This window comes from Mytilus galloprovincialis, chromosome 14 (genome assembly GCF_965363235.1).
Source record: "Mytilus galloprovincialis chromosome 14, xbMytGall1.hap1.1, whole genome shotgun sequence".
Lineage (NCBI taxonomy): Eukaryota > Metazoa > Mollusca > Bivalvia > Mytilida > Mytilidae > Mytilus > Mytilus galloprovincialis.
In genome coordinates, this window is record NC_134851.1 from 69,271,911 (window position 1) to 69,560,268 (window position 288,358).

Here is a 288,358-nt window from a genome sequence, read left to right on the forward strand (position 1 = left end):
TTTAACCTCAGACTGAAACTGAATGCTGACGACGCCGACGCTTCCGCGACAAATTGTCGAAAGTTCGACTTTGAATTATATAAGTGAAAAGCAATTCTTACCTGTTGAAGGAATAAATAGAAAGATAATAAAACAATTCTGGAATATCATTAAAGTCTTCAAGCAACTTGGTAACTCCATTTTGTAAAAAGTCGATTTTAAAAATTCTATAACAAATCAAAAATAAGTCATTTAGAGTCGGAAAACAAACATTTTCCAAATTAAATTTATCCTGCTTTTATGATATATACTAGTACATGTAGCAATCACTTCTAATATTTACACGTTTCTCTGTAAATATATTACGGAAGTCGGGTTATGTATCGATAAACTGACCACTGGCATATAAAGTGACCCAAACAAGAACAGTTAGCATATGTAACTGATTAAATTAATCATTCATATTCATATAATTATATAATAAAATTTGTATTAAAGATTATATAATTATATTTTTGAAATATTTTTCATATTATTTGAGGGACTATTTCTATGAGTAAGGTACATTCCGTGTAGTTTTATACCCCTGGGCCGTAAATTACAAGGTTAATCGTGTTATAATATAAATGCATAAAAATGAATGGTTCTGAGAAAGAAAGTACCAAAATTGCTTTTACTCTTTCCTTATTCGTTTTATTATTATCTGTACATTGTTGAGTCTTTTCGTGGACTGAGTTTTTGATTATGTGATTATTTGGTCGTTTCAAAGTGATTATTTGATAACCAGATATAATATTTCACGAGCAATTATTTCATGAGATTATATGATAATCTTACTGGACTCTATTTTTGATTATTGGATAATTTAGGACGTCTGTATTGTTGATTTTTTTATTATCTTGTTTAAGGTGGTACCCAACACTTTAACTTAAATTAATTTGACTCGTTTAATTTTCTTAAAATTTTGACAAAGTATTTACTTTGACCCTTTTACAAAAATATAAAAATTTCAAAAAATTTGAACCAATCGTTTTATCAGAAAAATTACACTGGTTATATCATGTATATAGCAGTTTGACAATCACTTATTTTGATCATTGAGAAGCTTAATATTCCCTCAACAACATAACGTAATTAAAACGTTTAGATGATTTTACAGAGTTATCTCCCTGTAAAAAAAGGAATGATTATGTGATTTTATTGGCAAAAAAATTGTGATTATGTGATTACTTGGAATTCCCCATAAGGGGCCTCGTTGTTTGTCGAGAAAAACGACGATGATGTGGTATTGATTGATTGATTTCGCATATTGTGTTGTTGAGTATTTGTCTCGTACATTGACCTATACCTTGCGACTGATATTCAAATATTAGAAAGAATATCTTCCGAGGCTCAACATTCATGGAATATTTGCCACTGCACGTTAACCAACAATAAAATCCTAATATTCAAAAATTATACACAAATCAGGGGAAAAAATAAGTCAATGCAATAAAAATTTAAATCACTTATGAGGGCGTGGAAGGCGGTTAACAGTATAGAGAATAAATGGCAAAAATGTTAAAGAATACAGAAAAATTAGGTACTAAAATGTTAAGAATAGAGAAAAGTTGGTAAAAGTGTTAAGAATAAAGAAAAATGGGATAAAAAATTAAAGGATATGACAATGAAGCCCCCCTCTCTCGACCCTGAATCGTTTCATCCATATGATCACTTGTTGGTATGATTTGAGCATGGACCCTGCTTTGTACTAGCCCGACAAGAGGGCAGAATTTGTTAAGGTGGTAATAGTCCTCATAAAGACCATTCGTCTCAACTCGGCCGATTCCGTACCCTAATCATAGAAGGAGAGTAGCGGATTCTACCGAGGATTGCCGAATGCATGAAGACATGTCGATCCACTCAGACACAAAATTATGATTCCAGAATGACAAGCCATTCTTTGATCCTATCATAAATATCGCATGCTTAATGGAAAAGCAGCAGATACCAATTTTTAAGTCTTAATGCAGCAATCCCTTCAGACGAGCATGCTATCACGTGACCACCGATCCGGCCAATTTGATTATTAGATGTGTGGTATATTATGTACGTCAGCTAGACAGATTCCAAACAACCGTGACTACAAATCCGATTGTTATCAAAGGTACCAGGATTGTAATTTAATACGTCAGACGCACGTTTCGTCTACATAAGACTCATCAGTGACGCTCAGATCAAAATAGTTAAAAAGCCTAACAAGTACAAAGTTAAAAAGTTTTGTGGACCCAAAAATTCCAAAATGTTGTGCCAAATACGGCTAATGTAATCTATTCCTGTGATAAGAAAATCCTTTGTTTTTCGACAAATTCAAAGTTTTGTAACAGGAAATTTATAAAAATGACCATGAAATTGATCAAGACAGTCGTACATCTGTAGAATGTCAACGGACAGCCTTCAAGAATATGCTTCGACTTTGAAATACATGCCATTCTTTTTATTAAAAGTTAAATCTAAGTATGTTTTTAAAAGTTGAAAATGAAAGTTAAAATTTTACTAATCATGAATCATGGTAAACATTAAAAATTTCACGGTATGCAATGCGCATCAGCTTTTTCAGGAAGTGCAAGTTGTTCAATTTATTCATAAGTATAGAATTGGGTCAGAATAGAAAATCATATATTTGATGTAAAATAGTCATTATAAGTTAGATTTCAAAATATTTTTTTTGGACATATGAACATGTAGTACAAGGCTTGAGGCAATGATTATGTTGAGTCATTTCAGGTCATCTGAAGGTAAAATGTTTCATTACAAATTAAACATCAATCAATTTCCATTCGTCACAACTCGGTAGATTCCGTAGCTTCATAAAGAAGACGAAGAGTAGCGGATTCATCCGAAAATTGCCGATTGCAATCATTTCATTGAATAATTTAAATATGTTACCAACAATATAGACTTGAGACGGACATGTCCCAAGTCAAGAGCCTAGCTGTTATTCGGCAGTGGTTGTCGTTTGTTGCTGTATATCATATTTGTTTTTCATATTCGCTTATTATTTTGTACATATCAAATTGTTTTACATTTGTCCGACATTTCGCGACCTCTTTGCTTATATATGGAAGTTATAGTAACGTTACGCACGCTGTTCCTACAACCCATATGATTTAAAAGAGAATTTTCCAAAAATCTTCGGCAAAACAAATACAAAAATGTAAACAAACACTTACCACTATAAAAACAAATTAAGTATTTGTTTTCTATTATGTTTTTATACTCTTGATCATATGCTTAGTAATATCTAGTAAAATTGTCAGAAGTCCTTTTGCGCCAATTACTGTTTTTTCGGGGGTATAAATTCATTCAAACTGAGGGGGTGCCGCTTGGGTTATGTTACCCCACCCTTTTCATATAATTTAGGTTTTAAAAATGTATACCTTTTCATATATATTGCGTAAGTAATTGTTTGGGTTTCATGTGGTGTGTATTGTAAGGAATATGACAGTTCTTGTCCATTCGTTTTTGATGTGTTTTGTTATTTGATTTTGCCATGTGATTATGGACTTTCCGATTAGATTTTCCTCTAAGTTCAGTACTTTTGTGATTTTATTTTTTGTAAAAGTGGAATACCAAAGCGTCAAAAGAGAAAAATTAGTCAGTGATAAAAACATGAAAAACACAGCCGGGAACACCAAGAAAGGTGCGAAGTTATATATATCTGATAGTTCTTTCACATATTTTCAAGCTTGAAAAGGTCAACCTATTCCGGCCGTCCTATCACCTTGTATATAGGAAGTTAACCCCCCCCCCCCCCCCCCCCCCCCGAGGTCAAGACACACTTTTTATGCCATTGCAGATCGTTTAACATGATCATATTTCAATATTATATTTTAAAAAGATTTCTCTATTAATTTTTTATTAATTTCACAGTTAAGAGATCTTAAGACAGTTAAAGAAAAAACAGAATTCCCTATCTTAGATATTCAATACGAGATTCAATACATATTTCAAATTTTCTTTCATTTCTTGGTGTTTTTGCATATCGTCCATGTTGATGTTCTATTTACAAAAAGACAATGATCGCGTTTAACCTCTTCAAAACACACGACGATTACATAATACACATATCGTCACACTATTAGTGCATTGTCATGAATTTACATTTATTTTTATCAATGCATGTGTACTGCAGATAAAATACAAATACATCACGTAAAGTAAAAATTTGCACCACACACCATTGGCATTGTAAAATTAATCTTAACATTGCTTAATGATGATAGTTTTATGCTTTTGAATAAAAAAAAATTAAATATGTAAATAAAAACATTTTTTTAAATAAAATGCCGTCTGTTATGCGTCATATCACTGTCACTGACACTGTAGTCTTTTTCAACTACACAAACTCCCGAGTGACGTAGTCTACTTTCTGTGTTTGATTTTTGGAAAATTGTGTTTTTTAGAGCGGGCTCCTTAAATGAAGATGGAGAAATGCCAGGTATCGTATCTCATGTTTATTGTACGGAATAAGTCCACATTTAAAAGAACAATAAGCCAGTTGTTTATCTAAAAAAATAATCTGGCCTTTATTTTTACCCCCCAAAAAATAACCTAGAGTGGGGCGCTCATTTTCGTCGGAAACACAATTTTGCTGTTATACTCGAAAGGATAGTCATGGTGGGGGGGAGGGGGGGGCAAACCGAGAGACAGAATAGACACACTTGTTTAATCCTATACCCCCACCACCACCATCACTTAATGTATGAAACTGTGTGGCAATTTCAGGCGCTTAGCTACGTTTACGTCAAAACGCCCGGGCGTACACTTGAATTTTGGTTAAAAAAAAATAATCTCAATAAAGTAAAAAAAATTCTGGTTTCAAAGCTTGTAAATCTTTTTTCAAAAACTTGTAATTGCGAAAAAAAAGTGATGGAATTTACTTTCTATCAAATGGAACTGAATTATTTATTTGTTAATTTTCTGTCAGTCAAATATAAAAAAAGAAGATGTGGTATGATTGCCAATGAGACAACTACCCAAAGTCTAAATCTACTTGAAATTCTTTTTACTTTCCTTTTGTTTAGATAATAGCTGAGATTCTAATATGAGCTTTGATTTTAGTCGAGTCTGTGACATTTTTGTCGCGAAAGCAAGAAATAAACATCCTAGTTTTCGTCGGGGATGTCAAACATTAAAGGGAAACTTCGCAAAAAAATCAAAAATTGATATTATGTCCATTCTGTATAAAAATGCTCAAATTTATAGATATTAAAGTTTTATTCCGCTAAATAAGAGATCACCATCGATTTTAAATTTTGAGTATCAGTTCTCTGCTCTCCGCCATCTTGTCACCTTCTCCGATGAAAAATCCCGATATGTCTATAAACCACAAAGGAACAAAACTACAGTAAACGATGTAGTCGTAATTGCGTGTCGATATCTTGTCAATCGTACGGTTGTTTTATCTGACTGACTTACTTGATACGGAAAATGGTCTTATATTTTTAAATAACCATATAGTCTGTTATTTTTAAACTGTTAATATTGTAATTAGTTAAAAAGTCAAAGTTCAAATCATAAATAAGTGTTCCGTGGAAATTGTTTTCGAAAATCTAATTCGTTCATAATTCTTTCAAGTAATAAACTTTATTTAAATAAATTCGGATCTTCCCTCATCGGATCACCAGCATGGCTAAAGGTATTACTCCCAAAGGTATTGGAAGGGGTGTAAGGTGACACGTGCAGGTATTCAATCGATTTCCTGTCCGGCGGGCTTGCAAGTTCATGCATCGTTTCACTTCTGTAGGTATTGATCAGTGTACACGACCGTTACTTATAACTTTCCATTTTGAACTATCAGGTGCATGTATAATACACATTTTTGTCTTGCGTGTCCGAAAGTGATATAATATACTAGTCATTACTGAACTCATACGCTTGTTTATAAATAACATTTCTGGTGTAAATAATATTATTTATAAAAAAAAAATAATACAAAAAAAAAATTGAAGAAATACAAATCTATTTACATATTTTTCCAAGGGTTAATTTGGGAAAATGTAATATATACTCGTTGTCAATAGTTTAGGACAGATTGGAACATACCAGAGTTATTGATTTAAAAAAATGTGCGCACTTGTGGACGATTCGTGTATACATACGCCTGGGTAGAAAGTTACGGAACTATAGTCAGTAGCGCAATTTAAAATATGTATACATGTATACATTGAACATAAGAAAGAAACATACATTTTGTGTAAATTGTGGTAAAAGTTTTGTAAATAGACTAGTCCACGTATGCCAACAGTATGTAATCAACGAATTCGATAGACTATTGTATACCAAAAGAAGAAGAAGAAAAAAAGAAACAATTTGATTTAAATACAGGTCAATTTATAACTTGCTTTGGTTCATCGAAGTTAAGAACATAGTAAACTCACAGATTTATATATCAATTAGATTGTTCTCGAATAAAGGACGAAATTCGTCATCATCACAATTGTTCCAACATTCATGTAAAATATATGCAACTGGACGTACACTAATAATCCCCAAGGGATGTGAATATTTTCTAGGAAAACTATTGAGTATCAATTTCGGGATTTATTTTCTTTCTTGATATTCAATGACAGCAAGTTAAAGAATAAACTGCTTGTCGGATATTTGTCCGCTTTAGGGGTATTCTTGCAAGTTGAACAGACTTATAATAACATTCAAAAATAGGGAAAGATAACATTAAATTCGTTGTCTTTAATTTTAAACATCGTTGGTCAAATAGTTATTTAAGTATATATATACGTTAGGAGACGACGATTATTATAGTAGTCTCAGATTTTAATAAGGACGTTCCCGATTATGAATAAATTTGGTCGACGTTTTTCACACTTGAAAAGAATATCTATTCGTAATTTTTCGATTCCATTCCAATACAAAAGTATTTTTTCTTTATTCGTACATATTATATTCCGCTTCGGTAGAGTTATCTTCAGATAGTTTCATATATTAATTAATACATGGCTTTCAAAAGTCTAAATGTAAGTGTTCTCGTACATTTTTTCGCCTAATTAAGACAAATAAAAATGATTTAGTAAAGCTATTTCTAATTTCTAAGTCCCCCTTTTTTATGAGACATAAATCGAGGACAAGACTTGTAAATCATTTCATTCTGACATATGAATTAAGTTTCCCGTCTTTAACCGAAAATTGTGTATTTCTTAGTAAATTAACTTATTTGAATTCAAATAAATAATAGCACCAAATATAATTAAATAATTCCACGACGACCAATTTTTATTTGTCACCAACTTGAATATGTATTTTTAATGTGTGTATTAAATGCTCCCACTGATCCGAATAGACAGTCACACCTGGCAAGGTGTGCCCTAGAGGCGTGGTTAAATACCGAAGTGCAAATAACAATTTACCTTTCAACAAGCCATCTACGAGTATTGCCACAGAACCGTGAATACACACATCGTATAAACCTAGTCATAGCAGAGATAGTAAAAGGTCAATAATAGTACACCAACATATTGTCTTGACAGATTATTGTACTTTAATTTGTTCACCTTATCAGTCCGAAAATGCATTTATTAAAAATAAATTTATAACTTTTTGTGTTGTCTACAAAAATAATTCGAATATATACGTTTAACATAGATAATTTATCTCACGAATGAGTACAATTGAACGTCTGTGCGTTTTATCTTCTTATTATCGGATGGTTATTAGATAAAGCATAAGTCATCGGCGCGCTTACGATTACGTTAAAATATGATTAAAAACCAAGACTTTTAATGATTGTATTTTAAATCCCGGCATGCAAAAATCAGGAGAAAACGTCACGACCTACAGGAAGTAGTGGATATTTTTTCATTAATTATTGAATTTCTCCTTTATTACTGCACACAGAGACATATATACACAGAGATTGGCAACTGTAACAGTGGTCAGCGAAATCTAATCCAAACATCGCATCACGCGAGACTTTAACGAGACCGCCATTTTTATTCTATTACGACAAGTACACCACCTCGCTTCGATTTTTATTTTACATCAAGCATTTCAAAACAGCATAATGTAAGTACATATTTCAATTTCGTATATGAATTACCTTGTTTTATTCAGTTTGTAGTAGTTATTAGTTAAAATATTGCGACGATTAACGTTTAATTGCAGTATATAATAAAGGAAGCTTGGCCGACATGCACGTTATGAAATTTTTTAACCCCCGTCTGTTTACACTTTATAAACTTTTCCGTCTTCAGAGAAATATTGTACCCAGCACATGCATTACTTTCCTATGACAAACTGGATTGGTATATATAGGTTGTTTTATTCATATTTTCAACCACTTTGATGCAATTTACAATTAAAAATCAGTATTATAGCGGCCATGTTTTTTTTTTGCTTCAATATCAAGACAGGCCCCTGTCTGTTTACACTTTATAAACTTTTCCGTCTTCAGAGAATTATTGTACCCAGCACATGCATTACTTTCCTATGACATACTGGATTGGTATATAGAGGTTGTTTTTTTCATATTTTCAACCACTTTGATGCAATTTACAATTAAAAATCAGTATTATAGCGGCCATGTTTTTTTTTTGCTTCAACATCAAGACAGGCCCCTGTCTGTTTACACTTTATAAACTTTTCCGTCTTCAGAGAATTATTGTACCCAGCACATGCATTACTTTCCTATGACATACTGGATTGGTATATAGAGGTTGTTTTTTTCATATTTTCAACCACTTTGATGCAATTTACAATTAAAAATCAGTATTATAGCGGCCATGTTTTTTTTTTTGCTTCAATATCAAGACAGACCCCTGTCTGTTTACACTTTATAAACTTTTTCGTCTTCAGAGAATTATTGTACCCAGCACATGCATTACTTTCCTATGACATACTGGATTGGTATATAGAGGTTGTTTTTTTCATATTTTCAACCACTTTGATGCAATTTACAGTTAAAAATCAGTATTAAAGCTGTAGGCCATGGTGTTTTGCTTCAATATCAAGACAGACCCCTGTCCATGGCTACAGGTTATAAACTTGTCCATCTTTAGAGAAAAATTGTAACCATCACATGATTTAATTTCACAAGACATACTAATACTGGATTTGGGTATAAAAATTGTTTTTTTCATTATTTCCACCACTTTGATGACATTTACAATTATATATATATATTTACATTCAGTATCTGACAGCTTTTTTTTTTAACAGGATCCTGCACGTTATAAAAGAACAAAGATGTTGATCAAATTTACCTAACAGTGCAGCATACAAGAGATAAAATATCATACATGTGCTGAATGTAGGACAGTCGACTCCCAAGTCTTTCTGATTGAAATTAAGAATCCCTGGCAAACAGGAACAACTATTAGTGATGACTTTATCCGAATGTGACGGCACTGTCATGTAGTGGACTGATTACTACTACCAATGTGATACTTAACAATGGTTTTGTAAGAGAGAAAATTACATGTGCTTATCCTGACTGTAAAAACACCATACTATTGTAGTTCATATGCCAAACTTGATGTACATGTGTATGCGATTTTTGTGCAATTGATGGCGAGACCATTGAACTAAAAACAAATACAAGACTCTGCATTCAATCTATTGAATTTGAAGCAGAAGTGATACAGTGGCAGTTGTGCAGATGGATAAAAAAGCAAATAAATATCTTGTGTTCAACTTCATTTGTCTTCTTTATGTTTACAAAGTTTACATGTACATAGTTTTTACATACATGTACATGTATAACAATATGATGATGTAGTATGATTGCTAATGAGACAATGATTTTCATGTATGACTATCATTGGAAGGCCACTCTATAATATCTTTGTACATCATGAGAATGGAAAATGCTACCCTTGTAGCATAAAGGTAGCATAATGTAAAAAAAGAGAAACTGTTCATTTATCTTACAACACCCCTGTGATATATCTTGACAGTACTAAATAGCAAAATATTTCGTTTCACAAATTCCTTCCTCTCCATGGAAAGTAACTTATTTAATTGTTTACATGAAATGACAAAATGTGTAGAAAAAGAAGCAAGAAATGTCCACTCTACTACTGTACACTAGTCGCTCACATTGGTCGCCATCTATGTTTGTTTCAGTCCTTTAACAAATTGTCAATGGTGCTTATTTATATTTATCTGTTTCAGTTTTCTTCTTTATAATATAACATGTTCTCATTCTGTGATCACTATTTCACCTCTCCTGTTTTGAAAAAAATGTTTATGCTAATATTTTCTTTCTGCAATAAATTGAAAAGGCACAGATGCTATGACTAAACAGAAATGTGAGGTATATGTCAATGAGACAACAACCCAACGACAACAATATTCTTTGCACATCTATGAATGTTTAAGAATTCGTGTGAAGGTCAAAAGCACATAACATGTACTTATATATCCATAACCTGGTACATGTATGTACCTATTTCTGCATTCCGTCCTAAACATAAGTTGTGTGAAGAGACCAAGCAGTGTATATGCTTATAAAAAAGCTGATATTAAAATGAATAACTGTATAACAAATTCCGGGAATGAGACTATTTTATTTAAAACAGATGACATATGTTTTAAATAAAATATATTGGTGGAAAAGGTTTAAACAGAAGCAGGAGATGTCAAGGGGTAATACAAAAAGTACAAGGTCGTGTAACACAGAGGAAAAAAATAACAAATGAAAAGAAAATAACTGTACCGAAAATTACCTTGAACAACATAAACTCACAAAAGATCGTGCACAATTTTAAATCTTTCTAATTTCAAACTCAAGTTTCACTACCCGATAGGAAAGAGTAAAGATAAGAATGTTGTAGTACTCCGGTGATCTATGAAACAAAACATTAAAATTCTACAGTTCAGCAGGGCATTTTTATGTACTTATGATACAAATTGTTTTTAATCAGAGTCTGTGATATCAAGTCTTAAAAAAACTACAAATAATGACAGATTCATATTCAATATTTCATGGCAGCAAAAATAGTGATTTCGACAACACTATAATGTACGTGCCTTTAGGAAAATCAAATTTATGCAAAGGTTCCATAAATAAAATCAGTTTCTCACGATACAAAATTCTACTGGCTACATATTTTTTATATATGAAAAAGTTGCTTCATTTCTTTTTTTGACATGTTAAAAGACTTTTTGTTTTCCTGATTGAATACTTAAGTATTGGCCAGTGCTTCTGTTAAAATAAAGTTCTGGTCATGGTTAAAATAATATGTCAGAATTTGTTAAGTTTTAAAAACAATTACCAAGTAATAATCCATATAGAACTTCACCTCTGGCAAAATTCAGGTGATCGCAGGGCAATAAATTGCGTAATCGCACACCTGTGAATCAACAGTCACAACTCTAAGGGACTAATTACCGAAAAATCGGACACACATAATTTCACTGTGTAATTAAGGAGCAAACTATTGCAAAGATATGCGGTAAAGAAAAGTTTCTTGTAATAACAATTGATCATTACCAGATTTGAATTTTTAAATTATATGAAATGCAGAAAAAAATATTTTTCTCAATAAATACATAAAAATGAATATAACGATTTCAAGTATTTAAAAAAAAAAAGAAATTATAAGATGATCTGAAATAATTTTCCCTTTGCTTTTCTTTATTATCTATCGAGGTTTTTCATCCCTGACTTGATTACATGTTCTAATATTTATCGACGAGAATCTCATCCCGGGCCGCGATCTTTCACGGGATTTCACGGAGTTGCCAATCTCTGTGTATATATGTCTCTGCTGCACATATAGCGATAAAACTTTGTGAATATATATATTATGTCATAATGAACATATCTAAACCATAAGTAAAAAATCGTGAATTTTCCCTTTAAGGTTTAGAATGGTTCATTTTTTTAATATTAATTATTTAGTCAACCCTTTGTGAAATTGTACGAAAGTTGAACAGAAGCTTTTTTATTCTCAAAAGAGTATCCAGAGCATAGGGATAAATTTATATGTTTAATTTCCCCATATTTTAATGATAAAAGAAATTTCTTTTTGCAGTTAACAAGAAGATACCGTCTGTGGTTAAAGTTTGTTACACTTCTATTATTTTGTCAAACCTTTATCGATTTTTATGAAACTTTGGCTAAAGCTTTTTTGTGATTAATTCAAATTCAGATTTTTATTGAGAAAATATATGTCCAATTTTAATTTTGTTCCCACTAATTTGTCATGTAAATTATTTGATACTCTTATAAGACCTATTTGACATACAACTCTGAAATTTGGTTTATAGATAATTTTCAGTCAGCTTTTAGGGCATCAAATAGAGCTGCAGTAAAAAATACATTTTGTGTCAATCTTGCATTAGCAGAAAAATATTCCTTTGAGAAGGTTCATTCTAAATTTTGTAAAGCAGTATTAGGACTGAAAAGGACAGCCACTAACATAGGTGCTAGATCAGAATTAGGTAGATTTACTTTGGACTCCTATATAAAAACTCAAACACTCATGTATTTTTAAAGAATAAACTGTAATGATGATATTAATCCCCTGGTTAAAGAATCTCTACAAACAAACATAAATTTACATTCAGAAGGAATTTATTCTTGGTACTCATATGCAGATAATTTTTTTAAAGAAATGAAAATAAACCCAGAAAATTACTCTAATAATAATGTACCTTTTAAACAATCAAAAAACATGTTAAAATGTAATATAAAAAAGTGTGTTTCAGAGGAATATGAAAAAAATACTTTAAATAAACTTTCAAAAATGGATTCCTCATCCAAACTTTGTCTTTATGGGAAATTGAAAAATAATTGTCAGTCTGAGGAATATTCAAATTGCAATAATTTTATACATAGGCAGTTACTCTCAAAATTTAGACTTAGCGATCATTCCCTAGGCATTGAATTAGGAAGGTACAGAAACATTCCAAGAGCACAAAGATTATGTAAAAAATGTGAAGTCCTAGATGATGAATTTCATTTCTTTTTGTATTGTGACATTAACATATCTTTGCGTTCTAATCTTTTTGCTTATCTAAATGACTATGTACCATTATTTCAACATCTTGATGCATTCAATAAACTTAAACACCTCAGTCTTAACCCCATCCCTGAACTTGTTTGTCATATTGGAGTCTTCATTAAACAGTCTTTAGAACTGAGGGAGTCAGACCTGTGTCAGGCAAGGTTATGATGGTGGTTTTTACATACATTTATAATTGAACTCCAATGTTCTATTATTCTATATATTGTATTGTATTACATTGTATTTCATTGTATTACATTGCATTTCATTGTATAATTGCATTGTATTACATTGTATTTCATTGTATTGCATTGTATTGTATAAAATTGTTGTTTTATTGTATTGCTTGACCCTTATGCATGGGTGTAATTTTGCAATAAAGATATATATATATATATATATATATATATTTTTTCTATTGACATACGGACTTTTATCTTTCACCAATTAACAGACGGTCTGTGATTATTTTTAACTGTCCTCTCTAAAATACACAATTTCATACGAGATAACATAACACACATATCATCACGCTATGAGTGATCATGAATGTACATTTTGTCAATCTGTACCGCAGATAAAATACAAATACAGGTAAAGACAACAGAGCAAACCCCCATACGTCACGTAAAAAGTAAAACTGAGTGTTAATGGTCATTTTCATATAAATTTTTAATGTAATCGTCACACACCCTTGCAAAATTAATCTTAATAATGATAGTTGCAAGCTTTTGAATATATGTGAATAAAAACAAATTTTAACTAGTATCTCAATTGTTTGTAAAACAATTGAAAGGTCTTTCCTGTAAAAGTGATGTTTTCGTATTGTACTTTGTACGACCTTTCGTTTGATATACGACAAGCACACCTTCTGAAACTTTTCGCTTTTTACACTTAATGACCTCATCCGTCTACATTTTTGAGATTGGAATTATGATATATGGAACAGAGTTAATGAGCTTTCGTTTGATATGCGACAACACCATGTTCTTGAAAGTTTGATTTTTGCACTAAATGACCCTATCCAACAAATTTTTGGAGGTCGGGAATTTGATATTTCAAATGTACACATCATGACCTTTCATTTGATATACAACAACCCTACCTTAAAAGAACATTTATTTTTTGCACTCAATGACCCCATCCAACCCATTTTTGGGAGACGTCAATTTGAAATTTGAAATGTACGCTTTATGTTCTTTCATTTGATATGCGACAACCTTACCATCTGAGAAATTTGAATGTTTGCACTAAATGACCCCACCCGTCCCCCTGGGATGAAAAGGGGGTTTAAAATTTGCATTTTTAAGTAGAGTTCATTAAGACCTTCAATTTGATATATCAGATGACCCCATTTGACAAAGTGCAAATAATGATGCAATATCAATTATATAAATAGAAGTTATGAAACTTACAAAGTCAATGCAAAACATAAAAATTTCAAATTGATTTTTTGGTGTTTTTTTACATGGAATGTTTTTGGTATTTGGTCAAACATATAACTATGTTAACTTCTTCAATTTAATAAACATTTTAAGTGGTAAGCTCTTGTTGATTCAGAAATACATGCCTCCGCTCACAAAATTTCAAACTGCATTATCTCTAAAACGACAATAGATATTTCAAATCTGTTAAATGATAAATGATCTACAGTTGAAGGACAACATTATAGAAAAAGAATTGGGACAATTTCAAAGTTCACCAAGGTCACAATTAATCATCAAATATATGATGCAATACAAAACTTGAGAACCGGAAGTCGTAGAGACATGGGCTATCACCATTCAACTCAGGACCACTTGACCTTTCAAATATTACAAGGTCAAGGTCATAGTAAAATGTGAAGGTCAAGGTGAAATTTCATTCAATTGACCTCAAATTGAAGGTCTTGAACTACTGATCATCTTTGCAGTTAATAGAAGGTTGATATCTGTTACCTTTTAAAAGATATACACACAATACTATACTTTTAAGAATCATCCCGTCGTAACTTTTGAACAGACAGTCGGACTCTTTTGAGGTCAGTGTATAAAATGTAGAGCTCGTCGAGAGGAACATTTTATACGCTGTAAGTATGCAGCAAACTCTTATCGTTTTCTTAATATGAAAGCTTGAAATTGCAGCGTATTTTTTTTTGCACTCGGTCACCTTTGACCTTGGATTCAAATTAAAGGTCACATGAACTTAAGATTATTGGTGTAGGTCCCAAGTCTTTACGACTTCCGGTTCTCGATATACAATTTTTCAAAAATTGTTTATATTTTTTCAAAGGAAATAACTCCTTATAAGGGTTAACAACAAAATGATTGTATATGTTAATTAACATTGCCATCTGGTCCTGTACATGTTGCCGTTTTCAAATCGATTCTATCTTGAATACTTTTTGAGAAAAATGTAAAAGAAAGAAATTGCTTGAAGGGGACATAACTCTCATAGGGAATGATGAAATCCTTAGCAGCCTCATATGGTAACACATCATGATGAGATCTAACTATTGTCCAAATAAGGTCATGATATCTTCAAAAACAACGAGGGGGGGGCCATGTCGAAAAAAACCAATAAAAGGGAGATAACTTCTAAAGGGGATGATGAAATCCTACACAGCCTCATCTGGTAATACTTCATGATAAGGTCTACCAATGGTCCATATTTGGTCTTGATAACTCCAATAGAAACAAGGGGAGGCCATGTTAAACAAATGCTGGATGAAAAAAAAAAAAAAAAACAGGAGAAAAACAATAAGGTCTTTCCTCGCGGAGAGGAAAGACCTTAAAAATGCCGACTGTGAATCACGGCACTTCCACTACGCATGCTCCGTAGTCTACTTTATGACGTGAACGTGTTTGATTTTTAGGAAATAGTGTGTTTTTTAGAGCTGGCTTCTTGAATCAAGATGGAGAATTGCCAGGTATCGTATCTTATATGTTTATTGTACGGAATATTAAGTCAAAAAAAACAAACAAAAAAACGCCAATTGTTTATCCAAATATGCTTCCGTGTCCTGTGTGAACAACTGACATCTTCTTGGTCCATTTACACTGTCCATATTCAGAACGCTTGCTTTCCCAGTGGCGTATCAAGAACTTTTCCTAAGGGGGCCCACTGACTGACCTAAGGGGGGCCCCACTCCAGTCATGCTTCAATGATTCCCTATATAATCAACCAAATTTTTCCCACGAAAGGGCCCCCCCCCCCCCTGGATCCGCCTATGTTTCCAATTCAATCGACGGTAACGCTTGCTTTCCAATTTTTGTTGCCTAAGAAGCAGGAGAGAGACGAGGATGGATGATACTTCAAACGCGTTGTTTGTGTTGTTTTCTCTTGTATCTCATTGTTGCTCATGGGACACTATAACTATTTTGATCTCGAGATTTTGATTGATAAAAAAGTTATGAATGTCCATTAATCATGTTAATGGTCAGTATGAAAGGGTTTAATCAGGTCGTAAACGGTACCACAAATGCAACTGTAAACGATTGAACACAAGAATGCTTTTCTTTTGTATGGAGCTTTTTAAAACCTTTAAAGATCTTTAAATTAAGCCAATTTATTGGCCCTTCTTTTATTATAACCATCTTAACATTCATTTGATCTGCTCATAAATGAGGGGGAGGACAGGGGGGTACCCTTCTCCCTTCTCCCACCCCTCTTCTCCTTTCTCCTACCCCCGTTCTCCTTTCTCCCATTAGAATAAAACATCTCCTTTTGAGATAATTTTTCTTGAAATATTAGAAATTTTTTTAAAAGGAGAGATATTTTATTTTTTCTCCTTTCTCCAACTTTTTCTCCTTTCTCCCAGCCTTCCTCTCCTTTCTCCTACCCCCTTTCTCCTTTCTCCCACCCCCTTTCTCCTTTCTCCTACCCCCTTTCTCCCTGTCTCCCTTACCCCTGTCCTCCCCCTCATAAATATCCCTTGAAAAAAAAATCACAGGAAACGCTGTCTTTTAGATTGTTTATTTTGCGATTTTCAGGAAACGGCTTCTTTCAGATGAAAAGATTTGCGAAACATCAAATCACAAACATGCAGACTATAAAATATTTTTTGTTTTTAACGTTTATGAAGAGAGGGTCTGGTGGGGTTTACAAAATAGAAAATAATAGGGAAAAATGCATAATAAATGGCATTAACACATGACATGGGTAAAATCTCTTTGTTCTTACTGTGAACTATAATCTGGATAATGCACAGCAAAGGTGTGCATTAACTACCTCAGATATACTGCACAGTTCAAATCTATTTTTACCTTTAGGGGCGTTTCTTGGATTTTGAAAGGGGCGTTATTCTATCAAATTAAAAAAAATATCACCGAGTGTAGCGAGACTAAAGACAATATTGACAATTTTAAGCTAAAACACGATACTTTGTCAAATCCAAGGGTTAACGACCTGTTCGCCCCCACCCCCGAATCCGCCATCTGCATTGAAATTACGACAAAGTTGAACTTCGTACAAACATCGTAGTTTCAAAATAGGAAAAAGAAAGGTTTCTCATTCCTTTATTTTTTTTTATCTAAGCTGGGACATAAACTATTTTTATTATATTTTGTGTACAACGTAAATCTAAATCAGTGTTTTAAAGTTAAAAAGATAGTTTAAACAATTTTTGGTAATTTCTGCCAAAAAAGAATTGTATTTAAGAATATCCGACTAAAAGAAATCTGATTTGGATTAGTTTCAGACTCAATAGAATTTATAACGACTTTTTGAATAAAAGGTTTTGAAAGAGAAACGTATTTTCTGTTTAAATAACATTTTAAATTTAGGTAATATAACATCTTCCTCTGTTCTTTTTTTCTCTAAGCATATCATTGAGGGAAAGAAATTCAAAAGAAAGAAATTAATCTAATTTAAACTCAATAACCCTTGCAGTTATGTTTTTTTTTTTATTCATACACCGATTTGAAAGTACACAATTTGCCAAAGTCTTAATCGTCACCAATTAAACAAGATGCTCTCAAGAGCCTGAATCGCTCACCTTAATTTTTTTGGTTAAATCTCTCATCAATGATTATTTTGGCTTTTCAATTTATTTAAATGTTCTTTGAATCGTCCTATTTTCTTCAAAAGCAAAAAAAAAAAAATTTTCTCCTATGTTCTATTTTAGCCATAGGAGCTATGTTTCTGACATACAAGGAAATGAAATATAAAATTTATACTAGATACTCTGAAACTCATTTAGCCTAAGTTTGGCTGAAATTGATACAGCAGTTTCAAAGGAGAAGATTTTTTAAAGTAAGTCAACATGATGAACAAATTGTGAAAAAAGTCTTTAAAGGGCAATAACTCCTTAAGGGGTCAATTGACAATTTTGGTCAAATTGACTTATTTGTTGATCTTACTTTGCTTAACATTTTTGCTATTAACAGTTTATCTGTATCTATAATAATATTCAAGATAATAACCAAAAACTGCAAAATTTCTTTAAAATCATCAATTCAGGGGCATTATACCTGAAAAACCAGTTACCCAATTCGGCTGAAAATTTCAGGACAGGTAGACCGTGACCTAATAAATACTTTAACTTCTTGTCTTATTTGCTCTAAATGCTGGAGTTTTTGAGATATAAGCCAAAAACTGCATTTTACCCTGTGTTCTATTTTTAGCCATGACGGCCATGTTTTTTGACGAAATAAAAAATAAAGCACAAACTTTATTTTATACACCCTACTGATCATTCAGTTGAAGTTTGGTTGAATTTGGTTTAGTAGTTTTAGAGGAGAAGATTTTTTAAAGTTAGCAAATATGATGAACAAATTGTGAAAAATTGTCATTAAAGGACAATAACCCCTTAAGGGGTCAATTGACAATTTTGGTCATATTAACTAAGCCAAAAAACTGCATTTGACCCCTATGTTCTATTTTAAGTAACGGTGGCCATGTTTTTTGACGGATCAAAAATTGAAGCACACATTTGTGCATGATAATCTAAGGAACAATCATGCTAAGTTTCATCCAAATCCATTCAGTAGTTTCAGAGGAGAAGATTTTTTAAAGTTAGCAAATATGATGAACAAATTGTGAAAAATTGTCATTAAAGGACAATAACCCCTTAAGGGGTCAATTGACAATTTTGGTCATATTAACTTATTTGTAGATCTTACTTTGCTGATCATTTTTGCTGTTTACAGTTTATCTTTATCTATAATAATATTCAAGATAATGACCAAAAACTGCAAAATTTCCTTAAAATTACCAATTAAGTGGCAGCAACCCAACAATGGTTTGTTTGATTCATCTGAAAATTTCAGGGCTGATAGATCTTGACCTAATGAACATTTTTACCCCATGTCAGATTTGCTCTAAATGCTTTCGTTTTTGAGATATAAGCCAAAAACTGCATTTGACCCTAATGTTCTATTTTAAGTAACGGCGGCCATGTTTTTTGACGGATCAAAAATCGAAGCACACACTTTGTGCAGGATAATCTAAGGAACAATCATGCTAAGTTTCATTCAAATCCATTTAGTAGTTTCAGAGGAGAAGATGTTTGAAAAATTGTTAACGACGACAGGTGAGCTAATAAAAGTTACGAATAAATTTAACGGAAACGATAAAAAAAAAATATACCATTAAATCGCAATTTTAGAATGAGTCTAAATATAAAAAAAAATAATTTCAAACTTACCAAAGTCGTATTCCCCCTTTCTTTAGGGACGACATCAAAAATTCAATGAAGGATAAAAAACTTAATTCAAATAGTTTTTTCACTGACCCCCCTACCCCCCTATTAACTTAATTTGGGAAAAATTGATTGACCCATATGGATATATGTAAAAATCAATGTCGGATAACCAAATCTTGCTGCAGTTCAACCCCCCGCCCCCAAACTATTTGAATTAAGTTTTTTTATCTTACATTGATCTTTTGATGTTGTCCCTTACTATGACAAGAAACTTTCCTAGGATCCGTGGATTATGGAATGACGTCAACATTTCTATAACGTTCACGTAAATTGATTGCGTCGTTCGGGTTATTGGGTCATCTCGTGCTGGGCAGATTAAATGACATATACCGACTTGCTTGGTCAATAACTATAACAAAAATACAGAAAAATAGGGTGCTAAAATATAAAGAATAGTTGTAATAGGCAAAATAAATAAATAATAGAAAAATGCTCTTAGTTTAAAGAAATGGAGGACCCCTCCCAGACCCTCCTACGACATAGTGGAGGTAACAAGTCGGATTGATATCTTACTTTTTCGGCAACTTGTCAAATTCTTCTTTAATTCATCAAGAAGAATCTATTTTTAAGAATTTTTGAATTAACGATATGTCAATTTATCAAAATGATCAGACGTACTACATTTAATGACTAAATATATATATGTTGGACTCGGAGATGGGGACGCTGAAGTGCAATGGTCAAGCTGAAGATCATAGTCTACGCTGAAGTGCGATGGTCCGTACGCTGATGTGCGTTGATCTAATTTATGCATGATTGCTATTCTAAAATATATACAGAAGTGCAATTATCATGAGAAGTAGAAATGTACGTGTGAACGAGGTATTATAGCTGTCAATAACTACAGTTGCATACTAAATGAGAGGTTGTCCTCTTTGATTTTCTATGTGGACATAATTCTGCATTAGCATTTTATCTTAACGTTGTTTCTCTCATAAGTTCCTCGTTTACCGTAACATTTTAGTGAAGAGAGTCTATCTGCGGACCCGTATGTATTTAGAGAATGTCACTCTTCATCGTACGGAAAACAAAAACTTTTGTAGATATCGAAAAAACAATCACTGCAGAAGATTAACTTTCCACTATTTACCATTCCTCTCCGTTTCCCGTAGTATTACTAGTAAAACGATTTATAAGCCTGCTTTACATTAACTTCTACCAAGTACATCGACACCAAAAGCATTGCAAATGTAGTTAGTGTAGACACTCGCACTTCAGCGTTACCACCATGCATATCGCATCGCACTTCGGCGTAGCTATCAACAAGGTAGCGTCACAATGCCATTATTGCACTTCACCGTGATCAGAAACACACTTCAGCGTCAAACCATCCCAGGCCACAATTAAAAATATTTTGGTTTGCCCAAACCCTACCCAAAGGTTGAGATAGTGGGTAGGTAGGTAGGCATTTTCTTTTTTTTTCTTTTTTTAAAGAAATTGAAGTATCAGATGTTCATTAGTCTTCATGCCTATCTGATTAAAAAAAAACTTCTTCAAATCAGGACAATAAAAGAATTTGAGTAGGCAGCTTTTTTCTGGGTAGGTAGGGTTTGGGCAAACAAACCTATTCTTTTTTATGGCCCCACCTCGGCGTAATCGCGGTTCAGAGTCATATGTTTATCGTCCTTCCCTACGCCTATATCACCCTGCTCAGTAGCTCCGTAATTCTCTTATCACGGCTTTGAGACGAGAGCAGGCATTATCAGCGACGTCACAATGTGAGAGGGGTCCAGAAAAATATCATTATGGAGCTTCGTCAATATTGACAATATACAGAAAAACTTACAGAGGTCCACAATTAGGGAGCAACCATTTAACTTAAAAAAAGGGGGGTATGTTTTTTTTCTGAGTCTACATAAGACTAATCAGTGACGCTCAGATCAAAATAGTTAGAAAGCCAAACAAGTACAAAGTTGAAGAGAATTGATGACCAAAAATTCCAAAAAGTTGTGTCAAATACTATGTTCTTCCGCCTTATAAAATCAATTTTTATTTCCTTATTATTTTTTTTTATTTCATCTATGTACATCCTTAAGTTACTTGTTATATAAAAAAGATTGTTTAAGTCGAAAACAAAATGAAATATAATAAACACTTATTTTTGTATTATTTTCACCAGACAGAAGGCGATGATGCTAATATAGATATTAATGCGGCTGGAGATGTCGGAAATAGTGCAAAAGCCATAATTGAATCCAGAGTTGTGGAAGAACCAAGGCAAAATATTCAGTCTAAAAACCAACAAGAAAGTACATGTAGCTTATTGGTAAGCATAACTGTGTCCGTGCTATAGCGAGCATTAACCAGAAATTGGTTATTCGTTTATTTATTCTGTTGATGTTTATTCCCTTTGAAGGTAACAGCATCTGCCATTTTTTGGAAGTTATATACACGGACAATTATTAGTTCCCCCAAAAATGCATTATTGAAAAAAGACGAAGAGATATGTCACATGTACAAATTCTTTCGATTTAACCTCTGTTCTGGGCAACAGTCACCTGAAATTTTTTTTTAACCTCATCAATCATATATACATACGTTTGAAAACATGCCTTATCTCTAATTTTTGGCACGTTTCGAAAATTATCAATGCTAACCAAATAAATCATTATAACATCAGCGTTTTTTTTTTTTATTAATTCCTTTATTACATGCAGGAGACTGTCAAACTACAGCAAATCCGGATAAATCGTCAATATCAAACTTTGCATCGGTAATCCAACAATGTTTGAACGGTTTACAATATTAGCAGAAACGCTTGTGCCGACCGACCGATTCCCCCGTCCGCCTGCCAATTTTACCAGAAATGATCACCGTATTATTGTTAAGAAAAAACGTACAAATCTTAATTCTAGTTTTACGGTGATTTTTATTATCATAAACGGTGCATGACTAGTTCCCCTAAATGTGTTCCACTCAGTGACCTAGTGGATTTTGGCTTAAGGAATTTAGCAATAATTTCCCAATATGGGGTATGTGCATTACAATGGAATTTCAATGTTAAAACTTGCTGTTGTAGACTTATTTGAGAAAAGAACAATGGAATATTGTACAGATTTACATTGAATGATTGGTCCATTGTTTGTTTTTTTTTTTTTTTTGCGTACACGCTTAGTGGCAAATATTCCATGTACTAGTATTTCAGGACAAAAATTAAGAGCATATGATACAGTTACAGGGAAGGTAATGACGATGCTAACGTAAAATGTCAATCTTTTTGAAATATAAAACTCTGATTTCGTTATACTCAATATGAGCTTATGGTGTATAACGAAATCAGAGTTCAATATTTTAAATAGATTGTACTGTGAAGTTGATGTAGCCAGGCGGAAGCTTGGGATTGGGATCCAATGGTTCCACATTGTGTGGAATCGTTATGAGCTTTGATGCTTGAGCAATATGACGGGTGCCGCATACGGAACAGGATATGCTTACCTTCCGACATATATACCTGTTATCACTCTTGGTTTTATGAGAGTTCCGACTGTTCAAGCTTTAGTTTTTTCTTCAGTTCTGTGGTTCTTTTATGTGTCCTCAGTCTTGATGTTATACAAGTGTAATAAGTGCGCCTGTCTTGTTCGGGTTTCGGTTCGCTGGGTCTGCAGCTTCTTGTATGGTTGCCCCCCCCCCCCCCCTTTTTGGACTCCTCTCGTCCCATACAAGTTAAGTATGCTTGTTTTTGTTCTAAATACGCATGAAATATTTGCAGTTGTATGTTACACATCAAATACTTTCAATTAAAAAAGTATATTGCAAGAGTGGAAAACTGTCAAGATGAAGGGAAGATATACAAAACCCTGTTTATTTGTTATTTTGTTATTACCCAGTATATATGTTTCAAGATTGTTGTCACGTGTGCACTGATCACATTCCTCTTCTTGTACAATGCCAAATATTCAGTTGAAAAAGCTTATTGTTTCGATAAATTCGTTGGAATTTTTCTTTGAATCTAAATACTAGTTTAACATGTAATTTTTTTTGGAAATAGTTTTACTTTTTTTATAAGATCTGAATGATGGAAAGTCAGTTTCTCCATTTGCATTTTTTGAATATATAAATTTTATATGAAACAAACATAATAGATTCGATACTCATGAAAACTCGAGGGGAGTCTATTCTTTAATATTGATTAATGATGACTACATATGCATCTTACATTCTGTGGCCGATATTACATGCATGAAGGAAGAATATATAGCTTTCACTGTAAGGAGAATACGTCTAGAATATGGTCTTGCACACGGTCCATGTCAGCCACAATATAATTACCAAATTAAACTAGATTTTGACAAATGACAAATACAAAAAAATATCCAAATGTCTAAATATTCTGATTGTTTAAATGCAGTTTATTTATTTTACAGGGCAGTACAATAGAAAAAGAAAATGTGATACCTGGGGTTAAATCCCTTAATTTGGCTGGTAAGATTCATTTTTTACTCTGTAATCCTTTAAATATATTTACATATATATCATGTATATATATATTCTGTAATTCTTTGTTCTGTCACATTTTTATTTAGGGGCCAGCTGAGGCCAATCCTGCATTGAAGACCTATTAGTGTTTTTCGGCTGTTGTCTGCTTTGTTGTCTCTTTGACTTTTCCCCATTTCCATTCTCAATTTTATCACAAAATAGTTGTTAAGATTTTGTTATTTATACGTGTGACACATTGATGCATATAGTTCACGTGTCATACGCTGCTTTCGTCGATAACAAGTGAATGGAATATATTTATAAGGGTTGAGAACTAAACTATATGACAATAAGTTGTCATTTCCTTATAGACTCCATTTTCTGCGATATTCGAGGGTTGGGGTTCTCTTTCATAGTTTCCCTATTAGGGAAACAAAATGTTAGTGTTAAAAAAAAACAATTAAATCAATGGTGTTTGATGATAAAGTTGAAATATTATCAATGATAACTTTGGGTTTTACGAATGTCAAAATAATTTGAAAGACCGGCAGTGTCAAACATATCTAATTCTACAATATTAACCATTCGTCTTTTGTGATCCAACGTTTCAGAACAGTATAAATGTTGTCATGCTGGATACATCTTTTAGACCTCACAACAAGTTTCCAAATCTCACAACACTTCCAAATCTCGAGCTCACAACACAAGCTTCCAAATCTCACAACACAAGCTTTCAGATCTAACAACACAAGTTCCAATGGGCGTAGTTATACAATTCCTTGACGTAGCTGCTATGGCCTATCTATATATATTTAAACTTGTTTATATTAACAGTGGCGGATCCAGAAATTTTCATAAGTGGGGCCCACTAACTGCCTAACTGCCTAAGAGGGGACCCGCTCCGGTCATGCTCCAGTGATTCACTATATAATCAACCAAATTTTTCCCACAAAAAAAGGGGGGGCTGGGGCCCCTAGGCCCCCCTCTTAATCCGCCTCTGATAATATATACATGTATATGAAGAGTCATTCATCAATCCGATGCCATTTTGGATTATCTAGGCAGCATGAATTGTTCGGGCCATCTATATCTATTTAGTTGCTAGGCTATATTAGATAAACGATCAGTAGTCCTCACTTCGTAGCGGCGACAATATTGAAAGCACACCTGTGTAGTTATTTTCTCATTAATGCATCATCGAATGCGATTTATCCTTATATCGGTTAATACGTCTTGTAATAAACAACAGGACTGGAGAATGACGGAACGGATGTTTCATGCGATCGTCATGCAAATGAGAGGTTTAGCTAGCTTTAAAACCAGGTTTAATTCACCATTTTCTAAATAAGAAAATGCATGTTCCTAGTCAGGAATATGACAGTTGTTATCCATTCGTTTGAAGTGTTTGAGCTTTTGATTTTGCCATATAAAATAAAAATGGCTGCGTTCATAGTTTGTGTTGTAAATGCAAGTGCTAAAGTACACGGCTATCAAACAAACATGTTACTCTTTTCAGATAATCCAAAGTTGATGAAATTTGGTTTAGAGCCACATGAAGTTGAAAATTTGCTGATTTCAAAAGTGAGATGCTTTTTGGACGAACCAAATATTGAAGTTATACAAGACATAAAAAAACAAACAGTTTTACGACAAAATGTTACAGGCGAAGGCAAACTTGATAAAAGAAGATCCTCTACAAAATTATTGCTTGCGAAAGGCATAATTCCTAACGAATCAGATTGTCCAAGCAAAGTAAAGACTGATACATCAAATAAACAAGGGGTTACACGGTTTGACAATGATTTGAAAAAGGCTTACCATAAAGACCAAGAGTTATTTTTACAGTCAGTAGAGGCCTTGCAGCTGTTAGACCTACCAACAAACATCAAGGTGCAAGGAGGATATTTGAAGGAAAACGGAAGCAAGATAACACCAGAAAAATTTTGTGAGATTGTCGATGGTGTAACTAAGAAGTTTTTGAAAAAGTATTCGAGTGATTTGGTACCGGTCGAAAATATCGATTCGGACGACATGAAAAATGCCTATGAATCGTGTGAAAAAGTATGCACCAAGAGACATCTTATGGACATGGCTATTCAAAATGATTTGTTAGATAAAAATAGCTATGATAGGTGGAGAGACCACATATTAGTGTATTCTAGTTTTGCTGCCTTCTTGTATGTGTATTTAGAAAAGACATGGGACCGTGTCAAGAAATAGAACGATAGTCAGTTACCGGGCGAATATGTTAGAAAACAAGATAGACATGAAATAATGTACTTTAAAAAATCTTTGCTAAATTTTGACTTGTTCTATTTGTTCATCTTTCATGAATTTTCATAAAAATTACTGAATAAAAAGGAGTAGGTCCAGTATTTAGCCCCAAAATATAGCACTTTTACAAAATTGTTAAAATGTAAACTTTTAGTCATTTATTGGATAGTAGAAAGGTTCTGTTACATAAATATGGGCTCTTTTTGACAATACAATGCACATATATTGAGAACTAGCACCATTAATTCATGCTAAATTACTGAAATCTTCACAATTCCAGCATTTTAGTTAAATTTTAGACGGTTTCCGTGTAAAACGAAAGTGGCCGCATTCGTGTTCATCCAAAATATTGAAATGTAAGTTGTATTTGATGATAATACATAACATATATAAAGGTTGTGGATGAACACGGATGCGGCCACTTTCGTTTTTGACAAAAACCATCTGAAAAGTGACATTTTTTTCGCATATTTGGTAGATTTCTCATATTTGAGCCTGAATCGGATCGTTTTTAATGACTAAATAAGTTAAAATCTTTCACATAAATTAATTGCATCATATGAAATAGACACTTAAGTGTTTAAAAAGTGGTCAAAACCTGTCGTCAGATGAAACTGAAATTTGAGGCCAAAATCGGTCCTTACCGGACCTACTCCTTTATGTTTTATTATCATTTTGTTGTTGTTGGCAAAAAAAGTTGAAATTTCTATGCCTCCGTGTCAGGCAGCGAGTCAGTTCCTTGTAACTGAATCGTCGTAACCACTATGGTATGATATATATATATATATATATATATATATACAACTCGTCTAAACATCAACCCAACAATGTTAGATCTGTAAATTTGCTTTCGCAAATTTTTGGTTCTTCCCTCGCCGGGATTCGAACCCATGCTACTGTGATATCGTGACACCAAATCGCCTGCACTGCAGCCGTCCCGCTAGACCACACGACCACCTGGGCTCTCAAAAAAAGAGCTTTCGGTGGGCATGTGTTACCTTTCCACGTCAGTTTTAATCTAGCGGCGTACTACAGTACATGATATATAAGGCATGAAGATGTTATTGTTACAGATCAGCTAAATTATCTATAGTAAAGGATCCTACAAATTAATGTAATATACAGTCACAGAAAATAATTATATTCATAAGTACGTATATATGTACGTCTGAATCAGTGACGACTCTACAACAGATTTATCCGTAGGACCACCAGCAGTGATGGTGATACATGGCTGTGTACATTCTGTATATACAACTCGTCTAAACATCAACCAAACAATGTTAGATCTGTAAATGCAAATTTTCTGGCTTCCCTCACCGGGATTCGAACTCATGCTACTGAGATATCGTGACACCAAATCGCCTGCACTGTTTCAGACGTGATAGACCACTCAACCACCTTGGCTTCACATTATAAAGCTTTCGGTGACGAGGAAAGGTAACACCCGTCCACCGAAAGCTTTATTGTTTGTGAAGACAAGGTGGTTGAGTGGTTGAGTAGTCTAGCGCGTCGGATACAGTGCAGGCGATTTGGTATCACGATATCTCATTAGCACGGGTTCAAATCCCGGTGAAGAACGAACAAAAAAAATGCTAAAGCAAAGGAGATGGGGCAATAAGGCCCTTATTTGGCCCAAAAATTACTGCAAATTTAAAAGTTATCATACATATATTCTTAAATAACTGAAAACTTGACTAAGGTATAAGGTACGAAAAACAAAACAAATTTGACATCAAACAAGTTACCATGGCAACAAATCATGACTTTATTTGCATATTATGTTAAATTTCATGATATATTCCTTGTTGCTGAAATATATTTGTTTAGGGGCCAGCTGAAGGACGCCTCCGGGTGCGGGAATTTCTCGCTACATTGAAGACCTGTTGGTGACCATCTGCTGTTGTTTTTTATTTGGTCGGGTTGTTGTCTCTTTTACACATTCCCCATTTCCATTCTCAATTTTAATTTTTCATCAAATTTTAAATGAACTATGAATAATGGACGTACTTCAGCGCGGTATCCAAAGTATATTTTAGATTAAAAAAGTATGTGCGCACCCAAGAAACAACTTTATATTTGGTGAAATTATACCAATAGTTTAATAATAAATCTTCTATTAAATTATTTTGTTGTTTCTGGGCTGTGCAGGATGTTTCCACAACGGAAATAAAGACAGAAAACTGCATAAATTCTGTATTTTTTCATCTTTTTTGTGAAAACAGTACATATTATGACGTAATTGTGACGTCAAATGATAAAAAATCTTTATGTTTTTCATTTATATTTCTTGACCCGATGCATGATCATGCATTTTTAAACATTATGTGCCAATTTGAAATGGTTATCAAACATTTTATTTTCTTGAGCCAAAAAAACGGTGTTAATTTATCCATTCCACATTCAATATTATTCCTGCAAATAAGACACAGTTTATAAATAAATATGTTATATAACTTATCATGTTTTAGGGGGCTATCATTTGATTTTTATAGGGGGGGGGGGGGGAGGGGCTAGGATGAAAAATTTTGTCCTGCATTTTTTTTTTAGCTGTAATGTCTGTCCTGCCTTTTTATTTTTCACTCTAATCGGTCCTGCCTTTTTTTTTTTTTTTTTTTAGTTTAACCTGACTTTTTTTACCTGAATTGTCGTCCTGACTTTTTTTTTTTGCAAGTGTCACATCCTGCCTTTTTTTTTTACTCAAAACTCCTGTCCTGCCTATTTTTTTCAAATTTCCCCCCCCCCCCCCCCCCCATAAAAATCAAATTGGTAACTCCCTTAGCGACAAATATACACTAATTATTTTATTTTCTCTACACTTTTCAAAAGCAAAATATTAACGTTACAAGTTATCAACTGAGAAATTTCTAAATACAAAGGGCCATAAAAGTGCATCTAATCACCGTATTGTATAGGATCTGTAGCATAAATACTTCTGTGCATTTATAAGCTTTGAAATCAGTGTTTATTTATCGAATTTGATCCATTATTTACATAGATTTTGAATACTAAAGAAAACGCAAATCTGAAACGGACATAGTGGGACTCGGTCGGTGGTGGACACATATGTCTGCTTGGGACTCAGAGGGTTAATGCCTACTCTAACATCAACATTGTTGGGTTGATGTTTAGATAGACGAGTTGTATATACAGAATTTCGTTTAAGAAGGATGTTTTGGGTATATCATTGTTCAAAGTGAAAAAAGATGTCATGTCATTGGCTGAATTCACATTGTTTCGAACGTTGTGTTTAGTTTATTAAATGTTCAATCATGATCTTTTTTATGTTACTCTTTCTGAACAGTGTATTCTCCACGATGACAACATCTGTGTTTATGTTTATGGGTACTAGTGTCTATTTTTATAGAGCTCTGACGTAGTATAGATCGTCGCTGCGTTTTATCACCGGACAATATCGACTTGGCTGAAAAAGAAAATAATTGATTCATGTATTCAAAAAGTTCATAAAGGGCACACGATATTAACAACTATAGGTCACCGTACGGCCTTCAACAATGAGCAAAACCCATGTCGCATAGTCAGCTATAAAAGGCCCCGATAAGACACTGTAAAACAATTCAAACGAGAAAACTGTTGATAAGTTTGACCCAACTTTTCAAGTTAATAATTTATTTATTATCTTCCTGTTAGCTGATAATGAATTACAGGCTCCTGACTTAGGACAGGTACATACATACATAATGTGGCGGGGGTAAACATGTAAACGGGATACCAACCCTCCCCCTAACCTGGGACAGTGGTATAACAGTACAACACAAGAACGAAAAAAATACTTGTTTTATGACGCAAAATACGCAAATACAACCCGATAAATCGTGCATCTGGTTGTCTGTATATCGATATTTTACATATTAACTTATCGGTCGTCCAACTGACTATCCCTCTGCTTAGCTCTTACTATAATATCATATCACGGAATTGTGACGTCCAATACGTTGGCCAGCCTAAATAAGTTTGACCAGGACATATCAAGTCTTCTTTTGGTTTGCTGGTGAAATAATTGAAAGTTAACACTTTTTGCTATCATGCAAAATACGCAGATACAATCCGCTAATTATAAAAAAGAAGATGTGGTATGATTGCCAATGAGACAACTGTCCACAAGATCCCAAAATGACAAAAATTAACAACTATAGGTCACCGTACGGCCTTCATTAATGAGCCAATCCCATACCGCATAGTAAGCTATAAAAGTCCCCGAAATGACAATGTAAAACAATTTAAACGAGAAAACTAACGGCCTTATTTATATAAAAAAAATGAACGAAAAAACAAATATGTAACACATTAACATTAACTGAATTACAGGCTCCTGACTTAGGACAGGCACATACATACATAATGTGGCGGGGGTAAACATGTAAACGGGATACCAACCCTCCCCCTAACCTGTGACAGTGATATAACAGTACAACACAAGAACGAACTATAAAAATCAGTTGAAAAAGGAATCGGTTATATGTTTTGTCTACATATTTATACTGTAAAATATCAACTGCTCGACATAATATAAATTATGCCTTTTAAAAAACTTTGGGCTCGTTCGCTGGCTGTGTTCACCAACAAAAGCTTCATATTGTGACTTGCAGCTGATTTTTACAATATAAGAATGAATACCAAATTTCTCTCTAAACGTTACACATGAAGGTAAATTTTGTATAACATTTAAATTTACTATGTAAAAGTTAGCGCGTAAACACATTTATGCAATAATTGATATAGATTATATAGACATGGTTCTGTCTATTGTTGTTACTTATGTTGATCCCAAGATGTGTTTTGTTATTTGTTTGTTGGATTGCTGCCACAATTTTCAATGAACTTCTTTTATATATCACTGAAAGCTACATCTTTACTCCGTGAACAAATCATACTGTAACCCCTACTCCGACCTCAGTGGCGGAATGATATTTTTTTTATCATAAGGGGCCCTATGACTGCCCCTTCAGAGAGGCCCGCTTCAGCGATTTCCTGTACATACACTGTATATTTTTTTTAAACATAATTATCTATAGCGGATTGGGAAGCAAGTTATTGTAACTTATATTAATCTCTTTTCACTTTGCGGGTGCAATTGCTGCCTTGTAGCGGCATTAGTCTGCTCATTTTCGAAATCTACAAGTAAGGAACGCCATGACTGTCTTCTGATGTTGATTGTTTAATATGTTCGGTGCTTTATGCATTATGTTCAGTAGTATGTATATAATGTTCAGTAGTTATTACATTATGTTCAGTAGTTTTGACATTATGTTCGGTGCTTTGGTTATTATGTTCAGTAGTTTCATTATTATATGCAGTGGTATTTAAATTATGTTCGGTACTTCTGACGTTATATTCAGTACATTTTTCATTATGTTCAGTACTTTCGACACTTATGTTCAGTAGATTCAATATTATTTGCAGTACATTATGTAATACCTTCAGTAGTCCCGCTTTCTTTATATTCAGTAGATTATTCATTATGTTCAGTAAAAGCATTGGTATTATATTCGGTTCGTTCAACTTTATGTTCAGTGGTTTTATCATTATGATGATTTAGTAAAAGTCGGGAAGTCAATAACGGAAATTGTCGGAAAAAAAACGAACGCGGGTCCACAGGCGGATCAAGGGGGTTCTGGTCCCTCCTTTTGTGCAAAAAAAAATGGTTGATTAGAGAGCCGTTGTGTAGTGGTTAGTGCATCGGACTACTAACACAAAGGTTTCTGGTTCGATTTCCGTTCCGGGATGAAAATTTCTGGGAATGAATTTTCGGCTCTCCCTTGACACCATTAGCGAGTATGGTCTTGCGGAAACGATGATAGTCCGTCGGAAGGGGACGATACATGGCTGAGTGGCCCGTGTTAAGAGAGAGCCAAATATCTTGTACGTAAAAGACACCCTTGATCCGCCTGTGGACCCCGTTGTCCAGACCCTTTTATAGTTAATTCCACGCACTTACCAATATCCGTAAACAACCTTTGAACATTATCTCCTGTTTTGGCTGATACTTCCATGAAATAAATCTTCTCTTCATCACAAAAACTTTCAACTTCCTGGAAATAAAGCACAAGGTCATGTTTCTCTCTGACGCCATTACACTAATTCCATCAGATGCTTGATGTGTACTGATTGATAACTTAGTTTTTGGATATATAGTTTTGTATTAGTTGTTATTGGCTTTTAACTAGCTGTCAGTAACTGCTAGTACTCTCAGATCTGTACTTAGTGTCTTTTTGTTGTGGAGATGTATAAGTATCCGTCCACGTCCATGAACTCTGTGTTTTTGTTAGATGTATTTCTATTTGTATCCATATGATGAGTTATACTTTTTTTTATAGATTGTTCTAATGTTGTACTGTGACACCCTTGTCACAGATTAAAGGGGGGGGGGGGGGTGGGGGCACCATCCCGCCACATTCTGTATATGCCTGTCCTAAGTCAGGAGCCTGTAATTCAGTGGTTGTCGTTTGTTGCTGTGTAACATATTTGCATTTCTTTCATTATTTTGTTCATGAATTAGGCCGTTTGTTTTCATTTCTCGTTTGAATTGTTTCACATACATTTGTCAGTCAGGGCCTTTTATAGCTGACTATGCGGTATGGGCTTTGCTCATTGTTTAAGGCAGTACGGTGACCTAGTTGTTAATTTCTGTGTTATGTGGTTCTTTGTGAAGAGTTGTCTCAATGGCAATCATACCTAATCTTCACTTTACAGCTATCTTCTTCTAAAAAATAATTTTGCAATATAATCATTTTTCTATCTGCTGTTTTCATTCTATCTTTAAAAATATAGTTGAACCTGTGACTCCTTCTAAACCAATCAAGTTAGTTAATACACATAATAATAATATCATGGAGTATAAATATTGAATATTTAGTGTCTCGTTTATCCTATTAAAATCTTAGGAAAATTATGTTAACTTAATGCTATAACAAATCAGCATGTGTCCGTTTTACTTTATATTTTACGTTTTCTTAACATGCGCATTCGGATCCACCATTACATTGTCAATCCGCAGTGCTGAAATTATCATATTATTTTCTAACCTTTTCTGAAACTTCCCGACTTGCTTCGAGGTCTAGTTTATTGCCAATAATTGCTATTTTTAGTCCCTGTGGTCCGTTGTCTCGTAAGAAACCAAGCCAGAAATGCACACCTTTAAATGACGCCTATAAATAAAAGCATGGATTAATTACAGCTCATTTCCTAATACATGTACAGCAAGACTTTGGTAAGCTAGCTTGCTTTGTTTGTATATTGTACAACAGTAATTTAGATAACGTCCAATTGAATTTAACTAATATTTACAGGTTTAAGTTTGCCTATATTTATTTTTTTGAAGATGTCAATCTTGAGTACAAAGCTTGGGTAAACGTTTATACAAACAAGGCAAACCAGTCTACCAATGTTTTACTCTACACGCTGTAGGAAATTAGCTGTAAGTCTTTACAACTTTCTATTGTTAATTACAGTTACACTGCGTCAAATAATACTATTGAAATTTCGTTATGTTATCATTAATCGTTTCTACGATATGTCACGTGAACGAGTTCATTTATTGGCATTATGTTTTCTGGTCTGTGTGTCCGTTCGTCCGTCCGTCTGTCCCGCTTCAGGTAAAAGTTTTTGGTCGAGGTAGTTTTTGATGAAGTTGAAGTCCAATCAACTTAAAACTTAGTAAACATGCATGTGTCCTATGATATGATCTTTCTGATCTTAATGCCAAATTAGAGATTTTACCCCATTTTCACAGTCCACTGAACATAGAAAATGATATTGCGGATGGGGCATCCGTGTACTATGGACACATTCTTGTTGTCCATAATTCAACGTTTTTAAATAAAAGGAACAACACAGTTAACCGTAGAGTTCATGAGGGTCCTTCACTGCCTATTCGCTAGCGGAGGGGTCATTTAGTTTAACCCTTTGAATGTCCGTCTGTCCGTACGTCCGTACGTACATGTACGTCAACAAAATGTTTTCTGTTCTCCAGTTATAGTTTGCCTCAATCAAGTGTTATGAAACTTATACACAATCCATTGTTTTGTTTTATTTCTTATATGTTAGTACCACTATAATCTCTTTCATCTTTATCTTTTCCTATTTTATATTTTCTTGTGTGTTTTTTTATCCGTTATTCTTGTATGTTTTGATGACATGACTAATTGCATTGATAATGAATGCTCTCATATGTCAATTCAGTATTGCCAGAATTTTATGAAACTTATATCAGAGGTTTATATCAGCAATATGACAAAGACACTTTTAAGATTGGGAACTCATTGGGGGGGGGGGGGGGGGGGGGGGTGGTTCTGATCCCGGATCCCGTTTACTGGTTTGTCAGATTCTCGTATCCCGCTTACACTATGTACGTGAGCAAGTCTCATTTTTTGTAATTTCCCGTGTCTCGCTTGACTTCATTTCCTGTTTTCACGGCACAATAATTTGACTTTCACGTGTCACGCTTACAAAAAATCAGCAATCCCGCGTCACGCTTAGACCCCAATGAGACCCGCTTAGAATAATTAAGTGATGATCAAACATAATGTGTAAAATAGTTGTAAATATCAATTATAATGTAAATTACAAATGCATTTGCTTTGAAGTTTGGTTTCTCTACTACGATATTTTAGCTTTTTTTTTAGTTATTGCCCTTGTACCTTGGCTAGATAAAATATATGCTACGCGGGGGACGTTGGAACTCTGTTCTTTTACATATTAATTAGTTTTTATTGACAAATTTGTGTAGGCAACCGTACGGATTTCAACATGAAAAAACCCCATACCGTAAAGTCGACTATAAAAGGACACCGACAAGAAAAATGTAAAACAATTAAACGAGAAAAAACTAACGGCCTAATTTATAATAATTCAATTCTGAAATATAAAAAACTAAAACTCGGTAAACCTCGCCGTACTTCTGAAGTTTTAAAATCTAGACTTTCTGTTGTCAGGTCATTAAAGATTGCATATTTTGGCGTTAATATTGATTCACTTATAGGGTCTTTGCATCGGAACTAAACACATTCATTTAAAAACCAGATGTTGGCATGACACGGGTTATGTTCTTCTCATATATGTTATGATGGTATGATACTACACCCCTTACGGGAAGGATTGTACCTGATATTCATATGATGAAGACATAATCTTTCAATCAGTTCAATTGAAGTCTGGAGCTGGCATGTCAGTTAACTGCAAGTAGTCTGTTGTTATTTATGTATCAGTGATTTTCCTGGTGTTTAGGGGAAGGGTCCTGGGGCCCATGCAATTGGGAAAAAAATTATGGTTTGGGAAAAATATGATTGGTCTTTACGACGGCGGGCACACGGCGTAAGGCGTGTGCGCCTCGCTAGGGGGTTTGGGGGCATGCTCCCCCAAGAAAATTTTGAAAATTAGGTGCAAAATCCTGCATTCTGAGAAGGATTAACTGCATGAATTGCCTACAAAATAAGCTATCTTTTTAAGGAAAAGGATTAAAAATAAAAGTTGAATGTGTCTGAGGACACATTTGCATGCACGCAAGCTTTGTAACTTTACTCTTGAAAGGTAAAATTCAACCTTTCCGTTCTGATTCTATTTATAATTATGAGAATCTATAGAAATTCTAAAAAGACACATTTGAAATCTGAAGCATTTATTTTTTAGTTTTATTTAAAATTCCAAGTTTTCCTTCATGTTTATTTTTAAACATGTCAACTAGTTGTTCCAGTTCTGTATCTGAGAGTCGGTCTTTTCCTTCTTTCACTTGTTTCATCAGAAGGAAGTAGAAACGACTTTTTGAATCCAAAAGCTTCCAGCTTCCGGCATTTACTACCGTCCGCCGCCTTTAGCTTCTTTGTGTAATATTTGGAAAAAATTTTATGAGACATGATCTACGTTCATTTTGTTTACATTATGTCTCATTTTTTTGCTTTGTCATTGAATTATTCATTCGGATGTTTCAAGCGCAAACGTGACCAGAATATCATAGATTGCAATGCAATCCAAAAAAGATTGCAAACCAATCATCGTCTTAAGTGAACGATAATGATAACTCCCGAAATACCCCGAACGCTCAGAGATTTGTCAACAAAATAATACACGATACGGAGATACGACAATAACAAAATCTCGCGACGATGTCCATATACGATTGGGAATTTTAGAGCTGAAAATTGGGAAAAAAAGAGCATATTTCTCTTTGGGAATGGGGCCGAAATTCGGCCCCAAAATGAGGGTTGGAAAATCACTGTGTATTATTGTCATTTTGTTTATTTTCTTTGGTTACACCTTCTGACATCAGACTCGGACTTCTCTTGAACTGAATTTTAATGTGCGTATTGTTATGCGTTTTCTTTTCTACATTGGCTAGAGGTATAGGGGGAGGGTTGAGATCTCATAAACATGTTTAACCGCATTGTTGCGTCTGTTCCAAGTCAGGAGCCTCTGGCCTTTGTTAGTCTTGTATTATTTTTAATTTTAGTTTCTTGTGTACAATTTGGAGTTTAGTATGGCGTTCATTATCACTGAACTATTATATATATATTGTTTAGGGGCCAGCTGAAGGACGCCTCCAGGTGCGGGAATTTTTCGCTGCATTGAAGACCTGTTGGTGACCTTCTGCTGTTGTCTGTTCTTCTATGGTCGGGTTGTTGTCTTTTTGACACATTCCCCATTTCCATTCTCAATTTTATTTCCTTTGAATTCGTAGCGCCGGATTCACCTAAGGATTGATGAAAGCTTACCTTTGATGTGATATCATACACAATAATGGCAGCCTCGGATCCACGGAGGTACATTGGTATAAGACTTCGGTATCGTTCCTGACCGGCGGTGTCCCAAATCTGGAACGCTATCTTCTCTCCATTGAAATCGAGGGAATTTGCGAAGAAACTAGCTGAAAATGCATCGATTGTTTGTTTATTGATTATCGTTAATGTGATATATTAACAGGGTTGAGTTCAATATCGTAGCAGCTACGTAGCTGCTATCAATATCTATGTAACAACTAGTCTATAGCTACACGTTCAATAGTCAAAATCTACGTAGCACTACGTAGCTGCTACGATATTGAACTCAACCCTGTTCATTCGGCAACAACCGATATCATGAAGAAAATATAAAAAAGAAGATGTGGTATGATTGCCAATGAGACAACTCTCCACAAGAGACCAAAATGACACAAAATTAACAACTATAGGTCGCCGTACATCCTTCAACAATGAGCAAAGCCCATAACGCATAGTCAGCTATAAAAGGCCCCGAATTAACAATTTAACGATTTTTTTTCACAAAGAAGACTACACTTGTCATTTCATCATATACCTTCAACACACCCATTGCATTAAAGATTGCCAACCGCAAGGGTATAATAGACTTTTATCCTTAAGAATGTAAAATCAAACCCCTTTTATTTGGTTATGTTCATTTATAGTCGGTTAAAACATGTCCTATGTTAATTTGTTTGAATAAAAATGATTAATCAGATTTAAGATAAAGATGCAATATATTTGATGTACGCTTTCAAAATCATTTCTAAGAAAGAAAGGCGAGCATTTGTTTGTTTATGACCTTACCTGCAATAGTGCTCTGGTACTTTTCTTTGAACTGATCCCGCGTGAATCGTAGGGCAACGGAAGTCTTGCCAACGTTGAAATCTCCTATAATAACTGTTTTTGCTCTGTGGACGGAACTCTGTGCTAGTTGATTGCTGAATCGGTCAACCATATCAAAACTGATTTCTGTACTGAAAGAGTTTAATACGTCGATACATGAATAGGAAAATGGACGAATAAATAAATAAATAAATAAATAGATAGATAGATAAATAAATAAATGAAGGGGAAAATTTTTTATACATCTTTTAACTTCTCATTTATATGGAACTTCAGTGGCGGATCCAGGGGGGTTCCGGGGGGGGGTCTAACCCCCCTTTTTTTGGCCGATCAATGCATTTGAATGGGAGCATATAGTTGGACCCCCCCTTTTACTCTGGGTTGGGACCCCCCCTTTTTTAAAATGGCTGGATCCGCGCCTGAACTTAATTAAAGCTTGATTTTGTACACATCTACTTCTAGTTCTACGAAACACAGTTATTAATATACACTATAGTAGCACTGAAATAAACTCATCATAGATACCAGGACTAAATTTTGTGTATACGCCAGACGCGCGTTTCGTCTACAAAAGACTCATCAGTGACGCTCGAATCCAAAAAGGTTAAAAAGGCCAAATAAAGTACGAAGTTGAAGAGCATTGAGGACCAAAATTCCTAAAAGTTTTGCCAAATCCAGCTAAGGTAATCTATGCATGAGGTAGAAAAGCCTTAGTATTTCAAAAATTCAAAATTTTGTAAACAGTTAATTTATAAATATATACAATATCAATGATAATTCATGTCAGCACACAAAGTGCTATTGTTTGTTGTTTTCTTTTTCTTTGTACTATGTTGGTGTTATCCATCACCAGTGTAAATCGTCGATACAAGAGGTAGCGTTGTTAACACCTAGCAACACATTAACTAAAGCTGATAAGGATATTTTGAACTTGTTATTATAGGTGTTAATTCTGCTCCGTATTGAAGGCGTACTTGCACGGAGATGAAGAACCGCAATACAGTGCATAGATTTGAGTCATGAATAAATACACATGTTGTCATCTTCCATAGTTTAATGGATAAAAATCTTGGCTTTTTATTTTAAATCCGCACCTGATTAATAAAGTCAGGTTTAGATTTTTTCTAACATTTTTTAGTTTGTTTAAAAATTAGTTGCACAAGTTAAAATATTGTATAAAATATCCGAATTAAGTCCATATTTACAGACAAATAGGATATGCAAAATCTGAAGTCTTCTCGAAAAATATATGTTGTTGTTCCTGCAGATAAAGCTTCAAACAATATTATCTATTCAATGCTAATCCTATTACTACAAACCGTGTCTTATAAAAGAATTAATGAGTATTTAATGATCATTAAAGCAGAAGAAATAACTTGTTTTTGTTAGAAACATAAAATCTATCAAAATCTTCGATTTTTCCACATTATCCCCATACCACATGAAAAATTGAAATATCGCCTGAAAGAAATATTCCACAATGCTTTCCTCCAAACAAACTGGTTCTATACGGTAAACATTTATTGTTTTGGGGTATATAAGTCTGCATATTGAGTTAAAATGAGACTGAGAAAAAAAAAATGCCACACAAAAGAACGCGTGATCAGTATGATGGAGTTTCCCATTGACAACACTTGTTTAATTTGGAGGTAGAACGTTCTACAAGTTATTGGTTTTCAAATGGGAACCAACTATGCCACTCTCCTGGCCTACCTTTTCTTATTTTCATGATTCGTTCTTTTTTCGGGCTCTTGTAAAAACACAAAGATCGAAGAAGTTAGTTCATATGATTAAAAAATACTTGTAAATTATTAAATGATGTGGGTTTTTGTTTAAACATTCAAAACTTTTTTATTGGGTCCAATTAAAATATACTCCAGAACAAGATTAAAAAATCAAAGATACAGCTTCCTCCGTCATAATTCTAGACATTCACATCGAACTTGACAACAGCGGTCATGTCAGTACCATAATCTGTGGCAAACGAGACGATTTCGTTTTTTAACAAGAATGTGTCCCCAGTACACGGTTGTCCCATCTGCACTATCATTTTCCATGTTTAGTGGAACGTGATAGCGGTGTAAAAACTCTAATTTGGCATTAAAATTAGAAAGATCATATGATAGGGAACATGCGTACTAAGTTTCAAGTTGATTGGACTTCAACTGCATCAAAAACTACCTCAACCAAAAAAGACGAACGAACGGACGAAAGGGCGCGTACAGACCAGAAAAATGCCCATAAATGGGGCATAAAAAAATTCGCACATCGGCAGCAATATTAACAAGCTTCACTCGAGTATGGAGTATACGTTTCTCAACTCACACGATAGTCAAGAGCTCGGATTTTGAACAATATCACGTCAGGTTTTTTTTTTACTATGAAGCAGTTTCATTATTGGTGAATTTTTATGTTTTACATATGGGAGAAATCGACCCAAAGTGATCCGAAATATTTATCACCGCAAGTGTTCACAAGAATATACACTTAATTCCAAGTTTGGGAAAAAACAATAAATGAACAATACCTATACCACATTCTGTATCGTTCGATTTTGTGTAAATCAGAATTCATAGGCGGATCCAGTGGGGGGGGGGGAGCTGAGTGAACCACCCGTTTTTTGGGAAAATTTGGTTGATTATATAGGGAATCACTAAAGCAAGGCTGGAGCGAGCCACGCTAATATCAGTCACATGAAAAGATCTGGATCCGCCACTGGAATTAACAAGTGAGGTCGTACTACAAATTCTGTCATACATTTTAAAAAGACATACTGAAAATAAAGTTACAAAGATTTTTATAACAGACGTAAATTTATAATTCCTGTTACCTTACCTTTACCTTTTCTGTAACTCCCTCTTATATCAGGAGAACCACCAATACTCCAGATCGGCGTAAAATCCCTTATAAATTCTATGAATGAATGAGATAACCTTAATGGTGATAACGAATTAGATAATCTTAATGGTGATAATGAATCAGATAACCTTAATGGTGATAATGAATCAGATAACGTTTATGGTGATAATGAATTAGATAATCTTAATGGTGATAATGATTAAGATAACCTTAATGGTGATAATGATTAAGATAACCTTAATGGTGATAATGAATCAGATAACGTTTATGGTGATAATGAATTAGATAATCTTAATGGTGATAATGATTAAGATAACCTTAATGGTGATAATGAATCAGATAACCTTTATGGTGATAATGAATTCTCCTTAATGGTGATAATGAATAAGATAACCTAAATGGTGATAATGAATTAGATAACCTAAATGGTGATAATGAATCAGATAACCTTTATGGTGATAATGAATTAGATAATCTTAATGGTGATAATGAATTAGATAACCTTAATGGTGATAATGAATTAGATAACCTTAATGGTGATAATGAATTTGATAACCTTAATGGTGATAATGATTTAGATAACCTTAATGGTGATAATGATTAAGCTAACCTTCCTTAATGGTGATAATGAATCAGATAACCTTTATGGTGATAATGAATTAGATAATTTTAATGGTGATAATGAATTAGATAACCTTAATGGTGATAATGAATTAGATAACCTTAATGGTGATAATGAATCAGATAACCTTAATGGTGATAATGAATCAGATAATCTTAATGGTGATAATGATTAAGATAACCTTAATGGTGATAATGAATTAGCCTTAATGGTGATAAGGCATTAGATAACCTAAATGGTGATAATGAATTAGATAACCTTAATGGTGATAATGAATTAGATAACCTTAATGGTGATAATGAATCAGATAATCTTAATGGTGATAATGATTAAGATAACCTTAATGGTGATAATGAATTAGCCTTAATGGTGATAATGCATTAGATAACCTAAATGGTGATAATGAATTAGATAACCTAAGTCCTTAATGGTGATAATGAATCAGATAGCCTTTATGGTGATAATAAATTATATAACCTTAATGATGATAAATGAATTAGATAACCTCAACGGTGATCTGGCGAAATAATAAAACACAAATGTATAATTTTGATCGTGGAAAAAAAATCAACGTTAAATAAATTAAATCTTCTATCTTATCTACATTTCTACTAGCTGCGGAATCGTAACTCTTACGGTCCTTTTTATTTATTTTTTATTTTGCGGATCATACATCTATGGTCCGCAAATAGTGAAAAAATTACTAAGAACTACAGTTCCGCAGCTAATTTCTACTTACCTGACTTGCGCAGTATTTTCATAAACAATTGTTAGTACTGGTTTCCATTTTAGATATGAAATAATAATATTTTAAAATTGTGTATTAAAGAAACTTCCCACAACAGAACATATTTTATTAAGTTTCCCGAATATATACATATTAACCACGATATCCCTATAATCCGGAACATGGACCCGGAAGTAATCCATGTAAATATTGTCAAGGACGCACCTTCACTTTAATTATTTTCGATTACACTTAAAATTTAATTTGAAATTATTGATTTGTAGTTAAAGTTTATTTTTTTTAAAGCATGTCTCATTGACCATGAAACTACATCTCCTTTTTTATATAACTGATGAAAGAGGAGAGAAAAGAGGGACGAAAGATACCAGGGGGAGAATCAAGCTCATATATAGAAAATAAACTGACAACGCCATGGCTTAAAATTAAAAAGACAAACAGACAAATAAAAGTACAGAAGACACAACATAGAAAATTAAAAACTAAGCAACACGAACCCCACCAAAAACTTGTGGTGATCTCAGGTGCTCCGGAAGGGTAAGCAGATCCTGCTCCACATGTTGCACCCGTCCTTTTGCTCATGTTATTATTCTCTTTTCTGCCGTTAACTCGAATAATACAGCGCCCTCTTTTAAAGTAAGTGTCCTCAATTAAGTGACCGTAAGGAATACAAATTATAACAACTGAATTATTCGGGTTAATAATCAGTTTTCTGATAACTCGAATAATACAGCGCATTTGTACGGTAAGTGATCGTTGTGCGAGGAATATATTGCGACTGGATTATTATATACATTATTATACAGCGCACTCTTTCATGTAGTGATCGTAGCAAGCGGAATATATAACGACTGTCATGGATTATTCATAATATGTAGAGCCCATAGATAGTTAGACAGACGTGTGCTCTCTCCTGTCTCGCTACTTTACGCTCGATTTATTTCAATTTGGTTAGAGTAATATTTTGAGAGCATTTTCTGAAATGAAAATTAAAAACAAGGTATTGCTTACTCACTTACTCACATTCAAATATGTCGTTCATGCTGTAACAAACAAAAAACTTACAGGGCGAGAAATATTCTTTTTTATAAAAATACACATAACATTCTTGTTCCAGATTTATATAAACTAGAGTATTATCATCTCCAATCCGTTATTAGAAATATCCGGGTTTCGGTGAAAGCTAGAACGAGTGTTTTTGTCAAAATACACTGTGTGTATTGTACCACAAGGATAGATACTTAAAAATCAAATAACTTTCTCATCCTTTAACATTTCCGTCAACTATGACGAATGACCGTGAATGATGTCCATTTGTCAGTAACTATGTGGCACTCGGATGTGCTTTTGGGACGCTCAGTGAAGTACGATCATGATGTCAACGCACCATGAAGTGCGATGATCTTCACTGAAGTGTGATGTTTTATTAGCTGAAGTCGGCGATGTTTACCAATGACGCGTCAGTGGCAGATCCAGGGTGAAGGTTCCTGGGGTTGGAACCCTCCCTTTATTTTGGAGTATCAAGGCATTTGAATGGGGAAATATAGTTGAAACCCCCCTTTGTCCTGGGTTGGGACCCCCCTTTTTTTAAATAGCTGGATCTGCCCCTGCGCGTTATGGCTAGTGTAAATCTACTGTACAGCTGTCCAATTATTACGAGAAGTAGATATTTTGGAGAAAAGAGGGCGGTGGGGGTATAATATTCTGCTCAACATATGTGGTGTTCAAAGCTTATAATATTACCTGCCTTTTAGTGTGAAGAAAGGGAAACTCAAAATCCTTTTAAAATCAATTAAGGAGGATCACAAAAACACTCGTTTCTCGGAACTCAAATTTTAGAAACTTAAGGATTTGTCAGTTAAAGTTCCAAAGATCTTTTAGAGTACACACAATCTAACTCTCTTTCGTCTTGCAATAGTATTAAAACTTTTTGTTTTTTCTACACTTTACACAGGTATTCCACATTCCAAACTAAAAGACAAATTGAAAGAGTTGGTATTGCTTTGTTTCATAAAAAAAGAATGTCCAACGTAGATACAAGTATCTTGTCTTAGGGAGGGATAAATCCTACTCTGTAAAGGATCGTCCTGATTCAAACAAAAAAAATCTCTGAAACTGACATTATTAAGATGCTTCATACAGGAACGTCTTAGGAAGAAAGATAAGGAGTTAGCAATATCCTTTAACTCTACTTTCCGCTATATAGATGACGTTCTTTCACTAAATAATTCAAAATTTGGTGACTATGTTGAACGCATCTATCCCATCAAACTAGAGACAAAGGATACAACAAATACAGTTAAGTCGGCCTCATATCTTGACTTACATGTAGAAATTGACAATGAGGGTCGGTTGAAAAAACTTAATTTACGACAAAAGTTCCAATTGTGAACTTTCCATTTCTAAGTAGCAACATTCCAGCAGCACCTGCATACGGGGTATATATCTCCCAATTGATATGATATTCCCATGATTGCATCTCCTATCATGAATTTCTTGATAGAGGGTTGCTGCTCACAAAGAGGCTATTAAACCAAGAGTTCCAAATGGTGAAGTTGAAATCATCCCTTCGTAAAATTTTACGGACGGCATCACGAGTTGGTTGACCGTTATGGAATAACCGTTTCACAAATGATATTGGATATGTTCCTTACGTCGTAACTACAATCCCCTTCCCTTTTATAAATGTGACCTACCGAATTAAACTATTTACCGGATTTGTTACTTATAATTTTCATAAGCAACACAACGGGTGACACATGTGGAGCAGAATCTGCTTACCCTTCCGGAGCACCTGAGATCACCCCAAGTTTTTGGTGGGGCTCGTGTTGCTTATTCTTTAGTTTTCTATGTTGTGTCATGTGTTCAATTGTTTGTCTTTTTGTCTTTTTCATTTTTAGCCATGGCGGCGTTATCAGTTTATTTTCGATTTATGAGTTTGACTATCCCTCTGGTATCTTTCGTCCCTCTTTTATATGATATTCTCCATAAGAAATAATTAGTATTTGTCACTTGTAAAACAAGACTGAAAAATCAAATTTAACATATATTGAAAGAGAAAAAAATATATTATACGAAAAAAAGGCGGAGCCCTACCGTGAGGGGGGGCAAGGGGTTTAACTGTTATGCTGTTATGGGGCAATTTAATTCTTTGTTATCTGTTATTCTGAAAATATATTTGCTGTTAGCTGTTATTGTCTTATTCTTTGTTAGCTGTTATTGGGCTTTTAATTTTTTTGTTATCTGTTATTGTGATAATGTATTTGCTGTTAACTGTTATTGAAAATGTGAATGTTAGCATTTTTTTACAGCAAATTTTCGGTAGAAATTGAAGATCATTGGACATTGGGATCTACCGCTATACTAATACGTTGGTCCCGTATTCGGAGAAGGATTCCATTAACATAAACCCATCACAGAAGTGAGGTCCAGGACAATTCCAGTATATCTTATGATTATCCTTTGTACTAAATTCCATTTTTATTTTGGAACATGCATTTAGAACTATCTTATTTTTTTGTATGAGGATAATGTTCCTTGTTTCCCGTACCAACATATTAAATCAGAACAATTCTTAATATGACAAAAAGGAAAACATATGGCCAGGAATATCTGACAAGAATCTAAAGTAAGGACTAAGTCCTTACAACCATTTAAATTACAAGCATGTGTGAGTTTCTATAACTGTATAAAATTAAATGCTGAAAAAAGTATTCTATAACATATAAACAGCTACGCCATGAGCGCATGGTACGCCTGTCACCCTTTTTGAAATATTCGATAACTTCTTTATGTCATATCAGATATTTATAATAAAGGGCTGCGCTGTAGCGCATGATACGCCCGTTGCTCTTTTAACTTGTCTATTATGCTTTAAATGAATTTATATGATCAACTAGAAATATATATACAAATCAAAAGGGATGTTACATTAATATATTCACCAAAGTTTCATAAAATCCCCCTTTTTTAAGTATAAAAATTCATTACTTAAGAAAACGTAAAATCTAAAATTTATAAAAATGGAAAGGGAGCTTATGTCAATAGATATAAACAATTTATCAAAGTTGCATAAAATTTTGTGAAAGTGTTAGTTTATGTCCCAAAATTGGAAAATCCCCCCTTTTTTAAGCATAAAAATTCATAACACGGAAATGTAAAATCTGAAATTTATAAAAATTGAAAGGGAGCTTACATCAATAGATATAAACAATTCACCAAAGTTTCATGGACATTGGTGAAAGCCTTTTTGAGTTATTGTCGGAAGTGTTGAAAATCCCCCCTTTTTTTATGAATAAAGCCCCATAAATCCAAAACTTAAAATCTGAAATTTATAAAAATTGAAAGGGAGCTTACATCAATAGATATAAATAATTCACCAAAGTTTCAAGGACTTTGGTGAAAGCATTTTTGAGTTATTGTCCGAAGTGTTGAAAATCCCCCCCTTTTTATGAATAAAGCCCCATAAATCCAAAACTTAAAATCTGAAATTAAAAAAAAACGAAATGGAGCTTACATCAATAGATATAAACAATTCACTTAAGTTTCATGGAAATTGGTGAGAGTGTTTTTGAGTTATTGTCTGAAGTGTGGACGACGGACGGACAACGGTATACCATAATACGTCCCGTCTAAAAGACGGGCGTATAAAAATTGAAAGGGAGCTTCAGTCAATTCATATAAACAATACACCAAAGTTTCATGAGAACTGCTGAAACCTTTCTTGTGTTAATGTCCGAAAACGGCCCCCTTTTCAATTAATAAAACCCCGTAAAATCTTTAATTTATTAAAATTGAAAGGGAGCTAATGTCAGTAGATATAAACAATTCACCAAAATTCCTTGCAAATTTGTGAAAGGATTTTTGAGATATTATCAGAAAATTGAAAAAAAACACCCACCATTTTTATTGAATAAAACCCCATTACTCATGCAGAAACTTAAAATCTGAAATTTATCAAAAAACGAAGGGGAGCTCACGTCAAGAGATATAAACAAATTCCCTAATTTTGGTTTAAGAGTGTTCAGTGGAGTTAATGTTCTGACATGTTGACGAGAGACGGACAACAGTATTCCATAATACGTCCTGTAAACGAGCTTATAAAAATATATTGAGTAGTAAACACATTCTAGATACATAATTTTAAAAACATGTTCATAGAAAATGGAATTCATTACAAAGGATTATACCCGTAATAAGAAATACTGGACTTGTCAAGGACCCGACTTATTTGATTCACTGTTATCTGTTTTTGTCGATTTTAATTCCTTGTTATCTGTTATAAGCCAAATCAATTTGCTGTTTTGCTGTTATTGGGACCCCCCTTGCCCCCCCTCTACCGTGATGTAGCTAGATACCCGATGATATAACAACAACAACAACAACAAAAAACAACAACAACACAAAAAATATTTTATTGCTAATCACAGTGCAGATAAAGAGCAGAACAATCAATATTAATTTCATACTAATGAATACGTACAAGTGGTTCAATATGATTAAGACATAATGCCAGTTATAAAGTATATTTATTGATACAAGCAGAAGAATTAATACAACGTACAGGTACTGTAGTTATAGTCTTTGTTAATAATTTAACTAGGTATAGAAGGGGGTGTCGTGGGTCACTGGGCATTCAGTACTACAACTATTTATCATTTAAGGAAACTTTCCTATGAGAGGATAACTTTTTACAATAATTCTCCAAGTTTCTGGTGTATGAAAATATTCAGTAAATATATGAAATATATATAGAAGACAAGCCAAATAAATTGTGATTTAATATCTAAATCTTTCTAAAGTAAAATTACAAAACCATTGTTTTATTTCATTTAAAAGTTTAAGACACATATTTGAAAGATTGTGGCACTGAAGAAGAAAAAAGAAATTCATCCTCAATCTCAGTACCACACACTTTGCAGATACGTTCTGGTACTGTCAGATTTTTGTACCTTCCACTCTCAATCTCCAAATCGTGAGCACTGATCATACAGGGAATTTCGTTAAGAAATTTCTATATTTAAAATTTCCTTGCAAAAGATAGTTTTCTAAGCAAAATCTGCTGCCTTGTAAAAAGTATAAAAGTTCTAAGCTTGTTACTATAATGTTTAATGCCTCTGAAATCGTTATATTAAGCTCAGTTTCCTAAATCAAATCATATTTTGATTGCATCTTTTTGCATAAATAGTTTATTTAACTTTTCCTTTAAATTAAGTGCTTAATCATCATTGATGATCATTGATGCTCAGCTTACTCCAAGTATAAATTTACATTATGGATGATTCTGACCAACTTGATATAACCAGTGACAAATAAATGCTTAAACAAACAAAAAGGTTTATGTACCGATTACATTTGTTTTATTTAAACAGACACATATATGACATGTCTGGTTTTAAATATATTTTTAAAGGGTTGTGTCGAAAAAAAAATCGCGGGAAATAAGCACGCATCAATTAAATTCCAAAGGAAGTGACGTAACGCGCACTAGCAACGACAAACAATATGGCGGAAAAGGTGAAAATCGCCTTGAAAAAAGTAAAAGTGTGACTATGTTTACTTTATAAAAATCAAACAGAAGCTTCAATTTGTCACACCTATCGGCTGAATACATCCATACAGTGATTACCGCAATAATAAGGTGTCACTACACGTTTTCTAATTATCTTTATATTCTCCAGGGATTTTAAATCGATCAGTAAATTGTATATTTTGTACAGATGGTTGACGTCCTATTACAAAAGTAAACAAGATGGCAAGCTCCGGTGGTGCACTCAATTTATCCTTATTGAGTCGAGGAATTGGCGAAATAAGTAAAAACGGTCACGAGAAAATAGATGTTGTATTTGAACCACAGGTAAGGACACAAAGGTGTAAATTACTAATAAGTAATTATGTAAACAATTGTACTCAGAGGTATAACATATAATAAATTACTAATTATATTATTAACACATATATACATACAGATGGTAATTACAGAAAGGTGCAAGCATATTGTTGATTTCAACATATTTATTTAAAGCGGATTGGGAAACAAGTACATGTAATTGCAACTTATATTAATCCCTTTCGACTTTATTGGTGCTAGTGCTGCCTTGTAGCAGTATCCGCCTACTCTTTTTTGAAATCTATAAGGAACTTTCTTTTATGTGCAAGAGATATGGCTCTCTCTTAATACGAGTCAGAAATTTATCATCCCCTTTGGACGGACTCTATCATCATTTCTCAAAACCATACTAGCAAATGTTGATACATGATGATGGTATCGATAAATAATTTATATTAACTGTCATGTCCGAAACATGTCAACTCGTACTTTCGGCAACTCGTACATTGTGTCGTACTTAACCAACTTGTACCCTATTTTTACCAACTCGTACTTCTACTAAGTTGTACCCAATATTTTTTAACATTATAATATAAGTTACATTGTATCTACTTTCATATCCTTAGATATGGATGTTTTAACACCCTGAAGAATCCAAGTACACCCCGAGTCGCATATTTTATTATTTTGTAGATCCATACCTCTTTTTTTCCATGTTAGTAGAAAATATTTTTAACATTATAATGCTTCATATTTTATTATTTTCTAGCTTTCCCAAAGCTTATTTTTTACAACGTTTAAGCCATGCATTTTCTTTTTGGTGAGGATGGTGATTGTTTAAGTATAACTCAACGGCCTTTGATGTTCATAATGCCGCACTTATACCGAATTTTTGTTTTCATTTACTTCTCTATGTTTATTCTAATTTAAACAAATCCATTCTATTTTTGTAGACCCTGTATGCTATCCACTAATGACCCATGCTTAGTATATTGTGTACTCATAATTATTTTAATGTGCATATCAAATAAATTGCCGTCAAAACAATTTCAAACAATCAATTCTAAGGAATACTAATGATTATAATGCAGAGCTCCAGATAAGAATTCACAAATTGGGGTTTTTACCCACCATTTTCTTATATAATTGGGTGATAAAGTTTTTTAATTGCATTATCAATTCCAATTCACCCCTCAGGTTAATATCAAATTGGGTTTTCCACCACCAAGCTCCTTAATGTATTGGGTTTTTTCATCAACACAATATTGAACATTTATGCAATATCAACCCCAGATGTTTTTCCCATCTTAAATTAACATGTTTCTTTCTTTGTCATGTTTGTTAAGCTGTTTTATTTGGTTTAGGGTTATGGTTATTTGCAAGCTGTTTTATTTGGTTTATGCAATGAGGAGCAATTGTAGGTTTAATTTGTGTCGCGTTTCAAACCTTCTGCCAGTTTTGTATTTTCACACAAAAACGGATATGTGTATTCGTCTTATACTCGAGGTCTTTATACCTTTATATTATAAATTCTAACACCAGTGCCTGAGTGTGTATTCATTAATTAACCGTAAAGTGAAGAACACAAATAGAATATAAACTCTAATTATACTTGAATGATTTTGTTATATTCAATTTACATAAATCTGGGTTTAGTTGTCTTTAATTGGGACTTTTGAAAGTTCTTTTTTTATTTAAACCCCAAGGGTGACTGGGGTATAGAAATATGGTCACTTGGTCTTCTCCCGACTGGCAGTAAAACGCTTGCCGAAGTGGGGCGTCTGATGTATCAAGTTCGCAGTCACGTCCGGTCAGAAGGGGGACGTTAAATCTGATGCCTCTTGTAAAGATAGTGCCACGCTCTTTGTACGTTAAGAACCCTTGCAACAGCTCTTTTGAAGGGTCCGTATACGTAGGTGGCCTGTAGCAAGGCAAAATTTCTGTCCCTATCCAAGATACCTTCATTTTCCAGTGGCAGTCCAAATTTCCCCGACCATCATCCCAGATGACCTCTATCGTGTCAACCTCCCTATTGTATTTATTGTGAACTTGTTCTCATCCTGAATATGCATGAAATATTTGCCACTGAACGTTAAGCAACCAACAATCAATCAATCTTTTTTTATTTATATGTTGCATTGCTATATAATAATATACGAAAGAAAGTTAAAATAACTTTGCATATAAACAGATAAACATGATAAATAATATCAAATAAAGCATGGGTACGAGTTGGTAAAAATAGGGTACGAGTTGGTTGAGTACGAGTTGCCGAAAGTACAAGTTGTCGTGTACCCGTCATGTCTGCCCTGGTCTTGCCCTCATGACATTGCTCCAAGATCATTTGATTTTTGACTGCTTGAAGAAATCTTTATCCATCTTTAAAAAAAAGACAACTTAGACCGTCAAATATGAGTTTGGACAACCACACACTTTAATTAAATTCCTGAAGTAAAATCATATTTTGTTTATTAAAGTTAGAATGCCATATTTGAAATGTTGTCTTCATAATTATCATTAAAAGCAGTACAACATACATCATCATGACCATATATCAGTATATCATTTATATATAAAATTGAGTTTTCAGTTAATGTCGATCAGTTTTTAGGTCCATATTAACTTTTAGGGATCATTGTACTTACTGACAAGTTACAACTGACACACGGCTGATGATGACAATGTTATTGAATGTAGGCTTTCTATAAACATGATAAAGTAAATTCTAACGCATAAATGCTGGTTAATTTTTTTTGGGTTGAAGGCATAATGAAAATGAATATTATAATATTGACATTTTATTATAGACATGATAGAATAACCAATATTTTCCCATGTATCTGTGTGTCATTTTGACTTGAGTAAAAGGAGTTTAAATGAATCATTATATTTGATAATGAATGCACAGTTTTGAAGAGATCGAACATGTTGAAGTGTATCATGCATGGAAATTAAATTTTCTACGTACATGTACGTCATGCATGAGTAACATGACATAGTACATGTACATTTAGCATGTTTAGTAAATACATTGTTCACAAACATGATGATATACATCATACAATGTATGTTTGGGAACACAGCACTTATTGTTTTGTCAGTAATTTAGAATTTAATTTTTAGATTTTATATATATATATGAAAAATTTACAGTAAATAGTAGGTACAACATGTATCTTTATTTAAACATGTTAAAGGTCGACTACCTTATTTTGTTAAATCTATACTTTTAATTTAAAAGTATAGATTTAACAATACTGTTATTGTTTTGTAGTAAAAATTGCAAAAATTACTAGCCTATGTAATTAAATTTTGTGACTGAACAGCGCAATATCTGTAGCTAGGTTAAATATATTTTTGAAAAGAACCATGAATAAGAACTTTGATATATATATATAATACAAATACATGTGCATGCCCATACATTTGAAAACAGTTTTATTTCTGTAAAATCATAGCAACTCAATGACTGCTTGAAATTAATTGATAATTGGCAGCTGCAGCCATTTTCTACATGTTCTACAACATCTGTAGGATAAGGGATAGCTAAAGGAAACAATAGGTTTCATAAATTTGTCTTATGAATGACTATACATGTACACCTGCCAATGTTTTTGCTTTTATGTTATATGTACATGTATATATATCTTAGAATTTTACATGTACCAGTAGATAGAAAGTTCTACTTCAATTGTTTACCAAGATTTAACTTTTTTTTGAATTTCGGGCTAGGATAGGATAGGAATATAAATAAATAAAGGATCAGCAAAAGAGATTTTATGTTATGAAATAATGAATTATATACATGTATTCTATTCTTTAATGTTAGACTGTGTCTATTGCTGAAGATAACTATAACCATACAAGTGAAGTAAGAGACATATATATATGTATATAACCCTAGGGCCTTTATTTTGGAACAAATTTCACATATTTTATTGTACTATTATATATATACATGTTCTAAGTTTTGATAAAGAATTGGCAAATTAATATGAATAATTATAATCAGGCCTCGACAATAACGCTTGTCCGTTTGTCCGGTACCAGAGGGAAAAAAGGTCGGACAAGTAAAAGCTGTATCAAGCTTGTCTGTTGGGACAAGTGCAATCATTCTGCAGAAAAATATATTTAATCCAATTTTGATGAACAAAGTACATTGTGTAATTATAAACAAAAAACAAGAAAACAAATATTAACTGATTAATTTGACATGTTTTTGTATTCTTTTTATTCAAGAAAAAAATCTTTTTCTTCAACATGTTTACTTGCAATCGATAATTTTTAACTGGTTCTTTGTCAAGTACTTTTTAACAGGTAAAAGGTATACTACATGTATTCTCAGAAACCAGTCTTATTAATCCGACAGTAAGTTCTCACCTGGAAAGATTCAGCTCCAAGTTTAATAGACAGTTTGGCACCATAGGAGACATATTTAGTAGACATGATTGATAGACAGTTTGACAAGGCAGGAGACATTTCAGGACCAAGACAAATCAGTACCTCATTTTGCTACCTTATTCTGTTCCTTATAATAAATACCATACCTGTGATTTTTTCACAAAAATATATTTTTTTAATAGAAATTTTTTGGACAAGTATAACAATTTGACATTCGGACAAGTTATATTTGGTATGTGACTTGTCCTACAGGAAAAGTTGAAAAAAAAAGTTATTGTAGGGGCCTGATAATGAACCCGTGGATTTATTATTATTCGTTGGATACGAATTTTAATAAATTCACAATAATTATATATATATATGCTTCACCTGATCTTATACTTTTGCAGGATTACTTTAACTTTGTTGGAAACTCAAGTAGGATATACTTGCCACCAATACCCAAGTATGACTTTGACGGATTACCAAGCTCAACAAAATCCAGTCATTTTAAATCACAGTCATCACAGGAAATACCAAAAACTTTCACCACACGAAAAGGAGCGCTACTATTGTACTCTGAAGACCAGGCCCATAAGGTGCTTTCGTCACATCATGATTTTAAGAAAGCCAGACATCGGCGGCCTCATCCCACAGAGGAAACACTAGAACTCTCTAAAAGCGCTGATGAACTTGAATTGAAAACTGTTGACGATTTGGCAAAGTCTATTTTATCATTTGGAAAAAGGGTAAGTGAAAGCTGTAAATCAAGAAATTATCACGAGGTTTTTTATGATTGGAAATAAATTAATATAAAGGGACTGGGTGAGTATAGTAGTAATAAGACCTCATATTCTGATATTTGATACTCATACATGTACAATGTACGCTGTCATGGCTGCGTGTATGCAGATTTTCTGAAATTGCAATAATTAATAAATCTCACATTTTTGTCCCTTCTTAAAAAATCACAATAGTATACATGTAGCATTAATAAGAGGTTAGTGCATTCTGATATCTGTATGCAGATTTTGTGGAAATTGTAATAATTATAGTCTCACATTTTCTTCAAAAATCAGTTCACATAAGGCCAATTAAAATTAATTGGTAGATTTTCATCCCCGCCCGCCCCTCTGAAATCGTCCCGCCCCGATTTTTGTTATTTTGAAAAATTTTCGATTTCTGGATTTGTTCATCTCCGTTTCTGGTAACCGTCAAAAATTGTGTTTCCTTCCAAACTTCCTGTTTCAAATTTGGAAATAAAAATTAAAAAATAAAATCCTCCCACCCGCCCCATTTTTTTCAAAAATTTGGATGAAAATCTACTAATTAATTTTAGTTGGCCTATATAATAGTAAATGCATCCATAATTTCTGAATTGTCTAAGATGTTTATATTACAAGCATCAACAAAATTGAATCAGTAAAGATAGGACTGATCTGCATTTAAAATTTGATACTTGAAAGTTGCATGCAGTATTACCAGCCTGAATATATGCAATTTGGATGGAGAGTTGTCTCATTGGCACTGTCATACCACATCCTATATCTATGTAGTATTTGCCACTGGACATATATGTTTATCAATCAATATTTTGTTTATTTTCAGGAGCCGACTAATGATGATACAGATGTATATCTTGGATTCATACACAACACATATGGTAGAAGGAAGAAAGATTTATTTGAAAGACAAATCAGACCAGGGTTCTCTGCTAAACGTTACTTGTCACTGTGGACCAAAAGTTGGGATGATAATGTTCTGGGAAAAGTTATCAGCAAAGGTACACAATTAGACTGTTATGAATACATGTATATGTAAATAGATACAAGAGGATGTGACATGAGTGCCTATGAGACAGCAGTGGAAGATCCAGAACTTTTCCTAAGGGGGGCCTGCTGACTGACCTAAGAGGGGGCCCGCTCCAGTCATGCTTCAATGATTCCCTATATAATCTACCAAATTTTTCCCACGAAAGGGGGGCCCGGGCCCCTGGATCCGCCTATGGATAGCTCTCCGACCATCCAAGTCACAATTTGTAAAAGTAAACCAATATACATTGTCAGTCAAAATACAGTCTTCAACACAGAACCTGGGCTCACACTGAACAGCAAGCTATAAAGGGCCCCCAAAAATGACTAGTGTAACACCTGTTAAACAAGAAAATCAACTATTTAAAATATAAAAAAAAACCACTTATGAACCACATCAACAAACAACAACCACTGAACATTAGGTTTCTGACTTAGGACAGAAACAAACAAATGGCAGGTTTTAATGTTTACATGTATGTACCAACCTTCACCCTTACCTGAAACAATAGCGTAATGCATTGTTTAAGAATAATGAATCTAATGCATTCTTGGTAATATCTAATAAAAGATATAGTACACCTTAACATGGGCAAATTGTCCTCTTTATATAAACAAAATTCTAAACAAAAGAAACTTGAACCACTGAAATGATTAGATACATGTATCTATTCGTTTTATGTCATTTGTGATAGAAACAATGAAAAACCAATAATCCTACAGATTCTGAAATGGCAAATGGATATAAATGAGACAGGGATTCCCTCAAGATAAATATATATTACTGTAAACCAACTTATTTTCATGAGCGATTTATTTTTGTTTACATTTGAGTATAAAAAAAAAACAAGAATATTAAACATCATATACATATGCAGTGTTCCAGCTAGCATGAAATGGAGGGGCGCCGCGCCCCGCCCCTGAAATTTTGCCTTTTTTAAGCGCCCCTGCGCCCCTCTGTGCCCTTTTGAAAAAAAGTTTAAAAAACGATCTTTTTTCATCATATCGTCGCCATTTTGTTGAGTTCTTTATACACACACTTCATTAAGACAACAGATTAAAATTGTTGACACTTGTTACCTGTATATAATCACCTATTTGATTGGAGTCAATTACTTAATCAGGTGAAATTTACGACCCTGTCTAATCCCTTTGCCCTGAAGCACCAAACATCCAAGTTAAATGAATTGATTATTTTAACACCTGACGATGCAAAATAGAATTTATAAAATAAATGTGAACGGTGTTCATTTCTAATGTTACTGTATTTGTTATTTATAAAATAACGTTCATTTAAAAAGAATCATTCCAATAGGTCAACACGCAAAATGCCGACGAAAAAAAGAAAACGACCAACTCGGAAATGACGAGAAGAAAATATCAAAGACTTGCCAGTCTATTACATCTTTTTTCAAAAATAATGACCATCAAAAGTAAAAAAATAATTTAATTCTTTACCTTTATGAAAAATCGAGAAGAAGAAAGGTTTCTATCAAATATCGCAATTGTTCTTCTATTGTAAATTCCGCCGATTACGGAGCACTCGAAAGTCCGATTTTTATATCATTTTTTCTTAAATTGAAGTCCGTTTTGACTAACTTTAATATTGATATTATTAAATACACTCAACATGAAGTAAACGGAGATGCTTGTTGAATTGATAATAAACTTACAAAATTGAAATAATTTATTATTGTGCCGATTACAGAGCTCTCGAAAGTCCGATTTTTGTATTAATTTTCTTATTGAAATCACAGGCACTTGTTTCTATCCATTGGAAGACCCCCATCAACGTATATTTCCGTAAATATACGTTGATAGGGGGTCTTCCAATATGAATAGAAACAAGTGCCTGTGATTGAAATCCGTTTTGTCAAACTTATTGATTTTATTAGATACGCTCAACATTAAATATACGGAGATGCTTGTTGAATTGAACAGACAACAGTGAAACAATGTATGGTTATACAGAGATAGAAACTCTCCTTATTCAATAACAGGACTTTATACAGCTCTTGTGTCATCAGCAGAACTTACAGATCGTTCCTGAACTAGTCTGCTAGAGCTATTTCATTCACCTTGTCATTAGGATAAAAACCTATTATCTTTATGTACCCTCTTGTTGCAAAACTATTCAGTGTTGCAATATGACATGTACAATGTACAACCACTCAGTACAGCAAAGGTGGAGAAAATATTCTCTTAGGTCAAATTGATTAAGACAAGTCACAGGGCAAACTTGAAAACACAGACATTACAAAAATATTAACTGTAAAATTAAACTGTGATGAAACTAATGTGTGACAACCTTCTTCAAAAAGAAAAACTGAAGATTTGTCATTGTTGTTTAATATTTATTTGCATTTGAACTCTTCTTTGAAAAAATCTGTAGTTATGAAAGAGAAATGAATATAGTAATGTCTATTATTGCTATCAGTTTGATTTTAACTTATATGTTCTAAATAAATGATTTTTATACTTGTATATAATAATAGCTATTTAACTAAGCTACATGCTTGCTAAAAATATGTCTTTATGTGGTAATATTAAGTATTTGATTTTTTTCAGTGAGAACGCGCTAAAGTGCCCTTTTTAAAAACGCGCCCCTCTATTTTCAAATCCTAGCTGGAACACTGATATGTATATACATGTATATGTAAACTTTGGATTTCAAACAAAGGAGATGGGGCAATAAGGCCCTTATTTGGCCCAAAATTTACTGCAAATTTAAAAGTTATCATACATATTCTTAAATTACTAAAAACTTGACTTAAGTATAAGGTACTAAGAAAAACAAAACAAATTTGACATCGAACAAGTTACCATGGGAACAAATCATAACCTAATTTGCATATTTTGTTAAATTTCGTGATTTTCCTTGTTTTTTCATCAAATTTTCAGTATATTTTAGATTGAAAAAGTATGTGCGCACCCAAGAAACAACTTTATATTTTGTCAGAATATGCCAATAGTTATAATAAAGCTTCTGTTAAATTATTTTGTTGTTTCTCGGCTACGCAGGATGTTTTCAGAACGGAATTAAAGATAGAAAACTGCATAAATTCTGTATTTTTTATTCTTTTTGTGAAAACAGCACACATTGTGACGTCATCAGATAAAAATCTTGATGCCCCTACTCCTTTGGAAATCACAAATTTAAATTGCTGTGAAATGGGCTAGTAAGAGCTTTTAAAAAGTGAAAGAAAGTATCTGAGAAAGAGATTGATAACAGTAATCCTGACTAGACTGTTGTTACATGAGTTATGATTGATTTTATTTGTGTATACAACGTTTATGACAAAAAATTCTTGTTTGTTTTTGCAGGATACTTGACAGAAAAGTCATTGTTTTATTACAACCCGTTAAATCCACATCTGCAGCGACGTCTGAATGATGACATGTCACATTTCCCAGCTCCCTACAAACTAATGAGGAGCATGTTGATGTCACCTGGTTCCCTGTCGGGCTACACATTCTACAGAGTACGACCAGAATCAGCAGAAACTGTGGGTAAGTTATAACCTGGTAGTCAATATGTTGGTAAAGCAATAAGCTGTATAAAAAAAGAAGATGTGGTATGATTGCTAATGAGACAACTGTCCACAAGAGACCAAAATGATACAGACATTAACAACTATAGGTCACTGTACTGCCTTCAACAATGAGCAAAGCCCATACCGCATTGTTTTTACCTGCATCACCAAAGGCAAAAGCAGGTCAAGTAACAGCTATTCTCAATCGCCATTCTGTCCATCTATATAAGTCAAAGAAAAAAATATCTAATAAAATAAGATTGAGAGATTGAGAATGTGTCAAAAAAACCAACAACCAAAACAGAGAGAAGAAGCAGCCTAAGACCACCAATGGGTCTTCATATAGTGTTGGGTTTTGCCGCCAAAGTCTGCATATACGGTATATACAAGCCTAATTTTTTTTTCCACCTAGTCAACCATTTTAATTTCTCTTTTAGCTTAACCCACATTATGCAAGACATTAGTATCTAACCAAAAAAAAATATACAGTCTTTTTCATTTCATTCCGTTTTTTTTTTTTATTACAGTAACACCAGAACAACAGCCTGAGCGAACCCCTTCACAGATGGGGTCCATTAAAGTTATAAGTACTAAAGATGGTGTTCAGAAAGAGGTCTCGTACTCCACACTAGATAAAGTTGCTCAAGAAGAAGTCCTCACAGATTTGTTGGTTAAAAGTGCCGTACATTATGCCATGAAGAAACAGCAGGTAAGAAAAGAGGGTAAAATGGGAGATTTCAGTGCGTAAGATTTTGATGCAGGTTTTTTGTATTTTAACCCTAATGGCATCAGGGGGCGTAACACCTATTTTGGACACACAAAGTTCTGAGGCCTAAAAGTTTTAAAGATAGAGTAAATCTGAGGGCATATAAATTCTGACCATTATTAGATATCCATATGCAAGGACAACTTCTGGTTGCAGGTCCAGTTGAAATAAAAAAATTTGGTCACTTTTATATTAAAAATCGTTAATCCCAAAAAGTGAAAAATCTAGGAATAAAATTGCTAGGAAGTTGACTGGAAATATTAAAATTATATGGAAAATAATTTGGTTTTACATGATTTGGTAGTAACATAATCAGTTTTTCAAGATTTGTTTCATCATTATCATTGTTAATATACATTCAGCTTACAATGCAAAATTAAATATGTTCTATTAAGATAGTATATTCCAATTTGCATGTTTTTCTTTAATCATTCAGTATAATGGCAGAAACATTTCATGTGTAGTACCAATAAAAAGGAAAAGTATGTGAAGTCTGTTTATTTGTATTTAAGTTTTTATGGCTTTATTTGCAGTAATATCTTTGAGGATTTGGAGTCAGTAATTGAACATTTATTTATGAAATAATCAAGTAGAAATCTTGGAATTAGTCTTTGCAAATTATGCTATTTCTTTATCATGTTTATATATCTGACACTTTAAGAATTTCTGTTGAAAGAATTAAGTTAGCTGCTTATATTTCTGATTATCATTTTTGGCGCTTAGTAGCATGCAATAAGAAACTCCTGGTAAGTTTAGAATTTAAACGATTTGCAACTTTTTTGAATAAGACCATCAACTTTTTTGGTTTTAAAACATCCTAGACTTTGAGCGTACTAATGAATAAGCTAAATTCCAGCAGAAAGAGCTTCAGACAAATGAAAATTATAAAGCTCTTTTAGTTTTATTAAAAAAAAAAAATTCATTAGAAATGTCAATATTTCAACTTTATATGTTTATTCATTTTCTTTTTCTGTGCCTTAAATTTGTTACCTTTTTTCGAGAGGAAAAAAATATGTATAAATATTCATTTTAGAATTGTACATAAAAACTAAAATCGATCAATTTGTTTTTAAAAGAACAAACTTTTAAAAAAACCACTAAAAATAATTACATAAACATAGTCAATACAATGGCTTGTTATTTGTATTTAAATGATGTTTAATCTGTCTTGTGTTTCATTGTTATTGAATTAAATCCAGTTTAATGAACGTTATATAAGTATTTTGTTACAATTTAATTCAGGGGTCAAAACCATTTGCACATTATTGTTCATGCTATATGTTGTAAATAAATAAAAATGTCAAAGACTGTACATCTAAATAAAATGTTTACTATGATTGGGTATTTAAACAATGCCATAAGAATGTTATCTGGAATTCCACTCCTAGTAAAAGAGCCTTTTGACAAAAAATAAAAAACTCCTTTAATTAGATTAGAAATTTAAATATTTCTTAATAGAATTTAAATATTCAAACATATGATATAAAATTAAATTGATAAAAGTATTTGCTACATGTTTTGTCTAACTGCAAGCTTTTAACATCATGACATTGTATAAGTAAATTCAGAAAATTTTGCAATGTAACAGTTTTAAATATTATTTAAAATTGCTATGGAATTGAAATATATTTAATGAATGGCGGATTATGTAAAATGTGAAGAGTCAAAAATTAATTTTATGGGTTAATAAAGTCAAAATAAATTATTGCCATTCATTATAAATAAATTTCTATCAAAAATAAGGCTCAAAGAACTTTTTATATTATTTATATTAACAATAACAATGTACGAACACGCGTATGAATACACATTGTCAGAGTGGGCGTGTCGCCATAAAAATTGACAACATTGAAAATAAAACTAATACTTTTAACCAATCAGAAGACAGTCAATACACCAAATTTATATATATCTTAATAATTAGGAGTGGCTTACATGTATATTCAGGACAAGAACTTTAAAAACTTTATTGGTATTTTGATGAGTTTGAATCATACTTTATAAAAGACCAACACCTGACAAAAGTTTTAACACCTGTGTCCACAAAAAGATTATTATGGTCCACATCAAGAAGTCAGCATTGAGGTTGTGAGTTCGAATCCCGCTTGTGCGGGTGCATTCGACTCCAATCTTAATTGACTAGTTTTCCTATCCAAGGTCCATGGTTTTCTCCGCCATCTCCGGGCACTCCGGCTTCCTTCACCAGTAAAAACTGGCTGCCACGAAATAGCCTAAATGCGGTGCTTGTAAGTGGTGTTAAATCACCAAAAATCAATAATAAAATCTAAGTTTCACCCTACACATTATTCTGACTCCATCAACAGGTTTTTGATCTTAATCAAATATATTGTGTCCTTAGCATAGCAAAGAAACAGGTGATATCAATTGTCTTTGGTGTGACATTTATTATTTGATACCCAGGGATCAACAACCTGCAACCATCTGCACTTGACCCAGCATGCTTCTTACAGACCCAAATCAGCCATGGTTCAATTGAACTTCTGTTCAGAGATTATTTGTAACATTATTTGACTTCTGTTTAGAGATTATTTGTAACATTTTTTGACTTCAGTTTAGAGATTATTTGTAACATTTTCTGACTTCAGTTGAGATATTATTTGTAACATTTTCTGACTTCAGTGCAGATATTATTTGTTACAATATTAGACTTCTGTTTAAGATTATTTGTAACATTTTCTGACTTCTGTTTAGAGTTTATTTGTTACATTATCTGACTGCAGTTTAGAGATTATTTGTAACATTGTCTCACTTCTGTTTAGAGATTATTTGTAACATTTTCTGACTTCTGTTTAGAGAATATTTGTAACATTACATGTACATGTATCTGCCTTCCGTAAAGAGATTATTTGTAATATTTTCTTACTTCTGTTTAGAGATTATTTGTAACATTATCTGACTTCAGTTTAGAGATTATTTGTAACATTATCTGACTTCTATTTAGAGATTGTTTGTTACATTATCTGACTTCAGTTTAAGATTATTTGTAACATTTTTATACATCAGTTTAGAGATTATTTGTAACATTATTTGACTTCTATTTCATGTCTTTAGAGATTATTTGTAACATTTTCTGACTTCTGTTTAGAGATTATTTGTACATTATCTGACTTTTGTTTAGAGATTATTTGTTACATTATCTGACTTCTATTTCATGTGTTTAGAGATTATTTGTTTACAGTTACAATATAATGTTTTTGTATTTACAGGAATTGATGGAAGGAAATCAGAGGGAGGAAGCCATACAGGAAGTAGATGAGAACCGATCATCTGTGCAACAATTTGATATGAGGGATGCAGTAGAGGTAAGTCCGGAGAAGTGGTGAATTACAGGAAGGAGAATTAGTAGAGGTATAGGTAGAAAAGAATATTTTTACAGGAAGAAGAAATAGTGGAGGTAAGTTAATGAAATAGTCTTACAGGAAGTAGATTTTGAAGATGGTAAGGCAGAACCAAAAGAAGAATGGTTCTAGAATTAAAAACAAAATAAGTTCAGTAGAACTGTCAGCACTAAAGTATTTAGGTACCAAAATTAACAGAGGTTATTAGCAGAGAGGGTGTACATTCATGACTATGAACAGGATGCAGAATTACATTGTAGTGACATTCAATTTGTGTCAACGGTATCACTATTGTGACCTTGCTGATAAACACTTGCTCTTGTCTTCAAGTCATTATACAAGAATAATGGAGCAACTGTGCAGGGTGATTTAGGCGTAAGGAAGGAAGATCATACTCAATATTTAGCAGTCTCTGAAATGACGAGGATTATGAATATAGAACCCATTGCTCATTGTAGATTCTTATAAATTCAACTGTCTACAATTATTAAGCAATCAAAAGTGATTATACAGGGATTGAAGTTAAGATGATGACATTGGTAGCCCACCGCTTAAATTTTGTAGCATAATATATATACAGTTCTATACAAGAAAAGCAGAAACTTTCGGAACCCACACCATATTTTAAGGACCATTGGCGAGTGGGCCCTGCTTATTTCAAATCCTGTGATATCAACATTGGTACAGCAATTATCAACTCTGGTCCATATAATTTTATACATTGTTTCAGATAATAGCAGTGTTAACCAAGTTTACCTCTATATATTTATTTTGTTCTCCATAGAAAAAAATCAGTCGAACACTTTATTTTGTTTTCTTTTTAACATAAAAATGGAATATTTGCCATTTTTTTTTTATCATGTTTCATCTTATAGTAGAGCATTTTTTTTATGTGAGTTCAAAATATTATACATCTTGACTAATAGAAATAAAATGGAAAATAGAAATGGGGAATGTGTCAAAGAGACAACCACCGGACCATAGAACAGAAAACAGCAGAAGGTCACCAATAGATCTTTAATGCAGTGAGAAACTCTACATTTAAGGTGGTGTGGGTGTCTTTCACCATCTTAGATTGTAAAAAACAGAGAACCTAAGGTCGAGATTTTCAATCAAGTTAGCAAAATTTGATGAAGGAATGGAGATATTTGATGTGAATTTTCATTTAAAAGAACCAATTTATAAGAATATTACTTATAAATATTAATATTTATACAAGTAAAGATAATTTTTGGTTGTTTTTAAATGTTTTCAAATTGGCATTTTAAGGGGAGGTAACTCTAAAACAGTGCATTTTGTACACAAGAAGTTTTAAGTAAAACGCTATTTGCAAACTAGCTATAAACAAGCTGACGTGAATTGAGGTTGGGTTATAATGATTAAAAATTTTAAATGATCAAAATGCATTTTACTTGCAAAAGTCTCAGGAAGGTGCTACTGAAATATTGATTAACAAAATAATAACATATTTGTCAAACTTTAATCAAAGAGTCTTAAATAATCAAGCAGAAATATTACATATCTATTAAATTTATAATTAGAATTTATTCAATTAATTAGATTAAATATAAATCATCCATAGTACTTATATGTTGTGAAGGAATTTAATAGTAAAGAAATATCCGATTGATTTGTTACGGATGAGTAACCACAATGAATATCTCCCTACCTCCTACATTGTAAGGTAATTAATAGATGGTGGAAATTAATTAATTGATTATTGACCTGACAAGGGGGCGATAATTTATTATATGTTCCTTGAGAAAAGAATCCAAATTGTGTAAATTTCTGTTGAAGTTTAAAGGTAGTTTTATGATTGTTCTAGTGAAATTTTTGCGGGGGGATAATTTGGTGGTCAAGAATCCAAGATGACCTTTAGTTTTATTAGATACATGTATTTATATTGATCTGACAGACCGGTGATAAACTAGTGATTATTTCCTTGAGAAAATTATCGGATTGTTTAAAATTCTTTCTTCCGTGTTCAGAAAACTGTACTTTGACCTCATAGTATAATGATTTACTTTTACAAATTATGACTTGGATGGAGAGTTGTCTTAAGGAGGAAGACCTAGGTTAAGGGAAATAACTCTTAAAATCATCAGTACGTTTGTGTCAACCATTTTCATAAATATATTTTAAGCTTCTAGGTTACATAGATTATTTTCAATCTGTTTCAGGTAAATGCTTAAAATACATTGATGAAACATGACTTTTACAAACACATAACTGATTTAAAGAGTTATCTCCCTGAACCAAGGTCTACCACCTTAAAAGGGCACTCATACCACATCTTCTTATATCTATTTTATAGTTAAAATGATAATAAATTTCATAACAATGAAATAATGAATCCACAGTTTATGAGCGTATTTACAAAAAAAAAAGAAGAAAAAATGGGCAAAAAATATAAAGAATAGTGAAAAATGAAAAAAAAATGAAGATTACTGAAAAATGAACAATTTCAACAAAAAAAAAAAATATAACATGTATAACATGTAAAATGGCAGCTAGAATACTGAAAAATGAACAGAAAAGAACGGAATAGAGAATATTTATGGCCTAAAATATTTATGGAATAAAAAAAAAAAGAAGGACCATAATATAAATATCCTCATATAGAGTTTTTGATTGCGAAGAGTGATGTGGCTTTACAAGTTAAAGTCATCCTGAAAAGGGCGCACTACGTTTGCTCGCATTTGGGGATTAAAATGTTTTACATTTGCACGCAGCTTTTGATTACATTTGCACGTATTCATTTTACAGGGAAACTCCGGTAAAAAAATAAATAAATATGAAATTAAATTATAAATGAATAGATTTTTTTTTATTTTCATAATTAATATGACATTGGTTATGCAGTCAATTATTAATTCTAATGCAATTATTTTGCAACAATTGTTCTGATTGGATAACAGCAAGCGTAAAATTCTCTATCTCCTTGTCTGTAACTAAGGAAGCCGACATTTTGAATTTCGGAATGTATTGACATGTTATTTCTACAATAATAAACAAAAAACTCACTTGTTGCGCCTAAAAATATTCTTTTTATCAAATTTTATTACATTCTGAAGCGGCACAGAAGCCAGAAAACGCCCGGTGTTTATGTTTGACGCCGGAAGCATACCTATGACGTCACCTAGTGTAGGGACCAAAGAACATAACATCTTTTCGCGGAATTTTCTTTAATGATCATTTTACACCGAAATAATGATTGAAATTTAATTATAAACTTGTTTTGCATTAGAATAGAGATAACTGTATTGTATTTGAAGCTTTGCGGACGTCCATCGGTAGTTTTACTGTCGCAAATACCCGTTTACCTGTCTCCGCTCCGCGTCGCCAGGTAAACTAAATTTGCGACAGTAAAACTACCGATGGACGTCCTTAAAGCTTCAAATACAATACAGTTATCTCTTAATTTTGAAATATTTGTTCATGTGAATTTTTCATATTCAATTCTAAAACCAAGTATAAAGTGATCATGATAAACTCCGTTATAGCTTAAAGCATACATGTAACTTCATTGCTTCATTGCGAATATTTCAGACTGAATAGTGATCGCTTTTGAAATTAGTAAATAATTTAAGTTAGTTTGTAAAGTAACACCAAGGCACAAACATGGAGTTTCATTTGTTTGAAACTAATCGAGGGAAAAAAATCATTAATATATGATGGAAAAGTCCGTTGTGAATTGATGAATATAGAAGGAGATACACTTATTGAAAAAGACCTTTAGAGTTTGACCATGGCCATTTAAAGGCACAAGGAGTACCAAACTCTGCAAAAATCAAGAGATGACGTTCGCAAAACAATGGATGTCTTATAATTGCAAACCAACAAAAAGGAATCATTTTGTCTTTTTAACAGCAAAGAGCATGGTATTGTTATTTTATCATGCAATTCTAATCTTGATGCATTATGCACAAAATTAAAAGCTTTAGAAGTTTTTTTAGACGGAACTTTAATTAAGTTACTATCCAAAATATTTTGAACAACTGTACACATTTCATGGATTTAAATTAGGACATTAAGTACCACTAGTATTAACAGACTGTTGTTTCTAAAAACAATTGGCTTCAAGTTTCCCGCACGTACCGACATGTAAAGTCATGTTTTATTAGTACTTTTACCTTTTAACATTTTAAAATTTTTATCTGTATATAGTTCTAGGATTTAGTGAGCAGGGGACTTATACTAACCAAAGGGATACTTATACTTGTAAATAACTGAACAAATGATAAATATATAAGCTTGATCATTACCTATATTTTACCTGAGTTTACCTGTCAAAAAATGCGCGCAAATGTAATCAAAAGCTGGGCACAAACGTAATGAATCTTGCTCGCAAATGTAATGGTAATGCGCGCAAATGTAATGCACCGCCTGAAAATGCAGTTAATTTGCTACTTGACATTAAGCCAGGCAGCCATCCATCCATCCATTTAAATTTGTAATCTTCAAACATTGTAAGGTTAATAATTAATAAGAAACATAAAATGAAAAATTTAATACATATATAATATTAAATCAACAATGAGAAAATCAATTTTCATAATTTTAAAAATCTCATTTGGGACTTAACAGTTATTTAAACATAGACAGTTTTCAATTTCATATCAATGGAAATGTATGATGTGCAATTAAAAGCCTCATGAATATTAATTCTCTGTATAAAGGGAAATAACTCTTTATCCCTAGAGATTCAATAAGTTTAGTTTAAAATTATTAATTTATAGTGGATTGGGAAACAAGTTATTGCAACTTATATAAATCCCTTTCCACTTTATGGGGTGCGAGTGCTTCTATGTAGCGGCATTAGCCTAATCTTTTTTTGAAATCTACAAGGACGATTTTTATGTGCAAGAGATATTGGTCTCACTTAACACGGGTCAGCCATTTATCATCCCCATCTGACGGACTATCATCGTTTCTCAAGTCCATACTCGCAAATGGTGTCGAGGGAGAGCTAATAATTCAGTCCCTGAAATATTCTCCACTATACCACGGCTCTCCTTGAAGCTTTTAAACTGGTGATGACTTAACGATAAAGTAAGAGGTAAAACCATTTAAAAGAAGATTTATCTACCTTTCTATGCATGACTTTATTGATTTAACTATGGAAACTAAAAGTTTGGAGGATTGATAGATTAGAAAGATATTTACTTTTTGATGACGTTTATTTGAAGACTATTATAATTGTCGAGCCTGCAACTTTTGTTGCAGAAAGCTCGACATAGGGATAGTGATCCGGCGGTGGCGGCGGTGTTAGCTCACTTCTTAAAAGCGATATATTTTAGAAGGTGGAAGACCTGGATGCTTCATATTTTGTATATAGATGCCTCATGTTACAAAGTTTCCGTCAGTCACATGTCCATTGTCCTTGACCTCATTTTCATGGTTCAGTGACCACTTGAAAAAAAAGTTCAAATTTTTTGTAATGTTAAATTCTCTCTTACTGTAAGTAATAGGATAACTATATTTAGTATGTGCGTACCTTGCAAGGTCCTCATGCCCGTCAGACAGTTTTCACTTGACCTCGACCTCATTTCATGGATCAGTGAACAAGGTTAAGTTTTGGTGGTCAAGTCCATATCTCAGATACTATTAGCAATAGGTCTAGTATATTCGGTGTATGGAAGGACTGTAAGGTGTACATGTCCAACTGGCAGGTGTCATCTGACCTTGACCTCATTTTCATGGTTCAGTGGTTATAGTTAAGTTTTTGTGTTTTGGTCTGTTTTTCTCATACTTTATGCAATAGGTTTACTATATTTGTTGTATGGAATGATTGTAAGGTGTACATGTCTAGCGGGCAGATGTCATTTGACCTTGACCTCATTTTCATGGTTCAGTGGTCAAAGTTAAGTTTTTGAGTTTTGGTCTTTTTATCTAATACTATATGTCATAGGTCAACTATATTTGGTGTAGGGAAATATTTTATGATCTATATGTCAGTCGTGCAGGTTTTATTTGACCTTGACCTGGTTTTCACGGTTCATTGCTCAGTGTAAAGTTTTTGTGTTTTGGTCTATTTTCTTAAACTATAAGCAATAGGTCAACTATATTTGTTGTATGGAAGCATTGTTAGCTGTACATGTCTGCCTGGCATATGGTTCAACTGACCTTGACCTCATTTTCATGGTTCATGTTAAGTTTATGTGACAGTCGTAATAAAGCTTTGTATTTAGGATTATCAACATAATATCAATGATTAGTAAAGAAGGCGAGACATTTCAGTGTGTTCACTCTTGTATTAATTAAGGGCCTGAGTGCCAAAGTGTAAGTAGCTCTACTACTGTTTTCACTGTCCATTCAACACTTAGGTTTGTGAGTTTGAACCTGCCCAAGCAGATGCACTAGATTTCAATCTTAATCGATCACTTTAGGATTGTCAGTTTTCCTATCAAAGGTTGGTGGTTTTCTCCAGGCACTCGCTTCCTCCAAAACTTGCCGTCACAAAATCTCAAAAGTGGCTTAAAAACACCAACAATCAATCAATATAACAATACAAGAACTTTCTATAGTATTATTTCAAGATTTTTTGTCCAAACTGTATCATTTGAGTTTTAAAGGTCACTTTAATTCAACATTGAAATGCATTAGTATACAGCTCACACTGAGGGGACATTGTACTCATTGCCTGACCAGTCCTGTAATCTTGTTTAAAGATAAAATACTACCTAATACATGTAGCTCCATTTTTATTTGGTAACTTAAAATCAAATTGATACTTAAACAAGATGTATTCTGATCCAGTCACTGATAAAACAAATAAACAATTAGCCATTTCAGAATCTAAAGAATCATGGGTAATTTCATTGTTCATACCCCAAAATGAAAATAACGCCACGTCATTGGTTAAATTTCCATTGTTTATGACATTTTTAACCAATCAGGACGTTGTGGTGTACACTTTTGAAAATATTACCCAGGATGCATTAGATTCTGAAACGGCGAATTGTTAAAGTCACTCAGTTTGATGGTTGATACTAGTTATACATTTGTAATATCATACTAGCACAGCTCTGTAATTACAATAACCATTTCATGAATACTATTTAAACATATTAAGTTCATTTAAAAGCAATTAGTTCCTATACTTAAGGTATGATAAAAAGAATGATTTCCTTTTATAATTGTTTGATCCAAGTTTTAGTCAACTTTGAAGGCTATTAACACAGTTATAGTAATTTTTGTATCCTTGCAAATACCGTTAATGTTTGGAACTTTGGGGTTACCGTTATATATCGAAATCTGTGAATTTGATTAAAAAAAGTTAAGTTCATTACCAGTATTAATGCAGATTTGTTGTACAAAAAGAAAAGTAAAAGGGGCGAAAGATACCTGAGAGGGACAGTTTCAAACTCTATCGCTCAATCTTCACAACCGTATAAGAAACTGACAATTTTATTTTTTCAAATTGCTCGTTATATCCTCAGGATGTGCTATCAAAAATAAACTGATGACGTATGATGGCTAAAAAAGAAAAAGGCAAAAAGACATATTATACAATGTAGTACACAAGACACAACATAGAAAAACTTAAGACTAAACAACACAAACCCCAACAAAAACAGGGGGTTATAAAAATTGTTCTCTTGAATCTATATGCATGCAGTTAAAAATATTATAACATTTCAAAATACAATTATACATCTAACATGCTGTAATTTATTCAAAATTTGATGCATTCTGAAAAGTAACATGCTTTAAGCGTCCATGTTAATATTGCCTTTCACTGTGCTAATTAATGATGAAATTTTCTTTACAATTGGGGTATTGAAAAAAAGGAACAGTAAATGCCCAAATCAATACAGTGAATTATATGGTATAACCACCCTTTTGTAAGATTTTATCAGTTTTGATAAATTGACATTATTAAATGTCTAAAAAGGTTTGAAGTGACTTAAAATTTGTGACATTATCAGGTTTGATTATCTTATTTCTGATAATTAGGTTATTAGAAGGATTAGGCGAACGTGACATAAATTTGTACAAACAGTATTTATTGTTTCACACTGAGAATGAAATATTTCCTGATATAGTTGGATTTTTTGTTGGTTTAAGGTGCAGCTAGCTAATATAATGATAACTACCCTAACCCCTTCACCACCCACAAACCCCAAAAAATAAAAAAAGAACAAAAAAAAAACCATTCCCACTTAAACATGTATCTGCCATGTTACAAAATTTTGCATTAATTTAGGACATAAATAGAAACCTGCTTATATAATGTTTACTACCCTTCTACCCTTACCCCTTCATTCCCCCTCCCAAAAAAAAAAAGATAGAAAAAAGAAACCATTCCCACTTTCATGTACATGCCTAAAGATTTGGAACCGTATATGTTATGAGAAATTACTGCAATATTAAGCTATCAACAGGGCTTTTTTTGCATGGATTTCAAATTTAATGAATTATTAGAAATCAATGATAAAATAAGTTTACTATAGTCATTTATGTTTAGTAAGGATAAAGAAGGGGATTAAGGATTGATTTATTAGGTTCAAGAATATCCCCATTAAAGATTACTTTATTTTTTATCTCTAGGTGAATCTATCAGTCTGGTGTATTACGGTACTGGTACAATTAATGTACCTACATTTTATTTTTTATTTATGGTTCTTAAGTACATCTTTATATAGCTTATACTAACAGATACTTATAATTTGAATTAATTGTTTCATTATTGACTTATTCTTTTTTACATATTTTACTGAAAAATTTGTGAAGTTGATATTAAGGTATACTGTGAGTTTAATTGGGATTGGAATTTTAGACATAAAACATATAACTTACTATTTGTTTAACCTTTGGAATGAAACAATGAAATATGGACTTGCGGTAAATCATGTGTTCTGCAATCCTACATTGTAAAAAACAAGGGAAAGCAATCCCTCTAGGTCTTGAACAATTTTAATGTTTCAATTTTGACAGAAAAAATGTGTGTATAGTAAAAAAGATTTGCAGTCCAGACACAGACATGGACTAGGGAGGAGACTGTGAAACCCTTAACTATTCTATTTTCAAATTTCTGCCAATATAGCAGAATACAGAGAGTTTGGACATTTGTGTCTTTTATATATTATATAGAGACGAATTTGGTTGATATTTTATTTTATTTTAAAACATAAGTCCATTTGACATGAACATCTATAGATTACAGAATATTTGTATAAATAATCAATCTCCGTCAAAATTATGTCCATTTAAACACTTGAATGAACTTGATGTAGGGTGAGAAATCAGATTAAATCATAAGAATGTTATCGTCTTTTTCATTCAGACACAATCTTGTAATTCTTAAGACAATACACAATATTAAATTGGTGCTCTGTTATATATATCACCTGGGTTAATGTCTATGATACCAGAACTCAGGTGCCAAAGTCACAAATAGTTTTTCGAAAAGAATATCACAGTGTATTGCGAACAACTAATAGCCAATTTATCATGTATGATATCTGTTCTAAATGTTTTAAAAACTATGGACTTGTTAATTCACAGTTGAAAGTTATATATACATATATATATTAGGTTTATCTCGATATAGTGAGAAGTGAAATGTATTAGATAATTTGTTTCGCTGTCGTATCAGTAACAGTTTTTTTAAAGCTATAATAATCAAGATAGTGAAAATCCGTGTATGGTATCTTAATTTGCAATGTAGATTCAATTAGAGCCATGCATTTATTCTCTTAGATCAATTAGAAGTTCAGACTGTGTATCCTAAATGTGTTTTTGTAGAGGATTTTGTTCAACGTACAAAATTGATATTGTGTTGACGAAATGTTCGAAATATGAAAACTTTGGAGGGAAAAAAATCTGTGTATGGTATCTCAATTTGTAATGTAGATCAATAAGTGAGCCATGCATATATTCTCTTTGATTAATTATAAGTTCAGAATGTGTATCATAAATATAATTTCTTAGAGGATTTATTGTTTAACGTACAAAATTGAAATTTTGTGGATGAAATGTTCGAAATATGACAACTTTGGAGGGAAAAAAATGTAACCTTTATAAAAGTGATGAACTGTGTTGCATTTGGAAGACTAAATGTATAAGCATGCGAAATCGGATTAGACAAATTTAATAGATTTTAAAATCAACACTTTTAATAACAATTTCTTTGGAGGTTGATGAAGTCATATATATTTCAATAAATATTAAATGGTAACATCTATATTTGTTGTTACCGATAGTTGGATTTAAATATTATCATAACAGATTACTGTATCTTTTCTTAAGGAAAATGAAACCTGATTTAACAAAGTCATAATTGAGTTTCTTTATTTGTATATTAATGAAAACATTTGCTGAATGGAAAGAAACATACAAATCTATTTAAAATTAGTGGTGAACTCTATTGAGAGTGTATATTTAAACAAATCTTTTTTGTTATTGAGAGTCGTATGTTTTTTCAACAGTTAACAGTGTCTCTGTATTTCACATTTTCCCAGGGAATGAAGAAGCGTATTGTGGAAATAAAATCAATTTTGATGAACATGCATTGTTGATTAGCTGTTGTTTTAATTTAAGTTTTTAACTATTTTCAACTTTTATTCCTTTTGGATACATACACAATCCGTTCCGTTCGCCTTTTATTCCTATTGGAACCATACAAAATCCGTTCCATTCACCGTTTATTCCTTTTGGATTCTTACAAAATCGGTTCACATTTTATTCCTGTTGGAAACTTACAACATCTGTTCATCTTTTATTCCTATTGGACTCTTACAAATTCTGTTCATCTTCGATTCTAATTGGAAATACTAACACTGGAAGTAAATATTTTATGGAATTCTTTGAGATTTGGTGTGAACAAATATGAATTCTGAAAATAGAGAAAAACTGTGATTCCATTATCTCATATTTTTACGAAAATCCTGTAGGATTTTAGCTGGAAATATTAATATAGTGTTTTGCAGTGGTTACAAAATTGAAGTGAAGAGAATTTCAGGAAATTATATATTAGAAAGTGAATCATCTACAGAACTATAAATGAATACTTAATTTAAAACCTTAGCATGCTTAATAAGCTTTTCAGGTAAATAATTTACAAGATCACTTTTCTATATATCTAGCAGCGAGATAATGCTTATTGCAAAAAAATGGACATAATTACGTTGCAACACACATAAATGTCAAATTTGATTACAATCTGCTAAAAAAACTTACTTAATTGAATTAATAATTTACACTTAATTCAAGAACTTTGCCTGATTGAACTAAATCATTTTTTTATGTCTTGACACCCTCAAAATCAATAATAGTTATGTAACATTTTTGTAAGATAAAGAAAAAAAACAATAATTATAGTAAGATAAAGGGATAATTAGATAAGTATTAGAAAGGTGATTCGGTAAAAGTAATTTTTCTAAATTAATATATAAGCTAAAGGTAGAAATATTTATTTCTAACTAATACCAGTGACTAGATGTTAAGTATAAGACTGTAGCTGATTGGTTGATAAATTTGTGAGAAATAATGTAAATAAGTTGTACAGTGGTTGTCATTTGTTGCTGTTGTTAAATTATACTAAAGTGTTTTGTTTTTTATATCATTTAGACATTTGTTTTTCCTGTTTGACTTATTTTACACTAGTCATGTTTGGGGCCCTTTATAGCTTGCTGTTTGGTGTCCGGCAAGGCTCATGTGTTGAAGGCTGCTCTCTGACCTACAATTGTTTACTTTATACACATTGTGACTTGGATGGCAAGTTGTCCTATTGACACTTATACCACATCTTTTTCTTCAGCATTCATAAAGAATGTACTGACTTCAGCCACAATAAACTGTGCTTTTCTTCTTTTTATATGTTCAAGAGTTACTTCCCTTTTGGTGGTTTTAAGAGTTACTTCTCCTTTATATGTTTAAGAGTTACTTCCCCTTTAAATGTTTAAGAGTTACTTCCCCTTTATATGTTTAAGAGTTACTTCCTTTTTTGTTGTTTTAAGAGTTACTTCCCCTTTAAATGTTTAAGAGTTACTTCCCCTTTATATGTTTAAGAGTTACTTCCCCTTTTTGTTGTTTTAAGAGCTGTCTTTCTTGTAGGACAACCAGCCTCAAGCAGGATAATTTAATAATAAAAAATTGGGATTGAATAAGATTATTACTAAGCAAATGTGTATACTGATATAGAAATTAGAAAAAAATCTAGTACATGTTCAAAGGGACATAACTCTTTACAAGATGTAAATGAACAGATGTGAATCATGTCGTGCTGTCATTCTATAGATGCAAGAAGAAACCGTGTGTCTGAGTCTGTCACAAGAAGACGACTCTCCATCCAAGTCACAATTTGTAAAAGTAAACCATTTTTGTCGAGCCTTCGACTTTAGTCGAAAAAAGCGAGACTAAGCGATCCTACATTCCGTCGTCGTCGGTGTCGTCGTCGGCGGCGTCCACAAATATTCACTCTGTGGTTAAAGTTTTTGAAATTTTAATAACTTTCTTAAACTATACTGGATTTCTACCAAACTTGGACAGAAGGTTGTTTATGATCATTAGATAGTATCCAGATGTAAATTTTGTAAAACTAAAATTCCATTTTTTCCGTATTTTACTTATAAATGGACTTAGTTTTTTCTGCGAGGAAACATTACATTCACCATGTGGTTAAAGTTTTTAAAGTTTTAATAACTTTCTTAAACTATCCTGGATTTGTACGAAACTTGGACAGAAGCTTATTTATGATCATAAGATAGTATCCAGAAGTAAATTTTGTAAAAAAATAAATCCATTTTTTCCATATTTTACTTTTAAACGGACTTAGTTTTTCTGCGGGGAAACATTACATTCACTCTGTGGTTAAAGTTTTTAAAATTTTAATAACTTTCTTAAACTATCCTGGGTTTGTACGAAACTTGGACAGAAGCTTATTTATGATCATAAGATAGTATCCAGAAGTAAATTTTGTAAAAAGATAACTCCATTTTTTTCTGTATTTTACTTTTAAATGGACTTAGATTTTCTCCCAGTTAACATTACATACAGTCTGCAGTTAAAGTTTTCAAAACATTTATTAGATTCATTAACTATCCTAAATTTTTACCAAACTTGGACAGAAGCTTCTTACAATCATGAGATAGTATCAAGAGGAATATTTTTATTGATTTTTTTCCTCATTTTTGTTGAGCCTGCGATTTACAGCAAAAGTAGGCGAGACACTGGGTTCCGCGGAACCCTTACAAATTTTTATAAGGTAAAGTACAGCCTTCAACAAGGAGTCTTGGCTGACACCAAACAGCAAGCTTAGATAAAGGACCCCAAAAATGACTTGTGTAATACTATTCATGAGGGTAGTAATGGGGTACCTTCATGACAAATAACAGTAAAAATGTTTGCCAAATGACGTTTAAAGTAATTTTTGTTGCATGACAATAAATGTGCACTTTCATATACACAATAAAAACTTATCGGGGCCTTTTATAGCTGACTATACGGTATGGGCTTTGCTCATTGTTGAAGGCCGTACAGTGACCTATAGTTGTTAATGTCTGTGTCATTTTGGTCTTTTGTGGATAGTTGTCTCATTGGCAATCATACCACATCTTCTTTTTTATGTTTGACACATCACTTTAATTTTTTTTTTAAATTGACAGTAATGATAAATATTTGAGACCTGACAATTCCAAATAAGGGTATTTTGATGAATCATGGTCAAATTTAAACCTATTTGACTCTAACGGTAGCTTGAAATGACCCTATGAAGCCTGGCGGTAAAGGACATTCATAAACTACTCTTATTCATACAGGCAGACCAACGGTCTATAATCGTTGTAAAAAACAAGAAACACTTATTGAACCACATCAACAATAGAGAGGGCCCTCATGGGGTTTTTGATTATGTGATTACTTGGCCGTTTTTTTAATGATTATTTGATTATTAAGCCAAATATTTCATGATTATTTGATTACCTAGGACTGTATTTTTAGTTTATGATTATTTGATTACTAAAGATAAGCAAATATTTAATGATAATGTGATTATATTGGCAAAAAAATGGTGATTATGTGAATACTAGGACCCCCTCATGAGGGGCCTCAATAGACAACTACTGAACATTCACTGAAGCAAGATCAATACCTTAATTAATTAAACATGTTAGCTGGTTAATTTAAACCTAATCAATTGGAAAAATTAGTATAATTTTGAAAGCTTATCCATTCGAAAAGAACTTCCAGTTGATGTATAGCTTGTTTCTAAACAGTAAAAAATGTAATTAGGTCATTTATCAGTTAACTAATTAGTTCAAATCAATAATTAGACAATGTGCACGTCTGTCAATCAATTTCATGATTTGTTTGAAGTCAGCCTTAATCATGTTAATGAGAGGTAATTTTTGCCATTTTTAGAAAAAAATCTATATCAAATAGAATTAAGGGACATTTTTTGCTCTGATTCTGTAAGCTATCTGAGTAGACTGGAAATATCTATTTCTTTGATTAAATGATAAGTCAGTTGGTTATTTCAATGAAAAACTCCACTACATTTATAGAAAATTTAGAAGACTTGACAAGTAAATTTAGAAGACTTGACAAGAAAATTTAGAAGACTTGACAAGTAAATTTAGAAGACTTGACAAGAAAATTTAGAAGACTTGACAAGAAAATTTAGAAGACTTGACAAGTAAATTTAGAAGACTTGACAAGAAAATTTAGAAGACTTGACAAGAAAATTTAGAAGACTTGACAAGTAAATTTAGAAGACTTGACAAGAAAATTTAGAAGACTTGACAAGACTTGACAAGTAAATTTAGAAGACTTGACAAGTAAATTTAGAAGACTTTGACAAGAAAATTTAGAAGACTTGACAAGTAAATTTAGAAGACTTGACAAGAAAATTTAGAAGACTTGACAAGACTTGACAAGTAAATTTAGAAGACTTGACAAGTAAATTTAGAAGACTTGACAAGAAAATTTAGAAGACTTGACAAGAAAATTTAGAAGACTTGACAAGAAAATTTAGAAGACTTGACAAGAAAATTTAGAAGACTTGACAAGAAAATTTAGAAGACTTGACAAGTAAATTAATAAGACTTGACAAGAAAATTTAGAAGACTTGACAAGTAAATTTAGAAGACTTGACAAGAAAATTTAGAAGACTTGACAAGACTTGACAAGTAAATTTAGAAGACTTGACAAGTAAATTTAGAAGACTTGACAAGAAAATTTAGAAGACTTGACAAGAAAATTTAGAAGACTTGACAAGAAAATTTAGAAGACTTGACAAGTAAATTTAGAAGACTTGACAAGAAAATTTAGAAGACTTGACAAGACTTGACAAGTAAATTTAGAAGACTTGACAAGTAAATTTAGAAGACTTGACAAGAAAATTTAGAAGACTTGACAAGAAAATTTAGAAGACTTGACAAGAAAATTTAGAAGACTTGACAAGAAAATTTAGAAGACTTGACAAGAAAATTTAGAAGACTTGACAAGAAAATTTAGAAGACTTGACAAGTAAATTTAGAAGACTTGACAAGTAAATTTAGAAGACTTGACAAGTAAATTTAGATAAATTGTTTGAAGGAAATATGGCATTTTTTTCAAGTGGTCTTGTAACTTATAGGCTGATGAATATAAATAAAAATAAATGGAAATGGCGAATGTGTCAACGAGTCAACAACCCAAACATAGAACAGACAACAGCAGATTAGGTCACCAATAGATCTTCAATGCAGCGAGAAACTCTCGCACCTGGAGGCGTCCTTCAGATGGCCCCATAACAAATATCTATACTAGTTCAGTGATAAACTCAATTTGATATACATGTACTATATATCATCCCACATTCTCCCCAAAATAAAGCATTTTTCACTGATTCCTAAAAACTATTTTAACATATGAAATAAGGAGATGTCATATATGATAAATTGTCAATGAGAAATAGATGCTTAAAGTGGTTACTAACACTACAGGGAGATAACTCTGTAAAATCAGCTAACCGTTTTTAATCACATTGTAATGTAAAGGAAATATTTTATAAGCTTCTTAATGATCAAAGTTAGTGTTTGTCAAACTGCTATCTATCCAACTAATTTTTTCTGAGGCCATATAAAAAAGTATGTGTGGTTCCAGTTACATCTGAAAAAAAGTTAGGGTAGGTAGGTAGGGATTTTTTTTTTATTTTGTGTTTTTTTTTACATTGAGTCCATGGGAGCAACATTCTGACTTTAACAGTGCTTAATGAAAAATGACAATAAAATCTTTAGGGTAGGTTATTTTTAAGCCGAAAAAGTAGGGACGGTAGGGTTATTGGAACCACACATATATTTTTATTTGGCCTAAGAAACAGTGATTGTTTCAAGTTTTATGAAATTTTTATATTTTTTTCAAAGGGTCGATCAAAATTAATATTTTGTCAAATATTAATGAAAATTAAAAAAGCCAAATTAATTTTATTTAAGGTGTTGGGTACCACCTTAATGGAACATTTGCCACTGAACATAAGCTTTATACACAAATAAAGCCTTTTCTTAATGAAGCCACTGCTTTTAAGAAATAAAGTCACTAAGCTATAAAGGTGCTAATTCTCTTACTCAAATGTTAACCATTTATCTTTGTGTACATTCATATAAAATTATTTACATTAGGATGTCAAGATTTTTTGGAAGCTAATCTTTTCTCACTTAAAAATTTACCCTGCAAATAGAAACCAACATACTTCAATATTTGGAGATACATTTTTAACACAATCAGACCTAACAACGATCAGATCTTAACAAAATGAACTGAAGAGGGCTTGTTTCAAGTGTCTGGTTTAACCTTGAAATGTAAGAATTCTGTCAACTTTGACAAAATAAGAGACATTTTAAATCTTTTTTATCAACATTTGATTTTAATTTTGTCATTAAGTCAGTTCAATTTGACCCCTTTCTAAATTTTGACTTAATTATTGTTTTTAGATATCAAATTAATTGGGATTTACATTCCACTAAAAAAATCTTTAGTAATTAAGTTAAAGAAGACAGCTATATAGATATAGAAGACAAAATGCTTGTCAAACTTTTCTAAAATGATATTATTTTAAATAACACCTTTTGTTTTAAGAAATTTGTTTAGATCCCCTTTTCCAATTGTGTTCTGAAAGATCTCTAATATGAATTTTTATTTTAAAGTTTTTTAGTCCTAAGAAGGAAGGAAAAAATAAGACAAAAGTTCCTTGTTGGTTGAATAGATATAGGAAGATGTGGTGTGAGTGCCATGCAATGAGACAACTCTCCATTCAAATAACAATTTAAAAAAGTTAACAATTATACTTCAATGTATGGCCTTCAACACAGAGCATTGTCTCACAATGAACAATAAGCTATTAAGGGCCCCAAAATTACTAGTGTAAAACCATTCAAATGGGAAAAACAACGGTCTAATTAATCTATATAAAAAAAAAAAAAGAGAAAAGAGAAACAATGGAGTATTTATATATAAGGTTCAACAATATTCTATAAAACTTTGAACATGATAAATGACATTAAAATACTTCACAAAAGGAATTTTATTTCACTTTTTTCTGGTGAAATAAAATTTCCAATTTGTATTCAATTTTTAAAGCATTAAAATGAAACATGAAACATTTTTAATTAAATTTTTATTTAATATTAAATGTCTGCTTCATTTTGCCATCATGAAAGCATTTGTGATATAAATTATAAAACAAGCACCCATTGATTTATGATAAATTGCTACATATTTTGTTATTTTATATGATTTATTTATGAGTGATAAAAGAGTCCCAATTACAATAAAAATGCATATTTTGTGTATTGTATTATGTATAGATTTCATTGTAAAAATGATGCACAAAATCTAAGGATTTTAAAGTTTATTCAGTAAGTAAAAATCTTTGATTTTAATTTTTCATGAATTGAGGTTAATTTTAGAACTTATTGTAATCATCATTTTTTTTTTTTTTAAATTTCTGAATCTCTTTGACATATATATACATGCATTTTACTTTGTTTTTGTGTTGCCATGGTTTTCTATCTGAATTTTGCCTTTATCTAGTTCACATTTTATTCAAATGAAAGCTGGATTTTTTTGTAGAATAAAAAAGAATTGCAATTTTATAAAACAAAAATTATCAGTTTTTAAGCTAAAGGGAAATTCTTGAGCTTTCATTTTTGAGTGATTTTTTAAAGGAATTATTTACATTTACGGCTGCAGCAGTAGAAAACTAAGCCACTTAAAAAAAAGAAGTCATTTTGGGTATTTTATTTGAATATATATTTAAATATTACAAAAAATATTGTTTTTATATTCATTGGCAATCATACCACATCTTCTTAAATTCATATTAATGATTATTTTTACGAAAGAATTGCCATTAAATTCGAATTCACATAAAATAATGAAACAAAAGAGAGACAACTCTTACATATATTTCACTTTTAGAATTACAAAAACTTTGATTGTTTTGAAATGAAGTACCATTAGGACGTATTGTAATATATTTGTATGCATAATTGTAAGTTTTACAATTGTATACTTCTTATGTAAATAAACGTAAATGAAAGGAAAATGAAGGCAAACATATCATGAATAGATAGTATTCAATAGTAAAACTCAATTTTAAAAAAGATGTAGTTTATATCATACCAAAGATTCAATACATCGACATCCTCTGTATAAATTTATTTTATTCATCAGATTTGTAAAAGAATTGGTATATTGTATATTGATACACTTTTAAAGAGGACCTTTTAGGTCCATTAAATTAATTGGATATGTAAATAAAAAAAACATGCAGGATTTAAGTAAATACAACAAATTGTAGATATTTAATATCTTTAATTCTTTCAAATGCTATGTGGCTAATACATGTTTTATGTTTGTCTGTATTTAAAAAAAAGGTCAAGGAAAAATGAAAATGCTCAAATATCAGAAACTGAGAGAAGCTAAAGGTCTTTAATTTAAATGGAATTTTTAAGTGTATAGCTTTTCATGTATTTGATGGTGCTGTTTAGAGAATAAAAAAATGGAATTGTGGGTAAAGGAATTGAATTCAGTTAGGATGATACCATGCTTGCGTGAAAATACACCATTTCATTGAAGTACAACTTTTTTGAAAATTTTATTAAAATATGATTGCTATAAGCTATTCAACAAATATAACTGAAAATTTTGAACCGTATAAAAAATGGTTGTGTTTTAAATTTTTTGGGATTATAAATCAAGTTTTGCTGATATGTATATGTAACATATGGGAGTTATTTCAAAAGATTTATTCATTTGTTATAGTGTTGAAAAAAGCAGACTAATTGCATGAGTATGCATCATTTGGATTTTTTATTGGTAGATAAAGTCACAGGTGCAATTTCAAAGTTATCATTTAGTTGCATAATCGTGCATTTTGATTTGAATCGACCAAAGATCATGTAATTCATTACATAAAACGTTTTGAATAAAAAGATGACAAGGATAGTGATTTTATTTGGTGCAAAATCATAAATACTTTTGATAATGTGTATCAATAAACATTTGATTTTCTAACCTTGGGAATTTAAAAGGACAATTAAGTGATTAAAACTTTCGTAACATAAGAAAAACATAAGAAAAATACCAATTAGTGATTGTGGAAAAAGAAAGTGTTGTAATTCAGGAAAAGTTTGGTTACAGTATGGAGAATTATTTTGATTTTTCAAAGAGTTAAATTATCTGTAAATTTTCATCCATTCTAAAAAAATCACAATGATAAATTGACTGTTGATAAGGTGAATAGGATGTTTGCTGTCACTGAGATGCATTCTATTGACAGAGGCTTAAGCTGAGGGCAGTAGTGGAGTTTGGGCATATAGTCGATTATATGGTCATTTTTATAAATTGCCTGTTACAAAACTTTGAATTTTTTCAAAAACTAAGCATTTTCTTATCCCAGGCATAGATTTACTAACCCGTATATGGCACAACTTTTTGGAATTTTGGGTTCTCTGAATGCTCTTCAACTTTGTACTTGTTTGGATTTATAACTGGTGAGATGAAATGCGCGTCTGGTGTATTAAATTATAATCCTCAGGTACCTTAAAACTATGTATCCAATAAAGACAAATGTTGATTTTTTTCCTTTCACATTAAATGTAAATAAGAGTTCATTGCAGTAAATAAAAAGATATTTAAGATCCAAATCAATAACGGCTTTTTAAAATAAACTTACGGTACATGACGTAATATTTCATTCTTTCTATGATTGACAAGGGACTTGTTTTTCAAAAAGATTTGCAAATTAAAAGAAGTATTATTGATTTAAGCATCACAGAAAGTAAATCTATGCAGAAATCTGACAAAAAATTATACAGATTATTAAAATTACCAGGAAATTGTTAGACATTTTATGTGCCGTAAAAAGGACAAGCTCTCATTACTCTGGGAAAAAGTATTGGTTTGTTTTGTTCAGCCTATAATATGTTTCTGGTTAATTAATTATAAATGGTTTGTTCTTAAAAGACACTTTTTAATATTCTAAAGTAGAATGAAATCTTATTTTGTCGGAATTCCATTCCTGGCAAATAATTCAGTTTTAATTTGAATTTAGGTGGTAGATTGAAATCAGGTTACTGAAGAAGAAAGGCTTCCGATGGACAGTATAGAGATTTGCAAATATTATTTTGAAACAATACGTAGAAAGTTTAATGAAGAAAATTGAATTACGAAAAAATTAACATGGTGTATTATGAACGAATATTTTGTGTTAATATTATGACATAAAAATTATCAGTGAATAATTTATGCAAATTCAAGGAATTCAGTGGAAGATACATGTATATGAATAATTCGTGAAAAAAAGTATTACAAAGGACCACAGTTTATTTTAGTGTGTTTTGTGATAAAATTATATGAAAACACATAATGATTAAGTGGATGAACACACAATATCTATGTTTGAAAAAAAGTTTTTTCCACATTGGAATTGAGAAAAGGATTGAAGACCTTATCAACATAAGATGATGGCATTATTTAAATTGTCACTCAAGACTTGAGTTGTATCTTATCTGTGCATTCTGCCAAGGTTTTTATGATAATTCAGGATTTAACACGAAGATAATATTTGTACTACAAGTATAACCACTATGACCTCAGGGTAGATAAATTCTTGATGCAAAAATACTATATTACATCCTTTAACTTAATGTGTTCAAAAACTGTTCTGTAATCATTTAAAGTGCCAACATGTTCAGGAGGTATTACAAAAGAGAGAACAAATTGTGCAAGTGAATTATAGATAACTTCTATGTGTGTTGGAAAACGTTCTCTTGTATGAATATATATATATATATATATATGAATAGACATATAACATACTGTTTATAATAAATCACAAAATAAACAAAATGGTGTCCGCATACCTTTTACCACCTCTGCCTAGCAGACCAACAAAAGTTGTAGCAGTTCCACGATATCATCCGAAAAGGCTACGCCAGTCGCCTACATTACCCATAGTTCCAGTGATTAGACATGAACGTCAGAGAAAACGTAAACTTGGATGTGGACTCCTGCCACCAATTGTCGTGGACAGTAGATTGTTAGCTTTCAGAAGTAGGACAAGGACAAGATTGAATCTGGTAAATACAATCCTACCCCAAAAATAGAAATGCAATTGTCTAATGTTGCCTTACCTACTCACGATCACCTAAAAAGCATCCTACCCCCAAAAAAATTATAGTACAAATAGGTTCAAATTGTTTTAGAAGGTTTTTTCCGCTTTTAACATTGTTTTCTATCTACCCTCCCAAACCCACAAGGCATGGGTTAAAGGCAACATCAAACAAATAATTTTTCAAGGGTGGCCCTAAGAATATTCTTTTATTTATTATACGTACGAGGAGGGAGAATTATTGTTTAAAGGTTATTTTTCATCCATTTCATAATGTTTTGGTTGCATTTTTTTTCCGCAAACATAATGCAAAGTATTGTCTATCAGGTCATAGACATAATTTTCTCATGTGATGTAATTTACATTTATTTTTATGATTTAAACTGCTAAAAATTGAAATTTAGAATTAAATTATAAGGAATTACCTATATCACCACTCTCTTAAATATCCTGCTATGTGGGTTGAATTCAGGTAACATTTTTCATGGATTTTCTTCATAGACAGAAAATATACAGTCATTCCTTAAATAGAGATTTTTTTTTGCTTTTTGATCTATGAACATTAAAGTTATAAATTTCAATAATTGTCTCGTTTTTTAAGAGCATTATGTATTTCTTTTCTTAAACTGTTTGGAAAATTGTAAAACATTTAAACAATAATCATCAAATGTTTACCTTACAATTGACATATTGATGCAATAAACGCTGCACAATTGATCATAATGATATATCGTTGAGATCATTGAACATGCAGAAATATGCTACATTGATTTTTCTCATAATTAACAAATGGTTACATAAAAAATTAACAAACCGTTGGAAATTGATCAAACAGCCAACTATGTTATATAGTTTAGTCTGGCGTAGAATACGATAAATGTTTATTAATGGAATTACAAAAGATTTTTAAAAATGATTGTTTGTTTGGGGGAGAAGGATCAATATTTGTCAGATCGTCAGGATAAACTTTGTACTTTTATGTTCAGGGTTTATTTATGACTACAGAAACAGATTTAGCAGGGTGTTTTTTTGGTTTCTAATTATTGTGAGATTGTCAGGATAAACTTTGTACTTTTATGTTGGAATTTATTTATTACTTCTATAGCAGAGACAGTTTCAGCTGGTTTTTGTTTTTATGCCCCCCACCTACTATAGTAGAGGGGCATTATGTTTTCGGGTCTGTGGCTCCATATGTTTGTTCGTACGTTCGTTCGTTAGTTTGTTTGTCCGTCCGTCCGTTCAGGTTAAAGTTTTTGGTCAAGGTAGTTTTTGATGAAGCTGAAGTCCAATCAACTTGAAACTTGGTACACTTGATGCTTATGATATGATCTTTCTAATTTTATAGCCAAATTAGGCTTTTGACCCCAATTTCACGGTTCACTAAACATAGAAAATGAAAGTAGGAGTTTCAGGTTAAAGTTTTTGGTCAAGGTAGTTTTTGATGAAATTGAAGTACAATCAACTTGAAACTTATACATATGTTCCTTATAGTATAATCTTTCTAATTTAATGCCAAATTAGATAATTACCCAATTTCACGGTCCATGGAACATGGAAAAGGATAGGGCGAGTTGGGCATCCGTGTACTTTGGACACATTCTTGTTTTTTTGTCATCCAGTCTTTTTTCTTTCCTTCTTTTTTTTGGAGGGGAACTGGTGAATTATTATTTGTAGGCTAGGTCCTTGAAATGATGAATTATATCAAGTTTTTCATTTGTGTTCCAATGCAGACATTATTTGTTATAATGTTGCAATGGGAAGCATGCATAGTCAAGAATGTTGGTTTTTAACCCTTTCCTCCATAATGACGACTTTTGACGCCACCCCCTTTACTCTATAATGACGCCTGTGTAGTACCTCAGTTGAAACGCTTTGACTAAAAAATTTCTGCATCAGACTTAAAAAAAATTGTTTCCAATATGAAAAGGAGATTCATAAGAATATCTGACTTGAATTTCATTGAGGAAATATTTGTTTTCCCAATGCATTAATACTTTAAACCTGATGATATTTTTTTTATTGAAAAAATCCTATGCAAATCAAGTATGTGAGAAAAAAAAAATCCATGGAGGAAAGGGACATGAAATATGATATTGTTGTCTTATGCCAATCAAAACATCGTACTTCTACATGATGAGTTCATAAATTAAAGAAATTAAGTTAATTTTTATTTCATCATTTACTCAATTTCAGCTCTGGATATAAGTTTTCATGAAAATATCACCAAAAAAAATCCCCCTCCCCCCAAAAAATTCAACTAAAAAACACTAATAAATATCTACTTTCAGCTGGAATATATATAAAAAAGGTCCATTACGCCATTATTGTTAAAGGTGTTGAAATTTCTGTAGGTGAATATTTTGTTTAAAATTGATTTAATTCTTGGAAAAAAATTCACATAAAAAAAGAGTTATCCCCTCTTGGTTTGCATAACTCGCTCTAATGTTATATTCTCTGGTTTACAAATTTTGTCCAGTATTTTAATCTACCGCCTTGCTATGATGTAAGATTTTAAAATCAGTATTAATAATGAGACACTCTGATGAGTAAAGTTCCGGCCAATTACATTTAATTTATGTCTTAAATTGATGAAAATGACCATTGGTGGACATCATGACTCTGGATAAGCCATTAACTCAGTTACGACAATTTTATCCCTTATTTATGAAAAACCTTTCTCTTTAGGTAATAAAAGGTGTATCAGCATGTTTTAATTACAATTTTACTTTTAAAATTAAAAGTCTTAAATCATTTATTTTATTTTGAAAATAGAAATAAAATGGTTTAATTGTCACTTTTAACACTGAAAGTTTAATATGAAAAGATCAAAGAGATTTTTGATTGGGTTTTACCAGGTAGGGGTGAGACAGGTGACAAAATTTCTTTTCACGAGAGACGAAGTTGAAAATATAACTTTTCTCAAATTTAGATAAACATTTCACAGATATAGTTATCCATTATGTATTGTTCATTTTCATGTTTTTTGCTGAAATCCCATTTTTCAATTTGAGGACCAGGAGTGACAATTGAATACTTATGTAAAATATTTAGGCTGGAATTTGACTAAGGAAATGATTTGGATTCATCTGGATGTATGAATTTCTTCTGTATATAAAAGTAAACTTGGAAAAATCTGTGAACTGTCCAAAATTCATTAATTTTGAAACAAAAAAATTGATGAAAGTGATGCAGTTTTAAACAAAAGAAATTATCATGTGACTTGTAAATTTCGTTTGAGCAGAAATTGTAAAAAAGTGATACTTGTTGTAAAAAGTTGAAAATTGTAATAATTACACATGTTGGAATATAAAGGAGAAAAGTGAATATTAGCATGCAATGGTGAAATTTAGTGTTAAAATAAAGTATTAAGGTGAAAAGTGAATAAAGTGGTATAATAAATAAACTTGTGTTTGGAAATCAGGAAATCCTAACTGTAAACACTTGACTTTTAAAAGCCATAGAGAAGCAACTTCTGTTGGGATTAAGTCTAATAATTGATGTCCAAATTTTAATTAATATATATAATTATAGTGATAAAAACTTTGGAAGATGTTGTTTTAATTCAGGATAGAGTAAAAATAATGTGATCGGTGGCATTAGAGAGGAGTTATTAGTGGTATTTTTCTTGACCTTTGACCCTGAAATTTGTAAAAGGGATGTGTCCAGTAGCAGTAAATTAAGGCAATTACATTTTGAAAGAAAGTAGGACCAATTTGTCAGTGAAGTATATTTATTCACCTTTGTCCTGAAAATGGCTGAAAGTGTTCCTAATTCATTTTAACAAGTTGCAAAAGTTATGTGATTTGAAGAAGTTAATTAGGCACAAAAAGCAGGAAAATCATGAAATACTAGTGGAATATTTATTGACCTTTGACCTGAATTTTATGGGGGAAAAAGATAATTATGTATATAACATTTTGGGAGTACCATTTTGGAGACAGAAAATTGATACATGGAGCAACACAACTAATACAGCATGCTCGATATTATAAAGCAGTCAAACCAAGATGTCCATTAAAAGTAGGTAGTATATTGTAATACAACATGCTAGATATTATAAAACAGTCAAACCAAGATGTCCATTGAAAGTAGGTAGTATATTGTAATGCAACATGCTAGATATTATAAAGCAGTCAAACCAAGATGTCCATTGAAAGTAGGTAGTATATTGTAATACAACATGCTCGATATTATAAAGCAGTCAAACCAAGATGTCCATTGAAAGTAGGTAGTATATTGTAATACCATAAAGATCACAGTATTATATGTTTGTTAGAAATTTGGTCAGCACATACAAACTAATTATGTCCCCCCTATAGTAGATATATGGTAGAGGGGCATTTTATTTAATGGTATGTACGTCTGTTTGTTTGTTTTGTTTGTCCCTCCATTCGTCTGTCCCACTTCAGGTTAAGGTTTCTGGTCTAGGTTGTTATTGATGAAGTTGAAGTCTAATCAACTGGAAACCTAGAACAAGTGTTCCCTATGATATGATCTTTCTAATTTAAATACCAATTAGATTTTTGACCCTAATTCCAAGGTCCACTGAACATAGAAAAGGAAAGAGCGAGTGGTGCATCCATGTACTATATATATAGACACATTCATGTTGTTTCTAACTGGGTAAAAAACATTGATCACGTAGAAAACTTCATGTAATATTGGGGTTGAAATTTCAAAGGTAAGTTTACATTATAGAAATGAAACATCGGAAAAAATTCAGCATTTAGAAAGCGAAAACAGTATTTCTTTAAAAAAAAAGAGTATTTAATTGTGTAACATCAGAAGGTTCTCTTGAATCAAAATTCTTTTTCCACGATTAAAAGGAGCTGATTTAGAGGGAATCATGGATGTGTAACAGGTGCATGCCTCCTCATTAGGAGCCGGTGCCCCCTCCCCTGTTTATGAAAATTTCTGGATCTGCCGATGATTCGGGTAGGTAAAGTGACATTTAGTTTTACTCTTAGGATATAGATTTAGAAAGGGGCAGACTGGAAATTTGGTAGGTATATGCATACTTAATATGTGTGTTGCTGTTTCTTTGTTGAATTTTAAAGCTGATTGTCATTTTTGTGAAAACCACATGTGCGAAAGATAAAATATGAATATCAAGAACATCATAGGAATTGGACAATCGAAAAAAAGAAGTCTGAACAAAGGTCAACATTTAACATCTAAGGTTCAAAGACAAGTATATAAAAATAAGGAAAAAGAAGACGTGGTAAGATTACCAATGATACGTTACAAAGTTCAAATGAAGTAGATGTAAGCAATTATAGGCAATCTGACTATACTTCAACAATAAGAAAAACTCATATCATATGGTTTACTTTAGGCCCCAATATGAAAAATAAGAAACAATTCAATTGAGAAAACTTTAACAGCCTATTTATTCATAACAAAACAATTTTACGAAAAATGATGTCTAGCTCTAAATTTAACATTCGTTATTAAATTTGTGATGAACAGAATATTAAACTTATGTCAATACAAAGGATTCTGAGAAGTGCATGAGACATTAATCTTATATGTGAACACTAAACTTAGCTCCAAGTCATTTAGAAATAAAATTCTAAAGTCTCAAAGGGAGACAATTCAAGTATTTTGTTCTATGGGCTTATTTATGGATTCTTCCTCTATATACAATCATTTTTTTCATAAGAAGAAAAAACAAAAAATTGCCTGTTCACCATGTTATTTAGAAATGTTTATGTTGAATTACCTCCCCATTATCCTCAATAGAATCAAAGGGAGACATTTAAATGTAATAGCTTATCTAGTATTTAATTATTTCCATAGTCCTTAGAATTGAAGGAAAACAATTTATTATCTTCTGTAATTATGAATTACCTCCCCTAGTCTTTAGAATCAAAAGGTAGCCTGGGATCCGGCCCAATCTAGCTGCGCGTCTGACAAGATTAGCCAGGACCCCAGGCTAATCAAAAGGAGACTATTAAATTATCTCCCCTATATATAGCTCTGATATTTTGTTATGACTCGTGTTTTAGACAAATCTATTTTAATATTTTTATATTTTTCAGTCTCTGCTAGATTCACAGAAATCAAAGGGAGTTTTAAATACAGATTTCCCAGAAGACAAATCTGAAGCATCTAGTCGATCCGGATCGATCAAAGGAAAAACACTCAAACGAAGGAGTAAAGATAAAGGTAGGATTGTGCAATTAATGGAAGCTTTTTCGAGGGGTATCTATTACCCTCTCAGCTATTTGTTATTTAATCTAATATACTGAATGTCCTATCATAAGATTGTCATATTAGCCAATCAAAATATGGCATTTTAATGTGAAGTATAATAAATTTAATTACACCATTATATTTTTCTAAAAGACCATACATCTTTAAAACACAGAGTACTTTACAGTGTAACTAGAGTTATCTCTCTTGGTACATTAATTTAAAGGTGAACAATAACAAAGGGTTTTTGAAACAGCTAGATAAGTAAAGGAAGATAGCTTAGATAATTTGATATTATAAAGGATTAACATTCTTTGTATTGTAGCATTTTACCTAAATGAAGGAAACGCAAACATAAAAGAATTTGCATATGGTTAAAAAAAAAAAGGATATCTTCCTAACTGAAATAGTCATAAAGAATTGTTTTTAAAATAAAAAGGTTAAAGAAAAACACTCTAAAATATTTTAATAGGGTTGGTGGGTGGGGGATTTTTCCAAATGGTTGAAAAGAGAAGGATAAAAACACACACACTCTTGCTATAAATAGTTTTAAAGATCATGAATGATACAATTTTTATTTCCATATACAGATGTGACCTTCAGTGCAGTTGTATCAATATTAAAATTTGGTAATTACATCGTTGTGTTTTATTCTGCTATACGCTTTTTAAAGAGTTGCCAATTTCATCAGTATTGTCAATTTCGTATTGTTTTCATAGAACTGTATAAGGCACAAAAAGTATTGCATTACAGTTATACCAAAGTAGATTATTTGTAACCATTCAGTTGTTTTTTTAGCATGAGGAAAAGTTACAAAATGCATGTAGAATCATATTCACAATATCTAATTTTTCAAAAATTTAATTATATGAAAAAAAAGGTTCAAGTTTTAATCCCATTAAATAAAAGTCATATATTTGAAAGATATAACTGTGGATTGACTATATTTCAACAGATGCCATTGTATTGAGGATTTCATTTTTATAAAGCACAAATTTTGGCAAAACCTAAAAATGAAGTATCCAGCAAATTACAATTTATGTCCATTCTAAAAAAAGTTGTACTCATGAATATACCGTATAGCAGGTTATTTTTCAAGGGTGTAAAATTTCGCGACTTTTGTTTAATAAGGTATATATTTTGGCAGATTCAAAACTTTTATTAACAGCTTTACATGTATACTCTAAAAATTGACAGAATTTATTTTGGCGATTTTCTTCTATCTGCAAAAATAAGCAAAAATATACATCCTGCGAAAATAACCCGTTATACAGTATTTGAAGGTTATTTTTTACCTGTACTTTATCCAAACCATTGATTAAATTAAAGTTCATTAAAACCATGTAATAGTTAGACATTGTAATTTTTATAGAGCATTATTGCAGACAAATCCATATTGTTTTTTTTATTCTTTTAATTGTCTAGTTATTTTGCTAGATTAGGAAGTTTTTATGTGTATTAGAATATTCCAGAAGAACAGTATTCGATTTTTATCAAATTTATACAGTGTCAAAACTTATCATGGCTTATAGGATTAATTTCGTTGAGACACCAAAAATTATAAAACTTTATTTTAACTTGTGTGTCTTCGTTAGATTCAGAGTCATCAAGAGGTAATGCTAGAATTCCATATTTTCAATTTACACAGTTACTTCCCTTTCGTTGAAATTATCTCCCCTTTTTAGCAGCATATTTGAATATACAGTTTTGGGTATAAACAACTATAGATAATGATTTTATTGAGTCAAAAGCTGAGATGTCAATGTATTAAAAAACAAAGGCTATAATTAGTAGCAATATTTTGCTACAAGGGGAAGTAAATCTTCATACTGTGGAAGTCATTGTGCAAATTGATGCAGGAATTGTTAAAAAAACATGTATATGAAGCTTGAACTGTCTTACACATTTTTCTATTTCTTAAATATTATAATTGCATGTCACATTTGAATTCTCCAATTAACACAAAATGTCTGATCTTCTTGATCTCTCTCTTAATATATATATCGGCAAATATTTCTGTTTGAAAAAATATCAATTGTTTCATACATATATATACTGCCTTTGTTAGTCTTGTATTATTTTAATTTTAGTTTCTTGTGTACAATTTGGAAATTAGTATGGCGTTCATTATCACTGGACTAGTATATATTTATTTAGGGGCCAGCTGAGGGACGCCTCCGGGTGCGGGAATTTCTTGCTAAATTGAAGACCTGTTGGTGACCCTCTGCTGTTGTTTTTTATTTGGTCGGGTTGTTGTCTCTTTGACACATTCCCCATTTCCATTCTCAATTTTATATTTCAAATATGTTCTTTTTTTTTTACAGAATGACACAAATGTCATGATACAAACTTGCTTGGCTTTGTTACTTTATTAACAAACCTTTCCTCTTTTCTATGGATATAACACATATTTGAAGTCTATACAAACTATTGAAACTTTTGTTTTCTCTATTTTCAAAATATTCTGCTGGACTTTGTTACCTTCAAATATATAATCAGAACAATAATATAGTGCTTCATTAATATAAAAAAAGAAGATGTGGTATGATTCCCAATGAGACATAACTATCCACAATAGACCAGAATGGCACAGAAATTAACAACTATAGGTCACCATACAGCCTTCAACAATGAGCAAAACCCAAAAATCAATTTATACAGTCTGATTACAATACAGATCATGTGACCATCAGGTAACCATGCTTTACTTACAAAGATCTGACAACACTCCATTTATTAGGAGATAACTGTATTGTATTTTAAGCCTCAATGGCATCAATTGGTGATTTGATGGTTGCAAATTAAGGTTACTAAGCAATGCATTAGCTTAAAATACAATATTGTTATCTTCATTCTAACGAAACTGACAGAAAACAACGTTTAATCATACATTTTAAATCTGTCATTTGTCGTCTGCGCTTGCACATGTTTTTCATGACATATCAAATGTGAATTGATGCCATGAAAATTGTTGACGTTATCCAATCAAAATGAACATTACAAACGATGTTGCTTTAGAATTTACTTTCTGTTTAAAAGACCTTTCAGAATCCTCTGGTTTTGTCAGTATGATATATACACACCATCAAAAATTTAAAGGCTGAAATTTCTCTACAAGTACAGAAAGTAGACAGCAGGTTTCAGTATTGTGAAATCTCTGCAAACTGGATTTTTATCATCAGCTCAGTAAATATAAAAAAAGAAGATGTGGTATGATTGTTAATGAGACAACTCTCCACAAGAGACCAAAATGACACAGAAATGAACAACTATAGGTCACTGCGGCCTTCAACAATGAGCAAAGCCCATACTGCATAGTCAGCTCAGTAAGTCAGTACTTTGGTACTGACATAATTTGTAATATACTTTTCTAAAATTATGTCTGTTTATGAATTTATAGATTATTAAAAAACTATGGTTTCATCTCCCTCCAGCAAAGTAAAGTTTAGGTTGATTTGACTATTTTTAGGTCCTTTTTGGTCATTATAGCTCTTCAAATGTTTTGATGCTGTTCATACTTGGCTATCAAATATTTGACTTTGAGCATTCACGTGATAGGTTAGAATCCCAATATGCACTTCAGACACAGATTTTTTTCTCAACAGTCTTACAGTAAAATACAGAGGCGGATTTAAGGGGGAGGGGCCCGGGCCCCCTCTTTTTGGGAAAAAATTTGGTTGCTTATATAGGGAATCACTGAAACGTGACTAAAGTGGGCCCCCTCTTAGGCAGTCAGTGGGCCCCCACTTATGAAAATTTCTAGATCCGCCACTGAAATACTGAAACAATACAATTATTTAGACACTCATGCGGCACATCAAGATATTTGTTACTATAACTGAACAGGAATTTATTAAATAATGTATGATTTTTGTCAGATTCCTGTAAACTTAAACTCACTTGCCATTGTCTTTTTAGCTACTTCTCCCTTGCCATTCGATAATGCTGAAAGTGAAAAAGAATATGTGGGCAGTGTTCCAGTGGCCAGTGTCCGTGGTGACCAGTCAAGTGTGCCACAATTGCCCCATATTAGTGGTGCGATGCCACTCACACCTATTGGAGAGGCCAGTCGTGAGGGGACAAGAATGACTATTCCTGTTTCTCTGCCACCTATTGGACAAGATCAGGGTATCGATGGTGAGAGAGTCAATTATCATGTGTTTTTACAGGTTTTATAAAAGTGTTACATGTAATCACATGTTTTACTAAATTTTCATGTGTTTTCACACATATTTGACTGAATGGTCATGTGTTTTCACACATATTTGACTGAATGGTCATGTGTTTTCTCATTTGTTTTGCTGAATTCTCATACCAATTAACATTTGATTTGCCTCAATAAATTGTTGTGTTTTCGCATATGTTTTACTGAATTGTCATGTGTTTTTACATGTGTTTCAATTCATTGTCATGTGTTTCACTGAATTGTTTTGTGTTTTCACATGTGTCAATTAATTGTCATGTGTTTTCACATATGTTTGACTGAACTGTCATGTGTTTTGACATGTTCCACTGAATTGCTGTGTGTTTTCACCATTTTTTATATAATTGACATGTCTTTTCACATTTGTTACACGACCTGTCGCATGTTTCAACATTTGTTTCACAGTATTCTCATATGAATTTACAGTTACTTCAGTGAGCTGTCATGTGGCCCGAGAACACAGTTATTTCGTAGTGCATTTCTTTTAGACCATAAATTCAAATTAAAAAAATCGCACCTGCTCTTTCTCAAAAAGATTTTTACAGTGTAGTGTAATACCAGTGAGACAAATAATATCAAAATTTTAGAAACTTCTACCAGCTCTAACTCAAAATATTGACAATTCTGTGCTACGGGGGTGTAAAATTCAGTTTGACAGATTCAGACGTGATAAAATTTGACCTTTTTGAACTGGACCAAATCACTACTTAACATAACGATTCAACACCCACAATATTTTTAACATGTAATTACACCCCCTACTTAATATTTCATGCATTTAATATCAAAAAATAAATTGGGAAAGTGTATTAAATAAAACATGCAAGTTATACACTGTTTACACTAGGGACTATATTCGTAGACAATGAAAACCAAAGGATGATAACTGTGTCCTTGGACCATGTGTTTACATTTGTTTCACACTCCATGTCCTGTGGATTCATTTATTTTCGTGGGTATCAATTTTCATGGATTGCTACAAACTTGCATATTCGTGGATATTTGGTTTCGTGGTTTTGACAATCTTTGCATACAAAGCCTATTGAAACTATGTTATTCGTTGAACATTAATTTCGTGGTTCATCTGTACCCACGAAACCCACGAAAATTGGTATCCAACGAATAATAATGAATCCACAGTATATTAATTTGGTTATGCTACATGTTCTCATGAATTTGTGATGGTATGGTTTGATGTTTAATATTTAATAATTCTGTCATATTTTTGCCTGATTAAAAGCTTCATTTTCAATTTTAAGTTTCTGCTTAATATATAGATAAGTGGATGTGGTATGATTGCCAAAGAGACAACTATCCATTAATGTTCAAATGAAGTGGATCTAAACAATTAAAGTCAACTGTACGGTATGGCCTTCAACAATGAAGAATGCCCAAACTGTATAGTTGGCTATGAAGGACCCTGACATGAAAAATATAAATTGATCTTGATTTTAAAAGAATGAAAACTATAAATTGATCTTGATTTTAAAAGAATGAAAAATATAAATTGATCTTGATTTAAAAAAAATGAAAAATATGATAGAATTATAACTATGAGAGCTTTGAATGTTTTTATTTGCAAATGTATATGTAAATTGTTATAATATATGCCAATATATGCTATGTTTGATGGACTAAATATTGTAGAGAGATAATTCACTTATATTGTTAGATAAAATCCTTTTTGACAATTTCTTGTAAAACATTAGTAACATTACTATGACATTAAAAAAATTGTCAACTTTTTGAAAATAAATATCGACTTACATACACTTAAGGCCAAATAAAAATATATGTGTGGTTCCAGTAACCCGACCAACCCTAGTTAAAACCCCCGACCCTAGAACTTTTTTTTTTCATTTCTGAAAAATAAATTTTCAAACGATCAAATTTTGAGGATTGTGAATTAAAATAATTAAATTCATAGATTTCTGTCATCTGAATTTCCATCACAAGTATCTGTTATTGCTAAAATGCAACAATTCATAACAGAATGCAACAAAATTAACTAAAAACGTATCACGACTGTTTATTTTACAACCAAACACGGTTGGGGCGTGTATTATACTGGAAACAATTTCGGTAAACACACGATTTTTTTCCGGATTTTGACATTCAAAAATAAAAATTAAAAAAAAAAAAAAAAATTTGCCGACCTACCGACCCTATTTTTTAAAAGTATGTAACTGGAACCACACATATATTTTTATTTGGCCTAAGAGATATTTACTGTATTGTATTTTAAGCTCCGATGGCACCAATTAGTGAATTGATGGTCACAAATTAAGTAAACGGGTATGTGCCACCATCAAATCACCAATTGATGCCATCAGAGCTTATAATCCATATCATTATCTCAATTGAAATGAGAGTAACAAGAACAATGTCAGATCATATATTAAAAATCTTATACATGTCATTTGCGCTTGCATGTATATTTTCATAGTATCAAATGTGAATTGATGTCATGAAAATTGGTGACGTTAACCAATCAAAATGAACATTACAAACGTTGTTGCATTAGAATGAGGAATTTATAGAAGTTCTTTTGAAATATACTTTTAGGAATTATAAGATGTTATGCTCAATTTTGCTGTCCATCAAACATCGTGTACATGTTGTAATCATTACCTGTAGTTTGCACTTTGTTTTACCTGTCTGTGCTTTACCTGTGTTTTACCTACAGGTGTTCCCATGTTAACTGTAATACCTCCAACCCCTCAACATTCTAGCTTAACTGCTTCTCCTACTAAGATGGTGAAAGATTCCCAGCTCCTTCCTCAAGATGAAGGCAATGAAGGTTGGTTGGTGATCACATGACTTGACACATGACTTGTCACATGACTTATCAAACTATTGAGTTACTTCCCTTGATAGAAAAGTTTGAAATACATTTACTGTAAGTTCTGAAATTATTTTGTGCATTTTTGATTATTCACAAAAAAATTAGAAAAACAGGATATCAGAGTGCAAGTTCTTTCTATTTTGAAGCTCACCTGTTCATATTATTTACAATATTTAAAACCTCGGATATTTAATTAAATTACAGTATATGAGTTTTAAGCAGGATACTCTTTTTAAAGTAACAACTTTTTTTACCAAAGATTTTTTAAATAGCCGTTCCATTTTCCCACATCATAATGTTTATGACTGGCCTGAATATTTCAATCCCTCCCTAAAACTAATCTCCTACATGCGAGCCCCTGGATTCCTGTTACATCAAAAACTCCTTAAGAATCCGGGTTTTTGATTAATGCCCAGTAGGAGAGGTGACCTATATGTAACCTTCATAGAGCAGCTAAATATAACAGCTCAATTATTTGGGTCAATTTATAGCAAAGCATTGTAAATAGAAAAGTAATTTTACAAATTTGTTTACAAGGGAAGTAACTCAGGTTTGCAGCTCTAAAACCTTATCAACCCCTTTGACATATGAGCTGCGTCAGATAGAAATCAACCTTATGCAAGTGCATGTACACATATACATATCTAAGACTTTGATTGATTTTGGAATAACTAAGATTTAAAAGCTGCATTTTGGTCCGTTTAAAAGGGTTGTCTTCTTATGAAAACCTACTTTTGGAACAATCACAGACTTTCCGTAGAAATTATTTTAACCCAAAATGGGTAAACAGAGGTATTGAATTTCGTTTGCATAAGGTCGATTTCTATCCGACGCAGCTCATATATATATATATAAAATCTACAATGATACTTCAAGGCATATATATGACTTCAACAAAATTTGAAACTTTTGTTTGTATTTTTTGTTCATATTGAATAAATCTTTAATTTTCTATAATTATAATCCATTAGTTATATAAATTCTAATTATTTTTTTCCAAAGTAAATCAACAAGTAAATGTGATTGCTCTTTATTTCATGTTGACATGGATTATATATTTATTTGAATAAATGGCTTCTTTATAACAAAATTCACAATTCAAAGAGATTTCGATGTAAAAAAGAAGAGCCTGATGAATTCTACATCGATTATGTTCACCTAATCAAATATTTCTGTCTTCATTTTTAGAAAACAGCAGTATAGCTATTGAATAAGAACAAAAAGGCCCTTAGACCACGTTTTTTTTAATTTGTTGGTTTACGGATCCGCCGACCCGATTTTGCCGATTTTCAGAATAAAAATAAAATAGACTTCCGGGTGCGGGAATTTCTTGCTACATTGAAGACCTGTTGGTGACTTTCTGCTGTTGTTTTTTTCTATCGTCGGGTTGTTGTCTCTTTGGCACATTCCCCATTTCCATTCTCAATTTTATTTTCATGCTTTTTTATTCCTGCCGGGGCGCCGACCCTAACAAATGCATTATCCCTGAAAAATAATTAAAATTTTCTTTTTCTTTTTTTATGAAATGAAATGCATTAATCACTAACAAAATTGATAACACTTTCTGTTGTGAAAAAATAAAACTTCCAGTTTACGTTTCTAAAAATTGACAAATCAATTATAACTGACCTTGAACTGTAGTTTGCGCAAATAATTTTGCGGAACAAAACCTGTGTTTAAAACCAATTACACAATAAGTTTGTTTCCCTTATTTGTCATCAGTTCGTAAGATGCATCATCTCATAGAAATAGACTTGTCCAAATGTGGACAGGGTGAAGGCATCAAGTTGAAGTACTGAATATTATCAAATTATTTGGAATTTTCTTGTTTCATAGATAATAAAAGAATATCACCCATTTGGATAAAAAACGGGAATGCATGACAACAGATTAACCCGATATTTTCGTTTTTTGTACGATTTTTTTCACATATTTTCTTTATCAGTTTTCGTGTTTGAAGATCATTATTCACCCAGTTTTCTGGAATTGATTAAGAGCTACGAGAATCTGTTTCTCTTGTTTGTGAAATGACGATTTAATTTCGTCTTTGTCCGTGCACCCCCTTTTTTTTTACGGGAAATTATTATAGACAATGTCATGCGATGTTTATGACAGCTAAGCAATCATATTTCATCGAACTAAAATTTAAGAAATGATGACAAAATAGCATATTTTAAACAAACATATTGTTAGAAAGGTGAAATATATATTTATTTTGCACATTTTTCTGTCTTAGACCGACCCAACTTTTTCATGGGGAAATCCGTAAACCAACAAATGAAAAACCGTGGCCTTACTAAAACAAACTTATTCATCACAAAAAAAATATAAAAGATTTGCATGTTAAGACGTAATGCTATTTGAAAATTTGAAATAATTGATTTTTTTATAGAGTTTTCTGATGAGAGTGGTGTTGGTGTGAAGACGGAGAGAACAGAGAGACATTACGGAGAGGAAACAGAAAGAAAGAGGAGAGTACGGAAAATAAAGGCTGAAAATACAGGTATGTTGCAATCTAATTAATAAAAGTACAAGCATTCATATATAAGAAGATGTGGTCACATAATGAGTGCCAATGAGACTGTTGAACTATCCATCTAATAGATTTAGTAAGATGTGGTATGAGTGCCAATGAGACAACTCTCCATCCATATAACAATTTATAAAAGTAAACCATTATAAGCCAAAGTATGGCCTTCAACACGGAGCCTTGGCTCACACCGAACTGCAAGCTATAAATGGCCCCAAAAATGACTAGTGTAAAACCATTCAAACTGGAAATAAACAGTGTAATCTATATAAAAAAAAACATTTCATTCATACACTAGTTCAAACATATTTTATCGACTAAATAACACCATAGGTTATATACTTCATGTCAAACTTAGCAGAGCAACACCAACAAAAATGTCAATTTTGATATACTGCTTATTCAAAATACAATTTACATTTCAATTTTGATTGTACCACCGCACATGCACCCAATTTTCTTTTGGAATTATAATATGGCATTTTCAGAAAAGCAAAATAGTAGTCTCACATTAGAATATTTCTTTACAAACTTTTCTTATTGTATTTATTAAGCGCGTTCTTACGATGTGAAAGTGTATCTACATCCCATGTTGTTTATATATTTACATTATTACAATTAAATTCTTTTAACCAGGCCCTTCTGTGTCCGGGGGTTATCACCTACACAGCAGTACAGAGAGTCTTGGAGGACCAAGCAGCGCCCACTCTTTGCCAACAGCCAAGCCACTCAGAACTCATTGGAAGGGTAGCACGCAGAGTCTCAAGAGTGATCGATCTAAGAAAGGATGTATGTACTGAATGCTGTTATCAGGGTTCATTTCAAGATATGTACTGAAATTTTATCATGAGGGGTCATTTCAAGATATCAATTGGAATGCTGTTTTGAAGTCTTTTAAGATATGTATTAAAATGATGTTATGAGGGATCTTTTTAAGATATGTACTGAAATTTTATTATGAAAGGTCATTTCAAGATATTTACTGAAATGCTGTTTTGAGGGGTCATTTCAAGATATCTTTTGAAATGCTGTTATGAGGGTTCATTTCAAGATATCAATTGAAATGCTGTTTTGAGGGGTCATTTGAAAATATCAATTGAAATGCTGTTTTAAGGGGTCATTTCAAGATATATCGTGAAATGCTGATATAAGGGATCATTTCAAGATATCTTTTGAAATGCTGTTATGAGGGCTCATTTCAAGACATGTACTAAAATCCTTTTATGTAGGGTCAATGTATCTTCTCTTGAAGATAGTATACTATGGATTCATTATTATTTGTTGTTACCAATTTTCGTGGTTTTCGTGGTTTTCGTGGGTACAGGTGAACCATGAATTCAAATGTTCAACTAATTACACATTTTCTATAGGATGTGTATTCAGGGATTAGTAAAACCATGAAATAAAATACACTCAACTTTTCCTCTATCCACGAAAATTTATACCCACGAAAATAAATGAATCCACAGTACAAGCCAAAAAACTGAGGGGTGGGGTGCACTAACTATGTAAAGTGTGTTAGAGATGAGCTACTTGAATAGGTAACTCTTTCAAGTTTTGTGATAAATGATAAGTTTGAGAAATTATTATGACATGGTGGCTGATGGAATCATAAGTATCTGAGACTAATCAGATGTTGATATTACTCATGATATATGAAAAGGGCTGGGTTCTCAATCGCTCAGCTGCTCACCACTACAACAAAGTGCAGTGTTGATTTATGAAAGACTATGAGCACGAATTGTCATGGCAGCAAATAGAAATCACACCTAAATCAAACAACATCAATTTAAGTCTATCTATTTTTCTTTATAATTGGTGTTGGGATTCAAATTGTGCTTTGTTGACTCTCACTGCCTTAGATTTTTATTGACACAATTTTGCAGATGAAATCACTGAAAAGAAGAAACAAAAATCGTCTAAAAATATGGAAAAAGTGGTAGGTAAGAAAACTGAAACAACAGTTATTAAAACACCTAAAGAACTTCCTGTAAAAAATATATCTGAATCCAATGACCTGACCAAATGTCTTGTTACCTTGGCAATTATGAAATCGTTTAAAGATGTTGAGGAAGAGGATTCCATGACAAAGAAGGAAATATCAGCAAAAGATGAAGTTCAAGATTATAAAGTTAAAATAAAGTATGAAGTTCAGGATTTTGATAAAACTGAAAAACTGATAAAAAATAATGGGACAAAAGAAAAGGAAAATAATCAGAAGGTTAATTACATTGATTCTTCCATAGAGGGCATTGAAAGGTCAAGAAGTTTTGTGGAAATGTCAGCTGAGAAAAATGAGTTTATGCGTATTCTTCCTCCTCAACCAAATTATGTTCTTGATAGAAAAAGGCGAGCTTCAAGTTTTAGGTTGGATTTAATAGATAGGAAAAGGCGCTTATCTGTTCTGATTGAAGAACCAATTGAAAATTTAGATAGACTTAAAACTGAGGGGCATGCAACTGATGAAAGACAAAAAGTGCTCCAAACCTTAAATAAGGGGTTATTTGGGATCGAGGATCCGTACAAGGAATTTGAAAGGAACAGTATAAAAAAGTCTAAAGGTTCTGATCCTGACAAAAAGATGAAATCAGTTCGCTTCAGGCTAGATTCAGATGCAGGAAGAAAAATAAATACAGAGGGAAATTTCTCTGAGAGTCCTAGTACTTCGAGAAATGAAAGATTAAAGAATTCAAAGGAAACTTCAAAATCATTATCGTCAGTGAAACAAAGAAGTACGGACCTGAGTAAAGACCGTCTGCTGTCGTTGAGTCTGAGTTCATTTAGTATAAAAGAATGGACGACCTTGAACTCAGAGTCATTAAAAAGGCGAGATTATACAGTCAGAGTTGGGGAAGACAGTAATATTAACACTGAACCGTTAAAAAGAACCGAAAATGTTAAAATGAACCCATTTTCAAAAACAAAAACTGAAAATGAGGAATATGACATGATGAGGAAGGGGGGTGTTGTGAAAGATGGATTTATGAAAGCAACATCGGAAGAGCTGGAATTCGAAGACATCTTTCCTGAAGAACGTGTTGAATTTGATGAAGAAATAGAGCTGTTAAATTTTCTTCATGATACCTCTAGACCGAAATTAGATGCTGAACACTATTTCAACAGCTCAGCAGAAGAAAGCGATGATTTGAGTTATGTTGACAGGAGAGAGGATGTAAATAAACATTGGCTCGCTCTATCAACTGACCATAAGGACGATGATGATTATAGTGATGATGATGATGATGATGATGAGGTTATAGACAAGGTCGCTGAATATCAGAAACTTGATGCTAAATCATTGAAAGAAATAGAGAGAAGGATGCTTTTACAAGACAGAATAAAACAAAAAAAAGAAGAAGAAAGAAATGAGAGAGAAGAAAAACAAGATGAGAATTCTACGGAAGATGGCAGTACAGATAAGAGTGGTGATTCATCTGAAGGTTCAACCCAAGATGTTGTGGAAAAAAAATCTGGAATACTCAAGAAAAGTTCTACGAGTTCAAGAAACAGTAAAAGTTTTATAATTTCATGTAGAACGGTGGATGGATTTATTTTGGTAACTGGACATCAGATGGGATAACTTTTAAAATTTATTTTTGTATTTATGTTGAATGGTGGATTGATTTATTTTGAAATTTATTTAGACTGATGGAAGGATTTATTTTTGGAATTATGTACAATACCGTAGATGGATTTATTTTAGTACTGGAAGAGGAGGGGATAGATTTTGAATTTACATACACTGATGAAGGGATTTATTTTGGTGCTGGATAGAGTATTGAAATTTAATGTAGAACGGTGGAAGGATATATTTTGGTATGGATATAGAAAAGGATATTTGCTTTTAATGTTTCATATATGTAGAAAAAAATTGTGGATTTTTGTGTAGTTGGGTTATCTCTTAAGTGTATACCCAACAACTCCTGTTATCTAACAATATGAATAGAAAAGGGATTTTGGAAATACTTTTTTTATATATTTTCTTTTTTGTAGGTTTTAAATCATTCATATATATTCACAATTTTATTATTATTATTTTAATTTCAGTATGTGGTTTGCTTAAATATATACACTTATAAAATCAGTGAAAAAAGTTAGAATATCAGTTAATAAAATCAAAATTGATTATAAGTAAAAGTTAATGAAGAATTCAGAGTGTTGAAATATGAAGTATTATTTATAGGGCAGGGAAAAAAAGGTTTGTTTTGTGTTTTATTGACTCCAATGTGACTCAAAATTAAATTGACTTGAAAAAATATTCTAAAACATTGCAAAAAGGAGACATTCTTGGAAGTCAGTATGAACAATACAGAACTAGACTCTTTGAAAACAGGACATATTCTGGATTGTGACTAAAAATGATCATGACTTATAGATGTACTGAAAGGGAACCCAAAACACACTTTTTTTGTCAATCGTTTGATTTTGTTGAAAGAGATGAAATTCTGATGATGTTAAGGTTGTATTTACTAGAATTCTAAAATAAATTATTAGAATTCTGAAAAAAAATATTAGAACTCTAATTCAAGATTATTAAGGTGGTACCCAACACTTTAACTAAAATTTGGCTCGTTTAATTTTCATAAAATTTTGTCAAAGTATTTACTTTGACCCTTTAACAAAAATATAAAAATTTCAAAAACTTTGAACCAACCGTTTTGTCAGAAAAATTACACTGGTTATATAGCGGTTTGACAAACACCAATTTTGATCATTGAGATGCTTACTATTCCCTTTACAACACAACGTAATTAAAACGTTTAGCTGACTTTACAGAGTTATCTCCCTGTAGTGTTAGGTACCACCTTAAGTATATATTTTTTCACTGATTTTCACCCATTGCTTATACATGTACTTTTATTTTGCTTACGTAGACACACCAATAGTTTTATATGCACTGGTTAGTTTTTTTTATGTTTAGTTTATTTTTTCCATTTTGTTTAGCGGGTAGTTTACCTGAAGACAGTAATAAAGGTAGCATTGTGATTGGTCCTGATGGGGAACCCATTAGTGTGGGCGGGCACATTGAAGCCCACACACGCCCAGAACAACAACATATAGAAAATGTTGGCGATGCTAATCGTTACTTTGGCAGAGGTAAGAAAAGGAAAAAATATTTACAAAGTGTTTAAAAATATCATTGAAAATTTAACATCTAATAATTGAGAAAAGGAAATATTTTTACACAGCGTTTAAAAATATCACTGAAAATTTAATATCTAATAAGTGTTTCCCAATGATTGAGAAAAGGAAATATTTTTACACAGTGTTGAAAAAGATCATTGAAAATTTAATTTCTAATAAGTGTTTCTCAATGATTGAGAAAAGGAAATATTTTTACACAGCGTTTAAAAATATCATTGAAAATTTAATAAGTGTTTCTCAATGATTGAGAAAAGGTAATATTTTTACACAGTGTTGAAAAAGATCATTGAAAATTTAATTTCTAATAAGTGTTTCAAACGTTGGATGGCCAGGAACCACGATTCAAATTTTGAAAAAGAATTTTTTTAAAACCACGAAACCAATTATCAACTAAAATGCAAGAAATCGTCAATCCACGAAAATAGGTATTCACTAAAAAATAAATTAATCCACAACCAGTAGATATTTTTATTTAATGTTCAGTGTTGGTTTTTAAAAAAAATATATCTGGGTTATTTTAGGTTCTAGCTTGTCAGACATATTAATTGATAAATACAAATCAGGTAAAAAAATCAAAAAATATAATGGGTCAGGATTTATGCCAGATTTTACATGGTAGTGAACACCCACACACACTGTTATATAACCATATTTGCTTGATAGAACTATGGTTTAAAGCTAAGTTGAAAAAAATGAAAATATGAATAGATAATACGGAAGAAAGTTATTAACAAATTGAAATAAGGACTTTGGGGTAGCTGAATATTTGAATTTATTTGTTTAGAAAAATTAAATTAAATTTTATTTCTGAATGCTCAATGGCAAATTTAAACCGTAATGAACCCCCCTCTACAAAAGTTAATTACTGATATAGAATTAACTTTATTTAAACAATTATTTCAAAACAATAAAATTAATTAAAAACCCTTTATTATATTAAATTTTTATCAATTATAAGTAACAAAATCTACTCCAGAAACAGAAAGTAAAATCAAAGAGGAAGAAACCAAAGGTCAGATAAGTGTCCACGAGACCTCTCTCTCAGAACAAGGTATTGGAAAAGAAATCCCCATGTCTCTCTCCCTGTCTCTACTGGACTTTCACCTTTCATATATCAGCATAAATGCCAACCATTATGATTTTTCCGTAATTTTTCCGATTCTGCGATCAAAACTACACTATTACAGTCAAAGTCAAATAGTTACAGATTCCCAGTCATCACTGTTCAATTTTGTAAAACACGAATTTTTTTCATTACTTTTCCGGCCTGGTCCAGTATTTAGAAAAAGCAAATGTAACGCTACCGGTTTCTCAGGAGTTATCGACCTATTGTTTGGTAACTGACTTCTGAAGAGGCAAACTTGCATTTTATGGAAAAAAAGAAGTAGCTGTCCCCCTTTCTCTAATTCTCCTTGTCAAAACGAAAATGTATGAGTCGAGTGTCGGAACAATTAATGAATGGAATACATGCTACAGATAACATGTTTATCAACACATGTTCGTGCACATCACTTTGCAACCAGTTGTCAGTAATTTTTTTGGTAAATGCACGTTTTAGAATGATTACTGAAAACTTTTCAAAATTATAGAAAATTTGGTAGATTGTAACTGATTGTGTCAAAAGGGGGTTGGCATCTATGTATTAGAAAAGGGTATTGGAAAACAAATCCCCATGTCTCTCTCCCTGTCTCTTCTGGACTTTCACCTTTTATGTATCAGAAAGAGAAATGTTTTATTCCCATGTCTTTCCTTGTCTCTACTGGACATTTTTTGTTTTTCACCTTTTCCATTTGGTGCATGGAGACTGGAAACTTGACAATTGTACTTTCCTCAAATAATTTTTTGCTGATCCCAATATTTTACCTGTTTTGTATTTTTATGATATATGTTTTCTTCCTTTTTAAATCGTCATTATTTTTTTTATTTTATCCTAATTTATATTCATTTTTCCCTATCACACCTTATCCCTACCTGACCTTATTTGCTGTATCAGGGTGGTATACATTTGAAAGGCATGTGCATGCATTTTCAACAGAACATAGATTTTTCTCTTCCCTACCTGACCTCATTTGCTGTTTCAGGGTGGTACATTTGAATGGCATGTGCATGCATTTTCCACACGACATAGATTTTTCTCACATACTTTGTAGTGTATTGATTTTGTTTGAAAATGTATATATTTTTGGTGGTGGATTATATTTTGGAGGCTATGTATTATCTGTTTTTAATCGTCTCTATTTTGACTTTTGTATTCTCTTAAGGAAGACAACTTTGCAGGATATGCACAAACCTTTAAAAAGGGAGATAACTTCACAGGATTTACCAAACATTTAAAAAAGGAGACAATTTCACTGGATTTACCAAACCTTTAAAAAGGGAGATAACTTCACAGGATTTACCAAACCTTTATAAAGGGAGACAACTTCACAGGATTTACCAAACCTTTAAAAAGGGAGACAACTTCACAGGATTTACCAAACCTTTAAAAGGGGAGATAACTTCCCAGGATTTACCAAACCTCTAAAAAGGGAGAAAAATTCACAGGAATTGGCAAACCTCTAAAAAGGGAGATAACTTTACCCTCTTAATTTAACTTACCAAATATCTGTTTTAAACTTCAGTTGTCTCCCTTATGTTGGGAAAACAAAAGAATTTATTTGTTACTTCAATGTAATCTGTAAAATATTAATTGAAAGATAGTGTAAATTCTCTGATTTAATATAAAATTCATTGATAAAATGATAAATAAAAAAAACATTTTACAGATTTGATAAGTGATCAGGAATCTGATGATGAACCAGATGTTTGGAAGCGAAGACGAGGCGTCCAAAGGGAGGACATGAGAAATTATGCACATAAACGAGGTATGCACAAATATTATAATAATACTTGTATTAATAATTTCAGCTCCGTTCATGAAGTTCATATGCATGTCCTGATAAGTAAAATAAAAGAGGAATATTTTAAGTAAAAAAAAATAAAGAAAATATTGCCCCTATTATAAAAAAAAGTAATATACATCATGTTGAAAAGAGTGTCTTCTTATTATACAGATTTTTTTCCTTCATTAATCTGGGTTTCAATTTAATTGAGAGTAAAAGGTTAAGAGCCTGTATTTTCTTGTATGGAAATTTTGATTAATCTACAAAAAAGAAAAAGGTCCAAAAAATCCCATCTTTTAAATTGAGGCTATTTTTAAGGGACCCATAAATGACCCTATGGATGAATTTTATTTGAAAATTCACAAATATTCCTGGACTTTTTTTTTCTTTTCTAATTTTAAAAGATCAATAGATATATTGGTTAAGTGTGAAGTACTTACCAGTAAAAAGAAATTTTGCTGGAAACTCCAGATTGGGTCATTATTTTCAGTGGAATTTAGGGATTAATGGTTAATGTATGGGATCAGTGCAAGAATACTTAATTTTTTAGGACATCCCCGCCTACTGCTCCTCAAATTTACTTGATAGATAATTTTTTAATTATATCATTCTGCAGTAATCTTTTTTTTCATTGACAGAAGAGCAAGGTTTGAATACATTATACAAATTCATATATATTATATTTTTGCTGTTGAAATATATGTGTACTTTCTATATCTTTACTCTGACTGGGTATTTATTTTTATGAAGAAAAAAGACCTATTCCGCCTAGAAGACCAATAGTCCAGCGACAGCCTAGTCTCAAATCAAAATCAAATTCTTTATCGTCCTTTAATAAAACCGTACGATTTTCTGCCTCATCTAAAGACAAAGATGAGGGTTTTGAAGGTTTGTTACTCGCTGGGTTTTGGGTGTGTTCAGTATTTATTTGTAAATGGCTCGTATTTGTTTTGTCCAGTTATTAATTTTGTAGGGCTTGTCTTGTTTTATGTACCAAAAAGCTAATTATTAATGTATGTATTGTGTGAAAGTTGCTCGGTGCAGGGCATGTCAAGAAATTATTTGTTAACTGCTCATAATTTTGTCCTGTGATTTGGTACCAGGCTTGTCTGTGTTGCTTACTATGTAAATGTGTTTTATTTATTATGCGTGACAAATATTATCTTTGTGTTGCAATTGAAATTGAAATGCAGTTGTGTATTTGCTTGGTTTTTGAACTTTTATTTGTTTGAACTTTAGCTTTTAATTGGCCTTTTCAGAAACTAGAGGACTATGGGTAATCTCATTGTTTGATACCAAAATAAAAATAACGTTACGTCATTGGATGGATTTCCATTGTTTAGAACATTCTTAACCAAACACAACATTTTGGTGTACGCTTTTGAAATATTACCCAGAATGCATTAGATTCTGAAAAGGCGAATTGCAAATGACTAGACATCGCTATTGTTTAAAATATCAGCTTGCCCATTTTGCCTAATCAAGGTAAATTTGCTACTTTGTTTGCCATTTTTTTATTGAAAATTCCTCGATAAAGGCAGGTTAGACTACTTTTATTTTTAGAGTTATCTACCCTTTCACATCATTCTAAATAAATGTCGATTGCTTTATATTTGCTGCTGTGGATGATAATGTAGCCATTACCTGCTTGCAGATTTTTAATTTGCCATTGTTTTTTTTATATCATTTTAATTTAGGACTTAAAACTTGTGCATCCTAGATATTTTTATATGAGTTTTGTTTTGACTGCTTCTTCCCATGTAATTTTAAAATGAGTTTTTAAATATTGGAATACTGAAACAAAGCAAAATGAAATCAAGGGCAGTAGGTGTGTTAGACTCATTATGAAATCAAAATTGGAATACGATAATATTCAAGTAGCTTATAATTGGATGATTCCCTTTCTGAATATTTATAAATAGACTAGCTATTCTGATGATTATATATGCAAGTGTCCTATTATTATCAAATGATTCCCTTTCAAAGTTTTTGAATTTTTAGAAATAGACTGTACTAATGATGATTATATTCAAGTGTTTTATTATTAAATGATTCCCCTTTCAGAATATTTAGAAATAGCCTATACATATCGAAGTAGCTTATTATTAAATTATTCCCCTTTCTAAATATTTAGAAATAGACTATACATATTGAAGTGGCTTATATTTAAATGATTGCCCTTTCTGAATATTTAGAAATAGACTATACAGGTGGGGATATTGATGCCACTCTGTCTATAAACTCGTGGAGTTACATACCCAAAGACACAGATCCAGAATTTGCTGGTATTGTAAACCAAATGAACAGAGCTAGCAGTTTACCAGGATTGCCTTTTCGTTCAGGTAGCCAAGACTGAATCTGGCACTGTGTTACCTCCCTTGGTTTGACTTCACTGAGTTATCTTCTCTTTCACTGTTTGACGGAGTATGAGTGCCACCTATATATCAGAAAACTAATGGAATCAGGCTTAACCATGTGTTACCTCCCTTTGATTGAATTCACTGAGTTATCCCCTCTTTCACTGTTTGATGGAGTATGAGTGCCACCTATATATCACAACTAATGGAATCAGGCTTAACAGAGTGTTATCTCCCTTTGATTGACTTCACTGAGTTATCCCCCTTTTCCACTATTTTACACCGTATATGATTGGCCAGAATATTAACCAATTGAATGAGGTTAAATAGAATGGAATATTCCTTTCACTCTGTGCCAGTATATGATTGGTAGAATTTCTAACCTCTGAAAGATTGGGTTTTACGATATCTTTTTTCTTCCCATGTAACAGTGTGGTTTGCGTGATTCCCCTTGGAAATTGGAATTATTATCTTTCCTTATTTTTTATAAACATATATACAGTAGTTTCTTCCTTTATTTTATATGCCATATGTTTTTGAAATTCACTGAATCAGATTTTACTGTCAAAACACAGGTAAAGGTCATGCAATTGTTTGAAAAACATGTTTAATTCAATTGTTGTCTTTTTCATAAAATCTTAATTATGGCAATTGATGAAATGAAAATTTCTTTGCAACAGCAAATTTACAGCAAATTCTACTTAACAACAATTTTATTTTTATAGCTAAGTACCTAATGCATGTAGAGTAAGACTTTGGCTAGCTTGGTTGCTATGTTTTTATATTGTACAATTGTGTTTGGGATGACCTCCAATCAAATTCAAATACATGTATCATATATACAGGTCAAAGTTTTCAGTATGCCTATTTATATTGTTTGCTGATGTCAATCTTAGTTACAATAATTTAGCAAGCATTTATACTAACAAATCAAGCAAGCTAAATAAAGTCTTACTCCACAGGCATTGGGAAATTAGCTTTAAACTATACATGTTTGGTTATCTATCAAAGGAGCCTCAGAGTACCTGACAGTTTCATTAACGTCTGAAATGTCAGTTAGAATGTTTAAAAAACTTTTTTTTTAACATGTTTAAAGAAATAAGAATTTAGATGATTTAGTTAATTATCCCTGAGGGACAAACTTTCATCATGGAATAACTACTGTATATATATTTCTAAGTATTCATTGTGTGCTTTTATTTCAGCCAATTAATGCAAAATTATATTTGTTCACTTTCCAAATGCTGAAAATGAATGCATATAAAGTATTTGCCAGTTTTATCAGTGATGTAATATGTTCTAATTTGCATAGCAATTAAATGATGATCGAAGAAACATTTTGCAGTTCTAACAAGTTATTTTTCAGAAACAGGGGCCATTTCAACTTCAATTTTAACCAGTTGCCCAAACCCTCTTTAAAAAAAAACCTGCAATCTATCAAACTAAGATTTTGCAAGGGCAAACAAAATTTTGAATTCTAGTAATGTCTCTTGAATATGATGAAATTATTTTTTCGTTTTTAATTTTTTAACTTCATTTTTCTATAAAGTGATGCATCTCAATTATAAGAGCTAAAAATCAATTAAGGGTTGATTAAAAACAGAATGTTTGATATATCTGATTACTATTGGTTATATTAATGACATTTTAGATGAAAACTCAAAAGAATTTACAATGCTGCTAAGCAGAGCAACAGAAAAAACAGAAGAAGGCATTGATTACCCAGGGGACCTAAGTCCTGATAAATCTGTGGCTATTTCTCACGTCTCTGTACCAGTAGCCAAACCAGGGACAGCACCCACTGATGGGCACGTAACTCCTGGAACACCAATAAACACGGAAGACAATCATGGTTTAGTTTCCAGATTATCCCGTCATGAAGAAGAAGTTTTTGATGATGGTTCATCAGAACGGCAAATGTCTCGAGAAAGTGGCGGAAGAAAAAGTATTAGTCGTAGTAAACTTTCTGATAAGAGAAGAAGTTTTTCACAGTTAGAAATGAGGTCTGGAAGTAAGACGGCCATTAATGATCAAGGGAGACGATCCAGTATGTCTGATGCTGAACGTAAAGCCAATACGTTGTCCAAACGAGAAGGAAGACTTTCTAAAGTCTCTATTCAGAGCTATTCAAGAACATCCAGTCGCCATGATCCAGAGACCCCAATAATAGACCCTTTGTTGGAGGCTGAACAAGAACATGAACTAGAGACTCCAAGAGAAGATCAAGAAGGGGAAAGGGAGACCAATTCACTTGAAAAATCCAATAGTCATAAGTCTTTGGATGAAGGGGCAGTAACTCCACCTCTGAATGAGGAAAAGGAACGTGAAACTGATGGAAAAGAATCTGATAAAGAGAGCAGGAAAAAATCTCAATCATCATTGGGAACTGTAGCTCCTTCAAGGCCAGGTAGTGAAAAACATATAGTTATCCCATCTGGATCTGATTCAACTCCTTCCCCAACCAATGAAAAACCTTCCTCTCCTGCACTTCCTTCAGATTCTAAGGTAGGCTCAGCCTCCTCCAAGATTGAAGCTGAATCAGGGCCTACTGAGAAAGCTGATCATGCTGAATTGGGGCCTGGTGAAGATGTAGCTCATGCAGAATCAGGGCCTTCTGAGAAACTTCATAGAGAAGGTAGTAAATGTGTGGATCACACTCACAGCACACTGAATGGTACACAATGATACACATTCACAATTTGTGGCACAAATAGTTCAAAATTTAGGTCAATTAGTTTAGACAATGTATACTATATATTTTACATTTAAAACAAATCAGTACATGTATGATAATAATTATTATACTATTAAGAAATATTAAAAGTAGATAGTCTTTTATTTAAGCGAATATTAAAATAACATCATAGAACTATTTACTCAATGATAAATATAACAAAAAAATAAATGGAAGGTTAAGAAGCTGTAAAAGAACTAAATTTTGTGAATACTTTTTAATATCTTTCTAGATGACATCAAAGCAATTTTTTTGTCATTTTCTTATTTTCCTGATGGTATTTATATCAGGGATAGCCTAGTTTATTATACCCCTGCTTTAAAAAAGGGGGGGTATACTGTTTTACCTCTGTCTGTCAGTCCGTCCGTCAGTCCGTCCATCAGTCCGTCCGTCAGTCAGTCCGTCCCATGAAACTTTCGTCACATTTTTCTCAGGAACTACACATCCACCCTTTCTGTAATTTGGTATCAACATTTATATATGTGAGCCATACCGTGTGATGCGTTTTCAGATTCATCACTTGACAACTTCCTGTTTACCGAACACTTGTCTGATTTTACACATGATAGCCAAGTTGAAAATTTTCGTCACATTTTTCTCAGGAACTACAATACAAGGATTTCTGAAATTTGGTTTCAGGATTTATATAAGTCAGCTATACCGTGTGATGCGTTTTCAGATTCATCACTCGACAACTTCCTGTTTACAGAACACTTGTATGATTTTACACATGATAGCCAAGTTGAAAATTTTCGTCACCTTTTTCTCAGGAACTACAATACAAGGATTTCTGAAATTTGATTTCAGGATTTATATAAGTCAGCTATACCGTGTGATGCGTTTTCAGATTCATCACTCGACAACTTCCTGTTTACCGAACACTTGTATGATTTTACACATGATAACCAAGTTAAAAATTTTCGTCACATTTTTCTCAGGAACTACAATACAAGGATTTCTGAATTTTGGTTTCAGGATTTTTATAAGTCAGCTATACCGTGTGATGCGTTTTCAGATTCATCACTCGACAACTTCCTGTTTACCGAACACTTGCATATTTTTACACTATTAATATTATCCACTTGCGGCGGGGGTATCATCAGTGAGCAGTAGCTCGCAGTTTCACTTGTTTAAACAATTGTAATCACATCGTTTTCAATTAATGAATGGCTTAATAATTATCTATTTTGAATTTATTGAACCATAAAACTAATTTTTGACTCTTCACATTGAATAATTCACGAAGCGGATTATGTAAATTGTGAAGAGTCAAAAATTAGTTTTATGGTTCAATCAAATCAAAATAAATTATTGCCATTCATTATAAATAAATTTCTATCAAAACTAAGGCTCAAAGAACTTTTTATATTATTTATATTAACAATAACAACGTAGACACATGTTGGCGTATGAATACACAACGTCAAAGTGGGCGTGTCGCCATCAAAATTTACAACATTGAAAATAAAACTAATAATTTTAACCAATCAGAAGACAGTAAAAACACAAAATTTATTTATTTGCTCGTGATAATTAATTGGTTTACACTTGTTATTTCCATATTCAAAAAGGATAAAAAGGAGATATGTGTTTGATTTAAAAGATGCATGAACCCAACACTACAAGAAAACCAGACTTAGTTCTATCATTCAAGAATGAATACACTATTCACAAGTGCTATGTAGTGTGCAATACCATTCTACCAATACATATTTTCTTCACCAAGTTTCTGGTTTTTTTTTTGAATGAATCCACTCATTTTCACATGGTTATAATAACTGACATTTCTATGATTGATAATCTTGTTATATCCCTTGGAATGGCTTCACTGAGTTATTCCCCTTTTTATCACATAGTTTATTGATTTTTCACCCTTGGAATGTCTACACTGAGATTTCACAGATAGACAACTTTTGAGTTCTTTGCATTTCCATCAAAAACTTTGGTTTTAGTTAACATCAATCGTGTATTTAGGGGGATCGTCAATAAATCTTTCCCATTTTGAGCAAGTGGTTGAAAAAATATGATTCTTTATTGCACAAATCATTCTGATAACTTAAATATTAGTTTTATAATTGAAAATCAGCACTGCTGTAAATAGGGAATTGTAATTTAGTACTTATAAAACAAATATTATTTCAAGTTTATCCCGCATAAAAACAATCACAAAAAACGTTTGGCCAACTTTAATTTAATTGAGCAGGGATACAGGCGATTGCCTTTATCTGCAGGTAATTGAAGTAATGAATGTGCACACGATTGGTGAACTTTTCTAGTGAAAGACATAACTTAAAAGTGATCTATTGATAGATGACCTTGTTATCCCCCTTGGAATGGATTCAGTTATCTCCCTTGGAAAGGATTAACTTGAGTTACTTCCCCTTCACAATATTTGTTTCAGGATAGTACCACAATTGTGATTTGACTAACTGAGCACTGCCATACAATGTTTACTGCTGTGTTTTTTCTCTTTGATTGTTATATTGTTTTTTATTCACACATTGTTTTCACCATGTATGTGTGTAGTATTTATTCACATTATATTCTAAACAATTGTGTATTTGTGAACAAATTTTGTTGCAGATTAAATTGTCTTTTGCTTTTGTTTTATATGAATTTTTCAGTGTTTAAATATCATTTTCATAATGCAAGTAGTATCAGTATGTTCAGCTAGCAGCAATAAAAAAAATGAATTTCGATTTCAGATATCTATTTTATTACTATTGTTTTGTACTTGGACCTAGCTTGCATGCATTTCACACTGTTTCAGAATCTTGTAATTTTCCTATTGATGATTTATTTATAGCTCAAAGTGCATCCTGGACAATAAATATGCATATTTTTTAAAACTTTTTTTTACTTTCTTCATTTGCTTCCTTTATCTGCAATATTTTAAAAGCTTAAACCAATTGGTTATTGTCTTGCAATTGGTCAATTACATATGAGTAGTTTCTTGTACACAAAGAAGTTATAAAATAAAATAAATACATAAATCAGGAAAAATCTGTCTCAAGCTGTTACAAATTAACTTTATAGTTCCTTTTTTGGCACCAAAACAATTTCTTAAAAATCAATTATAATTTTTTTTCTTTATGTATATCCTCTTGCAAGAAACAGGTTTCCAGATGAATTATTTTAGTCTTTTACAAAGGCTTTTTGAAGTAGATGTCCTAATTGTTTTCAAACTTGAAAAAATATAAAATTTTGTACTACTTTTAGGATCCGGCCAATCTATACAATCACAGCAGATTTCAGAGAAAGATATTATTAATGTGTTGGAGGACACAGCCAGAAATATTGCTGCATCCACACTGAGTAGAAGTGACAGTGGCCAGGACCTGGAGAAAGATGCTAGAGTGAGTTATCTCCCATATAAATTGTCTCCCCTTCATGGATGTCAGAAGTGTATGCTAATTATATCCCCCATGAGTTGTCTCCCTTCATTAATGCTTTTATTGCAGGCATAAGTGTTTGTGAATTATCTCCCCTATGAGTTGTCTCCCCTCAATTATGTTTTTATTGCAGGAAGAAGTGTTTGTGAATTATCTCCCTCTCATTTATGTTTTCATTGCAGAGAAGTGTTTGTGAATTATCTCTCCTATGAGTTGTGTCCCCTCATTTATGTTTTTATTGCAGGCAGAGGTGTTTATGAGTTATCTCCCCTATGAGTTGTCTCCCCTCATTAATGTGTTCATTGCAGGCAGTGGTGTTTATGAGTTGTCTCCCCTCATTTATTTTTTTATTGCAGGCAGAAATGTTTGTGAGCTATCTCCCCTATAAATTGTCCCCCCATTTCAGACAGAAATGTTTGTGAGCTATGTCCCCTATAAATTGTCCCTCCATTGCAGACAGAAATGTTTGTGAACTATCTCCCCTATAAATCGTCCCTCCATTGCAGGCAGAAGTTTTTGTGAGTTATCTCCCCTATAAATCGTCCCTCCATTGCAGACAGAAATGTTTATGAGTTATCTCCCTTATAAGTTGTGTTTTGTGTCAATTATGATTTGATTGCAGATAAAACTGTTTTCCAATATGACAAGGAAAAAATAAAATATGATGGTTTTGAAAATTGACATCTAATGATTTTGCTTAAAATAATTTAACAACTTACTTTGAAAGGTTGATTGTTATTAACTATTGAAATAATGTAAATTAATCTGATTAAAATACAGGTCCTGTGTTTTGCTTTGCTTACAAGGATTTACTGACAATACTCCATTCTGCTTCCTATACATCAGCCAATGAAATTTCAGCTTTCAGATTTTTGAAAATGTATATCACTAATCTGACAAATCCAGAAAAGTCTTTAAAACTGAACGTAAAACAGAGGGTTTTCAAATCCTTAGACCTAAACGAAGCTTAGATAATTGATCTGTATTTTAATAATTTATAAATATCTCAAGCTTTGCAAGAATTTGTAACTATAAAATTTCCTAACAAACAAGTGCGATATCTCAGCGGCTTTAGATAATATTATAAATGCTATTTGATTAAACTAATAATAAATGTGACTTTTAATGCTGATCTTTTGACTATTTTTTAATGTTTCAAACTACTGTAAATTCAGAAATTACTGCGATGTTTTTATTTTTGCAAAAAATGCGGCAGGGTTATAATCGCAATAATTTAAACTCACGTTTTGAAATTTTTTATATGAATTAAACATGATTTTTCTTAATAGTGCTAAAATTAAAATTGCATTTTAGTCTAAATTTACAAAATCTTAGTAATAGATGGGCTCAATAATTTCTGAATTTACAGTATATGGTAGATTAATTTTGTTTATAATTTCATGTGTAAACTGTACATGTTCTACATTTTATTTAGTGTCTGTGTGCGTGTTTTATATAATGATGGCTGTGTCATTTAATATTCAATGAAATTTGTTTTTTGCTTTTGTGTTGATTAATTTTGCTTATGTTACTAATACATTTTATAGCAAGCAGCCGAGTTATGGTTAGAAAAGAACGCCCCTCGTATCATATCCAGAAGTCAGTCAGTTCAAGACACACAAGGAGATCAAGTAAGGAACTTTAACCCCAAGCAACCTTGACCTTTTGAACTTTCACACAATATTAATCTCCCCTAAGTAAATTCGTAGTCAATAAAAAATTGTCAATCTTATTCTGAACAAGCCTTACCTTTATGAATATAATCAAGCTGTTACTGTTGGCTGAATGTTCAGGCCTTTTTGTTATAGAAGGAGAGATTGATTATTGTAGGGTCTGAATTATTTTGGTTTGTAAGAAACACAAAATATTTATCCTATATACTGTAAACCAACTAAATTTCTTGAGCGATTTATTTTTCGCGACTTTCGCGGGTGGAAAAATAACGTGAATTTAAATCATCGCGAATATGTAAAACTTGCATCTTTCCTTATTTAACTACATAAAGTTAGTTAGAAAATCACGAAATTAAATTACCGCGAAATGGAATCGAAAGGGCTAAACGCGAAAAAAAGTATCCGCGAAAATAAGTTGGTTTACAGTAATTAAAAGAATTATATCAGAAAGACAACTGTAACCTTGGTAGTAATGCTGCAAATAATTCTTATCAAAGGTACTGGGCTTATAATCTTATACGCCAGGCGCGCAGTTCATCTACATAAGACTCATCATTGACGCTCAGATCAAAATAGTTTGATAGCCAAACAAGTACAAAGTTGAAAAACATTGATGACCCAACATTCCAAAAAGTTGTGCCAATTACGGCTAAGGTAATCTATGCCTGGGATAAGAACATCCTAATTAGTATTTCGAATAATATATAATTTTGCAAATATGTACACAGGTAAATGAAATAATTTACATTATGTATAATTGGTTTTGTGTATATGCTGCTGTTTTTTTTCTTATTAAATCAATTGTTTGTAATTAATGCTTACTTACTTAACTTTTGTGCAATCCTAATGAAATATTGATTGATTGAATGGCAATTAATTTTCTAGAATTTAATAATAAATTCAAATCATCAGGCTACTGGGGCTTGAAAGAATTAGTAATTACAATTTTTTTTTACACAGGCTGCAATTAGGTCAGCGGTGGAGAATGGTCGTAAGAGTGCCGGCCCTACAGCTGGTGAATACAAGGATCTGATCAAAGAAAAACTACAGACTGCCTGTAAGTGAAAAGAGTAAAATAACAAAAATACAGTACACCAAGGAAAATCAAATACGAAAATGAAAAGCTCTAACACAACAAAGGAATGGATAACAACTCATATTATTGACTTGGTACAGGCATTTTCTTACATGTAGAAAATTGGGGATTTTATAGCTAGTTAAACCTCTCACTTGTATGACAGACACATGTTACATCCCCTTTTATTGACAACGATGTGTGAACAAAACAAACCGACACAATAGGTAAACATGTCAAAAATAGGTGTACAGTTGTCAATTTTTTCTCCAACAATGGCAAGGTTGGAAGAGAAGCCTTGCGAAGTGGTAGGAACCATGGGAAGTTCGTCCAATAAGATACCAAGCCTTTAGAACAATTTCATGTATCGTTATGTATTGCAGGCGAAACATGTAGACCATAGCAAATAAAATTGCAGACCATTTGAAGTGTTGTCAATTTGGAGTATTATTCAGTGTTCTCCCCAGGCCGTTTTAGCGTCGCGATACCGCGACGCTATAATTTTTCACTGTGATGCTATAATAATTACCGTGACGCTATAATTATTCCGGCGACGCTATAATTATTTTGAAGATGCTATTTTACTTGTCCTCAATTTTGAACTTTCATCTATTATTGATTATGATCATAAAAATTATATCACCTTTAATTGTAAATCCTTTAAGACGGACACTAAAGGCAATTAAGAGATTAAATAGCTAGGTGTTAATTGCCCTCAGGGTGATAACTGTTTGGATGCGAATATCCCAAGCTGACACTTGTGACATGACTAATACCACGTGTCTGCAATCACCAATTTTGGCATGGAAAAATGCAATCACAAAACAATTCGAAATCTATGTTTTGTATTACCAAATTTCAAAGATTGAAACAATTTTTTTTTTAAAAGATCGTTTATTTGTGCAACTCTCCAAAAATTACTTTTTTTCTCTTCCAGTAATACGAGAGCGAGAATTTTGGTTTAGAGCTAAAAAAAGTTTAATACTTCTTTAAAAAGTTATCATAATTGGCTTAAGTTTATGTTTCATCCATTTAATGCATTAAAAGCGTCTTATTCATTCACAATCTCTTGTCAAACAATGTTTATTCTCGGACTCATTTTCGTAAATTTTTCTGCGGCCGCCATTGCACATTATTGTGTAGTCCGAGATTACTCTGACGTCCAACGGCTGTTTTGCCAGACAAGCTGGGGCCGTGGGACGTCAGAGCTCGTCCCATATCAAAAAGTGGATATTTGGCCACCCAAAATAGATGCGCTGCTTCGTCGCTTCTGGTGCCGACTGACGGCCTTGGAATTATATAAATCGGGCATCGATCTGTTCATTTTTCATTTATCTTTTCATTTATGTAAGTTTCACCTACCTGCCAACCTTTATTTTTCCATATTTTAACAGTTTTCACAGAGACCCATCGATTTCTGCATTTTGCCTTTCATTTTCAGTTATGAATTGAACAATATAAACTAAAACATATAAAGGAAATAGAGCATCAACGCGACGTGACAAATGACATTAAAAAAAAATAGTTATTTTTTCTTACGCAAAATGTGATGCTATCCAAAATTTCTGGGGAGAACACTGATTATTTGTCAATTTTGTGTTATAATCTTCATCACAGACATTGAGTAATGTAAACCTCATAATGCTCAAGAGTGTTACATTTATGTGACATTAACTCAGGGGAAGACAAATGGTGCAATTACACCTTATCACTATTTGCTTGCCATTACTGGACATCAAAAAGGATTCTGTAAAATGTTGATGTAAAAAAATAGTAAACAATTGATGGAAATTGATTACAATTTGAGGTCAAAAGATTAAGTATCACAAATTCCCAAATAGCGATAAGGTCTACATTGTAAATAGTATCTTCTGAATATGACAAACTTGAATCTCTTGTATGAATACATCAAAATAGATTGTTATAAATAGAAAATAAATCTCAGAAATTGTGATAGAAAAGTTTAAATTGTTTACAGTATAACAATTGCAAGTGTAGAGTGAATTATCAGTCTATAATATAGAATGTGAAACAACATTAATTGCAGGTTAACAACAACATTCTCTGTAGAAGGAAACTGATTTTTCACATAAATATAAAAAAAAAATTAAAAAAAAGTCCTGTTCTTTTCAGTATCAAATACAGATGGGGAATCCATACCACAAATTCCAGATGATGCTGAATTAAGTCCTGAATTACTGGAGGCGCTGAAAAATAACTCGATCACGCCAGAGGACATAGAAATTGTTAAAGATGAAGAGACAGGCAAAAGTATTGTCAGGTCAAGAAGTCAAATGTCTGCTGCCATGGGTGGGGTCAAGGAAGGTCATATTTATGTTCCTGTTGCTAAAAGTATGTACAATTTATTGTGTGTTTTTTTATTGTGGTTATATATTCCTTATAATAGTTGATAGAATTTTATTAAGTTATACAGTGTAACCTGTGTTATCTGACAAACTAGGGGATTAGAAATAAATGTTGGATTAAGCAGGGTGTCAGAATATTGAGTTTTTTTGGGGGTAAAAAGGAAAAAGACTTCTGGAATGGCACATTTTGGGACAATGAAAATGTAACAGTTAAAGCTAGAAGTTTCAACAGGTGTCGGATTTGTCAGGTTACACTGTATCATCTAATTTTAACAAATCTGGAAATTTTCTATCTATTCTAGTAATAATACAGTGCAAACATAGAATTTTGATGGTGTGATTTCAGAGGGCAACTTTCTAAAAAATAAGATTAAAAAACAATTTTATTGGATTTAATAAAGTATTCATATTCAAATATTATGATAATATTGATTTCAATTACTATTATGTGTTCATGAGACGATTGAAAAAGTTTTGCACTCAGTTATTATAATTTCTCTGTTTTCTTTAATAAGTTTTGTACTTCCAATATGATTTACTACACAAACTTTACCCTCTTGTATAAAAATATATACCTACATGTATTGCACTTAATTACTGTAACTCTAAACCAACTTATTTTCACAGATACTTTTTTTCCCTTTTTAAGTGACATTTCTCGTCCACTTTTGACTATTGAATTTCGTGATTTTCTAATTTACTGAATGTAGTTTAATAAGGAAAGATACAAGTTTAACATATTTGTGTTATTTTTGAACTCGCGAAAGAAGTGAAAATGAATTGCTCCTGAAAATAAGTTGATTTACAATATCATGAATGTACTATAATTTTAACCTTTTAACCTTTTTTTCCAGTAGTTGTGTATTCAGTCTATCTCACTGTATTTCTTCTGACATGAAACTGATGGTGCTTTGTTTATCTCCGTGTACACTACAGCTTGTCAGGATAATGTCATTTTTACCTGTCCACATTACAATGCATTAGGAGTGGGCAGAAAGCTAGCAAAACTTCTAGAAAATTCCTTATAAGAAAATCCTTTAGATTGGACATGATATTTCTTTACTGTTATCAAAGGAATCATACCTTTTTAGGAAAAACAATTTAAGATTTGAATACTACTGTAAATTCAGAAATTATTGTTATATATTTTGCAATGCAAAAACTCAGACTATTAAATCATTCATCAATATTTTCACAGGCCTGTAGCCATAAATTTCCAGAGGGGGTTATTTGGCCTCAAAAACTCTACTTTAACAGTCACAATTCAAACAGAACATTGACTTTAACAGTCATTATTTGTTTTCAAGAGGGGTCGTCTGAACCCCCCAAACCCCCTGGCTACGGGTATGTTTCAGTTTTGATTGTTCTTTGGATTTTCTGTCTTTAAAGGAATACACAATATGAAAATGTCAACCTTAATTTCGAAATTTACAGTACAATAATTGAGAAAAAATAAATTGGTAAATTTAAAGGTGACAGAAGTGGCTTTTCACAGGGGCGTAAAAGGGGGGTATCTGCACGGAAGAACGTGAAATAAGATTTCCATTTCACGATGAACAAACAATTAAAAATTTCCTGCATGTTGATCTTTTTATAAATTTCACAAAACACAGAGAATAACGAACCTTTTTCACGGCTACACGTGAAATAAAAATAGCAAAACATGTTGCATGAAAATAACCCTTTACCACCCTCTTCTCACTGTGGACAGGTATAATTGACAAAATCCCCATTAGGTGTAGTGTAGTTCAGTTTTTCTTCACCTCTTTTTCAAACACCTTCGATCATCTGAACCTTGCATGTACTATCTGGTATATTAGAAGAAATTAAAAATCTCTAGTTGGGCTTATTATGACTATAAGACAGGACTAAATTATACCAGACTGCGAGACTAGTGGCTTTTATTACTAGCTTTACTAATACTCTTTTTATTGGCCTTACTAGTTAGCTTAAAGAGGCTTTACAAATGATTTTCTACTGCTTTTACTACTGCTGTTCTATGTAGCTTTACAAATGATTTTCTACTGCTTTTACTACTGCTTTTATATGTAGCTTTACAAATGCTTTTCTACTGCTTTTACTACTGCTTTTCTATGTAGCTTTACAAATGCTTTTCTACTGCTTTTACTACTGCTGTTCTATGTAGCTTTACAAATGATTTTCTACTGCTTTTACTACTGCTGTTCTATGTAGCTTTACAAATGATTTTCTACTGCTTTTACTACTGCTTTTCTATGTAGCTTTACAAATGCTTTTCTACTGCTTTTATTACTGCTTATCTATTTAGCTTTACAAATTTTTTATTTCAGCTAGCTTCTTTGCTTTGATATGCTTTTGTTTTCTTGTTTTGTCGTAAGGGCTATTCCAGAAAAAAATGTAGGAGGGGGGGGGGGGGGGGGGGTTGGAAGGTAGTTTTTGTCAGCACCCTCCACCAAGACAATTGTAATTGAGAATTATAGTGCATTATAGTGTGAAAAGTTGCTCTGATGCCCATCACCCATGTATTATTGATACTATGTGCCAACCCCCCCCCCCCCCCCATACATTTTTTTCTGGAAAAGCCCTAAGTTATAACTAGATTTGATTGTTTATATTATATACTGCAGTGAGCGATTATTTTTAATTGTAACAATAAATTATAAAGTAGCAAGAGAATATTAAATCATTTTCAAATAACAAATTTTTTACACTGAGTTTTTGTTTTGTTTAATAATATTGATTTTAAATGGTGATTGTGTGTAATAAATGTAAATGTATGTTGAAAGTAATAAATTCTCAGAATTTAAATTTAGTTGTGGATTTTGATTTGATAAAAAAGAATGAGAAAAAGAAGAAACTATGCAATCTTTTTTTTTAGGTTATAGAAAATTAAATATTAAATAATCTGAGAATTTATTTCTTTTGAAATAAAAAATGAAATACAAGACAGACCATACACCTTAAACTATTAAAAATCTATATTATAAGTCACATATTTTCTATTGATTGAAATGTGACAAAGCCATTTTTCAGAACATTTTATTTTTTCTTAACAGGAAGTGAAATATACTTTTATTTCACATTTTGGTCTATTCCGGGGAAAAAATTGCAATATTTGAAGCAATTTGTTCAGATAAATTTCTATGGGTTGTCAGGGCTTCCAAAGAAGTGCATACAATGACCCCACACTCATGTGCTTCTCCTTGGAACAGCTCTTTTTAAATTTAAAACTTTTAATAGCTTATAACTATATATATATATAGGCAGTTGCATGCAACACAAAATGATTTTTCGTAGCATTGCAAACAGCATGTTATAAATAAGAATTGTTTCAGTTTCGAATTTTTAAATTTAAAAAAAAATTAAATCACTTTTTACATCAGATAATTTAACTAATATGTGTCCGTCTGTCTTGTATTACTATGTAATGGTTATGGGCTAGATTGAATGTTTGTGTGTTTGTTTATAATGCTGCTATTTGTAACTACTAATGCTTTGCAGACGGCAACAAACAGCACGGCACGATACCTACTGACCGCCAGTCAAACGCTGACGTAGGAGAAATTGAAGTTATAAATTATGGTGCAAGGTCATCAGATGCTGGGTCAAAGGTCGGATCAGCTAGAACCCACTCAAGTAAAAAATCAGAGAAATTGTCAGATAAAGCACCATCAGAGAAATCGTCAGAAAAGGGAGGTAAATCACAACCTCCGTCAGTTTTGGGTGAATCTATTGTAGAAGAAGACGAACAGGAGGATATGAAATCACAAAGGTCAGGAGGTCAAATGTCACAAGAAGAGGTCGAAGAGCCAGAGGATGAATTTAAAAAAGCTTTAGTAGAAGTTGAAAAGGTAAACTACATAGGCATTCTCTTGTGGAGAGTTGTCTCATGCCAATGTGGCAAAAATCATACTACATCTTTTTTATACAAAATTTTCGCTAAAGTTTTAGTAAAAGTATATTTTGTTGAAATTCTGGTACTTTTACTCAGAATGTTAAGACATTAAAGAGAGAGGGATAAACTTGTCTAATACCATTTTTAATTTGAAGCAATAAGAGATTACAAATACCTACATTATACTGTTGGTTAGAGACAATTTATTTTTCATAATTTAGGTCAACGAAGCGGAACAGAAGGATCTTGGCCGACAGAGTGTTGTGAGTAAAAAGAGCGAGAAGAGTGCAGTATCAGATAAAAAGAGTGCTGTGTCAGATGACAAAAAGAGCGTACAAACGGAGAAATCTGATGCCAAGAAAGCTGTAGCTAAAAAAGAAGAGTTTGTAGTAGGTGGGTAGAAATTATACTTTTTTTATATTTGTGAAGTTTGCAATGAATTTAGACTTGCTAGGATAAGCTTTTTTTTTATAAATCATGTTTGTTTTGAAACTTTAAATGTTTCTGTAATTTCAGAAATTATTGCAAAATATGCCACAAGGTTATAATTGCAATAATTTAAACTTGCATTTTGAAATTTTACATATGAATTAAACAGGATTTTTCTTAATATAGCAAAAATTAACATGACATTTTAGTCTTGAATGACATAATCACAATAATAAATGAACAAAATATATATCTGAATTTACAGTACTTTGACCCTTTTATGATACGACTCATTTGATGAAAAAAATAGCTATCATTGGATGAATTGCTTAAGAAGCTTTAAATGAACATGGACCAGTGAGTCATAGTCTAGGTTAAGTGTGTGTTTATGAATTTAAAAAATCTTCTTCATGAATTGTTAATATATGTCTTTTGTATAACAATATTATTTTTGTATTTATGAATTTATTGAATTTTGAAATATGGTAAATTCTGTTCTATTATAGTAGAAGAAAAGGAAATACATTCTGGTAGCTTCTAACCAAAGTTTTAAGACTATATTGTAATATTTGTAACTTGTAATATATTAGGTTATTTTTTTCAGTTTAAGCAGATTTTTGTGATAACATAATATATATTTCTTGAGCAAATCAAATTTATCAATGTAAAGTAATACAAAAGCAGCAACTAATTTTTTGGAACAAAAAAGTTTTATTTTCAGCAAGACTTGTTCGAATAATTAGATTTCAATAATGTATTTTTATGGTTTTAAAATAATTTAGGAATGGTAAAAAATAAAAATGAAAATGAGGCTTTATACGGAGGTATCTCTCCGCCACCAAAAGGCGCAACACCACCTAATGAAGGTAAAGAGTTATCTCCCTTAACACTGTGTTTGGCATGGAGATCTTGTTTTTATACTTTATATTTACCTGGTTGCCATGGATACACTATTCATGTTGATTTTTGCTGTGCACTCTACACTAACAATGTTGGCATGGATGTCTTGTGTTTTTTTTATGTTTATATTGGTTGTCACGGAAACTTGAATGAATGTGAACCCTGAACCACTAATAGTCATAATTGGTGCTATATGAAAGTCTTGCATACCGTTGTCATGGAAGCACAATACTGTTTATTTATAACTCATGTACTTTACACTTACTCAATTTATGTATGTTTCACTGACCTTGACAATATGGCATGCATTTACCAGGTTAGAGGTTACATTTCTACTGTCATTGGCATGGTAACAAAAGTTATTCCCCTCCACCTATATATTTCACCTCTGACCTTCCTTCATGTATACCTTATGGATTAAATGAACCCATATATAAAGTGATACTTGGCTCAAACTGCACATTTGAATTGTTCATAACTATATTATTCATCACTCAGAAATATGAAACAGACACTTTGCTTATGGTTATGGTTAAAGATAAAGAAAATGAAAAATGTTGTTAATTTTTATCATTGAATTTTTTTTTATTATAGAAAAAAGCAATAAATTATCATGATGATTCAAAGATATTTTTTTTATACACAAAATATATTGTCTTCAATAAAACATTACCAAATTATAAATTTTAAAAAATGTTTACAATTTGAAAGATTTTTTTTATTCTTGCATAGAAAATTTTGTAATATTTGATTTCAAATGCTTAAAAAGTGCTCAATTATTTTTTTATATAAAAATTTTAAATATGATATATGTATCAATCATTTAATTTCCTAAATATATAAAATCATAATTTTACAGAAGACAAAGGGTCGCAAGCAAAATCAGACGGTGAGATTTCACGGTTGATGATGAATGTTTGGAGCCAAATTTCACCTGAGTTACTTCCCCTTACACAGACTCATTGAGTTACTTCCCCTTACACAGACTTATTGTTGACACTAAACTGTGAACACAGTTAATATTAATCCACCAGAATTGTTTTCACTTGTGAATTTATGTAAGATTATCTTTCATTCAAATTAATGATACCAACTTGATTTAGGGTGCAATCAACAGTTTTTTTCTATGACGTCACATTTTGAGGGACCATGCATAAGTGACCCTTAGTGGTGGACTGATTAATAAAGATACTTGTATAAAACTAGATATCACTGGAATCAGAATGTTCTCTAGTTTATAATGAAATAAAAATAATGTGTACTTTTAATATATTAAAAATATTCCATCCAATGAACATGGGGGAAAAAAGGTCTAATTTGAACATAAAAAACTTGAAACCTGGTCATGTGCACACCCATGAAGACATGATCCATGCACATTTTACATGATCAAAACTGTATGAAATTTGTAGGTTTTTACCTGGACTTTCAAAAAAATCTTGTTTCAGAGTACGGTTTCCTGCTCCGAAAAGAGCTACAGTGGCTGCAAATAAGTTTTCAATTTTCACTGCCAAAAAAACAGGTTGTTTACAGTGTTGTCTCCCCTCAAAACATGTAAAGTTAATATAATTTTTAAAATTATTTCAATCATTCAACCTGTTTTAATTCAAAGCTAATTAACTAATTTTTACAATCAAATACAAAAAACATGATACTTTTTCACCAATTGAGTAAATAAACAGGGGTTTCCCTCCATGGTTATTTTTAGTCGGGGAATAACCCCTAGTTTTTTATACGAAACTGTTTATAGCACCCTTAACACATTATACTTTAAATAATGATTGAATTATCTCCCTTTGTTTATTTGTTATCTCCCATTGTTATTTGTTATCTCCCTTTGTTATTTGTTAATTCCCATTGTTATTTGTTATCTCCCTTTAATAAATTTTCATTCATGGATATTTCATTAACTGGATGTTAAAAGTGCCCTGAACAATCAATCAATGTATGTTTCATGTTTTTATATTGAAATATTCTTGATTTTATAATCAAAAATTGTAATTGAAGCATTATAAGGGACGACATCAAATGTTCAATGAATGATAAAAACTTAATTCATATAGTTTTTTCACTGACCCCCCTACCCCGCCCTCTTAACTTAATTAGGGGAAAATGATTGACCAATAAGGATGTATATAAAATAGATGTCAAGTTGACAAAACTTGCAGCAATTTTGACCCCCCACCCCCCAAACTATTTGAATTAAGTTTTTTTTTATCCTTCATTGATTTTTTTATGTCCTCCATAAGAGTGACAGCACCTTTTGTTCTAGCACAATGTAAAAAAATGTTATATTTGTTATTTATTAATTTATTTATTTCCAATCGCTTTCAACTTCTACTGGTATAACAAACTGGTAGCAAATGTTCTGTTCTATTTAAGCATAGTACTTGTTGACCTTTGTTTGTTATTTATTTTTTTGTACAATAAAATAATTCTTAAATATTGTTCTAAATTGATAAAAAGTTATAAAGATGGCTTGTTTTTCAATTGAAACTTTAAAATTTACGTGTTATTTGAATGCAGTTTTAAAACCATAAAACCTGCTAGAATGCTCCTGCCGCAATTGCTGGATTTGAAATCACAAATCACTATTTCAGTGTTGACAGGCTATATTGATACAGTAGTTTTAAACTTCTCAGACCACTTAGCCACCTAGGCCCCCGCTAAGAACTAGAGAAATGTATTATAAAGCACAAGCTGATAAAATTTACTTGTGTACTTTTTGTCATCTAGAAGTTTAAAATGGAAAACAGGAAAATTGTTACAGTGAAACCTGATATAAACCAAACCCTGAATAAACCGGAAACCTGTCTAATCCAAACTTGTTCTGAAGACCAATCATATCACATTTTATGCATTGTGAACCTGATGAAACCGAATACCTACCGAAATCGAACAAAATCTCAAGTCCCGAAAGGGTTTGGTTTAGTCAGGTTTTACTGTATATGAACTTTTTTATCAGATCCATTGGAAGAATATTTGAAAAATCTTGCAGAAGGTAAAACAAAAAATTACAATTTTTATATTACCATAGAAAATTTACCATTTTACCATAGAAAATTTACCATTTTACTATAGAAAATTAGTACATGGGTGTGGTATACATTTTTTCCCTACTAAGTTATATAATAAGCAAATATGACTTGCATAGAAACAGAGTATAAATATTGATTAATTTGATTACAGCTGGATTGGTGAAAAATATTGCATATCTTCTCCAAAAAATGTTTAAGAAAATGGAAAATTCTTAACGTAATTAAGCTGTTTTCTAACCACACATGATTTTGAAATTTTATACAACAAACTGTTCTTGCAAAGTTGTTTTTAATTTGATTTCAATTTCAAATTTATGATTATACACACACAATGAATTAACAAGATTTTTTAAGTACAATGATGTTGCTAAATTTTTTTATTCTTTTTAAATATTTAACCGTAGCATTCAATAAACCTTTTACCATTTTACCATTTTTAGTATGTAAATTATTATAGACACCAGGATTGAAATTTTATATTAACGCCAGACAAGCACCTCGTCCACATAAGACCCACCAGCGACGTTCAAATCAAATAGTTCTTGCGATTTTCATAAGAGGTTATGGTTTTTATAGTTTTTTCGATGGGTTTTAATGACAGGCTGAGGTTTTAGTAAATAAATTTTTGGTTTTCATGGACACTAAATTTCATAATTTAAAATGTTACAATATTTTAAACATTTCTATAGATGAGATATATGGTGGAAGAATTGATATAAATTTAGTTTGAATTAAAAAAAAATGATTGAAGATTTGAGAAAACTGTCAATGATATAAAATACGATGGAATAAAAGTAATTTTAGGCCTCTGAAAAGTTTTCTAGATTTGCCTATATACCATCAGAAAAGCTTGAGACGAATATTTGAACGTAAAGGATGTATAATTAAAGCACTAAAACATAGTGAAGAGCTATTAATTATATGCCCAAAATGGACCAAAAAATAATAGTTAAATCTGCCTGAGGCCAACTGCCTGAGCGAGTTCATTTTCATAATTAATTATATATAAATTCAATTAAACATTCAATTTAAGAAATGTATCCTATTTATAGCTTTCAATAATATTATTTACAACAAGTTTGAATGATAGAATGATTCATAATTTATGTAACAGAGAAAGAAGCCATACCTCCAGCAAAACCATCTTCTGCCAAGCGAATCTCCGTACAGCCACCAATCCAGGATTCAAACTTACCTCCCCTGCCACCAGAAATTCCTAAAGTTATAGATCATGGCCAAAAATCTAAGAAATTTGAAGGAGCTACCAATGAACCATTGCCTAAACCACCAGTAAAGGAACCAGTTGGTGAGAGACTGCTGTCAGCAGACGACAGTTATAGTCACATGACCTTTGCAGAACACAATTTAATATCACATGACTTTTGGAGACAACACTTTAACTTGTATGGTTTTTCTTTCAGAATGTAATTCTTTCAGGACAAGATGTAAAGAGTTTATATGTTTTAACATGAATTGATAATATGATATGAGTGTTTTCTTCATGTACATGTATTTTATACTTGGCACACTGTGTTGGTGTGCACGATCACATTCTGCTTGAGGCACATTTTGTGTAGTTTTACATTTGACATTATAACTTGTTTTGGTGTGTTTTTTTGGTTGATCTAAAATCCTAACTCTAATGGGCAGTTTTGAACTTTCAGCTTTCAGTTTTTTAGCATGACCAGAGATCTGAGTAGCATTTTGGATTGTCCAAAATCAGTATATAATTTTATACTTTTATATCTTAATGTTTCAATTCAACAGGAAAAGTAAATACAAAAGGAGAACTGGAGAAATTGTTTGGTGAATTAGGTCTCCCACCAAATAAACCGACTACCAAGAAGAAGGGTGAGACAAGATCTCAAATCTTATACTCTCCACTAACACTCCTTCCTGCTTTTATTGTTATCGATCTCCTTTGAAAAAATTCTTTGTAGAGAAACTGGTATGAACTTTATAGTTTCACTTAACAAGTTAAAATTGGATTATATTTTTAGTTTGAAAATAAGGATTCTGATAAAAGTGGTTATATATATAATGATTGCAAATTTGATAATTATCAAACAGAGTTCAGATGACATGGTTATAGATAAATATAGGTCACCATACAACCTTCAACAATGAGCAAAATCTATACAGTTTCGTCAGCTATACAAAGTTGCGACATGACAAATTTTAAACAATTCAGATGAGAAAAATAACTCCTTAGTTTTCGATAACAAAACAATTTACGATAAACAAATATGACAGACATGAACCAAAGACCACCACTGAACTACAGGATCTTGACTTGGGACAAGCACTTAAAGAATGTGGCGGTGTTAAACATGTTTCTAATTTCTCTACCCTTTCCCTTACCTGGAATAGAACAACACAACATTAGAACAAACTGTTAAAATCATATACCAGTTTCTCTATTTTTACCTCCATGATCTATTTTTAGAAAGGATACTGTTTTACTGGTCTATATCTTTTGCATGAGTTCACTTGAATCTTTTATTTTAGGAGCTTTCAATCTCTTTTTTTATAGTCTTACTTTGCATGTACAGTATAAAACACAGGTTATAACCCTGGCGCATGGTAATTTATTTTATTCATTATTCTGCACATATATTGTGGTTTCATTTGTTTTCGTGGGAGCTCATTTTTCGTATATTGTGAAAAAAAATTGTTTTTTCATGTTTTTTTTTTTTTTTTGTAGTTTTTTAATAAAGTATACATACTTTAGCATATAGAAAATTAATTCTTCTTTGAATATTTATTAGGTTTGTGTTTCATATATATCAATGAAATCTGCAAAAAAAATGGGTACACCACGAATAATAATGAATCCACTGTAACTGTTTCTGTATCTATACACCTTATCGCTATTTGTCCGCCATTACTGGATATCACACAGGTTCCCGTAAAAATATGACGTCATAAAACAAAATATCTGACGCCACAATGGAAAAGTGATTGTTGTATGCGTCAAAAGTTCAATCGGCCGGGTCAGCTGGGATAAGCGATAAGGTGTATTGTATAGTTTAGTCACCACCTTTCTTATCGTTAAGCTTCAATGTGCATTTGATGAAATTTAAGGTGTTTTGAAATTCAGTATGTGTTGCATGGTGCACTTTTCTGGCCATTGATTGTTTTTTTTTTCATATTAAAACAAATCTACCACAAATGGACAACATATACTTGAATAGTTTAGATTCCTTCTCAAAACATCTTTATATTGATATGTTAATGCAGTGATTAAAAATTTCCTATATCTTTGGTTTCTCACATAAATTTGTAAATTTTAAAATTATGAGTCAGGCACTTTTCTTTAAATTATTATTATCAGTGATACATAAAACTGACTTTTAAGTTCCTTTTTTATGATTTTTTTGTCGAGCCTGCAACTTTTGTTGCAGAAAGCTCGACATAGGGATAGTGATCCGGCGGCGGCTACGGCGGCGGCGGCTACGGCGGCGGCGGCGGTGTTAGCTCACTTCTTAAAAGCTTTATATTTCAGAAGGTGGAAGACCTGGATGCTTCATACTTTGTATATAGATGCTTCATGTTATGAAGTTTCCGTCAGTCACATGTCCAATGTCCTTGACCTCATTTTCATGGTTCAGTGACCACTTGAAAAAAAAGTTCAAATTTTTTGTAATGTTGAATTCTCTCTTATTATAAGTAATAGGATAACTATATTTGGTATGTGCGTACCTTGCAAGGTCCTCATGTCTGTCAGACAGTTTTCACTTGACCTGACCTCATTTCATGGATCAGTGAACAAGGTTAAGTTTTGGTGGTCAAGTCCATATCTCAGATACTATAAGCAATAGGGCTAGTATATTCGGTGTATGGAAGGACTGTAAGGTGTACATGTCTAACTGGCAGGTGTCATCTGACCTTGACCTCATTTTCATGGTTCAGTGGTTATAGTTAAATTTTTGTGTTTTGGTCTGTTTTTCTCATACTATATGCAATAGGTCTACTATATTTGTTGTATGAAATGATGGTAAGGTGTTCATGTCTAGAGGGCAGATGTCATCTGACCTTGACCTCATTTTCATGGTTCAGTGGTCAAAGTTAAGTTTTTGAGTTTTGGTCTTTTTATCTAATACTGTATGCCATAGGTCAACTATATTTGGTGTATGGAAATATTTTATGATCTTTATGTCAGTCGCCCAGGTTCAATTTGACGGTGACCTCATTTTCATGGTTCATTGCACAGTGTTAAGTTTTTGTGTTTTGGTCCATTTTTCTTAAACTATAAGTAATGGGTCAACTATATATGTTGTATAGAAGCATTGTTAGCTGTACATGTCTGATTTGCATGGTTCATCTGACCTTGACCTCATTTTCAAGGTTCATTGGTCTTTGTTTAGTTATCTTGGTTAATGTTAAGTTTATGAGACAGTTGAAATAAAACTAAGCTTTATACTTAGGACTATCAACATAATATCAATGATTAGTATAGAAGGCGAGACATTTCAGCGTGTGCACTCTTGTTTAAAAATAATAATACAATACTTAAACCAGAATTCAACATGTAAGGGCAGGTAAAAGATTTGAAAAAAATGTTCAGTTGTTTTCCCCTATGCACATATAAATTGGTTGATTTGCACATTTTCTGTGGAATCCTGTTTGTGTAGGGGAATATTGTATGTGATAATTGCCTTTAAATGGTCTAAAAAAAAAAGCCCCCAAAAAAGTATTGTACACACAATTATTTGATTCTCACCAAATCTGAAGACAATTGCATTATTTTATATTTCAAATTCAACATCTGGGGAAAAATGTTTATTATTATAATATTTTAAACACCAACTTTTGCATGAGCACCACTTTATTATTATGTAAATGTACAGTAAATTATTTTTTGCAGTTTCTGTGCACATATATTTTTACAGGTATACACAATCAAATAACTGGTTTGTGTGCATGTGGGAATTTTAGATTTATTATTATACATATAATTAAATGAGACAAAGCTACTTATATCACTGAAAAAATATTGTTGCTTCTTATTTCATTGTAATTGTTAAATGTGTTTTAAATATTTTAGTTTTAAACTTTTGTTGAATTGAATTTTAAAATAAAATATACTAATTTTATAATAGATGTAGTTACAAAATGACAAAGTCTCTTATATTCTTTCTTTGAAAATAAATTTGAACATTCTTGTTTTTTACCAGTACTTACAATATCTTCTCTCATGTCTATGTGTAATTATTTATATCATGCATATTAATCAGTTTAGTTTACGATCATCTCTTTTATATTTGTTGATGGATATCATTATAGGTAAGCCAAAAGACAAAGGCAAGAAAGCACCTGCCAAGAAACCAGGCAAGGCAACTAAAGGCAAAAAGGCAAAGGATGAAGAGCCTAAACCTACTCCCGTTGAGCCTCCTACAGAAGAAGCACCTCCTAAGGAGCCTACACCTCCTCCCTCACTACCCCCATTGGAAGATAAAGGAGCTTCTGATAATGAATCGGATAAGGTATAATTATGTTCCTTCTAGATAGAAATTAAACCTACTCCTTCTGAGGAGCCTCTTACCGAAAAACCACCTCTGCCCTCACTACCTCCATTGGAGGATAAAGGAGCTTCTGATAATGAATCGGATACGGTATAATTATGTTCCTTCTAGCTAGAAATTAAACCTACTCTTTCTGAGGAGCCTCTTACAGAAAAAAAACAACTCCCTCACTACCCCCATTGGAGGATAAAGGAGCTTCTGATAATGAATCGGATAAGGTATAATTATGTTCCTTCTAGCTAGAAATTAAACCTACTCCTTCTGAGGAGCCTCTTACAGAAAAACCACCTCCTCCCTCACTACCCCCATTGGAGGATAAAGGAGCTTCGGATAATAAATCGGATAAGGTATAATTAATTATGTTCCTTCTAGATAGAAATTAAACCTACTCCTTCTGAGGAGCCTCTTACAGAAAAACCACCTCCTCCCTCACTACCTCCATTGGAGGATAAAGGAGGTTCTGATAATGAATCGGATAAGGTATGATTATGTTCCTCCTAGCTAGAAATTAAACCTACTCTTTCTGAGGAGCCTCTTACAGAAAAACCACCTCCTCCCTCACTAACCCCATTGGAGGATAAAGGAGCTTCTGATAATGAATCGGATAAGGTATAACAATGTTCCTTCTAGCTAGAAATAAAAACTACTCCTTTTGAGGAGCCTCTTACAGAAAAACCACCTCCTCCCTCACTACCCCCATTGGAGGATAAAGGAGCTTCTGATAATGAATCAGATAAGGTATGATTATGTTCCTTTCAAATTCTTAATGAAATACCAAACTTGTTAAGTTTAGAAGGATCTTGTATGAAGGGCTGCTTCCTAAAGAGCTCATACCATTTCCTGAAGAGGAGTGCATACAGAACCCATATCATTTTATTAACTGGATCTTCCTAAAGAACACACACAATATTTTTAAGACGAACTAAAATAAACTCACACAAATCCCAAAGACGAAATTCCTTAGGAACCCACAAAATTCTATAAAAGAAGCTTCCTAAAGAACCCAAACAATTTCCAAGAGATGCGCTCTCTTAAGAGATCTATCAATTCCCTAAAGAGTAAGGATAAGCTTTCTGAAGAATTTACAGAAATTCCCTAAGTAAGATCTTCATAACGAACTCACACCATTCCCTGAAGAGCAACTTCCTTAAGAACGTACACAATCCCATGAGGAGGAACTTCCAAAAGAAATAACACCACTCCCTGAGGAGAAAGTTCTTCCAAAACCCACATCATTCCCTAAACAAGAACTTTCTATGAAGCCACACAATTCTGTGAAAACAAAATTCCTAAAGAATCAATACAATTCTTTAAAGACGAATTTTATAAAGAAACTGAAAATTCTTATCAGAGGACCTTCTAAAACTACCACACCATTTGCTAAAGAAGAACTTCCTAAAGAACTGATACAATTCTAAATAGTAGAGTTAAAAGAACCACACAATTAGCTCCAGACAACTTAACTTGCAGACAAAAAGTTTGATAAAAATTAAATTTACCATAATATAAAACTTTTTGAGTGAAAAATATGATTTAAAAAAATGTGGTAAATAATTCATTTTTTTGCAACAGGTCAAAATAAAGGTAGATTGAACTTGAATGAAAAGCTGTTTCGATTGGCTGCTATGATTGATGAACTTTGTTGTTTCTTGCTAGTATTGTAGAAACAGGCTTATTATTGACAGTTTCAGTAGAATAATAGGAGATTCGGGTATATGTCAATGGAGACAAAATTAAGATCCCTAGATTTTAAAATCAAAGTAATCTTGACAGCTTGACAGATGTGGTCCCTGATGTTCACATTTTAGTATTTTTGTGCTCTTACCTTCATATTGTAGTAACACATAGTTAGACTATAAATTCAAATACAAAAAGTTTTCAAATGTGTATTGAAATTTATTTTTTCGACATTCAAAATAAAAAACCCTAATAGATATAAGAAGATATGGTATGATTGCCAATGGGACACTAACTCTCCATCCATCAGTCACAATTTGTGAAAGAACAACCATTATAGGTTGAAGGGTCTTCAACATGAATCCTTGGCTCACACCCAACAGTTAGCTATAAACTGCCCCAAAATGACTAGTGTAAAACCATTTAAAAGGGAAAACAAATTTATAACAAATGAGAAACATTTATGAATCACATCAACAAACGACAACTACTGAACATCGGGTTCCAGATTTAAGACAGGTGCAAGCAAAAAAGATTATGCAGCGGGAATAAATGTTTTTGAAATAGGTACCAACCTTCAACCTTACCAGAAACAATAGTGTAACATCACAACATAGAAAGAGGCTGGCAATATGAAATAGAAATGAAATGCCTAACAATGAGTAGGGCATTTTTATTGTCATTCATCTGAGTATACATTGTTAAATACTATTTATTTGATGTGTAACAAATTTTCAGAGATCGAAAGTTTCTACAAGGTCAAAAGCTAGTACGACAAATCTAAGGAAATTTCAGTCAAAGGTAGTGGTGGCAACAACACAGAATGATTTGTTTTCACATTCAAGGGAGATAACTTGTCACATTCAAGGGAGATAACTTGTCACATTCAAAGGAGATAACTTGTCACATTTAAGGGAGATAACTTGTCACATTCAAGGGAGATAACTTGTCACATTTGGCACAGAAAGTTTTTAAAAGGGAGATAACACATCTCTGATGTAGCACATTCAATTTTGTTCACATATTTGAAAATTCACATGATACACATAATCAGATTAGTTTTTTTTTCTAAAAAGGGAGATAATTTTGAGCTGTAACTGTATGGAATGATCTCAACACAACTTTTAAGAAAGTGAAAAAGATCCATTGTATTTTTCATAACTTGATATGTGTTATAATAATTTCAGACATTTTCACTTTTTGTTCACAATCTCACAAAATTCACCAGTGGTAAAATCAAGATATATATAATTCTTTTTTTTAATTTTTTCTCTTTTTATTTTCTTTTATATAATATTATTAACAGTTTCATTATATGATTAGTTCAACAATATAGATTATAAATATAATTTAAACAAATCACTATGGATAAAAAAAAACTGAGATAAAAAATTTTGAGGTCGATTGAAACAAAAATTCCAGCAATTTTATTTCCAATATTAGATGCATACCAATTTTAAATAATTTTGCTCTGAGAAGTGAAATAATTTAACAATTAAATCATTTAAAATTTTTATTTTGTATTTTATAGGAGTCAATTGCTGAGACTGCTAAATCGTCTGAGAGTGACTTTGAGTTCCACTTTGTACGTGAAACACCATCGCCATCACCCCCACCACCCCCAAAAGCACCGTCCACAATACCGTCGGTTGACGATGAACCAACAGACGATGAAGAGAAACAGGAAGGAGAGGATGTAAGACTTTTTACCGCCATTTTAAATATTTATGTCAGATTGGGTTCATGGACTTGCTGTCATGGTGATATGTTCTTTGTTGCTATGGTGATAAGTTCTTTGTTGCTATGGTGATGTGTGTTTACCAGTTTTGGGATTTGGAGGAAATTTGAAGTTGCTATTCCTCTTATTACTAATTTTATGAATTTTGATAATTTAAAGTTTCTTTAAACCTTTCATTATTTCCCCTATTTTTCCAGTTTTGTATCTTTATTTAGTGATCCTGAAAAAAAAAAATTTAAATAAGATTCCTTACTTCATAGTCAAAACTTTTTAAGGGTTTAGGAATTCTTCATTGATATAAGTTTCATTAAACTTAACCAGTTCCAGCTAAAATGTGAAAATAAATATATCTTTTCTGAATAATTTATTTAAAGCAAAAGTAATTTGTTGCATAAAAAGTAAAATCACAAAAATACTGAACTCCAAGGAAAATTCAAAAAGGAAAGTCCCCAATCAAATGGCAAAATCAAAAGTTCAAACACATCAAGCGAATGGATAACAACTGTCATATTCCTGACTTGGTACAGACATCTTCTAATGTAGAAAATGGTGGATTGAACCTGGTTTTAAAGCTAGCTAAACCTCTCACTTCTATGACTTTCGCATCAAATTCCATTCTATTGACAAAGAGTCATATTTCGTTTGTTATTTCTGAGGAAGGCAATAGTAAACATCTTATATTATTAGATTGCAGGTCAAGTGAACTTACTCTCTTTTTTTTAATAGACAGACCATGGCTTTATGATAGTTGTTAAACCTGGTTTAACTTATATGTAGATATACACTTCTTTTTTACTACAAATATTTTAAATGCAGTTTCAAAAGTATCTGTCAAAGAGCTGTTTTTTGTCTAGTGACTGAGTGATATAACTTGGTGTTACAGCTATTATTTTTGTGTGTGACTGAGCTATTCTTTTTTCGTGTGTGAACAAACAATTTGAATTTACCAATAAGATTCAATAATTTCCAGGCCAAGAGAAAAATGAAGGTAAAGCTATAGATGACCCATATTTGTTTTGTAGAGCATATGAAATATACATGCTTTATTTATTATTTTATTTTAGGGTGGACAAAAGGTAATTTGGAATGACCTCAACGAGACCCTCACAAAGTGTGAAACAATACACATAATCTTACTAATTCATATTCACATATTTTCCCCATTGTAAATCTCCCATTTCAGAACTTGAATTTCTAATGTTTAAATGTGTATCCGAAAGATTATGATACTATGAGAATTTAATCATTTTTGTAGGGTTTAATTCTCATTTGTTTGAGTGAACCATAAAATTGAGTGTTCAAAAATGTTTAAACTTTTTATACTTTATACACAATTTGTGGTTTGGGCTATTCCATTAAAATGTATGTGGGAGGGTATGATTTTTAGGGACTTTCAAAATATCCCTACAACCAAGAACCATATTTAGATAATTTTGTATATTGTAATAGGTGCATACTAAAAAATAGACCCATGACCCAAATTCAATAATGTAACTTCACTTCCTACCCTCCCACATACATTTTAATGGAATAGCCCAAAACACAAATACGAAGTATCACAAAATAACAATTTTTTCCCTCAAATCATGATAATTTGTATCCATGAAAATGAATACTGTGTTTTAAAAACCGTGTTAATCTGTATTCAATTAAAGAACATTCATTGCATTTTTCTATTCTCTTCAAGTTCTGAAACATTAAACTTATAAAGTTATATATTGGTTCAAGGGAAATAACTCTGAAATATTGTGTCAATTACCTCCCTTTAATGAAAAATAACTGATTCTTGTTGCATGCTCTAAAAATTGAACCATTGGAGAAAAATATATATAGACATAAACTGAAAATGTCTGTGAAATTGTCATATCGGGCAATTCAAAAAACAAAAGAACAGTTCTTTTATTGCTGTTCTTTATCTTAAAGGCATATCTATTTGAATTAGAAAAAAACAATTTGTGAGCTTCTGAATGTTTTAAAATAGCTGATTCAGATCAAGTTCTATATTATAATTTTTTTAATTTTTTTTAATTTTTAGTTTACAGCATTACAAAATCTTATCTATGTTTTAGTGTTCCAAGTTCAGCACCAGTTCCAATTCACAAAATTGTTTTTCTGCAATAAAATTATTTGAAATTCAAAGATTATAGGAAGAAGTTGAGGTCACTGTAAATACTGGATATAATGAGAGTGAAAACATATAATTTGACTTTCCCTTTTGTATTATTTATTTATTTGTTTACAAAAATTTTTTGGTGAGTTTAGATAATTTTTCCCTAGTAGGTATCTATATATAGATTGTTATATATATACCCAGTATACCTGATAGAATGTTGAATGAAGATATTATATAAATTGACTCTTTGACAAAAACCACCATGCTGACTATGCAGTATGGGCTTTGCTAATTGTTGAAGGCCCTACGGTGACCTATAGCTGTTAATGTCTGTGTCATTTTTGTCTCATTGGCAATCATACCACATCTTCTTCTTTATATGCAGGCCTTGCTAATGACTAGTAAACAATTTGTCTAAAAAATATTGTAAGATGTTTGACAATATTTTCTAAGAAATGAGATTTGGAGTAGAAGGGGTTTTTGGTGGAGACCCCCCAGAGTATCTGACGGGTTCAATATAACTGAGAGGCAAAGTCCAACCCCCTACATCTGGGGACTTGTATTTGATGAATTACATAGATGCCAACCATTACGATTTTTTCGTAGTTTTTCCGATTTTGCGATAAAAACTACGCTATTACGGTCAAAGTCGAATAGTTACGGATTCCCAATCATCGACGTTCAATTTTGTAAAACATGGATTTTTATCATTGCTTTTCCGTCCTGGTCCAGTATTTAGGAAACGCCAATGTAATGCTTCCGGTTTCTCGGGAGTTATCAACCTATTGTTGGGTAACTAACTGACTTCCGAAGAGGCAAACTTGCATTTTATTAAGTAGCTTTCCCCCTTTCTCTACTTCTCCTTGACAAAACAAAAATGTTTGAGTCGAGAACATCTGAACAATCAATGAATGGAATACATACTACAGACAACATGTTAAATGACAAATTTTAGTGTACATCACTTTGCAACCACTCGTCAGTAATTTTTATTGGTAAATGCACGTTTATGAATGATTACTGAAAACTTTTCAAAAATACGGAAAATTTGATAGTTTGTTACTGATTGTGTCAAAAGGGGGTTGGCATCTATGGAATTAATGTCCAGTGGCAAATATTTCATGCATGTTCAGGACAGGAATTAATTAAAAAAAAGAGAGGCTTAAGATACATGTACCGCAAGAAGTAACAAGATTTAGCCTTTTATAGCTGACTATGGGGTATGGGCTTTGCTCATTGTTGAAGGCCGTATGGTGACCTATCGTTGTTAATGTCTGTGTCATTTTGGTCTTTTGTGGATAGTTGTCTCATTGGCAATCATACCACATCTTCTTTTTTATATAAGAAGTCAGAGAGAGACAAGACAAAATTATGGCAAAATAAGATGGAATGATAAACTGTGACCAGTCTCTAAAATACTACATTTGTACATATAAACTTGTACTAAGCAATACAAAGCATGACAAAAAAATCATGTATGCTCAAGAAGGGTAAGCAGATCCTGATACACATGGTGAACATGTTGTAAGTCTCATTCAGGCAATGTAGGAAAAGAAAGAAAAAAAGGAAATTTATGTTCTGAATTAGGCTGTCTTGTGTGTTCTGGCATAGGAAGAGCCCTCCCCCTATTCATTCATTTAAGAGTAGGTACATTTTTGGACAATCATCTAAGGCTAAATATGATTTTCTGACAATTTTACACACCTATCTCCATATATGTCTTTTTACTGTCAAAATTTGATCAGTGTCATATCCAGTCGCAGTGTTTATTTCAGGTTAATGTTATATCATTTAAGTTTCCAATTTTTATGCCCCACCTACGATAGTAGAGGCCACCTACGATAGTAGAGGGGCATTATGTTTTCTGGTCTGTGCGTCCGTTCGTCCGTCTGTCCGTTCGTCCGTCCGTCTGTCCCGCTTCAGGTTAAAGTTTTTGGTCAAGGTAGTTTTTGATGAAGTTTAAGTCCAATCGACTTCAAACTTAGTACACATGTCCCCTATGATATGATCTTTCTAATTTTAATGCCAAATTAGAGTTTTTACCCCAATTTCACGGTCCACTGAACATAGAAAATGATAGTGCGAGTGGGGCATTCGTGTACTGAGGACACATTCTTGTTTGTCTAGCTATGGCTAGGCCTTTCTGTCTGTTGTGATGCAAATCACCAAATTATCAGTCAATCAAAAACACCTAACATTTATAACCCCTTTTAACTCAAACCACAATATGAAACTGTTTTAAACTTGAAGTGATCATTATAAACTCTTATAACATCATAAAACAAGTATGTTTAGATAACAATTAACTTTATTATTATTCATAATTTTATAATACACAGAATATTTATTACACCTTGGTATTATGATATATATTGAGGCCTTATATTAAATAAAAAGGTGTTTTTTTCGCAGTTGGTAAATTCCTTTTCAAAAGGAATGATTATATATGAGCTTAGTCAGATAGGATTGATCTTATACATAAATAAATTAGGTTTGGATGAAACAAGTCTTCTGATTGACTAATGTTGTTTTGTTTATCAGCTCATAGACATAATTTGGTCATGTAACTATGACGTCAACAACGTTTTTTTCATGGTTTACTCTGGTTAAAAATGGAATTTAAATTAGAATTAAATTATAAGAACTGACTATAATATTTTTTTCTGTCTATTCAAAATAACATAAAAAATGTGGTGCACACTTTACGTGGGTTATTTCATGTACCATTCACCACATTTTTGATGTTATTTCGAATAGACAGAAAAGATATTATAGTCATTCATTAAATAAATAAATATCAATCCATCTGAGTTAACCAATTGCAGGTGGAACAAATCTCTGTAACTGTTTGAAAATTGAGTTGATATAAGAAAACTACAAACCAGTCAAAAATTCATCTTTTATTTGGTATTTGTATGTTCCAGAATGAATTATCAGTTAATATCGTTTATGTATACTCTGCACTTGCATAAGGTTGGTTTCTATCGAAGGTAGCTCATAGAATACAAATCTTTTTAGTGCTTTGAAGAAAAAAATACAATCCTACAATGTTTATAGGAACAAAATTAAATGTTTTATGTGTGGCCTTATCATATAAATTTCGAGTGTCAGTTCAAGTAGTGATCATACAAATTTCATAGTTTAAAAAAAGAAACTTGTGTAGAACTAAGAAGATATTATCAAATTGGTTCAAAATGGCGTACACGTTTGTTTCCCTCAAAATAGAGGTATGATTATCTTCAATATTTTTACTTACCACAGAAAAAGAAGTAAGCTTTCAATTATTATCATCATAATACATGTACAGTGAAACCTGATTAAACCGAACCCTGAATAAACTGAAAACCTGTCTATTCCAAAGTTGTTCTGTAGACCAATCATATCACATTTAATGCATTGTGAACCTGATGAAACCAAAAACCTGCCAAAACAGAACAAAATCTAATGTCCTGAAAGGGTTTGGTTTAGTCAGGTTTTACTGAAGTTGTATGCCCACAGTAGTGGAAGAAAACATATATATTTCCAAGGTATTCAAATCTGAACTGTTTATATGAAAGGCTGCAATATGTTTTCTTCATAATCCATTTGGATGAAGTCTGTCAGATAGCTCCAAGCTTCTTGAAGTTTGAAATCATTGGAGTCTGAACAGGTACTGGTGCATATAAAAGTTTCAACATTTATAAACCGGATGATAATTTGTTTCAGACAATTATTCTATTATAATAAAGTGGGATACCAACCAATTGAGCATTTTTATTTAACATGAGTAGCAATTGTTACTGATAAAATCTTCATTTTCACACAAGTTCAAATTTTGACATTTATTTAAAGGAAATTTACTGCACATGTGACTAGACTTTATTTGAATATGGAGACATTTATTTGATAATACTGGTCATAATACATATACTTTACATAAATTTTACATAAAAACTAATTGTTTTATCTTAAAAGCCAAGGACAAAGGTAAAAAGCATGGTTTTGAATGATTTTTTTTTTACATATTTTCACACATCATGACTTACTTCACTTATGTAAGGTTATCTCCCCTTAGAAATATTATTGGATTGCAATTTAAAATTAGAATAAATAAATAAAGATGTAATGTAAAGCTATTGTCAATCAATCAATGTCACACTGATAATTGCAGTTATTAAACAAGGAAATAGCACCAACATTTTTGTAATTTTGAATTTTTAAAAACAATTAAAGTTTTTTCCTTTTTTTTTTGCTAATTTCTGAGTTATTGTTGAATTTGATTTTGTTTTTCAAACTAATAAATTATAGAATTTATTATTATTAATATTATTATATACTTGCAAAATGAATCAAAAGTTGTAAGAAAGTATTAACTTCATGAAATTATCCTGTGCATTAGGGGAGATAACTCTGTTGAGGAAGGTTAAACTTGCTTAAATGTAAACCTGTGAGGATTCACTTTTATTATGAATGTCAAATGACATTTTTATTGACTTAAGGGGCATTAGGGCTCAATTTGCTTGTGCTTGACACAATTTTAATGATTTATTAAATTGCATTACATTTTATTATGCTTTTGTGAGGCTTGAAATGATTAAATCACAACTTTGATAATGATTATACTTAAGCTAAAAAAAATGTCTGCCTCAAATGCATGAACTTAATATGGTATGATACATTTCTTGATGGAAAAAAATCTTGGTGTTTTCTGATTTGCTGCTTTGCAATTAAAACAAATGAATGTCAGCTCTAAGTCTGACAAATGCATCATTTTGAATATGCATGTAATATTTACTGCTTGATATTCAACAATGAACATAATCCAATAAATCAGTCAGAAATATGGCGGACCCAGCTGTGTTTGTCTTCATTTAAAAAGATCTTTTGCAGCACGAAAAGATTTTTCACTTTAAATTAGAGGTGTTATAAGTATGCATGGATTGAATGCTTTTCTTAAAGTGCATTTTAATTTTCAGTTATTTAATTCTTTACAACAATAAAGCAATATTTATTGCTACAATGATAAAGCAATTAAAATATTTATAATAATATTTTTTTAACAATTTGATATAATTTTTTAATTTCTTTTGATAACATCTAATGATCTATTAATTTACAAAGAGGAAATGTGATGGGTTAACAAAAATGACACCTTTAAAATTTGTAATTGAAAACTGGAAATTTGAAATTAGATACTTAAAAGTCATATTTGTGTTAAGATTTAAAATATTAAGATATAATTGAAAATGATCTGCCATGTCTGAAGTTAAATGATTTAAAAATCATTATAATTTTATTGAACTAAAGTCAATATTTTAATTAAAAATCATATTTTAATTGACTACACCATTTCAAATAATAACTGTTGTAATATTTTATTACTGTGTGGCATGCAAGTTGTGAGAGAATATTTAATTATTTAATATAATTGTAACTTTCTGCACAAACTTGAACTATTTTTGGTGTGTGTGTGTGTGTTTTTTTTTTGTTTTTTTTTTTTTAAATTTTAAACATAAAGCAGAATTAAGGAGTTAGTGTATGAATAGAGATTTACGTATTTATATTATTAACCGGATTTTTGTGACAAAAATGTCGGTTATTGATTTGGGGATGTACGGCGGGCGGGCGGTCGGGCGGGCGGTCGGGCGGGCGGTCGGTCGGTCGGGCGGGCGGGCGGGAATCAAATGTTGTCCGTGCATTAACTCATGAACCGTTCAACCAAAGCTTTTAAAATTTTAATATGTTGTTACTGACAACTAAATGAAGGTCAAGTTCAATAATGGCGATTTTGACTTTTACCGTTCAGGAGTAATGGTTCTTGAAAGATTGAAAAATGGAGTTTCCAGTCGTGTCCCTGCATTTACGCATGAACTGTTCTTCCTAAGCTTTCCAAATATTAATATGTTGTTACTGATGACAAAATAGAGATCAAGTCCAATAATGGCGATTTTGACTTTTACCGTTCAGGAGTTATGGTTCTTGAAAGATTGAAAAATGGAGTTTCCAGTCGTGTCCGTGCATTTACGCATGAACTGTTCTACCTAAGCTTCCCAAATTTTAATATGTTGTTACTGATGACAAAATGGAGGTCAAGTTTAATAATGACGATTTTGACTTTTACCGTTCAGGAGTTATGGTTCTTGAAAGATTGAAAAATGGTGTTTCCAGTCGTGTTCGTGCATTTACGCATGAACTGTTTTACCAAAGCTTTCCAAATTTTAATATGTTGTTACTGATGACAAAATAGAGGTCAAGTTCAATAATGACGATTTTGACTTTTACCGTTCAGGAGTTATGGTTCTTGAAAGATTGAAAAATGGTGTTTCCAGTCGTGTCCGTGCATTTTCTCATGAACCATTCAACCAAAGCTTTTGAAATTTTTATATGTTGTTACTGATGGCAAATTAGAGGTCAAGTTCAATAATGACCATTTTGACTTTTACCGTTCAGGAGTTATGGTTATTGAAAGATTGTGAAATGGCGTTTCCATTCATGTTGTTGCATTTACTCATGAACCATTCAATCTAAGCTTTTCAAATTTTAAGATGTTGATACTGATGACAAAATGGAGGTCAAATTTGATATTGACGATTTTCACTTTCACCATTCATCAGTAATGGTTCTTGTGATATTGCCAGGACACAAATAAATATTAATAAATCCGGTTTGCTGTCGTTGTGACAGCCTCTTGTTTTTACACATAATTTTACTGGATAAATATTTCATTTGGTAAGTTTCACATTTGCTTATATATATACATCCTTCTCTTGGTTAAACTTATATTTATTCCTCAGTAAAAAAAAATTGGCAAATTCTTAGGGTACTTTGAATTGTCTTCCGATCTTTAGATGTTGAAAGGGAGATTAAGTCTGATAGGACTTTAACTATTCATTATGGCTTAGGTTACTGTAAATTCAGAAATTATTTCGTGCATGGAGATTAGTCCTAACTATTCAATATGGTTACTCTAAATTCAGAAATTATTACGTGCATTTATTATTGCGATTTTGTTATTTTAGACTTAAATGTAAGTTTATTTTTACGATTTCAAAAAAAATTCTGTTTAATTCATACATGTATAAAATATTTCAAAATGGGAGTTTAAATTATTTAAATTATTAATTGCGTTTACAACTCTTTCGCATTTTTCGCAATAATAAAAACCTTACAGTACTGTTGATTCATTATTATTTGTTGGATATCAATTTTCGTGGTATACGTGGGAACAGGTAAACCACGAAATTAAATGTTCAACGAATATCACATTTTATATAGGCTAGTAAGCAGATTTCGGCAAAACCACGAAATCAAATATCTATGAACATACAAATTTTCCTTAATCCACGGAAATTGGTATTCACGAAAATAAATGAAATTACAGTTTATCGATGATTTTTTATGACAGCTGAACCAAAGACTGTTTATGAATATTTCAGTTGTAAAATAAACTTACCATATTTTCTTTTTTTATATAACTAACGATTCTTAATCTTGCAAATCATTTTTAGGATGAAGCAGCTAGATTACGAATGATTTCCAATCGTGAAGCCAGGGCGGCCAAGCGAGCCGCACAAGCTGCCAAGCGTAAAGAAGACGTGGAAAGGAAAAGACGAGAGAAAGAAGAACAAGCAAGAAGGGAAAGAGATGAACATGAAAGGGCTGAACAACTTAAGAGGGAAATGGAGGCTGAGAGACGCAAAACACTAGATGCAAAACGGTATGTTTAAGGTGGTAGACCTTGGTTCAGGGAGATAACTCTTTAAATCAGTTAAGCGTTTGTAAAAGTCAAGTTCATCAATGTATTTTAAGCATTTACCTGAAACAGATTGAAAATAATCTATGTAACCTAGAAGCTTAGAATATATTTTTGAAAATGGTTGACACAAACGTACTGATGATTTAAAGAGTTATCTCCCTGAACCAAGGTCTACCCCCTTAAGAAAAGGATTGCACGATTTTCTCGCTTTGTTGAAGATCTATATGAAATGAAGTTTTATTATCGCTATTTTAAGAAATTTTCCTTTGATCTCGCTGACTGATAATTTCCTTTCTCAGCTGAGAGTCGAACGATATGAAAAATTATCGTTAGAAACTGAGGGGGCATGTGGCGTTGACATGAAATGGACAACGTCGTCATAGTTAACATAGCGATAAACAGATAGTTCACCTCAGAAACTTACAAAACCTTTGAATAGACTTATTAAGAAGGGATATAATTACGATACTGTTGTCAAGTCATTAAAGATTGCATATTTTGGCGTTAATATTGAGTCACTGATAAGGTCTTTGCATCGGAACTAAACACATTTATTCTAAAAACAGTTGTTGGCATGACACGGGTTATTAGATATAGGAAGATGTGGTGTGAGTGCCAATGAGACAACTCTCCATACAAATAACAATTTAAAAAGTAAACCATTATAGGTTAAAGTACGGCCTTCAACACGGAGCCTTAGCTCACACCGAACAACAAGCTATAAAGGGCCCCAAAATTACTAGTGTAAAACCATTCAAACGGGAAAACCAACGGTCTAATCATATATGTTATGATGGTATGATACTAAACCCCTAACGGGAAGGATTGTGCCTGATGTTCATATGATGAAATCATAATCTTTCAGTCAGTTTAGTTGAAGTCTGGAGCTGGCATGTCAGTTAACTGCTAGTAGTCTGTTGTTATTTATTGGGACAGGAGCCTCTGGCCTTTGTTAGTCTTGTATTATTTTAATTTTAGTTTCTTGTGTACAATTTGGAAATTAGTATGGCATTATCACTGGACTAGTATATATTTGTTTAGGGGCCAGCTGAAGGACGCCTCCGGGTGCGGGAATTTCTCGCTACATTGAAGACCTGTTGGTGACCCTCTGCTGTTGTTTTTTATTTGGGCGGGTTGTTGTCTCTTTGACACATTCCCCATTTCCATTCTCAATTTTAGCATTGGTCATCTCAACTCCATTGCTTTTCTTACTTTCGCTGTGCTGGCTCAAGCAAGAAAATCATTCTCGTTGAGATGATCAACAATAATCTATAAATACAAACAAACTATAACATGTAAATTGTCATGAAAAAGCTGTTGGTAATAAGAACTTAATACTGTGTAGACCAGCAAGGTTTGGGAACCATAACTCATCCTCATAAAGCTGTACTATGAATATAGAGACCAGTATCATCACTCAGTGGATTCATTTATTTTCGTGGATTAAGGAAAAGTTGCACTTTCGTGGATATTTAATACCGTGGTTGTGCTAATGTCCACATACAAGCCAATGGAAAATTTGTAATTCAGTGAACATTTAAATTTGTGGTTCACCTGTACCCACGAAATCCACGAAAATTGGTATCCAACGAAACAATAATGAATCCACAGTAACCTTATTTTTTCACTGACCCATCTACCCCCCCCCCCCCCCATCCCCCTTCTTAAATTAAGTTGGGAAAAATTGATTGACCAATAAGGATATATATAAAATCGATGTCAATTAAACAAAACTTGCAGCAATTATGACCCCACCCCCAAACTATTTGAATTAAGTTTTTTATCCTTCATTGATTTTTATGCCCCACCTACGATAGTAGAGGGGCATTATGTTTTCTGGTCTGTGCGTCCGTCCGTCTGTCCGTTCGTTTGTCCGTCCGTCTGTCCCGCTTCAGGTTAAAGTTTTTGGTCAAGGTAGTTTTTGATGAAGTTTAAGTCCAATCGACTTCAAACTTAGTACACATGTCCCCTATGATATGATCTTTCTAATTTTAATGCCAAATTAGAGTTTTTACCCCAATTTCACGGTCCACTGAACATGGAAAATGATAGTGTGAGTGGGGCATTCGTGTACTGAGGACACATTCTTGTTTTATGTTGTCACTTAAGAATGCTTGCAGTTAGGCTTTTGAACAAGTTTAAAACAACATCTTTCACATATAATTTAAACACTTTTGTAGACAAAGAAAAATGGAAGAAGATGAAGAGAGAGAAAGAGAGGCACAGTTAGAAGAGGAGAAAATGGCCAAACAAAAAGCTGAGGCAGAAAAGGAGAGAAGAAGGAAGGAGGAATATCAACGTAAACTGGAAGAAATGAAGAGAAAACAAGCTGAGGAGGAACAGAAACGTTATGGTAAGACAAGTTGACTGAATGTTATTTCATATAGATCGATCTGTCGATGGTTTGTTGCTTGGGGTCCAGTGGCAAATATTTCATGCATGTTTTGGATGAGAACAAATTATCTAGTGTGGATTCACATAGATCAATCTGTCGATTGTTTGTTGCTCAACATCCAGAGGCAATTGTTCCATGCATGTTTTGCATGAGAACAAATTATCTAGTGTGGATTCACATAGATCAATCTGTCGATTGTTTGTTGGTGGCAAATGTTTCATGCATGTTTTGCATGAGAACAAATTATCTAGTGTGGATTCACATAGATCAATCTTTCGATTGTTTGTTGGTGGCAAATGTTTAATTCGTGCATGTTCTGAAATGTTAGCAGTCCTATAATGTTATAGTGTTGATATTGTTGTGAAGCTTATGCTGTCGTTTTCTACTCAAAATATTTCATTACCAACAATTTTTAGAGTTCTTGTATGAAAGGAACAACCATACATTGTCTATAATTTATTTGGATTTAGCTTGAAACAGGAAAGAAGTGCTTGCCAAAACCTTGATTTCTACATGTTCTAAGCCTTATACATGTATACTTAAATTTCATTTTCAGACATGGTTTATAGTTTTGTTTTTTTCGTTGGTATGTCCATGAAAAATATTTAAGAGAAAAAAAGGAAAAAACTAAAAAATATTTGACATTGTTTTTGTAGAGGAGATGTTAGAAAAACAGAGAGAGGAAGAAGAAAAAAGGAAAGAAGAAGAAGAAATGATGGCAAAGATGGCGGAGGAAGAGAGGTTGGAGTATGAGAGAAAGAAGAAATTAGAGGAAGAGGAAAGGAAAAGAAAGGAAGAGGAAGACAGGTAAGATTAAGGACATACTTTTATTATTTTTATGCCCCATTTGTTGGCATTATGTTTTCTGGTCTGTGCGTCCATTCCGTCCGTCTGTCTATTTGTTCGTTCGTCCGTTTTTTACGCTTCAGGTTCAAGTTTTTGGTCGAGGTAGTTTTGATGAAGTTGAAGTCCAATCAACTTAATACTTAGTACACATGTTCCCTATGGTATGATCTTTCTAGTTTTAATGCCAAATTAGAGAATTTACCCCATTTTCACAGTCTATTAAGCATAGAAAATGAGGGAGCATCCATGTACTATGGACACATTCTTGTTATGAAACTAGTATCATAGGTAGTTAACTGCAATGTCTTGAACGAATTTGAAAATCAGTAATCAATTATTTTTAAAAAGTTATGCCCCTTTGATTATATTGGCAAAAAAATTGAGATTATGTGATTAAATAGAACCCCCATGAAAGGGCTTTCTGTATGGAATTAATATAATTAAAGTCGTATGAAACCTCAAATTAAAAAAAAATATGCATATGTTTTTTTTATAATAAGATGGATAGTTTTCATTATTAAACTTATGTACATATACTTTTTTCTGAAGACAATTCTTTAATTTGTCCACATTTAGAAGAAGTTTACTTACTAAATTGCTTGCTTCCAGCAAGCAATTCACCAACATATTTTCCGTATGCAAAGTGACCTTAACGTGGCACTTCACTGAAATAAACTATTATCGGATGATACATGTTAAACACGTGCTCAATATCCATGTTTCTTTGTTGATTGTTTACTATAAGGTGACAATCGGTAACATTCAGATTCAAAACACAGCATTTAATGAGCTGCCATACTTGTTTAAAAATCATAACAGACCGAGAGAAAAAAAAAATGACGATTATACGATATATTTGAGTAAAAAATGATTAAATCATGTGCAGAAGACTAAGAAAAGTTTTAAACTAAGTTTATGATATATAAATGCATTGGTTCAAGAATTGGATAAACAATATTTTTCACCTGTCACTCGTTTCATATGACTTTAAAGAGAATAGGGTTAATTGTATTTTGATATATTTTAGAATAAGGCGAGAAGAAGAAGCCAAGCGAGCAATGGAAGAAGCTAGAAGACTTGCAGAAGAAATGGCGAGGAAACAAGCAGAGATGGAAGCGAGACTTAAATTTAATCGAACATTACAAGTAGAGGCTCGAGGACTTGATCATTCACATAACATTACAGAAGCCTTTGTGTTCTCATATTTTGAATTATTAAATTGGTTCGGCTTGGACGTCCCAGAATTTGAACTCTTGAAATTAAACCAGTATTAGTGTTATACTTTCAATTATTGAATTGGTTTGGCATAAAAATATAGTATATATGCCAATATACATAATTAACAGCGCCTGGTGATGTTTCATAGCCTGTTTTTAATTGGTTTGTGTTGAACGATCCAGAATTTGAACTCGTGAAATAAAGCCATTATTTATGGCCTAATTTCTATTATTGAACTGGTTTTGGTTGAATTCAACAGATTTTAAAAGTTTTTTAATTGAACTCTTGAAATTAAATAGGTTTTAGTGTCGCTAGTTGAAAATTGGTTTGGATTTTTATACTTAATCAAAATAGCTATGTCATTCTGGGATTTGTCAAAAAATCATTAATTCTATATATTTGAAATCTAAACCATCAACTGCTCTTTTTTTCATTGGAAATTGAGATTTTATTCAGATTGATATGAAAACTATGTTCAGGAAGAAAAAATATATTTTGAGATGGTCCCTATTTTTGTTACCATAAAGATGATCGAGTGCAAAGAAAGCTTTTCTGTGATATTTTGTTGATTGTTAAAAAGAGTTATGGTTCTTGATAGCAGATATATATAGTAGGTGAAAGAATTTTTAAAATAAACTTGAAAAAAAATATTTTTATACTTTTAAAAGTACAAAAATATGACACCACAGTAATCTAACCTGATGTGACCTTGCGAGGTTAAACACAGTAGTATTGTCTCAAATGGAAAGTTATTTTTTTATCTTTTTTTTTTATTTATGAAAAATACACTTTATTTTGCATTTATATGATATTTCGCATTTTATATGTATATTTTGCATTTATAATGCTTATTTATATTGATGATTCACATGCTTTTATTTATACTGTAGTTTTTAAACATGCACATATTCACATGTTAAAAGTTCGGCCAATGGATAAGTTGTTGATGTATTTAGATGGATGATGAACAAGAAACTTTAATTGATTTTAAAATGTCAGTATTTATAAAACATGTATTTTATATGTTATATATTAAAGGATTTAATATTTAGCTCTAAGATCATGATAAAAATGATTTAAAAAAACTATTTAGGGAAATTAAAAGTTTAAATAAAAAGCCAATAGAATTTCAGTGCCAAGTAACAAAAAAAAAATTGATGTTCATAGTGCCAATTTAGTTAGCTTACATTTCATTGGTCAGATTTTTACTGATATTGTCCAATCATATTGCTGCTACTTGATATTAACTTTGTTGTTTATGAATCAATGTAATTGTTTATTTATCTACAGTTGGGAGCAGATGAAACATTCGAATGTGTTTAGAATAATTACCAGTAATTTCCAAGTGATTATTTTGAAAGTCCAAATCAGCATCCTTCTTATTTTCAATTACATGTACTAGTAAATTTATTTAGGTTTGTAAATACAAATTACCTTCCGTGTTTGGGTAATTATTTCTTGAGTAGAAAATTTCATAAAAAAATCGAGAATTTTATGGTTTTTTTCAGAAAGAACTTTTCTGCCATTTTGGGTACAGTACTTATCACCTAGCTCTTAATGCCTGTCACAAACCTTACATTCCAGTAAAATAGATTCTGAAACAAAAACATTTTAACACATGTTGGAAGTTGGTTAAACCATATATATATAATTAAGTATGTATCATCTGAACCTAACTGTATTGTTGAAGATTTGAATGCAATCATCATTGTTAAGTAGTTTTTATAGATTTTATATGTCTTATTGTTGATTTTATTGTGTAAAATGTTTTCTTTTATATGTAATCCGTCCAAAATGGAGTCTTTCAATACAATCTTTGCTTTAAGCTTCAGCACATTTTTCTGTAAAATAGGTTCTATCAAAATGATGGAAATCTATTTTTAGATTTTTATAGATATGTTTAGGTTTATAATCTTGTACTGATCTGAAAGGGTTCTGATCATTTTCATCCAAGAATGAATGAATGAGATGTCAGTTTATTCTTATGAAAGATATATTCTTAACCTGTTCAAACTGAATTGGAAGAAATTTTTTTTATATATGGCTTTAAAAAAGATTCAACCTAAATTTATAAATCAAAAGCAAAATGGTGTTTTTTTTCAGAAAATTCTATATTATTTACATTAGGAAAATCCACTGTCCTTTAAATAGAGATCATACTTCTCTGTTTTCAGACATTTCAAAACATTAAGTTATAAATAGATTTATATTTATAAAAGTCCTCATTGCCGTTTATATTTAGAGTCTTGCCATTAATGTTAAGTGAAGCTGATTAAATGTAAGGGGAGATAATTAGTAAAGATTAATTTGCATAATATCAAATGTAAAATGCTGTTTACTTTGAAAAAAAAATGTGCTTAAGCTATTTTGGATGAAGTTTTGTTACTGTTAATAAAGTAAATATATTTAAGCTATATTTTTTATTTATTCATTTAAAATTTTATGAATTTATTTTCTGACAACTTTTCTAAGATTTTTAAATTAATTTGTGTACAAGTGTGATTTTAAAAATCACCTTATTTTTCAATACCAGTTATACTTTTATTTCTATTTTTCTAATATTATGTTAACCAATTAATAGTTTTATTATATTTTTCGTCAACCTTAAATTTTAAGTTGAAAAACCCTTTTTTATATTTGAAAATTATTTTAAAAAAATAAAATTTTACATGTCAGTTTGGGAGGTGTCAATATAAATTATTTTACATAACTTTCATGTTTAAATCATTGATACACCTCTTAAAGATGTTTATGGTTCCAAATAAACTCTGTTTATGAATAATTTTGTTTTCTCTTTTTATCTCTAGGCTGATTGACAGGCTTATTTGTGCATTTTTTAGGTACTCCTAAATCCTCCTAATTCTATTTTATGCCCCACCTAGGGGCATTATTTTTTTTTTCTGTGCATCCATTGGTATGTCGCCTGTCGGTTTGTCTGTCCCACTTCTGGTTAAAGTTTTCAGTCATGGTTTTTTGTCGAGCCTGCAACTTTTGTTGCAGAAAGCTCGACTTAGGGATAGAGATCCGGCTGCGGCTACGGCAACGGTGGTGTTAGATCACTTCTTAAAAGCTATTTATTTTAGAAGGTGGAAGACCTGGATGTTTCATATTTTGTATATATATATAGATGCCTCATGTTACGAAGTTTCCGTCAGTCACATGTCCATCAGGGGTGTGGAAATGCTATGCCCGACTCGCCCGACTCGTACATTTGAACAACCGGACAAATAATTATTTTTGTCTTGGTTGCCCGTGGACGAGTAAAAAAATATTCAAGACAAAGTTCAAATCCAACAAAAACATAAAACTAATTTCAAAACGTATAAAGCTGTTTAATTTATGTAAAAGAAACCAATGTTCAGCAAGTAAAAACATCAATGTTCATGACGATAAATTTACATAATAAAAAGGTGGACAAGCAAGACAAAAAGAGTCATGAGTCGAGTAGAAAACCTTAAATGCAGATGGAGGACACAGCTAGAGTATTTAAAAAAAAAAAGAAAGCGAGAATTTCAGACCATGGATATCAGATTGCCCCTGGCTATCTATGGAAATTCGGAAAATAAATTAAGTTTTTGTCCTACTTATAGATGAAATGTCAACATTATTTGTTGTCAAGTGGAAAATAAAAGGGACGCATTAATTGCCCATCAAGACAATGATAAATAATCAAGAAAAAAACAAGTGTGTCAGTTGAGAGAAACACCACAAAATCATGCAATAGTTATTATTTAGTTTACCTTTCTTCAATCACTGTCCTCACATTTAGTATATGTACGTATACCTGCTGGCTACAATTTTTATTCAAAAACTGCTGCAAAATTGTCCTTTACATATAAACAAATATATTTCATTTGTGATGCACAACAGTGCTAAGTAAGAATCATATATTAGCTAACAAGAAATACTTCAATATTTATTGGGATCATCAGGGCAAGTAAATTTTTTCCGGACAATAAAATTTTAGGTTTCACTTGCCCGGGGACAAGTGCTTACAACAAATATTTCCACACCCCTGTGTCCATTGTCCTTGACCTCATTTTCATATATATATTTCGTGTATATAAAAGTTGTTGACATTTTATAGATAAGTTACAAATCTATATTAGTTAGTGACAAATGAAAGAAAAAAATATGGAACTATTAATTGTATTTGATTAAAATTTGGAAATATATATACACTGTATTACATCTTTACATACAGAATAAAAAAAAAGTTATTGATGAACATGCGGTTTTGTCGAGCCTGCAACTTTTGTTGCAGAAAGCCCGACATAGGGATAATGATCCGGCGGCAGCGGCGGTGTTAGCTCACTTCTTAAAAGCAATATATTTTAGAAGGTGGAAGACCTGGATGCTTCATATTTTGTATATAAATGCCTCATGTTACGAAGTTTCCGTCAGTCACATGTCCATTGTCCTTGACCTCATTTTCATGGTTCAGTGACCACTTGAAAAAAAAGTTCGGATTTTTTGTAATGTTAAATTCTCTCTTACTGTAAGTAATAGGATAACTATATTTAGTATGTGCGTACCTTGCAAGGTCCTCATGCCAGTCAGACAGTTTTCATTTGACCTCGACCTCATTTCATGGATCAGTGAACAAGGTTAAGTTTTGGTGGTCAAGTCCATATCTCAGATACTATAAGCAATAGGTCTAGTATATTCGATGTATGGAAGGACTGTAAGGTGTACATGTCCAACTGGCAGGTGTCATCTGACCTTGACCTCATTTTCATGGTTCAGTGGTTATAGTTAAGTTTTTGTGTTTTGGTCTGTTTTTCTCATACTTTATGCAATAGGTTTACTATATTTGTTGTATGGAATGATTGTAAGGTGTACATGTCTAACGGGGAGATGTCATCTGACCTTGACCTCATTTTCATGGTTCAGTGGCTATAGTTAAGTTTTTGTGTTTTGGTCTGTTTTTCTCATACTTTATGCAATAGGTTTACTTTATGTGTTGTATGGAATGATTGTAAGGTGTACATGTCTAGTGGGCAGATGTCATCTGACCTTGACCTCATTTTCATGGTTCTGTGGTTATAGTTTAGTTTTTGTGTTTGGTCTGTTTTTCTCATACTTTATGCAATAGGTTTATTATATTTGTTGTATGGAATGATTGTAAGGTGTACATGTCTAGCGGGCAGATGTCATCTGACCTTGACCTCATTTTCATGGTTCAGTGGTCAAAGTTAAGTTTTTGAGTTTTGGTCTTTTTATCTAATACTATATGTCATAGGTCAACTATATTTGGTGTATGGAAATATTTTATGATCTATATGTCAGTCGTGCAGGTTTTATTTGACCGTGACCTGGTTTTCACTGTTCATTGCTCAGTGTTAAGTTTTTGTGTTTTGGTCTATTTTCTTAAACTATAAGCAATAGGTCAACTATATTTGTTGTATGGAAGCATTGTTAGCTGTACCTGTCTGCCTGGCATACGGTTCAACTGACCTTGACCTCATTTTCATGGTTCATGTTAAGTTTATGTGACAGTCGTAATAAAGCTTTATATTTAGGAGTATCAATATAATATCAATGATTAGTAAAGAAGGCGAGACATTTCAGTGTGTGCACTCTTGTTTTTTATCAAGTCCAATCCATTTGGAAACTTAATACACATGTTCCCTTTGATATGATCTTTTTAATTTTAATGCCAAATTGGCGTTTTTACCCCATTTTCATGGTACACTGAACATCAAAAATGATAGTGTGAGTCGGACTTCTGTGTACTAAGGGCACATTCTTGTTTATCCAGAAAGATCTTCCCCCTTAAAGATAGCTGCAAAGTGGTAGCTCCCTAATATGGATACAATTTTATATCAATTTAAAAACCACTTGGTCAAGGGCATTACTTGTGCATACCAAAGGTCATGACCTGAGATTAATCCCCAGTCAGGGTAACAGAGAGGAAAGCTACCAAGAGGATAATGTAATCCACAAATTAAAAACAAACTTACACTCACACCACATCTTCTTATATCTATGTACAATGCCATGACAAGATTTGGAAAACATGCATACCAAAGGTCATGACCTGAGATTAATTCCCAGTCAGGGGAAAGATACCAAAAGGATAACCCAACCCATAAGTCGAAAACAAACACAATGCCTTGACAAGAATTGGAAAACATGCATACCAAAGGTTATGACCTGAGATTAATCCCCAGTCAGGTTAAAGATACCAATGGAATAACCAAATCCATAAGTCAAAAACAAACTGACAATGGCATGACAAGAATTGGAAAACATGCATACCAAAGGTCATGACCTGAGATTAATCCCCAGTCGGGGGAAAGATACCAACAGGATTACCAAACCCATAAGTCAAAAACAAACTGACAATGGCATGACAAGAATAGAAAAACAACCAAAAGACAAACAACAGTACACAACAGTGAAAAACACAACATATAAAACAAAAGCCTGGACAAAAGTACATCCCATTGAAGACATGGGGTGATCTCAGGTTCTCAAGGAATTTAAGTAGATTCTGATTTTACATGTTGCACCCATCGTGTCGCTGAAGTAAGTATAAAACCTGGTGATTTTAGAAATGTCACATCGAAGAAATGAGGACACGAATGTAGCTATAACAATTTGACTATATCTGTGAAACTATACTTTTACATTAATATTTGCTGCTTCTTTGCAAGCCATGAGGCATTTAGAAGTAAAAGGAAGCATGCTTTGCAGAGATTTGGATCAATGTGTCATGGTAAGATCTCATGTCTTCCAGCATGCTACAACTTAGTAAACTATCAGGTTCAAAATCAAGCCAACAACCGTTTTTGTAATGTTCATTTTGATTGGATAACGTCACTTATATACACGGCATCAACGCGTCGCCAGTCAACTTAATTTGCGACCATCAAATCCCCAATTGATGATGTCGGAGCTTCAAATACAATACAGTTATCTCCTAAGTGAACTACCAGGTTCAAAATCAAGCTAAACATGTTAGTTATATGCATTTAATTTTTCATTGGCTGTGAAACAGCCATTTTTCATCATGCATATTTACTTGTGTTACTCAAAATTAAGATTTTTTCAAAATGGTAATTTCTCACTTTTTAGCCCATTTGTCCCAAAGGGTCAAGTAAGCTTTTCTCATCACTTGGCGTCCGTTGTCGTCGTAAACTTTTACAAAAATCTTCTCCTCTGAAACCACTGGACCAAATTTAACCAAACTTGGCCACAATCATTATTGAGGTATATAGTTTTAAAAATGTGTGCGGTGACCTGGCCAACTTACCAAGATGGTTGCCATGGCTAAAAAAAGAACATACGGGTAAAATGTAGATTTTGGCTTATATAACTCTGAAATCAAAGCATTTAGAGCAAATCTGGCAGGGTATAATTGTTTATCAGGGCAAGATCTATCTGCCCTGAAATTTTCAGACCAATCAGGCAACCAGTTGTTGGGTTGCTGTCCATGAATTGGTTATTTTAAGGAAAGGAGTATAGGGCCGATTTTGGCCTCAAATTTCAGGTTCATTTGACGAAAGATTTTGCGGTCCTACTAAAAAGCGCCAGGGAGCGCCCGGGGAAAAGAAAAAGCGCCCGGAGAAGGAAAATTAGCGCCCGGAGAAGAAAATTAGCGCCCGGGAGAAGAAAATAATAATATTTTATAACAATATTTTTTTTCCTTAAAAAATAACTAATCATTGCTTGTTTTGTCCTTAATATAAATGGGGATATGTACGATGCTACATCTAAAGTGTTCAAGACTAGTGTTGTACTTTTACATTTTAGATTTCAAAATTGTATATTAAAGTAAGTAAATAAATATAAATAAGAGTATATAGAAGAATCATGAAAGACATTGTCCTCGATCAAAATGTATATTTTGTTACTAAAAATAATCGGTGCCTGAGGTCTAATATTTTCGCAACGGCATGGTGAACACTTTTTTATACAGATGCTGAGATAGATGTATTATATCTTTTTATAAAACTAAAACTGTTTCAATGGCTATGGTTATCAGGGTTTTAATGCTTAGACTTAAATTTAAACCAAACTTCTGCTTTTTACCCCCTTGTTTTAACTACGGTACATATCGTTTTTGAAAAACATGTCTTTTGATGTCTTACATGTTACAAATCTTCCGCATATAAACTGTGATCCATTATTATCAGTCTTTCGAAATAGTATTCATATATAATTGTTAAAATTGAAACATTCATACTTGTTTTTGTGCTTAATTACAAACGTATATATTATCTGAATTGGCAAGTTACTTGTCTAAAATAAAAATAAATCAATTTTCATAACTTAACAAAGGTGTCTCATGCCAATAAAATATAAATATATTTTCCCCGGGCGCTATATTTTCTTCTCCGGGCGCTTTTTCTTTTCCCCGGGCGCTTTTTCTTCACCCGGGCGCTCCCGGGCGCATTTTAGTAGGACCCATATCTTGACCACTTTTTAAACACTTAAGTGTCTATTTTATTTAATCAATTAGTTTATGTGAAAGATTTTAGCTGATTTAGTCATAAAAAACGCACAGATTCAAGCTAAAATATGAAAAATCTACCAAATATGCCGAAAAATGTCACTTTTCAGATGGTTTTTGTTAAAAATGAAAGTGGCTAAACACAGTTTTGTCACGAATCCATCTGTGTCCTTTGTTTAAAAGACGGGGACGAAAGACGCCAAAGGGACAGTCAAACTCATATAAAATCGAAAATAAACTGACAACGCCATGGCTAAAAATGAAAAGGCAAACAGACAAACAATAGTACACATGACACAACATAGAAAACTAAAGAATAAACAACACGAACCCCAGAAAAACTAGGGGTGATCTCAGGTGCTCTGGAAGGGTAAGCAGATCCTGCTCCACATGTGGCACCGGTCGTGTTGGTTATGTGATAACAAATCCGGTAAATAGTCTAATTCGGTAACTCACATTCATGAAAGGGAAGGGATTGTAGTTACGACGTAAGGAACATACTGGCAGTCCGATATCGTTTGTGAAATGGTTATTCCATAACGGTCAATATGCACATAGACCAAGGTGAGCGACACAGGTTCTTAAGAGCCTCTATTTCACGATTAATACAATAACTATTTGGCATGTGTGTACCTTGCAAGGTCATCATGTCTGTCAGACATCGTGTTTACACTGACCTCCACCTCATTACATTGATCAATGGACTATGTTAAGTGTACATGGCCAATTAAGGATCATCCTCGAAAGAGTTGTGAAGTATTCTTGTCCAACTGGCAGCTAGGTGTCATGATCTGACCTTGACCTCATTTTCATTGCTCAGTGGTAAAAGTTAAGTTGTTGTGTTTTGGTCTGTTTTTGAAATACTGTATGCAATATGTCAACTATATTTGGTGTATGGAGAGCCACGTTAACGATGTGTTTAATTATTTGTTTGTCCAAACATTAGTTGAGTGCGGTGGCTTTTAAATCATAAACAAAAGTATACACACAAAGTAAAATTGACAGAACAAAGAACAGGCAATGTGGTGAAAATTGTTCCAGACTTTACTCCGTCATCCTCTTCAAAAATGGAATGTCACGGCCTCAACTGGTAATAGAACTTTCACTGAAAAGGTTATAAAATTTGAAGAAACATTAATAAAATTAACGGTACCAATTAATTTTCTTGCACTAGATGCGCATTTTGACAATACATGTCTCTTCAGTGATGCTCATGGCCAAAATATTTGAAATCCAAAGCGTATATAAAAGATGAAGAGCTATAATCCAAAAGGTCCAAAAAGTATAGCCAGATCCTTGAAAGGAATCAGAGCTTTGCATGAGGGAGATACATTCCTTAATTTATAATAATTTTTATCATTTTGTAACAGCAAATTTTAATAACACAAAAAATCCGTATTTTCATGCCAGCACCGAAGTACTGGCTACTGGGCTGGTGATACCCTCGGGAACTAATACATATACTTGACATGATTTATCATACAAATGTCAGAATGTCATGAAAACACAAATTAATATAACATCTCTCCACGATTGGCAGTTCTACAGCTATTTCCTCTGAAAAACAACAAAAAACTCTGCAACTTTCAACATAAATAATCAGGGGCGTAGCTACCGTTATAGGCACTTTAGGCACGTGCCTACACATATTTTTTTTCAAATTTTTTTTTTTCTTTTTTAAAATAATAAACAACGTTATCTGTAGATGAAGTTGTCAAACTCTTTAATTATCGAATGCAATGTGTACACTAGTCTCTCGTCCTTAGTGAATGGAATATTCGATAGAATTGATTTTTTTTTACGATTTTACCTTATATAGAACTATAAACTAGAACTTTGGTTCAGGTCAGATATGTTCCTTACGTCGTAACTACAATCCCCTTCCCTTTCATGAATGTGACCTACCGAATTAGACTATTTACCGGATTTGTAATCACATAAACAACACGACGGGTGCCACATGTGGAGCAGGATCTGCTTACCCTTCCGGAGCACCTGAGATCACCCCTAGTTTTTGGTGGGGTTCGTGTTGTTTATTCTTTAGTTTTCTATGTTGTGTCATGTATACTATTGTTTTTCTGTTTGTCTTTTTCATTTTTAGCCATGGCGTTGTCAGTTTGTTTTAGATTTATGAGTTTGACTGTCCCTTTGGTATCTTTCGTCCCTCTTTCATTTCACTTCTAGACTATCAACAAAAACTTGAATGAACCTTAACTTAGACACATGTGAGTTTTATAATTAGTTATTGTTAGTTTTCAACTAACTTTCCACTATGTCTTCACCCGACTGGCCAATGTTGGTCGTCCGTTTGGCTGTGCAGGATGTATAAATACGCAGTCACGTCTTGTCAGAATGGGGACATTAAATCCGATGCTTAGTTGTAGAGAAAATGCAACTCTTTGAGGAGATCGTAGTTGCCGGCAGAGCCGTAACTACATAGAGGCAAATGAGGCAAGTGCCTCATGTTGGAAATTTAAAAAAAAAACTGAAACAAAAGATTGTCTTCATATCAAATTGTTTTCACGGAAAGTGTCTTGCAAAAAGCAAGTTATAATTGTCTTCACTCTCTGATGTCGCCCCTGCATGTTTTTCGTGATCCATATGTTTCTATTTTACTTTTAGTTTTCAGAGTTGGTGGTCTATAATAAGACTATTGTTTATACTTCTGTGTCCCTGGTTTGTCTTTTGTTCATTTATTGTCTTACTTTATGACTATAGTCTGAGTGTTGATTTTCATTTGTAAACGCGTGGTTATGCAATGTAACATGTCCACCGATGTCCAGACATTGTGCGAGAAAATATTTTAAGAATATACTATGCTACTGGACACAGAAAAAAAGGTCGTTTCTGCATGGAGAATTGAACTTGATAACAAAGAATACAAAACTGATCTCATTTTTAGATAAAACTAGATAGCTGACATGGGTTCAATTAAAGTAAGACCACATATTTTCCTGTATGAAATCATCTATATAAAAAACATCAATGTATTGCCATATGACATTTTACATTCACGGATTAAACTTGGCAATGCATTATGTCGTGTTCAGATCCTTTAACAGAAAATAAAGGAATATGGATTAAACGTGCTCGGGACCTAATCTAACACAAAGTCAATGCATAGAAAAAATACAAATGATCAATGGTCAAAGTTTTTATATAAAAAAGAAGATGTGGTATGATTGCCAATGATACAACTGTCCACAAGAGATTTATTCCTATTTCTCATCTTGATAGTTGCTGGAGGGTCTTCAACAATAAAATAATCATTAATACCGTAAAACAAGGTCAAGATGGTCATCAGTGTTGACTAAAGCAGTAATAGTACTTAAAGAATAATACTGCACTGTCATTTTATTTAAATCTAGTCATAAAGAAATCACCAAAAGTCTAAGCACTAGTCTAATACTAGACAAGAACAGACAGACAGACAGACAGACAGACAGACAGACAGACAGACAGACAGACAGACAGACAGACAGACAGACAGACAGACAGACAGACAGACAGACAGACAGACAGACAGACAGACAGACAGACAGACAGACAGACAGACAGACAGACAGACAGACAGACAGACAGACAGACAGACAGACAGACAGACAGACAGACAGACAGACAGACAGACAGACAGACAGACAGACAGACAGACAGACAGACAGATCCGGTTTTAATGATTATGAGAATGACGATTTTTGCTTTATCCTACATATCGGTCTACTTTTAATGTTGTCCCCGTAAAACCTAAAAGTCTTAAATCACAATGAATATATGTTTTTGCTCTGAGACCAGAAAAGCTCAAAATTAATTGCGTTTCAATGTAAGAAACGCTTAGAATGAACGATTTTGCGTTATTTTTCTTAAAGCTTCTGGGAGCCTTGAGCGGTCACCAGACCCCTCGCCAAATATTTTTCGCCTCGCAACGTTCGGCGAATTTGTTTTGCCTCACTATTATAAGAGGCTAGTTACGGCCCTAAGTTGGTCTACTGAAAGGCAAAATTTCTGCTCCTATCCAATAATCCCCCATTTTCCAATGCATGACAGTTTTAAATTTCCAACCCTTCGTCCTGGACGACACCTATCACAGGACCTAGCTCCAAGTTGTATTTATTGTAATTGTGTTTTTCAACGGTCCTTAACTTGCATAAATATTTGACACTGGATGTAAAAAGATCAATCAATCAACTGGCTTCCAGTTATTTTGAGTACTCTCAAATCTGCGTGTTATGTAGCTAATGCGCCGATCTTCCAACGATCTTCCAACTAATATTGCCGCGATCCGGGAGTCCATACATCCCGTAAATGAACTTAAAGGGGCACTTGCTACGAGATACATAATAAAAAAATATATGATTTTTTTTTTTGGTTCAAACATCAATGAAAGTGAAATAGTGGAATAAATATTCGCTTTTAGCAGCCAGTATGGTCCAATTTTGTCAAAATAAGCTAAAAAATTAAACATTGATGATTAATAATTCACTTGCAAATGAATAATTCGACCTCATTGAATCCGCAACCATGTGAACATCAACTTAACCCCTTAGCTAAAGATGGATAAGTCTACATATGTATCTCGTTAGACTTAATAGGCTGGGTATTGATCCTTTTTTTTTGGTTCTGTATTTTAATGTAGATCAATATGTGACACTGTAATAAACTATGATTTATCTTTATCTTATCTGATCTGTAGTCTGTTCAGATAAAGATCTAGGAGGGCCCTCATGGGGTTTTTGATTATGTGATTACTTGGCCGTTTTTTTAATGATTATTTGATTATTAAGCCAAATATTTCATGATTATTTGATTACCTAGGACTGTATTTTTAGTTTATGATTATTTGATTACTAAAGATAAGCAAATATTTAATGATTATGTGATTATATTGGCAAAAAAATGGTGATTATGTGATTACTAGGACCCCCCATGAGGGGCCTCATCTAGGTGAATATGAAATACTGAGTACAACATCATATTGAACAGGTACACATCATCCATGTTTAGTGGCAGTTGTCGGCATTGATGCACTATAAAAATAAGAAGAGGCGGTATGATTGCCAATGAAAGTTCAAACAACTATCTACCCAAGTTCAAACAACTATCTACCCAAGTTCAAACAACTATCTACCCAAGTTCAAACAACTATCTTCATCTACCCAAGTTCAAACAACTATCTACCCAATTTCAAACAACTATCTACCCAAGTTCAAACAACTATCTACCCAAGTTCAAACAACTATCTACCCAAGTTCAAACAACTATCTACCCAAGTACAAACAACTATCTACCCAAGTTCAAACAACTATCTACCCAAGTTCAAACAACTATCTACCCAAGTACAAACAACTATCTACCCAAGTTCAAACAACTATCTACCCAAGTTCGAACAACTATCTACCCAAGTTCAAATGAAATAATTGTTATTTACAAGTATAGGCAAACATACCCCTGCCATATAGGACATATAGTCTACTATAAAAGGCTCCAAAATGAAAAATAAGAATTTAAACAGCCTGGTTCATTTATGAAAACCATTTTCTCTGTCCTGCCTTTTAGTTCAAGTTTCACTCTATTGAGGGGGAGGGTTATTTCCTGCTGATCCCGAAATCCCGGGTTTAAAAACATAAAATCCCGAGGTCCCAAATTTAAAGAAATTAAAATCTCGACATCTTGAAATTCAAATAAAGAATTCCCGGATCCCGAAATCCCGGCGAGCTTAAAGACACCCGATCCCGGAGTCCCGATAAAGGTTCAACCCCCCCCTCTCTCTCTCTATTCGGTCCTGCTTAAAAATCCTCCTCCCACAACTTGACCCCTTAATTGAGGGTGGTAAAGGGTTATTTCTGTGCAACGTGTTTTGCCATTTTTATTTCATGTGCAGCCGTGAAAAAGGTTCGTTATTCACCGTGTTTCGTGAAATCGGTAAAAAGATCAACGTGCAAGAAATTTTTAATTGTTCGTTCATCGTGAAATGACAATTTTATTTCGCGTTCTTCATTGCAGATACCCCCCTTTACGCCCCTCTTAATTGGCTCCAAAATAACAAATGGTCGTCTCATTTATCATAAATTTATATTTGATATTTGATAACAAATTATATCTACTTTTGTAACTTTGAAAGGAATTTATATTTGATATTTGATAACAAATTTCATCCATTTTTGTAACTTTGAAAGGATTTTTTTATCTCACGGATAAAAGTGAATCAGTGTTTTTTAAAAATAGCTCAGGTTATACAAAGTTATCAAAAGTCTACGGTTCATTTCCCGCTATCGTCTGCGTTTCAATTTCGCGCCCTTTTAAACTTTTATTCATATGCACATGCGCAAGGCAAACTTCCGGATGGAAACACCGTAAACAAAAACAACTGAAATGGTGAAAACTTGTTGTGTTTACAAGTGTCGAAATCGGGCAAATTCTGTGGCAAAAGTAAACAATATTAGTTTCTTTCGATTTCCAGCAAATAAGAAGAAACTTCAAGCATGGATAAAAGCCGTGAACAGAGAGGATTGGGAACCGAATGGACACACAAACATATGCTCTGACCATTTTGTGTTCGGATGGCATAGCGACGATCCGAATGATGACAATTATGCCCCAACTCTGTTCATACAGAAAGAAAACAAGAAGCTTAAGAAATTAGGGAAAAAGAATGAAAAGATCGCTAGTTATAAAAGCCCAGAAAAGGTATTAATATTTAAAAACACAAAAAAGGGGGAGGGGAACATTCAACACATTCCTGAAGTAAAATTTAACCCAATGAAATGTCCAGGTGTAAGCAGAGACTAATAAAACCAAAGCTGTTTTTCTGATCACTGGTGAGTGTGTTTTCCTCATCAATCGAAGTTGCATGCATTCCAAAACCCAGCAAACTGGGGTGTACTCTGAAAACAGGTATAACCCCACTTTTTCTATCATGAGCCCACCCTGTTATAGGGACAGAAGAATTCGGTCTAACATGAACCTTAATCATTGAGGCATTTCATATTTTTTTGGGCCAATATTCAACTAAAATTTAACTTCTGTTCAATATTTCTTGTTGACAATGGTTGATAAGAAATTGTTTACTCACAATCACATTCCTCCTATTCATGGTGGCGCTTTACTGTTCTCAGACAGTTTATAGGGATCTCCATGGATGAAAATTTAATGATGGAGGAAAGTTCAGCATGACCGAATCCCACGTTTACTCCTTGCCAGAGTGATCTAGATCATTTGATCTCTGTTTTTCCTTGTAAGGAATGGTGAACAGGCTGATATATATTGCTTATTTTATTTATTTCTACATAGAATGACAATTATGATGCCCCACCTATGATAGTAGAGGGGCATTATGTTTTTTGGTCTGTGCGTCCTTCTGTTCATCGGTTTGTTCGTCTGTCTGTTCGTTCTTCCGTCCGTTTGTTCGTTCGTCTGTATCGCTTCAGGTTAAAGTTTTTGGTCAAGGTAGTTTTTGATGAAGTTGAAGTCCAATCAACTTGAAACTTAGTACACATGTTCCCTATGATATGATCCTTCTAAATTTAATGCCAAACTAGAGTTTTTTCCCCAATTTTACGGTCCACTGAACATAGAAAATGAAAGTGCGAGTGGGGCATCCGTGTACTATGGACACATTCTTGTTTTTATTAATTGTTATTTGTACCACTGTTTATAACATATTGAAAGGAGGATGCACCATTTTATATATAAGTCCCGAGTGTTTCAGTCGCCATTATTAACAAACAAATAAACCATATTAAAAGAAGCCAAATAAATGACAAGACTCAAAACTCATAAGTCAAAGTGAACTGACGAGGACGCTTTCGGGTCGATCCGGCCCAAGTCGATCCGTCCCACGTCGACTGGGCCGGATCACCTTGGGCCGGATTGACTTGGGGCCGGATTGGTTTGGGGCCGGAACGACTGGATACCACGAGGACAAGGTAAATCCAAAAGATGTGGTGGCAAATTAAGACAAACAAGTCCAGCTAGTCAGAATACACAGCATAACAAACTAAACATTGAGCTTAATATAGCCTTAGAACCCTGAAGAAGGCAGTTGATAAGAACTTTTCATTTCATGTTGTAAAGATACAACAAATGTTCTAGTTAACAGTTGAAGTCCATCTTTTTATCATGTTTATAGGCTATAAACATGATAAAAAGATGGATTTCAACTGTTAACTAGAACATTTGTTGTAACTTTATTTTATAGCATTGACATTGTATAACAACTTTTGAGAAGTTCTTATAAGAGGATCGTAATGGGGAATAATGGCTAATACGATAGTAGAGGGGCATTATGTTTTTTGGTCTGTGCGTCTGTCTGTTAGTCCGTCCTTCTGTTCGTCTGTTTGTCTGTCCCGCTTCAGGTTAAAGTTTTTGGTCAACTCAAGATAGTTTATGATGAAGCTGAAATCCAATCAACTTGAAACTTAGTACACATATTGCTTATGATATGATCTTTCTAGTTTAAAAGCCAAATCAGACTTTTGACCCCAATTTCACTGTCCACTGAACATAGGAAATGAAAGTGCGAGTTTCAGGTTAAAGTTTTTGGTCAAGGTAGTTTTTAATGAAGTTGAAGTCCAATCAATTTGAAACTTAGTACACATGTTCCCTATGGTATGATCTTTCTAATTTTAATGCCAAATTAGTTTTTTTACCCAATTTCGCGGTCCATTGAACATGAAAAATAATAGTGCGAGTGGGGCATGCATGTACTTTGGACAGATTCTTGTTTATCCTACATCATGTACATTGAACGTTTGATGTGGTCCCTTACAAATATAATGCCAATTTGGTGTTCAAAAGAGAAAGAATAAATAAACGGAAAAGTGAACATTGACTGATAAGAGAACAAAACTTATACATTGTACACAGGCCTTATAGAATATCTAAAAAAATAACCAAAGAAAATGATCTCAGCTGGTTTTATACATAATAATATCAATTCTTAATGATACATGTATGTCTATTTTAGAATAAAATGTGGTATGATTGCCAATGAGACAACTCTTCACCAGAGACCAAATGACAGAAATTGATACAACTATAGGTTACCATAATGTACAGCCTTCAACAATAAGAAAAATCCATTCCACATTTCAGCTATAAAACCGGATTTAGTGTCTACAGTACTGTCATCTATGCAGTCATCACCTAACTTTGTTAACAGAAAACAACATTTATATTTAATACCCTTTTCTTTATGAAAAAAAAACAAAAATATGTAAACAAACCAGGTATTGTCATGAATAATATATTAAGGTTTTACAAATGTAAAACAATTATAACTTTAGATATATAATTAATTTAATTATAAATTGCATTTTTTTTAAAGAGTACAGCTTCAGTAGAAGAGATAACCAATTTCTCCAATGCTTTTAGCATGTTAACCAGGGGAGATAATCCATCATCAAGCACAGACTCTGCAACAGACCCGCCATGTGACTACCTCAACACAGAACTTGTATATCCAGATCACCTCAAGGATCACTTGTATTGTAAAGCTGTACCGTGGCCTGGACCTAAACGAAAACAGAAACATAAAAAGTCTCAAACTCTTAGCCGGGAATCTGCAGCGGAAACCCTTTTATCTCTATGTCAGGTTCAAATGCCAAATAATGATGACTCTAGATCTCTGAATGGAGATATGCATTATTCAAGTGAAAGTTTTAATCCTGATCTTCATACATTTAGTAACATTAATCTTGAACATCATCAATGGACAGAGTGTATTTCAAATGAATTTAAAATTCATAACGACAATGCACAACATCACTTGACTTATATTTCTTCACTTGATAGTGAAACCGAACATTCAAGTACTCATGAAAGTATAGAAAATCCTGAACTTCATACAGTTATAAATGAACTTAATCATCATATATGAAGTAGAGTTATAAAACTGTTTATAAGCCATGTTATATACAATAATTCATTTTAGTTGTTAAATCATAATTATCATATTATTGTTTCTGTTTCAAAAGCATGAAAAGTCTTTTTTTCACTCACATTTTTTTTTTTGTCAAACAATATTATAAATATATATACATGTACTTCAATGGAATCAGTCTGAGATATAACAATCATTATAACCATGTTACCATATTGTTTTGAAGTTTCCATATGGCATAAATCACTTTTTTACTCATTTTCATTGTTCAATGGGTTACTATTTAAGGAGGTACCCAATGTAGAGTTGACTCTTTAAGTTATCATAAAAACTTTGACCTGTTGACAAAATTTATATAAAAAAATTTAAACCTTACAACTTACAAGAATAATTTCTTTGCATATATATATATTATATAACAGTTTGACAAACCCTAATTTTGATTTTTCTGTATTAAGAGTGTGTGATTAAAAAAAATGGTTGTCTGAATTTTCAAGAACTATATCCTTTAGGTATTCTTTACCCATTAAGTCACAAAGAATATTATATGATTACATTGTAATAGCAGTGGCGGATCCAGGGGGGGAGGGTGTCAGGGGTTGGACCCCCCCTTTTTTTGGACGATCAATGCATTTGAATGGGGACATGTGGTTGGAACACCCCCTTTATCCTGGGTGGGGACCTCCTCTTTTTCAAATGGCTGGATCTGCCCCTGAATAGTGTAGAGTAATAAGTAAACAATTTATATTTTTTTTGTAGTTTAGCATATTTAATGATTAACTTATAATTTAAGTAGCATTGTATCAATGTCTATTTATTAATAAGTAATAATTTTATCCTTTACATGTGTATTTCAAACCCCTTGTATTTTCCTTAAATTATTTGCGCAGAACTATTATAAATTAACTAGGTAACCATGGTTACTTATCCTTTTATTTGAGCAATACCTTCCCCTAAGGGCCTTTAATTAAATATTCATTTCTTTACCTGTAGTGGGTCTCATTGGGGTCTAAGCTTGTCAAGAGAATTGCCTATTTTTTTGTAATCGTGACATATGAAAGTCAAATTATTCTGCCGTAAAAAATGGGAAATGAAGTCTAGCTGGACACGGGAAACTACAAAAAAATGTGAATTGTTTATGTACATCAACTAAGCGGGATACGGGAATCTGACAACACAGTAAGCGGGATCCAGGATCAAAACCCCCTAATGAGACGTCAGTTTTATATTTTTTTAACATTTCAGGCATGCAATATCAATTGGAAAGTAAAAAGAAAGGTTTCTAAATAAGATGGAAATGAAGAAAGTAAGAAAGTCATGGGGTGACCAATTAAATTTATCTTTTGGTCAATTAAAAATGAACTTATACTTGAAAAATTAATTTAAAATTTCAGGTCTTGATGCATATGGAATGGCTTTTTTTTTTAAATTATTCTATATAAATGTTATATTTAATTTTGCATGAATAGAGTTATATATATAATATAGTGAGAGCTATTTGATTTTGTTGGAAGAGTTGATAGTATTAAAGGATAGTGTATATGTACAGTCAGAGGTCAATTTTGAAATTCAGCGATTTATTTGATATTAAAGGCATTTTTAATAAAAGTTATATTATTGTTATTTACAATGTATGGTCCCTTATGAATTTCATTTTATGCACCCTTTATGGGCATTATGTTTTCTGGTCTGTGCGTTCGTCCGTCTGTCCCGCTTCAGGTTAAATTTTTTTGTTTGAGGTTGTTTTTGATGAAGTTGAAGTCCAATCAACTTGAAAATTAGTACACATGTTCCCTATGATATGATCTTTCTAATTTTAATGCCAAATTAGAGTTTTACCTCATTTTCATGGTCCAATGAACATAGAAAATGATAGTACGGATGGGGCATCCGTGCACTAGGGACACATTCTTGTCAGGGTTGGCAAAGTATTACCCACCTGGGAATTCCCGGGTGGGAAAACCCGGGTTTTCCCGGGCTGGGCAATACTCCCAGAAATGGGGAAAACTGGGCATTACTGGGCAATATGATATTTTAAGCTTATTTTAACACAAAATAGTAAAGTCTTGGTGTAGTTTCATAGTATTACAGCTAAATATATACTTTTTATACAGATAACCATTGACAGTCATTTCTAAAAGAATGAAAAATTCAATTTCATTCCCTTCTATGTTGACAGAATACAAGATTTGCCCATTTAAGGAAACCTTGTTAATTTCCAAGCATTGTTTCAATAATCCATACTTTGAAGAAAAAAATTTATTGCAATGTTTAAGTGAATTGTTAATTTCAAATGTTTTACATTCATACATTTGTCATATTAATTGCTAAATAAACACCCTAAGGGGTCATGCCATTAACACTTATAGAATTGAAAGGGCTGATTATTGTTACATAAACAAATCTGCATTCTAATCTGAATAATTACTTACTAATTAGTGACAGTACATATACATTATTTAAATGTAATTTTTCTTACATGTAATTGTTAATTCTTAATAGGAGTTATATTTTTTATTTTTTTTAAGTTTTTTGCTTTATCATGTTTATATGATTTACAGTTTTACCAATTCAGACAAACAAAAAAGGTTATATATATCTTAAATGTATAAAAATTGTGTTTGATCACTGAATCCTCTACAAATTTCAGACCAGTATTTTATATTACCCAGTATTGCCCAGTATTACCCACTAAAACCCAGAAAAACCCGGGTTTTCCCAGTATTTCCCACTGGGCTGGGCAATACTCATAAAACCCGGGTTTTTGCCAACCCTGATTCTTGTCATTCAATATATGGAAATGTCTTCAAATTATAAATGAATAATTATAAAGTAACTTGAAAGAAAGTTGTTTGTATAAAGAAATAATGATATTCTACAATTTAAAATCATTTAGCCTTATACAGTGAAACCTGACTAAACCGAACCCTTTCGGGACTTGAGATTTTGTTCGGTTTTGGCAGGTATTCGGTTTGATCAGGTTCACAATGCATAAAATGTGATATGATTGGTCTTCAGAACAAGTTTGGATTAGACAGGTTTCCGGTTTATTCAGGGTTCGGTTTTATCAGGTTTCACTGTATATTAAAAAAGTATCTGTATATCAATGATTTTCTCTGTAATGGGGCATATTGCAATTCTGCTAATTTTTCAAAGTTCCAATACTACGTTTCTGCAAAATTAAAGTTAAGGTTTCCAGAAATTGTATTTATTACTTTTCCAGAAATTTACCTAGCAGTAAATTATTAATATTGTAATATATGTTAGAAAAATTATTTATTTCATATTTTTTTACAATTTGCGGAAACGTAAAACGCCTCACAATCACAACAACAAAAAACAACAAAAAAACTGCACACTTTCATAATGATTCTCACTTTTCAAATATTGTAATCAAAAGTGGAACTAGAATAAAATGTTGACAAAGTTTTAATAAAATGTTTTTCTGTTTGTATTATACATGTATAGAGGAATTATTGATATGCGAAACTATTTTGATCTAAGACTGTAGGCCTCAGACCACAATTAATTCCCTTTGTTCGTGGTCTAGGAATATAGTTCCCAATTTATTATATGGGGGTATTTCTTCCTAAGTAATCTGTCTACTGTTTTCTTTGAAATGTTTACAATTTAAGTGGTCCTATCAGTTGCATTTATATTGAAATAAGTAAAACATGTGGACAAAGATTGTTGTTGAAAGTAAAAGTAGTGATTTGGCCAAAATGAAAGTAGGGTAGAAATTAGCCTTCCTCATTTATTCAAGATTCCAATCCTAGATTGTCCTGGGACAAGCATATTTTATTAGAATAATAATGGTCTATTAGCAGTTAAATTTATTTCGTGTTTGACATGGTGCAAATTTTTTAATTCAACTTGACCTTAACCAAAAAATGCATTGTAGCCAAGGGGAAGAATAATTGTGTTCTGAGGCCTGTAATCCATCAATGTTTCATTGTATGTATAATGTAAGAAAGAAAATCTATTTATTTCTCATGGATGTAGTTATATTGTTAGCTGTCAATTTGTTTGTGACATTATTTAATTTAGCATATATTTAAAAGTGGTGGAAGATATTTAAATTGTGGAGCAATATGTTATTTTTTTTATTTCATTTATTAAAACAAGTTTTAAATTTATTTCTTTTCCATTAATAATTTTTGAAAAACAAAGAAAATCCAATATATGAAAAGTAACTTTGTTTTTGCCCGTTTTCTTTACAAAAATCAAAGTTTATAAAAGGAAAGGGTGCTATTGGTCCCTATTCTGATGAATGTTTATTTCACAATTTATTTGCTACAAGATAAAACAAAATCTGATTGCAAAGTAATAAAGATCAAACCAAAATCTTTTTTATCATTTAAAAAAAAAAAAATTCTATGAAAGTTATTTGACAAGAAAAAAAGACCAATATATACTCAAAGTAACTTTTCTTGGAAGTTTTATTTAATAATAAAAAAAAATAATAATAAAAGATATAAAAAGAAGGTGTGCTATTGGATCATGTTCTGCATCATACAAATTTTAAAATATATTTGCTACAAGATTCTTAAACTGAGTGATTAATAATTAAGACAACTTTTTTATTTTTAATTTTCTAAGAAAATATTTTGAAGAGGAAAAGAAAAGTTGGATAGATAGTTTGTTTTCATTGTTAAATTTCCTCTCAATTCATTTCAACCTTTTTTTAACTCACATTTTCATTATTAACCTTGTTTTATTTTCAGCAGTTTTCTCTAAAAGACTTAAGTTCATAAAAATTAAAGGAAGGTTTTCTATTGGTTCATTCTAAAATCATACAGATTACACGTTACAAAGTCTGAGTACATAGTAATACCTCTTATTAGTTATATGGATAACCACCAAATGTTATGATATTATTTTTTTGTTATCATGGTTGCTATATATTATATTAAAATGTTTTAATTCAGTTGATATGTGTAGTTTGTTGTTTTTAGTCCCCTACTGATGAAGTCAAAGGGGACTTTAGGTTTGCACTCCTTCCATCTGTCTGTCTGTCTGTCCATCAGTCAGTCCGCAAATCAACTTTCCACACTTCTTTTAGGTCACCTGGCCCGAAGCGCCAAGTGAGCTTTTGTCATCACTTGTTGTCCGTCTCTGTCGTCGGCGTAAACTTTTACATTTGAACTTCTTCTAGAGAACCACTGAATGGAATGAAACCAAACATAGCATGAATGTTCCTTATGAGGTGCTGACCAAGTGTTGTTACTTTGTAGCCGATCCATCATCCAAGATGGCCGCCAGCGGGTGACTTAGTTTAACATAGGACCCTATGGGAAATACATACAAATGTCTTATTTTAAAGAACCACTGAATGGAATGAAACCAAACATGACATGAATGTTCCTTATGAGGTGCTGACCAAGTGTTATTACTTTGTAGCCGATGCATCATCCAAGATGGCCGCCAGCGGGGAACTTTGTTTAACACAGTAACCTATGGTAAATATATACACATGTCTTCTTTTAGAGAACCACTGAATAAAATGAAACCAAACATAGCATGAATGCTCCTTATGAGATGCTGACCAAGTGTTGTCACTTTGTAGCCGATCCATCATCCAAGATGGCCGCCAGCGTGGGACTTAGTTTAACATAGTACCCTATGGGAAATACAAACAAATGTCTTCTTTTATAGAACCACTGAATGGAATGAAACCAAACTTGGCATGGATATTCCTTATGAGGTGCTGACCAAGTGTTGTAACTTTATAGCCGATCCATTATCTAAGATTGCCACCTGCGGGGGACTTGGTTTAACATAGGACCCTATGGGAAATACACACAAATGCCTTCTTTTAGAGAATCACTGAATGGAATGAAATCAAACATGGCACGAATGTTCCTTATGAGGTGCTGAACAAGTGTTGTTACTTTGTAACCCTTCCATTATCCAAGATGGCCGCCGGCGGGGAACTTAGTTTAACATAGGACCCTATTGGAAATACATACAAATGTCTTCTTTTAGAGAAGCACTGAATGGAATGAAATCAAACATGGCATGAATGTTCCTTATGAGGTGCTGACCAAGTGTTGTTACTTTGAAGCCTTTCCATTATTCAAGATGGCCGCCAGCGGGGGACTTAGTTTAACATAGGATCCTATGGGAAATACATATAAATATCTTCTTTTGAAGATCCACTGAATGGAATGAAACCAAATGTATCATGAATGTTCCTTCTGAGGTGCTGACCAAGTGTTGTTACTTTGTAGCCGATCCATCATCCAAGATGGCCGCCAGCCGTGGACTTAGTTTAACATGGGACCCCATGGGAAATACATATAAATGTCTTCTTTAAGAGAACTACTGAATGAAATGAAACCAAACATAACAATATTAAACCAAATTTGGCCTAAAACATCTGTTACAATTTTTTACATTTTTTAATATTATTTCAAAATCCCAAGTAGAATCAGGTGAGCGACACAGGCTCTTGAGAGCCTTTAGTTTTATTCATTCTTGAAGATATTGATTTAATATTTGGTGTATTGATTTATCATGACAAATTACAGATCAAGTTCTAATGTTGTTCCGGTCTGAAGATTTTTTGCAGAGTTATGGTCCTTTGTCTTTTTCGTAAAAACAGGCTCCAGTATTGATTTTTGACAATCAACACGTAACATGCATTTGATGACTACTTCCAACAAGCATTCTGAGAGTATTGCATGGCAATACAAAGTTCCCTACCGGGTAGAAATTACATTATACTGGTACATGGCGACTTTAGGTTTGCACTCCGTCCATCCGTCTGTCAGTCCGGCAAATCAGTTTAACACACTTTTTTCTTCATGTTTGAAGTTATTGATTTAATATTTGGTGCAATGATTTATCATTACAAGTTACAGATCATGTTTAAAGGTCATTCCGGTCTGATGATTTTGTGCAGAGTTATGGTCCTTTGACTTAGAAAATTCACTCAAATAATCAGTTTTCTGCACGTTTTTTTGTCATTCTTGAAGATATTGGTATGATAATTGGTATATACTATTATGACAAGTTACATTTCAAATTTAAATTTTGTTCCGGTCTGATGATTTTGTGCAGAGTTATGGTTCTTGGACTTAGAAAATTCACTTTTGTCATAATGGCCAATCAGCTCATAATGGCGACCGCAAAATTTCTTGAGTGATGACCCTAATTTGATTGATTCATAGCCTTGTTTTAGCAACTTTTGAGAAAGCAGTATTCCTCGTTCAACAAAATCAACGTACTTTGAGCTAGCTATAGAGTAACGTATCAATTTAGACACATATACTCCATATGCTGGTGCCGCTTGGATGTTGCTACACAGAAATGGAAAGTTAACTATAAGAACAATAAAATCATCGCATTTGTCATAAATTTTGGTATTTAACCTACACAAAAAGGTCTAAATATGAAGCAGATTTATATGTGTCGGTAGTATCTTTAATTTCAAGTTCACTTAGATCACTTATATTAAATGTAAGTGATCACTGAATCTCTTATTATTTAGAGACAGTACATCATCAATATACCTTTCTGCACAAGCCCTTGGATACATTTTGCTTCATAGGAATACAAAAACAAATCAGCAAATAGAGGAGCGCAATTGGTACCCACTGGGATTCCAATAGTCTGTTGGAAGACCAAACCTCCAAATTCAACAAATATGTTGTCAATCAAAAAGTCCAACATGGTAGTGATATCCTCTTCGGTGTATTTATTCCTTGACTCTATGATTTTTCACAAAGTAAGCTGAATTTCTGCCCAAAACTAGATATTTAAAACGTCTAGGGCCCTTTTTGTTAAAGAAACATAAGCTAACGAGTTCTTTCAGTCGAGCTTTAAGTATGACAGTAAGAACTTTAGAAAGAGGTTTAGTGGAACACTTGGAAGAACCTTTCCTTATAAGGATTCTTGTGAAGCTAAGGAATCCAATATAAGGATTGAAGATCCTGGTCTTCATCCTTTGGATTGACACCAAAGGAGATTAGAACCGATTTGTGGTTTTCCAGGATCTCCTGCTTCGTAAGCGTACTTAGTGTATATGTAGGATTTCCTAATGTGTTATTTATCCCGAGTTACTTAATCAGGCAGTCAATGTAGTGTTTCTTGCAAACAAAAACAATATTGTTTGAGGCTTTGCCAGCTGGAACGACAACAAATTTGTCATGGAGGCAAGACAACTCCTCTATGACCTGAGGGTCTTTAAAGATGAAAGGACCTTCCATCTTTAGTTTAAACATATTTTATTGTTCAAAACAAATGGATTAAACTTGTGTCTAATCCATTTGTTTTGAACAATAAAATATGTTTAAACTAAAGATGGAAGGGGCTTTGGTGCTCATTGACCCACTTACCCTTATCTGAATCAATGACCTCACTGATTTTACCCACTCCGAAAGAGTGTCATCCTCAACCTTTTCTTTTTTTGCCCAGTCTTTTGCATAACCCTCAACAGAATCCATTAGTAGTTTGAAGTTAGAGATTATGCACTTAAAAAGGGATGCATGATTACATTTTCTCCAATATGCAGACCTGTAACTAATTTGTGACGGAGCTCTTTCCCGACTTTTAAATTAATAAGACCAAAACCATTACATGATGAAAATATGAGATTTCTTGCATTTCGATTTTCTAATGAAGGAATCGATGCTATCAACATAAGCAACGTTTTTCTTAACACATTATCTAAAATCCCACGTTATCTTCAAAATCAGTCTGTTCCTGATGTATCGTACATTTACACTACAACCATTGCATCTAAAGTATCTAACTATAAGCAAGCATTACATGACCTTGATTTAGAAACAACAGACACAGACCTTCATGTTAGTGTTCCTACGCGCCTTATATTAAAAGAGGGTGGTAAAGGGTCATTTTAGTTAGAAATTTTTAATTGTTCGTTCATCGTGAAACGGCGATTTTATTTCGCGTTCATCCGTGCAAAAAAAAAACCTTTACGCCCCTCTTAAAATCCACTCTGGTCGTGTTATTACTGAGGATCTAAACATAATTCAACCTGAACGACTGTTAAAGGTGAAATATCATGGTATATAAGTTCAGAGAACCCCAACACACCAATTGGAACCATCAATTCAAAAAGATAATGCATTATCTTGAGGACTTCACCTGCGGACCATTGACTAAATGAGAAGAAGTTGAACTGGACAGTATCACCAGAATTGGTTACTTCTAATACGTCTCTGATAAAACATCAAATGTAAAAGTTTTTAAAGAACTGTGTAAGTGATTGAACAAAGTCCATATACAGAAACATTCGTCACGACTCGGCCGATTCAGTAAGAAGGAGAGTAGCGGAGTTATCCGAGGATTGCCGATTGATACAGAAAGAAAGACTCTGTGAAATGTCTTCACGATAAATATGTTGTTGTTCCTGCTGCGGACAAAGCTTCAAACAATACTGATTTTGTTGTTTGTAAATCGTACTACTACAAGTGTCTTGCAAAGATAAATGAGCATTCGGATAATCCCAGAAACAAAACATATACCATTTGACAAGGATGATGTGTAGTCGAATCATAAGTGCTTTATGGCTTTTTAATAAACATTACATTGAACAGCAAATCGAATGAATCACATCAAAACACGTTGATCATGTTGATAAAGAATATTTATTATATACTTAGTAGTAAATACAGATAAATTGTATGTGTAATACAATCAATGGCAAGCGTGCTGTATCACCCACCCGTGATGATATCGATATCAGCACGGTTGCATAAGCTTTATCACACCTTAAAAGCTGTAGGACGTCACGTCATCGATTGCAGTCACTGTTGCAAAGGCTTTTTCAAAACTGTATGACGCCATGTCAAACCTATAATCTGTATGACGTCATTTCAAACCTTATCTGTATGACGTCATGTCACATAAAAACTATGGAAAGCCAACGGGGTCAAAATTGTTAATTCGTGACTTGTCAATTTGTAACTTGTAACTGTGTGATTTGTAATGTATATTGATGTTTTGAAACTTGTCGATTCGTTGAATGTCGATTTATAAATTGTCTATTTGTATATTGATGTTTTGTAACATGTCGATTCGTATATTGTCAATTTGTATATTGATGATTTATAACTTGTCGATTCGTTAAATGTCACTGTGTGAAATGTCAATGTGTGAAATGTTGTATTATAAATGCTAACGATCATTATGACGACAGATGGCGCTCGGTATAGAGCTCTTATTATGTGTATAAGCCTCCTGAAAGTATGTGCACCGCCATATGGAATATATACCAAAGTAATTTAAATCAATTCTGTACAGTGTACACCACATATATATAAAAGAAAACAAATAGATAAATGCATTTGTTTGTTTTATATGGCATGTATACCAGGGACTCGGTTATATATAGAGGTGACCTCACATAAACATGTCTGTTTACGAATGTACTGGTCACCCAACTGGCCTTGGATGGGGTTTGTCACTTCCTGTATTAAGGTATATACATAGATGGGTCGATGGAACAGACTTCCTCATCAACTTCGGAAATATAGTACTGTCACTTGGCAGGAAATTTACTCAATATTTAACCGGGTCAAAATAAGACTAAATACATGAAATATAAGACGAGGCTTGAAAATTTATACTAATTTTGTCATGGGCCGCAAAATCTTGACTAAATTTATAATGGGAGAAAGGTTTGACACCCATTATTCCTTAATATTATTATCTCAATATGAAAATTTCAGAAAAGAATGTAGTTATCTAATGATCTTTTAAAACAAGAAGTAAATGAAAGAAAAATATTTATATATTTTGCTCCTGCATGAGTAATGAAGATAACAAATGTTTTATCATATCATATTTGTACTTTACAAAACAAACTGCAGTGAAAAATTATTCTAAATGTATTTATATTTAATATTTAAATATTTAATATTTAATGTATACTATATATCAAAACTGTAATAAAATCTAAAGGAATGAGAAAACTAAACGAGGACCTAAAATGAACTACCAATATTTCCAACGTAGCCAAGAAGGCAAACTAACACAAGGTTTCCTGATAAGAAATTTGAGATATTGTTTATCGGAATGCAAGAAAACCGCATATATATTTCAATGGTCAGGTCAATAATGGGATATCATATGGTCAATAGTATGGAACCAGAACACATCTACAAACATCAATATAAAAGCTTGAAAGAACTTGATACAGCGACAACCTGCGAGATTTATAACAGGAGACAAATCCAGAGAAGTTGGTTACGTCTCTAACACGCTCACCATGAAAACTGAAACTACAAGACAAACAGATAAGACGCTCAAGCCAGAATCTAATATTTCTGTACGAGGTGGTCCAGGGGCTGGTTTCTCGGTGCTATAGAACCAGACAATTAAAAAAAAACCTCGTACAAAGAGAACACTGAATTGCTGCCAAGGGCCCGATTTAACAATTATCATAAAATTGAGAATGGAAATGTGAAATGTGTCAAAGAGACAACAACCCGACAATAGAGCAGACAACAGCCGAAGGCCACCAATATGGGTCTTCAATGCAGCGAGAAACTCCCGCACCCGGAGGATTTCTTCAACTGGCCGGTAAAAAAAAAGTATACTAGTTCAGTGATAATGGACGTCATACTAAACTCCGAATTATACACAAGAAACTAGAATTAAAAATCATACAAGACTTACAAAGGCAGGTGGCTCCTGACTTGGGACAGGCGCAAAAATGCGGCGGGGTTAAACATTTTGTTTTTTATCCCACACCACCCTTCAATACATCCACTTTTAAACATAGTGACGCCCTATCCCTTTGACTTGTCAGAGAAAAGATCTCACCATCTCGCTATTTGCATGACTTACTGCTCTACAGAAGAGGCAGGGGGAATACAACATAGTTTGTGAATTGGATATTAAGATTATATTGTTACAAATTCATTGCAAATGATTTTTTTAAATTTCATATGACATGCAAATTTCAAAACAAATAGCTTTATTGATAAACATCGTGAATCATTTCGGTTAGTTCGATTCGATCGACAAAATATTAGATTTGGTAAGGTTGCCGGGCTATAAGGAGGTGTGGCACCGGTTAGGGTTCATATGGGGAGGACCGGGCGTTAATCAGCTATTGAGACCGAGAGCTCGTGAATATTTTGGTCTTTTTGGTTGTAAATTTTTATAGAAAGGAAATCTGGTAGCGGCAATTTTTAAGCTTCTTGACCAGAACTATTCAGTAAGCATGTATATTAATATATATATGTCAGCCCTTCCCCCTCCTGTCAGAATAAAATGGTCCGATAATAGCATTTTAGGATTAATTGAAATCGTTTATTACTATAGTATCTGGTTTTTCCAGTAATGATGTAGCCTTTTATAGCCGACTGTATGGTATTCTCATTGTTGAAGGCTGTAGATTGCCTATTCTTGCTTACATTGTCTTTATTTGAACTTCGCTTTGGTGGATAGTTGTCTCATTGGCAATCATACGGCTTATTACTACATCTCCTTCTTGTATTTACCTGAATAATCCAGTCTTAACATACCACTGACCAACTACTAGCTCATTAAACTCGAAATTAGGATAGCTCGATAACGTTGAGGGAGGCTAAACTAGTCGGGATGCATTTTTATATAGTTTAATCCGTTCTCGAACGAAAGTCCACGTCAGTAAACAAAATAGAACTGGGATCCTGTACACATGCAATTTTTGTTTTGTTTTCTTTTAGACGCATTTGCTGTAATTAATTGATTAAACTTTCTTAGGTTTATATTTCAAATGGAGGTGCTCCTACTTACAGGAGGCTTATACACCGAAGAAGAAACCGAGTGCCATCTGTCGTCATAATGATCGTTAGCATAATACAAAGATGACATTTCACACATTGACATTTCACACATTGACATTTAACTAATCGACAAGTTACAAATCATCAATATACACATTGACAATCTACAAATCGGCAAGTTACAAAACATCAATATACAAATTGATAATTTACGAATCGACAAGTTACAAAACATCAATATACAAATTGACAATTTACGAAATGACAAGTTACTAATTTTAAAACATCCATATAGAATTTAAAAATAGGCAAACATCAACATACAAATTGACAATTTGCAAATCGACATTTAACGAATTGACAAGTTACAAAACATCAATATACAAATTGACAATTTACGAATCGACAAATCGGCAAACATCAACATATTGACAATTTGCAAATCGACATTTAACGAATTGACAAGTTACAAAACATCACAATTGGCAAATCACACAGTTACACGTTACAAATTGACAAGTTACGAAGTAAGAATTTTGACCCCGTTGGCTTTCCATAAAAAACATCTACTTGAGATATATATGTATATAATAAAGTGTATATGATATGGCTTTATCAATATCACACACCATATCAACCCTCAACCAATATAATCCCTCGAGCAGAGCTCTTGGGATTATATTGGTGTCTCGGGTTGATACGGATGCAATATTGAAAAAGCCATATGATATTCTCTTTATATTTAACAGGTCAGAAAAAAAGGATAAATCGAGTGAGAATTACAGAAATTGTTTTCTGTTTATTTCGTTTCATGATTTCTTTTTTGTGAAGCCCTTGATCTTATGATAAACAAAGGCAACAGTAGTATACCGCTGTTCGAAATTCATAAATCGATAGAGAAAAAACCCCGTATTTTCGAAATTTTTGAAATATAACATTTAGCATAATACATTTTATATGTTATTTCATTTTTACTTGATGGAAGTTGTAAAATGATAAAATAAATCAATTGCATATTTTCTATTTAGTTGTATTTCTAAGGCATTCTTTTTCTACTTTTTCTTCAAAAGTAAATCCAAAACACTCTGGTTCTCGCGTTTGGTGTATACCATAGTCTCATTAACAGAAAATGCTGGCTGACCATCAAGTCGGACTGCATATTTGAGTGGACAACCAACAGTACAAGGATCCATACTGAAAATTAAAAGACATATTATTGATAGGAACAACGGCAATTTTTTTTCTATTATATTAATCATTAAATTATCTGCAACATTATCAATTGACCGTTTCAGAATCTAAAGAATCATGAGTAATTTCATTGTTCGTACCCCAAAATGAACATAACGCCACGTCATTGGTTAAATTTTCATTGTTTATGACAGGACGTTTTGGTGTACACTTTTGAAAATGTTACCCAGGATGCATTAGATTCTGAAACGGCGAATCGCTTTATTTACCTTCAAACAAACGACTGTATAAATGTGTTTGTCTTTGATAATGACAATCAGAGCTGCTGATTCAAAAGCTAAGCATGTATTAAATCAGAAACAGTCGAAGAGCTTAATAACCTAAACGACCGCAACATAAAAGACAAATTTATCTGAGTTCAATTTTTCCCGAGGCAGACTTAGTGATATACCTTGTTTATAGGTAATTTATAAATCCATCCACTAATCCCTTATCTTGTTTTACAGGATATGGCCATTGTTTAAAAAAATATATAAAAAACCCACATATTTCTTCTCACTTTACGAAAATTGAGACACAACTTATTTCAACTAATTAATAAGCTATGAGAGAAAAGATCATTATAATATGACGTGCTTCTTTCGCTTTGAGAACAGCAACTAATTAATAAGCTATGAGAGAAAAGATCATTATAATATGACGTGCTTCTTTCGCTTTGAGAACAAACCCATGCTCTAAATCCATTGTTTGCACATGCGTATATTGACTTCTTCAGAATAATGAATTTGATCACATTATCATTATCAGAATCGAAATAATTGATGTAAGCTATACTTTATTGTAGTTTTAACATGGGTAGGCATTATATTCGTGTTATTTTCGCCCTCACTATTGCTCGGGAAAACATAATCACGAATATAATACCTACCCATCTTAAAACTACAATAAAGTATAGCTTGCATCAATTATTTTTTAATCAAGGCATGGGTGCTGTATGTATATCAGGATTCGTGTAACACGTAGCATTAGTCAAACCCCAAGGAGTACATACAGGAACGACGAAAAGGTTACGTGGAACACCAATGCCAACTAAATTATCACACATAGATATAGGTTGCATTTCTGTAAATATCTACAAAGCAATATCCAAAAGGAACTCCGTTTACGGCTAAAACTGTACCATTTTTACTATGAAGTTTTGAAAAAAATCATATCCTAGAATGGAAAGTTTATATGCACTTTTTCCAAGGTCAAAATATAGGGATGTGCGGCATATTTTCAACATTTATATGCCCCAAACTTCTAAGAGTTTAAACTTACAAAAAAATCTTTACTACGGTACCGCAACCTTGACTTAAGGGTTCCCATAGATTTTAATTAGAACAAAATGCATATGCTTATTTACTGGTATCATTCCGAAGTTATGTTTCAACGATATCAAACATAGAGATCATATCTGGGAACCAGTACGTAAACATAATCAATTATCTATATTACATATCTCCCCAACAGGGGTGTGGTTTGAGAAACAGCTGTATTCACCAAGTGCAACCTATAAGAAATGTGGTATGAATGCGAATGAGACAACTCTCCATCCAAGTCACAATTTGTAAACCATTATAGGTAAAAGTACGGTCTTCAACACGGAGCCTTGGCTCACACCGAACAACAAGCTATAAAAGGCCTAAAAATGACTAGTGTAAAACCATTCAAACGGGAAAACTAACGGTCTTATCTATATAAAAACGAGAACCACTTATGGACCACATCAACAAACGACTAACACTTAACATCAGATTCCTGACTAAGGAAAGTGCAAACAAATGCAGCGGGTTTAAACGTTTTAATAGGTACCAACCTTTACCCTTATCTGAAACAATAATGTAACATCACAACATAGAAAGACAGATCGCTGTTAAGTATTATTGGTTATCTTAAACGCAGAGTTGTCTAAATGTTGGTCTTGTCACTATAACAAAATCATATATGCTAAAACAATCCTTACTCAGGTGTATGAATATCACATGATTATTAATTGCGGATATAAAATGTGAATGTAAAATTAAAAAGTCTCATTTGACCGCTGTGATGATAAAACCTAGGCATAGCAATGAATTCAGTAGTCCATGTGATTGCATATAATTTGTGTATGTTTCTTGTTATATCATATATATTATACAAACATAGCCTTTGTATGAGGTCGATACAAGGATATATTGACCTGAAAGAAGTATATTGACTGAGGACGAAGTCCGAGGTCGATATACTTCTTTGGGTCGATATATCCTGTATTGGCCTCATACAAAGGCTATATTTGTTATATCATTAATTTCCGACCATGTTTGTATCAAAATCGTCATTTAGGTTTGTTGGAACTTTATAGATATTACATTGTCTCCTTGACAATAATATCATATTAGTTGTTATTTCATTTACTTTTTTTTGGACACCTTATGTATTTGAAGATTTTTTGCGTCCAATAATCGATCACAGATATCATTTGTTCCAAAACGTTGAACAGTATCCTGAAATTCATTACATGACGTCACAAAGTAAATCGGTTTTTAGATATTCTAAAAATAACCGTGCAATATGCTTTTTGCCGGTCAATATGCTTTTTGCTATCCGCCGTTTTCTCTCTACCTTCGAAAATATAGTTTAACATGTGACTATCCCTAAACGAATCAAATTTGTTAAAATATACGAATTAATAATATTATACAAATATAGCCTTTGTATGAGGTCGATACAAGGATATATTGACCTGAAAGAAGTATATTGACTGAGGACGAAGTCCGAGGTCGATATATGTCTTTGGGTCGATATATCCTGTATTGACCTGATACAAGAGCTATATTTGTTATATTATTAATTTCTGACCATATTTGTATCAAAATCGTCATTTAGGTTTGTTGGAATTTTATAGATATAACATTGTCTCCTTGACAATAACAACATATTAGTTGTTATTTCATTTACTTTTTTTTTGGACACCTTATGTATTTGAAGATTTTTTTTCGTCAAATAATCGATCACAGATATCATTTGTTTCAAAACGTTGAACAGTATCCTGAAATTCATTACATGACGTCACAAAGTAAATCGGTTTTTAAATATTCTAAAAATAACCGTGCAATATGGATTTTGCCGGTCAATATGCTTTTTGCTATCCGCCGTTTTCTCTCTACATTCGAAAATATAGTTTAACATGTGACTATCCCTAAACGAATCAAATTTGTTAAAAGATACGAATTAATATTAAATTACAAAACATACTGTAAATTAAGAAATTATTGCGTGCATTCATTATATGATTGTGTCATTTTAGATTTAAATACGATTTTATTTTTTATCGATTTTGAGAAAAATCCTGTTTAATTCATATAAAATATTTCAAAATACGAGTTTAAATTAATGCGTTTACAACTCTGTCGCATTTTTTGCAATAATAAAAACCTCTCATTAATTTCTGAATTTACATTATATTACGTTTAAGGACCATTCCATTTGAATGGTTGTCCTTTGAAAAAAATTAATCAACAATATGTCATTGCCACAAAGACACACACACACATATATATATATATATATATAAATATATACAACTCGTCTAAACATCAACCCAACAATGTTAGATCTGTAAATTTGCTTTCGCAAATTTTTGGTTCTTCCCTCGCCGGGATTCGAACCCATGCTACTGTGATATCGTGACACCAAATCGCCTGCACTGCAGCCGTCCCGCTAGACCACACGAATATATATATATATATAATCATGATAAAGGTAACAGTAATATTCTGCTGTTCAAAAGTCATACATCGATTAAGAGAAAACAATTCCACATTACAAACCGAGGGAAACACATCAACTATATAATATGAAGATAATCAACGAAACAATAGAAACACTGAAGTGCAACAGAATACAAACGACAATTCAACATACATAGAAACGAACTATTAGATGACAACTGACTTGGTACTGGACATTTTAGGTAAACGAAAATGGGGTGGGGGACCTAAATTGTGGCTAGCCAAACCTCGCGCTTTATGGTAATATTAAAAATATAAAAAAATAAGTAAAATCACAAAAATACTGAACTCCGAGGAAAATTCAAAACCAATCAAATGGCAAAATCAAATGATAAAACTCATCTAACGAATGGACAACAACTGTCATATTCCTGACTTGGAAAAGGCATTTTCAAATGTAGAAAATGGCGGATTAAATCTGGTTTTATAGCCCTAAACCTCTCACTTGTATGAAAGTCGCAGAGACAATAGTTTTTAAACTACATTTTTTTCTGGAATTGTAAGTTCTTGCTATTGATCAAATGGTATATATTGCTTGCATATTTAAGAAAAAAATAATTAACTTAACACGTCGATTCTACAGTTAGAGTTACCTTGATGAATAGCTGAAATGTTAACATATATATACACCCTATCGCTATTTGGTAATCTGCCCCAGTTTATCCTATACCGCTACAACTATTGAAGTCATTCAACAATCACTTTTCCATTGTGGTGTCAGATATTTTGTAATATGACGTAAATATTTAAGTAATTGCGAACAAATAGCGATGAGGTGTATTATTTCCATTTATTACATTGGTTGCAATGAATTACATTGATTTCCCATCTAAATAAAAACCGATAATGTCACATGTGAAATAAACGTGGTTATTTCACTCTCTGACGTCATACAACAATAGGCGTTGTCAAGACGTCGATAACGGCGGATGAAAAGAAATTGTGAATGCATAGAAAATAGATATAGTTCCTTACATGTTTAACATTAAGAAAGCCATTTGCCAATGTAATAAAAAGAATAACCAATTAAAGAATTCAAATATAGAAAAATATTCAACTCGTTACCGAACAACACTGATAATTAACTCATGCGCTACGCGCATTCGTGAATTAATGTGTTGTTCGGTCACTCATTGAATATTTTACTCTATTTAAATTCTTCGATTAGTTATTCTATAAATAATGCTAAACTTTTAGAATTAAATTTATATTTGAAAGGCATACATACCAGCATGGTGTCATGAGGTCTTTTTTCTCCTTGTAATATTGGGTTGCTTTGAAATCACACATGTTGAGCGCGCAATCAAATCTATCACTTTTCGGGCATTTAGAATCAGGACATACATCTCCTTCTCTTACCACTAAAGCTAAAACAGAGAAGTGCTTCATCAAAAGATCTGTGATGTCAGTTTTCTTACCAAAACATTTATAAAATATGTCATCAAAATTTATTAACAAAACACGTCAGGAAACTCCTAAAACAATTCAGAAATATCAATAACGACATAGTATGTAGTCAAGAAAGAATTGTGAACAATGAATTCTATAAAGTATGCAAGCTTTTTGGAAAACGGCCTCTACTTTGTTGCTGCTGGTGTGTTGTTGACTGCAAAAATGCAAAAGCCATTTATGAGTTTACTTAAACAAATAAAATAAAGAATCGAACAATTTTCATCGGATGCTATTTTTGGTCACTGAGAAGTATCTGTCAAAGTTTTATAATAATCTATGTCTGAACTATTCTCTTTAATTGAATCAGACTGCGATTTAAAAGCATCCTTACTGCACTAGATACAACCGTCTTATTTGTTTATTCCTACATGGCCTTACTTTGTAATGAAAGTTTATATGTAGAAGGAGCTGGATAACTATTAAGGTACTTACTATGCAATAAGTTTTAGGAATAAGCCGCTATATCAATTATGTCAAAAGCGGATTATATTTCACAAATGCAACGGCATCATTATTGTTTGGTGGTATTGAATAATTGTTATTTCACAGCTGTAACATGTCAGAACTTCCTCAATACTTAATCCACTTCAACAGCGTCTTCATTGTTTGGTGGTATTACATTATATTTATTACACATTGGTAACTTGTCAGACCTTAAACATGACTTACACAGGTCCACTTCAATAGCGCCTTCATTATTTGGCGGTATTACAATATAGTTATTACTTATTGGTAACTTGTCATACCTTCAACATGACTTACACGGATCCACTTCAACAGCGCCTTCATTATTTGGTGGTATTACATTATAGTTATTACACATTGGTAACTTGTCAAACCTTAAACTTACCGAATATAAAAACACGATGTGATTGCCAATGAAACAGCTGTCTACAACAGACCAAAATGACACAGAAAATTAACAACTATAGGTCACCGTCCGACCTCCAACAATGAGCAAAGCCCATACCGCATAGTCCAAATCCACTTCAACAGTGTCTTCGTTTTTTCAATGGTATTACATTTATTGATATTTCACAGCGGTAACTTGTCAGACCTTAAACATGACTTCAACAGCGTCTTCATTGTTTGGTGGTTATTACATTATTGATATTACACATCAATTGGTTACTTGTCACAACTTTTTCAAAACTTAACGGAATCCACTTCAATGACGTCTTCATTGTTTGGTGGTTTTACATAATGTTATTTCACAGCGGTAACATGTCAGACCTTAAACACGACTTACCAGAATTCACGTCAACAGCATCTTCATTGTTTTTTGGTTTTACATTATAGTTATTATACATTGGTAACTTGTTATACCTTCAACATGACTAAACCGAATCCACTTCAACAGCATCTTCATTGTTTGGTGGTTATACATTATTGTTATAACACATTGGTAACTTGTCAGAACTTAAACAAAACTTACCAGAATCCACTTCAACAGCGTCTTCATTGTTTGGTGGTATTACATTGTTATCCTCGTTTCCCGCGTCGTCTACATCAGCTGATTTGACTAAATCATTGACCAGGAGAAAGCACAAAACAAATACAAATATGTATTTCATGATTAAGAAAACAATAGTTAATAATCTACAAGTATTGTATTAAACCCACGTTTTAACACGTGTTACGTAAACTTAAGATTGTCATCAACATATGTTTATCTTCACTTGTAGCAAACATGACAAGATGTTGCGTTTAATCATTTACTAATTTAATAATCGAATGTTTTGTTAGATATTAATGCTATATCATCATTTTTTGAAAAAGAGAGATAAAAGAGAAAAAGAACAACAGAAAAATGTAAACACAAAACACAAAATAGAAAACTAAAGACTTAGCAATACGAACCCCATTAAAAACTGGGGATGATCTCCGGTGCTTCGGAAAGTTTTACAGATTCTGCTCTGCATGTGACAGCCATCGTGTTTCATGAAAATAAAACCCAGTAATGAGTCTCGTTCGGTAAATCACACTCAGGGAAAAGGGGAATGGAATGGTTGTAACGACATTTGGAACATGTCAGCTATCATCTGTGGAATATATATTCCATAACGGTCAACTAACTCGTGATGGCGTCTGTAAAACTTACGAAGGGATGATATCAACTATACCAATCGGATCCTTGTCAGAAAAGTTATAATTGTTATTTAACATCAATCAGACGTCAACCTCACAACAACTTCAACATATGGAGACCACAGAAATCAAACCATATTGTTGGCTAGAGAGTTAATTTTCTTTCATTTCTTCAAGGAATGTCATCTTTGACAGCAGTGCGAAAACCAGGAAAACTCGGCATATTGCATTGTGGGTAAAAATATTAGAATATCGTTTACATTGTGTCCTAACGGGGTTAAATAATAACTTTAGCGCTATAAAACCAGGTTCAATCCACCATTTTCAACATTTGAAAATGCTAGTACCAAGTCAGGAATATGACAGTGGTTGTCCATTCGTTTGATGTGTTTTGTCATTTGATTTTGTCATTTGATTAGGGACTTTCCGATTGAATTTACTCGGAGTTCAGTATTTTTGTGATTTTACTTTTTACTAGTATCCTTATTTTGTTTGTTCCCAATCACAAATCAGATAAAACTCGTTTCAGTATTGTAAGTGACTAATTTGATAAATAGTATAGTAGGTTGAATTTTATAAAGACAATACCAAACAAAAGATACCACAGTGACATTCGAAATTTACCACAACAAATTCGAGTGGGTGACATGTTAAAATTGCCAAAACTAAATTAAATTAGCGAGTAATGCCAGTGACGTAGCAAGGGTTCAAATGATGTGGATGCCAAACTCTCTTAACTCTTTATCCTATTTTTTTTTAAATTTCAATCAAAGAGTTCTTCATTAAAATGAATTAAATAGTGCCTCTAGTGTTGGTTGTTATCATTCCCTACAATTAATTCATAATTTATTTGTAGTATCCAAGAATTGACCTGTACACCTAACTAAAACAATGATCAAAGAAATGAGGCTGAGGTCAGGTGACCCCAGTCCGAGAGAGTATAGGCCTAGCAAGGATCCAATTTACAAAATATCATATCACTCACAAGTGAGAGCTTCCCATGACGTGACAATTTTGTAAGTAGTCCATCAACCATGAATCTGAGCCAAAGATAAAAGGACATAAAACATACATAAATATTGCAATATAAAGCATCCATATACAAGGCATGATGCAATCTAGTCTTCTTCCTTTTAACTTTAAACAGATTTATACAAAAAATTTAGGCTGGGGCTGCCGCTGTCGTATTCAAATTTTTCAAGTTCATTCTAAGATTTTCATTACCAGCGACACATAACATTTTTAATATAAAATATATATGCAAACATGTACGTATGTATTTCAAAATTGTTTGTTCAGTCTAACATTCTTTTATATATAAGCACAATATTTATATATATGAACATTTGATGATGGATGATTTTGTTATACTTCACGTTAAAATGCCATATTTTGATTGGCTAATACGAGGGTGTTAATTTACTCTATCACATTGCTGAGCGGGTGACAATTCTTTTGAATTTCACCCTTTCGGCTAGACCAATCAAACATCGGTAATTTAAACGACAATGAATTGAATTCACATCAAGTTATTAAAGACAATGCTTAAAGTTCTAATTTACTATACAACGAAGCGTGGAACGACTCAAACTTATTTCTTTTACAATTGTTGGAAAAACATATTTCTCTTGTTAATATTGTTTCTTTAAAACCTTTTTCATTATGCGTTATACTTATTGTTGATATTTTATTCCATACATTACTTAAACGAATTCATTCACCATCGATTGGTTTCAACAGATGATATACATTTCATCATGTTCATTGTGATGTACATGTCTCCGCCAGATATGAGGCCTTTTAAAAGGGGGATTTCACCCCAAAATTTAAATCAAATAAATAACAAAAACACAATAAAAACAATTGAAATTTTTGTTTTCGGGACGAATCCTTATATCGTTTATAAATGTCAAGTCAATGCGCTAGCATTGTCTATTTACTTCATTTCTGTTGATTTTTTCTAATACATTTGTACCCGTAACGTTGGTACGTGACTCCATAGAAAATACTTTTAAATAAAATTCATCTGTAAAAGACAATAATGATAGGACATTCAGTATAATTAATTAAATAATACATAGCTGAGAGGGTGATAGAGCAGATCGGTACCCCTCGAAAAAGCATTGTCAACCTTGGCTTCGCCGAGGTTGACAATTTTTTTCTCGATGTACCAATCTGCTCTATCACCCTCTCAGCTATGTGTTATTTATATAATGTTATACAAAGTTATTACTGCTGTCAGGGTACAACTGTATTGTTAACAGCGAAAAAAACGAATCATACAAAAGAGGTAACTTGGTATAATTGCCAATGTTACAACAAATATGCAATTATCAATAAATTTCCAAATGGATATATGCAGCTATATGTTCAGCTAACAAATATAAGCAGACCTACATCGTTAAGTAAGCAGCTATAAATATTGACATGTCAAAATGAGAAACAATTCTACCTGAAATTACAAACCACCTGCTAAACAACAAAACAATTATAAAACACAAATAAGATAGCTTTCAACAAATTACAACCACTGAAAAAAATATACTAGCTTTGTACTAAATATTTGTATGAACACTCAACCCTTCTTACCTTATATATAGTCAGCGGCCAAACAGCACAACATAAGAACAATAAAATTGAGAATAGAAATGGAGAAAGTGTCAAAGTTCATATATCAGTTAACTACAGAAATTACCTTAGCTGTATTTGGCAAAACTTTTAGGAATTTTGGTCCTCAATGCTCTTCAACTTCGTAATTTATTTGGTCTTTTTAACTTTTTTGGATTCGAGCGTCACTGATGAGTCCTTTGTAGACAAAACGCACGTCTGGCGAATATACTAAATTTAGTCCTGGTATCTATGATGAGTTTATTTATAAACAAATCAAACTTGTTCATCTGATGCCATTTCTTGATTCTGAGGATAAATGTTTCTAAGTGTAATAACATTCCATGAAGATTGAAGCAAAATTTTGACATATACATTTAATTCCAGACATATATGTACGTTAAATGCAAAAGAAAACAGTATTTTCTCTCCTAACCATAATGAATCTTAATCAAATTTTATGAATATTGATGTCTAACAAATTGATATCCAGACTGTGTCTAAAATTTAACGAAACATGTGTTGAGTGTAAATAGATATTTGCTCTTTACATACTATCTAAAATTGTCTGTTTATAAATTGTGAATTTATTAAGAAACTAAGGTTTCAACTCCCTTAGACAAAGTTGACTTTAGATGAATTTGGCTATTTATTTTAGGCATTTTTGTCAACGGTTTCGGTACTTATACATCCTCGGATTTCAAATTTTTTGCTTTGAGCGTTCCTGATGAAGGTAAATCCGGAAAAGCGCTTCGGTCGCATGAAATTATCAAACGTGTTGTTTTTATTTTTTAACAGTGTTTTAATGTCTGCGAAGTTATCTAAAATAAGACAAGTGTTAAGTAAGACGGGCTACATCTGTTATGATTTCGTCGGGAGGAGTCAATGTACTGGTTTCCGGCACTTTGGAAACACAAAAACAGGTATTTTATATCTGAGAAGCAACCTTTTTATGCCCTCAATTGAAGAATTAATTCATACATTTTTGTATTATTTAAAACTGTCAGTAAAAAGGTGTTTTCGACAAGGGTCGTCAGTTTTTTTTATCTTTCTTTTGATACCAAAATTACCAAAATATATTCTACATAGTTTGATATTTACGCCTATGCGTATGAACTATTTTGTTTTTTATATGTACTAGTTCTACTTTCTACTGTGTATTTTTTACCAGGCTCTCGTTGGTAGTGTAACATCTTACAGAGTATATATCCTTATTGTTTACCCTATTGATAAATCTCATCAAATTATATAACATTTATCTCGATGTCGACCGAGTTTGCCTAAATGGTTCCGTTTTCAGATATCTTCAGTGTGCTTGTCAGGCTATATTAGGACAGAAAATGTTTGATTTTAGCCAGGTTTATATAATTGCTATTATTCCAAGGTTGTGTTCTTCAATTCACAGTTGAGGCGTGATCGTCAGATTGCGAAGAATTCCGCTCAAACCGGTGCTAGAGGCCATCTTAAAACTTGCAGTGAGGTCAGGTTTTTTTTTTAGTTTCGTTTCAAAGGCGACACTATGTTTTTGTCTTGCTTTGTTAATATTGATTTTGTGTCATGACTGGATACCCCATATCCTTTCGTTTCTATTATATACATAAAAAGATATGGAATAGTAAAAAACTTAAAATTTATCCAAATTTTTGCTTTGAATATATCTTTTTTTATTGGAAAAGGAATAGTCCAAATTTGGTAAAACTCCATGCTAGATTCAAAAAAATATTGATGTCCGAACAACTCTAGCCGTGTACTGCATTAATTAATATTTATTAACTGAAACAAGTGCAGAAATCAGTTAAACAGTCATGTAAAACACGGAAAAGAAAGATAAAAACAATACCATCAAATATTTCATTTTATATTGTCTTCATGAGATTAATGTGTTAAACAAATACACAACAGAATGAACCTTAATATTTACATATACAATTCATTATTACACAACTGGCGGGAACACTTGTTATAGATGATAAAAATAATAATAATACTATAGATTATATAAATACAAAATTCATTATAACACAAATGGTAGGAACACTTGTAATTCATATACGATAAAAAGAATACTTTAGACTATATATATATATATACACAAAATTCATTATAATACAAATGGTACACAAAAATAATGAACAAGATAATTTATATCTGATAAAAAAAAAAACATAATGTAGAATAAATATTTACAAAATGTCACTCTAACGCAACTTGTAGAAAATACTTCTTTACAATGGTAGTTATCTATAATTCCTATGAAAAAAAGCATGTGCACTCGTATCAAAAATTAGAAAAGGATACTCAAATGAGCCTGCATAGTTCATATATGGTATATAAATACAATATAAATCAATGTTCCGGTAAAATTAAAAGAATAAAATAGCAGAACATGACTTCCGCTTAATCAAGCTTTGATAACCCTATTTACAAAGGATCTTTTTCGGGGAGGGGGGGGGGGGGGCACTAATATCAAATATTGCTATTTGTAGCCGAATTCCCGAAATTCCAAAAAACTTAGAATAAAAGATTGCCTCTCGTAGTCATCATCTAATCGAATTAAAAATTGTCTTTTGTAGTAGGGTTCTTCATCAAGAAGTATTAAAACTGTATCATCTATTATAATTACTGAATGCATCTGATGGTCAAAATCTTCATCTTCATCTATTATAATTTTCAATTTATCAATTAGAACTTAAATATGCCTCTGGTGGTTGCGTTCTTCATCTGTGATTTGGCAATCGCATCTAGTAGTCCGGCGGCTACAAGCATATTTCAAACGAATTGTGCACATCCTGCTACAAGCATGAAATTTGGCATAGACCTTCCTCGACTATTACTCTTTTATTTCAGATAGGGAGGCATTTAAAAAAAAATGTCTCACTTCCGGTAAAATCCAAAATTGCGGACATCATACTTAAATCAGGCCTATATCGGAGGCTAGTATGTGAAAAGATGTTATTATCATGCTAGTAACATAATATTTGATACCAACCTTTGTTATATACTACTTTTGGATATATGATATAGATAAGATGTCTTCAAAAAACCTACTTCCGGTAAAATCCAACATGGCGGACATAGTACTAGAATAAGCATATTTTTAGGAAGGGTAATTGAAATGTGTTTTAATGTATCACTACTATCATTACATTGTGCAGGAACCTTTCTTTTGTGCTTCCCATAAATACTATGTATAAGACATATCTGTTTAAAAACCTTACTTCCGGTAATATCCAAAATGGCGAACATAGAAATATCAATTTTCTATTCTTATATTCAACTTTTTTCAAAATGTAAAGAAAATGGTTTTTTTGGGCTTTTTGCTTTTCATTAAACTATTGGCTTCTAGTTATCCACTAATTGTATTCTGTTGTAAATTTTTAAATAACACTTTTGGTAAAAAAAAACAATATGGCGCAAATTTCTAAAATGAGTCCTTAATCCATATCTTTGATTTAGAGTTTTAGATAGATTGATTAAAACAAAACAAAATTACTGAAGTATTAAAACATTTTTCAATTTACTACTAGTTGGCTAAAAATACATGTGTATTCACAGTCACCACCACATGCAAACAAAGCAGTGCAAGGGAGACCCGATTGTCCACATTAACAACGACCGCGACATCCTCTGTATCTGTATGAATACGTTGTTGATACCAATTCTGGCTTTAATATAACGGTTTGAGAGAGCGCCGCCGATTTATTGACGAGGCGTAAGAGCAGATTTGACGCTCTCTACGCTTGATGCGCGCACTACAGTGTCGTCTAGCTGATTCGACGCGGTCACTGTCTTTACAAAGAATGAGTTTGTGTATTGTGGTGTTTTGCTTAGTGGAATGTCAAAATACTTAGAGTGATTCTTTATTTGCTTTTTCAAAATATTTGTTGCGTGGTATTCTTCGACTTCTTGGTAGTTATTTTTCACTTAGGATGTGCTTTTTGGGGAAATTCGTCTGGTTCAATAGCGGGAATCAGCCCCTAAACCACTTTGTACATAAAAGTCAACTTCTAGCTTGTTCGTCTTGCAATTGTCCGGAGGTTTTGTAGTTCCAGTTCGGCTAGCATATTGGAGACACACCCGTCCTCTCTTGACTTGTAATCTATGGTGATAAATCTTGCCGCGCATGACGTTGTATTCCTTCTTTCTAGCTAATTTATGTTTGTTACAATGTAGGGGCCCCATACTATGAATCCATATTCCATCGTTGATCAACAAGCAGTTTTTTTGTAATATTGTGGGCAGTATTTCAAGTTTCTTCTTTGAGAGCATAGTGTTGAATTTGCTTTCTTTGCCACGTTTAATATGTGGGTGGTCCATTTGAGGTCTTCCGAAATGTGTAGGCCTAGTTACGGGTTATGCTTGAGTTGTTGTAGTATGTGTCCATTTAAACTGAAGATTTTATGGCTTTTGTTTCTGATGCTTAGGATGTAGTTTTTTTTGGCATTGAACCGCATTCCCCAGAACATCCACAATGTACAAGCTTCTGACAAAATGATGAAGCCTTAGAAAGAGTAAGTTATTTAAAAGTGATCATCTTTGTCCCTTCGCCATCCATTAGCGCCTGAACTGAGTAGCATAAGGGCCAATTCCAAGCTCGTCGCCCTAAACACATGCCTTAGTATATTGCACGTTTTACATGCTGGAAAAGACTAGACCAAGTTGAGGGAATTCCCTCAATTAGTCTTCCCTTTTGCACAAATAGTTATTTTCTTGATTCGTTGACTATGTTAATCCAATCTGATAAGTTTGTGTGATCTTACAGTTAAACCTCGGTCATTTAGGCTGATCAATCATCATTCTTTATGTTAAAGTCACATCTTCAAATGCCATCAATGTTGTCCACGCAGTCTTTTTTTTCCTTTTCAAGCAATCAGAGAACCATATCACAACCGGTAAAGACATGGATCACAATAAGTGTGTGTAAACACTCATTGCCAGGATATATTTATCTAAAACTTTTTGCCCTCCCAAACACAATCCATAGTTCGTCAACCCCTGTCACGGAATAGCGAAACAGTAATGACAGCATCATCAGTAACGATTATTCGAATCATGACTCGTGCAAGTTCGAGTTTCATTGCATCAGACACATACACCATGATTCTATTGTCAGCCTCTTAATGTGAACATGGTGATAAACTTGAAACATCTCGAGGTAGATAAGGTAGAATATCCTGAGCATTTGTTATAAGAAGCAAGAGATACATTTAGGGGAAAGGGAATACACAGACGAATCCAGAGTCAAAACAAAACCCTCAAAATTTGCAAAATTTTCTGAGTGATGACGACAATAAGAAAGAACTTTTAAGTTTTCATTCGCAAAAGCTTTGGTCAATAGATTTTTGAGGAAAAGGTAGTTGAAGCAACAATTGCTCAGGATGTTCTGTGTTATCCACCGCATGATGATGTTTCAAGCTTAGCACCATGTTCACATGAATAGGCTGACACTTGAATCAAGATGCATGTGTCTGATGCAGTGAAACACACACTTAACTGAGTCATAACAGTCCATACTGACGTTGTTGTCTTCGTTTTTCAGTGACATAGGGGCAGACGAACTTTGGCTTGCGTTTGGAAGTGGGAAAAGCTTCAGATATATATCTATCGATGACCTTTCAAATACACTAGGCATTGAGATATTACACGTTTGCTGGAAAATGAACTGCGTTGGTGACATGGATTGTGTTTAATGATGTGACTTGATCATTTAGAATGATGATTGATCAGCCAACATGACCAGATATGGATTTGACAATGTCATTGATAGAACGATACGTGGTTTTGGAAAAGTCAGGAAAATGGCCATTGTTACATTATAGTTCGTTTCTGTGTGTGTTACATTCTGCTGTTGTTATCTTATATTTAACCCGGATTTTTTTTTATCGATTTATGAATTTTAAACAGCGGTATACTACTGTTGCATTTATTTGTTAGAAGATTGAACAATGTTATCAGATGGGGTTAACAAAGCAAGAAAACATGTGTTTTTGGAAGAGGAAATACTATTTAGGCTATTCCAACGACTCGGTCTATAGATATAAGAAGATGTGGTGTGAGTGCCAATGAGACAACTCTCCATACAAATAACAATTTAAAAAGTAAACCATTATAGGTTAAAGTACGGCCTTCAACACGGAGCCTTAGCTCACACCGAACAACAAGCTATAAAGGGCCCCAAAATTACTAGTGTAAAACCATTCAAACGGGAAAACCAACGGTCTAATCTATATAAACAAAAGTCTTTTTCAGCAAGTAAAACGTGTAATATACCATGGCGGATGCGAATAAGTAACAAGTTATGCTGACTAGTCAAGACGCTTATGAATGGCCAAGGGGAAAAATCCATGGGAACCCTTTTGGACAACTCTTTGTGAGGCCTATTCATCTTATCAGGAGCTTGTACATTATAGATGTAAGAAACAATACCACGATCTTTGTAAATTTGGAAAATAAGCTCTCCGATTGTGAATAAACATGTATTTGCGGCCATAAATTAGTCATTCTAACGATGTTCAAAAACTTTAGTGACTTTATTTTGTTTTAATCAATCTATCTAAAACTCTACATCGAAGATATGGACTCATCTTTGTAATTTACGCCATATTGTTTTTTTTACCGGAAGTGTTTACTTGTATTCAAACATATAAAGCTGAATAAAATTAGTGGTTTTGAGGATGACTTAAAGCCAAAAGTTTAATGACCTGCTAAAAAAACCATTTTCTTTACATTTTGAAAAAAGTTAAATATTAAAATGAAAAAATATTAACATTTCTATGTCCGCCAAATTGGATATCACCGGAAGTAAGGGTTTTAAAGACATATGTCTTATACATTGTATCCATGAAAAGCACCAAAGAAAGGTTTCTGCACAATATAATGATAGTAGCAGTACTTCAAAACACATTTCAATTACCCTCCCTAAAAATAAGCTTATTTTAGTACAATGTACACCATATTATATTTTACCGGAAGTAGGGCTTTTGAAGACATCTAATCTATATCATATATCCAAAAGTAGTACGTAACAAAGGTTTGTACCAAATATTATGATAGTATCATGTCAATAACACGTATTCACATACTAGCCTTCAAGATTGAGCCAATTTAAGTATGATGTACGCCATTTTGGATTTCACCGGAAGTGAGACATTTTTTACAAATGCCTCCCTATCTGAAATAAAAGAAAAATAGTTGAGGAAAGTTTATGTCAAATGTCATACTTGTAGTAGGATGTGCACAATTTTTCACAAAGCCGCCGTACTATTAGTGTTACTATTGTCTGTTTTTTTCCCCTTATCTACTCATTCACAACTCCAATTTATAGTAGAATTAACAATATATATCTTCATCAAAAAGTAATATTAAGCTCCAAATATTAAAATCAATAGTTATTTCAAACTCAGATTATTTATAATATCTTCGTTTCCATAGAAATATCTTCAGAGTTTTACATATAGGATGAATATACGTATAACCTACTCTTCCAGTTTATTTGTAGCAACCCTGCATGATTGATATATCTCTGCTTGTAACCAATGTGCTTTCTATTTCCTCTGCCAGTTCAGTAGTGACAGAGTCTTCTCGTATAGCTTTTAGAAATTCAATAAATCCCTTTTCACTCCCATGCAAAAGGATGTCCATTAGTTTTCTGTTCTTTTGTATTTGTGCTGGACAGGCATTTATCATTTGACTATCAGCTATTGTCAAAATATCAAATGATATTAAATGATCTACTATGTTCTCATGATTTATACAGTGAACGATATTTGAGTAATTCTTCTGTAGACGAACTTTATACACTGGAACATTCCACTCTGACAATCCTACAATTTATTGTTGAGAAGTTGTTATTATCACTTTATATACATGTATATTAATAATAAACAACGAGAGTTTCACGGGAAGTAGAAAATTATTTTGAAAATCCGAGGAGAAACTTTTGAGGGAAACATCAGCATATAACAAGACCTAAATAAACCGAAAATGTAGAAACAAATGCTATATGTTTTTTTTTAAATTGTACTTTCAAATTGGTACTTTTTGCCTTTCAAAACAAACATTAGATCTTTTTACCTTCAAATGTATCAAGAACACCAATGTAATACAAAAAAATACTACTATATGTGTATTTCCGTCTAGAAAGACAGTTCATACCTTTATTTTGAGGTTCTAATGCTTCACCTGAGCCCTCTTCCTGTGAATCATATTTCAATTCATCTGCTAAATCTTTGTATCCACTTATGCGTAGTGCATCAACAAACACATTATAAGTTGACTCTCCCCTTTTATTCACTAATTCAATCAAGTTTTTATTCTGATCATCTTGTCCAGCATGGTGCTCAATGCGGCGTCTATCATCGGACGATATCACTAAATGTGACATCATATAATCTAAAATTTGACTGATTTCTATATCCTGTATGATTCTCTCTGTATTTGGAAAATATAAATTATATTTGATTAGATTGTTATTACTATTGTAATTAAAATGATTTATAATTTTGTATATTTTCCCACCCCTGTCTGATATCATTATTCAAATAACTACTGAAACATGCGTATACCCACAACAATATTAAAAAACCCAACACGTGCTATTTACTCTTTTAAGCAGCAGCGTTTGCACAAAGTGCATATGAATTATCACCGTTCCACTAGTCATTGACATGCTATGCTTGGCCTCTGCTTCTAACTGTAGGTTTATATAAAATCAAATTTCCCTTAGGAAGTGGGAACCTTCTTTTATTATAATTTCAAAATTGATCATTAATAATAATAATAATAATTAAAAACCAATTGTTCAGAGAACAATTGAAAGTCTTTCCACACCAAAGAAATTTGGATAAGAAGGTAGTTTCTTCATACTGATGCGATAAATGATGGTTTAATTATCTTTTTGAGTGATATAAGGGAGATAATATGCTACTTCCGGTCAAATGAATGTCACATTCGGTCTCATATGATAGCCTCTTTCACACTGATTCCAAAAATATATAGTTTCTATATACTTTTGTATGTAGAATAGGAGATAATTGGCCACTTCCGGTTTGTTGGAAGTCATTTTTAGTCTTCAGTAATCTGTTCATGTATCTATATGACAAAATATATGGATTCTGGGTACTTTTATGTGAAAAAATTGCAAAAAAAGCTTTTTCCGGTTTTCTAAAGGTCACTTCCGGTAGCCATTTTTCAAGGTCATTTGTCACTTAACCTTTTGTATAAGGTCAAATGTCTTTATAATGAACTTTATTGAAGTTATAATCAAATAACCTCATATCAAGACATTCCAGGGGCACCAACTCCTATAAGATGCCATTTAATTGTATAAGACTGAATGTAGCATATCTTCATTACAATAAAGCAGACATTTTGCACTTGTTCTTTTATATGTATTTCTCAAAGTGTCGGAGAAAATGCAAAAACAAGCAAAAGTCACTATTGAGAACTTGACCTTGACCTTTGACCTTGACCTCATTTTCTAAGTAAGGACCCAGGGGACTCAAATAAAAACATTCCAGGGTTATACGGTTAACGGTTTATGAGTTAAAAAAACATACGAACAAATTTATTCCGTAAAGGTAGATAACTCCTATAAAATTTCATCGAATCGCTTCGATCCAAATACGCCAAAAATTACTGAGGATGTAACGAACAATTTGTAAAAAGAATTTTGTCGCTATCTTTTTTTGTTACGAAGGAGATACACTCTGATGATAAACAGTGAATAGGGAGATAACTCTTACAAAGAAAATGGTTTGTCTTAGCAGGGTGAAATTTAAAAGCGCATAAACTGTACGATACAATATGAGAAATATCTAAGCGACATATTGCGAAACAAACATTTGTCGCAATATCAAAATTAGGCGGAAGAAAAAAAAAAAAAAAAAAATAATAATAATAATCAGAAGAAATACAATAGGTCTTTCCACAGAAAGGTGGAAAGACCTAATAATCAGAAGAAATACAATAAGTCTTTCCACAGAAAAGTGGAAAGACTTAATGATAATTATTCCTTATTTGAAGAGGGTTACACAGTAAGCTATAACACTAATTGGTAAATTTAAGAAAGGTTTGATATAATAAATGGCGGTAAAAAAATACTAGAGACTACTGTGATATGATTGTGACCAGTATCTCACGTGACAGTAGATTTTTAGTGGTAAACTATTGGAAGGAATGTAAGTTTACGTGAACAAACAGCTGACTCTTAAATGTAATATTAGTCTATAGTTCATGTAAAAAAGTGATATCAAACAAATGGATTAATATTTAAACTATACGTACTTTCCGCTTGTTCCGCTAATCCTTCCTCATATGTTATGTATGGTAAAACACTAGATAATTCAAGGCGATAAAGAGCTTTGAGTAAAACTTCATATGTAGCTTCTGGGTGTCTCCTCCATTTGTTTAGGACCTCCTCTGTTTGGCTACGAAGATTTGTAACATGGTTTCTTTCAATCTGTTGCATCTCAACAACACTTAGCCCAAGTTCTATTCCAAGTTGATATGTTTGATAACCAATATGATCAGACAATTGCTGTAGATTTGAACCGGATGGTCTTATAAACAATTTCTCCTTTGGTTGGTCTAAAATGTATAGATGAACAGACGTATTTATTATTTTCAATCGCAAATGTTATCTTTGGAGCAAGATCTGCTTACCCTTCCAGAGCACCTGAGATCACCCCGAGTTTTTGGCAGGGTTCGTGTTGCTCAGTCTTTAGTTTTCTATTTTGTTTCTTGTGTACTATTATTTGTCTGTTTGTCTTTTTTTCCCCTTTGCGTTGTCAGTTTATTTTTCGATCTATGAGTTTGACTGTCACTCTGGTATCTTTCGTCCCTCTTTTGTTTTTGTGAAACAGCTTTTTTTTGTATTCAAGTACTGTTTAACGATTGATCATTCCTAAAAAGGCTAAATCCAGAAACAAATGCTTACAAAAGTGCAATTTTCAGTTTAAACTATTTCAAATTACCACTTACCCAAGTCTTTTTGAACTTCTCTTGAAATCTGAAATTATACATGTATGCATTAGATTATTTTTTAAACACATTTTTGAAAGTTTTTTTTACTGTATTATCCCTCCTATAAATGATTTGGACACTTATTGTTTAATACCATATGTTTACCTTTCCATGTTTTGTTTTTTTGACATAATAATGAAATAATGAAGCAATCAATGTTTTAATGGCAGAAATTAAATAAATAATGGAATTTATATTTTAATATTTGTTGATTTTGAAAATTTGCAAATAATGTTTGCTTTTAAATGAAAATATATAAATGTTTAAATCTCATTACTTGTCATTTTTTGGCAAAACAAAGTTTTTTACATATTTTACTGGAATGAAAAGTTAAAAAAATCGTGATTTATAATTTGGATAAACCATTTAAAATCATCTGTGAAATCTCGTGAGAAATATGTACTTGGTACTTGGGCGCAGAAGGTGTAATATTATATGTTTATCATTACATGTGTACCTGACATAATATGTGGATGTCAATATCTTCCTCTTTCATACTTTGCTGAATCTGCTTGAAGGAAGCATACAGTGTGTTCTTTTTCCAATCATGTAAAGCTTTGATTTTGATATCAAAAGACTCTTTGTTTTTTGACTCGTTAATAATTTCCCATGACCTAGCCGGTTTCTTTTCCTTTAGATGCATATATATTTTTCGTATTTCTTCCATTGTCATTTCAGCTGCCAAGCGTCCCAAGTGTCTATCATCTGGATTACTGTCTAACCATGCCATATCTAGACCTGTAATATATTGAAACTTAATTCACAAGCTCGTACCATTTTTTTAATGTCTGCTTAAGGAGGTAGACCTAGGTTAAGGAAAATAACTCTTATAATCATCAGTACGCTTGTGTCAACCATTTTCATAAATATATTCTAAGCTTCTAGGTTACATAGATTATTTCCAATCCGTTTCAGGTAAATGCTGAAAAAACATTGATGAAACTTGACTTTAACAAACACATAACTGATTTAAAGAGTTATCTCCCTGAACCAAGGTCTACCACCTTAAGTTATAACAGTAGATAAGAAATCATGGACTTTCCAGTTTAACTGTAATGTATAGCTCATAGCTGAGCAGCGATAAAGGAGATAGAATCTAATGATACGAAAAACCAGAGAATATACAATGGTCAATACTAAGTATTTCAAAAATACACTTAGCAATTTGTCAACTGATAGGTTACTGGTTCAATTATGTTAATCTAATGAATGATTTGATTTTAATTTTATAGGTTGGCATGTGTTGATATTTTAATGTCATTTATGTACATCAATCAATTGGCATGCGTAGATACATAAATGTCATTTATGTACGTCAATCGATTGGCTTGCGTGGATAGATGAATGTCATTTATATGTATTCAATATGTACATGGTGTAATTGTTATTTATCATAATAATTTTTGTTCAAGTATCACTGACGAGTCTTCTGAATATTAAAGGTGTCTTGTGTTAAAATTATAAGTCTGGTATTTTCGATGATTTTATTAATAAAAGTCTAATATCTGATCTGTTTTTAACCTTATTGATTGGTGTGTGTTGATTGATCACTATCATATATTAAAATGTACATCCAAAATAAGATTTGTATTAAACCTTATAGGTGTAATACCACCATTGATTATCCCCTATTAGTTTTTGATAAATTTGCATTTTCCCAAGACATTTTCTTTGTTTCAAATACAGAAAAACTTGACCTGAGTAAAGTTTAATCCTGTCCAGTACTATAGAAAAAAATCACATCAAATTTAATTGCATATAAGAAAACAACCATCAAGCTCTAGTAACCATGTAACCTCAAGTTTCCATTTTTTTTTATAGAAACCCCAAATAAAAAAATATAGTTCCATGAAATACCCAATATATATGTCTATGACCAAGAAATATTTTACTGCAATGAAATGTAGGATTAATTACCTACAACTGTCAAAATCAAGGAACTATTTTTCTCAACCCTTTTTCTTATGCAACCGGATATGACGTACTATGATTTGGTGGTATTACACCTATAGATTAGCATATGCTGATACGTTACTGTTTCGCTTATGTGCATGAAACATCTGATTGGACTTCGACCTTTTCAAAAGGTATGTGTGTATATGTTTATATACAAAATATCTGATTTGCCTTTTACATGTTTTATTCATATTGATTTTTTTTCTCATTGGTCTAACTTCAAAATTGTCTTTTATGTTTATAAACGAATACACAAACCTTTAAAATAAAATGTTGGTAATATTAAGATATTTCTTACCTGGACAATCTTCTAGGCATCTGTCACCCTCCGTATGGGACTGTAAGATAAGATAAACTGAAGTTGTATTTTTATGCACTTATGATATCTTAACCCTAATATGATTGATCTGCACGTATTGATGTTTCAGTGGTTTTAGTATTTATACCAACAAGTAACGTTGAGTGTTCTTAGATTTGCATTTTGACTTTTTTTTCTTGTTTTTATTTGATTTGGGTGCATAGAACCTAAATGGTGATTAAGCCTTTTTTTGCATTTTTTTCAAAATTGTCCCGGTTCTTATACATTCTCGACTTTTAAACATTTAACATTGAGCGTTTCTGATAAAGATCAAATAAGAAAAGTACTTCGGACGCATGAAATTAAGAAAGAGTTTTTTTTTCTTTATCAACACATTTGTATAATCCAGTCAATGTTTATACTTCATGTACTTATAAACAACGATAAATTCAGTTATGTTCAGACGATTGACTTGTAATTAGTTAAGTTCTGTTTAGTCTATGTTCAGATTGTTAAGAAGTTTTTATCTTCCTGTACACATCAACATCATTATAAATTGTATAAAACCCTACTAAACGGTACTATATAGATTAACTGCAATGGAATTATCTCATCAGTACTGAATTTACTGCAAGGATAAATCGAAAAATTCCCTGAAACACTAAACACATCTGAATAATTGCACTAACTTTTTTTTATGATTATAAGGTCAAAATGACCGTTCAAACCGTCAACAGTGAATTGACTCTTCATTCAAAAGCATAACTTTATAAACATTCTATAAAAGATAGATACCTTGTCTGCAAACCACCTGGACACACTATTAGTCTTGTGTATTCTATTGTGATCGGGGCATGTCCATTCCTCCTTAGATCTCAACATGTGGTCAAAAAAGCAAAGATCTGACCCACAAACTATACCAATTTGAATGGTAAAAGGCAAATCTCTAGTACAACCAGAATCTTCTGAAACTGAGAAATAGAAATTGGAAATGCGTGTAATGGCATGTGTGAGGCATTCCTGAGCTGTTGATGCAATTGTACGTACAATGGAAATTTGGCTTTCTTTGTGAGAAAGAGAAACTATGATTCTGTTTCCCTGAATGTCAATTCTCATATCGTGTTCAGTATCAATTGTAACATCAGCACTGTCTGTAAAGATCATTAGACGACTGGATTTAGAGCTGACTCGAAGCTTCCACATTGATATGAAAGTCGCAATGAACCGGTAAAGGATAGCAGGTGGCACAACTTCCTCCTTAAACCTATAAGCCAGATGTATGCTTCTGTCAAAATCTATTTGTGTGTTGTCTTCTCTTTTGGTTCTAATCATGCATGGAACTAAGAACAATTCTGATTCATATTCATCGTCTTTTTGTCGACAAATTATGTCCAAATGTACTAACATTTCTACCATATATTCTTTATGCTCTGAGATCTCCTTGAAACAGTCTTGTTTCCATATTTCGTGTAAATCCTTTTTCAGCAATTTTCCACTTTCTTTGAGTTCTCCTAGTACCTCAATGAGATGTTCTGGCCAAAATTGTTCATCAGTAACGATGGAACGTAGCACGTCTACCAAAAACACTGGATCTATGATAACGTTATCACTCAAGCAAGCTTCATCGAAGTAGATCAGTTTTCCAAGGGCATGGTTAACCTTCAGAAACTTTTGTAGCTGATCAGGGGTTAATGCATGTTTTTCATTCTGCTGGTTAAGGTCATTCAGTTCACCAATGGATAGTACTTTCTTTTTTTCCTCTACCTTTTTGGCTAATTGAAGTTCAAGGGGTACAAACTTGGTTGGCATCAATTCTCCGCAACTAGGATGGTCTAATGCAACTTCCACCAACTGCTTCTTCAATGTGTCTAATTCTTCGTCCTCTTTGTTTCTTGCGTCCACAAAAATAAGTGGTTGATATTGAAGATGTTGTTTTCCTCCATGATTTTCGAAGAGTTTTTCGATTGAGTCTTCTAAGATTCGTCTCTGTTTCTCAATATCATCCTAAAATATACACACATCAAAAATGTATATATAAAATTCAGTGAATCAAGCGATACTAATGATTTATTGTGTGAACAAGATAGTCAAATCTTTTTTTCCTCTCACTAAATCTATTCTATGGCATTTGCTTAAAATGAAATTGTAATTGCAAGAGTTCCAAAACTGAATTCCATAGGGAAAACAGTTGACCATTCATACTGTCACATGGACTCTAACTGTTTTATGGAGATAAGCCCAAAAATGCCTTCAAACTACATTTAATAAGTCAAGCCACAGCGGCCATGATTTTTGAGGGATCAAATCTCAGATGCACCTTTTCTTTTTAAAACAGAATGTCCTACAAAACGTCCAGGCTAATGTTTTTGTGAACTTTCAGAGACCTGAACTTTCAACAACTTTTAAAATCTTAACGACAAATGATTTAGTCTAGAACGATTATATATTTTTTTTAAACCCTACATAGCAGGTACATAGCTACAAGACATTCTACATGGTTTCAAGGATCTACACATCTGTTTCTTTTTATGTCCCTGACACTTTAAAAAGAATGAAATAAGTTGAATTTATGAACATGCCATAATCATGATAATGAAATTGTTCATCATGTATAATTTTATTTTGAAAACCAATCACTCATTTATAAGGCAGTAAATTGTGGGAAAAAAACTTCAAACACTCTTTCTGTGAAAATCCCATAATCTAGGCTAAAATCGGAAAGATTTATTATACAAAATATGTACCACATTGTAAATCAGACAGCTGATCAGACTACCGCTAACAATTTCATTATGACATGTTCATACATTCAACTTATTTCATTCTTTTTTAAAGAGTCATGGACATAGGAAAAAAACGGACAGATGAGTTGTTAACCCAAATGTTAATTGTAACTCTGTCAGACATGTCAAAGTATTAGAGTTACACAGTTCTTGAATTAATATGAGTACTTACTTTTACTTGATCTTTATGTGTTGCAACAAACTTGATTTTTGGGTATCCTCCATTTTTAGCCGAAGTCTTACAATATGTAAGGACTGAATTAACCCAATGGACAAGATAGACTACAACAAACACGCATACATGTTGATATGTTTTAAAGTATAAAATTGCCTGCCAATAATTGCTGAACAATAGGCATTTATAAAGAACTGAAAATAATTGATTCTCTCAACCACTATCTAATCATATCAATTGAAGATATCTTTTCATTGTTAGCAGCATTGTTGAATTAAAACAAAAACAACTTTTCTATCATTTCTGTTGTTAGCTTATTTATCTTTCCTTTGAGGTGAACATATTTTATATTCTCGCAGACATAGCTTTTAACAATACTTTGTATATATTTGTAGGAATCATAAACTGAATTACGCAACAAAAGAAAGACTATAAAATATATCTTTGTATTGAACAAGACAGATTGTTTTACCCATTAATAAATGATAACATACCTGCAGTATTCTGTTGATTATTACAGCCAGGTAAGTCTTTGTAGTCAGGTATGTTGTCATGGATACCCTTACTACCATTGAAGATTAATAAAAAAGTGCCTCTGCTAGATATAAAGAGTTGGTGTGTCAAGTGATATATCTTTTGACCGCCAAAGTCCCATAAATCAATGGGGACAATTATCATTTCGTAATTGCCTTTATTACATTCAGATCGGATTAGTTTAATAATTTCATCCTCTGACATGTCCTTGGCAGTCAATATATCTTCCGAGTCTCCCCTTTTCCCAGCACTATCATCTCTAGTAGCTCCATGCATCAGGGCACTTTCATCATTTGAAGATTTAAGATGAGCAACATTTTGACCTGAAAACAAAATATATAAGTTGCTTTGTGTATGTAAGAACTGAATATAAGGTTAAAGATAATCGTGTATGTTTTTTTTTAAATTTCCTAGATATTGAAAAAAAACATAATTGCTCATTTACAAATTTGTCAAACAAGTTTTGTAAACAGACAAATCATTATTCACAATCATTATTCACTTTTCAAATGTTTTGACTTTTGAAATGTTTTGCAATGATATCATTTCAGCAGTCATGTCTTGATACAATTAAATCAATGATTCAAAAACATAGATTATTTTATAGATCTTTGAAATGATACATGTACGGGCTAGACCATTTTACACACAAGGGTTAGATTGGGAATATAATATAGTCATCCGTAGGACTTTTCCATTCTTGGCAGTAAAAAAGTTGTTAAAATTGGTGATGCATTTTGCTGTGTGAGGTGTATTAAGATGCAACCACGTTCAGTGAGGATATGTGTCGCAAAAAATAAATGATGACATCTATGTTCTGGCATAGGGTTATTGAAATAAATAGTCTGCAGTGTGCTTGTTGATACGACTCAGAAAGAATGTTGTCTAAGAACTTCAACTTTAAAAGTTTGAAATTGGCCTTTTTGACTATAATAGTAAAACATATAAAATATAAATACATGAAAATTATTTTTTGTTGAATTTGAAAAAGTGGTTAATTTAAAAGACCCCGAATTGTGCCGATTTGAAAGCTGGTCCTTAACTATAAAATCTAAATACATGTTTCGATTCAGAAAATACAAAAATCCATTATTTCATTTTTAAATATCGAACAAAGTCTCATTTTGAATTCTCCTGACCTTAATGATGACCAGTTTGAAAAAAGAGTCCACAATTCAAAATATGAACACATTACATTGATAGATTCAGCATTTTAAAGAACAAGAAGAATTCAAATGTTTGAATTATAACCCGATTGATAATGCTCTATTAACTAGAGGGTCCAAGGACCCTGTGTCGCTCACCTGATATTTTTTTTTACAATTGTTGCATGATAAATGCAACTGTTGTACTGTCGTGAAGTTTCAGAGATATAATACTAAAACGTGCATTTGAAACCTATGTTTTTTTTCAGCCATGTGGGCAGGCAGGGTCATCATACACGGTGGTAGTTGGATATCCTAGTGGTGATTTAAACCAAGTTTGTTTAAATTCGCCAGTTGTTTCAGGGGAGAATTTTTGTAAAATTTATCTAACAAGAAATGCAAAGTAATGAGAAAGTTGTGAAGTAGTTTTGTTGTTGCGCAACCCCCCCCCCCCCCCCATCCCCACTTTGCCAAAAAAAAAACACAACAAAAAGGTAATAAAAAATTATCATATAGGGGCAATCTATCCTATTAATGATTTCTGCAACATTCAGTTGATTGTGCAAGGGTTGTATAGCCAGCTGAGGTCGTTAAAAACTCTCTTTCTTTTGTTGTTGCAGATAGATCTTGACCTGATAAACAATTTTACCACATGTCAGATTTGCTCTAAATGCTTTGGTTTTTGAGTGATAAGCCAAAAACTGCATTTTACCCCTATGTTCTATTTTTAGCCATGGCGGCCATCTTGGTTGGTTGGCCGGGTCACCGGACACAATTTTTAAACTAGATACCCCAATGATGATTGTGGCCAAGTTTGGATTAATTTAATCCAGTAGTTTCAGAGGAGAAGATTTTTGTAAAATATAACTAAGATTTACGAAAAATGGTTAAAAATTGACTATAAAGGGCAATAACTCCTAAAGGAGTCAACAGACCATTTTGGTCATTTGACTTATTTGTAGATCTTACTTAGCTGAACATTTTTGCTGTTTACAGTTTATCTATATCTATAATAATATTCAAGATAATAACCAAAAACAGCAAAATTTCCTTAAAATTTCCAATTCAGGGGCAGCAACCTATCAAAGAGTTGTCCCATTCATCTGCAAATTTCAGGGCAGATAGATCTTGACCTGATAAACAATTTTACTACATGCCAGATTTGCTCTAAATGCTTCGGTTTTTGAGTGATAAGCCAAAAACTGCATTTTACCCCTATGTTCTATTTTTAGCCATGGCGGCCATCTAGGTTGGTTGGCCGGATCACCGGACACAATTTTTAAACTAGATACCCGAATGATCATTGTGGCCAAGTTTGGTTTAATTTGGTCAAGTAGTTTCAGAGGAGAAGATTTTTGTAAAAGATAATTAAGATTTACGAAAAATGGTTCAAAATTGACTATAAAGGGCAATAACTTCTAAAGGGGTCAACAGACCATTTTGGTCATGTTGACTTATTTGTAGATTTGACTTTGCTGAACATTTTTGCTGTTTACAGTTTATCTCTATCTATAATAATATTCAAGATAATAACCAAAAACAGCAAAATTTTCTCAAAATTACCAATTCAGGGGCAGCAACCTATCAACGGGTTGTCCGATTCATCTGAAAATTTCAGGGCAGATAGATGTTGATCTGATAATCAGATTTGCTCTAAATGCTTTGGTTTTTGAGTTATAAGTCAAACACTGCATTTTACCCATATGTTCTATTTTTAGCCATGGCGGCCATCTTGGTTGGTTGGGCGGGTCACCGGACACAATTTTTAAACTAGATACACTTATAATGATTTTGGCCATGTTTGGTTAAATTTGGCCCAGCAGTTTCAGAGGAGAAGATTTTTGTAAAAGTTAACGGCGACGGACGACGGACGACGGACGACGACGGACGCCAAGTGATGAGAAAAGCTCACTTGGCCCTTCGGACCAGGTGAGCTAAAAACAATTAATTCAAAGTACCGTTTACCCCTTTTAGTAAAGTATTTCGGGTTTAACCCCTAAAGTCATTCCAAGCTTTCCTTTTTTAGGGTTTAAATTTCACAGAGACCAATAGACTTTAACATCAGTTATTGTCAGGAAACATGGAAATCTCAGTCTTTATGGTCTCTACTTCCTTCACAGTTTGAGTATAATTCCAAAAATAATTCTTAACCTTCCTTTTTAGTATGACACCTTTGGCTATAACTTCATTGAAAGCCATAGATTTATACACAAGCTATTGTCCGAGAACATTTAAATTACATTTTTTTTATCCCTTTTAACAGATTTGGCAATAATAACCAAAAGGAAGCCCAACCCTCATTTTGATGTATAGGACATTGTCGTACAATTTCACAGATATCCATACATTTATACACAAGTCCTGAAACATAAAAAATACTTTTTGTTGGACCCCTCCTTCCAAAACAATTTGGACAATAACACAAAAAAAAAATAAATCCCAATGTCGTGACACCTTGTGGTACAATTTCATAGAGATACACAAATAGCAGCAGCATATACATCCTAGTTTTTGGTCCTTTTAGACAATTTTGGCCATAACCACCAAAATCAATCCCAACCTCCTGTTTGGAAAATGGAACCTTGTGGTGAAATTTTGCAGCTATTCACTGTTTAACGACGTTATTGGTTAACATAAACTGTGACATGGACAAAATTAAGCACAACACTGACAAGAAAGACCATACGTCTACACAATATGGCATGATTTATATTTACACATAATATTAACAACACATACCTTTAAATTCTTTCTGTTTTCGAATTGGGAGACTGAAGAAAGCTTTCAACCTTGACGTTATCGTTTGAACACCTGGAGTTCTGATATTAGACTTAACACCACTTCGATCTGGCATTTCCTCTATACGTTTTGCAGCCCCTAGACTGAAAGATACAGAACCTTTGTTTTTGATTTCCTCCCTATGTTTAGCATCATCAGAATCTGCCACTTCCTCGATAGATTTTACAACATCTGGAATTGCCATTTCTTTACTTCGTAGTAAACTTTGCACTGTTGCATTCAAGATAGTCCCTGAAATATGTTATCTGATTTATCATACAAAAGTTCGTTTTAAAGACATTTTTTTAATCATTGCAAAACATAAATTCACATCTACTAAAGGTATACTCTTAGATTAAGACATATGTTTAAGAAAGATATTGAATGGTTACATTGCAAAGGGTTATCGATGACAACTGAATACTGATAACGATTACCTCTGTCCCTAAAATAATATATACCGGATTGATCAAACAAAAGTTCGTTTCCAAAACGTTTGTTTTGATCATTACAAAATATTGATTCACGTCAACTTAGGAAATACTTAGATTACGAAATATGGTTAAGAAAGTCATAGCCTGTTTACAGATGATCACATTGCAAAAAGTAATCGATAAGTAATTTCTAATTACGATTATCAATCCCCCTTTATGACACAATACAATGTAAAACATTTCGAACAAGTAATTAAGGACCCTATTTAAGGGTAAACCTAAGGTTTATAATTGAATGCTGGTAGTTGTTTGCATTACATCCAGTGGGAAATATGTCATGCATTTTCAGGACGCAAAAAAGTTAATGATAAATAAAATAGGTAGGTCCAGTACACGATGCCGTCCAGGATGAAAGTCAGCAAAATTGAGGCTGCCACTGTAAAACGAGGTGTAAATGGATAGGGACAGAAACTTAGATAACATTATCTTTACTTGAGGCATCGGATTTAACATCGCCATTCTAAATGCTTGTGAATTTTATGCATCGCACAACCAAACGGACGCCTCACTTTTAGGAGGTTTTCACTGCCGTTTGCAAAAAGACCAATGGTGACAATATTTCTTTTGCCTGGTCTCCCTTAAAAATTAGAATGTAAGAGACAATATCTTACAAATGTATCGGAAGTAATTTGTGCATTTTAACTCAGGCGTAACTGTAACAGCTATTAAGTATTTATGTTGTTTCTATTACATTGATTTTTAAAATGATAAAAAATCATCTATAAGAATACGACTACAAATATCATTGAAGTATGTTTGCTGAAAGATTGAAAACCAAAAGTTAAAAGGTAGTAAATAAACACTCAAACGTGTTAAGTTTTAATACAAAATATGTTTTAAGTTCTTTTAAATTTCTATTTTCAACATTTAGATAAATTGTTGACAGTTTGAAAATTTAAATGGAAGAAAATGAATGAATATTGAAATTATAAGGTTTAAGCGTTTAGTTGATCGGATGAATGCCTTTCGTTTTATAAACACATGGCAAAATGCTACAATATATAATCTAAACACCCATCCCAGTACCAGCTAATGCTAGCATATAACCAATATCAGCACAGAGATAATACTTGGATAGTGATATACTGTTTACATATTGAATTAACCAGCTGCTGTCTGATGACAAAGGAACTTTGTAGTTTTGAAAAAAGGAAACCAACTTGACGCTACAAAATATCAGTATGATAATTCGTCGTCACAAGGCTTATCGTCCAATAATATATATTTTTTTCCTTATTAACGTGTCCATTAACAATTTTCAATTAGGCATGCAAAATAATGCACAGATAGACTGTAAAAGGTTGTATGGGAAACAGACAAGATTTTTTCTAAAAATTAAACATAATGATATCATTGTCTGGCAATGTTTGAAATTTTTTTTTGTCTGAGTTGTGCAGAATTTTTGCCTTATTCATATTTGAATTCAAGTTATAGAATTCTATATATGTACGTCTTTATATAATGTCAGATAAGTTGTATAAAGACTTGTGCAAAACAGACAACCAAAATGTTAGAAATTATTATAAATTAAGGAATGTATCTCCTTTCACGGATTTGGCTATATATTTTGGACCTTTTGGATGTATTGTCAAAATGCGCATCTGGCGCAGGAAAATGGGTACCGTTAATGTTGTTATTATATATGTCTATCAGTGATTTTCGAACGTTCCCCATGTTTAATTATGGTAACCCCAAAATAGTAATATTCAGTAAGTTTAAGAAAAATCAAACATAATAATGTTGGGCAATGAGTAAGTAAAGACAATATAATACACGGAAACCAACGAATAAAACAAATAATTAAGTTAAGTTCAAAGTGTAACTCGAGATACATTTTCACCTCACATTATAAATCGAACTTTGACCTGAAATCTTGGTTCAATTCCTTACTCAAAATTAAACCCATTACTCTGAGTTGCATATCCTCTGTCAATTTCTATTGTTTATAGTCTTAAAATTTACCTACCCTTTTCCAAGAAAATCCAACAACGTTCCTTTATATTCATTCCAGCTCTACCGAGATAAATCCATATACCATCTGTTGACTCCCGCTGCTCTGGAGCCTCATCTCCCACTAGAATTTTGGCTAAGCATGTCTTGCCTACACCAAATGGACCGGTAAGAAAAACACGGTTCCAGTAACATTTGTATGATCCGCTGCTTAACAGACCTTGAAATTCCATATCAGAAAATATCTGTATTTCTTTGTTGGGTCCTATATGTATAAAACCGAAAAAAATATAAGATATGAAATTCAGATATCATTTTTTATTGTTCTCTTGCTGACACAAATACAAGCAGTATACACAAGAAGATACACAGGGTGTTATCCATCATATATGTTTAGATCGTTATACATTTTAGAAATATCACAAACTTACACTGATTTATAAATTTAAAAGTATCATAAGGGCTGTACGTAGTACAATTCAACATTATAAAGTTCTACATCAAATGTTGAATCATGCCTTATTACAAACAAATTGTTTACACAGAAATATGTCTTGCCTACCGGAATAAATTAAAACAAATGCTTATTATCCCAGTCTACAGACTATGATGTAGTTGACAGGGCCTAAACATTAAAAAAAAAATATGAGACAAACAGACAGTTACATAACTTTATAGAAAATATCGTCGTTTATTAGATATGTTTATATGTAATTCCTTTTAAAACAACTTAGGCAGAAAAACTGAATACTGCTTATTGCTAATTAATTCAATCAATCATGTCCTGTTGAATATGGCCTCAAACAATCTTCAAACTGATATGTACTGATAGTAATGAAAATATCTATTTGTCGCCTTCCTCAACTTTTTTTGCAGATGAAAAAATTATGAAACATTAATGAGTGACTAAAAAATCAAGCTGAGTTGGTACTTCACATATAACAGAAATTTTGAAAGTAAGTGACTTCTCTACAGATCTCAAAAAAGTAAAATAGTGCACATCAACGTCATAAAATTGATAAACCTAAAATGAAATCATATTTGTACAGAAGATGACGAAATGTGAAAAAAATCCTTTCAAAATAAAAAAAAAAATCATCAAATAGCCTAGCCTTACAGTTTTACAGGAATTTAGCAGGAAGGTATTGTCTAGATTTACTGAAAATTGCTTGCAGAATGCAGAGGCATAGAACCTTATCATAAAATACTAGCCTACTCAGTAATGAATACATTAATAAAATTAAAACCAAAGAGATAATGTTGAAGGAAAGCTAGCTGCTCAAAATCCAATGTCAAATAAAGCACACATTCTGGACGATATTACCAAACAGGAATTGAAAGCCAATTGGAAATCCCTTAAATAGTTAAAATAAAACAAATTCTATTACAACACATAGGAGTCTCAGGATAAACAAATCTACGTTGTTTAACGATATCAAAACTAGCATTACTGAGAAGGTTATTTCAAAGGGAACTAAAGTGAGTGGTAATGTGAGGAGAAATATCTCTAGATTTAGTAAAGGCTAACAGGTAAATGAGAACTAACAAGTACTAAAAAGTATAGGAGTTATCGATCTCCCTAGTGATTACTCGTGTACTCTTTGCCGTCCCTAATAAATACCGCATGTACATAATGTATGAGTATAATTAAACTCATCATAGATACCAGGACTAAATTTAGTATATACACCAGACGCGCGTTTCGTCTACAAAAGACTGACACTCGAATCCAAAAAAGTTAAAAAGGCCAAATAAAGTACGAAGTTGAAGAGCATTGAAGACCAAATTTCCTAAAAGTTTTGCCAAATACAGCTAAGGTTATCTATGTCTGAGGTAGAAAAGCCTTATATGCCTTGTATGAGTTGATCATATAAAACAATGTAAAATTCTCATTTTCATTTTACTATAAAATAACATTTGTTTTTTTTTCTCAAATCGTTTTTATGCCGTCTCACAGATTATTCCACACATGAAATTAAATCATATACAAACTTACCTTTGGTAACTTGCGTTATACCTTTCTGATGGAAGAATTTTGTGGCCACTTCTGGTTCTTCCTTTGCCATGACAGCCTACAACACAGCAGACGATATGCTATGGTTATGAATAGGAAAAGACACATTGACTGGAGGCTATATGAGCCAGAATCTGTAACTAAGGGAATCTAATGGAATGTATAATCTGCCCAGAATGATTTTTTTGGGGTAAATAATTCGTGATTTCGTTTAGCCAGGCATTTGTCTCTGTTTTATACCGTAAAAATTCAGCTCGGATCTATCGTACTTAATTTGTAATAATATTTGAATGGAGGACAAAGAAAAGTAAACAAAAATAAACTACTTTTGATAAGCAAGTTGGAGAGAAATATAAATTACACAATGCAAAGAACGGGAAAAACGTTTACTTTAGGCCTTTATAATCACGTTTTAGTCAATGAAGTGAAATATTATTTTGTTAAAAACTGAATCTTTTGGTAGAACGCTTGAGTTACGAGTGCCAGAAAAAAACACCCTTAGACATGTTGGTATTAAGATAGTTGCTGCTTTAAAATCTAATAGTTTTATTTCACACTACTGTCACTTTAAAGAGAAATGTCCTAAAAGAATGAAATTGGCACTGGTAAACACGCACTTTTTCACTCTGTTCTCTATGTAAGTCATCTAAGTCTATCAGAAACACAAAAAACTGAATTATGTTTTAATGAATTGATAATTTAATGTTTAATATAACTTGTCTTCTGATTGGCTAAGATAATTTTGTTTATCATCTCATAAACATAAGTTTGTCGCATGACCGTAACGTCATCAGTGTGTTTTCATGATGTACTCCTTATTCAACGTGCACCACATTTTCTAATGCTGTTTCTTTAGAGACAGACAAATTATTTCAGTCAGTCCATAATTTTTTAAAAACTTTACCTGCCCACCATTGTCCTGAACTGAACTTGTTCTAAATATATTTATTTATCAAAAAATGTTAATAGAAGAAACAGTTTCTATTTGTGTATATTGACTAGTTTGCTCCTGGCCACATGCGTATACGTCACAAAAATGACATTAAAAACAAGCATTACAGACAGCGACTTATGACAAGTAGTGAATTACAGCCCCTTGACAAGGGACATCGACATACAAATTAAGGCGTGGCCAAAATCTTTATGAACGCTTATTTCTCCCAAACATCAAAAATATGTCTCATAGTATCGTTGGCTCTGTGGGGCAGCACATTTAAGACCAAAACAAAACAAAATACGTTTTATCATTTCCAGTTTTTTCTGCCTCATAATAACAAACCTTAGACTTTTTATTGGTACATAATATTCATATGAAAAATAGACAGTATCAATATAACATCTTCTCAAATGTTTTATTAATCAATAGTTTTATACATGTTAGTCCGTAGTTGTATACTAGATATCCTTATGTTTCAACTTTATCGAAAATAAGCTTTTTTTGTAATGCCAAACACTATCTGTTTTTTTAAACAAAGTATTCTTTTTCACTTTTTCACCTCGAACGTTACAAACTACATTTCAAAAAATTTGTTTACGGAACACATACCCCGTAACTAGAGAACTGTTATATTGATGCCACCCAAATTTGACCTTGATCTGTGTTTTGTGGAAATAAGCATCGTGTGTCAAATATAAAAAACAACACGTTTAATAATTATATGCGTCCGAAGCGCTTTTCCTGTTTTCTTGATTTAATTTCACCAGGAACGCTCAAAGCAAAATATTTGAAAGCCGATGATGTATAGTACCGAAACAGTTGAAGAGGTATGTGAAAAAAGACCTAAAAAGAACCAAATATATCTAAGGTCAACTTTGCAGGAGGGAGTTAAAACATTAGTTTTTTTATAATTTCAAATTCAAAACGGACAATTTTAGAAAGGGTTAGTTATAAATCATGTAAGTACCGAAGTACTGACTACTGAGCTTGTATAGACTTCATAACATTTGATAGAGGCAAACTCAAGTAAGAGAATGGACACTAATTTTGGGACGAACGTTCGGACAGACAAATTGAGGTAACAGTAAAATGTTGAAAATTTTCAGATATTTTCTAAAGGTTGCTGTTGATCAAAATCAGTGTAAACAGATACTGTATTATTATTTTGATTACTGTGAAAGTACTTTTATTCGTGGGGTACCAATTTTCGTGGTTTTCATGGATGACTTTATCCAAGAATTTTAAAACAGCCATTGTCTAAATCAAGACATGGAAAGATCCCCATCGGTAGGTTTGACTACTGATATGATCTAGAGAATATATTGAATAACGCCAAATCTGACAATACTTTAATAACAGTCACAGAACTACAACTGCATGCAGGTTTATTCCCATTTACTCTTTAATAACTTAAACTTTTAATTCTAATAAAAAATATTTTTGACCGATGAAAGTCAGATTTCTGGTATTGATGTGCAAGTACGATAAAGTGTTCATTTATATCTTCATAGTTCTCGTACATATGGGAAATAAAAATTTCATTCTGGGCTAGATTTTGATTAGAACTATTTGACAATTCAAGATACGTTAATAGCATTTGTTTATGTTAATGTTTTCTTTATGTGACATGTTTATGGCCTAATTAACACCTTTGATGGTCTTTAATCTGTTGATCACTTTATCGTGGGTTAATTAGTGTCATAACTTAGAATTACATGGGTCAATGTTTACTTTGCAATTTCCTTCAATCCAGACTATGTGTAACCTTCGTTTCTAAAGAAAACTAAAATCCACGAATTTAAAAACCCACGAACTTGTTGCTCAAACCATGAAAATTGATACCCACGAATTAAAGTACTTTCACGGTATTTTATACAATATGATAAGACAGAACATGTACCTTGAGGAATCTCTTTACTTCTGTCTTTCCTTTTTTCTGCTTAAATGAATAGTTGTCGTTGTCTTTATTTGCAGCCAGCATATATGGAGTGTTACCCTATAAAAACAATCTTAAACCTGTATCTATCAACTATAATCATTCCGTTTTTACAACAACTTTCAAGCAAAATACAAGCAGCATTTGTAACATTTTTGGTTTCATAATTTCTTTGAAATCTAGTAGGATAATTTCCTGATCACAATTTATTCAATACATTTTGTCTTCAGCAAACTTAGTGTTTGAGGTTGAAATCTGATTTTAAGAATCAAAATTATAGCGGTTAGTGCATCGGACTACTAACACAAAGGTTCCTGGTTCGATCCCCTTCCAGGGAGAAAAATTAAGGACTGGATTACCGGCCGTCCCTTGACACCATTTACAAGTATGGTAGTGCATTGGAAGGGGACGATAAAAGGCTGACCCGTGTTAGGGGAAGGAGAGAGTCATATCTTTATCTTATATAAAAGACACCCTTGTAGATTAAAAACAGCAGGCTAATGCCGCTACAAGGCAGCATTCGCACCCGCAAAGCGGAAAGGAATTAATATACGTTGGATTAACTTGTTTCCTAATCCACTATAAAGAAAATATGTTTAAATTCACAATTCCAGAACAGTCAATGTAGCAGTGTATTATTTGATTTCGAAGATGTATCTTGTTGATTATACTGTTATAGCCGTATGTTATAGTATTATAAGTACATTGTGTATGCATACTTCGGTGTGTCTTCATTTGTTGTGTTTAAAATTAGTAACATTTCATAGCTAATGATTGTGTCTTATAAAAAGTACTTAATATATATAGTAGTTTGAGACTGTCATATAATTGATTGGCAAGGTAAAATCTATAGTGTTTGATTGTTGGAGTATGTGTCTGCAGTGTCTGTCTGGTGGATGGCTGCTGGAAATACCCGTTGAATGTCGTTAGTATCTGGTTAGTGGTTGGTTGGTATTAGTACATGTTTTCATTGTGAACTGTAATAACATTAACGGTACCAATTTTTCTGCACCAGATGCGCATTTCGACAATACATGTCTCTTCAGTGATGCTCGTGACCAAAATATGTGAAATCCAAAGCTTATATAAAAGATGAAGAGCTATAATCCCAAAGTTCAAAAAAGTAATTATGTAAGTTGTTCGTTGTGGCTTTAGAATAAGAATCTTCCATTTGTTGACATCTTGTAGTGTCTTGTAGTGTTTTATCAATGACCAAATTGTTGTTTTTACAATTATCGTCGTCTTTTGGTTAGTTTATAATGTCTCTCATTTGTTTGCTAACTGAATAAGACTTGTTGGCTGTGTTTTATAATAAGTGTCTGAATGTTAGTTGGACGTGCTTGAAGGCTATACTGTGTTTGGTCCGTGATTGTTATATGTTGGTCGTGTGTTTATAAATGGTGTTTTGTTAAGTTTTTTGAAGTGTTTAACGACTGTTCTGTGTTTTATGTGTGACTATTTGTTCTGGTAGTGACTTTCAAACTAGTATTGATGGCTGTTGTATGTGCCTCATTGTTTATATGTTTCCGTGGTGATTGAAGTTGTTGCCTCTTGTTTTATACTAAATCTCTGATAGTTGGTATTTGTTGGTAGTGCTTGAAATTTGTCATGTGTTTGATTGGTGATTATGAGAAATGATTGTGCATTTGACAAATGTTTGATAAATGGTATTTTTGATAGCCGTCGTGTGTTTGAGAGCATGTGTGTTGTTATTTGTATCTTGCAATTTAGTACTTAGAGGCTATTGGTACGTTTTGACAGAATCTTATGATTGTTTGCACATAAGTGTCTGAAAAGTTAGCTTCATATGATCGTTGGATAGTAGCAGTACCTGATTACTGCCAAATGTTTGATATGTGACTACTGGTTGTAAGTTGTGTCCATTTGCTGTTATTATAATGCCTGTTTGGTGTCATGTGTTTAATTTGACGTAGCAAGTTGTTTGTTTTAGGTAAAATAATTGTGTGTTAGTTGTTCCTGATGGGTGAAATGTGCCCAAAAAATAGTTCTTAGTTGTTAGTCTGTCTTCATTTGTTTAATTTGACGTAGCAAGTTGTTCGTTTTAGGGAAAACAATTGTTTGTGATGGGTGAAATGTGCCCAATAAATATTTCTTAGTTGTTAGTCTGTCTTCATAAATTATTTCAATTTGATATTGGGGAAAAAATGTAAAATATCAAAAATACTGAACTCAGAGGAAAATCAAGATTCGCTCGTGTATGTAACAATGTTTTATATTTTAATGAGAGAAATTTGTGTCTTACTGACAAATTATTGCACCAGGGTTTTTGATATCCCAAACTAGTCAAAACATTTACTTAATTTTATCATCGGTATATGGTCATCATTCGTAAATATAGCTCAACATGCAGACTTTTTATACGTTCAGGTATTTCACATCCAATATTTTATGGAAATATTCTTTATAAAGCACAAAAATGTCAGTATTCACCTCAGAAGCTAACAAAACATTAAAATAGACTTATTAAGAAGGGATATAGTTACGATACGGTTGTCAGGTCATTGAATATTGCATATTTTGGCGTTAATATCAATTCACTTATAGGGTCTTTGCATCGGAACTGAACTCATTTATTTAAAAACCAGTTGTTGGGATGACACGGGTTATGTTCTTCTCATATATGTTATGATGGTATGATACTAAACCTCTCACGGGAAGGATTGTGCCTGATATTCATATGATGAAGACATAATCAATCAGTTTAAGTGAAGTCTGGAGCTGGCATGTCAGTTAACTGCTAGTAGTCTGATGTTATTTATGTATTATAATTGTCATTTTGTTTATTTTCTGTGGTTACATCTTCTGACATCAGACTCAGACTTCGCTTGAACTGAATTTTAATGTGCGTATTGTTATGCGTTTACTTTTCTGCATTACCTAGAGGTATAGGGGGAGGGTTGAGATCTCATCAACTTGTTTAACCCCGCAGCAATTTTGCGCCTGTCCCAAGTCAGGAGCCTATGGGCTTTGTTAGTCTTGTATTATCTTAAATTTTAGTTTCTTCTGTACACTTTGGAGTTTAGTATGGCGTTCATTATCACTGAACTATTATATATATTTGTTTAGGGGCCAGCCGAAGGACGCCTCCGGGTTCGGGAATTTATCGCTGCATTGAAGACCTGGTGGTAACCTTTTGCTAATGTCTGCTATATGGTCGGGTTGTCTCTTTGACACATTCCCCATTTCCATTCTCAATTTTAAAATATGGGTACTGCAGTCATCATCGTGTAACAATTTTAAAAGGAACAATTTAACAAAACACAAAAACATCTATCTACAAACACATTCATTAATACGCGTGTCTGACGTCAGAAAATTTTATACGTCACAAATGTTTGTCGTTCAATGTACATACAAAAATTTCACATAGAAATGCTAGCATACAGGGTTAAAAAATCAAAAGTAAGTTAGAATAAATTTCAGAAATAGACCGAGATTTAAAATAGGCCAAAAGTTATATAGAATTTATAAAAATCCACAAATAGTTAATTCCACTACGCAATTGAATGATTTTGACGTTTGTGGTTCAACGTATTTTGTAATTCATAATAGAAATATATCATAATGACATAAAAAAGAACCATATCATACTGACGGGATCTTTTAAAGTACAGAGTCACGTTATAAGAACCAAAGAAATACAAAAAGTCGTATATACAAAACACACCAACAAAAAATGAAAGACAATACAAACACATTGACGGGATGTATAAGTAGGGAATAACTTATATCTGTTTGATCTCTAATTGATTGCTGTTATTGTTGGAAGAAGTTTCTTAGTATATGATTGGTTGTTAGAAATACCTTATTTATGTCTTGTGTCTTAGTATATAATTGGTTGTAAGAAATACCTAATTTATGTCTTAGTATATGATTGGTTGTTAGAAATACCTTATTCATGTCTTGTGTCTTAAGCTGGGGTCACACATTCACGATTTTTACTGCCGTCCTTGACAGGACCATTCCCGATTAAAATTTGTCAAAAATCTGATCAAGATCCTGTGAATCGTGGATGGAAATTCGATTTGTATCTTTCGCCAGGTAAAATTCGACCGAGTCTGTCACGACTGCGTCCCGATTCTACCGAATGTAATCCGACAGAGATCAGATAGTGACAAGACAGTGAACCGACGCTGACGGAAGTTATCCGTTCGAAAACTGTCGGCATAATCGGGATGATCAGGAAATGTCGGAACGTAATCCTATCACGGTCCGCTCTATCGCATTGCAAACGGCTTTGTCTGGTCTCAGTCGTATTGTATTCTGTTATTGTCGGGACTTCTCCAGATCATTCCCGTTCCACAGGACACCGTCCCGAATACACAGAACATTGTTAGGAATTCGATCCGATACAGCAGAATCTGTCACGACATAGGCACGATTGTAATCCGACTAGACAAAATCGGCTGAGTTTCCCCGAATGTTACGGGACGCACCTAACTGTCGGGGTGCTTTGCCGAACTATTCGGACCCTTCCCGACCAGTAGGAATCTGTTACGAACTAAAACGACTGCGTTCAGACAATAATAGGACATTCCAGAAAATTGAGGATACTAATCCGACTTTTTCACTTTTCATGTCGTATCGCTGTCTGATCTCAAACGGGAGCAATAATCGGCAATGTGTGAACCCCGCATTAGTATATAATTGGTTGTAAGAAATACCTTATTTATGTCTTAGTATGTGATTGGTTGTAAGAAATACATTATTTATGTCTTAGTATATGATTGGTTGTTAGAAATACATTATTTATGTTTTGTGTTTGATAAGTGAGTTATTAAATTGTTGACTTTGTATTAAGAGTTAGTCCCAAGTGGTTGTATGTTGTTGACTGTTCCTGATAGTTGAAATGTGATACTAAGTGACCGTAAGTTGTCGGTCGACAGTTGGATATGCCTTATGGTTCTACTAAAAAGTCTATAATGCTTCTTAGTAGTTCATTTTGCTATCTTGTGTAAGTATAAGGTGTTGGCTGTGTATTTACAGTAAGTATCTTCTGATTGTTGATATATATTATGATGACTGTCCTGTTCATGTTAATTGCTGTAGGATTTTAACTTGCATAGAAGTTATCATCTGTTTGATTGGTGACTCTTTTTTAAATAATTGTCAAATGAGTGTTGCCTGTTGTAGTGCTTGGTAGTTATCATGTAATTGATAGGGAACATTATCTTTATATTTACTTTCAAATAGTTGTTGATTGTTTTTGTTACCGATCATATGCTTGATTTGTGACGGTACATGTGTTATTTATGATGACATACGAATGAATTTATGCTATAAGTGTAGCATTAGTTGATGGCTATCGTGTGTATGTTTGACATATACGTAAGGGGTGGACACTTTGTGGTTGTGTCTTTAAAGTAAGGGTTAAACGTGTTAAACTGATTATAAGTAATGTCTGACTGTAAAATTTGTTTGAATTGTGACATGTTACAGCAGTACTAAGTTTTCAGCATTGAAAATTTTTGACATTTGTCTTCACAGTGTGTTTAATAATTCTTGTTGAGTTGCCTACTAACTGTTAAGTGTTTGGTTTGTGACTGTGTTTTCAATGGGTGATGGTTTATTATAAGTCTTAATAGTAAGTTTTAATTGGTTTCTGAATGATGCCATATGCCCGACTGATGACCCTTTAGTTTTTTGCTGTTTTCACAATCAGTGTTTAAGTAAAAGCTAGTTGCTCAAGTCTGGGTGGTCGTCAAATATTTTATTTGGGATGTGATTTTTTGGAGTGATGAATGGGTTTGTTTCTTTCAAATTGGTGTCTGCATGGTTGCTGTTAATGCCTGATGACTGCCCTGAATTTCTTAATTTCCGGATTTTATATAAAGAAACGCTCTGGTCATAATTGAGTGTATTACAAGATTAACATACAATGATAAACATCAATTATAACACAATCAGTAAAACAATTTACCATTTCGGTGAAATTTACAACAGCATTAACATATCAATGGCTATGTAGTGATTTGTTATTATACATATTTTTTTCTATATAACGAAATGAGTTTGATTGGAGACTTTGTATCTTAATCCGTGTTGGTAAGTCATTTGTCTTTAATGTCTAGTTGTAGTTTTCTGTATCTGTCTACTGTCATATGTTATAATGGTGAATTTGTATTTTATTATTTCTATTAAAAGTAGTGTGTCTTTAATATTTGGATTTGGCAACTGTTATGTGTGTGTTTATTTAAAACATTATCGATGTCGTTAATGTAAATTGCTGTTAACATATTTGTAGTTTATCATGTTAGGTGTTTGTTTCTTTAGTATTTGATATATTGTTGATTATATCAGTAGAGCCTGAATGTTGGTTTCTGCTTATTAGGTTTATTCCGGTGGTTGCTCATGCATTTGAATGCTTAGTATTTTATTTTTAATGTTTATATATCAGTACAATATAGGAAGTTGGTTTTTGTAGCACCTGGTTTATGTTATTTGAAATAGTGGCTATGTATTTGTATATACTTATTATGGTTATGTTTAGGTGTAACACGGCGTTTCAACAATCTTATTAGACAAATAGAAACGTTTGTCCGTAGTTTGTTTTGTCAAAAATATAAATAAAAAAAAAAAATCCTCAGAATTGAATATAGACAAGAATTAAATTACATCAACAAATCCTATATAAGTATTCAAAATAGCTTTTCACTGATAAATTAACACTTAGTATATAATTTTAAATGTTACCTTATCTGTTTTATCCAGTGGACTGATTCCTCCTTCCTCAATTAACCATTTGGTGACACGTAGATTTCCATATTTAGCAGCCAAATGTAATGCTGTTGATCCGTTCTATTATATCAAAATTGAGTCTATTAATTTAAAGTGATGATCTAGACAATATTGCGTAATTAATGTCAACAAAATGTTACAATTTTATTGACAACTGTAATATCAACATATGCATATCCTGTGCAACACTGGACACTATTGCGTAATTAATATTAACAAAATACACAAAATTTTACAATGTTACTGACATCTGTAATATCAACATTTTCCTTAACTTTGCCACACTGGACAATATTGTGTAATTAATTAAAAACAAGACACATATATATCAGAAAAGAATGAGTGGTAAACACGTCGAAATCCAAACTTCCATCAGAAATGTCATGATACAAAACAAATTATTTTCTATGACATAAAACATTGAAAAAGAACTACTTATATCAATGGATTAAGAAAGATATGTTTGATTACTATCAGCTGCCCATTATTATAAACGCACTTTGAAGCCTTTCTCAGTGCGAGTAACATGATATTCAATTGTATACAACTTTACAAATTGCGTTGTGTATTAAATAAAGGCATATATAATATACCACTGTTCGAAAGTCATAAATCGATTGACAGAAAACAAATCGGGGATAAAAACTACCACTAAGGAAAACACATCAAATATAAGAGTAAATCAACGAAAATATAGAAACACTAAAGTGCAAAACCAAACGACAATGTAAAACACATATAAACAAACTATAAGATAAACCTGACGGATTAAATTATTGAATATAAACAGGGATACAACTAAACAGGAGATATATATTTCGTTACCTTGGATTTGGCGAGTATATTACATCCAATACTGGCCAGGTAACATACAACATCCAGGTGTCCTCTGCCGGCAGCCTGCATTAATGGTGTGGCTCCATTCTGTAATATAATTATATAACATTCATCAACACTTGTGTCATGAACTGGACATTGTTGAAAAAATATAGGTAAAATATATACATTGCATATCAAATGAATAAGATGTAAAACTTGAATAAAAATGACCGGTCACACCAGTAAGTATATTCTTTATATAATTTTATAACAAATAAACAAAATGCTTTGTTGTGAGATGTCATAGCTAGCGCTAGTGATCAGATAAAGGAGAATATCCGTGTTGATTTTCTGTGCAGCATTATTAATTGACGAATAAGGAATATCGCCGTTATGGTCGAATGAATTGAAGAAGTTACAATCAGTTGTATGTTAATATAGTATTAATGTATGGACTTTTTCATATTGGCCCTGTGACATGCCCGAGGTATTAATAATAGCTAAGGATGGTTGTAATGATCCTAAGTAGTCTCTGAGAATTGAAAAATAGAAAGGAAACAGTGATAATAATCGAAAGTCGTACCCGAAAAAGTCTGTGAAATATTTCCGTTTCAAGTCGTTACAAAACACTGCGCATCATTTAAACTTGTTTTTATGATATTAAGTTTAAAAAAAACAAAAAAAAACAAAAACTGTCACATATATTTTGAGAAATAAACGACATTTTGATTTAATCGATGTCTTGTTTCATCTGTTCATAATGCATGACTGATTTCGTAATGTACGGGTGTGATTACGTAATGCATGAATGAACTTTCGTAATGACTGGCTGTAGCAATTTCTCCGTTCATAATCAGCAGTTGTCGAAATTTTACTTTTATAAAGCATGGGCATTTCTATACATATTGTAATAATGGTTAATAATTATTAATATCACCATTATTGGGTTATGTATTGGAAAGGTTGTCAGTGGTGTGCAAATAAGGGATATCAACATTATTGATTGATGACTTGAAGGAGTCATTATCAGTGGTGTGATAATATAAAATCTTACATAGACAATAATAGTGCATTGACTTGTCAACGATATAAGGATGAGGCTTAGAAACGGGGAAATGCGAGGCTGTACCGAGCTATTTCCCAGTTTCGGGCCGAATCCTTATATCGTTGATATGTCAAGTCAATGCACTATTATTGTCTTTATACTGCAATATAAAAAAAACATTATTATTTGTTGTTTAATGCGTTCAGGCTATTTATATGATTTAAATATTGGAGGGATCCACCTTTAAAAAGGCCTCATATCATGCTCGCGGAGAAATATACATCACAATAAATGTACATTTACTTGTTGAAACCCACACTCGATTGTGAACAAAATCGTTTGAGTATGGACTAAAATATCAATCATAAGCATAAAACATAATGATTTATAGGTTGCAAACAAAAATATTAACAAATGAAATATATTTTTCCACGCATTTTCACGCATCGTTGTATGCATTGGAAACAAGAACAGGTTGAAGAGGTCGTATGAATAATTAAATATTAATTTCGGCAACTTCTATTTAAATATTCATGAGGAAAAGTGATATCGGGTCAGTGACTGTATATGACATAGAAATATACAGTCAACGCATTTTGACTGCTCAAATAGAACGAGTGCAGTATAAATAGGATTATTCATATCGGATGTATTATCAGCCTAAGAGCTAAAGGCTCGAATGCTAATATTTATACAGGGCTGGTAATACATCTGATATGAAAAATGACATGTTATGATCTTTTTATCATATGCTTCAATGAGTATCAAAACAATATTTTTTTAAGTAACTTTCATAACTTTGCTGGAAACTCTGAAAAATGCATTTAGTGTATTATTTATTTTTGGCATTTTTTTTCAATATATTCAATTTCCTGTTTCAGTATATTTTATGTTTGTTTCTGTAGAACTTCTTTATTATGTTTATTACTGAAAACGTAACATGGGAATTCCATGTGATAAGGTTAAGGAAAGGCATGTGATAATAGTCAAAAGCATGTAAAATTTGTATCATAAAAAGTAAAATCGCAGAAATACTGAACTAAGAGGAAAATCGGGAAGTCCCTAATCACATGGCAAAATCAAATGACAAAACACATAAAAAACGAATGGACAACAACTGTCATATTCAGCCATTAGCCCTCTAAACACCATTCCAGAAAATATGAAATTCAAGTAAATTTAATGTTTTTTCATCATTTGGAGTGGAGTCATCGTCAACCTGCGAGAATTAGGAATATCACGGATAAATGCAAGGAGTCACAAATTAAGAATATTACCATTATTGGTGGATGCATTGAAGGAGTCATACACAGTGTAATGTGAATTATGGATATCACCATTATTGGTGAATGCATCGAAAGAGTCATCATTAGTTGTATGTGAATTATGGATATCACCGTTATTGGTAAATGGATTGGAATAGTTATCACCATCGGTATGTGAATAAGAGATATTAACATTTGTTGTTTGATGAATTGCGGGAGTCATTCTTAGTGGTGTGGGAATTAGGAATATCACTATTATCAGTGGTTTAAGAAACAGTGTTTTCACCATTTTTGTGTTAATAAATTAAAGGTGTAACAAATCATAAGCAGGATCTGCTCACCCTTCCGAAGCACATGAAATCACCCAGGTTTTTGGTGGGGTTCGTGTTCCTGCTGTACCCCTATTTGTGATATTATTACATATTGTGTCTGTTTGTTTTGTTCATCCATTGTTGTCAACTTGATGCGACTGTTATACAAGTAATAGGTTTAGTTAGCTTTAAAACGAGGTTGAATATATCATTTTCTACATAAGAAAATGCTAGTACCAAGTCAGGAACATGACAATTCTTATATATTCATTTGATGTGTTTGAGCTTTTAATTTTGCCATTAGATTAGGCCCTGTTCCTTTAGATTTTTCCTCGGAGTTCAGTATTTTTATTTTATTTTACTTTTTATCTTCAGTGGGGTGGAAATAAGGGAAATCATCATTTTTAGTGGATCACTTGAATGTGTTATCATCAGTAGTGTTAATTTCAAGAGACAGAATTAGTGTTGTGTAAATTTATTAGGCTTTACTTTTAGTGTAAACTTATATACATAAACAAGTCTAAATTAAAAACTACGTTTAAACCTATGATTGTTTTGGATAAAAACCTCATTCACGTGTGGATGTAAAACAAATTTCGTTGTAAAAGACCCAAAAAGTAAAATAGTACATTTAAACAAAACGCATTTGACTAACAGGTCGAAAAACTGATGTTCTTTAACCCTGCTGACTGCCATTTGCGATTGCCAAATAAAATTGATCACAAGATGTAACAAAATGGATCTTAATATCAATTTAGTACTAAACAGAAAACAATAAACTCGTGGCTAAGATGTTATGCCACAAACATAAGGTGTCAATATTTTTTTGTACACCAGTTCCGGATTTCGACAATAAATGTCTCTTCAGTGATGTTAGTGTTCGAAACGGTATTTGTAAGTCCATATAATTTACCCTCAAGTTATGAAAGACTCCTGAATTTCAAGAGTCAATATAAGATGAACGAATCATATAAACCGGAGGGAAAATATGATACAAGCCCAAACATATTTGTAAACATATGTATGTTTACTTGTGCTAGTACAAGAGCAGTTCACTTATGAATTGTACAGGATTTATCACAGAATACTTTTATTTTAGCTTTCGTCGTTTTACATGTAGAAAGTCACTCTCAACAGTGATGATTTCAGACAATACGTCTACGTATGTTGCGGGATAAAAAAAAAAGTGGGCATTCAACAAAGTCATCACCTAGAAGCTTAACTCTGGAACAACTTGATTTACCCGAAAAGAGCACCTCGGTTCTGAGAATTGTGGGACAGATTAATAGGATATACGTTTCATCGGATCCAACGGACGACGAACCCCTCAAAACGTCACTTTTATTTTATGGAACACGAATCAGAACGCTATTGTATAACGGACTTCAAGATTGAAGTTTACAACCAGGAACCAAAGTAACAACGCATAAATCCGTGACTAGACAATCGAAGTTTAAAAACTTCTTTAAAGTTGGAAACAGGAGTACTTAACTTCACTAAGGGAACATTACGAATAAACTGGTCGAAATACATAGAAGATTAATGTCGGAGATGTAGTACCGATTCATGACGATGTATCAAGAGTAAAATGATCTTAAACTTATGTCATAAAGTGGAAAAAATTATGTTAAACGTATAACTTAAGGTTGTCATTATCAGTGGTAAATTTTAGGAATAACACCGTTATGGATGGATAAATTAAAGGTGGCATCATAGTAACTATATGAATAAGGGATATCATCATTATTGGTTGATGAACTGGTATCATCATCAGTGGTGTGCTTATCTGGGATAACACAATTATGTCTGGGTGAACTGAAGGTATCATCATCAGTGGTGAGCTTATCTGGGATAACACAATTATATCTGGATGAACTGAAGGTATCATCATCAGTGGTGAGCTTATCTGGGATAACACAATTATGTCTGGGTGAACTGAAGGTATCATCATCAGTGGTGAGCTTATCTGGGACAACACAATTATGTCTGGATGAATTGAAGGTATCATCATCAGTGGTGAGCTTATCTGGGACAACACAATTATATCTGGATGAATTGAAGGTATCATCATCAGTGATGAGCTTATCTGGGATAACACAATTATATCTGGATGAATTGAAGGTATCATCATTAGTGGTGAGCTTATCTGGGATAACACAATTATATCTGGATGAACTGAAGGTATCATCATCAGTGGTGATGTTATCTGGGATAACACAATTATATCTGGATGAACTGAAGGTATCATCATCAGTGGTGAGCTTATCTGGGATAACACAATTATATCTGGATGAATTGAAGGTATCATCATCAGTGGTGAGCTTATCTGGGATAACACAATTATATCTGGATGAATTGAAGGTATCATCATCAGTGGTGAGCTTATCTGGGATAACACAATTATATCTGGATGAATGGAAGGTATCATCATCAGTGGTGAGCTTATCTGGGATAACACAATTATATCTGGATGAATTGAAGGTATCATCATCAGTGGTGAGCTTATCTGGGATAACACAATTATATCTGGATGAATGGAAGGTATCATCATCAGTGGTGAGCTTATCTCGGATAACACAATTATATCTGGATGAATTGAAGGTATCATTATCGGTGGTGAGCTTATCTCGGATAACACAATTATAACTGGATGAATGGAAGGAGCCGCAAGTCGTTGAAAATGTATGGATATCACTTTTATTGGTAGATGATTTGAAGGAGTCATAAGCTGTTACCATAATTGGTCGAAGAATTGAAGTAGTCATCATAAATTGTTTGATCATAAGGGATATCACCATTATTGATGGATGGAATATAGGAGTTATTACCATTGGTGTGTAACATAAGGATATCATCATTATTGTTGGATCAATTGAGGGAGTCATCATCAACCTGAGATAATAATAAATATCAGCATTATATGTAAGGGAATGCAAGGAGTTATCATCAGTGGTGTGTGAAGTTTGAAAATTACCATTGTTGATAAATGTATCGAAAGGAGTCATTATCATTGGTGTGTGATTTGAAGATATCACCATTACTGGTTGCTAAACCAAATATGTCATCATAAGTAGTGTTTGAAGCATTGATATCCCCATCTTGTATGAGAATTAAGGATACAACCATTACAATTGAATGAATTGAAGGAATTATTATCTGTTGTGTGTGAATTAGAGTTACCACCATAATTGATGGATAATTGAATGAGTCATCATAGAGTAAGTCATAATTTTGAATATCACCATTCATGATGGTTGAATCAAAAGAGTCATCATCAGTTGCGTGTGCATTAAATATATCATTTTTTTTGATTGATAAAGTAAGGAGTCATCATATGTTGTTTGAGAATTACGGATATCAACATTGGTCTTGTCTGAATTGAGAGTCCATATCAACTACGTGTTGAAAATGGATATCAGCATTATTTGTGGATGGATGAAAGGAGTCATTTCAGTGGTGTGTGAAATGAGGATACATGTGTCATCATTTTTGGTGGATGAATGGAGAAAGCTATCATAAACCTGAGAGATATAGGAATATCCTAGATGAATAAAAGGAGTCATTTGGTGCAAGAATTAGAAATATTATTGGTTGATGATATAAAGGAGTCATTACAGTGGAATGTAAATTATGGATATCACCATTATTGTTAGAAGAATCGAAAGAGTCACCAGTAGTTGTATGTGAGAAAGGGATATCACCATTGAGTGATCATCAGTCATTGTCAGTTGTGTGTGCATTCGAGATATCACCATTATTAGTTGATGAATTAATATCATTAGTTTAGGGGGATAAATGAAAGGAGTAACCATCAGTGGTCAAATAATTAGTAATATTATCATTATTGGTGGAAGAATTGAAGGAGTCATCAGTAGTTGTATTTTATTAGTGATATCACCATGATTGGGAATGGAATTGAATGGGTAAAAACGATTTGTATGGGAATAAGGGATATCACCATATGTTGGTGAACGAATTGAGGGAGTGATGATCATTGGTGGGTGAATTAAAATTATCACCATTATGGTTGATAAATTGCAGGCGTCATCAGTAGTAGTGTTTGAATTGAGAGTGTCATCAAAAATGGTGTGTAAAGCATTTTTTTTATTATCATATTTGGCTAATGAATTAAAGGTGTTATTTTCAGTTGGATGTCAATAAGGCATATCCTTATTGTTCGTGGATCAATTGAATGTGTCATTATCAGTTGTTGTGTAAATTATAAAAGTAAAAAATGGTGTTGTGTCCATTTCATCAGCTTTACTTTCAATGTTTGTGCTTTAAAAGTGTTTCACTATCAGTGATGTATGCAGTAAAGGTGTCAACGGTACCGTTAATGTTATTACTGATGTGGGATATATATTGTTTTTAATTAAATTTTTTAAACATATTTTATTAATAATCACCTGTTACATCAACCCTAAATTGCCCAAGGAAGCAACTAAGGGATCACCTATGTTTACGGGCTCATTGGTCAAGGAAAAGGCAAATGATGTTTGATATTAATATGAATGTCATCATTAGATTAAATGTAGGGTATATTATCATCAATATTGTATGAATGTAAGTTATCAACATTAGGTGATGCTAGAATTTAAGATGTCAACATCAATGATGTGCAAACTTTCGTTGTAGTCATCAGTGGTTAATTGAGTGTCATCGTGAATGCTGTTATATATTTAGGGTGTTCACATCAGTGTTGCCTACATTTTGGTTGTTGTCGTCAGTGGTATGTAAATTCAGCATGTTACCTTTAGTGTTGATTGGATTTAGTGTGTTGCTATCAGTCGTGTGATATATCACGGTTTCACCCTTCAGAAGTGTTTGTACATGTTGTATGAGGGATTCCAACATCAGTGGTGTGAACATTTAAGGCGTTATCATCAGGTGAGTTTTATTTTAATTTGTAATCATCAATGATGTTAGAAATTAAGATGTTTTTATCACTAGTGTATAAATTAAGGTTGTCACAACATTCGCTGATATAGGCTGTTTGTATCAGTGTTTTTTTAAATTTTTGATTTATTCATCGATGATGTCTAATGTTTAGGTGTCACCATCATTGGTTGTCAATTCATAATGTCACCATAAATGGGGTGTTTATTTACCATGTCACAATCAATGATGTGTCTATCAGTGGTTTGCAAATTTACTATGTCATCATCAATGGTGTGACCATCAGTGGTTTGCAAATTTACCATATCATCATCACATGTATTTGATTTTAGGGCATCATGATTATGATCTAATAAAATTGAGAATGGAAATGGGGAATGTGTCAAAGAGATAACAACCCGACCATAGAGCAGACAACAGCAGGAGGTCACCTACAGGTCTTTAATGCAGCGAGAAATTCCCGCACCCGGAGACATCCTTCAACTGGCTCATAAACAAATATATATACTAGTTCAGTGATAATGAACACCATACTAAACTCCAAATTGTACACAAGAAACTAAAATTAAATTTAATACAAAATTAACAGAGGCCAGAGGCTCCTGACTTTGGACAGGTGTAAAATTGCTACAATGTTTACAGTTGTCTCCATCAGACGTTCATGAATTTAGGACATCATCATACTCACTTTGCTAGTTTAAGGGTCACCCTTAATCACGTTAATATGACTGTTTTGTGAATTAATTTATCATGATTATCTGAAGTGTCTGAATATATGGTCTTACCATCAGTGATGTTTTAATTTAAGATGTCACCATAATTTGAGTGTGATTCTGAACGGTTTCATTAACAGTGATGTGTGAATTGTATGGGTTTTTGTCGCCATCAGTGGTGTGTGAATTGAGGATGCTTCCATCAGTGGTGGGTGAATTTTAAAGGTGTCACCGTCAACATGGTCAATAGTGTGTAAATTAAAGGGATTTCATCATCAATGATCAGTGGTCAACGAATTCAAGGAGTCACCGTCAGTGGTGAGTGAATTAAAGGAATTTCATTATTAGTGGTTAATGAATTCTGGGAGTCACCGTTAGAGGTGTGTGAGTTTAGGGTGTCAGCATCAATGGTGTGTGAATTCAGGCTTTCAACGTCACTAGTTGTTTGATTGAGGTTGTGATCATTATTGGTGTGAGAATGAAAAGTGTCTCCATCAGTGTTGGGTGAGTTTAAGGTTTCACCATCAGTGGTGTTTGAATATATGATAAAATCATCACTTGTGCAAATTTAGGATGTCCTCAGGTAGGATGTATGAGTTCATTAATCATATTCTATAATTTAAGACAAAATCATTTTCCATAACCGTTTTAACACTACATGATTTTTTTTAACTTATGAAATATACAACTTTTGTTTTAAATTATAAAACATTTGTAATAATTTAATTTTTAATCTAAAAAAAAATTGTAACTAGAATGCAGTAGGTCTAAATAAGTGAAATGATATCCCTATTCATATAATTCTATCTATAATATATTTTTATTATTTTTTTTTTAAATATTAGATCTGAGTTATTAATATAATATCAACTCCAGGTAAAATCAGAGGTTTACAAAAATTTTGGTAGAAAACAATATTAAACCTTGATCATGTTGATCATCTGATTCGCTAGACGATTCAGTTGTTAACACTATTTGTTTAATTTTAACAGTATTTGTTTTCCATTAAACCTGTTTGACTAACAGAAATATGATCAGACTGCGGAGATAATATCTATAATCACCTTGTCACTTGTTTCCTTGTCACAGCCGACTGTTACCAGATATTTGACTGTATCTAGGTGTCCATTGTAAGCAGCATACAATAATGGTGTGCCTCCGGCCTGTAATAAAACAGACATAAAAACTTGTGTTAAACATTGGACAATTGTGTATATAAATAAAAATGATAAATACGTTGTGTACACATTTTAATGTTGTCCAAATTATAAATTGTACTGATATTTTGTAAAAGTTATTATCTGTACTTTATAAACCACTTAACACAAATGGACGATGCAAGCACACAGTTCTTTGTTTCGCACATTTCTATCATATTTGCTTGTCTACATGACACAATCTGATATTGAGCATTGACATGATTGATCCAAAAAAAACATCACTTGACTATATTCATCCTATTGGAGTTTTGATTTAAGGTGTCACCATCAGTGTCATAATCAGTGTATCAAAAATAGGATGTCATCAATGGTTTATGCATTGTAAGGCAACATCGTGAGAGGTGTTTCTATTCAGGGTGTCATTATAAGTAATGTGTGAATAAAGGATGTCACCATTATTTGGTGGATGAATTGAAGGAGTCTATATCAGTGGTGTTTGAATTGAGGGTGTAATTTTCATTGGTGTTTGAAGGAGGGTTAACACCATTATAAATGGATGAATTAATGGAGTCTATTTCAGTGGTGTTTGAATTGAAGGTGTTTTCTACAGTAAGTGGGATAGTTGAATATTACTATTAGTGGATCAGATTTATGTGTCATCATCACCACCTTAGTAGCAATATATCAACTTCAGCTGCATATGGGATATTCATTGCCTAACTTATTCGATATTCAAAAGTGTGCTCCTACTCACAATTTGTAAAACGTCACCCGTGTCTGAGCAGAAAGATCCATTCATTATGCTATTCTTAAATTAAATGTCATTATGTTTCAGTTGTATTATAAATGAGAAAATACGTTGAACAACAAATAAGTTTTATCGAGCAGTGGTATTAACCATTTTTGGATTCTTAGAAATTCTACAGAATTTCTGGACAATTGGAAATCTCGGTTGATTACTTAAAATAATTCTAACATTTTGAATTTTTACCCAGTATGCCAACATTTCCCATGTGCAGTTATAAAATTGTTTTGTGTAAACATTGAACGACAAAATTTCTTCTAACATACGTTATATGTGACGTATAAATTTTCTGACGTCAGATACTCGAAGCAATGAATGTGTTTTTAATTTGATAGATGAATGTGTGCTTTTTTTGTAAAATCGTTTGTTGCAACACAGCGATGACTGCTGTTCCCATATTTTGACTATTTTATTTATTTTGTTTGTTTTTTTTCACGCATTGTTGTAAATATAACGGAATTTGATGAGAATGTTGTAAAATTGAGAGGTTAAGTGCTATAAAACCAGGTTCAATCCACCATTATCTACATTTGAAAATACCAGTACCTAGTCAGTAATATGACAGTTATTGTCCATTTGTTTGATATGTTTAGTTATTTGATTTCGCCATGTGTTTATAGACTTTCCGATTCAATGTTCATCAATGTTCATCAATGTTCAGTTACTTTGTGATTTTCCTTTTGTTGTGTAAATATTAAGTGTAAAAAATTAGTGTTGTGTGAATTTATTTCTCTACATTGTCAATGGTCTGTGAAATTAGAAGTGTTTCACTATCAATGGTGTGTGTATTAAGAGTGTCACCATTACTAATATGTGAAATTATAGGATGTCATTATTATATGTGTTAAATATAGGGTGAAATCAGTATTGTGTAAATTTAAGGTATCAACATAAGTGGTGCTTGATAATATGTCAACATCAGTGGTTTGTAACATTTGATTGAATCATCAGTGGTTAAGTGTTTATGACGCTACATTCAGTGGTGATTGATTTTAGATCTTCATAATCAATGGTGTTATTAAGGGTGGTAACATGAATTGTGTCTACATTTTGGTTGTTGTCGTTTGTGGTGTGAGCATATAGAGTTTATGCCATTAGTGTTGATTGGATTAAGCATTTTATCATCAGTCGTGTAATATATCAAAGTTTTTCAGTTGTTTGCCATTTAACCATGTCATCATCAGTGGTGTCACAATCAGGGGTTTGCAAATTTACCATGTCATCACCAATGTTGTGTTCATCAGTGGTGTGCAAATTATCATGGTGTGACCATCAGTTGTGGGTGTTCTTCATTATGACAGGTTTGTGCATTAAGAACATTATCATCACTAACGTATATTTCAAAGGTGTCAAAATTAGGAGTATATGAAGTTATGGCATCATCTTAATAAATTCCAGATTTAAAGGCGTCAAATTCAGTGATGTTGTAATTCAAGTTGTGATAATCAGTGGTGTGTTAATTTAATGTATTATCATTGGTGTTTATTTATAGTAAAAACTATGAAAAGTCATTGTATACACACTTTTTTATATAAGAGGTGTGTTAATTCATTGGTCTTGATTATCTAGGTCGTTTTAGTATCAGGTGTCACTATTAAGATATTTGAAGCAGAGATATAACGGTATAGTATGTGTTATATTATATTGTCTTTATCATTGATGTTTGTTTTTAAGATATCACCATCATTGGAGTGTTAATTGAAAGTGGCTTGCCATCAGTGGTGTGTGAATATAAAGGGTTCACACATTTAAACTTTTTTTATGATATTAAGTTTAAAAAAAGATGTAAAACTTTATTAAAAATGACTGGTCACATCAGTAAGTATATGCTTTATATAATTGTATAACAAATAAACAAAATCCTATAATATGAGATGCCATAGTTAGTGTTAGTGATCAGATAAAGGAGAATATCCCTGTTGCTTTTCTGTGCAGCATTATTAATTGACGAATAATGAATATCGCCGTTATGGTTGAATGATTAGAAGAAGATACAATCAGTTGTATGTTAATATAGTATTAATGTATGAACTTTTTCATATTGGCCCTGTAACATGCCCGAGGTATTAATTATAGCCAAAGATGGTGGTAATGGCCCTGAGTAGTCTGCATTCTGAGGATTGAACAATAGAAACAGTGATAATAATTGAAAGTCGTACCCGAAAAAGTCTGTGAAATATTTCCGTTTCAAGTCGTTACAAAACACTGCGCATCATTGAAACTTGTTTTTATGATATTAAGGTTTAAAAAAATATAAAAAAAAACTGTCACACTTATTTTAAGAAATAAACGACATTTTGATTTCATCGATGTCCTGTTTCATCTGTTCGTAATGTATGACTGTGATTTCGTAATGCACGGGTGTGATTACGTAATGCATGACTGAGATTTCGTAATGACTGGCTGTAGCAATTTCTCCGTTCATAATGAGCAGTTGTCGAAATTTTACTTTTATAAAGCATGGGCATTTCTATACATATTGTAATAATGGTTAATAATTATTAATATCACCATTATTTGGTTATGCATTGGAAAGGTTATCAGTGGTGTGCAAATAAGGGATATCAACATTTTTGATTGATGATTTGAAGGAGTCCTCATCAGTGGTGTGATAATATAAAATCTTACATAATATTATTCATATCTGATGTATTATTAGGCTAATAGCTAAAGGCTCGAATGCTGATATTGATACAGGGGATAATACATCTGATATGAAAAATGACATGTTATGATCTTTTTATCATATGCTTCAATGAGTATCGAAACATTATTGTTTTAAGTAACTTTCATAACTATGCTGGAAACTCTGAAAAATGCATTTAGTGTATCATTTAATTTTTTTGCATTTTTTTTTCAATATATTCAATTTCCCGTTTCAGTATATTTTTTGTTTGTTTCTGTAGACCTACTTTATTATGTTTATTACTGAACACGAAACATCGGAATTCCATGTGATAACGTTAAGTAAAGACATGTGATAATAATCAAAAGCATGTCAAATTTGTATCATAAAAAGTAAAATCACAGAAATACTGAACTAACAGGAAAATCGGGAAATCCCTAATTACATGGCAAAATCAAATGACAAAACACATAACAAACGAATGGACAACAACTGTCATATTCAGCCGTTAGCCCTCTAAACATCATTCCAGAAAATATGAAATTCAAGTAAATTTAATGTTTTTTTCATCATTCGGAGTGGAGTCATCGTCAACCTACGAGAATTTGGAATATCACGGATAAATGCAAGGAGTCACAAATTAGGAATATTACCATAATATTGGTGGATGATTTGAAGGAGTCATAAATAGTGTAATGTAAATTATGGATACCACCATTATTGTTGAATGGATCGAAAGAGTCATCATTAGTTATGTATGAATTATGGATATTACCGTTATTGGTGAATGGATTGGAATAGTTCTCACCATCGGTATGTGAAGAAGATATATAAACATTTGTTGTTTGATGAATTGTGGGAGTCATTATTAGTGATGAGGGAATTAGGAATATCACCTTCATCAGTGGTGTAAGAAACAGGGTTATCCCCATTTGTGTGTTAATAAATTAAAGGTGTAACAAATCATACTCAAAATCTGATTACCCTTCCGAAGCACAAGAAATCGCCCCGGTTTTTGGTGGAGTTCGTGTTCCTGTTGTACCCCTATATGTGACATTTTTACATATTGTGTCTGTTTGTTTTGTTCATACATTGTTGTCAACTTGATGCGACTGTCATACAAGTAACAGGTTTAGTTAGTTTTAAAACGAGGTTGAATATATCATTTTCTACATAAGAAAATGCTAGTACCAAGTCAGGAACATGACAATTCTTATATACTCATGTGATGTGTTTGAGCTTTTTATTTTGCCATTAGATTAGGCCCTGTCCCTTTAGATTTTTCCTCGGCGTTCAATATTTTTATTTTATTTTACTTTTTATCTTCAGTGGGGTATGAATAAGAGATATCATCATTATTAGTGGATCACTTTAATGTGTTATCATCAGTAGTAAATTTCAAGAGACAGAATTAGTGTTGTGTAAATTTATTTGGCTTTACTTTGAGTGTAAACTTATATATATATAAACAAGTCTAAATTGAAAACTAAGTTCAAACCTATGATTGCGATGAAAAAAAACCGCAATTTTTATACGTGTGCATGTAAAACAAATTTCGTTGTAGAAGGGTCTAAATACAGCACAAGCAACATATTCCTAAAGACCAAAAAAGTGAAAAAGTATATTTAAACAAAAGGCATTTGACAGGTCGAACAACTGATGTTCTTTAACCCTGCTGACTGCCATTGACGATTGCCAAAAAAAATTGATCACAAGATGTGACAAAATGGATCTTAATATCAATTTAATACTAAACAGAAAACAATAAACTGGCTGCACAAACATAAGGTGTCAATATGTTTTGTACACCAGATCCGAATTTCGACAATAAATGTCTCTTCAGTGATGTTAGGGATCGAAACAGTATTTGGAATTCCATATAATTTACCCTCCATGTAAGAAAGACTCTTGAATTTCAAGAGTCAATATAGGATGAACGGATCATATAAACTGGAGGGAAAATATGATACAAGCCCAAACATAAATATAATAAGCATATGTCTGTTTACTTGTGCTAGTACAAGAGCAGTTCACTTATAAATTGTACAGGATTTATCACAGAATACTTTTACTTTAGCTTTCATCGTTTTACATGTAGAAAGTCACTCCCAACAATAATGATTTCAGACAACACGTATATGTATGCTGTGGGATCAAAAGAAAGTGGGCATCCAACAAAGTCATCACCGAGAAGCTTAACTCTTACTTGATTTACCCAAAAAGAGCACCTTGGTTCTGAGAATTGTGGGACAGATTAATAGGATATACGTTTCATCGGATCCAACGGACGACGAACCCATCAAACCGTCACGTTTATTATATGGAACACGAATCATAACGATATTGTATAACGGACTTCAAGATTGTAGTTTACAACCAGGAACCAAAGTAACAACGCATTAATCCGTGACTACACAATCGAAGTTTAAAAACTTTTTAAAAGTTGAAAACAGGAATACTTAACTTCACTAAGGGAACATTACGAATAAACTGGTCGAAATACACAGAAGATTAATGTTGGAGATGTAGTACAGATTCATGACGATGTATCAAGAGTAAATTGGATTTAAACTTATGTCATAAAGTGGACAAAGTTATGTTATACGTATAACTTAAGGTGGTCATTATCAGCGGTAAATTTTAGGAATAACACCGTTATGGATAGATGAATTAAAGGCGTCATCATAGTAACTATGTGAATAAGGGATATCAGTATTATTGGTTGATGAACTGAAGGCGTCACCATAGTAACTATGTGAATAAGGGATATCAGTATTATTGGTTGATGAATTAAAGGCGTCACCATAGTAACTATGTGAATAAGGGATATCAGCATTATTGGTTGATGAATTGAAGGCGTCATCATAGTAACTATGTGAATAAGGGATATCAGTATTATTGGTTGATGAATTGAAGGTATCATCATAGTAACTATGTGAATAAGAGATATCAGCATTATTGGTTGATGAACTGAAGGCGTCATCATAGTAACTATGTGAATAAGGGATATCAGTTTTATTGGTTGATGAATTGAAGGTGTCATCATAGTAACTATATATGTGAATAAGGGATATCAGTATTATTGGTTGATGAATTGAAGGTATCACCATAGTAACTATGTGAATAAGGGATATCAGCATTATTGGTTGATGAATTGAAGGTGTCATCATAGTAACTATGTGAATAAGGGATATCAGCATTATTGGTTGATGAACTGAAGGTGTCATCATAGTAACTATGTGAATAAGGGATATCAGCATTATTAGTTGATGAACTGAAGGTATCATCATAGTAACTATGTGAATAAGGGATATCAGCATTATTGGTTGATGAACTGAAGGTGTCATCATAGTAACTATGTGAATAAGGGATATCAGTATTATTGGTTGATGAATTGAAGGTGTCATCATAGTAACTATGTGAATAAGGGATATCAGTATTATTGGTTGATGAATTGAAGGTATCATCATAGTAACTATGTGAATAAGGGATATCAGCATTATTGGTTGATGAACTGAAGGTGTCATCATAGTAACTATGTGAATAAGGGATATCAGTATTATTGGTTGATGAATTGAAGGTATCATCATAGTAACTATGAATAAGGGATATCAGTATTATTGGTTGATGAATTGAAGGTATCATCATAGTAACTATGTGAATAAAGGATATCAGCATTATTGGTTGATGAACTGAAGGTGTCATCATAGTAACTATGTGAATAAGGGATATCAGTATTATTGGTTGATGAATTAAAGGTATCATCATAGTAACTATGTGAATAAGGGATATCAGCATTATTGGTTGATGAACTGAAGGTATCATCATAGTAACTATGTGAATAAGGGATATCAGCATTATTGGTTGATGAATTGAAGGTATCATCATAGTAACTCTGTGAATAAGGGATATCAGCATTATTGGTTGATGAACTGAAGGTGTCATCATAGTAACTATGTGAATAAGGGATATCAGTATTATTGGTTGATGAATTAAAGGCGTCATCATAGTAACTATGTGAATAAGGGATATCAGCATTATTGGTTGATGAACTGAAGGTGTCATCATAGTAACTATGTGAATAAGGGATATCAGTATTATTGGTAGATGAACTGAAGGTATCATCATCAGTGGTGAGGTTATCTGGGATAACACAATTATATCTGGATGAACTGAAGGTATCATCATCAGTGGTGAGGTTATCTGGGATAAAACAATTATATCTGGATGAACTGAAGGTATCATCATCAGTGGTGTGGTTATCTGGGATAACACAAGTATATCTGGATGAACTGAAGTTATCATCATCAGTGGTGAGCTTATCTGGGATAACACAATTATATCTGGATGAACTGAAGGTATCATCATCAGTGATGAGCTTATCTGGGATAACACAATTATATCTGGATGAACTGAAGGTATCATCATCAGTGGTGAGCTTATCTGGGATAACACAATTATATCTGGATGAACTGAAGGTATCATCATCAGTGGTGAGCTTATCTGGGATAACACAATTATATCTGGATGAACTGAAGGTATCATCATCAGTGGTGAGGTTATCTGGGATAACACAATTATATCTGGATGAACTGAAGGTATCATCATCAGTGGTGCGGTTAAATTATATCTGGATGAACTGAAGGTATCATCATCAGTGGTGAGCTTATCTGAGATAACACAATTATATCTGGATGAACTGAAGGTATCATCATCAGTGGTGAGCTTATCTGGGATAACACAATTATATCTGGATGAACTGAAGGTATCATCATCAGTGGTGAGGTTATCTGGGATAACACAATTATATCTGGATGAACTGAAGGTATCATCATCAGTGGTGAGGTTAAATTATATCTGGATGAACTGAAGGTATCATCATCAGTGGTGAGGTTATCTGGGATAACACAATTATATCTGGATGAACTGGAGGTATCATCATCAGTGGTGAGGTTATCTGGGATAACACAATTATATCTGGATGAACTGAAGGTATCATCATCAGTGGTGAGCTTATCAGGGATAACACAATTATATCTGGATGAACTGAAGGTATCATCATCAGTGGTGAGCTTATCTGGGATAACACAATTATATCTGGATGAACTGAAGGTATCATCATCAGTGGTGAGCTTATCTGGGATAACACAATTATATCTGGATGAACTGAAGGTATCATCATCAGTGGTGAGCTTATCTGGGATAACACAATTATATCTGGATGAACTGAAGGTATCATCATCAGTGGTGAGGTTATCTGGGATAACACAATTATATCTGGATGAACTGAAGGTATCATCATCAGTGGTGAGCTTATCTGGGATAACACAATTATATCTGGATGAACTGAAGGTATCATCATCAGTGGTGAGTGTATCTGGGATAACACAATTATATATGGATGAATTGAAGGTAACATCATCAGTGGTGAGCTTATCTGGGATAACACAATTATATCTGGATGAATTGAAGGTATCATCATCAATGGTGAGCTTATCTGGGATAACACAATTAGATCTGGGTGAACTGAAGGTATCATCATCAGTGGTGAGCTTATCTGGGATAACACAATTAGATCTGGATGAACTGAAGGTATCATCATCAGTGGTGAGGTTATCTGGGATAACACAATTATATCTGGATGAACTGAAGGTATCATCATCAGTGGTGAGCTTATCTGGGATAACACAATTAGATCTGGATGAACTGAAGGAGCCGCAAGTCGTGGAAAATTTAGGGATATCACTTTTATTTGTAGATGATTTGAAGGAGTCATTAGCTGTCACCAGAATTGGTTGAAGAATTGAATAAGTCATCATAAGTTGTTTGAGAATAAGGATATCATCATTATTGTTGGATCAATTGAGGGAGTCATCATCAACTTGAGATGATAATGAATATTAGCATTATTTGTAAGTGAATGCAAGAAGTCATCATCAGTTGTGTGTGAAGTATGAAAATTACCATTGTTGATAAATGTATCGAAAGGAGTCATTATCATTGGTGTGTGATTTGAAGATATCACCATTACTGGTTGCAAAATCAAATTAAGGAATAACAGTACTGTAGTTGAAGAGTTGCCACCGTCAATTGTAGATTTGACGGTCGCAAATAGAGTTTTACTGGCGACGCGTAGCGGAGACAGTAAAACGGAGATTTGCGACCGTCAAATCAAAATTGACGGTGGCAACTCTTCAACTACAGTACTGTTATTCCGATTCTAATGCATTATAAAAAGAAAAAATACGATAAAACTTGGAAAAATGTCTTAATTTAACAAATAGAAAAAAATCCGCAAAACTTCATGAATGATTTTGGCACAAAGACGTCATGGCTAAACGTGACGTCATACAAATGAAAACTTCCAAGCTGGAGGTTATTACGTTACCTGTACGCTTCAAATTCGGATAAAATTACATTAAAACGGCGAATTCGAGGTAGGTGTTGTTTTATTTTCGATTATATAGTAGTAATCGAACATTTGTGAATTCAATCAATTCAAAATGGCGGGTCCCTCCTCAGTTACGCCTGGTCAACTGTGGATTTGACGGCAACTTTTAGCCAATGAAAAAAATTGTTACATCCAAATTGCATTAGAATATGTCATCATCAGTAGTGTTTGAAGCATTGATATCCCCATCTTGTATGGTAATTAAGGATACAACCATTACAATTGAATGAGTTGAAGGAATTATTATCTGTGGTGTGTGAATTAGAGTTGCCACCATAATTGGTGGGTAATTGAATGAGTCATCATAGAGTAAGTCATAATTTTGAATATCACTATTCATGATGGCTGAATGAAAGAGTCGTCATCAGTGGCGTGTGCATTAACGATATCATCTGTTTGCTTGATAAAGAAAGGAGTCATCATATGCTGTTTGAGAATTATGGATATCACCATTATTGTTAGATGAATCGAAAGAGTCACCAGTAGTTGTATGTGAGAAAGGGATATCACCATGGAGTGATCATCAGTCATTGTCAGTTGTGTGTGCATTCGAGATATCACCCTTATTAGTTGATGAATTTATATCATCAGTTTAGGGGATGAATGAACAGAGTAATCATCAGTGGTCAAATAATTAGGAATATTATCATTTTTGGTGGATGAATTGAAGGAGTCATCAGTAGTTGTATTTCTTTAGTGATATCACCATGATTAGGAATGGAATTGAATGAGTCATAATAATTTGTATAGGAATAAGGGATATCACCATATTATGGTGAACGAATTGAGGGAGTCATAATCACTGGTGGGTGAATTAAAATTATCACCATTATGGTTGATGACTAGCAGGCGTCATCATTAGTGGTGTTTGAATTGAGGGTGTAATCATAAATGGTGTGTAAAGCAGTTTTTTTTTAGCATATTTGGCTTATGAATTAAAGGTGTTATTTTCAGTTGGCTGTCAATAAGGCATATCATCATTGTTCGTGGATCAATTGAATGTGTCATTATCAGTTGTTGCGTAAATTATAAAAGTAAAAAATAGTGTTGTGTCCATTTCATGAGCTTCACTTTCAATGTTTGTGCTTTAAAAGTGTTTCACTAACAGTGATGTGTGCAGTGAGGGTGTCACCATTACTGATGTGTAATTTTTATTTAAATTAAAAATTTTAAACACATTTTATTAATAATCACCTGTTACATCAGGGAAGCAACTTATGGATCACCTAGTTTACGGGCTCATTAGTCGGGGGGAAAAGTCAAATGATGTTTGATATTAATATGAATGTCATCATTAGATTAAATTTAGGGTATATTATCATCAATATTGTATGAATGTAAGTTATCAAAATTAGGTGATGCTAGAATTTAAGATGTCAACATCAGTGATGTGCAAACTTTTGTTGTAGTCATCAGTGGTTAATTGAATTGATGGTGTCGGAATCAGTGGTATTTGATTGGAGACTGTCATCGTGAGTGCTGTTATATATTAAGAATGTTCACATCAGTGTTGCCTACATTTTGGCTGTTGTCGTCAGTGGTATGTAAATTCAGCATGTTACCTTTAGTGTTTATCGGATTGAGCGTGTTTCTATCAGTGATGTGATATATCAGGGTTTCACCCTTCAGAAGTGTTTGTATGAGGGATGCCAACATCTGTGGTGTGAAAATTTAAGGCTTCATCATCAGGTGAGTTTTATTTCAATTTGTCATCATCAATCATGTTAGAAATTTAGCTGTCTTTATCACTAGTGTATAGATTAAGGATGTCACCACATTCGTTGATATAGGCTGTTTGTATCAGTTGTATTTTAATTGTTGATTAAATCATCGATGATGTCTGATGTTTAGGTGTCACCATCATTGGTTTTCAATTCATAACGTCACCATAAATGGGGTGTATATTTACCATGTTACAATCAATGATGTGTCTATCAGTGGTTTGCAAATTTACTATGTCTTCATCAATGGTGTGACAATCAGTGGTTGGCAAATTTACCGTGTCATCATCAATGGTGTGGCAATCAGTGGTTGGCAAATTTACCGTGTCCTTATCAATGGTGTGACAATCAGTGATTTGCGGATTTTCCTTTTCTCATCAATGGTGTTGCCATCAGTGGTTTTCGAATTTACCATGTCATCATCAATGGTGTGACAATCAGTGTTTTGCCATTTAACCATGTCATCATCAATGGAGTGACCATCAGTGGTTTGTGGATTTACCATGTCATCATCAATGGTGTGACCATCAGTGGTTTGCAAATTTACTATTACATCATCATATGTATTTGATTTTAGGGCATCATGATTATGATTTAATAACATTGAGTAAGGAAATGGGTAATGTGTCAAAGAGACAACAATCCGACCATAGAGCAGACAACAGCAGAACATGTACAAAATATTGCTTAAAAATGGTTTAAACCTGTACAAGTTTTTAAAATAATAATAAAGCAGAATATACATTCACGAAACAAATTTATCAAATAATAAAAAGAAAAAAAAAACCAATAGGTTAAATGCAAAAGAAGGGACATTAATTACAGCATGCATAACATACGACATTTTCATACATTTAAGAAACATTTTTGTTTACTTGTTGCTAATAGAGACATGTAATACCTTTCAGTTGCACATAAACTTTTATTCTTCTACATTTACACCTACCAGACTTACAACTGCCTTTCTAACACTGAGAATGCACAATACTTTGCCCTCCACTTTATGACATCTGACGCACCATCTCTCTCACATTCTTGTCACTCATTGAGACTACAGACTCATTCAAAGTTCCATTTACAAGAAATTGAACCTGGTTTATACTGGAGTATCCCTTTATATGTCCAACTCAGTCTTTAGTTCCAATTTTATAGCCGGCATGTTCATTCATATTCATCACCACACCTGTTGTGTTTTTCTCATCGGCAGGGCCCATATCAATGGACGGAATAGGAATGATAACTTTATCACCTTCGGAGAGAACAGTTACTCTAGTTTTTTAGTTTTTGTCAAAGCATCAAATTGTACCTGCTGACCAGAAAGGGTCCTCTTTCGTGCACGCTTGATGTCAATATTTGCAATTTCAGATAAAACCTCAGTGGTATTGACAGCAGAAATCTCAGCACCAGAAAGTGCCCTCTTTCGGGGAAGTATACCAGTAGATGTCACGCATGCTGATAATTAATAAACAACAAGTGTTTGTATTACTTCATTCAGTTATCATTGTTTCTGTTTCTAACTCAATAGTTTGTTCATTGTTGTCTGCTGAATCATGACCATTCAATTCACCATCAGTTTTAGTGTTAATGTCAGTAACAATGTCCGTCTCTGACATTCTGTTGTCAGTTGCAATTTCTGTGTTGGTATAATGTTCTGTCTCGGCAAAAGGGTATTCTCCATGGTGAAGACCGTGCCTTGACTTTTAATGGTTTACTTTTATAATTTTGACTTTGATGGAGAGTTGTCTCATTGGTACTCATACCACATCTTTCTATATCTATTCACTGTAAGTAATATTGGATACAGAACTTGCTTCAAGTATTGCTTCTAAGTCTTCTGTTTGAATACCAGGTAAGAATACCAAATAATGTTTATTGACAACATGTGTATTTTAAAAGTCTTTAAGGTATTAAGTAATTTTAAAAACTATTTATATGGTCATTAACTGTATCAAAAAGGTATCACACTAATATGAATGGACAATAACAAAACAAATGAAGGAAATAAAATTGAGTTTAATGGCATGTGTTTAAATGATAGAAAAATATTTTTATTTTCAAATTTTGTATAAGTTAAAACCATTTTTAAGCAATATTTTGTACATGTTATAACATGTATGACATACTTTCGTACATGTTATAACTTGTAATTTTGCACTGTACAAATTATAACATGTACAAAAATATTGTACATGTTATAATCTGTACAAAATCGCAACTTGTACACGACATATACTAGTTCAGTGATAATGAACGCCATACTAAACTCCAAATAGTACACAAGAAACTAAAATTAAAAATAAAACAAGACAAACAAAGGTAAGAGGCTCCTGACTTTGCTAGTTTAAGGTGTCACCCTTAATCACGTTAATATGACTGTTGTGTGAACTAATTTATCTTGATTATCTGAAGTGTCTGAAGATATGGTCTTACCATCAGTGATGTTTTAATTTAAGATGTCACCATAATTTGAGTGTGATTCTGAACGGTTTCATTAACAGTGGCGTGTGAATTGTATGGTTTTTTGTCGTCATCAGTGGTGTGTTTATTCAGGATGCTTCCATCAGTGGTGGGTGAATTTAAAAGGTGTCATCGTCAACAGGGTCAATAGTGTGTAAATTAAAGGGATTTCATCATCAGTGGTCCACAAATTCAGGGAGTCACCCTCCGTGGCGAGTGAATTAAAGAAATTTAATCATCAGTGGTTAACGAATTCTGGGAGTCACCGTTAGAGGTGTGTGAGTTTAGGGTGTCAGCATCAATGGTGTGTGAATTCAGGCTTTCAACATCACTAGTTGTTTGATTGATGTTGAGATCATTATTGGTGTGAGAAGAGTGTCTCCATCAGTGTTTTGTGAGTTTAGGGTTTCACGATCAGTGGTTTTTGAATATATGATAAAATCATCACTTGTGCACATTTAGGATGTCCTCAGGATGTATGAATTCATTAATCATACTGTATGATCTAAGACAAAATCATTTTCCATAACCGTTTTAACACTACATGATTTGTTTTTACTTTTTAACAACTTTTGTGTTAAATTATAAATCATTTTTAATAATTTGATTTTTAATTTATAAAAAAAATTGTAATGAGAATGCATAGATTTGCAGTAGGTCAAGATAAGTGAAATGATATCCCTATTCATATAATGCTATCTATAATTTATTATGATTATTTTTTTTTTCAAATATTAGATCTGAGTTATTGATAACATCAATTCCAGGTAAAATCAGAGGTATATAAATTTTTTTAATAGAAAACAAAATTAAACTTTTATCATGTTGATCATCTGATTCGCTAAACGGTTTAATTGTTAGCTCTATTTGTTTGATTCTAACAGTATTTGTTTTCCATTAAACCTGTCTAACAAAAATATGATCAGATGGCGGAGATAATATTTATAATCACCTTGGCACGTTGTTCCTTTTCACAACCGACTGTTACCAGATAACGGACTATATCTAGGTATCCCTTGTCAGCAGCTATCAATAATGGTGTGGCTCCATTCTGTTATAAAACATACATAGAAACTTGTGTGAAACATTGGACAATTCTGTGTATTAATATAAATGATAAATACGTTGTGTACAAATTTAAATGTTGTCCAAATTGTAAATTGTACTGATATTTTGTAAAAGTTATCATCTGTATTTTATTAACAACTTAACACAAATGGACAATGCAAGCACACAGTTCTTTGTCTCGCACATTTCTATCATATTTGCTTGTCTACATGACACAATCTGATAATGAGCATTAACATGATTGATACAAAAAAACATCACTTGACTATATTCATCCTATTGGAGTTTTGATTTAAGGTGTCACCATCATTGTCATAATCAGTGTATCAAAAATAGGATGTCATCAATGGTTTCTGCATTGTAAGGCAACATCGTGAGAGGTGTTTGAATTCTTTGATTCTTATAACATGACTCTGTACTTAAAAAGATCCCGTCATTATGTTATTCTTAAATTAAATTTCATAATGTTTTAGTTCTATTATAAATGAGAAAATACGTTGAACAACAAACGACAGTAGTGGTATAAATCATTTTTGGATTCTTAGAAATTCTACAGAACTTCTGGACAATTTTAAATCTCGGTCGATTTCTTAAAATACATGTAAGTCTAACATTTTGATTTTTTACCCTGTATGCCAACATTTTCCATATATGTGAAATTTTAAAATTGTTTTGTGTAAACATTGAACACAAAATTTCTTCCAATGTGACGTATAAATTTTCTGACGTCAAATACTCGAAGCAATGAATGTGTTTTTAATTTGATAGATGAATGTGTGCCTTTTTTTGTAAGAATCGTTTGTTGTAACACAGCGATGACTGATGTTCCCATATTTTGACAATTTTATTTATTTTGTCAGGTTTTTTTTCATGCATCGTTGTAAATATAACGGAATTTGATGAGAATTCTGTGAAAATGAGAGGTTTAGTGCTATAAAACCAGGTTCAATCCATCATTAACTACATTTGAAAATGCCTGTACCTAGTCAGGAATATGACAGTTATTGTCCATTCGTTTGATATGTTTTGTTATTTATTTTTGCCATGTTTTTATAGACTTTCCGATTGAATTTTCATCAGAAGTTAGCAATATCCTTTAACTCTACTTTCCGCTATATAGATGACGTTCTTTCACTAAACAATTCAAAATTTGGTGACTATGTGGAACGCACGATCCCATCGAATTGGAGATACAGGATACTACAGATACAGTTAAGTCGGCTGCATATCTTGACTTACATCTAGAAATTGACAATGAGGGTCGGTTGAAAACAAAACTTTACGACAAAAGAGACGATTTCAGCTTTCCAATTGTGAACTTTCCATTTCTAAGTAGCAACATTCCAGCAGCACCTGCATACGGGGTATATATCTCCCAATTGATACGATATTCCCGTGCTTGCATTTCCTATCATGATTTTCTTGAGAGAGGGTTACTGCTCACAAGGAAGCTATTAAACCAAGAGTTCCAAATGGTGAAGTTGAAATCATCCCTTCGTAAATTTTACGGACGCCATCACGAGTTGGTTGACCGTTATGGAATAACCGTTTCACAAATGATATCGGATATGTTCTTTACGTCGTAACTACAATCCCCTTCCCTTTCATGAATGTGACCTACCCAATTAGACTATTTACCGGATTTGTAATCACATAAGCAACACGACGGGTGCCAAATGTGGAGCAGGATCTGCTTATCCTTCCGGAGCACCTGAGATCACCCCTAGTTTTTGGTGGGGTTCGTGTTGTTTATTCTTTAGTTTTCTATGTTGTGTCATGTGTACTATTGTTTTTCTGTTTGTCTTTTTCATTTTAGCCATGGCGTTGTCAGTTTGTTTTAGATTTATGAGTTTGACTGTCCCTTTGGTATCTTTCGTCCCTCTTTCATCAATGTTCAGTTATTTGTGATTTTCCTTTTTTTGTGTAAATATTAAGTGTAAAAAATTCGTGTTGTCTGAATTTATTTGTTTTCATTGTCAATGGTCGGTGAAATTAGAAGTGTTTCACTATCAATGGTGTGTGTATTAAGGGTGTCACCATTACTAATATGTGAAATTATAGGATGTCATTATTATATGTGTTAAATATAGGGTGAAATCAGTAGTGTGTAAATTTAAGGTATCAACATTAGTAATGCTTGATAATATGTCAACATCAGTGGTTTGTAACATTTGATTGAATCATCAGTGGTTAAGTGTTTATGATGCTACATTCAGTGGTGATTGATTTTAGACCTTCATAATCAATGGTGTTATTAAGGGTGGTAACATGAATTGTGTCTACATTTTGGTTGTTGTCGTTAATGGTATTTGAATGTAGGATGTTACCTTTACTGTTGATTGAATTTAGCATGCTACTATCAGTCGTGTAATATTTCAGGGTTTCACCCTCAAGAGGTGTATGTATTACAGAAACCAACATCAGTGGTGTATAAATTTAAGGCGTCATCATGAGGTGAGTTTTATTTTAATTTGTCATCATCAGTGGTGTTAGAATTTAAGATGTCTTCATCATTAGTGTATAGATTGAGGATGTCACCACTGGTATTTACATTCGTAAATATAGGTTTTCTTATTAGTCAACCTCAAGAGGTGTATGTATTATAGAAACCAACATCAGTGGTGTGAAAATTTAAGGCGTCATCATGAGGTGAGTTTTATTTTAATTTGTCATCATCAATGATGTTAGAAATTTAGATGTCTTTATCAGTAGTGTATAGATTAAGGTTGTCACCATATTCGTTGATATAAGGCTGTTCTTATTAGTGGTATCTAAATTTTGGATTAAATCATCGATGATGTCTGATGTTTAGGTATCACCATCTTTGGTTTTCAATTCATTATGTCACCATAAATGGTGTGTGTATTTACCATGTCACAATTTACCATGTGATCATTGATGGTGTGTCCATCTGTGGGTTACAAATTTACCATGTCATCATCGATATTATGACTATCAGTGGTTTACAGATTTACAATATCATCACCAATGATGTGTCTATCAGTTGTTTGCAGATTTACCATGTCATCATTAATGATGTGTCTATCAGTGGTTTGCAAATTTACCATGTCATCATTAATGATGTGTCTATCAGTGGTTTGCAAATTTACCATGTCATCATTAATGATGTGTCTAACAGTGGTTTGCAAATTTACCATGTAATCATTAATGATGTGTCTATCAGTGGTTTGCAAATTTACCATGTCGTCATTAATGATGCGTCTATCAGTGGTTTGCAAATTTACCATCTCATCATCTATGATGTGATAATCAGTGGTTTGCAAATTTACAATGTCATCATAATGGTGTGACCATAAGTGGTTTGCAAATTAACCATGTCATCAATAATAGTGGGACATTCAGTGGTTTGCAAATTTACCATTTCATCATCTATGATGTGATAATGAGTGGTTTGTAAATTTACTATGTCATCATTAATGATGTGACCATCAGTGGTTTGTAAATTTACTATGTCATCATTAATGGTGTGTCAATCAGTGGTTTGTAAATTTACCATGTCATCATTAATGGTGTGTCAATCAGTGGTTTGCAAATTTACCATATCATCATCTATGATGTGATAATCAGTGGTGTGAAATTTACTATGTCATCATTAATGATGTGACTATCAGTGGTTTACAAATTTACCATGGCATCATTAATGGTGTTTCAATCAGTGGTTTGCAAATTAACCATGTCATCATCTATGATGTGATAATCATTTGTTTACGAATTTACAAAGTCATCATCATTGGTGTGACCATCAGTGGTGTGACCATCAGTGGTGTGACCATCAGTGTTGTGTGTAATTAATACTGACTGATTTAAGCATTTATGGCGTCATTTTCAATGATTTGTATGTGATTTAAAAGTTTTCAACATCAGTGGTGTATGAAATAAGAGCATCATCTTAATCAATTCCCGATATTAAAGTGTCAAAATCAGTGGTATGGTAATTCAGGATGTGGTGTTCATTTAAGGTCATTACTATGAACAGTTATTTTATACATCCTAGTCACTGTCAGTTGTGTGTGAATTTATTGGTCTTCATTATCTAAGGTGTTTGAATACCATGTGTAACTATCAAGGTCTTTGACACTATGGTTTCAAAGTCAGTAGTGTGTTATATCAAGTTGTCTTTATCACTAATGTTTTCATGTATGGTGTCACACTCATTAGAGTGTAAATTAAAAGGATGTCACCATCAGGGGTGTTTGAATTTAAGAGGGGTCACCATCAGTGGTGTATGACTTTATGATGAAACCATCACTGGAGTATGAATTTAGGGCATCATCATCACTGATTTATGATTTTAGGTGTAACCATAAGTAGGTGCGAATGAAGGTTGTCATAATGTTGGATGTGTGAACTAAATGCTTTCATTATTTATATGTTCTAGATAAATAACAAATAAATGCAATTCACTAATCAAAACGAATATATATATATATATAAACATATTGTTTTAATGTATAAAAAAATTGTATGAAGAATGTAGAAGGACAAGAGAAGTAAGATGAAATCCCACTGTATATAATTATATCAAGAATTTATTATGATTGAAATCAGCGGTTTACAAAATATTTGTTTGTTGGAAAACAAAATTAAACCATTAGCATGTTTATTATCTGATTCAATTTGACGTTTGAAATGTCAACACTATCAAACTATGGAGATTTATATCAATATTAACATTGTTTCTCGATTCTTTTTCACACCCAACTGTGACCAGAGAATTGACTACCTCTCGGTTTCCTTTACCAGCCGCTTTCAATAATGATGTGTCTTCGTACTATTATATCAACATAAAACAGACGTCAAAACTTGTGTCATAAGCTATAAAATGTTATGTGATAAATATAGATAAAATATATATCACACGAATCAGTAGTCGAAACTTAATAAAATAACCAATCACATTTGTATTTATATTCTAAATAAACAGCAGATAAGCAATACATTTTGTCGTCATTAGGATGAGTAAAGAAGATGGTAAGGACCTATTATGGCCTCAAATTTCAGGTTCATCTGACGAAAGATGTTGAACACTTTTTAAACACTTAAGTGTCTATTCCATTTGATTCCTTTAGTTAGTGTGAAAATTTTTAACTGATTTAGTCATTAAAAACGATACTATTCAAGCTCAAATATTAAAAATCGACCAAATATGCCGAAAAATGTCACTTTTCAGATGTTTTGTGTCAAAAATGAAAGTGGCCGCATCCGTGTTTATCCCCAACCTTTATATATGTTATGTATTGTCGTAATTACAACTTACATTTCAACATTAAGGATGAACACGAATGCGGCCACTTTTGTTTTACACGAAAACCGTCTAAAATTTAAATAAAATGCTAGAATTGTGAAGATTTCAGTAATTTAGCATGACTTAATGGTGCTAGTACCCGATATATGTGCATTGTATTGTCAAAACAGCCCATAATTATGTAGCAGAGGCATTCTGCTGTCCAATAAATATCTAAAAGTTTACATTTTAACAATTTTGTAAAACTGCTTTATTTTGAGGCCAAAAAGGGGTCTTACTGGACCTACTCCTTTAGTAAGCTGTGCCATTGATGATTTTTCATTTGTGAACTTTTCCATCAATGTTTCTTTAAATTTTTGATTTTTTCTTCAACATTTTTTTATATATGTATAGAGCGTTGTCATTAGTGATATACTATTTTATTGAGTTTCATCAGCAGTTATGCTTTTAGTTTTAAAGCTTTTTCATTATGCCATCTCAATATATAGGACTTCACCATCAGTGATGTATTGTTTATAGAGTTTCACTATCAATAACGTGTAAATTTATTGTGGCATCATTAGTGGTGTGTGAATGTATAGAACTTAACCGTTGGTTTGACAATATTTCAAGAGCTACAACTATCGGGAGGTAATTAATAGAGCTTCGACAACAGCTGTAAGTTTATTTATAGAGCTTTCCCATAAGTGGTGTGATATTTCATTTGGTCTCCCCATCAGTTGTGTGTTAGTTAATATAGGTTTTGTATCAATGATGTGTGAACTAATATACCCTTATTATCACTTGTGTATTCGTTAAAATTTTGTAAGAATGTCATTTATGTCCTGAAATAAGTAAACAAAATGTTTCAATAGCAAAATATCAACACTTTATTCAAAATATCAATGTGTGTCCTACTTCAGCTAACCTTAATTAAAGTTTGTTACTCATTCTTTAGGAGTCAAAGATGTGAACTTTAATGTTCGTGCCATAAACAATATAACTTATGGACAATGTCCCTTACACAGTCTTGATTTTTTTAATCATCAATGATACAGTAAAAATAACAAATTGCAGTGAACTATTTTATTTGTATATTCTAGAGATTTCATTATATATTTATTCAAAACAATGTTGTTGTTTTTTTTTTATAAATAACGTTTTAGGTTACTATTTTTATCGCAACTCGACCATATAGAATTGCACAACAAAACTGGAAACAAACAATCTACACAAATACACATCTTTCTCGTGATTATTCTTCGGTGATTTCTTAAATTCGTGGTTTGCTGTGATCGACAAAACCCACGAAAATTGGAACACTATGCATTAAAATTAAATCACAATAACCTGTTAAAATCAAACAGATATTTCAGTATCCATGCTTTTCCCCGAAAAAAAAGATGACGTTTCCCCATTTCTCCAATAATACTGTTTAATATACTTCTCTCGGATTTGACTATAATTTTTATATTCAAATATAAAATGTTATTCATCTGCAAAAGGGGTAGTATTACAACTTGTACATACTATTAGTCTGTTTTTTCTATCAACATTATAATATCTGCCTGTGGATATTCACGTGCATTGTTGTTAAATAATCTTGCTGTAGTGGCATTACAAATACGGTTTATTTATGCACGTAGATAACCTAGAAGTTGTGTTGTTAATAATTTTCTTTCCATTCCGTAAAATCATGATTAAAAATAGGGGTATAGGAACAAGAAAAAAAGACCGGAGGTTGTAACATTGAAAGAGTATCACAATTAAGGAATAGAAAATAATAGAGAATGCAGTTAAGGATGTACATAGGTGAGGTTTTGGAAATTGCTGTCAAATGTTCGGACTCCTTGGTATTTAACCATCACTACCGGGTAACACCCATTTTTCTTTGTACAAAAGACATCAATAGCTCATAAATGGCCATTTTCCAAAATTTAAACAATATTTTAATTTTTGTTCTTTCGATTTGAACCCAAAATAATACAAATGCAAATGTTAGGTTAAAGTCCGAGTTAGCCTTAAAGGACTCTTACAAAACTATTATATAAGGCATTCTTGCTGTTTACAGTTTATCTCAATCTATAATAGTACTCAAGATAATAACCAACAATCGCAAAATTTCTTTAAAAATTACCAATTTGTAGGGAGGGGGGGGGGGGGAGGCAGCAACCCAACAACCGGTTGTCCAATTCATCTGAAAATTTCAGGGCAGATATATCTTGACATGATAAACAATTTAACACTATGTTAGATTTACTCTAATTGCTTTGGTTTTAGAGTTTAAGCCAACATCTACATTTACCCCTTTGTTCTATTTTCACCACGGCGGCCATCTTGGTTGGTTGGCCGAGTCACCGGACACATTTTTAAAACTAGATACCCCAATAATGATTGTGGCCAAGTTTGGTTAAATTTAACCCAGTAGTTTCAGAGACGATTTTTGTAAAAGTTAACGACGACGGACGACGGAAGACGACGGACGACGGACGCCGAGTGATGAGAAAATCTCACTTGGACCTAGATAAGTGAAACGAAATCCGTATTCATATCAATCTACCAAGAATTTATTATGATTAAATTTCTTTTTATACTAGATCTGAGTTATTAATAACATCAACTTCAGGAAAATTAGAGGTTTATAATAATATATTTTGGTAATTTTGTTTTCCTTTATCATGTTTATTGTATGATTTAGTTAGACGATTTAAATGTTAACACTATTTATTTTAATTTTCACAGTATGTGTTGTCCATTTAACCTGTCTTATTAACAGCATAATTTTGTACTTATTCAATATAACAGAAATATGATCAGACTGAAGAGATAATATCTAAAATCACCTTGTCAGTTGCTTCCTTTTCACAGCCGACTTTTACAAGATAACGGACTATATCTAGGTGTCCACTGTAGGCAGCACACAATAATGGTGTGGCTCCATTCTGTAATAAAACAAACATACAAACTTGTGTCAAAAATTGGACAATTCTGTGATTTAATATAAATGATATATACGTTGTGTACAAATTCTAAATTGTACTGATATTTGTGAAAGTTATTAGCTGTATTTTATGAAGCACTTAACAAAAATGGATTATTCAAGCCAACATACCTTTGTTTTGCATATTTCTAACATATTTGCTTCTCTACATGACACAATCTGATATTGAGCATTGACATGATTGATACAAAAAACATCCCTTGACTATATTCATCCTTATTTGAGTTTTGATTTAAGGTGTCACCATCAGTGTCATAATCAGTGCATCACAAACAGGATGTTCATCAATGGTGTATGCATTGTAAGGTTACATCGTTGGTGGTGTTTGAATACAGGGTGTCATTATAAGTGGTGTGCGAATTAGGGATATTACAATTATTTGTGGATAAATTGAAAGAGTTATTATCAGTGGTTAGGTAAAGGAAGATGTGGTATGAGTTTCAATCAGACACCTCTCCATCCAAATAACAATTTATAAAAGTAAACCATTATAGGTCAAGGTACGGCCTTCAACACAGAGCCTTAGCTCTCACCGAACAACAAGCTATAAAGGGCCCCAAAATTAAAAGTGTTAAACCATTCAAACGGGAAAACCAACGGTATAATCTTTAAAAAAAATAAATTTATACATGTATAGATCTTTGTCATCAGTGATATAATATTTCAATGAGCTTCATCAGCAGTAATGCGTAAAATTTTAAAGCTTTTTCATCATGCTATCTCAATATATGGGACTTCACCATCAGTGATGTATTATTTATAGAGTCTCACTATCAAGAACGTGTGAATTTAAAAGGTGTCATCATTAGTGGTGTGTGAATTTATAAAACTTAACCATCGGTTGGGTAGAATTTGAAGATCTACAGCATTCAGAAGTTAATTAATAGAGCTTCGCCATCAGTGGTTTATTTATTCATACAGCTTCCCCATCAGTTTTGTGTTATTTCATAGGGTCTCCCCATTAGTGGTGTGTTAGTTTATATAGGTTTAGTATCAATTATGTGTGAACTAATATACCCTTATTATGTATCACTGGTGTATTCGTTTAAACTTTGTAAGAATGTCATTTATGTCCAGAAATAAGTAAACAAAAATTCTGCAATAGCAATATATAAACACTATTGAAAAAATATCAATGTGTGTTCTACTTTAGCTACTTTAATTAAAGTTTGTTGCTCATTCTTGAGAAGTCAAAGATGTGAACTTTAATGTTCCTGTCATAAACAATATAACTTATGGACAATGTCCCTTACATAGTCTTGGCTCACCAATGATACAGTAATAATAACAAATTGCAGTGCACCATTTTATTTGTATATTCTAGAGATTTCACTATGTATTTATTGAAAATAATTTTTTTTTGTTTTGAAAATAACGTTTTTGGTTACTATTTGTATCGCTAGTCAACACTATAGAACTGCACAACAAGACTGGGAACAAGCATTCTAATAAAAATAACATCTTTCTCGTGATTATTATTCGCTGAATTCTTTAATTCGTGGTTTGCTGTGACCGACACAACCGACGAAAATTGGTACACTACGAATGAAAATAAAATCACAATAACCTGTTAAATCAAACAGATATTTCGACTTATATTATAACTTGAATCGCAATACCGTGGAATCCTTATTTGTCGGTGAAAACCAATTTTCGTAGGTTTCGAGGGTACATATGTGGGACGCTAAAGTGCGATGGTCACGCTAACGCTAAACTGCGATGGTATGTCCTATTAAATAGAACACGCTAAAGTCAGATGCCTCAATACGCTAAAGTGCGTTTTTCCGCGAAAGTGCATTTGTTCGCTAAAGTATATACGTTCGGAACGTAAACTATCATTATGACGTTATAAGCCATTTATACAAAAAAAATAAAAATGGAAGTGCCGTTAAACCTAAATATGTGTCCAGATGAAGGATTTATACTTGACAAAAATAGAAAGAAAAGAGAAACAAATGATCCGAATCCGAAACATTTTTGGTCGGTTTTAGAAAGAGGTAATTTCAATTTGTAAAAAGAAATTTGCTGAAAACAGCTGGGGTGCTAACAAAATAAAAGAGCAGCTAAGTTTACAAATGAGTGAGACAAGTGTAAACATTTGGCCAACTTTCTTTATGATGATGATACCATTGCATTGTACCACAAAAGTACTCAGATATGAGACAATCACATAAAAGTTTTATCCAAAGAAGAAATGATAGCTGAAACTAATGCTAATTTAAAAAGTCATATTTTCCCGTAGTTCGGTTCAAGTAACATATAAAATGTTCCCAATGCCTAGCAGCTGTTGATCTACCAAAGACACAAATAACCAGAAGACCTAGACCAGCTACCTATTTAAATAGTAGGTGGCAAATGGATCTGAAGAAAATGCCCCCATGCAAAGGTTATAATTATATATGCAACATAGTTAACTGCTACAGCCGCTTTGCCTTTGGTGGATATCTTGAACAGTAGACGGCAAAAGAAGTTTCGGAATTGCTACTAAAATTCATCTACATATTTGGGCCACCTCGGATTCTCCAAACTGATAACGGCAAGGAATTTAATAATGCAGATCTTTGTGCCGTAATTGATGAGTTTAAGACAAGAAAAAATAATGGTCATCCGTACCATCCCCTATCACAAGGTTAGTAAAAAAACAATTTATTGACTGCAATCAGAAATGATAATTTAGTTTCACTTATATTTTACCAAAGAAATAGAAAAACAATTATATTTTGCATTTACATTTCATTTACAGGACTGGTGTACTTCTTAAACAGGCTTTTTTAACACTATTTTAATACCTTTAATGTAAACAAACAACAAACTAATAAATTACTTAGCCTGAAAATTACACCCATAACTTAAACCTTAACTTATTTAAATCTAAATCATTGCCTCTATTGTTTCAAAAAAATCAACATAGTTTAAACGAGGACAGCAAGGAAAACCCAAACTAAACTGGTTCAGAAAAAGAAATGCCCACATTACCAGTTGCTCAACATGGAAGCAGGGTAACATGAGACTTTATTTGAACAAGCACAAATAAAGCAAAAACATATTTGTCTACCCTTTATTTGTACAATAGTTAGCTAATTGCAGGATAAAAAAAAACAAGATATGTACATTGTTGGAAAATATAACATGTATGTGTAGTTGCTGCGAAACAGGAGAATAGCTTGGCTAGCCTATGTTTTGTCTTGATTTTATAGCTTTATTATCTTCAAAATGCGATATTAATAAATATAGAATCTGCAAACTATTTTAACACATTTTTACACAATAATTTCAGGGCGTGTAGAAAGATTTAACAGGACAGTAATGGCATACTTTAGAGCCCAATTTGTTGATATTAGAGATTGGCCAAGTTTACTAGGAGAATTCTATTATAAAAACAAAAACAGAGTCAACAAATCTACTAGACCACCACATATTTTTTAAGAGGCCAAACTTTTAAATGGCATTAGAAGAACAGGTAAACTATATAAACTTGTTTTATTTACGCATAATTATTGCAATGACAAAGCCCCCCTTTAAATAGTTATTTAAAAATTAAGTAATAAACAACGATTATATCGAAGTATAAAACGCATCACCAAGTTTTAAGTTCATGTTTTATGTATAAGATAAAAGTAATCAGTTTTATTAATTTTTGTAATTTCGTTCTGTTGACACAGTGCTTGTTAAACGTACAGTGACAAATATTACATACATATACTCGACAATTACGCGCAACCATTTTTTTATTCATACTAATTTTAACGAATCTATTGTAATGTTTATGTTTAGGTTGCAAAGTGTAATTTGACTAAAGAAGAAAAAGAATTTCTAGAAATGGCTCACTCGGATGTTGAAGAAGATGATGACGACAACAATAACTTGGCATTAAATGAAAACTTAAAATCAGTGAAAATTAATGAAATTACAGATGCAGAACAGAGCAATATTAATCAGGTATAAAAATAGCTGTAATAATATTATAAATCAAAAATAACGGAACTGGTAAAATAAAATAATATGGGTTATCACCTGCACACAAGTTAAAAAAAGGTTATGATTTTTTTTAAATCTATACATTATTTGATAGCTTACTATAATCAGATTATGTACCTGTGCATTTAAAAATATTTTACATGTGTAATGTTTTTGTAGAAAAATGAAATTCAGCAGTCTGAGATGATACATCATATGATAACTACGGACTCTGCAACAATTGGTGCATCAAATACAAATTTTGAGGTGAGTGCGAAAACCTTATTCTGTGTTTCAGTATAAGTGTTAAATGTTCGGAATTCTTGATGTTTTCCCATACAATAGAAGGTAAAATATCTTGCCCATTACACTTTTTCTCTTTTATATTCAATTTAAAAAAAAAGGCTCATGAAAGGTCATATGTAAAATTTAAGTATATTTTCAATTTTCGTTCATTTAATTTCAGACCCAAGGGTTAAAATCCTGTCTGGTTATTAAACGTAATTTATAAAACATTTTTATTGCATATTTATAGATTAAAAGTTAAAGCGTGATTTATAAAGCTTCAGAGAATAAAGCTCAAGAATTTGCAAGAATGGATGCAGAAAATGATTACCAGGAATTTGTTGAGTCGATGTGGCACACCAAAACTACCAACAGAATCAAAGAAAGTGAATTAGTAAGATACAGAACTGTTTCTTCTAATTGTTTTTAAATAAAATCTTTTCATATAACTATAATTTAATTGTGATAAGGTGAAAAAGTGTAATGAGGGATAAAGTACTTATAATTTGATTACAATTTACATCTTTGTGAATAATTATAAGTGTGTTTTTGTTTACATTCTACAAATGAAACTATAACTAACAATGAGCATGCTATGCAGCCCGTAAATGGCGTAGAAATTGTGAGGTTAGTACTACTAATATGTTTGCATTAAGTATTTAAATAACATTTCAAGTTTTTATTTAAAAAAAAAGTTGAATGGTCCCAAACATTTTGTAAATATCATTATACTTTTAAAATGAATATCCAATTTTAATATTCAAATATTTTTGTCATTTTAGGTCAATAATACTGTACAGACTAATGACATATTGACGGAGATGATACCATCACAACAGCAACTCCAAATGTCTCAACCACTGCAAGATATCACAAATTCTCAAATGATGCGCAATACAAGTTTACATCAAGTACGTAAATTTTATCACTAAAAAGTAGCTTATAAAAATGTTGCCTTACCACTATCAACTTCAATGGTATTTTTAAACATAATGTACTTTTATTTTATCGCATGGTAATAGTTCTGGCTTTATGAGTTAACAGTTTTATACAAATGTTTCTGCGTACTAAACGTTATACAGATGTCATCTGTGTTATTTTGTTCATTGTCATATACATGTTTATGTGTGTGAAAATGCACTAACATTACTAAATTATTATTTTTTTGTTTTAAAAAGTGAGAATATAAAAATGAGAAGATGGAGTTTAATATTCATCATGTTATGACAACTATCTAACACAGACTAAATGATCAAAAAAGTTTTCAAATATTGGTCATTTTACGGACTTTGAAAATATACAAAACTCATACATATTTTTTAGATACAATGCATATATAAAATGTCTCTAAATAACACATTAATGTAAACAAAAACGAAAACACTAACGGCCTGTTATGTGTACACATTTGAATATTATCGACACTTTTAAGTCAATATTGATCGTTTTTTAACCTTTTCTTATTTGTTTTCAGTCAGAAGTTAGCCCATATTATAAAGACTTGTATGCAAGGAGATTTATACAACGTAGTGATTCTGGTATATCAGGCCTAAAACGCCTTCATTTGGAAAAAGAAATGTCTCAGGTAAGCAACTTAACTACCGTGTGACAAAATATAGAATTAAAGGTGATTAAACAAATTGTAATCTAGTATTTGTTGGTTACGCACATTTTTGTATGTACTTTTGAATGCTAAAGAAAAGTTATTTTGAATTTTTAAACTGAACAATAAAAAAATAATGTTCTTTTATTAAGGACTTTGCTTAACTCATAGTCACGTCTTGAACTCTTTTTATTGATTGTTTAAGTTGTTACATTTCTTATTTTCATTCCTTGGTTTGATTTTATTGTAACTTTATTTTTACGCTTTTCAGAATCGTGAAGAATGGAACAGTAGCATGTATCCGGAGGAGTTGTTCCCCAAAAAAGTATCCAAACTTACAGAAATGCAATCTTTTCATCCCGCAGTTAATGAAATTATAGACTTTAAACCAAATTCAGCTTTATCCGCGGGTACAAACGTTTTTCTGTCCGGGTATTGGAAGAAAGGACTTGTTATAAATATTGAAAGGAAGACAGTAAAGGGAAGGTGTATACCATAAAGGAGCTTGAAAATGGCAAAATTCATCAAGTTTCTAAATATTTGATTCGTCCAAATTTGATTTAGACATTTATTTTATGAATCCCATGTCATTTTAAAAGTTGTGCCAAATAAAGTCTACTTTTTACTTTTTAATTGATGAAATATATTTTATTAAATAGAGTTAAGAAGATTGATATGAGTGCCATTGAGATAACTTTACATCAAAGTCACAGTTTTGAAATGTAAAAGTATTTTTGTTTAATATATTGATTTTCGCCAACAAGACATTAACTTATTAAAAAAAAAGTAATGTGCCCTTGAGTATGGAGGTTTGAAAATTTTCAGAGCAGCGAAAAACGAGAGAAACTCTATATTATGAAGTATTTCTTGTCAAATTATTAATGAATTGAATTGAACATTTATTATATGAGATATCTGTATGCTGAATTCCGTCATCAACAACTTCTGGAAGTGTGTATTTGAAGATATTGAACATCGATCAAAGTGAGTTGATTTAGTAAAGAGCAACATGGCCTACCTAGTAAACAAAGATAAACAATCAAAGTTAGATAAATTTATCAACACAACACCTAAGTCTAGAGCTAAACGTGATCTACCAGCTAGTAGTCCTGACTTATCTTCTCCTTCTTCGCAACAGGTCGAAAAACAAGCTGAGCTAAAAGACTTGGAAACATCCCCAAGTCATGATGATAATCATATTCAACTTGCTGAACACATTCTTGCAAAATCCATTGAAAATGAAACAGTATTTAAACTATCAGAAGTGGTTTGTGCTACATTAAACAACCAAGCATTCATCAATACAATAATTCCTATGATAGCAGAACAAAATCATGGATCAAGTGAAGCCCAAAATAATAGAAATTGTTGATGACAATATCCAACCATATATTGACACTATTACCCAAAACAAAGATGCTCTGATACTGCAAGAGGCAGGAATGAAAAAACAAAGCGACGAAATAAAATCCCTAAAATCCAAGCTAGTTAAGGTAGAATCTAGAATAGAGGAACAAGAGCAATATTCCAGGAGAACAAGTTTAAGGTTCCATAATGTTCCTGTACCAACCGATAATAACGGTGCAGTCATAACACCAATTGATACAGATGATCTTGTTTTACGCATTTGTAACAAAAAGCTCAAAGTCAAACTGAATATTTTCGACATAGGTCGATCCCATCCCATTGGTGAAATGAAAGACGGAAAGATCTCCATCATAGTAAGATTCCTTTCTTTTCGTCAGCGTAACATGGTCTTCAGCAATAAGAAGCAACTTAAAAACAACCCCGACAAGATTTTTATAGCTGAGAACCTAACTAAACACAGATATGATCTGATAAACAGACTAAATACTCTGCGTACCAAAGACAAGATACATTCATTCTGGACACATGACGGCACAATACTTGTTAAGAAAACTGATGTATCCAGCCCGAAAAAGATAAAATCTAGACAAGACATATATAAATCGGTGGGGAAGTCCTTGAGGGTGATAGCCAAGATGAGAATTAGACATTCCGTTTGCACCAAGTTTAATATTCTTGTACTGACAAATTCTGTATAATATTGGGTTGTATTTAGCAAATTTATACGAATGTGTCTATTATTATTTTTCTTGCCGTTTTGAACTTATCCTGTGTTTTGTTATTGTTATAATATGGCATAGCACGTGATTCTGTTTACATACACTGTTGAGTGTAAATACTGTGGTAAATGTATGAGTAGAGTTCTCAGTTTCTAAACCTATATACAAATTATTTTGTGTTGTTTAACAGGTCGGGACCACTACCTTATATGGAAATGCATAAATTAGCATACTTATGTTCTCGCACATGTAATTGTTTATTTACATGTGACGCAATTTATATTTACCTAGGTTTTTGACCAATCCACTAAATGAGTCACAATGCATGATGGACTACTACGTGTTTACAATCAACCAAGAACACGTGTTATTTGCTGAAATACAACACAATTTTTCGTGCAATGCGGGATTCACAATTTCGCTTAGTTTTTCATTTTGTGTATCCTCATTTATAGTTCGTGATATAAAGTATTACTTCCATGCTCAGATTAACGAAGAGTTGTTTCTATGCGAAGAAAAAAGGGTTTGAATTACCCGATATATAGCCATTAACATGTTTGATGATGGCATAGAGATTTCATGTATTTGTCCACCAGACAGCAACGAAACAACAGCAAAAAAACACAATTACCCATGAGACAAACTTACTAGTGTAAAGGAATCTGTCGATAAACACCCGGCGGTGCTGATATTCACGAGTACAGCAATGTTCGTATAGATAATTAAAGGCAAATGTGGGATCCTTGAATTTTGTGTTCGTAAAAATGGCGAAGAAATATTAACATACATGGCAGTGTTAACAAAATCTATAAGTATTTATTTTTGGGTCACATTTCAGTATATTGGGCTTCCAAACTGTTCCCTTTGTTTTGAATGTAGTGAAGTCAGCAACTGTAGTTTCAGTTTGTTCGTTTTTTAACGGGCTCGGACATTTGCCAAACTGAATAAAATCATTACAGCTGATTTCTTTTACCTGCAAAGTAAAACTTTGGTTGGCTTGCTTGCTTTGTTTGGATAGTTGTTTATATACAAGCTTTGAAAATAAGATTGACATCTTTAAACAATATATATATAGGCATAGTTTAACATATATATTTTATATTTTGTACAATATACAAATAAAGCAAGTAAGCTAACCAAAGTTTTGCTCTACATGCATTAGGAAATAAGCTGTAATGATTTTATCCATATGTATGTGCGACAAGGTGGAACCGATTTGATATGTTTTGTGAAAATTGCAGCGTTGGATCTATAATAAAATAGAAGATGTGGTATGATTGCCAATGAGACAGCTGTCCACAAGAGACCAACATGACACAGAAATTAACATTTATAGACCACCGTACGGCCTTCAACAAAGAGCAAAGCCCATACAGCATAGTTAGCTATAAAAGGCCTCGATATGACAATGTAAAACAATTTAAACGAGAAAACTAAAGGCCTTAATTATATAAAAAAATGAACGAAAAACAAACATGTAACACATAAACAAACGACAACCACTGAAATACAGGCTCCTATACAATATTTTTTTTATGGGATAGATTTCTTGTCCTTTTATATATTTAATTGGGCGGTTTTTTTGTTTGGATTGTTTTACACAAGTCATTTTGTGGTCATTAATAGCTTACTTTTCAGCATTGAACCTATGACTGCTTACTTTACTAAATTATGTCTTTGTTGGAAAGATGTCTCATTTGGCACTCATACCTCATCTTCTTATTTCTATATATACAAAGCACGTTTTAGAAGAAAGAAAAAAATAGGTAATATGGCACCCACTATGATCCAGAGACTTTTAATATTGGAGATATTTTACATATGTCAACAGGACAGCAGCCGAACGATACTGAGAAACCTCTGAGGTATATTTTGTGATAAAATTAGCAACAAACGGATATTATCGATGGATGAAACAATAAAAAATGTATTGAGCTATATACCGTACCCGCTCAGTGGCGGATCCAGGGGGCAGGGGTTCCGGGGGATGGACCCCCTTTTTTTGGACGATCAGTGCATTTGGATAGGGACATGTAGTTGGAACCCCCTCCCCTTTTGTCCAGGGTTAGGACCCGGCCCCCTTTTTAAAATGGCTGGATCCACCCCTGCCGCTTTCATAACACTTATTTTTAGCATACTGAATATTATGATGTTCTTACTATTAGTTCAGGTCCTGATAAAAAAAAAATACACATTCAGTACAGAAAGAAGTGTTTCAATGAAAGTTTTCGTGTTTTTCAAGGCAGAAATGATTTTGGAATGACATTATACATGTTTTAAAAGAGCTCAAATGATTTTCTTACTGGACAGCGGTCACTTCATTGGATATTTCACTGTGTCATGTCGTGAAATTAATGCAGGTTCCATTCATAACACTGCACAAAACCGGTTCAACTACTTTTGCAAGGCGAAAAAGAAAGTCGAATCGTGAAGCAAATAAACAATATTTTTTTAATCTGAGCATGCAAATCGAAGATTACGTTATATATTTTACATTAAATATATTTGCAGAATAAAAACTTTGGTAATGAGAGTCCCAGACAATATATTAGTTGACTGTTTTCCCACTAACTCCACGTGTTTTACGTAGTAGTTTACTCGTAGTAGCCCACAATGCATTGTAGTTCATTGAGTCGATTGGTCAGTTTTTCAAGGCCACATTGGCCTTGTGTTTTGGAAATTACTATGCAAATATATTCTGACGTCAGAAAATCTAGAGTTCTCGACCTGTTTAATTAACATTCAAGTGTCATGCTTACTCTAGCGTGATTAGTAGTAAATAACATATGGCCTTAATATCAAACCTAATTAGACTCCGCCTCTTATTCATTTATCGATAATAGTAAATGAAAATACAATAATTTTTGTTTTTGTTCCTTGCACCTGAACATCAATAATACATATATAACTTTTGTTTATCTCTTCAAAAGAAATGATACTTATCAGATTATTACAAACTTCTCTAGTTCAATTTCGCAACCACCACCGCACTTTTTTTCAATGTGTTCAACTTTTACATTGTTATACCTCAATTTGTACATAATTGTTACAGCATGTAATGCCGTTGAAAAACTTAATTTTGATCATTCGAAGTGCTATTGTTTGTATTCTATAAATGTCTTAAAACGGTCCTATTTTTTAATATTACAATGCTTTGTATTCGACAATGGGTAGTGACATTGTTGCACACAGAATATCAATAGGACTGTTTTATTGCAAACTGAGCTATGGTTGTGTAAAAACAGTTATTTAACATACTGTTCGTTTTAACGATGTACTTTTTGAAATATGTGTAAATTTGGAGAAATGTAAGTTGTGGATACTAAGTAAATACAAATCATATTCTGATATTGTATCATTTTATATGTTGTTATATAGCTTATTGTTAATATGTGGCGATATAGAAAGTAATCCTGGTCCAGGAGGCACACCAGACCCGTCCGAAAAAACATTGTCAATTTTCCACGGTAATATTAGAAGCCTAAGAAACAAACTGAATTATATTACTGACATAATTGAAGAGTTTTTTACCGAATCACATTTAGATGTTAACGTTACTGATTTCGATATATCATTATTTGGTTTTGAGACACCAGTTCGAAAAGACCAGAATGCCAACGGCGGAGGCATAATTATGTATTATAAAAGTTTAATTAATATTGTTCGTCGTGTTGATTTAGAACATGATGAAGTTGAAAGTATGTGGTTCGAATTAAAAACGAAACTTCGATCAATACTGATTAGTATTAATTATAGATCATCAGAGCGACAGTCTTCAGTTTGTTTCTGACAATATTTTGATATGATGTTGAAATGGGCCTTAGATGAAAATGATAGTATAATTTGTTTGGGTGATCTGAAAAAAAATTTCATGTCAGATATATCGTCAAATATAAGAGATATTGTTTTCAGTAACGGCATCATTAACATTATAGATAAGCCGACGCACTTTGATACTCGTACAGGTAACACTTCGTTGCTTGATCCTATGTTAGTGACAGAGTCGATAACTGTTGTCGATAAAGACACGGTACCTATTGATAGAGAGATCAGTGATCACGATGGAACATATGTCACAATTTATTGCGGATTTACACGTAGTCGTACTTATAAGCGGAAGATTTGGGATTATAAAAATGGGGATTTTGACCTCATGAATCAAAAGGTATCAAGGACCAATTGGGAGCATTTGATTTCTGACGCAGATAACATGAATGTTGCTTGCACTAATTTCACTAATTCACTCCTTGACATAGTATCAGAGTGTATACCTACACGCGAAGTTGTAGTGCGATGTGATGACAAAATTTGGTATAATTCTAACTTGCGTCGTGAAATGCGCAAGCGCGACAGATTTCGTAAATTATTTCTACGTTTGAAATCATCTTTCGCTGAACTTAAGTTTAAGCAACAGCGAAACAAAGTAAATAACATGAAAAAGCAGGCTAAAAAACACTTTTACGCCAGTTTAAATGAAAATTTAGATGAAATCAAACAAGCGAATCCGAAACAGTATTGGAAGATTATTAATATGCACATTAAAAGCGACAGGCCTGTTCATGACGTACCACCTTTGAAGGATCCGAATCAAAATTATAATTTGGCATATGAGAGCTCTAAAAAGTCTGAAATTTTGAATAAGTATTTCTGTTCTATAGCTAATTTGGAGAATCCAGATAAGGATTTACCGGCCTTTAACGATCGTTGTGCTGATTTCCTGTCATCGATTGTAGTTAGTGATCAAGATGTGCACGATATGATTTCCACACTTGATCTTGATAAAGCGATGAGGCCTGATATTATAAGCAACAGAATGTTTCTTGCTGTCAGAAATCAAATTTCAAAACCATTATTTTATTATTCAATAGGTCATTACGGGATAAAATATTCCCTAACCAGTGGAAAATTGCACATGTTATTTCATTATTTAAAAGTGGTGATAAATCTTTGCCCTCAAATTATAGACCTGTCTCTTTATTATCTTGTGTGAGCAAACTTCTGGAAAAAATAGTTTTTAGAAATATTTTTAATCATTTGCATTCACAAAATCTATTATACAAGTTTCAATCAGGATTCATTCCTGGATATTCTACTACCCATCAATTGATTGAGTTGTATAACCATATTATAAAGTCACTAAACGACAAACAACGTACTAGTATAACATTTGTGGACATAAGGAAAGCTTTTGATACAGTTTGGATCAAAGGTCTTTTATATAAGCTCGAAAAATATGGCATTAAAGGGAATTTATTATGTTGGTTGAAAAGTTACTTATCGGGACGGTCACAAAGAGTGGTTATGAAAGATTCACTATCCACATTCGGCTGTTTAAGAGCTGGTGTGCCCCAGGGGTTGGTACTTGGTCCATTATTATTTTTGATTTACATAAATGACATTGCAGATGATCTAAGTGGGTTCAGTAGACTTTTTGCTGATGACACATCTATTGGCCATACTGCACCCGATGTTACAAGTCTCAACACTTTAATAAATATTGATTTAGATAATTTGCAAAATTGGTCTGAAAAGTGGATGCTAAAATTTAATCCTAATAAAACAGATATCATGATTTTTAATACTAGATATATGCAGAACGACCTTATTTTTGATTTTGGTGGAGTCTCAATACCTCCTGTAGATACACATACACATTTAGGTATTATTTTTAGTAGTGACTGTATATGGAATAAACATGTTGATAAACTGATAGAGAACACGTCAAAACAAGTAAATGTACTGAGGAAACTAAAATTTAGACTAAAAAGGGGATATCTTTAAAAGATTTATATGATTTTTATTCGTCCTATTTTGGAATATTCATCTGAAGTTTGGGACAACTGTGGGCAATTAATTCCGAAAGGTTAGAAAAGATTCAGATTGAACCTGCACATATAGTTACCGGTTTACCATGTTATGCTAGTATAGTAACTCTATTTATAGAGAGACGGGATGGGAGAAATTAAGTGTCAGAAGGGAAGTTAAAAAACTGACCATGTTTTATAAAATTGTAAATAACCAAACACCGGATTCTTTACAAGTATTGATTCCTCCGTATGTATCAGATACTAATAATTATAACCTGCGAAATAGACATAACATTAATATTCCATTGAATCGTCTATCAGTTTATCAACAGTCTTTTTTTCCATCTTCTATTACATTGTGGAATTAATTAGATTTGCAAATTCGTCAAATTCCTACTTTCTCTTCTTTCAAGTTACAATTGCAACAACTGTATTTTCATAATGTAAAACCTCCTAGGTACTATTTTTATGGAGATAGACTGATATCTATATTACATGCAAGGCTACGCAACAAGTGCAGTGCACTTAGCGCAGATTTAAACAAGGCCAATTTAGTACATGATGCATATTGTGCATGTGGGTACACTAGTGAAAATGTTGAACACTATTTATTATATTGTAATAACATTGCATCGCAAAGAAATGTTATGCTTACTGAACTGACCCACTTAGACATTCCTGTTACAATTGATTTGTTATTGTTTGATAATGACAACTTAGATACAAAAGACAATTTTGTAATATTTTCTGCAGTACATAAATATACAAAAGAAACTCAACGTTTCTCACTCTGATAACAACCTAGCTGGTTATTGTTTTATTTACTAGTCTACAGTACAGACGATGCATTGTTCGAATGATCGATTTGTTGTTCATAACGGTTAACATAATGTTTCGCCTCAATGGATTTCAATTATTGAAGTTAATACAAAAACGATACTTACATTAAATCTATGTTTGATTGTTCAAAATAAGAACGTTTAATATCCATTGAGCCGTTTCCAATTTTTTTTGTGTATAAATATTATAATAACAATAGTTGTGATTTATTTAATTATTTTTCATGCCTTCGTGCTTATTAGAGAAATACAAATTTATGTAATGTGCTATATAAATATAATGTATATTCATAGATATAGGAAGATGTGGTGTGAGTGCCAATGAGACAACTCTCCATACAAATAACAATTTAAAAAGTAAACCATTATAGGTTAAAGTACGGCCTTCAACACGGAGCCTTAGCTCACACCGAACAACAAGCTATAAAGGGCCCCAAAATTACTAGTGTATATTATGGAGAAGACGGAACTAAGTTGAAAAACTTGTGTCTAATAATGTTTTGAACAATAAAATATGTTTAAATTAATTAACTTATTAACACAAATTGTTATATCATAATGTGATTGCCAATGAGACAATTATGGGAAGTAGATCAATAATCGACATCCAACCAGTAACCAAAAAAGCTACAGGTGTAGTATCATAAAATGATTGCCAATGAGAAAATATGGCTCTATCCAAGGTTAAATAATGTTGTATTAACTATAGGTTAACATATAAACAACCCTGCAAAAAGTAATCTTTTACAACCAAGAGGTATCAACAATCAGCGGAAAATAATTGAAACAGTCTTATTTAAGGTGGTACACAACACTACAGGGAGATAACTGTGTAAAATCGGCTAAACGTTTTAATTACGTTATGTTGTAAAAGGAATATTAAGCTTTTCAATGATCAAAATTGGTGTTTGTCAAACTGCTATATAACCAGTGTAATTTTTCTGACAAAACGGTTGGTTCAAAATTTTTGAAATTTTTATTTTTTTGTTAAAGGGTCAAAGTAAATACTTTGACCAAATTTCATAAAACTTAAACGAGCCAAATTAATTTTAGTGAAAGTGTTAGGTACCACCTTAATACATAACAAAAACTTGACAACAAAACAACCATTCACCAACGACCAAATTCTGTTGGTGTATGCACCTTATTATAGTAATACCTTCAACATGGAGCACATTAAATCAGGCTATTTATGACCACACGATGACTAACAGTTTGGAAGAGAAACCCAACGGCATAATTTACAAATAATACAACAACAAACAACACTAAAAATAACCATTGCATTAACCCCATTTTCGTTACATCCTTGATCGTAAGCTTGGCACATGTGCTACCATAGAACTTTATCATTCCAGACCATCGCACTTTAGCGTGTTATACCATCTTACTTTAGCGTGACAAACACCATCGTATTTTAGCATGACAAACACCATCGCACTTTAGCGTGTCATGCCAACGCACTTTAGCGTGTCATATACAATTGCACTTTTGCTTGTCATAGACCATAGCACTTTAGCGTAGACCATCGCACTTTAGCGTGACCATCGCACTTTAGAGTACCATCGCACTTTAGAGTCCTACACATATAAACATCAAATTCAAATGTCTTACGAATTACAAAAGGTCCATAGGCTATTCATGACGTGATTGGTAAAACTTTAATATCAAATGTCAAGAAATTTTTTTCCCCAAATCATATATATATATATATATATAATGACTTTTCACTGAATAACCATCAGTATTATTGATTGAATGATTATTGGTTGATTAACGTCATGTGGCAAGTACAGTTGAATCACTTATGTCGAGGTCGACGAAACCGGACTATAGAAATCGACGTATTCGAGATTATGCACGACAAAACTGGGAACAAACATTCTTCTAAAAATAATATCTTTCTCGTGATTATTCTTTGCTAAATTCTTAAATTCGTGGTTTGCTGTGATCGACAAACCCCCCGAAAATTGGAACTCTATGAATTGAAATTAATTCACAATAACCTGTTTAAATCAAACAGATATTTCGACTTATATAAAAATTTGATTTAATAATACTTCGAAATCATTATTTTTCGTTGGATACCAATTTTCTTTGGTTTCGTCGGTACATGTCAACAACAAATGCTAATATCCGACGAATTACAATTTTTTTTTATAGGCAATGCTTATAGGATTGGTAAAACTTTAATAGCAAATGTCAAGGAAAATGCAAGTTGTCCTCAATCCACGAAAATTGAAACCCAGGAAAATAAATGATCCACAGAATTGTTTAACCATTTATTTAGATAAATGATATATGTTCACTGAATAACCAGCATTATTGATTGTATGATTATTGTTTGCTAAACGTCAAGTGGCAAGTACAGTGACTGTCGTATCACACTATTTCGAAATCGACTGGACCGGACTAGTGTATTCGACTAGTCCGAGGTCGAGTGTGCCGTCTTAAATTAGGAAAACAGTAAATACAATACGGTTTAAGGTTTATGTTAACTAGGCACTTTTGAACACTGGATCATTTTTCGATATGACAATTTATAATTATTGTGATATCCATATTGTTTGGTCCTTCAGATTCAAATCATGCGTTTAAAATCTTTATAGAAAACACACATATTTACTTACCCTATAAATTATTGAATCAATCGTGGAATGCAACAAGTTCTGAACGGCCTCTGCTCTACATTCAATTACTATAAATTTATTCTTACAACCTTAATCTTTTTATTTTTTTAATTAAGGAATTTTAATTTTAACGATAGTTTCTCGGTTATTTAAATTCAATTTTGTTATTTCAGGTGAAATACGCTCAACACACTAACATTCAGCTTCATGAGCTTGGACGATCAATAAAGGTGTGTAGGACCGGTCACCATAAAATGTCATTTTAACTATCATACAAATAAGTATGTTCTCAGCTTTAATCTATTTTTAAAGAAACAACCTGATTTGAATGTTATCCTTTATGATTGCATCTTTCGAAAATTCATACTTTGGAAATTCGAGACGTCAGGGGCAATGTACATTAATTTGACATCGAAGGGACTATAATTTTACTCGACTTAACAAAGTATTCAAATCAATCGAGTTCGAGTCATCAGAGGTTATTAATAATTGTTTAGAGAACATGATTCATCAGATCTATTTTCCACATTCTGACCAGACATGACACTGGTAGCCAGATTTAAGTCTGTAACGGTCATTTTGGTCTGATCCAGTCTTATTCGACTTACTTTACCACTAGGGAAAACGTTAAGACTTGTTTAGACATTCAGACTCTGTTCCGATATATCGTGTTCAGTAAAATCAGTCGTGTCAAGATAAACAGGAATGATTCTTTTAGCATTCAATAAGACTTGATTAGATCACGTTCAGATCAATTAAGACCAAAGGTAAAAAATCTGTTTAGTTGTTGTTAGATCGTGTTCAGTCGTGTAAAGATTTTGAATATTTTGAATAAAACGGGCGACACTTTATCTGTTTTTTATCAGGGGTTACTCCCCCTTTATGAATACCATCTCTAAAACTTGGATGATATTTTTTGTTGGCTTTTAATGTGACTGTATAACTATTTCGTTATATAAAGTATGCAAACTTTAAAAACAATTATTTTTTCCCAATATAATCTTAAACATTTAATTGGTTATATAAGAAAAGATTAACTGTTGTAAACGGAAAATGTGTTAGTCATAAAAACTTTGCAGTCGTGCTTTCTGACATTAAGTAGTCCTGTATGTATTCATTCCGCCCCTAAAGATATAATGATCAGTAATATATCATAAAGATGTTCTCAATCATTTTTTTGTTTCTAATGTAAAATAGTTCTTATCAATATTCGGTCAAGAGACGTATATTTTGAGAAAAAACTATATAATTTATTTATTTTTTTTAGAATTTTAAACAGATGACAGATGCTTGATAAAAGTTATTTACATTTTAATAAACGGATTATTTAAGGTGGTACCTAACACTACAGGGAGATAACTCTGTATTTCACCTAAACGTTTTAATGACGTTGTGTTTTTAAGGGAATATTAAGCTTCTCAATGATCAAAATTAGTGTTTGTCAAACTGCTATATAACCAATGTAATTTTTCTGATAAAATGCTTGGTTCAAATTTTTTGAAATTTTTATATTTTTGTCAAAGGGTCGAAGTAAATACTCTGTCAAAATTTTATTAAAATTAAACGAGCCAAATTAATTTTAGTGAAAGTGTTAGGTACCACTTTAAGCAGTCAACCGAAACGGATTGTGATAAACTAACTCAGTTTCAGGTTTTATCTTTAATATAAGGTTAAACCGGGTAAAATTATTACAAATAAAACATTATTTTTCAAAAAACAATGCAACAAACAATACAAGCATTAACAATTTGGTTAGCAGTTGACCATTATATACATATGTATGTCGAAAGCTCTCTTGATTTTTTTTATCGTCATTGCTTTTAGCACGAACTTATACAGGAGTGAATCATATTATAGGAAAATACTTTTGACCTATTATTAAATGTTTCTGGAAATTATCATTAATTTTCCTCGAAAAAAAGATGACGTTTCCCCATTTCTCAGATCATAATTTTTAATATACTTTCCTCGGATTTGACTATATTTTTTACATTCAAATATAAACTGGTATTCATCTGCAAAAGGGGTAGTATTACAACTTGTACAGAGTCTATTATTTCTATCAACATTATAATATCTGCCTGTTTCTATGCTTAATTTATGAGCTGATATCCGAAATGTACAAATTTATGTTTTGTATATCTAATATACAGGTTTATCTAAAAAATAGCAATGCGTGTGTATTATAGATGTATCAATACAAATTACAAAGCGCAAACGTCCTGCGCCGTTAATAATTAGGTGTATCCCTGCATGTGATAAGTGATGTTAATAAATATACACAAGTTAACTCTGTAAACAAACAGAAAAGTGTTTCTTTGAAAAATAATAAACATATATTGCTTTTGCAAAAATACAAAGTACCGAGACTTTTTGAATTGTTTTAACTTTGTTATAATTGAAGCCAATTGATCAATTTTCGAAAAGACCGAAATATTTCAATTTATTTCATTTGAAAGCGTTAAAAAAATAAAGAACAAATTCATCACAAAATGTGGCGTCCTTAGGGATTAAAATCGCGTTCTAACAGTGTCCACCTTTGCATATTGACGAACATTCTAACAAATTATGGCACTCGTACTCAATATCACCCGCGCGCGGAAGTACATAAAATATAAATAAAATGATCTTTCTAATTATTAAGCCATCTACCAATTTCAACAGAAATTTTTGATTTCAAAGTTCTTAATTCTTTAATACCCCTACTTTTCTTAAAACTTCGGATAGATTACTAATAGAGACAGTGTAAGTACATGTATGTAAATCGTATTAGGATTTCTCTATATTTTTCTATAAATGAACTTTATCTTATAGTTAATAGAAAAATACAATAAAAAAGTGGGGTCACCGTTCATTTGCGCTCAGAATCTGCCTTCGAAAGAAGCATACATTTTTATAAAGGTGTTTTTTTTCTGTTGAAGTAATAGAAGAAATAAACGTTATATCGAAATAAAAAAAGAAATTTATTACAGAAATCGCCCAAATTTTACAATAATTTAGTTTAAGTACAGCTTATATGGATATTATATTAAAAAAGATAGGTCACCGATGAGTTGAAAAAGATATTTAAATTTTAAAGCCAAAAAATGGCATTTTTCCACCAAAGGGAGATAATTTGGAACTTTTTTAATGATGTATACATTTTAAAAGTCATCTGGGGCCAACACGCATTGATTGTTTTGAATGATTTTTGTACCCTATGATAAAGTAACAACTACAAAAGGAAATGAATAAAATCTGTAATGAAAAACAAATGTTTGATTTTTTCCTGAAATTTTTATACCCTCGAGCCTCCTTAACAAAACAAAAATCTCCATATAAACTCATTCTTGTCCAGTAATAAAATTCAAAATGGAAATATGGCATGGGACAAAGAGACAACAACCTGAACAAGAAGCCTATATCATCCACCATATTCCATCAAAACTGCACAAGCCATTTGTTATTCTTTTCTGACAATGTTAAAACAATGTATAAGTATTGATTTAGACATATTTCAGTATTTTGGACTTTTTCCAAACTGTTCCCTTTGTTCTAAAGGTTTTGAAGTAAGCAGTTGTAGTTTCATTTTTCATCTTTGCAAAGTTTATTTGTTTCTTTCTGATAGAGATATTGATTTTTTTTAATATGTTTTACAATTTTTGACAATTGCCAACCTTAATAAACTCATAATGATGATTTCCATGCGTATGAACACAAGGACGTGAACTCTGAGGTTTGGGGAAAATTTCACCATTGGATCTAAACCTATTATATTTCTTTATTTATTAAATATTTGTTCTTCTCAGTTTGTATATAAATTAATCCGTTTTTTGTATTGTTTGGTTTGAATTCTTGTGTCTTTGACCAAACTAGCTAAGGATATTTTTACCACATGGTAGATTGTGGTCTGCCCTTACGTCGTCTTATCTTTTAATTACCGGACATGACTTATTCCCGATTGTGACTGTTTTTCTGAGTGTGAATTCGCATTACTATAAGACGTGTTACGGCACTTTTCTATCCCAAACTCATGTATTTAGTTTTGATGTTATATTTGAAAAACTCATTGGATTTTGTCAAATGTCTTGCCGTCTTTTCTATTATATTCATGGGTTATGGTAAAGAAAATTAATCACCGCTTTCGTTTATTAGATTTGATTTTGTTCAACGTAATATATACGATGTTTTACGTTTGCAGCTAGGTTAAAAACAAACCGGACATAGCTATATAATATAGTTAATTGCTACCTCAGTTTGCTATTAATACGTATTGCAATTTTCATTGTTATTAAATGTAATATCAGTATTTAGTTCAAATATAATCTTAAAATCAATCCTAATTCTATCTTATTTTTGAGAAATAGTTTTAGTCATTCAAATGTGACGCCATTTTTTGTGCATTTTTACCACTTCGTATGTGACGCATTGTAGTCATGTAATGTTATGTTGTCATTTTAATGTTATATTTAACATAGTCATTAAAGCGGGAGGTTCGGCATACTACAAAACCAGGTTCAACCCACAAATTTCTTTATAAAGAATTTCCTGTGCCAAGTCAGGAACATGGCCATTGTTATATTATAGTTCGTTTCTGTGTGTGTTACATTTTAACGTTGTGTTTCCTTTGTGTCGTTTGTCTCTTATATTTGAGTGTGAATTTACATTACTATAAGACGTGTCACGGTACTTTTCTATCCTAAATTCATGTATTTTATTTTGAACTTATATTTGTTTTATTTGTTATTCTTATTGGAATGCTTAGTCTGTTTGTGCGTGTGTTAAATTTTCAGGTTGTGTCGTTGTTCTCCTTTTATATTTAATGCGTTTCCCTCAGTTTTAGTTTGTTACCCCGATTTTGTGTTTTTATTTTCCATCGATTGACGCGTTTTGAACAGCGGTATACTACTGTTGTCTTTGTTTAACACTAGTAATTTTTATAGCTTACTTTTCAGAGTTGCAATTATAATTGCTTACTTCAACAGATTGTTTCTTGGGTGGGTAGATACCGCATTTGACTTTCGTACATGTACCCCATCTTTTTTTCAAAAGTATATCTTTTATACAAAATTGAAAACAGTCTTTCAGAACAAGTATCGATTTGCATATTTGTAAAATGTCATGTCGTTGGTTGACACAGTGGCGGATTTGGGGAGGCATCCGGGGTTTGGACCCCCGTTTGTTTATAAGGACATACCATTGGATGCCATCCCTTTATAATTTGATGAGAACCCCAGCATTGTTTTCCGGGCAGTACACATACATTTGTGTGGTCATATATTTCCTAAATTTGTTTTCTGAATCAATGTAGCCTATGACATGACCTAATTATAGTAAATCGTGGAAATCAAAGAAAGCTTATTTGTTTTAATATTAGATTTTTAAATTTTCGATATATGACAATAGAGTGCAAAAAGTATTAATTTAATTTTGGATGTAACGCGTCTTCTGATTGACTGACGTTATTTTGTTATCAGCCCATAGACATAATTTAGTCATGTGACCGTGACGTCATCAACCCCTTTGCATGGTTTTCTACGGTTTAGATGGAATTTAGAATAAAATTATAAGAAATGACTGTAATATTTTTTTCTGTCTATTCGCAATAACATAAAAAATGTGGTGCACACTGTTAAATAACCCGCTACGCGGGTTATTCAGTGTGCACCATAATTTTTATGTTATTTTTTCATAGACAAAAAAAATATTACAGTCATTCCTTAAATAAATTTGTTTTTAAGAAAAAAAATACTGTAGCAGCTGTAATAATAATCTGATTAAAATACAATTCTCTGATCTCGTTAAACTACACATAAACCTGCATTTTCGTCCTTCATTCTTATTCATATTTATATATTAGGTTTTGATAATTACGTCTAGAATATTAGGAGTTGTTGGTTTTATTTACGTCAAAAATACAGCAAACCCCCCCCCCCCCAAAAAAAAAAAAAACAAAAACCGAAAACCAAACGACATCCAAAGAGCAAAGTAGTTTTTTTTCGCCTTGCAGCTCAAACTAAAAGTCTAATGAACAGTTATATTACAATTATACCACGCACAAAGTTCTATAGTTCCATGCCATAGTAGAGTAAAAATGGCTCACTTTCATTTGCAGGATTAGTTTACGCAGATTTTGAAACTTAGGATAAACAAACTAACATATTCATAAAAATTGAAATCAAATAGGAATCACAGCTTATTAGTGTGGGTGTAAGGGTAACGAATGTTACAACTTCCTGGGAAGTTATATAACATACAAAAGTATGTATTATATACAGAGTGCGTCTTTCATACACCAAGATAACTCAGATCGACAAATTGCATAATTTAGGACAGGGGATTCAATACTAACAAATTCCCTGTTTATTACATGTGGAAGATCTTTCAGCAATTTGATAATATGCTATTGAAATGCAATTTATTTATCGGCAACTTTGAGTAAAAAAAGGCATGTAATTGTCATAGAAAACAAAGAAACTTTTCCTTGCATAATTTAATCTTAGTTAAATAATTGAAAATTATTATGAATAATTGTTTTTGTTAACATGTGCACTTGACAAATTTTGTATGTTTGCATAATATATACTTGCACTGTTTGGATTGACGTAACAATTAGAAGACATAGGTTAGAAAGTCACAAAAAAGGAATTAAAGCACAAAACATTATATGGATTGTTTTTTTTTCCGGGAAATGTTTTTTTTTTGGCAAATATTCAAAAAAAAAATCTAACCTTTTACATATTCAATACATTTATGGTAAAAACTCAGAGTTACAAATATACCAGCATACATTTTTGATAGAAAAAATGCTATGTCAATATCGTATATCTTTTTAACTATACTATATTTGCGGTTTTGTGATATGTGCGTGTAGTTTTAACAAAGTCAAAAGTGTTTAGAAAGAAGCTACATGTATCATAAAATGGTTTAGAACCTTAAACTACACATACGGAGCTTAGAAAGAAGCTATCATAAAATGGTTTAGAACCTTAAACTACACATACGGAGCTCATGTATGATACCATGACAGGTGTATGTATTATGTTATTGCGAAAAGCCATTGTAATTGCCACGTTTAATTAATATTTCAAGGATCATTAATTTTATTACCTATCGATTATTGGCACGTGCCATCGAAATCGATCTTTATAGACAGAAAATATTAACGCATATACAATAGTTACTGTTACAGGGAGAAGAAGACGAAGAAGAATTATGTATTATAGTGCAACATGC

The 288,358-nt window shown here is 32.4% G+C and overlaps 7 protein-coding genes across 11 annotated transcripts in view; 2 read left to right on the forward strand and 5 right to left on the reverse strand.

The window, feature by feature from the left end:
- LOC143058346 (acid phosphatase type 7-like) overlaps positions 1-347 on the reverse strand; it is a 10,030-nt gene extending 9,683 nt beyond the window's left edge. Inside the window, exon 1 of one of the 2 annotated variants that reach the window (XM_076231822.1) lies at positions 323-347. Coding sequence is in view for 1 of the 2 variants with exons in the window: in XM_076231821.1 (XP_076087936.1) it covers positions 102-180 (79 nt within the window). In the remaining variant the exon portion in view is untranslated. The other variant, XM_076231821.1, reaches the window with a different exon arrangement.
- A 4,001-nt stretch (positions 348-4,348) lies between these two features.
- LOC143059819 (uncharacterized) lies at positions 4,349-26,384 on the forward strand. Of its 2 annotated transcripts, none has more exons than XM_076233389.1 (4): positions 4,349-4,459; positions 21,788-21,934; positions 24,033-24,090; positions 25,601-26,384. In XM_076233389.1, the coding sequence occupies exons 1-4, from the start codon at positions 4,439-4,441 to the stop codon at positions 26,302-26,304; spliced, it is 930 nt and encodes a 309-aa protein (XP_076089504.1). In that variant the 5' UTR covers positions 4,349-4,438; the 3' UTR covers positions 26,305-26,384. The 2 variants fall into 2 exon arrangements, with proteins under 2 accessions (XP_076089504.1, XP_076089505.1); XM_076233390.1 differs by lacking the exon at positions 4,349-4,459 and adding an exon at positions 15,802-15,894.
- Positions 26,385-29,579: 3,195 nt separating this feature from the next.
- On the reverse strand, positions 29,580-43,375 carry LOC143059821 (uncharacterized). 3 transcript variants are annotated; one of them, XM_076233392.1, is made up of 6 exons: positions 43,247-43,375; positions 37,917-38,086; positions 37,086-37,237; positions 33,405-33,527; positions 32,318-32,411; positions 29,580-29,782 (listed from the first exon to the last, which is right to left on the reverse strand). In XM_076233392.1, the coding sequence occupies exons 2-6, from the start codon at positions 38,065-38,067 to the stop codon at positions 29,646-29,648; spliced, it is 657 nt and encodes a 218-aa protein (XP_076089507.1). In that variant the 5' UTR covers positions 38,068-38,086; positions 43,247-43,375; the 3' UTR covers positions 29,580-29,645. The 3 variants fall into 3 exon arrangements, with proteins under 3 accessions (XP_076089507.1, XP_076089506.1, XP_076089508.1); XM_076233391.1 differs by lacking the exon at positions 43,247-43,375 and adding an exon at positions 42,176-42,359; XM_076233393.1 differs by lacking the exon at positions 43,247-43,375 and adding an exon at positions 40,791-40,813.
- A 5,278-nt stretch (positions 43,376-48,653) lies between these two features.
- Positions 48,654-156,125, forward strand: LOC143059822 (uncharacterized). The gene is made up of 33 exons (XM_076233394.1): positions 48,654-49,037; positions 53,801-54,139; positions 54,999-55,173; positions 58,526-58,711; positions 59,262-59,443; positions 62,728-62,823; positions 90,499-90,625; positions 92,248-92,265; positions 94,571-94,789; positions 97,543-97,656; positions 100,094-100,204; positions 100,868-101,020; positions 105,176-105,328; positions 106,353-106,427; positions 108,142-108,240; positions 112,267-113,022; positions 116,569-116,705; positions 118,289-118,372; positions 119,375-119,471; positions 121,623-121,841; positions 125,336-125,685; positions 125,951-126,122; positions 126,941-127,024; positions 127,918-127,947; positions 131,211-131,402; positions 131,864-131,947; positions 135,383-135,582; positions 138,830-138,994; positions 140,101-140,112; positions 148,637-148,845; positions 151,065-151,237; positions 151,936-152,086; positions 153,153-156,125. The coding sequence occupies exons 1-33, from the start codon at positions 48,933-48,935 to the stop codon at positions 153,397-153,399; spliced, it is 5,514 nt and encodes a 1,837-aa protein (XP_076089509.1). The 5' UTR covers positions 48,654-48,932; the 3' UTR covers positions 153,400-156,125.
- Positions 156,126-185,014: 28,889 nt separating this feature from the next.
- Positions 185,015-192,450, reverse strand: LOC143058166 (uncharacterized). The gene is made up of 3 exons (XM_076231630.1): positions 192,312-192,450; positions 190,653-190,791; positions 185,015-185,615 (listed from the first exon to the last, which is right to left on the reverse strand). Exons 1-3 carry the CDS (start codon positions 192,448-192,450, stop codon positions 185,474-185,476), a joined length of 420 nt encoding a protein of 139 aa, XP_076087745.1. The 3' UTR covers positions 185,015-185,473.
- A 10,269-nt stretch (positions 192,451-202,719) lies between these two features.
- On the reverse strand, positions 202,720-208,970 carry LOC143058909 (uncharacterized). The gene is made up of 6 exons (XM_076232385.1): positions 208,848-208,970; positions 207,051-207,331; positions 206,552-206,579; positions 205,856-206,158; positions 203,726-204,001; positions 202,720-203,394 (listed from the first exon to the last, which is right to left on the reverse strand). The coding sequence occupies exons 2-6, from the start codon at positions 207,321-207,323 to the stop codon at positions 203,060-203,062; spliced, it is 1,215 nt and encodes a 404-aa protein (XP_076088500.1). The 5' UTR covers positions 207,324-207,331; positions 208,848-208,970; the 3' UTR covers positions 202,720-203,059.
- Positions 208,971-209,600: 630 nt separating this feature from the next.
- On the reverse strand, positions 209,601-233,511 carry LOC143058167 (uncharacterized). Its single transcript, XM_076231631.1, has 10 exons — positions 233,494-233,511; positions 231,178-231,276; positions 230,308-230,412; positions 223,558-223,653; positions 220,703-220,778; positions 218,723-218,971; positions 216,224-216,514; positions 212,300-212,662; positions 211,803-211,912; positions 209,601-210,851 (listed from the first exon to the last, which is right to left on the reverse strand). Exons 1-10 carry the CDS (start codon positions 233,509-233,511, stop codon positions 209,601-209,603), a joined length of 2,658 nt encoding a protein of 885 aa, XP_076087746.1.
- Positions 233,512-288,358: the final 54,847 nt, after the last annotated feature.

What these genes read in the sequence shown, in the direction of transcription:
- LOC143058166 (XM_076231630.1), bottom strand. Translation starts at nt 192,450, where the DNA reads ATGAAATACATATTTGTATTTGTTTTGTGCTTTCTCCTGGTCAATGAT. An exon ending in CGCTGTTGAAGTGGATTCTG is followed by an intron (nt 190,792 to 192,311) that starts GTAAGTTTTGTT and finishes TCTCTGTTTTAG; the next exon opens with CTTTAGTGGTAAGAGAAGGA. An exon ending in GACCTCATGACACCATGCTG is followed by an intron (nt 185,616 to 190,652) that starts GTATGTATGCCT and finishes TTTAATTTTCAG; the next exon opens with TATGGATCCTTGTACTGTTG.
- LOC143059822 (XM_076233394.1), top strand. Translation starts at nt 48,933, where the DNA reads ATGGCAAGCTCCGGTGGTGCACTCAATTTATCCTTATTGAGTCGAGGA. An exon ending in AGAATCAGCAGAAACTGTGG is followed by an intron (nt 58,712 to 59,261) that starts GTAAGTTATAAC and finishes TTTTTATTACAG; the next exon opens with TAACACCAGAACAACAGCCT. An exon ending in AAAAGAAGAGTTTGTAGTAG is followed by an intron (nt 126,123 to 126,940) that starts GTGGGTAGAAAT and finishes AAAATAATTTAG; the next exon opens with GAATGGTAAAAAATAAAAAT.
- LOC143059819 (XM_076233389.1), top strand. Translation starts at nt 4,439, where the DNA reads ATGAAGATGGAGAAATGCCAG. An exon ending in TGAAGATGGAGAAATGCCAG is followed by an intron (nt 4,460 to 21,787) that starts GTATCGTATCTC and finishes TATTTTCACCAG; the next exon opens with ACAGAAGGCGATGATGCTAA. An exon ending in TAAATCCCTTAATTTGGCTG is followed by an intron (nt 24,091 to 25,600) that starts GTAAGATTCATT and finishes TACTCTTTTCAG; the next exon opens with ATAATCCAAAGTTGATGAAA.
- LOC143058909 (XM_076232385.1), bottom strand. Translation starts at nt 207,323, where the DNA reads ATGGCATGGTTAGACAGTAATCCAGATGATAGACACTTGGGACGCTTG. An exon ending in AGAAGTTCAAAAAGACTTGG is followed by an intron (nt 206,159 to 206,551) that starts GTAAGTGGTAAT and finishes TATACATTTTAG; the next exon opens with ACCAACCAAAGGAGAAATTG. An exon ending in ATTAGAACCTCAAAATAAAG is followed by an intron (nt 203,395 to 203,725) that starts GTATGAACTGTC and finishes AATAAATTGTAG; the next exon opens with GATTGTCAGAGTGGAATGTT.
- LOC143059821 (XM_076233392.1), bottom strand. Translation starts at nt 38,067, where the DNA reads ATGGTTGACCGATTCAGCAATCAACTAGCACAGAGTTCCGTCCACAGA. An exon ending in TGTATGATATCACATCAAAG is followed by an intron (nt 33,528 to 37,085) that starts GTAAGCTTTCAT and finishes TTTTATTTATAG; the next exon opens with GCGTCATTTAAAGGTGTGCA. An exon ending in GTCGGGAAGTTTCAGAAAAG is followed by an intron (nt 32,412 to 33,404) that starts GTTAGAAAATAA and finishes CTTTATTTCCAG; the next exon opens with GAAGTTGAAAGTTTTTGTGA.
- LOC143058167 (XM_076231631.1), bottom strand. An exon ending in CACTGGATAAAACAGATAAG is followed by an intron (nt 223,654 to 230,307) that starts GTAACATTTAAA and finishes TTGTTTTTATAG; the next exon opens with GGTAACACTCCATATATGCT. An exon ending in TTGGATTTTCTTGGAAAAGG is followed by an intron (nt 216,515 to 218,722) that starts GTAGGTAAATTT and finishes AACATATTTCAG; the next exon opens with GGACTATCTTGAATGCAACA.